Consider the following 288,358-nt stretch of genomic DNA (forward strand, 5'->3'; position numbering starts at 1 on the left):
TTAGAGGGACTGTGATAATCACCCCCATTCAAGATAACGAAATACAAGGGTTAGTCAATGAGAAACGGAAACAAAGAAATTTATTTAAGTATTTCAGTCCTTTTCAAGGGGTAACTATGGAGGAGTAGGGAGTTTCCCCGAAAGCCGCGAGCCGAAAACTTCAACAGCGGGACGGACTTTGTTTAAAGACTTAATAATATTTACTCCGATTGAGAGGCACAGCTAATAACCATGTTTAAAATAATACAAATATCAAGCACTTAGGTTCAACCTTTCCCACTAATATTAGTGATGCAATAATATAATTGTTAAATATCATCCTACAAGCAATTTGCTCATAAAAATAATGTTGTTTTCATCACCTTGTCTACATGTTATCTTTTGTTGGTGGTATCTTTGAACGGCATCATTCCTTTCTCATTCTCCTCCAACACATTGTTTATACCGAAACAATATAAATCATTTTTTTTTTTTTTTAATACTGAAGAAACATATTAAAATCATGTCTTTTATGACCTTTAATAAGGAAATATATTATGATATCAGAAATCAGAATGATAACATTTTTCTGTTGCTATTCCCTCGAATAATGACATTACCTTGTGGGTCACTGATTGCCATTGGTAACTTGAAGAAGGGGTTGGACTTGCGGTGGTTAAGAAAGCTTTTCCATTCTTCACTATTGTAAATGTAGGAAATGGGGTCATGGTTTCGTCTGTTTTTATTTACGCTCTGTTTTTAATTTGTTGAAGAAGATCATATTCCAAGCTTGGCTGCAGTAGACTCCAAGCCTAGTCATCAGCCTCGTGATTCCAATTCCCATCTGTACTTTCTACATTTCAACCAATATACTATCCAAGTCGCTTTCCTATCAAGATTTTTAATTCACAGGCTGACGTTAAATTCACAATTTAATATATTATGAGGTTTGTTGCCATTTCATTATAGGACTAAATAATTCAAGTTTAGTCCAACTATTGCTTAGTCGGATTGATAGAGTTTAACAATAGTTTAATTTCTAATCTAATAATCAAGCCACTCGTATTCTTGTTGAAGAAAATCTCTCAACCATGGTTACCGTGTTCAAATGGTTATAATGTTTCAAGGTTCCCTGTTTCAGAGCATTGCTTTTGTCATAGTCGGCGTGTTTTCTCTTGATTTCTTTAATATCTTACTTTAGATTTCCACATCTGCAACAAGAATTGTTTTAGTTTGGCTCGGTCTTCTCTTCACACCTGCCTCTATTTTTTCATCCATTCCACCTATTTCTTCCTTCGAGTAGCTTCTCTAGTTTATATTCAGTATGCCAACTTGTGTTCAACTGTTCAAATTAACTTGAAGAATTATTTGATAGTTTTAGCTTGATTTTACCTTTCTGCTTTTTCTGGGTTCCATTATCTTCATCACTTATATATAGCTTAATTGCCTGGAACGTCTTGTGGGTTTGGACACACTTCTGTACAAAGAGCACTTTCAGAGGTGTTTTGGCAGGGTATTTTCAGCATACATACCTCTGTTTTTCCTCCCAAATATTGTCTCTTATTCATTATACCTGCCCGAATTATCGGTTATTGGCTCATAAACAAACCTATTTTGTATGTTTATGAGAGGTGCAGATAATTAGAATTATGGGGAGGAACACTGCGGAGCAGATTGTTTCACATGCTGGATCTAAGGTATCAATTTAAAATTCAATATCACTGATCATACTTGATTTAGAGGCTGTTTTTACAAAGTTATCATCGCAAAAGCTTCAGAAATTCTGATTGAAACTTTGACTGTTTAGGACTTGACGGACGGTGAATATAAAGGATCCCTTTTTGCTTCTGTTCCCAAATCACCGATAGAAAATGGCAGAGCAAGCAGTATGGTTATCAAGGTACAAATTTCAGCTTCAATTGATTTCTCGTTTTATGAGTTCCTCCAAATTTCTGTCTCTAATTAATAATTTTGATTAAACAGAAAGCACATACTGTTATTCCTGCACATATCGTAGCTGAAGCCATATCAACACTCCATGGACTTGACCTCAGATGGTCAGGTCCAATCACACCAACAGAAATGCAATATGTTGAACAATATGTCTTGGCAAAGTACCCTCAATATGCTGGCCTTGTTGAAGGAGAAAAAGTAGATCTCTCTAGTCTTTGTATCAGTGAAGAGACCTCAGAAATCGCTCCTGAAGACAAGCGAAAGTCGCCTAGAAGTGGTGGTTTTAGAGATCCCTCCACACCCTCCTCTGGGAGCAATCTCCCTGATTTAGACAGAACCCAGTTGGAGCCATCAAGATTGCTAGATATACTCACCAAGAAATCCTCTTTTCCTGGAAGTTTCATCTCAATTCCTGAAATCCAAGCTCGAAACAAAGTTTTGAATCATTGTGGATTACCTGATAGTGAGTATCTTGTTCTTTTCACTCCAAACCACAAGGATGCAATGATGTTAGTTGGGGAAAGCTACCCTTTCTTCAGAGGTAACTTCTACATGAGCATTATTGGTGAAGAAATGGATTACGTAAGAGAATTTGCCAGTTTCAAAGAATCAAAAGTTATATTGGCACCAGAGACATGGTTGGACTTGAGGATCAAGGGATCACAGCTTAGCCAGTATTTTAGGAGAAAATGCAAGCACACCCCAAAAGGGTTATTCTCATATCCAGCTGATGTCAATGGGACACGTTATTCAATGCATTGGGTTTCAGAAGCTCACAGGAACTCATGGCATGTTCTGCTTGACGCCACTGCATTTGTTGTTGGGAAGGATCGGCTAAATCTTGCGCTTCACAGGCCTGATTTTGTGTTATGTAGTATTGAAAATACACATGCACAGCCTTCAAGGATCACTTGTCTTCTCATCAGGAGGAAATCCTTTGATACTTCAACAACAATTTCAACTCAGGCCAATAAGTGACAAGGGGTGTGCTTATACATAAGTATGTTTAATGTGTTTAAACTTTGTTGAAAACATGTTTGAATTTTGGAGATCCAAGAGAGTAAATATTAGTTTTGCTAATGAAATGAATAATCTTTCAGAGAAAATAGAATCCTAATTGACAACATGTAATCAATTTTCAAGGAAAGTGGCGTTACAATATCTTAATGAGAGTAGGGAGTAAAGTTGTCCTCAAAAGTCGGAAGCTCATTCTTCATAGTAATTTGGTCTTCTCTAGCTAATAATCGTTGCATTAATTGCAATTAATTAAAGATCATATAAATAAAACCTGTAACAATTGAAAAACAGAGAAGATAACCTATGGCCCCAATTATAAGCAGCACTGAGGCATTCAATTTAAAGAACATATAACCTATGGCCCCAATTATACGCAGCACTGAATCATTCAATTTAAAGAACATTAAAACTTATTGATCCAGTCCATGCAAAATATTATCATCAAAGACTTGCATCTCGTTTACCTTGCTGGATCCTTTATGTATGAGATTAATGTACCGCTTATACTGTCTACATGGGAAAAGAGAGCATCTCAATTTGGAGAAAATACAACATTAAATGGGAGAGAAAAAAACAAATAGAACAAACTACTAGATACATAAACAAACTAATAATTATAGAGAAGCAAGTACAGTTTGCCCAGTTTGTCCATAAAACAAACATTAGTCCTTTAATACTAACATGCAAGATGAAAAGAGTGCCACTCATGCTAAGCCTACAATTCCTCAAAACATAATACATTGCCAAAGAAACAGATTTGCCGCTTCTGTGATCAATACTTTCTTCTCCCATCACCTTCTGTGATCACATCTTTAAAGGCTCCACCGCTGGGAATCATAGGAAGGACATGCTCTTGATGGGGAACAATGACATCCAGAAGGTATGGTCCAGGAGTGTCCAACATTGTCTGAATTGCAGCTCTAAGATCTTCCTTCCTTGTGACACGTGCTGCAGGGATTCCACAGGCTTCTGCAAACTTCAACATATTTGGGAATATTTCTGACTCTCTTGATGGATCTCCCAGATATGTATGAGCCCTGTTTGCCTTGTAAAACCTATCCTCCCATTGCACCACCATGCCCAAGTGCTGATTATTCAACAGCATTATCTTAATGGGGAGATTCTCTACCTTGATAGTTGCCAGTTCCTGGACATTCATAATAAAACTCCCATCACCATCAATATCTACCACAACTGCACCAGGGTTTGCAACAGCAGCTCCAATAGCAGCAGGCAATCCAAAACCCATAGCTCCTAGTCCTCCAGATGTTAACCACTGGCGAGGTCTCTTATACTTGTAAAACTGAGCAGCCCACATCTGATGCTGCCCGACACCAGTACTAATAATTGCGTTTCCATCAGTTAACTCATCAAGAACCTGAATTGCATACTGTGGAGGAATCGCTTCCTCAAACGTCTTAAAACTCAATGGGTATTTTGCTTTCTGCTCATCAAGCTCCTCCCTCCAAGCCGAAAAATCAAACTTAACACTACCAGCTTTACTCTCCAACAACTTGTTTATTCCCTTTAACGCCAACTTCACATCTCCACAGACTGACAAGTGAGGCTGCTTATTCTTGCCAATCTCAGCTGAATCAATATCAATGTGAACAATCTTGGCTCGGCCAGCAAAAGCCTCAAGCTTCCCTGTCACCCGGTCATCAAACCTAACCCCAAATGCAAGCAACAAATCACTTTTATCTACAGCATAATTAGCATAAACAGTCCCATGCATTCCAAGCATTTGCAATGATAACTTGTCAGAACTAGGATATGAACCCAGACCCATCAAAGTACTAGCTACAGGTATCCCCGTGAGTTCAACAAACCTCCTTAACTCCTCACTAGAATTCAAACACCCACCACCAACATACAACACTGGTTTCTGCGACTCCGATACCAACCTCACAATCTGCTCCAACAGTTCCTCATTGGGGTCTTTAGGCAATCTAGACGTATAACCAGGCAATCTAATTTGTTGGTTCCAATTAGGAACCGCCAACTGTTGTTGAATATCTTTGGGTACGTCAATCAAAACCGGGCCGGGCCGACCCGAGGTTGCTAAGAAAAATGCCTCACTAACAATCCTAGGAATGTCATCAACATCAAGCACAAGATAATTATGTTTTGTAATAGACCGAGTTACCTCCACAATTGGGGTCTCTTGAAACGCGTCCGTACCGATCATCCTACGTGGCACCTGGCCAGTGATTGCTACCACCGGAACGCTATCGAGAAGCGCGTCAGCGAGTCCGCTCACTAAATTGGTGGCACCGGGTCCTGACGTGGCAATACAAACTCCAGGTTTTCCTGAGGAACGCGCGTACCCCTCAGCAGCAAAGACTCCACCTTGCTCGTGGCGAGGGAGAACGTTCCGAATGATATTAGAGCGCGTGAGAGCTTGATGGATCTCCATTGAAGCCCCACCAGGGTAAGCGAAGACATCAGTGACACCCTCGCGTTCGAGAGCTTCAACAAGGATGTCGGCACCCTTGCGGGGTTCATCGGGCGAAAATCTGGGAGGAAGTTTTGTTAATGGGATTGTTGTTGTCGGTGTTGGGGTTGTGGTGGAAGCTGAAGTGGCGAAGGGTTTGGGGACAGAGTTTGTGATGTGGAGAGAGGGGTTTTGGCGGGTATAAGAAACGGGGAGAATGGATCTTGAAACGGGTAATGAAGATTTGTTATTGTTAGTAGTAGTGGAGGAGATGAACGATGAGGGCTTGATGAAAGCGGCGCGAGTGGCGGAAGAAGAAGCCGCCATTGTAGAATACATGCACAAGACAACGGAGGCTGCTGCAATTGGAGGGGTTTTGTGTGTGCGGCGAGAGAGGGAGATTTCAGGGTGGCCACGAATCCTTTAAAATAGATTCAATGGGGAGAAGATATTAGATTTACGATATTATCCCTAAGAATTTGTTTGTCTTTTTTGGGTAAGCATGGAAATTGAAAGTTGTGTGGTTTATTTATCTAGTGTTGGTAGACTGTTATGTCTTTTTGTTCATTTTTAATTACTTTAGATTCGTATCAGACCAAGCTATATTTATCCTCTGTATTTTATTATAATTATTATTATATATTTTACCAGCGATCATGTGACACTGCTTGTTTGTTTCTGTAATATTACCAAGTTGACAACACTATCAGGGGACGTTTGGTTGGGGTTATGCGAGATTATTAAGGTTAAGTCATCTTATATTATTTGATTATCATGTTTGATTATCAAGTAATATAAGATATCGATAATCTTCAAACCGTTTGGATTGGGGGTAAATAAGATAATGGGGATAATATTCGTTTATTTTGTAAAGTTCATGTGTTTGATTTGTAAGTAATAAAATATTACCGTAATCTTTTATTGCAAATAGTTGTTACTGTTGGTAATGTGAGGGTAATCTTATTATCTTGCTAGAGGCTGTTATTAAAACATTATCGGGGTAATATGATTTTTCTTCCCATTTTGCCCTTAATTAAAAACTATTTCGGATACAATTGCCCTCAAATATCTACCAAAAAACAATTAGCCCAACCCTTTTACATTTGAGAAATTAGTTAAAGCACTCCAGCCACAAAAAAGTTTAAAAGTTAATAAAATATCCCCATCCACCCAAGACCACCGCTGGCCATGACTCACCACTGTCGACTGCCGGCGTCAGTTACCGTAATGGTGCACGACTGGCAGAATCTGGCTGGTTGTGTGCCGATAAGGCTTTTTTCGGCCATGGATGATAGATCCATGGCCGAAAACGGCCAAATTTGACATTTCTATGGCCGTCTCACGGCTAAAGATCTGGTTGTGAAAAGGCTAGATCTTTGGCTGAAGATCTGGCCTTTCCACTACCAGATCTATGGCCATTTCATAGCCACATCTTTGGCCGTGAAATGACCATAGATCTGGCTGTGAAAAAGCCATGAATTTGTGATCCATGGCCATTTCCGGCCTTGTCGACACACGACCGACCATATACGGCCAATCGTGCACCATTCCGTCGACTATTTACGATGGCCGGTAGTGGTGGCTGGCTACCGGTAGTGGCTTGGTGTGGGTGGGGGTGATTTTGCTATAAATTAAAGTTTTATATGGCTGGGGTGTTTTAGCAAAATTTTAAATGTAGAGGGTTAAAAGTAATTCAAAAAATAATAATAAAAAATGCTATTATATTAATATTTAAAAAGGAGGGCAATTTAGTAATCTATATAACATACCTATCTATTTGTCCTCCCAACCAAACATATTATTCACCAATTTTTTCGAACCAACCAAACACATTTTCTACACATTCCAGTAATTTTCAAGGTGATATTTCTTTCCGTTAATATAATATACCCCTATCATAAAACATTATATGATTCAAACGCCCCCATAATAGTTACTATTGGTAATACAAGAGGTAATATGATTACCTTTATTTTCTTAGGTATTCTAAGATTACCAGAGTTATCTTTTTTTGTTACAATTTTATCACTTATTAATAAAATTTTAAGACAATAATGCCCTTATTTTTAAATTTATTTACATAAACATAGCTTTTAATTAACTTTTTGGACAAAATTACCCTTGAATTTAAAACAAATTGCATCTCACCCAAGCCACCAACCCCACCCACTTGCCACGGGCAACCACTGCGGCGGCCAGCCACCGTCGGAACAGCGCATGGAAGGCCAAAAATGGCCTCCATGCGTCGATATGGCCATTTGCGGCCAGATATTTGGCCGAAAATGGCCAGATCCGTCATCGATTTGGTCGTCAACGGCCAGATCAATGGCCATTGACGACCAAATCTGTCACGTCTGGCCATTTTCTGCCTTCCGTGCACCGTTAGGTTGTCGGCGGCCTACGGTGGTTGCCCGCGGCCGTCAGTGGCTGCGTTGGTAGGGGTGCTTTGTTGATTTTCCAAACTTTTATTATGGGGTTGTTTTTGCTAAGTTTTTAAATGCAGGGGAGTTATATAATCCAAATAATAATCAATTAAAAAATAATATAATAATAATATTTAATTATAGGACAATTCAGTAATTTAAATAATATACCCACCAATTTATTCTTCCCAATCAAACATATTAATATAACATACCTACCAATTAATCAAACACATTTTCTTAAAAATTCCTAGTAATCTTCAAGGTAATCTAACTTTTCAGTAATCCAATATTCCCTGAAACAAACGCCCTCTTAGAGACATATAAGTGCATTTGCTAAAAAATGACTTCATTGAGTAAGAGAGTACTCTCTAATCGTTTACTCTCTTTGGCGAGTAAAAATATTTGTCCCAATTGCGTTTGGCCAAACTCTCTATATTTACGTTCTTTACGTTAAAATAAATTTCAACTTTCTATCTTACTCAAAGATTTGAATACCGATTAATTGTAAATATTTGACAATAAGAAAGTACTCTCTAATCTGTCTAATAATCTCAACTGAATTCCAAATGAATTATCAACTTATTCAGATTCTTGGGGCAAGTTAGCTAGTTCAATAATGGTCTAATTTTACGAGTGATCTTGAACTTGAGCTTCATATTTTACCTCCTTGAATGTACCATCATAGCCCAAACTAAAAGCAGACAAGTATATGGAGCAAAAACAAATGAATTAATGCTAATGTTGCCTGCAACTAGAGCTGGGCAGGGACCAGTCCCAAACGGGCCCAGCAGACAAGTATATGGAGCAAAAACAAATGAATTAATGCTCATGTTGCCTGCAACTAGAGCTGGGCAGGGACCAGTCACTCATGGGCCTGGTACCGATCCCAGGCCCATGAGAAAAACCAGGACCCGGACCAGGCCCAGGCTTGGTCGGGACTGGTCCTATGGGCCTAGGACCGGTCCTATGGGTTTGGATAATTTTTTTCCCCCCTGATATTTTTTTTATATTTTAGGGGCGAAATGAAGTTTTATAGAGGTTTTTAGTATTTTTTAGGGGTTGATTAGTAGGTTTCTAAAAAATTTAATTAATTTTAAAAAATAATAAATTAATAGTTAATTTTAATTTTTAACATAGATATAATATTCACATTTCACACATTCACAAATAAACAATTAAATAATTTTTTTTTTTATTAAATTATTCATCTTCAATTTCATCGTCAACACTAGTTACATTATTCAAATCTGTATTCCTAAAGAGTTCGAGTAGTTCGGGATCTTCAGGATGTTGTTGTAGTCTTCTTTCTGCATGAGTCCAATCCTGTAAACACGTTATTACTTCAATCATCTCATCGGTTAAAGAACATCTTCTGTCTTCAACAATCCGACCACTCGTTAAAAATGTTGACTCGAATGCAATTGTAGAAACCGGCACAGATAAAATGTCACATGCCATTTGGGATATAATGGGGAATCGACTTTCATGTTGGTTCCACCATTGAAGAATATCCATGTCAAGTTGGTCCTTCATCGTCATAAAGGTCAGGTCCACCTGTAGGTAGCGAGTCAGCTCATTTGGTCTATGTATGTACGAGCTGGAGCTTCCGTCACGTTCCACATACGCCCACTTGCTCAATCCTTGAGGGGGGGCTGCATCAAGGTCCTGATCGCCTCTCCTAGACGTTCCACTTCCACTTCCATTGTACTTATTCTCATATAAAGAAAAAAGCCTATCCAATTTGGGTTTAAAGTCAATCAAATAAGACGTATAATCATATCCTAAATGCCGGCCTAACTCAGTAATTACACCGTTAACTATAGATAATTTAAACCTATGATCTAGAAAAAGGCCTAATCCATATAAGAATGGAATATTTAATCAATATCTCTTATATTTTTCTTCCATACTTAAAACAATTTCATGTAAAATGTTATCATATCTATATTGAGCAAAAGTTTTAGCAATTTGAACTAAAATATCTAACACTAAATTAGTAGTTGGATAATAAATACCACTTAATGTATTAGTAGCATCATAAAAATGTTTAAGAAATGAATAAAAAAGTTCACAAACCGCCTAATCATCATAGTTGACAACTTCCTCTGGATAGTTCTTCCGGTTGACGAAATCTGTAATTTGTTTCGCGGTTGGCAAAGCTTTTTCCAACATCAAGTAGGTAGAGTTCCAACGGATAGGCATGTCTGTACATAACTTCAAAGGTCGAACCGGTGGCTCCTCTTGCTTACAATATTTGACGTACTCCTGCCATCTTTTATTGCTACCGCCGACGATAAATCCGATAGCTCTACGCACCCTCTCAATCCTTGAATGTATAGTATCTAAACCTGCTTTAACTATCAAATTGATGATGTGACAAGCACATCTCTGGTGATAAAATTTGCCTTCACCAAGCGGATCCAATTTCTTTTCAAATAAAGATATTGTCGCGGTGTTAGCAGTTGCATTATCAAGCGTTAGCGCTACAACTCTATCAGTTAATAAATATTCTTGCAAAACTTCAAGAATCGTAAAATAAATAGTTTCAGCACTATGTTTTTCATATAATGGTTTAAAACCTATCAATTTTTGTTGTAAACCCCAATTATGATCTAAGAAATGTACTGTGACAGTTAAAAAATCGGTTTTTGATCTACAAGCCCATATGTCTGATGTAAGTACAATAGATATATTCCTAAAATTTTGAAATTCGTTTTTAAGTTTATTATTTATTTTGTTATAAAGTTTTAGTATATCTCTTCTACTTGTACTTCTACTAACAGGGGTATATGCTGGACAAAATGCAGTTTTAACCATATTAACAAAAAAAGGATTTTCAGATAAACAAATGGGAGAGTCCGTAGCAACTATATATCTTGCTATTTCCTCTCGTGCAACATGTGTATTGTATTGCCATGTTGAGAGAGTTGAGGATTGTGGATTAAAATTAAGTTGAGTTTGAATTTGTCTACCTGATCCGCTTGAAGATGCATTTATTTGGGGATGCTTCTTCTCTATGTGTCGTCGCATCGTCGAAGTCCACTTCTCAGCGCCAATAATGGTTCCACATAAATTACATATCCCACACGATTCTTCCCCCTCCCTATTTGTCTTTGGCCGTTTTGATTTGGCGAAGTATCGTCAGACATCGGACACGAGCCTCTTTGACAGTCGGGGGGATTGGGCTATGCCCGTGCCCGTTGACTCGCAGCTCGCATGTGTTTGGTTACACCTCGTCCCGACCGAATGTGGTTGTGAAATTGCAGTTGCTTCTTCTGAAGGAAATTGTGAAAATTGATTGAAGCCTTCAATTTCTTCAGTGGATGGAACGTAAAACTCGTTTGGGGAAGACATCATAAATTTATGATAAAATAATAAATAATTAAAATGAAAAGAAATTAAATAATAATATGAAATTATGATGATATTGAAAAATAGAAAAACATTTGAATAATATAAATAAATTATATGAATAAATTATAAATATAAATTGAATGAGAAATTGATTGGAGATTTGGAGTAGAGAGATTGAGAGAATGAAAGAATGAGAGATTGATTGGTGTGAAAAAAATAAAAGATTTTAGGGTTATTTATAGTGTAGTTGTGGGGAGGAAAATGAAAAAAAAAATTATAATTAATAATATAATTATAACCGTTGGCAGCCAACGATTATAAAAAGTTAAAATACTTTTTTTTTTTAATAAATTTTGTAAAATTTTCATTTTAGCCCTTATAATTTATACTTATTTAAAATTAATAAGGGGTTTAATATCATTTTACAGGGGACTAAAAAGATAAAATACAAAAAAAAAATTGGGCCCAGGCCTGGGCCTTGGAACTGGTCCCGTTTTGGGACCAGGCCTCCTAGGATCGGGTTTTGGGGCTAGGCTTTTGGGCCTGGTCCCAAATGCCCAGCTCTAATCGGTACTTTGAATGGACTTATAAACACGGTTGAATGGAACATTTGGGATCTCTTTGAAGCTGTTTTATCTTGATGGTTGCAGGTAGAGATGGGCATTTGGGACTGGGCCTAAAAACCTAGCCCCAAAACCCGGTCCTAGGACTAGTCATAGGAAACGAGACCAGGCCTAAGGAGGAGGGCCCGAGCCTGGGCCCAATTTTTTTTGTATTTTATCCTTTTAGTCCCTTGTAAAATTACATTAAACCCCTTATTAATTTTAAATAAGTATAAATTACAAGGACTAAAATAAAATTTTACAAAATTTATTTAAAACAAAAAAAGTATTTTAACTTTTTATAACCGTTGGCTGCCAACGATCACAGCAACCAACGGTTATAATTATATTATTAATTATAAGTTTTTTTTTTTTCATTTTCCTCCCCACAACTACACTATAAATAACTCTAAAATCTTTTATTTTTTTCACACAAATCAATCTCTCATTCTTTCATTCTCTCAATCTCTCTACTCCAAATCTCCAATCAATTTCTCATTCAATTTATATTTATAATTTATTCATATAATTTATTTATATTATTCAAATGTTTTTCTATTTTTCAATATCATCATAATTTCATATTATTATTTAATTTCTTTCCATTTTAATTATTTATTATTTCATCATAAATTTATAATGTCTTCCCCAAATGAGTTTTACGTTCCATCCACCGAAGAAATTGAAGCCTTCAATCCATTTTCACCATTTCCTCCAGAGGATGCAGCTGTAATTCCACAACCACATTCGGCCGGGACGAGGTGTAGCCAAACACATGTGAGCTGCGAGTCAACGGGCACGGACATAGCCCAACCCCCCCGACCGTCAAAGAGGGTCGTGTCCGATGTCTGGCGATACTTCACCAAATCAAAACGGCCAAAGACAAATGGGGAGGGGGAAGAATCGTGTGGGATATGTAATTTATGTGGAACCATTATTGGCGCTGAGAAGGGGACTTCGACGATGCGACGACACATAGAGAAGAAGCATCCCCAAATAAATGCATCTTCAAGCGGATCAGGTAGACAAATTCAAACTCAACTTAATTTTAATCCACAATCCTCAACTCTCTCAACATGGCAATACAATACACATGTTGCACGAGAGGAAATAGCAAGATATATAGTTGCTACGGACTCTCCCATTTGTTTATCTGAAAATCCTTTTTTTGTTAATATGGTTAAAACTGCATTTTGTCCATCATATACCCCTGTTAGAAGAAGTACAAGTAGAAGAGATATACTAAAACTTTATAACAAAATAAATAATAAACTTAAAAACGAATTTCAAAATTTTAGGAATATATATATTGTACTTACATCAGACATATGGGCTTGTAGATCAAAAACCGATTTAACTGTCACAGTACATTTCTTAGATCATAATTGGGGTTTACAACAAAAATTGATAGGTTTTAAACCATTATATGAAAAACATAGTGCTGAAACTATTTATTTTACAATTCTTGAAGTTTTGCAAGAATATTTATTAATTGATAGAATTGTAGCGCTAACGCTTGATAATGCAGCTGCTAACACCGCGGCAACCTCTTTATTTGAAAAGAGATTGGATCTGCTTGGTGAAGGCAAATTTTATCACCAGAGATGTGCTTATCACATCATCAATTTGATAGTTAAAACAGGTTTAGATGCTATACATTCAAAGATGGAGAGGGTGCATAGAGCTATCGGATTTATCGTCGACGGTAGCAATAAAAGACAGCAGGAGTACGTCAAATATTGTAAGCAAAAGGAGCCACCGGTTCGACCTTTGAAGTTATGTACAGACATGCCTATCCGTTGGAACTCTACCTACTTGATATTGGAAAAAGCTTTGCCAACCGCAAAACAAATTACAGATTTCGTCAATCGGAAGAACCATCCAGAGGAAGTTGTCAACTATGATGATTGGGCGGTTTGTGAACTTTTTTATTCATTTCTTAAAATTTTTTATTATGCTACTAATATATTATTTGGTATTTATTATCCAACTACTAATTTAGTGTTAGATATTTTAGTTCAAATTGCTAAAACTTTTGCTCAATATAGATATGATAACATTTTACATGAAATTGTTTTAAGTATGGAAGAAAAATATAAGAAATATTGGTTAAATATTCCGTTCTTATATGGATTAGTCATTTTTCTAGATCCTTGGTTTAAATTATCCGTAGTTAACAGTAGAATTACTGAGTTAGGCCGGCATTTAGGATATGATTATGCGTCTTATTTGATTGACTTTAAACACAAATTGGATATGTTTTTTTCTTTATATGAGAACAGGTACAATGGAAGTGGAAGTGGAAGTGGAAATGGAAGTGGAACGTCTAAGAGAGGCGATCAGGACCTTGATGCAGCCCCCCCTCAAGGATCGAGCAAGTGGGCATTGAAGATGAATAATTTAATAAAAAAAAATTATTTAATTGTTTATTTGTGAAGCGTGAATGTGTGAAATGTGAATATTACATTTATGTTAAAAATTAAAATTAACTATTAATTTATTATTTTTTAAAATTAATTAAATTTTTAGAAACTTACTAATCAACCTCTAAAAAATACTAAAAACCCCCTATAAAACTTCATTTCACCCCTAAAATATAAAAAAATATCAGGGGGGGGAAAAAATTATCCAAACCCATAGGACCGATCCTGGGCCCATAGGACCAGTCCCGACCAGGCCTAGGGCCTGGTCCGGATCCTGGTTTTTCTCATGGGCCTGGGACCGGTCCCCTGCTGAACTCTAGTACTGATACATTTAACTAAAAAAAAGACAAATGTTTGCTCTATGCTAAGCACCTCTTTGGATACAAGTTGTAATTGGCTGGACTGATTCCATCCCCTAGCTATCTTCAATTTCGAACCAGGCTTGCAAGTAAACAAAAACCAGTCTCAGTCTAATTGTAATACCGATAAGATTACAAGGAAACAATTTTGATGCTGTCATTTGTTAGAAGGAAAAGAAAAGAACAGAAAGCTTTGTCTACAACTTCCCGTTAATCTGACAGTGAAATCAAAGCATGTACAGAAATCCCATCAATTTCAAATTCAATTACCAATAAACACATTTAGTAAAGAAACTTGAACCATTTTCACATAACTCAACAATATCAAATCACCAGCAGAAAAGACCCAAGGACAAGGAAAATCAAGCAATTACTTTTCCTCATCACTAGGGAAGATATAAATGGTGTGGCTCAAACTAAAGTTCAATCACCCTTCAATGACTACAATAACATCTGGTTGCTGAAGTGGGAATGCCCACATCAATCCACCAATGCCATAATTATCAAATCTCCAGGTGACTCTAATCATTTGCACTTGAATTTTACTCCTGTCTGTTTACAGGAGATGAAAAGCCATTAATGAATTCACGATCTTTTCTAGAACCAATTTATAACTAGTGGGTCAACAAAACTAAACCTCTAAGTATCCTTCAATTCCTGGATACTCCACCTCAATAACAATACCACTAATAAATTGACAATCGAGTTTGACACAGGAACAAAAATACATTATATTCAGAGAAAAATAACCAAGGGATGGCATACTTATAATAAGCATGTCCTTCTAACCTTCAATGGCCAAATTAAAATAACATATGAATAGTAACAAGAAATCAATTTAGTAATATACAAGACATGACAGGTAATATTACAAAACACCCATTGTTCACTGAGTCAGTACCCTCTGGGTGGAAATTGCATTAGGCAACTTCATCCATAAAGATGGTTTCCAAGATTTCATTAACAATTACCTGCCATTCCCAAAATCATCGAAACCCAAAAGAGACCTATAACTCCAAGTCTCCAACACCATCGACATAAAACTTATATCTAAGAATATTAAAATTATAATAACATAAGATTGGCAGAACCAAAACGTCAACCAATTCAAAATATCCAAATATCATACACACATCAATTATCCAACCAACCATGTAAATCCTAATTAAAGGAATACAATTAAAAAAGGAGAAGATAAAAATAGGAAGAATTACCTAAGCAGAACCAACGATGATGTTGTTAATGGGAATGAAGATCATTTTAACGAAAAATCCAACAAATCCCATCACCACAAATCCAATGGCGGTACGGAACGCGACTTTAGTGAATTCTACACACCAAAACAAAACCCTAATTTCAGAACTACAAAAACATAAACCAAATAAATATACACAAATAAGTAAAGAAATAAATAAATAGACCTTTGCGATCAGGCTTGTGGCAACGCTTGACAAGGCGGACGCTGCCCTTGGAGAATTCTCTGAGAGGATCCATGACGGAGTCTAGAGTGTCCATTTCTGATATGTTTATGCAGATCTGAAAATTAAAGAAGAAGGTTGAAGGCGGTGATTGTTTGGGGCACGTTCAGTGCGTAATGTCAAATGCTTTTCCGATTTTTGTTTGTTACTGTGTCTGTAACCAGTCAAAATTGCTGTGGTGGACTCTGATTTTTGTATGACCAAACTGACCCTTAACGTTTAGGGGGTATTTGACATTATTAGGGGAAACTGATCTTATATTACTTGATTATCATGTTCGGTTATCAAGTAATATAAGATACCGGTAATCTTTAAATACCAATAGTGGTTATTATGGTTACTATAGTTAATATTGAATTACCAGAGTTATTTTTTTTGTTACAATTTTATCCCTTATTAATAAAAATTTTGGACAATAATGCCCCTATTTTAAAAGAAATTTACATTAATATCCTATTTCAATTTTACCCTTGTTCAATTAAAATTTTGGACAATAATGCCCTTATATTTAAAACAATTTACAGACCACCACTACCACACAGCCACCACCGTCGACAGCGGGCCAAACACCACGGACCGCCGCCGGAAAGTCGTCGGAGTCCCTAAAAAAGAACGAGATTCGGTGGGAGGCTCCGGGAGGCTTCAATATGGCCAGAAACAGCCATCTCGGAGCCTCTTAGTCACGGTGAGCTACTCACGGGGACTTTCGGAGACTTCCGGCGGTGGTTTGCGATGGCGACAGGCGGCGAGAAGAGGTGGGGGTGATTTCGTCATAAATTAAAGTTTTATATAAGCAGGGGTGTTTTAGCTAAATCTTAAATATTGGGGGTTAAAAAATTATTCAAAAATTAATAATAAAAATAATATTTAAAAAGGGGACAATTTAGTAATTTAAATAACATATCTACCAATTTATTCCCTATAACCAAACATATTAATATAACATATACACCAACTAACCAAACACATTTTCCTAAAGATTCCTAGTAATGTTCAAGGTAATCTATTTTTCCAGTAATCCAACATTCCCAGTAATCTAACATTCTCCGAACCAAACGCCCCCTTGGTGTAGTCTGGTGGTCTAAAAAGTTATTATTATTATTATTATTTAATAATTGTTAAAAGAATATAAAATATAATTTCGGGAAAGCAATTAATAAAATCACTAGATTGATAATGTAAAATCTAATATTATTTTGTTGGTTTGATTAATTCCTTATTAGAGTTATATATCACCAAGCAATTAAGTTAAAGTAGTATTACTTATGTCAAATACTTTGAAATAACAGAATATGTTTACTTATGGAAATAAAAAACAAGTGTTTTTTGGGGTAAGAAAAGATTTTTAAGTGTTATAGAGAATTATTGAAGATATTTTTACAAAACATTTGATACTTGTAGGATTGATGAAGACACAGGTAGATAGTGCATAAATGAGGATTCTAGATCGATCTGAGTTTAACCATTAATAAATATATATGATCAGGAAATAAAATCTAAAATTATTCTCTTACTTACTGTTATGCCTGGGAAATAAAGGGTTGACGTGGAGTCACGGACGAAACGTGGCCTGCTTCCGTCAGAATGGTAAGCGCACGTCAGGCCTGCCAAGCGCCCTGGAGCTCCCACGTGTCCGCTTACCTGCTCCAAATCGCGTAAAATCAGCTTGGGAAATGGGTAATGAGACATAAAGCCAGATTATGTCCTGACATTCACATCAACCCAAGGATTTAATGATGATTACACGCATTCAGCTTGGTATAAGAAGAGGAAGACCCCTTCATTAAGGGGATTCGATCATTTTGACATTTAAACTCCCTCTCTCTCTCTCTCAAAAGGAGGCTCTGTTTTTACTTTTCAATCATTTGTAAGTCAGTCCGCTTTAGCGACCTGACTCACCATATTAATACAAATCAGTGGATGTAGGATTTGCTACCTTAGCATCCGAACCACTTTAAAAGTTCTCATTGCATTCATTTCATATTGATAATCCATATTCACATGTGTCCCTTATCCAATCAACGCTGCACACGTGTCAATTAGTTGGTGCCTAAATCGCGCATCAACACTTACTATTTCCGATTTCGGTAATTGCTTTGTCATAATGCCTTTCCTAACTTGATTTCCAGAAACTGGAAATTTTAATTTCAAGTTAGATGCCGGAACCATTAATTTCACCTATAAATTAACTTCTTAATTAATGAATAAATCACAGTGTTGCATGTCTTTAAGTTTTAACAAGCTGTGTTTTTTTGCATCAGCAGAAAATTCATTCTTTCCCACAATTTCGTCAATGGATTCTTGGGTTGTAGCTGTGATATTTGTTTTTCTTCTTATTGTTTCATCAGGGCGTACAAGTGCAGATGATAACACAAGCTTTTATGAGAACTACAAACTCACCTGGGGATTCGGTCACGCCTTGCTTTCAAACCAAGAAAGAGAAATTCAGCTTTCTTTGTACTCCAATTCTGGTTGATCTTATTTTCACTCTCTTACACTCACAATAATGATTTTTCATGTCAATCTTCATTAATTTTACTTTGGCTTTTAGGGGGGGCTGGATTTGAGTCCAAGGTGCCATATGCATCAGGGTTCTTTCACATTAGAATGAAGATACCAGATAAAAACTCTAGTGGAGTTGTTGCAACTTTCTATGTGAGAATCTTTCATATATTTGCTTCTGCGTCCCATTTACTTCATATATGATTTAGAGACTAATCAAAGAGTAAGACTATCTATTATTTACAGATAACTTCACGTTCGGATAACCATGATGAGATAGATATTGAGATGTTGGGGAACAATGGACCACCTTGCAAATTACACACAAATTTGTTTACAAATGGTCGAGGGAATAGAGAGCAACGACTTAATCTTTGGTTTGATCCCACCAAAGATTTCCATTCTTACAGACTTCTTTGGAATGAACATCAAGTAGTGTAAGAAAATCTTTCCAATCTTTCTCTCTCACATATGTCAAACCAAATCAACTTTAAATATAATTAACAAATTGAGTTTTCAGGTTCTATGTTGACAATGTCCCGGTGAGGGTATTTAAGAATAACACAAAGATTGGAGTAAGCTACCACAGCCAATGTATATAATGGCAACAATCTGGAATGCAGAATGGGCATCTGCTAAGAAAATTAATTGGAGTCAAGCACCTTTCCAAGCCCACTACCAAGACTTCAGTGTAGCTGGCTGTGTAATACAAGACAACGACACTCAGCAATGTTACTCTTCAAAATTTTGGTGGAATAGTGAGAAATACTGGAGACTGAACCCGGATGAACAAAGATCATATGAGAATGTGAGGAGCAATTACTTGGTTTATGATTATTGCTCCGATAAGCGAAGGTTCCCAAACCAGCCACCAGAATGTCAAAGTAACCAGTAGAATAGACATTATAATAATAATATTTTTTTATTTTTTTTTGGGTATGGTAATTGGTGGCCATTCCTTGCCCTTGCTACAACTTGAACCAAAGGTCTTTTAACTCCTCAATAACAAGAATTTTAGAGAGATTAAATAAACAATATTTTTAATTTTAATGGGGCACTCGCATTGTTCCAATCTGTCAATTTTCTCTTATCTTCTTTAGGGCGAACGACTGCCACCTACCCAAGGTTTGTTGTAAAGACAATTTGGTATCCAAATAGTTTGGAAATGACAAATAAGTACCTTCTGTCATTCTCTGTTAGTGATTTCTGTCTGCTAAAGGGTACATTTCTTGAAAAGATTGGAATGCCCTTGAAAGTTTGCCACATCAATTAATGAATTTTTTTTCTTCTCCACTGTTCTGATTTTCTATTTCTTCTTCTCCATCACTCTTTTTTTGCTTCTTATTTTTTCTTCTCCATCGCTCTCTATTTGATGAAATAGATTGACAAAATCGCTTTTTTTTTTCCCCTTCTTCTCCAGCATTCTGAAATCTTCATTAATTGATGAGATTTCATTACAAAATCCATTAAAACGCTGACAAACCAAATCCTAACCCTAACCACCAAAACCATATAGAGTCCGGCACACCGCCATGTTGAATCTTCATTGGCTTGACGTCATCACGCCTTGCCAGACGCCAAATCACCGGCTTCGTGGTCCCCTGATCATGTTTTCTCTTTGACACTTGGTGATGTTTTGCTCCCCCCTTTCCCAATCCCTTGCCTCCCTTTCCTCTTCCTGACATTTTTGTTTTTTCTTCTGTTTTCTTTTTTTCTTACTCTTTGTTTGGATGTTTGTTGCATTTGGTGAAAGATAGAGAAGTAGTGTGGCTTCGCCAGAAAAAGTGTGAGTCTCTCTATATGGATCCCTAGTCCTATTTCAATTGAATTTATATTGACTTTGATTCTAATAGTTCATGGTGTCTATGATTATGAACGCATGTTGAGCAGCAAAATTTTAATGGGGTTCTGTTGTTATGGTTTGAGTTGTTATAAGCTGACTATAATTTCCAGTTTCACATAAGTTTTTCTGGTTTCTGAAGTGAAATATTCATCATCTCTGCTATTTTGGGACTTTGACTAGCTTTTTATGCGTTTATGGATAGTTGTCGAAACTATTAAGCAGATCTTATGATATAAACATAAATTAACTGAGTTTTCTTATCAAGTTGTTAATGTTCTTTGTCATTTTAGTCGCTGCTATACTTGGACAATTATAGTTTCCATCATAACTACTTAAATGTGAGAAAGACTAACAAGAAACAATGAAGAAGAACAGGACAAAGGATCCAGTTTTAGAAGAAGCTTTAGCATCTTAGTGAATTTGTCGAATAATTAATTTAAAGTTTGGTAAGAAAAGTAGTAGAGTCAATTCATATACTTATATGCAATAGCTATCATATAATTAAAGGCTAAACAGCTAAATCAAGTAGCTATGTAACTTTAATTTAATGCTAAATTTTAGAAGAGAGGAATGTTAAAAGTTGTGTGTTTATCCGGTGCAGTTTCCTCATCAAGCTATTACTGTGATCAGTGATTATGGACCTAATTGTTGCCGTGTGTGTACAGGTTATTTGATTTTGAAGTGGATGTTGCTACCGTAAAACATTCGTCTGGCATTTATGTTATTTCTTGTGGATCATGTGTGGTGGAATAGGCTTGTGTGAAGCAGTGGTTGCGTTGTGAAAGATGTATCTTCAAATGCTGACAATTTGAAACAAAGCAGACTATGGTTGCCATAGATCAGTGGAATTGCAATAGATAGAAATAGCTCTCCTCCAACTCCACTCAGATGGAGAAAAGTGGCATACGGAAGAATGCAACTTGGTTTTGATGACAACCACATGAATGATTCTTTTCTTGAACATATGGCTATGAATGTCAATGTAGTTAAACGGGACATGATAAAGGTGATGCAAGACTCGGTTTCCATCTCACAATATCTATGCATTGTTGCTCTCGTTGTGTTAGTTTGGATCTACACACTTAGAGATCGAGAATTTGCATGCTACTTTCTATATGTTATATGACAATTTTCATATCAATGAGAGTTTTATTGTTGTACACTTTTATGTTGGTTTTCTAAGTGAATTACTCGACATAATATAATTTATCAATTTTGAAGCCTGCTAAAGGAACAAGTTAATTCAGTAGGCATCTATCTGTGAATGTTTATTAAACATGCACTATAGTTACAAGTTCTGTTGTTTCAGCTTTATTAGAACGACCATACACTTCGCAGGGTCAAAGCCATTAGCACATCAATTTCATGTTCATAGCTATCCATGAAGATGTACTTAAAAGAGCACTGAGATGGTGTAAATTTAATCTTGATGCACAGTCATATGCGCATGGGGAATTCATATGTCTCGAAGACAAGCAAGTTAAAAACTGAAATTGTATACAAAAAATTCAACTTCTGACAATATTAGTTAACATTATGATGAACCAATTGAAAGCTAACAAAAATAGGGAATTTAATTTATTAGAACAAATTATGAAAGATTCAAAGCAAAAGTATTCAATTCAGGCTCGGAAGAGGGAGATTAGAATAAGTTACAAATGACATAAATATGAATTCAATACAATAAAATTAGTTTACAGTGAAGAAATACAAAAAAAAAAAAAAAAAAAAAAAAAAGCAAAAACAATTAACAAGATGCTTCTGTTAGCATCTCCAAAAAGTTGTGTAAATCTTCAAGAGCATGGTATATGTGGAGTTTACATCTTCCAAAATTTAACTGCTTTTGAAGTATGGCCTATTGCTCTTCGAAAATCTTGAACAACATATTAAGAGAACACCATCTAGAGGTAGCTCTTCACAAATTGTGGCCAAAACCTGCCAAGATAAAGCACAATGAATGATAATTTATAACAACACAAAAGTATAAACTAATAAAATACAGACAATAAAGTTTTTTTATTTTTTTATTTTTGATGAGCCATAGATCACTTGACATGTGCACCTCATTGGAAGCTAGGCTTTACGGATTACAGTCAAATCCCACAATCTTATTTCCAACCTCTTGATTGAAAACCAAGGATCATACCATCCAATTCACTACTTGAGTTTATCTCCTTTCTAGATAAAAATATAGTATATATCTATTTTGAACACTATCAATAACACGGCATTATTGGCTCAACTCAACACCTCAAAACCTCCCTAAATGTTTCAATACTGTATGATAGAAATATTGACAATTCTTGAGCTTGTCTACAATACAGGCAAACCACTGAAAATTCTCCTAAATCATTGGAAAGGAAAGATGAATATTGAAGAGAGACTTAAATACAATGTAATTGTAGACCTGTCCAAAAATTCAAAAAGAGGCCAATTCCTTCTCTCCCTAACCCAAAATATGAATAATTAACTACAGACCTGTCCAAAAACGAATGAAATTTATAAAGAAGAAATACATGACTTAGAAATATATGACTTCCAAATCTTGCGAACCAAACATAAACCGACTTACTACTGCACTAAAATATGAAAAACCAAGAACAACAAGTCTTTCATAGTTAACAAGCGCACATAAGATCAATGGGCTAAGTGTCATCAGCCATTGCTTTGTGTTTTGAGTTTTAGAACTCTCTATGCATTAAATTAAGTACTTAACATTAGAGTTTTAAAATAAGGGAACTGTAACACACCAGACTTTCAAAATTGGATTATTTGTGAATTTAAAAATGAGATTTAATGCAAGTTGGTGAATATAAAAACCCATATTAGTATTGCTGAGTGAAAAGCTACTAGATCCATCAAATAGTACATGATTTGCAATACTATTGAAAATATTAAGAAGTAACCAGTTCCACTATAGTCATGTCTTCAAGCAATACAAAATGGACATAATTGTGGGAAAATACAATTTTTATATATTTTCAAAGTACTCAAAATAGTTCTCAAGATTCATTGTCCCCCACTGTTGAGGAAGGCTAGTTAATATATTTTAACTAAATATCAAAGAAGAATCCCTCATCTCAGATACCAGAGCAGTGCCAAAATAAGCAGTTCGAGTTGGATAGACACAGTTGTACAATATTCAATTGTCCTCCACCTATGCCACTTCCAGACGGTTCTCTCCCTCACACGTCATCTTTCGTCTCTGTTTACGTGTCTTTGCCATTCGATGAAGCTCACTCCATCATGGTGGCTGGTTTTAACTCGTCCTCCCCTATCATTGGTTTTTGTTTCGTTGGTCATTGTCGATGGTTGCCATTCAGTTGCTCAAGCTCTTTCACAAACAAAGAACAAAGCCGCAACTTTTTGTTTACTCTTTTTTTTTTTTTTTTTAATTCAATGTCAACTGTTGAGGACACGTGTTAAACATCCAATGAATCTTCCAATAGAAGCTTCGCTCCATACCCCGAGAAAGATAATTAAAATTTAAAACTTTACAACTCTACATAAAGTTACTATGTTACCTTTTAGCAGACAAAAATCACTGATAAAGAATGATGGAAGGTACCCGTTTGTCGTTTTCAAACTATTTGGGTACCACATTGTCTTTACGGCAAACCTTAGGTGGGTGCAGTCGTTCGGCCAGCTTCTTTATATAATTGAGTTGGTTCAATCATGTAAATGTAAGCTAAGAAAAGGTGGTAAATAAAGGAGAGAATATTTCGTATTCAAGCTCTTTACCTTAAAGGCCCAGCCAAGTAAAAAGAAAAAGAAAAAATAAAATGGAACAATTATTTTTATATATTGAGAAATAATGGAACGCTAACTATGCGACAGCAACTAGGATTTGAGTCCGAATAAATATAAACAAACCAGAATAATTTAGAAAAACGAATGGTTCACAAATCCAGAACTGCACATTAGATATAGATTAGGCAAGTCATAACAGCAATAGTTTCACTGCACTAAATCAAGTTAAAAGTTTTCACAAGTTTTTAATGAAGTCATCACATGTGAAAGTAGTCTCCATAAACAATACAGGCAAGTGCATATATAATCATTTCGTAAGCAAAATTCCTAAGGCACTGGCTGAGCTTCAGTGCCTTCTACCACACCAGAGAGTACCGTATCATCAGCACACCAGTTGCTTAGCTGCAGAAAACAGGAAGAATAATTTGAGATTGATCGGTTACAAACCTTGATAAACAGCAAATGACATGAACGAGAACTATTAGAGCACTTTTACTTTCACAAATGTTCGTTGCAATTTGGTCAAAAGAGAATTTACTTTTTTTCCTAATACCTGAGTTCCAAACAATTAAGAACCTTATGGGATATAATATACTGATTCATCCCATCTTTCCGCAACCAATTCAAAAATTCCCAAGGAACCATGGTAATTACCTAAAGGCATCCCTTGCCAAACTTGAAATCTCATTCAATAGGCAATTTAAAAAGTCAACATGTATGGACCACTGTGTACCGCCACAAACAAGACCAAGATACCCATTGTATGATAGAAAAGAACTCATGCTTCAATGATAAAAGGAACAGGAAATGCATTTATTTGTCTTGGAGTTTGAATAAACTAAGAAAACTATCCATAATTTTTTTAAAAACACAGCAAATATGTGATATATCATCATAACAAATAAAGCTATGCACAACATAATGCCAAAGGCTATAAGCATAAACAAATTTGAATACTTTTCCACCTTAAATTTCTTGTAAGTGCGCCATATGGTGCACCTTGATGATGGCCTTTTGCTTAGTAGTATGCCAATATTCAGCTTACAAATTCAAGATCAAACTACATAAATATAGCTTCAAATCAAATTGGAAGGATGTTCATTGTGATTAAGAAAGCTAGCATACATTCTAGCATTATAACAGATATTCACAATTTGTAATACCAAAAAAGATTGAAATTCACATTTCAAATTGTATAAAAGATTGAAATTCACATTTCAAATTGTATTTTCTCCCCCTTTTTTTTTTTTATTTTGGAAATCTCTTGACCTTTCCTACATGTTCGGTGAGCTCTCATTGTATTATTACAAAAGATCTTAAAGTTTATTAATTGCAAACAGGAGGTCAGACAATCTCAAGAAGGAAAATATCATTCCACAGAAAATTCTATAATAAACCAGCTAAACTGCCTCATTTATAGGGCAGAGAGAAGAGCCAAATAACACTTAACCACTTGGGGCTTGTCTTGGTCATATTAAACCGGAGCTGAACTCAACTTTAAGTCAAAGTCAAGCCAAAAACAACATGGGTTTAACTAAGAAACTCAGAGAAAGCTCCGTTTGACAACTGCACAAGCTTAAATGGCAGACAATAATGACTAATGTCCATCTTCTGTCGGTTTATTATCATGAATTCCTAAACTTATAACCCCTTTAAAGCCAAAAATTAACTGATGGGACCAATCATGCGGACCTGTCACTGGCAGAAAGATATTGGATGGTGGACTGCCAAACAACAGAGGATAGGACAAAAATCAAGAAAGAAAACATAGTTGCAGAGCAAACTCAGTTTTCAAGAAGGTAGCATTCTTGATCCTCTCTAGGGCACCAAGCCAAAAAATAAAGTGCTCAAGCTTGCCAAGGTAATATCATATCCATAATCCGGCTTGGTTGAGTTATGAAGCCCAAAGTATCTCTCAACTTTTGCAGGAGACAGCTTAATATGGTTTAGAAGCTACTCAAGCACAACAACTAAAGTAACTAAAATTTACATGTCTCTAATTTCTAACCATTCAAAATTCAAAAGTTAACTGATACAAAGAACCATATCTGCCATAGAAAATGCAACAAGTAGTGGAGATATATTTACATGTTACCTATATTTAAGTTTAAAATGTCAATTACCAATCCACCGTTTCAACCAGTCTTGTTTCAGTAAATGATGAAAAAGGAAGCTCACTAGATTATTTCTCAAATAATTCTTCATTAGTGTCCCATATCCTTTTGATTAAGGTTAGTTACTAACCTATTGTAATAATAACATTTCCTAAAACCACTTTATCTGAACAATTTATATCCAGCACTTCAACATGAACCATTTGTGGCCAGTACAAAGTACAAACTCTCCCTTCCATAAAGAGCTCTCTCACATGTAACCACTCTAAGGAAATTTCACAAGCTTCCCTCTTTCTTTGAATAGAATTTCTCAAGCTGTTTAACAATTCATTCTCTGATTCTTCCTCTAAGACAATCATTTCCAACAACTGATTCAAATCCAGCTTACAGTTACAAAAGAACTCAAATTCTTTGGACACTCTTTCGTCCTCAACCTCTAACAGTTCCCCCAAAACAATTGTTAGTCAATGTGAGTAGCTGTGTGTGTGTGTGTGTGTGTTTTCTTTCCTTTATATTTTTATTTTATTTATTTAAAGGAGGAACACAAACAGCCTCTTCACATCTGTTAATGCATTTCCGCAACACCAACACAAACAAATGTGATTGAAAATTGCATGCATTAATGACTTTGAAACTTCATCACAATCCCATACCAGCACTTGTAATTTCAATGAAAATCAATGATTAGATTTACAGAAATACAACAACTAGAAACCCTAGGACACAAATCTACTAAGTTGATGTCAGTCATAGAGAAATCCTAGAAAATTCCAAATCATGTTAGTTAAATATCAGTCCAAAAAGAAACAGCTTCTTGTCCTACACTGCGAAACTTCAAATAACTAATTACTTTAAACCAAACCCTCCACCGAAAAGCAAAATCATCAAAGAAAAAACAAAAAATGGACAATCAAAAATAAAATTTGAAACAACAAAAAAATGCACAAAAATCCAAAACAAAAGGCACGCAGAACGATCGCTATAAAAAAAACATACCCTAGCTTTGGCCATCAAGATTAGTTTGGCCAGCGCTCCCTCCACTCCCATAAGAGCCGTCGTCTCCAGTACCCGCTGTCTGCCACACGGACTGCCAAGCCTGACTGGGCGGCTGAACATAAACTCCAGTAGGATCAACAGCGGGCCGACCAATCATCATCCCTCCAGGCCCAGCAGCACCCGTGGGCTGGCCCATGGGCGGATAATAATATGGCACTCCACTGGCGGTGGTCCCCACCATCCCTCCCAATCCGGCAGCCTCATCCTTAATCTCATCTCTAGGCACGATATCGACCAAGAAATCAAAAATATCAGTCCTAGTAATGGCCGCAGCGATGTCGTTTTTCTGTAAAGTCCTTCGTTTGTTTTCTTCAGCGTGAAGCCAGGAGCGAATAGTGAGCTCCAAAATGAAAAGCTCGCAAGCCTTGGCAAACAAAATAGGGGCTTCAGCGGAGATCATGCGAACGTCCTCATCGGCTTTCATGATTTTCTTGATGCGAGCAAGAGGGAGCTGGTGGTTCTTGAAATCGTTGACTTGTTCGATTTCTTGACGCTGGTAAGACCAAAACATTTGGAGCTGCTGATGCTGCTGTTGAAGGAGATGGTGAAAAGGCGCGCCAGCAGCAGCAGCAGCAGAGGAAGGAGGTTGGGGTTGTGGGTATGAGGAGGATTGACCTTGCTGGGTATTCTCCATTGGATTTTGATTATGATTATGATTAAGATTTTTGATGATGATGAATGGATGATCGTGGATTGGTGATGTTTGTTTGATGATTTAAATGTGGACAGATGTGAGTTTGTTCGATCGGATGTGGGAGATGTGTTTGCAGGAGGTAGAGATGAAGGAAGGAATGGACGGTTGGGATTTTGTTTGGGAGAAAGAGGATGGGATAAGGTACAAGCGTGAGGAGAGTTGTTATTTTGTATTTAACTAATAAGATTTTTAGATTCTCTTCTCGACGTTTCTCTGTTCAGTTTGTCTTTAATCTATTTATTGTCTTTTTCAAGTTTAAGTTTGTTAGTTTTTATTATTGTTTTTCTTAGTTTTTTTTTTCATTTTCTAAATGGTATAGCTTATCTTAAATTATAATTACAAAAAATACAGTTATTTTAAGGGAAACCACTTTATTTTAAACAAATATTTGACCAGGGAACACTCCTTAAAGTTGTTGATTTCTTTAAATAAATTTATTTAAACTAATATTCCTCACCTTCAAACATACATACTACAAATGCATGTACCACAATTTCACAGGTTGAATTATGCTTGTACCTACTTTATTTTTTAGAATTGTATGTATGCCCACTTCCCTTCTTCACTTATAAAACCTCCTTAATTCAATCATAATCATAAATATATAACTTGTTTGTATTGATCCACATTGTTAACTCAAGTCTTAAAACAATTTTCCACTAATAAAATAATAACAACTTTATATTTATAAAGTATAGGTTAATAATAACGAGGGAATATGTTCCTCTCTCACAAGGTTTTCAATTTCCCTCAAATATATTTGTTCTCCAATGATCATTAATAAATTCCCAGCCAAAAGCCATTTTTTTATTAATGCTATGCCAATGATATCTTTCTATAAGTTGACCAAATCTACAGTCAAATATTTAGCAATATTGCAGTCAATCCAGCAGTGCTTAAAAATTATTTCTCTTTATACCACATATTTAAAGAGAAATACACTTCAGCAGCAAGGCTGAATATTAGATGGAACTACATCCAAAGTTTCCAATGAGGTCGAGAACAAGGATTGCAAAAGTAATCTGTGCATCAAAATTTTGAATATAAATTGCAGATACAGGGCACATCAACTTCACCAGCTATAGAAGATTTTTTACTTTAAGAGGGTGTCTAAAAACCATAAAAATAATAATAACTCCTCTTTCAAATAAGGGACTTTTCTTATATGCCATGGAGATTTAAATTACCATTAACCAAACAAGTCTAATTTACCCTCCAACCCTGTCTTTGCAAAAACAGAACTGCTAAGATTAGCATTGTGTTTGATTTCAATAAGTATTCTCTTCTTCGGTTAGCCCATATACTCAAAAAAGCTGAATTGGTAATAGTTCAATACCCTGAATCTTTCCTGATTTCGCTATCGTCTCCGTTTGTACACCAACATCTTTTTTTCTTCCCTAATTTCCTTCCTTTCTGTATCAACTTTTTTATGCACATCTTCTGCAATGATTTTTTCCTTGGTTTTGCCATTCTTCACCAGCTCTTCTTCCTCGATATTTTTCACACACTCCGACGGATATTCTTCCTTACCTTTGCCTGTAGCTTCCATCTCTTCCAGGTGAGCTTCAGTTAACACTTGAAGAAGTTCCAAAGGTGTGGATGCAGGATCAAGTTCCAAGCAACCCTTAGGAGCATTATGGCCTTCATGACCTGCGAGCAAGTAAGAAGGAACTTGGTGAGAGAACCGAAACATCTCTACTCTTGGAATTCTTCTAGTTTTACTTTGCTCCAGAGGCTGGCGAAACACTGTCTTCAAACCAGGAACTTTAATGAGGGGCATAACAGTGATACCCGTCTTCTCATTGTAATCTTCTAGCACTTCCACCATGTCATATTTGTGTATGACTTCGTCTGGAGTTTGCTCATTCCAATTAGTGGACCAGTTCCTGTACAGTGCCCAGACATCTCCCTTCCGAGGATATATTTGAATGGCCCCTCTTGTGCCTTTTGCCCATCTAACCTTATGTGAGAAAGAATTAAGAGAGTTATTGACTTCATACTTGCCTCTCCAAAACTCTCCACTAGTCTTGGGAAAGCCCGAAGCAACCCAATTTAATGGGGCCAGCTCGTTGTTGCTTTTGGAATTAAGCCAACTGATTCGCACTTTGAAGGGTTTCAATGATATCACTCTGTGAATCATAGCATAATAACGAGGCATCCCATCATCATCATCATAAACAGCCCAAACTTGGTTTTCACCAAATGATTTTTCTGTACGATCCTGGTCAAAATCATGAAAATCTGGATCCAGAACACTCATGGATGTTGGATCCATGTCCTTGTTACCAGGCTCAATATCAGACTTAGCAAGAGACGGCTTTTCAGCCTGAACACCGGTCTTGGTATCCAAGAGCTCCGAACATGCTTTTGCATCAGTTTCCAGACCATTCACATTATCTTTTTGCCTTTCTTTCTTCTCTTTGATCTCCTTACCAATACTCCTTGATTCATGTGATGTCTTTAACATCGACTCCATGCTCCATTCGTCAAGCTTTCTGCAAATCTCTTTCTTAGCTTTACCCATCAACATACTCCGAATATCTAGCTGTGACAACTCTCGACTACTATTAGATTTTTGGATTCCAGCAATTTTCATCTTTACTGTTTTGAAGATACCATTTTCAGAACCAGGCACGCCAACTCCCCCAATTCCGGAGGAAATTTGATTTGCCATCTCTCTTTCAATATTATTCAACCTATGTTCATCTTTGCGTCTTTTCTTTTTAGGCCTATCTACTTTTGTCACAGAACTGAAACCAGCAGAAGAGGACCCAGTAGATAAGCCAAAAACTCCTTTCTTCAGATCATGAGTCTTTACTTGGAATGCTTCCCCTCTCATGAAAGCTGTTGCTGCATCTTCACGACCTCGCTTTAGTTGTCCATGGGATAACTGAATCCCACTTGCAGCTTGACCAGCCAAAATAGATGGTGCTACTGCACAGCTGGCACTGCCAGAGTTCGAGAACGCACCTGATTGAAAGGCTTTCTTTAATAGGTCAACACCAGAAGAACTTGCTGAGCTCATTTTTGTAGCAGGAGCCGGTTTCCTCCCCAGACCGTATGAGTTTTCAATCACCGTAGTCTGACTAGAATTATGTTGCTGCACATAGCTAGCCCAGGGAGCAGAGGAAATACCACCATTCAAAGGTGGGGGTGTTGTCTCAATAGCCACAAAGGGCTGACGACAGTTGGGGCAAAGAAGATTGTGGTTGAGATAAGTTCTAAGGTACTCAAAATGCATTTTACAAGCATTGCAGGTAGTCCAAAAGGTATTAGGTTTAGGTCGAAAATGAGGAGAGGGGTGCTTGGCAAAAGTAGCACACCTCTGATCTCTCACATTCAAATTAATATTGTTGGAGACATTACAGAAACCATTCTCACCAGCAGGCACTGATGATGATGATTTCACATTTGAAACTTGAGCATACCTCTTTTGGTCATAGGCAATTCTCTTGGTTTTATCAGATAACAAACTCCAGGCTTCAGATAATATTTGAAAAGCGCCTTCTGCACCTACTGATTTGTTTTTATCAGGATGGAGAACTAAAGCAAGTTTTCTGTAATGCTTGCGGATTGTGTCATCATCAGCCAATGGTCCTACACCAAGGACCCCGTACCAATCGACTACTCCGTTAATTCTTTCACCAAAAGAAATATGCACATCCAGTGCTGCTAAAAATTGAGGGAGACCATCAAGCTCAGGATACAACTTTTGGGCCTTTAAAGCAACCCTTTTTGCTCCATAAATGTCATTCTCTGCAAACTTCTTCTCTGCCAGCTCTTTGGCCCTCATGGCCTCGTCTTTATTGCAAGACATTTTTACTATATTTTTCAGTCTTTGCTTATCTGAGTCGGCTAGGATATCAACAAAAACTCAGCCAGCAGAATCTTGATCTACATGCCGGTAATAGCACTGAATTATTAAGGAGCTGCCTTCAATTGTACAAGCCCTAATACGGCAACATAATAAAGGATATGAGCAAAGAAGGAATGAAGAAGTGAAGTTTACACCGAAAAATACGGCCATAATTATTCGTACACAACAAATATAAACAACTATGATCATACAGAATAACTAATACAATAATAGCAGCAGTATTAAATGCTTCTTGAGATCTATCAATTGAAGATTTTCTATTAAATGATCCAATCGAAAGCGTGGGAAAGTTTTTATGAGATTCAAGAAATTTGCATACCGAACTTCCAAAAATGGCATCACAGACTTGAAAATACACAATTGTTTATAAATACATGTAAATATACATACTATTCAATGCTTTTTGAGATGCGTCTATTGAATATTTTCTATAGAAAGATCCAATGGAAAAAGCGCGGGAAAGTTTTATGAAATTCAACAAATTTGAGTACCGAACTTCCAAAATGAGCATAACGGACTTGAAATACAAAACTGTTTAAGAAACGCAATTTCCATACTATTGAATGCTTCTCTGAGATTCATCTATAGAAGATTTTCTATTAAATGATCCAATGGAAAGCGCGGGAAAGTTTTTAGTACCGAACTTTCAAAATAAAACATAACAAGCTTGAAAATAGAAAATTGTTTAAAAAACATATGTAAAATTCCACCCACATTGTTCCACAACAATCATGAAACATACCAATAGCAGATGATAAAACAAATATATCAGTTATCTGTATGTCTAATGGAAAAACATTCACAAAATGAAGAATCTCAAAATCTCATGACAAGTTATCATTCATATGACAGGCAAAAGACATTTCAGTTCTTCATCTTTTTCATGCTTTCTCAGCAACAAAACACACAATTCTCTTTGCTCATTATAACTATAATACTCAGTCATCATACAATTCAGATAAATAAACAATCCAAAGTAGACAAACCACAACCCAATTCAAAATTGAATTAAAAAAAAAAAAAGAAAGAGCAAAGAGAAATGGAGGTGACAAACACCCGCTTCTCTGTTTCACTTGAGTTTTGGCAGAATTTACCGGAAACAATAAACCAGTAATCTTATATTAGCTTTCACATTCGAGTAACTCTTTTTAATGATTTTGACTAAAACCCTAAAAATTAAAAGGTCTCTATCACCAGTTAACAATCTCAGATAGTACTATGCGACCCAACTAGGATTTGAGTCCGAATAAATATAAACAACCAGAATAATTTAGAAAAACGAATGGTTCACAAATCCAGAACTGCACATTAGATATAGATTAGGCAAGTCATAACAGCAATAGTTTCACTGCACTAAATCAAGTTAAAAGTTTCACACAGTTTTTAATGAAGTCATCACATGTGAAAGTAGTCTCCATAACAATACAGGCAAGTGCATATATAATCATTTCGTAAGCAAAATTCCTAAGGCACTGGCTGAGCTTCAGTGCCTTCTCACCACACCAGAGAGTACCGTATCATCAGCACACCAGTGCTTAGCTGCAGAAACAGGAGAATAATTTGAGATTGATCGGTTACAAACCTTGATAAACAAACAATGACAACGAAACTATTAGAGCTTTTACTTTCACAAATGTTTCGTTGCAATTTGGTCAAAGAGAATTTACTTTTTTTCCTAATCACCTGAGTTCCAAAAATTAAGAACCTTATGGGATATAATATACGATTCATCCCATCTTCTCGCAACCAATTCAAAATTCCCAAGGAACCATGGTAATTACCTAAAGGCATCCTTGCCAAACTTGAAATCTCATTCAATGGCAATTTAAAAGTCAACATGAGGGACCACTGGTACCGCCAAACAAGACCAAGAACCCATTGTAGATAGAAAGAACTCATTGCTTCAATGATAAAAGGAACAGGAAATGCTTTTATTTTTCTTGGAGTTTGAATAAACTAGAAAACTATCCTAATTTTTTAAAAACACAGCAAATATGTGATATATCATCATAAACAAATAGCTATGCACAACATAATGCCAAAGGCTATAAGCATAACAAATTGAATACTTTTCCACCTTAAATTTCTTGTAAGTGCGCCATATGGTGCACCTTGATGATGGCCTTTGCTTATGTAGTAGCCAATATTCAGCTTACAAATTCAGATCAACTACTAAATATAGCTTCAAATCAAATTGGAAGGATGTTCATTGTGATTAACAAGCTAGCATACATTCTAGCATTATAACAGATATTCACATTTGTAATACCAAAAAAGATTGAAATTTCACATTTCAAATTGTATTTTCTCCCCTTTTTTTTTTTATTTTGGAAATCTCTTGACCTTTCCTACATGTTCGGTGAGCTCTCATTGTATTATTACAAAAGATCTTAAAGTTTATTAATTGCAAACAGGAGGTCAGACAATCTCAAGAAGGAAAATATCATTCCACAGAAAATATAATAAACCCTAAACTGCCTCATTTATAGGGCGAGAGAAAGAGCCAAATAACACTTACACTTGGGGCTTGTCTTGGTCATATTAAACGAGCTGAACTCAACTTTAAGTCAAGTCAGCCAAAAACAACATGGGTTTAACTTAGAAACTCAGAGAAAGCTCCGTTTGACAACTGCACAAGCTTAAATGGCAGACAATAATGACTAATGTCCATCTTCTGTCGGTATTATCATGATTCCTAAACTTATAACCCCTTTAAAGCCAAAATTAACTGATGGGACCAATCATGCAGGCACTCATATTGGATGGTGGACTGCAAAAATACAAGAAAGAAAACATAGTTGCAGAGCAAACCTCAGTTTTCAAAGGTAGCATTCTTGATCCCTCTAGGGCACCAAGCCAAAAAATAAAGTGCTCAAGCTTGCCAAGGTAATATCTATCCGTACCGGCTTGGTTGAGTTATGAGCCCAAAGTATCTCTCAACTTTTCGCTGGAGACAGCTTATATGGTTTAGAAGCTACTCAAGCACAACAACTAAAGTAACTAAAATTTACATGTCTCTAATTTCTAACCATTCAAAATTCAAAAGTTAACTGATACAAAGAACCATATCTGCCTGAAAGCAACAATAGGGAGATATATTTACATGTTACCTATATTTAAGTTTAAAATGTCAATACCAATCCACCGTTTCAACCAGTCTTGTTTCAGTAATGATGAAAAAGGAAGCCACTAGATTATTTCTCAATAATTCTTCATTAGTGTCCCATATCCTTTTGATTAAGGTTAGTTACTAACCTATTGTAATATAACATTTCCTAAAACCACTTTATCTGAACAATTTATATCCAGCACTTCAACATGAACCATTTGTGGCCAGTACAAACATCTCCCTTCCATAAGAGCTCTCTCACATGTAACCCCTATAGGAAATTTCACAAGCTTCCCTCTTTCTTTGAATAGAATTTCTCGAGCTGTTTAACAATTCATTCTCTGATTCTTCCTCTAAGACAATCATTTCCAACAACTGATTCAAATCCAGCTTACAGTTACAAAGAACTCAAATTCTTTGGACACTCTTTCGTCCTCAACCTCTAACAGTTCCCCCAAAACATGTTAGTCAATGTGAGTAGCTAGTGTGTGTGTGTGTGTGTTTTTTTTTCCTTTATATTTTTATTTTATTTTTTAAGGAGAACACAAACGCCTCTTCACATCTGTTATGCATTTCCGAACACCAACACACAAATGTGATTGAAATTGCATGCATTAATGACTTGAACTTCATCAAATCCCATACACAGCACTAATTTCAATGAAAATCAATTGGATTTACAGAAATACAACAACTAGAAACCCTAGGACACAAATCTACTAAGTTGATGTCAGTCATAGAGAAACCTAGAAATTCCAAATCATGTTAGTTAATATCAGTCCAAAAGAAACAGCTTCTTGTCCTACACTGCGAAACTTCAAATAACTATTACTTTAAACCAACCCTCCACCGAAAAGCAAAACATCAAAAAAAAACAAAAATGGACAATCAAAATAAAATTTGAAACAACAAAAAATGCACAAAAATCCAAAACAAAAGGCACGCAAAACGATCGCTATAAAAAAAACATACCCTAGCTTTGGCCATCAAGATTAGTTTGGCCAGCGCTCCCTCCACTCCCATAAGAGCCGTCGTCTCCAGTACCCGCTGTCTGCCACACGGACTGCCAAGCCTGACTGGCGGCTGACACTAAACTCCAGTAGGATCAACAGCGGGCCGACCAATCATCATCCCTCCAGGCCCAGCAGCACCCGTGGGCTGGCCCATGGGCGGATAATAATATGGCACTCCACTGGCGGGCCCCCCCATCCCTCCAATCCGGCAGCCTCATCCTTAATCTCATCTCTAGGCACGATATCGACCAAGAAATCAAAAATATCAGTCCTAGTAATGGCGGCAGCGATGTCTTTTTTCTGTAAAGTCCTTCGTTTGTTTTCTTCAGCGTGAAGCCAGGAGCGAATAGTGAGCTCCAAAATGAAAAGCTCGCAAGCCTTGGCAAACAAAATAGGGGCTTCAGCGGAGATCATGCGAACGTCCTCATCGGCTTTCATGATTTTCTTGATGCGAGCAAGAGGGAGCTGGTGGTTCTTGAAATCGTTGACTTGTTCGATTTCTTGACGCTGGTAAGACCAAAACATTTGGAGCTGCTGTATGCTGCGTTGAAGGAGATGGTGAAAAGGCGCCCAGCAGCAGCAGCCAGAGGAAGGAGGTTGGGGTTGTGGGTATGAGGAGATTGACCTTGCTGGGTATTCTCCATTGGATTTTGATTATGATTAAGATTTTTGATGATGATGAATGTGATCGTGGATTGGTGATGTTTGTTTGATGATTTAAATGTGGACAGATGTGAGTTTGTTGATCGGATGTGGGAGATGTGTTTGCAGGAGGTAGAGATGAAGGAAGGAATGGACGGTTGGGATTTTGTTTGGGAGAAGGATGGGATAAGGTACAAGCGGAGGAGAGTTGTTATTTTGTATTTAACTATAAGATTTTTAGATTCTCTTCTCGACGTTTCTCTGTTCAGTTTGTCTTTAATCTATTTATTGTCTTTTTCAAGTTTAGTTGTTAGTTTTTTTATGTTTTTTTTTTTTTTCTAAATGGTATAGCTTATCTTAATATATTACAAAATACATTATTAGATATTATCGATTGAGTATACTTTAGTCATAATTGGTATTTTTGCTATAGATGTTATAATTATATAATTTTATTATTAGTTGACTTTATATGTTTATTTCTATCATTTATATTTTTATGTTTTTTTTATGTTTTGTTTTTCTTTTATATTATTTATATTAAAATCTTTGTTAGTATATGGTTTTTCATTGAAGCTAACAAGGACATAATTCAAATAAAATTTTAAGGAAACCTCTTTTTTTAAACAATATTTGACCAGGGAACCACTCCTTAAAGTTTTGATTTCTTAAATAAATTTATTTAAACTAATATCCTCACCTTCAAACATACTACTACAAATGCATGTACCACATTTCACAGGTTGAATTATGCTTTACCTACTTATTTTTAGAATTGTTGCCCACTTCCTTCTTCACTTATAAAACCTCCTTAATTCAATCTAATCAAATATATACTTGTTTTTTATCCACATTGTAACTCAAGTCTTAAAACAATTTTCCACTAATAAAATATACAATTTTTATATATAAAGTATAGGTTAATAATAACGACGGAATATGTTCCTCTCTCACAAGGTTTTCAATTCCCTCAATATATTTTCTTCTCAATGATCATTATAAATTCCCAATTTTTTATGCTACGACCAATGATATTCTTTCATAAGTGACCAAATCTACAGTCAATATTTAGCAATATTGCAGCAATCCAGCAGTGCTTAAAAATTTATTCTCTTTACCACATTAAAGAGAAATACACTCAGCAGCAAGGCTGATATTAGATGGAACTACATCCAAAGTTTCCATGAGGTCGAGAACAAGGATTGCAAAAGTAATCTGTGATCAAATTTTGAATATAAATTGCAGAACAGGGCACATCAACTCACAGCTAAGAAGATTTTACTTTAAGAGGGTGTCTAAAAACCATAAAAAAATAATAACTACTCTTTCAATAGGACTTTTCTTATATGCCATGGAGATTAAATTACCTTAACCAACAAGTCTAATTACCCTCAACCCTGTCTTTGCAAAAAAGAACTGCTAAGATTAGCATTGTGTTGATTTCATAAGTATCTCTTCTTCGGTTAGCCCATTACTCAAAAACGCTGAATTGGTAATAGATCAATACCTGAATCTTCCTGATTTTGCTATCGTCTCCGTTTGACCCACAACATCTTTTTTTCTTCCCGTTTCCTTCCTTCTGTATCAACTTTTTTATGCACATCTTCTGCAATGATTTTTTCCTTGGTTTGCCATTCTTCACCAGCTCTTCTTCCTCGATATTTTTCACACACTCGACGGATATTTCTTCCTTACCTTTGCCTGTAGATTCCTCTCTTCCAGGTGAGCTTCAGTTAACACTTGGAGAAGTTCCAAAGGTGTGGATGCAGGATCAAGTTCCAAGCAACCCTTAGGAGCATTATGGCCTTCATGACCTGGAGCAAGTAAGAAGGAACTTGGTGAGAGAATCGAAACATCTCTCTCTTGGAATTCTCTAGTTTTACTTTGCTCCAGAGGCTGGCGAACACTGTCTTCAACCAGGAACTTTAATGAGGGGCATAACAGTGATACCCGTCTTCTCATTGTAATCTTCTAGCACTTCCACCATGTCATATTTGTGATGACTTCGTCTGGAGTGTTGCTCATTCACAATTAGTGGACCAGTTCCTGTACACTGCCCAGACATCTCCCTTCCGAGGATATATTTGAATGGCCCCTCTTGTGCCTTTTGCCCATCTAACCTTATGTGAGAAGAATTAAGAGAGTTATTGACTTCATACTTGCCTCTCCAAAACTCCCACTAGCTTGGGAAAGCCCGAAGCAACCCAATTTAATGGGGCCAGCTCGTTGTTGCTTTTGGAATTAAGCCAACTGATTCGCACTTTGAAGGGTTTCAACGATATCACGCTCGTTGAATCATAGCATAATAACGAGGCATCCCATCATCATCATCATAACAGCCCAAACTTGTTTTCACCAAATGATTTTTCTGTACGATCCTGGTCAAAATCATGAAAATCTGGATCCAGAACACTCATGGTGTTGGATCCATGTCCTTTTTACAGGCTCAATATCAGACTTACAAGAGACGATCTTTTCAGCTGAACACCGGTCTTGGTATCCAAGAGCTCCGAACATGCTTTTGCATCAGTTTCCAGACCATTCACATTATCTTTTTGCCTTTCTTTCTTCTCTTTGATCTCCTTACCAATACTCCTTATTCATGTGATGTCTTTAACATCGACTCCTGCTCCATTCGTCAAGCTTTCTGCAAATCTCTTTCTTAGCTTTACCCACCATACTCAAATACTAGCTGTGACAACTCTCGACTACTATTAGATTTTTGGATCCAGCAATTTTCATCTTTACTGTTTTGAAAGATAAGGGTTTAAATATTTTAAAAAGAATCTGCACAGTCGCTTATATTGTCTGCTGTATCGTTTAAGCGATCATGGTTATTTATATTGGATCGCTTAAGCGATAACTTGATCGCTTAAGCGATCGAGTATAAATAACCATGATCGCTTAAACGATCTTATGCCATTTACTGATCGCTTAAGCGATCTGCTCCTATACACTAGACTTTTACCAGATCGCTTAAGCGATCTATCTACTGCATTACCAGACCTACTAGATCGCTTAAGCGATACACCAGATCGCTTAAGTGATCCATCGTACCCAGAACACATTTTCAGTCAAGAGCATGGTATATGTGGAGTTTACATCTTCCAAAATTTAATTGCTTTTGAAGTATGGCCTGTTGCTCTTCGAAAATCTTGAACAACATATTAAGAGAACACCATCTAGAGGTAGCTCCTCACAAATTGCGGCCAAAACCTGCCAAGATAAAGCACAATGAATGATAATTTATAACAACACAAAAGTATAAACTGATAAAATACAGACAACAAAGTTTTTTTATTTTTTTATTTTTGATGAGCCATAGATCACTTGAAATGTGCACCTCATTGGAAGTTAGGCTTTACGGATTACTGCTAGATCCCACAATCTTATTTCCAACCTCTTGATTGAAAACCAAGGATCATACCATCCAATTCACTACTTGAGTTTATCTCGTTTCTAGATAAAAATATAGTATATATCTATTTTGAGCACTATCGATAACGCGGCATTATTGGCTCAATTCAACACCTCAAAACCTTTCTAAATGTTTCAATACTATATGATAGAAATATTGACAACTCTTGAGCCTTGTCTACAATACAGGCAAACCACTGAAAATTCTCTTAAATCATTGGAAAGGAAAGATGAATATTGAAGATAGACTTAAATATAGTGTAACTGTAGACCTGTCCAAAAATTCAAAAAGAGGCCAATTCCTTCTCTCCCTAACCAAAAATTTGAATAATTAACTACAGACCTGTCCAAAAACAAATCAAATTTATAAAGAAGAAATACATGACTTAGAAATATATGACTTCCAAATCCTGCGAACCAAACATAAACCGACTTACTACTGCACTGAAATATGAAAAACAAAGAACAACAAGAAGTCTTTCATAGTTACTTTCACTCGGGAAATACTTTTCGCAAAACCCTACACACATACATACCACCTACGACAACCAAGAACAACAACAAATCTTTCATAGTTAACAAGTGCACATAAGATCAATGGGCTGAGTGTCATCAGCCATTGCTTTGTGTTTTGAGTTTTAGAACTCTCTATGCATTAAATTAAGTACTTAACATTAGAGTTTCAAAATAAGGGAACCGTAACACACCAGACTTTCAAAATTGGATTATTTGTGAATTTAAAAATGAGATCTAATGCAAGTTGGTGAATATAGAAACCCATATTAGTATTGCTGAGTGAAAAGCTACTAGATCCATCAAATAGTACATGATTTGCAATACTGTTGAAAATATTAAGAAGTAACCAGTTCCACTATAGTCGTGTCTTCAAGCAATACAAAATGGACATGATTGTAGGAAAATACCGTTTGTATATATATTCAAAGTACTCAAAATAGTCCTCAGGATTCATTGTCCCCCACTGTAGAGGAAGGCTAGTTAATATATTTTAACTAAATATCAAAGAAGAATCCGTCATCTCAAATACCAGAGCAGTGCCAAAATAAGCAGTGCGAGTTGGATAGACACAGTCGTACAATATTCAATCGTCCTCCACCTATGCCACTTCTCGACGATTCTCTCCCTCACACGTCATCTATCGTCTCTGTTTACATGTCGTTGCCGTTCAATGAAGCTCACTCCATCATGGTGGCTGGTTTTAACTCGTCCCCCCCTTTCGCTAGTTTTTGTTTTGCTGGTCGTTGTCGATGGTTGCCATTCAATTGCTTAAGCTTTTTCACATACAAAGAACAAAGCCGCAACTTTTTGTTTACTCTTTTTTTTTTTTTCTATTATTATTCAATGTCAACTATTGAAGACACGTGTCAAACATCCAATGAATCTTCCAATAGAAGCTTCGCTCCATACCCCGAGAAAGATAATTAAAATTTATAACTTTACAACTCTACATAAGGTTACTATGTTACCCTTCAGCAGACGAAAATCACTGATAAAGAATGACGAAAGGTACCCGTTTGTTGTTTCCAAACTATTTGAGTACCACATTGTCTTTATAGCAAACCTTGGGTAGGTGTATGTCATTCGGCCATCTTCTTTATATAATTGAGTTGGTACAATCATATAAATGTAAGCTAAAAAAAGGTGGTAAATAAAGGAGATAATATTTCGTATTCAAGCTCTTTACCTTAAAGGCCCAGCCAAGTAAAAAGAAAAATAAAAAATAAAATGGAACAATTATTTTTATATATTGAGAAATAATGGAACGCTAACTATGCGACACCAACTAGGATTTGAGTCCGAATAAATATAAACAATCCAGAATAATTTAGAAAAACGAATGGTTCACAAATCCAGAACTGCACATTAGATATAGATTAGGCAAGTCATGACAGCAATAGTTTCGCTGCACTAAATCAAGTTAAAAGTTTTCACAAGTTTTTAATGAAGTCATCACATGTGAAAGTAGTCTCCATAAACAATACAGGCAAGTTCATATATAATCATTTCGTAAGCAAAATTCCTAAGGCACTGGCTGAGCTTCAGTGCCTTCTACCACACCAGAGAGTACCTTATCATCAGCACACCAGTTGCTTAGCTGCAGAAAACAGGAAGAATAATTTGAGATTGATCGGTTACAAACCTTGATAAACAGCAAATGACATGAACGAGAACTATTAGAGCACTTTTACTTTCACAAATGTTTGGTGCAATTTGGTCAAAAGAGAATTTACTTTTTTTCCTAATACCTGAGTTCGAAACAATTAAGAACCTTATGGGATATAATATACTGATTCATCCCATCTTTCCGCAACCAATTCAAAAATTCCCAAGGAACCATGGTAATTACCTAAAGACATCCCTTGCCAAACTTGAAATCTCATTCAATAGGCAATTTAAAAAGTCAACATGTATGGACCACTGTGTACCGCCACAAACAAGACCAAGATACCCATTGTATGATAGAAAAGAACTCATGCTTCAATGATAAAAGGAACAGGAAATGCATTTATTTGTCTTGGAGTTTGAATAAACTAAGAAAACTATCCATAATTTTTTTAAAAACACAGCAAATATGTGATATATCATCATAACAAATAAAGCTATGCACAACATAATGCCAAAGGCTATAAGCATAAACAAATTTGAATACTTTTCCACCTTAAATTTCTTGTAAGTGCGCCATATGGTGCACCTTGATGATGGCCTTTTGCTTAGTAGTATGCCAATATTCAGCTTACAAATTCAAGATCAAACTACATAAATATAGCTTCAAATCAAATTGGAAGGATGTTCATTGTGATTAAGAAAGCTAGCATACATTCTAGCATTATAACAGATATTCACAATTTGTAATACCAAAAAAGATTGAAATTCACATTTCAAATTGTATAAAAGATTGAAATTCACATTTCAAATTGTATTTTCTCCCCCTTTTTTTTTTTTATTTTGGAAATCTCTTGACCTTTCCTACATGTTCGGTGAGCTCTCATTGTATTATTACAAAAGATCTTAAAGTTTATTAATTGCAAACAGGAGGTCAGACAATCTCAAGAAGGAAAATATCATTCCACAGAAAATTCTATAATAAACCAGCTAAACTGCCTCATTTATAGGGCAGAGAGAAGAGCCAAATAACACTTAACCACTTGGGGCTTGTCTTGGTCATATTAAACCGGAGCTGAACTCAACTTTAAGTCAAAGTCAAGCCAAAAACAACATGGGTTTAACTAAGAAACTCAGAGAAAGCTCCGTTTGACAACTGCACAAGCTTAAATGGCAGACAATAATGACTAATGTCCATCTTCTGTCGGTTTATTATCATGAATTCCTAAACTTATAACCCCTTTAAAGCCAAAAATTAACTGATGGGACCAATCATGCGGACCTGTCACTGGCAGAAAGATATTGGATGGTGGACTGCCAAACAACAGAGGATAGGACAAAAATCAAGAAAGAAAACATAGTTGCAGAGCAAACTCAGTTTTCAAGAAGGTAGCATTCTTGATCCTCTCTAGGGCACCAAGCCAAAAAATAAAGTGCTCAAGCTTGCCAAGGTAATATCATATCCATAATCCGGCTTGGTTGAGTTATGAAGCCCAAAGTATCTCTCAACTTTTGCAGGAGACAGCTTAATATGGTTTAGAAGCTACTCAAGCACAACAACTAAAGTAACTAAAATTTACATGTCTCTAATTTCTAACCATTCAAAATTCAAAAGTTAACTGATACAAAGAACCATATCTGCCATAGAAAATGCAACAAGTAGTGGAGATATATTTACATGTTACCTATATTTAAGTTTAAAATGTCAATTACCAATCCACCGTTTCAACCAGTCTTGTTTCAGTAAATGATGAAAAAGGAAGCTCACTAGATTATTTCTCAAATAATTCTTCATTAGTGTCCCATATCCTTTTGATTAAGGTTAGTTACTAACCTATTGTAATAATAACATTTCCTAAAACCACTTTATCTGAACAATTTATATCCAGGTGTACGCTTAAACGATCTTATGCCATTTACTGATCGCTTAAGCGATCTGCTCCTATACACTAGACTTTTACCAGATCGCTTAAGCGATCTATCTACTGCATTACCAGACCTACTAGATCGCTTAAGCGATACACCAGATCGCTTAAGTGATCCATCGTACCCAGAACACATTTTCAGTCAAGAGCATGGTATATGTGGAGTTTACATCTTCCAAAATTTAATTGCTTTTGAAGTATGGCCTGTTGCTCTTCGAAAATCTTGAACAACATATTAAGAGAACACCATCTAGAGGTAGCTCCTCACAAATTGCGGCCAAAACCTGCCAAGATAAAGCACAATGAATGATAATTTATAACAACACAAAAGTATAAACTGATAAAATACAGACAACAAAGTTTTTTTATTTTTTTATTTTTGATGAGCCATAGATCACTTGAAATGTGCACCTCATTGGAAGTTAGGCTTTACGGATTACTGCTAGATCCCACAATCTTATTTCCAACCTCTTGATTGAAAACCAAGGATCATACCATCCAATTCACTACTTGAGTTTATCTCGTTTCTAGATAAAAATATAGTATATATCTATTTTGAGCACTATCGATAACGCGGCATTATTGGCTCAATTCAACACCTCAAAACCTTTCTAAATGTTTCAATACTATATGATAGAAATATTGACAACTCTTGAGCCTTGTCTACAATACAGGCAAACCACTGAAAATTCTCTTAAATCATTGGAAAGGAAAGATGAATATTGAAGATAGACTTAAATATAGTGTAACTGTAGACCTGTCCAAAAATTCAAAAAGAGGCCAATTCCTTCTCTCCCTAACCAAAAATTTGAATAATTAACTACAGACCTGTCCAAAAACAAATCAAATTTATAAAGAAGAAATACATGACTTAGAAATATATGACTTCCAAATCCTGCGAACCAAACATAAACCGACTTACTACTGCACTGAAATATGAAAAACAAAGAACAACAAGAAGTCTTTCATAGTTACTTTCACTCGGGAAATACTTTTCGCAAAACCCTACACACATACATACCACCTACGACAACCAAGAACAACAACAAATCTTTCATAGTTAACAAGTGCACATAAGATCAATGGGCTGAGTGTCATCAGCCATTGCTTTGTGTTTTGAGTTTTAGAACTCTCTATGCATTAAATTAAGTACTTAACATTAGAGTTTCAAAATAAGGGAACCGTAACACACCAGACTTTCAAAATTGGATTATTTGTGAATTTAAAAATGAGATCTAATGCAAGTTGGTGAATATAGAAACCCATATTAGTATTGCTGAGTGAAAAGCTACTAGATCCATCAAATAGTACATGATTTGCAATACTGTTGAAAATATTAAGAAGTAACCAGTTCCACTATAGTCGTGTCTTCAAGCAATACAAAATGGACATGATTGTAGGAAAATACCGTTTGTATATATATTCAAAGTACTCAAAATAGTCCTCAGGATTCATTGTCCCCCACTGTAGAGGAAGGCTAGTTAATATATTTTAACTAAATATCAAAGAAGAATCCGTCATCTCAAATACCAGAGCAGTGCCAAAATAAGCAGTGCGAGTTGGATAGACACAGTCGTACAATATTCAATCGTCCTCCACCTATGCCACTTCTCGACGATTCTCTCCCTCACACGTCATCTATCGTCTCTGTTTACATGTCGTTGCCGTTCAATGAAGCTCACTCCATCATGGTGGCTGGTTTTAACTCGTCCCCCCCTTTCGCTAGTTTTTGTTTTGCTGGTCGTTGTCGATGGTTGCCATTCAATTGCTTAAGCTTTTTCACATACAAAGAACAAAGCCGCAACTTTTTGTTTACTCTTTTTTTTTTTTTCTATTATTATTCAATGTCAACTATTGAAGACACGTGTCAAACATCCAATGAATCTTCCAATAGAAGCTTCGCTCCATACCCCGAGAAAGATAATTAAAATTTATAACTTTACAACTCTACATAAGGTTACTATGTTACCCTTCAGCAGACGAAAATCACTGATAAAGAATGACGAAAGGTACCCGTTTGTTGTTTCCAAACTATTTGAGTACCACATTGTCTTTATAGCAAACCTTGGGTAGGTGTATGTCATTCGGCCATCTTCTTTATATAATTGAGTTGGTACAATCATATAAATGTAAGCTAAAAAAAGGTGGTAAATAAAGGAGATAATATTTCGTATTCAAGCTCTTTACCTTAAAGGCCCAGCCAAGTAAAAAGAAAAATAAAAAATAAAATGGAACAATTATTTTTATATATTGAGAAATAATGGAACGCTAACTATGCGACACCAACTAGGATTTGAGTCCGAATAAATATAAACAATCCAGAATAATTTAGAAAAACGAATGGTTCACAAATCCAGAACTGCACATTAGATATAGATTAGGCAAGTCATGACAGCAATAGTTTCGCTGCACTAAATCAAGTTAAAAGTTTTCACAAGTTTTTAATGAAGTCATCACATGTGAAAGTAGTCTCCATAAACAATACAGGCAAGTTCATATATAATCATTTCGTAAGCAAAATTCCTAAGGCACTGGCTGAGCTTCAGTGCCTTCTACCACACCAGAGAGTACCTTATCATCAGCACACCAGTTGCTTAGCTGCAGAAAACAGGAAGAATAATTTGAGATTGATCGGTTACAAACCTTGATAAACAGCAAATGACATGAACGAGAACTATTAGAGCACTTTTACTTTCACAAATGTTTGGTGCAATTTGGTCAAAAGAGAATTTACTTTTTTTCCTAATACCTGAGTTCCAAACAATTAAGAACCTTATGGGATATAATATACTGATTCATCCCATCTTTCCGCAACCAATTCAAAAATTCCCAAGGAACCATGGTAATTACCTAAAGACATCCCTTGCCAAACTTGAAATCTCATTCAATAGGCAATTTAAAAAGTCAACATGTATGGACCACTGTGTACCGCCACAAACAAGACCAAGATACCCATTGTATGATAGAAAAGAACTCATGCTTCAATGATAAAAGGAACAGGAAATGCATTTATTTGTCTTGGAGTTTGAATAAACTAAGAAAACTATCCATAATTTTTTTAAAAACACAGCAAATATGTGATATATCATCATAACAAATAAAGCTATGCACAACATAATGCCAAAGGCTATAAGCATAAACAAATTTGAATACTTTTCCACCTTAAATTTCTTGTAAGTGCGCCATATGGTGCACCTTGATGATGGCCTTTTGCTTAGTAGTATGCCAATATTCAGCTTACAAATTCAAGATCAAACTACATAAATATAGCTTCAAATCAAATTGGAAGGATGTTCATTGTGATTAAGAAAGCTAGCATACATTCTAGCATTATAACAGATATTCACAATTTGTAATACCAAAAAAGATTGAAATTCACATTTCAAATTGTATAAAAGATTGAAATTCACATTTCAAATTGTATTTTCTCCCCCTTTTTTTTTTTTATTTTGGAAATCTCTTGACCTTTCCTACATGTTCGGTGAGCTCTCATTGTATTATTACAAAAGATCTTAAAGTTTATTAATTGCAAACAGGAGGTCAGACAATCTCAAGAAGGAAAATATCATTCCACAGAAAATTCTATAATAAACCAGCTAAACTGCCTCATTTATAGGGCAGAGAGAAGAGCCAAATAACACTTAACCACTTGGGGCTTGTCTTGGTCATATTAAACCGGAGCTGAACTCAACTTTAAGTCAAAGTCAAGCCAAAAACAACATGGGTTTAACTAAGAAACTCAGAGAAAGCTCCGTTTGACAACTGCACAAGCTTAAATGGCAGACAATAATGACTAATGTCCATCTTCTGTCGGTTTATTATCATGAATTCCTAAACTTATAACCCCTTTAAAGCCAAAAATTAACTGATGGGACCAATCATGCGGACCTGTCACTGGCAGAAAGATATTGGATGGTGGACTGCCAAACAACAGAGGATAGGACAAAAATCAAGAAAGAAAACATAGTTGCAGAGCAAACTCAGTTTTCAAGAAGGTAGCATTCTTGATCCTCTCTAGGGCACCAAGCCAAAAAATAAAGTGCTCAAGCTTGCCAAGGTAATATCATATCCATAATCCGGCTTGGTTGAGTTATGAAGCCCAAAGTATCTCTCAACTTTTGCAGGAGACAGCTTAATATGGTTTAGAAGCTACTCAAGCACAACAACTAAAGTAACTAAAATTTACATGTCTCTAATTTCTAACCATTCAAAATTCAAAAGTTAACTGATACAAAGAACCATATCTGCCATAGAAAATGCAACAAGTAGTGGAGATATATTTACATGTTACCTATATTTAAGTTTAAAATGTCAATTACCAATCCACCGTTTCAACCAGTCTTGTTTCAGTAAATGATGAAAAAGGAAGCTCACTAGATTATTTCTCAAATAATTCTTCATTAGTGTCCCATATCCTTTTGATTAAGGTTAGTTACTAACCTATTGTAATAATAACATTTCCTAAAACCACTTTATCTGAACAATTTATATCCAGCACTTCAACATGAACCATTTGTGGCCAGTACAAAGTACAAACTCTCCCTTCCATAAAGAGCTCTCTCACATGTAACCACTCTAAGGAAATTTCACAAGCTTCCCTCTTTCTTTGAATAGAATTTCTCAAGCTGTTTAACAATTCATTCTCTGATTCTTCCTCTAAGACAATCATTTCCAACAACTGATTCAAATCCAGCTTACAGTTACAAAAGAACTCAAATTCTTTGGACACTCTTTCGTCCTCAACCTCTAACAGTTCCCCCAAAACAATTGTTAGTCAATGTGAGTAGCTGTGTGTGTGTGTGTGTGTGTTTTCTTTCCTTTATATTTTTATTTTATTTATTTAAAGGAGGAACACAAACAGCCTCTTCACATCTGTTAATGCATTTCCGCAACACCAACACAAACAAATGTGATTGAAAATTGCATGCATTAATGACTTTGAAACTTCATCACAATCCCATACCAGCACTTGTAATTTCAATGAAAATCAATGATTAGATTTACAGAAATACAACAACTAGAAACCCTAGGACACAAATCTACTAAGTTGATGTCAGTCATAGAGAAATCCTAGAAAATTCCAAATCATGTTAGTTAAATATCAGTCCAAAAAGAAACAGCTTCTTGTCCTACACTGCGAAACTTCAAATAACTAATTACTTTAAACCAAACCCTCCACCGAAAAGCAAAATCATCAAAGAAAAAACAAAAAATGGACAATCAAAAATAAAATTTGAAACAACAAAAAAATGCACAAAAATCCAAAACAAAAGGCACGCAGAACGATCGCTATAAAAAAAACATACCCTAGCTTTGGCCATCAAGATTAGTTTGGCCAGCGCTCCCTCCACTCCCATAAGAGCCGTCGTCTCCAGTACCCGCTGTCTGCCACACGGACTGCCAAGCCTGACTGGGCGGCTGAACATAAACTCCAGTAGGATCAACAGCGGGCCGACCAATCATCATCCCTCCAGGCCCAGCAGCACCCGTGGGCTGGCCCATGGGCGGATAATAATATGGCACTCCACTGGCGGTGGTCCCCACCATCCCTCCCAATCCGGCAGCCTCATCCTTAATTTCATCTCTAGGCACGATATCGACCAAGAAATCAAAAATATCAGTCCTAGTAATGGCCGCAGCGATGTCGTTTTTCTGTAAAGTCCTTCGTTTGTTTTCTTCAGCGTGAAGCCAGGAGCGAATAGTGAGCTCCAAAATGAAAAGCTCGCAAGCCTTGGCAAACAAAATAGGGGCTTCAGCGGAGATCATGCGAACGTCCTCATCGGCTTTCATGATTTTCTTGATACGAGCAAGAGGGAGCTGGTGGTTCTTGAAATCGTTGACTTGTTCGATTTCTTGACGCTGGTAAGACCAAAACATTTGGAGCTGCTGTTGCTGCTGTTGAAGGAGATGGTGAAAAGGCGCGCCAGCAGCAGCAGCAGAGGAAGGAGGTTGGGGTTGTGGGTATGAGGAGGATTGACCTTGCTGGGTATTCTCCATTGGATTTTGATTATGATTAAGATTTTTGATGATGATGAATGGATGATCGTGGATTGGTGATGTTTGTTTGATGATTTAAATGTGGACAGATGTGAGTTTGTTTGATCGGATGTGGGAGATGTGTTTGCAGGAGGTAGAGATGAAGGAAGGAATGGACGGTTGGGATTTTGTTTGGGAGAGAGAGGATGGGATAAGGTACAAGCGAGAGGAGAGTTGTTATTTTGTATTTAACTAATAAGATTTTTAGATTCTCTTCTCCACGTTTCTCTGTTCAGTTTGTCTTTAATCTATTTATTGTCTTTCTTCAAGTTTAAGTTTGTTAGTTTTTATTATTGTTTTTCTTTTTCTAAATGGTATAGCTTTTCTTAAATTATAGTTACAAAAAATACAATATTCTAATTATTTCTTAATGATATAGTGATTTGATAAAGACTTTTGAATGTATTACTTATAAGGTCATAAGTTTGCGTATCTCCTCAATTGCTAATAGGGATAGTTACTAAAACTCTTATTTTATTTATAATTTTAAAGTTTAAAAGATTAGTTGAAACAGTTATATGTTTATTCTGATGTCAAAAAAATAATAATAATAATATAATATTTTTTAAAATGATATATTATTTAAATTATAGTTTTTTTTTCCTTTTTCATATTATTGTGAGTATTGACCGACCCAACCCATCTTTCGTTACAGTATGGTTTTCAATTGAAGCTAACAAGGACCATCACCCATCTCAAATATAAAAATTTTAAGGCAAACCACTTTGTTTTAAACAAATATTTGACCAGGGACCACTCCTTAAAGTTGTTGATTTCTTTAAATAAATTTATTTAAACTAATATTCCTCACCTTCAAACATACATACTAGAAATGCATGTACCACAATTTCACAGGTTGAATTATGCTTTTACCTACTTTATTTTTTAGAATTCTATGCCCACTTCCCTTCTTCACTTATAAAACCTCCTTAATTCGATCATAATCATAAATATATAACTTGTTTGTATTGATCCACATTGTGAACTCAAGTCTTAAAACAATTTTCCACTAATAAAATAATAACAACTTTATATTTATAAAGTATAGGTTAATAATAACGAGGGAATATGTTCCTCTCTCACAAGGTTTTCAATTTCCCTCAAATATATTTGTTCTCCAATGATCATTAATAAATTCCCAGCCAAAAGCCATTTTTTTATTAATGCTATGCCAATGATATCTTTCTATAAGTTGACCAAATCTACAGTCAAATATTTAGCAATATTGCAGTCAATCCAGCAGTGCTTAAAAATTATTTCTCTTTATACCACATATTTAAAGAGAAATACACTTCTGCAGCAAGGCTGAATATTAGATGGAACTACATCCAAAGTTTCCAATGAGGTCGAGAACAAGGATTGCAAAAGTAATCTGTGCATCAAAATTTTGAATATAAATTGCAGATACAGGGCACATCAACTTCACCAGCTATAGAAGATTTTTTACTTTAAGAGGGTGTCTAAAAACCATAAAAATAATAATAACTCCTCTTTCAAATAAGGGACTTTTCTTATATGCCATGGAGATTTAAATTACCATTAACCAAACAAGTCTAATTTACCCTCCAACCCTGTCTTTGCAAAAACAGAACTGCTAAGATTAGCATTGTGTTTGATTTCAATAAGTATTCTCTTCTTCGGTTAGCCCATATACTCAAAAAAGCTGAATTGGTAATAGTTCAATACCCTGAATCTTTCCTGATTTCGCTATCGTCTCCGTTTGTACACCAACATCTTTTTTTCTTCCCTAATTTCCTTCCTTTCTGTATCAACTTTTTTATGCACATCTTCTGCAATGATTTTTTCCTTGGTTTTGCCATTCTTCACCAGCTCTTCTTCCTCGATATTTTTCACACACTCCGACGGATATTCTTCCTTACCTTTGCCTGTAGCTTCCATCTCTTCCAGGTGAGCTTCAGTTAACACTTGAAGAAGTTCCAAAGGTGTGGATGCAGGATCAAGTTCCAAGCAACCCTTAGGAGCATTATGGCCTTCATGACCTGCGAGCAAGTAAGAAGGAACTTGGTGAGAGAACCGAAACATCTCTACTCTTGGAATTCTTCTAGTTTTACTTTGCTCCAGAGGCTGGCGAAACACTGTCTTCAAACCAGGAACTTTAATGAGGGGCATAACAGTGATACCCGTCTTCTCATTGTAATCTTCTAGCACTTCCACCATGTCATATTTGTGTATGACTTCGTCTGGAGTTTGCTCATTCCAATTAGTGGACCAGTTCCTGTACAGTGCCCAGACATCTCCCTTCCGAGGATATATTTGAATGGCCCCTCTTGTGCCTTTTGCCCATCTAACCTTATGTGAGAAAGAATTAAGAGAGTTATTGACTTCATACTTGCCTCTCCAAAACTCTCCACTAGTCTTGGGAAAGCCCGAAGCAACCCAATTTAATGGGGCCAGCTCGTTGTTGCTTTTGGAATTAAGCCAACTGATTCGCACTTTGAAGGGTTTCAATGATATCACTCTGTGAATCATAGCATAATAACGAGGCATCCCATCATCATCATCATAAACAGCCCAAACTTGGTTTTCACCAAATGATTTTTCTGTACGATCCTGGTCAAAATCATGAAAATCTGGATCCAGAACACTCATGGATGTTGGATCCATGTCCTTGTTACCAGGCTCAATATCAGACTTAGCAAGAGACGGCTTTTCAGCCTGAACACCGGTCTTGGTATCCAAGAGCTCCGAACATGCTTTTGCATCAGTTTCCAGACCATTCACATTATCTTTTTGCCTTTCTTTCTTCTCTTTGATCTCCTTACCAATACTCCTTGATTCATGTGATGTCTTTAACATCGACTCCATGCTCCATTCGTCAAGCTTTCTGCAAATCTCTTTCTTAGCTTTACCCATCAACATACTCCGAATATCTAGCTGTGACAACTCTCGACTACTATTAGATTTTTGGATTCCAGCAATTTTCATCTTTACTGTTTTGAAGATACCATTTTCAGAACCAGGCACGCCAACTCCCCCAATTCCGGAGGAAATTTGATTTGCCATCTCTCTTTCAATATTATTCAACCTATGTTCATCTTTGCGTCTTTTCTTTTTAGGCCTATCTACTTTTGTCACAGAACTGAAACCAGCAGAAGAGGACCCAGTAGATAAGCCAAAAACTCCTTTCTTCAGATCATGAGTCTTTACTTGGAATGCTTCCCCTCTCATGAAAGCTGTTGCTGCATCTTCACGACCTCGCTTTAGTTGTCCATGGGATAACTGAATCCCACTTGCAGCTTGACCAGCCAAAATAGATGGTGCTACTGCACAGCTGGCACTGCCAGAGTTCGAGAACGCACCTGATTGAAAGGCTTTCTTTAATAGGTCAACACCAGAAGAACTTGCTGAGCTCATTTTTGTAGCAGGAGCCGGTTTCCTCCCCAGACCGTATGAGTTTTCAATCACCGTAGTCTGACTAGAATTATGTTGCTGCACATAGCTAGCCCAGGGAGCAGAGGAAATACCACCATTCAAAGGTGGGGGTGTTGTCTCAATAGCCACAAAGGGCTGACGACAGTTGGGGCAAAGAAGATTGTGGTTGAGATAAGTTCTAAGGTACTCAAAATGCATTTTACAAGCATTGCAGGTAGTCCAAAAGGTATTAGGTTTAGGTCGAAAATGAGGAGAGGGGTGCTTGGCAAAAGTAGCACACCTCTGATCTCTCACATTCAAATTAATATTGTTGGAGACATTACAGAAACCATTCTCACCAGCAGGCACTGATGATGATGATTTCACATTTGAAACTTGAGCATACCTCTTTTGGTCATAGGCAATTCTCTTGGTTTTATCAGATAACAAACTCCAGGCTTCAGATAATATTTGAAAAGCGCCTTCTGCACCTACTGATTTGTTTTTATCAGGATGGAGAACTAAAGCAAGTTTTCTGTAATGCTTGCGGATTGTGTCATCATCAGCCAATGGTCCTACACCAAGGACCCCGTACCAATCGACTACTCCGTTAATTCTTTCACCAAAAGAAATATGCACATCCAGTGCTGCTAAAAATTGAGGGAGACCATCAAGCTCAGGATACAACTTTTGGGCCTTTAAAGCAACCCTTTTTGCTCCATAAATGTCATTCTCTGCAAACTTCTTCTCTGCCAGCTCTTTGGCCCTCATGGCCTCGTCTTTATTGCAAGACATTTTTACTATATTTTTCAGTCTTTGCTTATCTGAGTCGGCTAGGATATCAACAAAAACTCAGCCAGCAGAATCTTGATCTACATGCCGGTAATAGCACTGAATTATTAAGGAGCTGCCTTCAATTGTACAAGCCCTAATACGGCAACATAATAAAGGATATGAGCAAAGAAGGAATGAAGAAGTGAAGTTTACACCGAAAAATACGGCCATAATTATTCGTACACAACAAATATAAACAACTATGATCATACAGAATAACTAATACAATAATAGCAGCAGTATTAAATGCTTCTTGAGATCTATCAATTGAAGATTTTCTATTAAATGATCCAATCGAAAGCGTGGGAAAGTTTTTATGAGATTCAAGAAATTTGCATACCGAACTTCCAAAAATGGCATCACAGACTTGAAAATACACAATTGTTTATAAATACATGTAAATATACATACTATTCAATGCTTTTTGAGATGCGTCTATTGAATATTTTCTATAGAAAGATCCAATGGAAAAAGCGCGGGAAAGTTTTATGAAATTCAACAAATTTGAGTACCGAACTTCCAAAATGAGCATAACGGACTTGAAATACAAAACTGTTTAAGAAACGCAATTTCCATACTATTGAATGCTTCTCTGAGATTCATCTATAGAAGATTTTCTATTAAATGATCCAATGGAAAGCGCGGGAAAGTTTTTAGTACCGAACTTTCAAAATAAAACATAACAAGCTTGAAAATAGAAAATTGTTTAAAAAACATATGTAAAATTCCACCCACATTGTTCCACAACAATCATGAAACATACCAATAGCAGATGATAAAACAAATATATCAGTTATCTGTATGTCTAATGGAAAAACATTCACAAAATGAAGAATCTCAAAATCTCATGACAAGTTATCATTCATATGACAGGCAAAAGACATTTCAGTTCTTCATCTTTTTCATGCTTTCTCAGCAACAAAACACACAATTCTCTTTGCTCATTATAACTATAATACTCAGTCATCATACAATTCAGATAAATAAACAATCCAAAGTAGACAAACCACAACCCAATTCAAAATTGAATTAAAAAAAAAAAAAGAAAGAGCAAAGAGAAATGGAGGTGACAAACACCCGCTTCTCTGTTTCACTTGAGTTTTGGCAGAATTTACCGGAAACAATAAACCAGTAATCTTATATTAGCTTTCACATTCGAGTAACTCTTTTTAATGATTTTGACTAAAACCCTAAAAATTAAAAGGTCTCTATCACCAGTTAACAATCTCGAGCGTAGCAATAAACATATACATTTTCACATAAATTTGGAGAAAAAAATGTAATTTAAGTTACCCATTTCAGTGAATTGATCAAAGAGACGCCTTGATGAATTCTACCTCAATTTTGATTTTTGGGTATTTTATTTTTACCACCCAGAGCCAAAAATAAAAAATAAAAGAAATTCCCAAAAAGAGAAAAATATTAAAACCCACTACTAGAAAAAGAAAATGCATAATTTTTTGCATATTTATAATATAATATACTAATTAAACAAAAAAGGTAATATGGGGTTTTCCATATTCCAAGTATTTTGTATTTTTGTTGGATATTTAAAAAAAAAAAAAAAAAAACTATTTGTGTATAATGGTAAAACCTTAACAATGGTTTATTTTAACTCAGGTTATAAAAGTTTTAAAAATCCAGGTTGGCTAATTATGGAAAATTAATTAGTGGGAATTTCTAGGTAACAAATAACGCATATAATGATTTTTTCTTGCTTTGAAGTGCTAAATGCTTTACTATTGTATAATGTATATCCTAATTGGCTAGAATAAATTTGTTGAAATATAAATCATATTGCAAGTTATCTAAAGAATTTTGAATTTATATTCTTATTTTAATTTTTTAATTCTTTAAAAAAACTAGTTGAGGATAAAGATCAATTTAATTCTTGGAATCTAAGAAGTTCATATTGAGGAAACTCTGGGCAATATCATATTCATTATATCCATATTTAGAAATCTAGGTTGATGTAGCATGGATTTTCCTCACCAGGGTCAAGTTTTTTTAAATTTATGAAGGTAATGAATTAACTAAGTTCTATAGATACAGGAATTCAGCACATTAAAGAAATTACTGCTTCTCCCTTATGCTCTGAATTTTGTTGACAAATAGACTTTGCATTCAATGCATTTATCAGTAGTTCAAATTAATCTGTCTCATACCATTACCACCCAATAATACTTTCAAACATAACCAGATACAGCACCATAATGCTACTCCTTAAAACATTTCACTGGCAGGGTTGAAATCCAAACATGAATAATGTGGCTATCGAGATTTTCTTGAAGAAATAATCCAATTCTATGCTTAATCAGAAACAGCAAGTGAAGATGAATCAGAAGAGTTTACAGTCTTGCATACAAATGCAACTTATCATTTTTTGCTACAACATTAGATCAAATGCACTGCGTTTAAGATCTCATTTACCATATGTTCTGCAACAGCATTACTCGAACACTGCTTTTCTGCAATCAAATAATCTTTTTTCTCAAGGAACTAAAGCATTTTCAAGGATCAGACTAGATAATATGCCTGGAAAATCTTTCAGAACTCTTCTTTATACAGCCAAAATCAAAGAACTGTTGGGACTATTTTCTGATGGGATACAATTTCCAGTATAGCATTAATTATCAGTCACTTCTTTTTTAACAATATAACTTCCCAAATTTTCCAGGGTACTCTGCTATATAGAATGAAATGAAGAGAAAATGCCATCAAGTTCAAGCAATTCATTCTATTATCTTGGTGCGAGAGAGTTGTAAGAGGGATTTAAAGTAATCTGTAAGTTAAAAACTCCAAGCACAAAGAAATCTTGAACTTGAACATGCCATCAAGTTTATTTCTCTCATCAAAATCAATTTCAATACTTCTTTTCGTAGCCATTTAAAGCAAGTCGTAGAAGGGAAATCTAATCATTAAGTAGGAAGTAGATGCGATTATGATAATTGCTACACCAGGAACTAAACAATGGAAGTATGGAACCATGATCCTGCTTATGGCCTACAGATGAATAAAATAATCTGCAGGTCTGCAAGGAATCATTGGCATTTCAAGAATCAAACTATAGAAAATGAAATGACCCTGACAAGAAATGAATTCTATCACCATTTGAAACAAAAGAGCTTCAGAGGCCTGCTTTATTACTGGTCCTCAAGTAGTATTTTGAGCAGAATGCATGCTCCAGCTTTCTTGCCGATAAAAGAATCTAGCCACAAATATGATAAATTCTTCGCTCTTATCTATCGACCATGCAAAACAATCATATGTTACTTCTCCTTATGACTCAGTTACGAGACTTCCCATAGAGTTCAGCATAAACACTCTTAGTCCTATAGACGACAATCAAACTCAACACCATTGCAATGATGCATAACCCTGCCATGATCCCACAAGTGATAGAGTAGCATATGGTACCAACACAAGTAAGTGATTCTTCAGTACGAAGAGAAACTGCAAGCAATTTTCCTGTATATTGCTTTAGAAGGCCAGCTTGCTTCTCTGCGAAGTAGTCATATATTCCACTAGCAATAACTCCAGAGAATACCAGAGAACCAGCAGGACTTGCCAGTGTCAGAAAATTATATAAGGCTCCAAAACTCTTCAAGCCAAATAGCTCCGAAACTGCAGCGGGCACAATTCCCCAGTGGGCACCATAACCAAGTCCTACCAATACAGTTGTAACATATATTTGACCAGGCCATCCCATGGCATAGTAAACGAGTGCAATAGCCATGACAACCTGAACCACAGCCATGGCCACGGGTCTTGGGTAGGCAAAATTTCTGGACAAATAAGGAACAAGCAAAACAAAGATAAATGAAAATTCCCAATTAGCTTAAGTGAAATTGATCAAGTTATGAATTAAAAACAATTAGTTTGCACCTTACTATTGTCTCTGAGAAGTAACCGCCACCAACACGGCCAAGAAAGTTCCAAATGCTGATCATGGACACATATATATTTGTATCAGTATAGCCAAGAGATTCACAAATCTGACCCAGATTATCAATAATTGTCAAACCAGATCCAGCAGCTAGAACGAGGGAGAAGAACAGAAGCAAAAAATCTGCTTTCATCATTGCCTGAAATAAAGTGAAATCCTCTCCTCTGCGTGGGCCTTTTCTCCCCTTGACCCTCACTCCTCCTACTGCTGCTGCTTGGAACAGTTTAGCTTGCAACTGAGCAATTCGTTTTTGTCTCTGTGACGCCGGAAGTGAGTCAACTTCTGGAGGTTTCTCATCTTCAACCTCACTTAGAATGACCTCCTCACCATCCTGCTCAGAATTACTTGGTCCAGAGAGAAGGCTCTCCTCTACGGAAGGTCTCCGTTCTGAGAAGAAAACCAATAGAACAGGAATTATTATCGGAAGCAATATGATTATGATCAGGATCACCGCAATTAGTGTGACCACAGTTTGACTCAAATCAACTACATCCTCAAGCACCAAGACGCCCAACAAATAAGCTGCCAGAACGAGGCAAACAGAGTATGTAAACAGGAAGCTTGAGTTATCAGATGGTCTGATTTGTTTGTGACCCCCGACTGGTCTAACAATGAACATGAGAGCAATTACAACCATTGATGGTCCAACTGCAACCACGAAAATCAGTGCTGCTTCACTAGGAGCATTGATCATGAGATAAATTTGAGTCAAAATAGCACCACTTAACCCAGCAAATCCTTTCAGTATCCCCACAATAGGACCACGGTGTTTTGGGAAGTTCTGAACGCATGAAACCAGTGCAGCTGTGTTGAAGTAAGTCTCCCCATTGGTTCCAACAAATATAGCAAGGCATAGCTGTAGAAGAAAAACCCTCAAAACGTTTACTTGCTTGTAATAATTGAAGAAAACTACTAACCTACTTTAATAACAAACCAAATAATTTTTTCATTCTCTAATAACAAACCAAATAAATTAGACTATGATCTAAGGGCATTTTCTGGTCATGTACTTGTTCTTCTCAGTTCTCACAGAGACACCCAGGACATATCTGTCATCAATAATCAAAAGGCTATTTTTCAATCAAACATAAATCTTTAATAAGGTACCACTTTGATGCTGGCCACTGATCAATGCAAGGTAAGTAAATCATACAGAGCCCAAGCGCTTCTCTCATCATACACATTATTGTGCAAATTCTTTTCAAGTCTCTTCAGAGGAAAGCAGTAAAAGGTAATTTCCCAGAAAAAATTCTTTACTAATGCGAACATAAGTAAAGACTTACTTGGGATACAGTTATAACAACCATTTTATTGAGATCGAAGGAAAGACATTGAAGTACTAGAAAAAGGAAGTTAAATAATTTTAATAGGAAAGAGAAATTTGATGGAGAAATACAACTCAAATAGCAAATTACTGGTTAATTAATCATTGGCACTTTGAAAAATCATCCACACCCCATAGAAATTCAGAAGAGAAGAAGTTAGGTCGCACGACTTTGATCTGAATTATATCAGGATCAACCAGCGTGATGATTAATTTCTGTGGAGAAAAAGAAACACCAGTCTTCTCTGGTTTGACATTTTCCACTGATTTTTAATTTCGGTCTGTCGTGGCAAAGTCAATCAAGAAACCATCAAAAAGGCAGACATACCAAGTTTTCTGCGAGCTACTAGATCATAATCATAGTTAGTGTTAATGAAAGAGGCGAATTAATTAATATCTGTAAACCAAGAGAAAGCTATGTTTTCTCAAATTTCAATATAGAAATCAAATTCTTCTGAGAACTCGTAAGAGATCAAACTTAACTTGGTTCCCAAAAGAAGTCAAACTTCTCTCACTAGGCAATATATAGAAATCGATCTTTCCATAAATGACTAAACAAGCAGAACAGAGCAATCTCTGAAACAGAGCACCACTGAACCAAACTTGAAAGCAAGAAGAAAAAAAAATGCTACTCACCACCCAAAGAGGCAAAGCAGGCAATCTATCGGTGACAATAAGCCAAACTAAGCCATATCCAACAAAGTTCTGCACCACCCCGATGAGCATAAGCGACCAAACCGGCAAAATCTCAACCAAACTCCCCGCTACGAACCCAATACTGTCTCCCAGATCCTTGGCCACACCCAAAAGAGCAACCTGTCTCTGGTTGTAACCCATAGCACTTTTTATCACAGGTGATATGCTCCCAAACAGGTAACCAACTCCTGCACAGGACTGAACCCACATTGCACACACAAACACGAGCCATCTGTTGTTAGCAAACGTCTTCAGTTTCTCTGGTAAACGTAACATATTGAATCACTTGTCCAAAACCAAGTTAAACAAGTGTATCTCTTTCTCTTCAGCAAGTCTTTTAGATCTTGATGAGGATTAATACAAGTCTACGTAAGCTGAGTTCGAAGTTAAAAGATAACCTATATAATTGACTTGTCTTTGCTTTGAATTTCTTTTCTTTCAATCTTATATAAGAATGATAGCAAAACGTGGGCTATTGGACCACCGCTCGATAAAACAGTCATGGACTCATCGTCGACAGACGGTCGTTGTAACTGCAATAATGATATTCAGTCATGGTCATGGGGACAAAAAAATTTCTCTTTTTAATTATGGCAGCTAACAAATAGAAATGGCAAAGGCAAATGTTAATGGTTGATTTTATAATATTAGATTAAAAATAAATTTATAATATTCTTAATCTGTTAATAAAGAATAAATTAATAGAAAGCTCACCGAATCACTAACTCGCTGATATGTAGCTGTCACTCATTGGCTCATTGCAGTACACGTCAGGTACTCTGGTTATGTTTTACGAATCACATGCTTAATATTACCTTTCTTTTTTTTTTTTTTTTTAAATTCCTAAACAATTTATTCACACTTCGATTAATCTATGAATTCTAAAATTAACTTAATATTACATTTCAACTCTTGTTTTAATACCAGTATTAGGAGAAAAACATTATACATTCCGAGTATAATGTATACCAATTTTAATATGGTTATTTCAATAACACTTCACTGAAATAGCATATTGATGTATGAGTTGGACAAAAGTATACCAGAGTTTTCCGGAACACCTTCTCTCTAACGCAAGACAAGAAGAAGGAAAAATAAAAAAGATTAACATTTTGTAATATCCCCATTAAAATGTTTGAAGAGTAGTTGATAATAGCTTCTTATCAGTAAATTAATAATGGAAAATTGTTTAACGTGCTGTCCAGTGGATATTTAAAAAACTGGCCATAGATAATGTGTCTATCTTTCTGTTTTTCTATTCGTTTTTTGAATTATAATAGTAATGCATGCATCAGATCTCTCTAAGGTACTACACAAACCTTTAGCTTGTTGGTCTTTCTGTTGCTTGCTTGAGACGATAATTCAATTAAAAAATAACAGATATTTGGCAATTAAAAATTTCTGGATTCTTCATATTTCGTGGTGGTAGTCTGATAGTAACATTTCTTTTACGATATTATATTTGTTTTGTTTTTTTTGGTAATCCTTATAGGGGGCATTTGGATGGGGGTATATAAGATAACATGGATAATCTTCATTTATTTTGTAAGATTCTAGTGTTTGGTTATAAGTAATAAAATATTACGAGAATCTTTTATTGTAAATAGTGTTTACTGTTGGTAATGTAAGGGGTAATCTGGTACCCTCTCCCACCCCGGGGATTAAAACATTATTAGAGTAATCTGATTTTTCTACCTATTTTACCTTTAATTAAAAAGCATTTCGGACACTCAAATGTCAACCAAATAACAATTATCCAACCCCCCTACATTTGAGAAATTAACTAAAACACCCCAATCATAAAAAAGTTTAAAAGTTAACAAAATACCCCCAGCCACCCAAGACCACTACTGGTCGTGACTCATCACCGCCAGCTGTCGACGTCAATCGTTGTAATGGTGCACGACCGACGGGATCTGGCCAATCGTGCGTCGGTAAGGATTCTGATCCATGGCCAAAAACAGTTAGAAACAGCTAGATCTATGGTCGTTTCACAACCAAAGATGTGGCCGTGAAACTACTGCAGATCTGGCCTAGCCTTTTCACAGCCAGGTTTGTGGCCATTTCATGGCCACATCTTTGGTCGTAAAATGGCCATAGATTTGGCCGTTTTTCAACCATGGATTTGTTATCTATGGCCATTTTCGGCTTTGTTAACGCACAACCGGCCATATACGACTAGTCATGCACCATTTCGTCGGCTGCTGGCGGTGGTGGTTGGCTACCGACAGTGGCTTGGGGTAGGTAAGGATGATTTTGTTACAAATTAAAGTTTTATATGGTTGAGGTGTTTTAGCAAAATTTCAAATGTAAGGGGTTAAAAAATGATTCAAAAAATAATAATAAAAAATACTATTATATTAATATATAAAAAAGATGAAAATTTAGTAATCTATATAAGTTATATAACATACCTACCAATTTATCATCTCAACCAAACATATTTTTTACTAATTTATTTGAATCAATTAAACACATTTTCTAAACATTTTTAATAATCTTCAAAGTGATTTTTTTTTCGTTAATATAATATCTCCTATAATAAGGATCCAAATGCAAAAATAAAAATAAAGGTCTCTATCGGCAGACCCAAATGGGTAGACTAATAAATTCAATAGTTTTTAAATGGGTTAAGGTAAAATCATCCATATCCATCTGATAGCAATGCCCAATAAATACATTAATAATTAAGAATCCAAATGTGAGTTGCAAACTTTGAAAAGAACAGGCTTATGCATATCAGAAATCAGGGTCCTCTGGGACCAACCAAAAAGTATATTCGTTTTCTGCGTTAGATGTTCTGCACTTGTGGTTCTCTTATTATTAATATTATTTGTACACGTTTTCTTAAAAGCAGACTTCAGCAATTACAGATGTAACCCACTTTGACAACCCTTGGATTATGGTAACCAAAGGTTACCACACAGCCACAAGAGTAAATTAATTCACTCTCAGCAATAGTGGCAGATGGAAAAATAACACATATTTCTATATCAAACATATGTCTAGACTTTTGATGGTAATATGATAAGTTTATAAGTTTCAAAGTTGAAGAATGAAACCCAATTGCAGAACAAAGCAAATTAAAAATGGAAATTTAATTTGATTTCAAAAAGAATTAAGTAACTCCAGAATTATGAGTTCCACCTTGATAGTAATTACTAGTTGAAGATCGATAATATGATGCTTATATTTTTCAAGTTTCTCCACACGTCAAGTAATTTATCAGGCCTCTCTTTCAGCCACTCACAAGACAACACTAAAATAACATTATGAATTCTTTATATAACAAATATACTCATAATATAGAACCATGACTAACAAAATGCTCATAACTCATCCACCAAAGGACCCCTGATATACCAGAAAACCCATAAATTTCAACGTCACAATCGCATTCAGCTTTCTACAAATCACAAATCTGCAAGTACACTCATATTTTCATCATTACTGATTGATAATCTAAACATTTTCAGTTCAGTTTTTTTGTGCCATAACAGGAATCCCAGGACCATTAACATACATTGTCACAATTATTCTTCTGCATAAGTGTATGCTATAACAACAACAAATATCATTACCAAATGATCACAATGCTTTGAAAGCTCAGCCCTTGTATCTTTTACTTTATTTAAGAGAAGTCAGATTCATTTCCTCCAACAACATGGCCTACCAGGACCTGCTTACAGAGTAGTAGAACCAACTTCCATAAAATATAATGTTCGTAAATTTGGGTTAGCTTGGCAATATCGCTGTTCAACAAGATATGGCAATATGCTACAACTGGATTGCTTATATTAACCATTTGGATCAATTTTAAATTAAAATCAATTAACTTAGCAGTCAGACAGAGGAATGAAACCACATAGTGAAGCGTTGTCCATGAATAGACTTTGCAGAATCCAGAAATGGTTTTAGCAATGATATATCACAAAGTTGAATTAAGAAGAATTCATAATTGTAAAACCTGCCTTTCTCGGCTATATCAGGTTGCTGAGTATTAGACAGTAAAATTTAGTAATATCAACTATGAAACCTGATGGCTAAACATGGATTAATATAATCCTATACAGAAAAAGGCTTAAGCCCATGATCTCTTTGTACCTGAGATATGAGAGAAGTCTAATCCATGGAACTGAAACTTGGAGCATACCAGCCCAACTCATCCGAAATTTTCTGCATTCTTTCTTCCTGTCCCTTTGAGTCCCCTAAAGCTGTTGTGAAGGGATATACATAGGTTACTTTTGTGGCAACTGACCTATAAGCACACACATCTCTTTTTACCAAAAACTCTAGCACATCCCGCCCAAACCCTCCATCAACTTCAGCCTGCAAATATTGACCTGGATTTCTTCCCATTATCAGTAGTGTCTTATGGGGAAAGTAAAAAGTTAGATGTATTAAACAATGCACCCACTAGCTTTCTCAAAATTAATACACATATATAGAGGAATAAAAAGCCTTAATGTAGTTTTTGTTCCTATTATCTTCCTTCATTTAAGCTTTTGGTTTGATTATGATACACACTAATCAGAGTACTTACAATTAATTTGCAACACAATCTGTGCAAGTGCATTACAATTTTTTGGTTTAATTCAAGAAAATTACCATAAGGGGTATCTTCAACAACTTGAATTTTGGCATTTTTCTGTGTTTTCAAGATAGCTTCCTGCAATTCCTGTAAGAAAAGCAGAAACAAACCTGTTAATTCAATCTGCAAAACTGAATTAACAAATAAATTAAATTCGATGGACACGTATATATACTATATAGGCATATGCCCTTTAAACCTGAACTGCGTTCCCTTTGGAATTCTCGGGAATCGTCCATGGAAAGGCAAATGACGACGATTTGGGGTTTGTTGACACACAACCTGGATTTGTTGATGGACAAGGCCTAATTTTCCTGCAAGAAGAGACCATTAATTGACTGCATAAATAAAGCTATCATGAACTGTTAATTAAACTCAGAGAAAACATAATGTGAATGTTAATAATCATACCCATCTTCTAATCCTACTTGCAAGTTCTTGGACTGAGAAAATGGGGTGGTAGTAGGGAGAAGAGGAGACTGAGAGTTGATAGAAGGGATGGCTGACGAAGGTAATGGAGAAGTCAAGGTTACAGTGAGTGCTAAAGAAAGTAAATTGGATAAAAGAATTGGCTTTGTATTGGGATTTTGTGAAGAAATTGGAGGGATTTGATGGTGAAGGGAGGGTGTGGTAATGGCGGTTCTTGAAGATCTGATGAGTGAGGGATCCAGTGGAGGGAAAAGATGACCAATCAAACTCATGTTTGTTAATTTCGTTATCTCTTCACCTTTCTCTACTTGTTACCAACTCTCTAATGAAGGAATCCAAACGCCTCGTTTTGTTTTCTTTTATTTTCTTCTTGGAGAATCGAAATATCGTATCCAGGGCCGGCTCAAGGGCTAGGCAGGTGAGGCACCTGCCTAGGGCCCCCAAAAAAATAAGGCCGAAAAGGGTTAAATTTTTTATAAATTTTTTTAATATATTATAAAAATAAAGAAAAGTATATAATTTCTTATCTAAGCCAAGGGCTTAAAAAAAAAAACAAAACAAAAAAGGCCTAAATTTATTATTAACTTTTTACATATATTATATTCCCACCCAAAGTTTGACGACATTATAAGTTTGTACCTTTAGTTTCATATATTTTAATTTACACCCTTAAATTAACACATTAAATTTCTTTTAACAATGAAAGGCTAAAATAGTCATTTACTTGTCTCAAATTACTCATCCCCAATTCAATCCCAAAATTTAACATTCACATAAATCATCTCCACCCCTCTTCCACTGTCGACCATTTGGAGCTAATTTCGGTCGAATTTTTCACCAAAATAGATCGGAACCATCACTTTATTGTTTTCCAAGTGTTTTTCCAACCTTGATAGCCCTCAATTTGGCCTTTTTTAATGAATCTCGCAACCTAGCTCCACTGCGTGCGACAGCCATTTCCGGCCTTTTCAACGTGTACTTGGCATCGTTGGCCTTCCCCAACACCACCATCTTCCTCCCCTCTGCCTTCTCACCAAAACCCCAAAACCCCTATCATACCTATTTTGTTTATTCTACTAATCGCTGACCACCGATACCTTTTGGGCCGTGACTTCTCAAGTCTTTTCCGGTCAATCCTAACATTAGAAATCACCAATTTCACCACCCATCGCTTCTCCAGCATCTGCTCTCCACCTATTCTAATGATTTTGCATCTCAAAAGGCAAGAAAATTAAATTTGAAATAATTTTTTTAATATATGTTTATATTATTAGAAGGCCCCCAAAGTAACTTTTGCCTANAGGGTTGGAGACCGTCCAACGAAGACCAAGTGGCATTCTAATGTTCATCTCAATCCCTTTACGCCCAAAAAGGCCGAACGACTTCCACGTATCCAAAGTTTATTATAACGATAAATTGGTATCTAAAAAGTTTAAAAATGATAAATTAGTACCTTCCATCATATGCTGTTAGAGATTTTCATTTGTTAAAAAGACAATACAATAATTTCATGTACAATCACCAAACTTTATTTGAAAAATATTAGTCTATTTTTTAAATTACTTTTAGACCCTTTAAGTTTATTAATTTCAAATACCCTCAAAAAAGTTTAAAAATTAACAAAAATACCCCCACCCACCCATACTTGCCAGATTCTGGCAACCACCGCTGGTGGTAGCCGAAATCTGTCACAACGGTCTACACCACCCATAAATGGCCGGTAATTCACCGATATGGTCTTTTCCGGCTAGATCCACAGTGGATCTGGCCGAAAAAGACTAGATCTGGTCGTAGTTGTCTGGCAACGATGGCCAACAGTCAACGACGGCCACATCTTTGGCCGTCGCGGCCAAAGATGGAGTTTGGCGACTGTCGGCGGCCAAATCTAACAATAAATCTGGCCTTTTCAGGCCAGATCCATGGTGGATCTGGTCGGAAAATGCCATATCGACGCGGTACGACACAGATCCGACCGATCTATGTCGTAACGCAATTTCCCGGCTAGATTCCGACGGTGGTAGCCGGAATCTGGCACTGCAGGTGGTAGGGGAGTTTTTATCAATTTACAAAATTTCTATATATTGGGGTGTTTAGTTAAATTAGCAAACTTAAGGGGTTTTCTAAAAATTTTAAATTTATAAAAAACAAAAATATCAAACTTTCAAGGGCATTCTAATCTTTTCACTAATAGTAAATGAAAATCACTAACAGCACATAACGAGAAGTACCAGTTTATTGTTTCTAAATCTTTTGGGTACCAATTTATTATTAAGGTAAACCTTGGATAGGTTTGGCCCGCCCAAAAATAACTTAAATTTATGTCAAATCTGTCTGATGAAACATAATTAGAAGCTGATATTAATAACGCTATATATAAGAAAAGTTAAATAAACTTCCATAAAATATAATGTTCGTAAATTTGGGTTAGCTTGGCAATATCGCGTTCAACAAGATATGGCAATATGCTACAACTGGATTGTCTATATTAACCATTTGGATCAATTTTAAATTAAAATCAATTAACTTAGCAGTCCAGACAGAGGAATGAAACCACATAGTGAAGCGTTGTCCATGAATAGACTTTGCAGAATCCAGAAATGGTTTTAGCATGATTATCACAAAGTTGAATTAGAAGAATTCATAATTGTAAAATCTGCCTTTCTCGGTATATATCAGGTTGCTGAGTATTAGACAGTAAAATTAGTAATATCAAACTGTGAATCTGATGGTAAACATGGATTAACATAATCCTATACACGAAAAAGGCTTAAGCCATGATTCTTTGTACCTGAGATATGAGAGAAGTCTAATCCATGGAACTGAAAATTGGAGCATACCAGCCCAACTCATCCGAAATTTTCGCATCTTTCTCCTGTCCCTTTGAGTCCCCTAAAGCTGTTGTGAAGGGATATACATAGGTTACTTTGTGGCAAAGAACTAAGCACACACATCTCTTTTTACCAAAAACTCTAGCACATCCCGCCCAAACCCTCATCAACTTCAGCCTGCAAATATTGACCTGGATTTCTTCCATTATAGTAGTGTCTTAGGGGAAAGTAAAAAGTTAGATGATTAAACAATGCACACTAGCTTTCTCAAAATTAATACACATATATAGAGGAATAAAAAGCCTTAATGTAGTTTTTGTTCCTATTATCTTCCTTCACTTAAGCTTTTGGTTTGATTATGATACACACTAATCAGAGGACTTACAATTAATTTGCAACAAATCTGTGCAAGTGCATTACAATTTTTTGGTTTAATTCAAGAAAATTACCATAAGGGGTATCTTCAACAACTTGAATTTTGGCATTTTTCTGTTTTCAAGATAGCTTCCTGCAATTCCTGTAAGAAAAGCAGAAAACAAACCTGTTAATTCAATCTGCAAAAATGAATTAACAAATAAATTAAATTCGATGGACAGTATATATACTAATAGGCATATGCCCTTTAAACCTGAACTGCGTTCCCTTTGGAATTCTCGGGAATCCTCCATGGAAAGGCAAATGACGACGATTTGGGTTTGTTGACACACAACCTGGATTTGTTGATGGACAAGGCCTAATTTTCCTGCAAGAAGAGACCATTAATTGACTGCATAAATAAAGCTATCATGAACTGTTAATAAACTCAGAGAAAACATAAGGAATGTTAATAATCATACCCATCTTCTAATCTACTTGCAAGTTCTTGGATGAGAAAATGGGGTGGTAGTAGGGAGAAGAGGAGACTGAGAGAGTTGATAGAAGGGATGGCTGACGAAGGTAATGGAGAAGTCAAGGTTACAGTGAGTGCTAAAGAAAGTAAGTTGGAGAAAAGAATTGGCTTTGTATTGGGATTTGTGGAAGAATGGAGGGATTTGATGGTGAAGGGGAGGGTGTGGTAATGGCGGTTCTTGAAGATCTGATGAGTGAGGGATCCAGTGGAGGGAAAGAGACCAATCAAACTCATGTTTGTTAATTTCGTTATCTCTCACCTTCTCTACTTGTTGTACTAACTCTCTAACGAAGGAATCCAAACGCCTCGTTTTGTTTCTTCTTGGAGATCGAAATATCGTATCAAAGAAGATATTATAGAGATCCCAATTCCAAATCATAACAAGTTTAATCGATTGATTGAATTGGAAGTTAAAGTTATATTGAAAATAAGTAAGAATCAAACAAAAAATGATAAGTTAATTTTGGATTTTCTCAATATCTATAAGCTACTAAATGAATTAAAATTGTATGAAATTATCACATCAAATTGATTGGATTTCAATGCTCATATTTAACTCAATAATACTATTCTTAAAATTGGATCAATGTTGATTCATTTATTTTTATTGATAGGAATAGGGCTGTGTAAAAAAAACCGATAACCGAATCGAGCCGAACTCGGATTTTCGGGTACCCGAAAACTTGGATCAGTTTCGGGTAGCTTTATAAGATACCCGAATTTTCATTTGGGTAGGTTATTTAATTTTAGGAAACCGGGTACCCAGTTTAAAAAAAAAAAAAAAATGTCAGACAAAACCCAAAAGCCCAAATCTGAAAATTTCAAATGCCCTAAAACTAAAACCCCACTCTCCACTGCTATAAACTTCCAATCTCAGTCTTCCATCTTCGTCAGTTCGTCTTTTCTAGTACTCAAGTCCTGCAGGACTGCACACAGTCGCACTCAAACTGTAGAAACTAAACATGAGTTGTTGCCAGTATTGATTGGCTGCAGTTGCAACTAAAACTGCAGAACTGAAAATGAGTTGTTTCCAGTTTGATTAGCTGAAGTTGCAATTAAAACTGCAGAACTGAAAATGATGTTGCCTAAGTAGCTGAGCAAGTTCTTGAGTAGTTGAGCAAGTTTTTTTTTAGGGTTTGTGGATCGGTTGACTGAAGGGATTAAAGGAGAATAGAGCTAATAGAAAAAGAAAGAGAGTTGAGAATTTGAGAGGGGATGTGGTTAAAGAAGTCAATGAATTTGAGAAGAACTGCTGGTTAGGAGTTACGACAACTGGAATATTCGGGTAAGAAAATCAGATACTGGTTTGTGGCCCGAATTTTCGAGTACCCGTAAAACCGGTTGGATTAGCGGGTATATTTTTGCAGGTACCGAATATTTGGGTACCCGGTTTTGGTCAAAATCGGAGTGGGTACCCGGTTTTGCACAGCCTAGATAGGAATATGAAATTAATTTTTGGAAGAGATCAGTGTGAATGTTATTGGATTTGTATTTTACAATAAGCAAAAGTAGCACCAATGTCGATATGTCCGAGTGGTTAAGGAGACAGACTGAAATCTGTTGGGCTTCGCCCGCGCAGGTTCGAACCCTGCTGTCGACGTTTTTGAATTTTTTTTCTTTTTCAATTTGCTTTTGGTCAATTTGCTTTTTGGCTCCAATCAGGTAAATATTTCAATTGCCAACCTAGGGTAGCTCAGAAAGATATAGATTTTCCCAGAAAACCAAAAAATGGAAGAAAACAGCGTGGTATCAAACTCGAAAAAAAACACAGGAACTTGCGAAGAAGGTCAGAGCATCTAGAAGAAACCATAGAAGCAGCTTTCCAGATCCTCGCTCTATGAACGACGGCTCTGCAACCCCACCTTATGGTCAACCACCAACACGGCAAACGGTGTCGTAAATGGCGATGCTACATTGATTCTAATCACACATGGACATGGGCGGCGTTGTTGGCAGTGGTAATGGTGCGCTTGACGAGGCTGCCATCGGTATAAAACCTCAGTGGCCGCACTTCGATCCGTGCTTTCTGCCATTCCTAATTCTCAAAGGTCAATTTCTCAAACCCAATGACTCATATTTATTATTCCTATAAGTTTGGTGTTTGAGCAGAAATTTGTCATTATTTTAATTTTTATTTCACTATTTGAAATTTAATTACTTCAAACGTTGTTTATATTGAAATGGTTATATAGTGTAAAAAAGATTCATCAATGTTATTAAGATAATTTACATATACAAATTTCTGGATGGTACACTGCAATTTATTAGGATTAGTAACTGAGATGATATTAGTGCGTGTTAGAGCTGTAGTATACTTGATTGAGATCAATATTGAGCAAATTGTAATAGTTGATTAATTTATAGGTGATTCGGTTTACATATAGGCAAAAGCATTTGAAATGGGTTCAACTGCCAGCGGTTCAGTGTCCCCAGGTGATGAAGTTGAAATTGAAAAGTGGAAGAGCAAGCCTCTATCCTAAGAAAGGTATTCTTTTAGTGGCTTTTATTGATGGTGTAGAATTTTATGGTCTTTTCACTTTCCATTTTCTGGAATGGTGTTAAACAAACAATATCAGTTGTGCTGAGCAGGGTTCTTGGAGTGGGTGATTTGAACTATTGCTTATAATAGGTGTTATAATAATGTTAAATTTTGTTGTTTCCTTTTCTTGTAGGAGCTTGCAACAAGAACACCCACCTTAAGCTTCTCATAGATCAGCTACGAGATCTTATTAATGACATATCCACAATGGCAAAGTCCATGTTCTGTCTAAGATGCTGAACTAAGTTTTTGTATTGTACAATGATGCCTGAAAGTAGAGGTTTTAGTCTAGATATCTGCAAAAATACTGCCCATCTTGATTGTATTTTCTATCTGAAAGTTAGATATTTTCTCCATAGATGTTCGTCAAAGAAAGTCAGAGATGGATGATTAGGCTTTCCGTGGTAAAATCATTTTTACTACGAAAAGAGAAATAGAGAATGTCAAGGCTTTTGTATATCTTGATTTCTTTAACATTATTAATGAACTGCACATATAAGCTTGTGATTTTTTAGTTGATGATGTGATGAAAATACCCAATGATTGACCTTTGAAGTACATTGTATGAATTTGATTTGTAATTATTTTTCGTATTTAGGAGTTTTGAGTTAGTTTGTGAATCAAGCAATTGCGTCTTCTTTTCACTTCGTTGCTCTCCTTTATTTAGATGATCGAAGGCACGTGCATACCAAGTTAAGGTGTATGTGCTCAAGTTACAGATGTAGTACGCCTTAACCTTTGATGCAAGGATGCATGCATGAACATATTATCTGGGATGTTCAGTGTGTCTATGGCTTATGATCACCTAAATGACAATAGTGCTCCACTTGCATCATGTAGACTCCACAGAGTATATTGATGATTCTGTGATTGTTTTTGTGGGACGTAACTATTAAATCATCTTGTCGAAACAGCTTCATTGCACTCACTTTGAAAAATTGGGTCTCTTTGAATCTAATGATCAACCGATAGATTGCTGAAATCTGATTGTTTATGCTCTGTGTTCCAGCTGCATATTAAATTTATATTGGTGCCCACACTGTTAGATTTTCACATTACCAGAAGTAGATACCACATAACAACCAATTTTGAAAATATTGTGGCTCAAATTGTTTTTTTTTTTTCTTTTCTTCTAGTTGCCTGTCTTTAGTCGTTTCTACTTAGTACGTTTCATTATATAAAACTCTACGGGGAGGCTACAATTCTGAAAGATCTTATTCATGTCAAACTAACATGAATGTAAGTCTACGGTGAAGGTGAACATCCCAGAAATTTAAAGGGGATATGGGTCTGCAATCAGAGTGCTATTTTGTTTACTTAAACTCGGATTTGTCATAATGGGATATCATTCATTAACAAGCCATTAATTTTAAGAAGTGGACACGTGTCAAGCAGCCAGAAACAGAGGAAAGTAAAGGCTTGACATATCTCACTCACGGGAGGATTGACCCCTCATTGTGTTGATTCTTGTTCGTACCAACCAAGCAAAAGCATATGAAAATAAGAATAGGACTCTCTACAGTTATGTGCTTGTGATCCATGGATAAGGATCTAAATGCCACACCAATTTGGGCACACAGGACAGGTTAAAACAAAAAATTCAATTGCAGAGGTTAATTATAGTAAGTTTCAATCTTCGAAGTTCAAAGATTTATATTTAGGCAGCACGCTCAAGCATAACAATATACACAACTGATTTTTACAGACTCAACCTGCGACGAAACACACCCATTTATAAACCTCTAAATAGACATAGACCATTGAAACTCTTACAGAGGAAAGGATATTGACAGAGCAATATGGTTGCATATGTGGACATTTAAAATGCCAACATCAAAAGCAACAATAGCCCTATCAGCAGTACTTCCCTTACTATTATTGCATTTTTCACATTCAAATATGACGAGAACAAAGCCATTCTAAACTTGTGATGAACCGATTCTAACATATAGGTAGGAAGTTTCTAGAGGATTAACTAATTGTGAATTGAGGATCTAGTAGTGAGTGAAGACCTCATATCTACAATGGCAGATTCATGTGCTCCCAATTTGATGGCCTCTTGCTTGCTCTTATAAACCGTGAAACAGCCCCTTAACATACTCATGAGCTTCTTTCACTGTCATCTTCTTACCCATTTCATTGGGGAAGCTGCTCAAGAATGATCCCCGTTGAGAACAGCTGCTATTGAACCATTCACCCTGAAATTCGGATAGGCCTCCATTTTCTTTTGCTTCAGTATTCTCAATGGTGCGACATCTGGCAAGGTCTCTGCAATAATATCAGAAGAAAACACACTGAATTTTCTGCCCACTAAAGTATTCATCAAGCTACAAAACTAATTGGGAATAGGAGGCAATGAGAAAATGTTTCCCTAAATTCTTGTGTCCAACTAATAACTGAATTCTCTTTTCCCATTCTAAGTTGGTCAGCTATAAGGTGACTATTGATTTTATTCCAAATTTCAACTTTTTTCAAGTTGTGTATTAACTGCAATCTTCAATTGAAAGGAATGATACCTGGGAATCTGTTCTGGGAGAGGTTAATTCACCAACAACCTCCTCGAATGTGCCAGCCCAAGCATCTCTGTGAGTCAAGAAGTTGGAGGACAGATTGAATATTTCTTTATGGTTGCCGGGATAGAGAGTGCTCAAACTCGGAATTTGGTGAGTAGGTCCTTTAGGGCCATTAATCACTACAGAAAACAGCAGAAGCACAAGTATATCAATACCCATAACAGTGAAAGCGAACAGATCTGGAAAATACCCAACAGTAAATACCTAATTCAAAATTTCAAATACAAGCCAAACCACAAAACTATCCATTTGTCATAATAAATTAGTTAGTTTTGCATGCAAAATAAAATACAGTAGATTATCCACTAAAGAGACCAAGACCGATCAAATTAATCTCAAAAGTCAACGTCCTTGACAGAACGGAACAACATGTGAGAAGACCAAGTAAAACCTGAAACATGTGCTAGCTTTGATCATACATCCGTGAATGGAGTCACTCTCTAACAAAATCTAAGTAAAATATTATAGTACGTATAATTCTAACTCTAATGATCATAAACTAAATAGAAAAATACAACATACGAAAAGTGAAGAAATTTTAGTTTTACCAGTTCCTTTTTTGATCCAAGGGGAGACCATAATGTTGGCACTCGAACGCCAAGCCTATCAAACTTGAAGAAAGAGGAGCAGGACCCGTGTTTCCATCTGGGCTGGGAACATTGACATAGGAGTCTCAACATGGTCAAAAAACCCACCATGCTCATCATAAGTAATGACCAAGAGGGTCTCATTCCATTGAGGACTTGCTCCAGTGTCTCATAAACCTCCTTTACAAGCTTTTGCCCATTAGCAACATCATGAGATGGGTGATCATCATTTGCAGGGTAGCCTTTAAGATCAAAATACCCTGGTTCAATTACAGTTAAGCTAGGCAATTTCCCCTTTTTTGATCTTCTAAACTTCGAATCATACTGATGGAACTTAAATATGTACTTCAATTTCCTTAAATTTCTATAAAATAAAGTAGAGGTATGCTCCGAAAGTAAATGCCGAAGTCTTTATGATTCTATGAAGTGAATCAAAAATGGTTTTGGGGTAACCTAGAGCAAGGAGCTTGACATGATAGTTTGAACATGAAGTACCAGAGTAAAAAAAGCCTATTGGGTTGAGTTGGACCAGGAATTGAAGAGAACCACCTATCAAAGACTGCAATTCTTGTACAGAGAAGACATAAACAGGAACTGACTCAGGCCTGAAGCCTTTCATAACAGTTCAGATAAGTTGGAGACATTGATAGTGCCTGCTCTACAAAACCAGTCATTGAAGGAATGTTTCAGAGCAAATACCTGTTGCTCACAGCCTCAAAAGAATGACCTGGATCGGATCCACAAATGAGCATCATCAGTGAAGCAAATGGTCTGCGTGCGTGAGTTATGGTTGATACAGAGTTGCATTCATCTCCAGTGACTCCCTTGATTTGGGGATGATGGTTTTTTTCATCCACCCCAACATGTGATCAAAAGATCTATTTTCCATCACTAAAATACAATAGTTGATGGGTGACGGTTTATTCTCGCGCGATATGCAAAAGTCTCGGCGTATACACACTTGAGAGAGTGAGAAACACCAAGAAAATGGCAGAAAATGAAGGTGGTGTGATTGAATTTAGAAGCTTCATATTTTTTTGTGAGAAAGATTGATAATTTGGCAAATGGGTATGCTCTTCTTAGCTTTTATCTTGGCTACACCTAGCTCTGGCTTATCAAGAGATATTCTTGATATTTGGATTGAGGAGATCTGAACGCAGTTATATAGGTTACAACAAATAAGAAATAAAGTTGATTGAAGATACGTGTACATTAATTGTCTGTACTTTTATATTTAATAATATTACCTCAAATTGAGAGGGAATATCACATTTTCAGTATATATGAGCGTATGTTGTGTTTGGTTACAGACCAAGAGAAAGAGAAGGGAAGCTTCTGGTTTTGGTGTTGAGTTTGATTCTTAAATTTATATGATAGTGCTTTTAAAAGTAAAGCAATAAAAAGTAAAGCAAATGGAAAGTGACAAGTCAGTTACTGTTAGTTTCAATCATGATTCACGGTTTTATTTTTTTTATTTCGAAAACTGGAAAACTATGTTGCGGGTGAGTCGGTGTAAACAGCCCCATCTATTTCGCAGCTCTGTTCTGTTAACTTGGGAAGTTTGTGTCCGGAATACTATACACCAACATTCCACCAGATATCTTTAGATTTTGTCAAAAGATCGTTTTAAAAGAAATAAAACAGTAGAACCAGTTACCAAATGAGAAGGATTCGAATAAAGCTAATTATGGTGTTTAAATATTTAATCAGACGTTGAATTACCGACTAAGAGGAGGAGCACCAATGACATTCTATTGCTTTCACTGTTTGGGTGTCTTGTTACTGAAAATACTGCATGGCAGTAATCATAGTGCTGGCAATTCTACAATATGCAGGTATCAGTATGCAAATGTGTATGCTCAGTTTGTTGACAACCGAACAGAACAAAATTGCAAATATCTAATACTTCTTACCATGTTTGCTAAAATAATTACTACACTTATCTTATTGGATAAGACTCAAAAGTTTTTTTTTTTTTAACAAAGCTGTTTAGAATAGTTTGTATATACCCAATAATTTTAGGGATCTATTAAACATTTTACAAGTCCAAAAGACTAAATAAGTCACAAATATTGTAATAAGTGACCTCAAGGTTTAAACTCAATTGCTCAAAGAACAAGTAAGTCACAATGTTTTATGGTAGGTAACCGCAAGATTTGAACCTAGGACCTCAACTAATTTTAAGGGTCTTAAACTTCTACAAGTTTAAGGATTAGGTAAACCACAGTTATTCTGATAAGTGGTTCTAAGGTTTGAATCAAAACAAACTTCCTTAGAATTCAAACCAACCCCGTAAAGAACTATAAATAAATTACTGCATTTAATCCCCGAAATTGAATCATTTTTTGAATGGTATCTAGAAATCGTATTGTTAATTAACAAGGTACTTTTGTAAATAATAAAGGTTTTAAGTGTAATCCCAGTGATTTGTCAAAAAGGGCTTGGTCTAAATTCGAAAAGAACAAGACGAGTCAAAAGCAAAATAAAAAAAATTTATGAACATAAAAAGAGAACGAGTTAAGAGTCTTAATATGAATCTAAAAGAGTTGAAAATGAGTAAAAAAATAATTAAGCATGAAAAATACCTAAACAATTGTATGTTCAGATTATAATTATTTTCATGCAGTCCTACTGTTAAGCCAAACAATAAATTTCTCAAAGTGCAAGATGTGGAAGACTTGTGTTCCCAAAGTTGAAATTTCGATAAAATACCAAAAGTACAGAATTCTTAACTGTTGTTAAATGGGATGAGAATTGAGAATGGTAGAGTTGATGGAGCACTATAAGAGACGTGATTCCGTTTCAGAGTGTGACAAAAATGAGGATACAATCAGTCAAAAGGACAATTAATTGAATTTAGGGACATAAATTATGGGTTGGTATATAATTTAATCAACTTCTGAGACGTGGCCCTGTGGGTGTTAGCATAGAAAGTCAAAAAAGAGAGCTAAAAAAATAGATCATGCACCGACAAATGAAGGTTTTGGCGTGGAAGGTTGAGAATCAAAGATTAAACCATTATGGACCAGGACCAGAAGAATTAGAATCGGCTGAGCTGGATATCTTTGTCGTTCATCTCTTCTCATTGCTTTATCAATAAAGAACCAAAAGCTGTCACTTCCTGTTTTTTTGAATTATATATTTTCATGCTTTTGTGGGCTGTGCTGTGAATGTGATTTAAGTTCCAATATCACGCAACCTTTTCCCTTCACAGCCGACGAGTTAAGAAATTGAAATAATTATGAAACAAGCGAAAATAATCAATGCTTGACTCCCAAGGACAAACGCAACAGTGCTTCACATTCTTATGATTCTCTCGTTAGATTCGACATTTGACTTCGACAAATTAGATTGATAGTTACGGGTGGGATTTCGCTACACTTACCATGTGTATAACAGAGAATCTACTATCTATTCTATTATATATACTGTAAATCTGATGCGCAAGTTATTTCGGTTAATAGATGCCACCACATTAGATCAAGGTTTGACGACTACAGCAAGGGAATTGATTTGAAATTAGGTAAAGCTTCAGAAAGATTTTACAGAACTGAAGGTGATGATGCAAGCATCCATTTCAAGGAAGAAAGAAAACACCCGAAAGTTGGAAAACCACCTCACGAAAATGGTCGTTTACAAGGCATGTGCATATGTTATATTATAAGTGATAACATCACCAGTAAAACAGTAGGGATGGCAACCGGGCTGCCATCAAGGATAATCAGTAAAAATTGCGTCAGCAGCTTAAATGACATGTATACATATAGCGTAGCACACTTGGACCATCATTTCTGTTGCAGGATGAGTGCAGTTACCACTGATTTACAAATAAAGTAATACTTTCCTCTGAATCTCTGCAGCATATGAAATTGGCATTAAGCTTTTTGAATATGTGACACCAGCCAGAGTTTACAACTAGCTTCATTAAAAGAATTCAAAACTCAAGAACCTTCAAATGAATGGTATAACAGGATTATAGCATTTGTTTCTATACATAACAACTCCAGAGTTGATGAAAGAGCAGAAACTTCAGTGACTAAAATTAAAAAAGAACAGAACAGAATAAAAGAACGAAATCAGTCATTGTATGAAATCTTTGCAACAATGACTTCCTCATTTATGCAGTATAACTATAAGCACCCAAAAATGGCTTTCCCTTTGATTATTGTTCTATAGAAACATATACAAACAAGAAGCTTGTCCTGTTCCCCCAACCCAAATCTGGTTTGGCTTTCAGTTAAGGAGAACTTAATTGTGCAGCTGTTGATAAATCATAAAAAATTAGTGTGGATGTTTGACAATATTACTGACCAGCTCTTTAATGTATGCCATTATTCCTAAACCAGCAACTAGAGCAGCCCCAGCTGCGACAGCACTGAATGCAGAAGCCCATGCATCTGAAGCAAATCCAGACTCCAGACCCCCTACCACCATTTGCTCCGAATAATCTAAATGAGTTTCAACCCTGCAAAAAATCACTCATGTCAGACATTATTGAGCTTAATACAGAAATGTTGTTCTGCTCTCTGAAAAACTCTACCCATCATGGTTGGAGTTACAAAACATATATTTCTTTAAAAAAATCTTTCCAAAGTCTCAAAACTAATAGTCTAATGACACAAATCTGAATGTCCAGACAAAATCTTCTTTACTTCAACTGAATAATACAACTTTCCACTTAAAAAAAACCAGGAACCATTAGTACACACCTTCAAACCGGCTAATCTGCATGGTCTACTGCTGCAGCAAGATCACTGTCTGATGACATAACAACTTTGTCATGGTCTCATCTTCATACACAAATATGGGACAACTATAAGCATGCATCATGGTAAAGATAAATCAAGAATTTGATAATGACCAAGAACTAAGACATTCTGTACCAGAATCTGAGGAGGTTGTTGCGGTCAATGTCATCCCCCACCCTCTGAAGTATTGCAGTATCAGATCTGTCAAACTTCGAGAATCTGTATCCAGTAGCAACAACCCAAAACTCAAGTTTAAAGATTTGGGAAAAAATTTAAGACCCAAGAAATTAAATGTACCCATCTTTTCCTACAACAGCTACTACCAGTTTAACTTCACAATTTTAAAATGAAATGAAATTGACAAAAAGTGACAGAAAATTCAGAACTTAGGGCAAAGGCAAAAATGACCACCGATTTTCCAAGTAAGTCACTACAATGCACACAATAGACTTGGGTTTGCATCAACAAATCAAATGAATGCCACATGCAAAACAGAAGGATATATAGTTATTTAATGGTGTTATATAAGATGCAGAGCATGTAGCATACCACAAGTAAATCTTGCATTCGGCCCTTCTATCTTGGACTTTGAAAGCAAAACCACATGGCATCCCAGTGAAGGATAGGAAGAGATCTTCAGTTTCTCCTTCAGAGCAAATTTCGTGGAACTTCACTGTAATTCCACAAATAGTAAGTAATATTAGTTGCAGAAATCAGAACCAAATCAAGTTTGAATATCAAGCATAAAACCTTCGATCATCGTCATCATTCATGTGGACTTAAGGCATAGCAGAGTCCAAAACTTCTGCATCATTGTGTTGTTTGCTCATTATTTGCTCCAGCAGTACTTCCCGCCTAATAATGGAAAAGTTGTGCAACTATATTAATTGAAATGGTGAGAATTAACGTAAGGAAGCAGAGAACAAATTGCTGGTAGCAGTATTCAATCAAAGCAATTCTCCACGATTTGAAACAAATGTTGACAGATGGCACCAAGAAATTAAGCATTCAATCACAGTATAGCCAAAAAATAACCATATGTACACCTAGTTAATTATAACTCAGCTGTATAAATCCAAGGACTCCCGCCAAATCATATGTAACAAGAACCAACTCAGATCATATAGCTGCTGTTAAACGTTTATGTAACTTTCAAAAAGTTGATATTGAAAGAATGAATGTGTGAACTGTGGACACCCATACTACAAAACAAAATAAAAAGCAATATAATTTGCATAAAATAAACAGTATAGAACATTATAATCAAAAAAGGGTAAAGACTTTGACTTACAGTGGCCAAGCAGCATGAGTAATATGGATTACATCAACGACAGAACCACACCCTTCTGTATGCATCCACCTATACCATCAAGAACTGATGTACGATATATACTATTACTGTTTAATAGTAAATTACCTCTATCCTACAGGAAGGTGCAAAATTTCCCATCATGCATGACATGCAGAGCATCTACTATTGGTTGGTCAATTGTTGCACATTCTGGTTAGGAGTCATGACCTGTGCATCAAATAAACACCATGATGATCTATCAGGAAACCTTTTATTATTCTCAAAGAAACATAAGGACATGTTCCAACATAAAGATGGAACTGCTTGTATCATGTAACATGGTTGAATGAAAAAAGCATCAAGATGTTTTCCCAGTAAATATTGACATATCATGTTGCCATCAGAAATAGATAAATACCGTCTCCACAAGAGTTGACTCAGGAAGATTTTGCGCAATTACTCGCATCAAGATATCTTCGAACTAAACAATTGAAATAGAAAATATTAAAATTCTATTAAAATTAACAATAAGAAGAATAAAGTTCACTAAAGTATTAAAAGTAAAGCAGATTAGCAATGGGGTCTGTTTTTGCTCAGTGGTGAAGTGGAGTTTTAATGAAAATGAGACTCACGTTAAAATACCCCGTGGTTTGTTTTCGACTGTTACAACAGCAGAGCTCATTCGAAGTTCCAGCATCTTTTTTGTTGCCATCAAACCGTGTCAGTTGGTAAATTGTAACAATCCTGGACAAGATCACTATGTATTAGAGAAATGCTACTTAAAGGATATTACCCTTGTTGTAAGAATACAGATATAAGATACCCCATAGATATTTCAAAGGAGATATTACCTACTTGTTTTTCAGCAATGATTGTAGATAGAGATGGCTTGAACATCCGTTCTCGAAGTGTCTCAATAAATGTATTGGGACCTGCTTAGCAACAAAAAGAGAAAAAAAGTAACATGATAAACAATTTCTTGATGAAAACTACAAAAAATATGATTATACAAAAGAAGAAATAAAATGATAGAACTGCATGAAGATCTTAGAAATATATAGCCTTCTCTACCAACCAGAAAAGGATGCTCCCAATGCTTTTCAAAACCTTAACCGCTGCAGCAATAGCCTTCCCTTTCAGCTGCCCTTTCCATGCGAGCAATGCATCATATAAACACTTTGCTATATCTAGTAATGCAATGATTCTCCATTTTCAACAACAGGCAGATGTCTGAATTTTCCTGTATGGACACTATCAGAACCGAAATCATCAGAAAAAGTGTGATGTTATATCAAAGAAAGAGTCGATGTACTCCTCAGATTGTAAACAACCTTGCACCATCTTTTGGAGGGCTTCCACAGCAAGGGTGTCAGATAGAACAAAAGTTGGGTTCCTAGTCATAACCTGGATACCGGTGTTTCTTCAAGATTAAGCTGACGAGCAATAAAATCTTGTCGCTATGTCCTTCATCAACAAAAAGGAATGAATAAAATCAAGATATAACAGCTGTTGAACTCTATGCAAAAGCAGAAAACATTAAGGTTTTTTTTTTTTCTTTTCCATTATGTTCATACCTTGTCTGTAAAATCACAAAGTAATGCATTGGAGTCATTAGCAACAAAGCATCAACTCTACGAGCAGCCATTCGACGACAAGCTTCTTGACAGTTGTACTTTCAGGTACTGTAAGGGCCTTTGACAACCGCAAAACGTTTTACAGTGCGTTCTCCAGTTAAGCCCCTGTTCCAAACACAGGTAAAGGAGAGGAAGATACAGTGAATATAGTTGCAATGCATAAAAATTTTAATCTAGGTTAAAATCACACTTATGTTGTCTGGTAAAGTCATGGAGATGATATATTATAACTGTTTATTTCTGTATCTACGACTATGAGCTTCTATCAATTGTTAGGATTAATTGATTATCTCAAAATATATTTGTTTTGTAGGTTTCAGCATCCAAGAAAGTAATTTAAAAAAAAAAAAGGGCCAGGATCCTTAAATTAATATTATATGTTTGATGAATAAAATTGGAAACATTAACACTAAAACATCTACGGAGCAAAGGATTCTAACTGATAGGACAAGAAGTTCAACGGTACAACGTAACAATGCCTGTACACCATGTCCCCTAAAAACTAATAGGTAATGCTAAAAGTGCCCCTAGGCACATAGCACAAGTCTTTTATGTCGTTTGTAACACAAGTTGACCCTCAATTCAATTTTTCCTAGAATTCTGAGGCCTTGAGTAGAGCACTACAAAATCAGTACATAAAAACTCTCCAAAAATTTAAAGAAAGAAGAAAAGAAAAAAAAGGGAAAAAAAAAAAACACGACACAAATGATAAGTGAACCTACAGAGTACGAGAAGCTGAAAACGATCTTCGTATAGTGTCAGGGCCGCCATTCTCGGCTTTCTTCCTCCCACCGACAGAAGAATTCGATAAAGACATGCTTTTCTCTGAAGAACCTCCTTGGCTTGCCATTTCCTCTCCAAAACACTGAAACAAAAACACAGAGAAAAGAAACTCAAAATAGAATAACTAAATAATAACTAAAATATAAAGCAAAATAACAGAAAATTATAAGTAACCTCGTTTATTGTTGAGAAAACTCGAAATCCAACAGTTCAATTAAAAACTACAATTGACAGATTCCACGGTCCAATCATGAACAAAGAATAAAAGTCAAACGATAAGAGAAAACGAAATTCAGATAAATTTGTGCGATGACGATGATAAGCAATCCGATGGTTAACAATTTTCCGGGAAAATGAAAGAATAGGTGCCGGAAATTTAGTTTTTCCCGGGAAATGCACCGACCGGAGGGAGGGAGAGAAAGGGGAGAGATTGGAAACCCTCGAAATGAGAGAGGACGTTAAATTGTGTCTGGATGGAGAGGGGACCAGTAAGATTCGACCACGGCAACGATTGAAGTTAAGTTCTCCAATTTCACGGGATTTTGTGAGGTTTTCAAATTTCCTCAAGGTTAAATGCTCTTAAATATTATTTGAAATACTATTATCCTCACGAAAGATATGAACCACGTGTAGATGAACAATGATTTATTCTAAAATTTTAGAATTAATAAGATTTATATTGATTAAGATATATATTTGAAAAATAACTATTTTGTCTCTCATTTTATGATTTATTATTTTACGAATTATATATTATATGTATTATTACCAACAAAAATTGGATTTATATGATGAGGTGTAATTTTTTAAATGAACTCTGTTAGTTAGAAATTAGAGTCATCATAATAGATTGGGATTGGTTTAAGATATAAGTAGTACACGTGTGAGGTTAGCCACGACTGCATGCCCACATGACATGCCTGTCCACGTCTCCAAAGAATGGACTAAATCTGAAATATTGGGGGTTAAAAAGGTATTCAAAAATTAATAATAAAAATAATATTATATTAATATTTAAAAGAGGGTCAATTTAGTAATTTAAATAACATACCCACCAATTTATTCCCATAACCAAACATACTAATATAACATACCCACCAACTAACCAAACATATTTTCTTAAAGATTCCCAGTAATCTTCCAAGGTAATCTATCTTTCCAGTAATCCAATATTCCCAGTAATCTAACATTCCTGAACCAAACGCCCCCTTATAGGGGACATTTGGATGGGGGGTATATAAGATAACAGGAATGATATTAGTTTATTTTGTAAGATTCTAATGTTTGGTTATAAGTAATAAAATATTACGAGAATATTTTATTGTAAATAGTGTTTACTGTTGGTAATGTGAGGAGTAATCCAGTACCCTCTCCACCCCTGGGATTAAAACATTACTAGGGTAATCTGATTTTTCTACCTATTTTACCCTTAATTAAAAACCATTTCGGACACAATTGCTCTCAAATATCTACCAAATAACAATTACCCAACCCCCCCTACATTTGAGAAATTAACTAAAACACCGCAGTCATAAAAAAGTTTAAAAGTTAACAAAATACCCCCAGCCACCCAAGACCACTGCTGGTCGTGACTCATCATCGCTAGCTGTCGACGTTAGTCGTCGTAATGGTGCACGATCGACGGGATCTAGCCAGTCGTGCGCCGGTAAGGATTCTGATCCATGGCCAAAAACAGCTAGAAACAGCTAGAAACAGCTAGATCTATGGTCGTTTCACAGCCAAAGATGTGGCCTTGAAACTACTACAGATCTGGCCTAGCCTTTTCACAGCCAGGAAATGGCCACATCTTTGGTTGTAAAATGGTCATAGATCTAACCGTTTTTCAACCTTGGATTTGTTATCTATGGTCATTTCCGGCTTTGTCAACGTACAGCCGACCATATACGACTAGTCATGCACCATTCTGTCGGCTGCTGGCGGTGGTGGCTGGCTACCGACAGTGGCTTGGGGTAGGTAAGGATGATTTTGCTACAAATTAAAGTTTTATATGGTTGGGGTGTTTTAGCAAAATTTCAAATGGAAGGGGTTAAAAAATGATTCCAAAAATAATAATAAAAAATACTATTATATTAATATATAAAAAAGAGGACAATTTAGTAATCTATATAACATACCTACTAATTTATCCTCTCAACTAAACATATTTTTTATTAATTATTTGAACTAATTAAATACATTTTCTAAATATTTCTAGTAATCGGTAATCTATTTTTCGTCAATATAATATCTCCTATAATAAAATATTATAGGATCCAAATGCAAAAATAAAAATAAAGGTCTCTATCGGCATACCCAAATGGGTAGACTAATAAATTCAATAGTTTTTAAATGGGTTAATGTAAAATCATCCATATCCATCCGATAGCAATGCGCAATAAATACATTAATAATTAAGAATCCAAATGTGAGTTGCAAACTTTGAAAAGAACAGGCTTATGCATATCAGAAATCAGGGTCCCCTGGGACCAACCAAAAAGTATATTCGTTTTCTGCGTTAGATGTTCTGCACTTGTGCTTCTCTTATTATTAATATTATTTGTACACGTTTTCTTAAAAGCAGACTTCAGCAATTACAGATGTAACCCACTTTGACAACCCTTGGATTATGGTAACCAAAGGTTACCACACAGCCACAAGAGTAAATTAATTCACTCTCAGCAATAGTGGCAGATGGAAAAATAACACATATTTCTATATCAAACATATGTCTAGACTTTTGATGGTAATATGATAAGTTTATAAGTTTCAAAGTTGAAGAATGAAACCCAATTGCAGAACAAAGCAAATTAAAAATGGAAATTTAATTTGATTTCAAAAAGAATTAAGTAACTCCAGAATTATGAGTTCCACCTTGATAGTAATTACTAGTTGAAGATCGATAATATGATGCTTATATTTTTCAAGTTTCTCCACACGTCAAGTAATTTATCAGGCCTCTCTTTCAGCCACTCACAAGACAACACTAAAATAACATTATGAATTCTTTATATAACAAATATACTCATAATATAGAACCATGACTAACAAAATGCTCATAACTCATCCACCAAAGGACCCCTGATATACCAGAAAACCCATAAATTTCAACGTCACAATCGCATTCAGCTTTCTACAAATCACAAATCTGCAAGTACACTCATATTTTCATCATTACTGATTGATAATCTAAACATTTTCAGTTCAGTTTTTTTGTGCCATAACAGGAATCCCAGGACCATTAACATACATTGTCACAATTATTCTTCTGCATAAGTGTATGCTATAACAACAACAAATATCATTACCAAATGATCACAATGCTTTGAAAGCTCAGCCCTTGTATCTTTTACTTTATTTAAGAGAAGTCAGATTCATTTCCTCCAACAACATGGCCTACCAGGACCTGCTTACAGAGTAGTAGAACCAACTTCCATAAAATATAATGTTCGTAAATTTGGGTTAGCTTGGCAATATCGCTGTTCAACAAGATATGGCAATATGCTACAACTGGATTGCTTATATTAACCATTTGGATCAATTTTAAATTAAAATCAATTAACTTAGCAGTCAGACAGAGGAATGAAACCACATAGTGAAGCGTTGTCCATGAATAGACTTTGCAGAATCCAGAAATGGTTTTAGCAATGATATATCACAAAGTTGAATTAAGAAGAATTCATAATTGTAAAACCTGCCTTTCTCGGCTATATCAGGTTGCTGAGTATTAGACAGTAAAATTTAGTAATATCAACTATGAAACCTGATGGCTAAACATGGATTAATATAATCCTATACAGAAAAAGGCTTAAGCCCATGATCTCTTTGTACCTGAGATATGAGAGAAGTCTAATCCATGGAACTGAAACTTGGAGCATACCAGCCCAACTCATCCGAAATTTTCTGCATTCTTTCTTCCTGTCCCTTTGAGTCCCCTAAAGCTGTTGTGAAGGGATATACATAGGTTACTTTTGTGGCAACTGACCTATAAGCACACACATCTCTTTTTACCAAAAACTCTAGCACATCCCGCCCAAACCCTCCATCAACTTCAGCCTGCAAATATTGACCTGGATTTCTTCCCATTATCAGTAGTGTCTTATGGGGAAAGTAAAAAGTTAGATGTATTAAACAATGCACCCACTAGCTTTCTCAAAATTAATACACATATATAGAGGAATAAAAAGCCTTAATGTAGTTTTTGTTCCTATTATCTTCCTTCATTTAAGCTTTTGGTTTGATTATGATACACACTAATCAGAGTACTTACAATTAATTTGCAACACAATCTGTGCAAGTGCATTACAATTTTTTGGTTTAATTCAAGAAAATTACCATAAGGGGTATCTTCAACAACTTGAATTTTGGCATTTTTCTGTGTTTTCAAGATAGCTTCCTGCAATTCCTGTAAGAAAAGCAGAAACAAACCTGTTAATTCAATCTGCAAAACTGAATTAACAAATAAATTAAATTCGATGGACACGTATATATACTATATAGGCATATGCCCTTTAAACCTGAACTGCGTTCCCTTTGGAATTCTCGGGAATCGTCCATGGAAAGGCAAATGACGACGATTTGGGGTTTGTTGACACACAACCTGGATTTGTTGATGGACAAGGCCTAATTTTCCTGCAAGAAGAGACCATTAATTGACTGCATAAATAAAGCTATCATGAACTGTTAATTAAACTCAGAGAAAACATAATGTGAATGTTAATAATCATACCCATCTTCTAATCCTACTTGCAAGTTCTTGGACTGAGAAAATGGGGTGGTAGTAGGGAGAAGAGGAGACTGAGAGTTGATAGAAGGGATGGCTGACGAAGGTAATGGAGAAGTCAAGGTTACAGTGAGTGCTAAAGAAAGTAAATTGGATAAAAGAATTGGCTTTGTATTGGGATTTTGTGAAGAAATTGGAGGGATTTGATGGTGAAGGGAGGGTGTGGTAATGGCGGTTCTTGAAGATCTGATGAGTGAGGGATCCAGTGGAGGGAAAAGATGACCAATCAAACTCATGTTTGTTAATTTCGTTATCTCCTCACCTTTCTCTACTTGTTACTAACTCTCTAACGAAGGAATCCAAACGCCTCGTTTTGTTTTCTTCTTGGAGAATCGAAATATCGTATCAAAGAAGATATTATAAGAGATCCCAATTCCAAATCATAACAAGTTTTAATCGATTGATTGAATTTGGAAGTTAAATGTTTATATTGAAAATAATGTAAAGAATCAAACAAAACTTGATAATTCAAATTTTTGGATTTTCTCATTATCTATAAGCTACTAAACGAATTGAAAATTGTATAAAAATTATCACATCAAATTGATTGGATTTCAATGCTCATATATTTAACTCAATAATACTATTCTTAAAATTGGATCAATGTTGATTCATTTATTTTTATTTGATAGAAATTAATTTTTGGAAGAGATGAATATGTTTTGTATTTTACAATAACCCAAAGAAGCACCAATGTCGATATGTCCGAGTGGTTAAGGAGACAGACTTGAAATCTGTTGGGCTTCGCCCGCGCAGGTTCGAACCCTGCTGTCGACGTTTTTGAATTTTTTTTATTTTTCAATTTGCTTTTGGTCAATTTGCTTTTTGGCTCCAATCAGGTAAATATTTCAATTGCCAATCTAGGGTAGCTCAGAAAGATATAGATTTTCCCAGAAAACCAAAAAATGGAAGAAAACAGCGTGGTATCAAACTCGAAAACAACACAGGAACTTGCGAAAGAAGGTCAGAAGCATCTAGAAGAAACCATAGAAGCAGCTTTCCAGATCCTCGCCTCTATGAACGACGAGCTCTGCAACCCCACCTTATGGTCAACCACCACCACGGCAAACGGTGTCGTAAATGGCGATGCTACATCTGATTCTAACCATCACATGGACATGGGCGGCTTTGTTGGCAGTGGTAATGGTGCGCTTGACGAGGCTCGCCATCGGTATAAAACCTCAGTGGCCGCACTTCGATCCGTGCTCTCTGCCATTCCTAGTTCTCATAAGGTCAATTTCTTCAAACCCTAATGACTCATATTTATTATTCCTATAAGTTTGGTGTTTGAGCAGAAATTTAGTCATTATTCTTAATTTTTTTATTTCACTATTTGAAATTTAATTACTTCAAACGTTGTTTATATTGAAATGGTTATATAGTGTAAAAAAGATTCATCAATGTTATTAAGATAATTTACATATACAAATTTCTGGATGGTACACTGCAATTTATTAGGATTAGTACCTGAGATGATATTAGTGCGTTTAGAGCTGTTAGAATACTTGATTGAGATCAATGTTTGAGCAAATTTTTAATTAGTTGATTAATTTTTATGGTGATTCTGGTTTACATATAGGCAAAAGCATTTGAAATGGGTTCAACTGCTAGCGGTTCAGTGTCCCCAGCTGATGAAGTTGAAATTGAAAAGTTGGAAGAGCGAGCCTCTATCCTAAGAAAGGTATTCTTTTAGTGGCTTTTACTTGATGGTGTAGAATTTTATGGTCTTTTCACTTTCCATTTTCTGGAATGGTGTTAAACAAACAATATCAGTTGTGCTGAGCAGGGTTCTTGGAGTGGTTGATTTGAACTATTGCTTATAATAGGCTGTTATAATAATGTTAAATTTTGTTTTTTCCTTTTCTTTGTAGGAGCTTGCAAACAAGAACACCCACCTTAAGCTTCTCATAGATCAGCTACGAGATCTTATTAATGACATATCCACATGGCAAAGTCCATGTTCTGTCTAAGATGCAGAACTAAAGTTTTTGTATTGTACAATGATGCCTGAAAGTAGAGGTTTTAGTCTAGATATCTGCAAAAATACTGCCCATCTTGATCGTATTTTCTATCTGAAAGTTAGATATTTTCTCCATAGATGTTCGTCAAAGAAAGTCAGAGATGGATGATTAGGCTTTCCAGTGGTAAAATCATTTTTTACTACGAAAATGAGAAATAGAGAATGTCAAGGCTTTTGTATATCTTGATTCTCTTTAACATTATTAATGAACTGCACATATAAGCTTGTTGATTTTTTAGTTGATGATGTGATGAAAATTACCCAATGATTGACCTTTGAAGTCACATTGTATGAATTTGATTTGTAATTTTATTTTCAGTATTTAGGAGTTTTGAGTTTAGTTTGTGAATCAAGCAATTGCGTCTTCTTTTCACTTCGTTGCTCTGACCTTTATTTAGATGATCGAAGGCATGTGCATACCAAGTTTAAGGTGTATGTGCTCAAGTTACAGATGTAGTACGCCTTAACCTTTGATGCAAGGATGCATGCATGAACATATTATCTGGGATGTTCAGCTGTGTCTATGGCTTATGTATCACCTAAATGACAATAGGGCTCCTCTTGCATCATGTAGACTCCACAGAGTATATTGATGATTCTGTGATTGTTTTTTGTGGGACGTAACTATTAAATCATCTTGTCGAAACAGCTTTCATTGCCACTCACTTTGAAAAATTGGGTCTCTTTGAATCTTAATGATCAACCGATAGATTGCTGAAATCTGATTGTTTATGCTCTGGTTCCAGCTGCATATTAAATTTATGTTGGTGCCCACACTGTTAGATTTTCCCATTACCAGAAGTAGATACCACATAACAACCGATTTTGAAAATATTTGTGGCTCAAATTGTTTTTTTTTTTCCTTTTTTTCTTCTAGTTGCCCTGTCTTTAGTCGTTTCTACTTATGTACGTTTCATTTATATAAAACTCTACGGGGAGGCTACAATTCTGAAAGATCTTATTCATGTCAAACTATACATGAATGTAAGTCTACGGTGAAGGTGAACATCCCAGAAATTTAAAGGGGATATGGGTCTGCAATCAGAGTGCTATTTTGTTTACTTAAACTCGGATTTGTCATAATGGGATATCAATTCATATAACAAGCCATTAATTTTAAAGAAGTGGACCACGTGTCAAGCAGCCAGAAACAGAGGAAAGTAAAGGCTTTGACATATCTCACTCACGGGAGGATTGGCCTCTCATTGTGTTGATTCTTGTTCGCTAGCAACCAAGCAAAAGCATATGAAAATAAAGAATAGGACTCTCTACAGTTATGTGCTTGTGATCCATGGATAATGCCACACCAATTTGGGCACACAGGACAGGTTAAAACAAAAAATTCAATTGCAGAGGTAATTATGTAAGTTTCAACAGCAGTTTCAATCTTTGAAGTTCAAAGATTTATATTTAGGCAGCACGCTCAAGCATAACAATATACACAACTGACTTTTTTACAGACTCAACCTGCGACGTAACACGACCCATTTATAAACCTCTAAATAGACATAGACCATTGAAACTCTTACAGAGGAAAGGATATTGACAGAGCAAATATGGTTGCATATGTGGACATTTAAAATGCCAACATCAAAAGCAACCAAATAGCCCTATCAGCAGTACTTCCCTTACGATTATTGCATTTCACATTACAAATATGACGAGAACAAAGCCATTCTAAACTTTGTGATGAATAGATTCTAAGGAAGTTTCTAGAGGATTAACTAATTGTGAATTGAGGATCTAGTAGTGAGTGAAGACCTCATATCTACAATGGCAGATTCATGTGCTCCCAATTTGATGGCCTCTTTGCTTGCTCTTATAAACCGTGAAACAGCTCCCTTAACATACTCATGAGCTTCTTTCACTGTCATCTTCTTACCCATTTCATTGGGGAAGCTGCTCAAGAAGTGATCCCCGTTGAGAACAGCTGCTAATTGAACCATCTCACCCTGAAATTCGGATAGGCCTCCATTTTCTTTTGCTTCAGTATTCCTCAATGGTGCGACATCTGGCAAGGTCTCTGCAATAATATCAGAAGAAAACACACTGAATTTTCTGCCCACTAAAGTATTCATCAAGCTACAAAACTAATTGGGAATAGGAGGCACTGAGAAAATGTTTCCCTAAATTCTTGTGTCCAACTAATAATTGAATTCTCTTTCCCCATTCTAAGTTGGTCAGATCATAAGGTGAACTATTGATTTTATTCCAAATTTCAACTTTTTTCAAGTTGTGTATGAACTGCAATCTTAAATTGAAAGGAATAATACCTGGGCAATCTGTTCTGGGAGAGGTTAATTCACCAACAACCTCCTCGAATGTGCCAGCCCAAGCATCTCTGTGAGTCAAGAAGTTGGAGGACAGATTGAATATTTTCTTTATGGTTGCCGGGATAGAAGAGTGCTCAAACTCGGAATTTGGTGTAGGTCCTTTGGGGCCATTAATCACTACAGAAAACAGCAGAAGCACAAGTATATATCAATACACCATAACAGTGAAAGCAGAACAGATCTGGAAAATACTCAACAGTAAATACCTAATTCCTAAAAATTTCAAATACAAGCCAAACCACAAAAACTATCCATCTGTCATATATAAATTTAGTTAGTTTTGCATGCAAAATAAAATACAGTAGATTATCCACTAAGAAGACCAAGACCAGATCAAATTAATCTCAAAAGTCAACGTCCTTTGACAGAACGGAACAACATGTGAGAAGACCAAGTAAAACCTGAAACATGTGCTAGCTTTGATCATACATCCGTGAACGGTGTCATTCTCTAACAAAATCTAAGTAAAATATTATAGTACGTAATAATTCTAACTCTAATGATCATAAACTAAATAGAAAAATATAACATACGAAAAGTGAAGAAATTTTAGTTTTACCAGTTCCTTTTTTGATCCAAGGGGAGACCATAATTGTTGGCACTCGAACGCCAAGCCTATCAAACTTGAAGAAAGAAGGAGCAGGACCCGTGTTTCCATCTGGGCTGGGAACATTGACATAAGGAGTCTCAACATGGTCAAAAAACCCACCATGCTCATCATAAGTAATGACCAAGAGGGTCTCATTCCATTGAGGACTTGCTCTCAGTGTCTCATAAACCTCCTTTACAAGCTTTTGCCCATTAGCAACATCATGAGATGGGTGATCATCATTTGCAGGGTAGCCTTTAAGATCAAAATACCCTGGTTCAATTACAGTTAAGCTAGGCAATTTCCCCTTTTTTGCATCTTCCTTAAACTTCGAATCATACTGATGGAACTTAAATATGTACTTCAATTTCCTTAAATTTCTATAAAATAAAGTAGAGGGTATGCTCCGAAAGTAAATGCCGAAGTCTTTATGATTCTCATGAAGTGAATCAAAAATGGTTTTTTGAGGGTAACCTAGAGCAAGGAGCTTCTTGACATGACTAGTTGAACCATGAGAAGTACCAGAGTAAACAAAAAGCCTATTGGGTTGAGTTGGACCCGGAATTGAAGAGAACCACCTATCAAAGACTGCAAATTCTTGTACAAGAGAAGCATAAACAGGAACTGACTCAGGCCTGAAGCCTTTCATAACAGTTTCAGATAAGTTTGGAGACATTGATAGTGCCTGCTCTACAAAACCAGTCATTGAAGGAATGGTTCCAGAGCCAAATACCTGTTGCTCCACAGCCTCAAAAGAATGACCTGGATCCGGATCCACAAACTGAGCATCATCAGTGAAGCAAATGGTCTGCGTGCGTGAGGTATTGGTTGATACAGAGTTGCATTCATCTCCAGTGACTCCATTGATTTGGGGATTGATGGTTTTTTTCATCCACCCCAACATGTGATCAAAAGATCTATTTTCCATCACTAAAACTACAATAGTTTTGATGGGTGACGGTTTATTCTCCGCCGCATATGCAAAATGTCTCGGTGTATACACACTTGAGAGAGTGAGAAACACCAAGAAAATGGCAGAAAATGAAGGTGGTGATTTGAATTTAGAAAGCTTCATATTTTTTTGTGAGAAAGATTGATAATTTGGCAAATGGGTATGCTCTTCTTAGCTTTTTATCTTTGGCTACACCTAGCTCTGGCTTATCAAGAGATATTCTTGATATTTGGATTGAGGAGATCTGATACGCAAGTTATATATGGTTACAACAAATAAGAAATAAAGTTGATTGAAGATACTGTACATTAATTGTCTGTACTTTTATATTTAATAATATTTAACACAAATTGAGAGGAGAATATCACATTTTCAGTATATATGAGCGTATGTTGTGTTTGGTTACAGACCACAGAGAAAAGAGAAGGGAAGCTTCTGGTTTTGGTGTTGAGTTTGATACTTTAAATTTATGTGATAGTGCTTTTAAAAGTAAAAGTAAAAGCAATAAAAGTAAAGCAAAATGGAAAGTGACAAGTCAGTTACTGTTAGTTTCAATCATGATTCACGGTTTTATTTTTTTATTTCGAAAAAAACTGGAAAACTATGTTGCGGGTGAGTCGGTGTAAACAGCCCCATCTATTTCGCAGCCTCTGTTCTGTTAACTTTGGGAAGTTTGTGTCCGGAATACTATACACCAACATTCCACCAGATTATCTTTAGATTTTTGTCAAAAGATTTCGTTTTAAAAGAAAATAAAACAGTAGAACCAGTTACCAAATGAGAAGGATTCGAATAAAGCTAATTATGGTGTTTAAATATTTAATCAGACGTTGAATTACCGACTTAAGAGGAGGAGCACTAAATGACATTTCTATTGCTTTCACTGTTTGGGTGTCTTGTTACTGAAAATACTGCATGGCAGTAATCATAGTGCTGGCAATTCTACAATATGCAGTATCAGTATGCAAATGTGTATGCTCACGTTTGTTGACAACGGAGCAAAACAATTTGTAAACATCTAAGTTGGTTTGGTTCATTATTATGATGTTTTAGAATAATATTTTGAAAAAAATTAAATTAGACGGATATTATGTATAAAAATTTAAAAATTAAAAAATACTCTCTATGTTTGTTTATTACTAAATACCCTATAATAAAATATTAAAAGTTAACAAAAATACCCTCAATCCACCCATTAAATATGGATAGCCAGAATCTAGTAAATGTGGATTGTTGAGGTGTTTTGTAATTTCTAAAAAAAATTTAAGAGTATTTAGTTAAATTAATAATTTAATAGGGTTTAAAAGAAATTAATAATATAGAATAATATTTTGAGAATAAGTCATTTTTATTGTTTAACTTTATTGAGAATACTAATAATAGTATTCCCAAGAGTGAACCAAACGGACCTGATACTTTCCTTAGCATGTTTGCTAAAATAATTACTACACTTATCTTATTGGATAAGATCATTTATATATATTATATATATATATATATATATATATATATTTATTTTATTATTTTATATTTTTTTTTTTTTGGTAACCAAGGTGTTTGGACCAGTTTGTACATACCTCAACTAATTTTAGGGGTCCATTAAATATCCTACAAGCTCAATGTACCAAATAAGTCACAATGTTATTGTGATAGGTGACCCCAAAGTTCAAACTCAATTGTTCAAAGGACTAAGTAAACCACAATGTTATTATGGTGGATAGCCCCAAGGTCTAAACCTGTGCACTTCAACTAATTCTAAAGGTCTTAAACACTCTACAAGCCTAAAGGATCAGGTAAGTTATAATATTATTATGATAAGTGACCCTGAGGTTTGAACCCAAAATCTTAAAAAAGGGAACAAATCTTCTTGACTATCAAACCAACCCTTGAGATTAACTCATAAATAAATTACTACATCGTAATCCTCAAAATTGATTATCATTTTTTGAACGGTATTCTAGAAATCGTATTGTTAATTAACAAGGTACGTTTCTATATAATAAAAGGTTTTAAGTGTAATCCCAGTGATTTGTCAAAAAGGGCTTGGTCTAAATTTCGAAAAGAACAAGACGAGTCAAAAGCAAAATAAAAAAAAATTATGACCGACATAAAAGAGAACGAGTTAAGAGTCTTAATATGAATCATAAAAGAGTTGAAAATGAGTAAATAAAATAATTAAGCATGAAAAATACCTAAACAATTGTATGTTCAGATTATAAATTATTTTTCATGCAGTCCTACTGTTAAGCCAAACAATAAATTTCTCAAAGTGCAAATCATGTGAAGCACTTGTGTTCCCCAAAGTTGAAATTTCGATAAAATACCAAAAATACAGAATTCTTAATTTTTGTTAAATGGGATGAGAATTGAGAATGGTAGAGTTGATGGAGCACTATAAGAGACGTGATTCCGTTTCAGAGTGTGACAAAAATGAGGATACAATCAGTCAAAAGGATAATTAATTGACTTTTAGGGACATAAATTTATGGGTTTGGTATATAATTTAATCAACTTCTGAGACAGTGGCCCTGTGGGTGTTAAGCATAGAAAGTCAAAAAAGATGAGCTAAAAAAATAGATCATGCACCGACAAATGAAGGTTTTTGGCGTGGAAGGTTGAGAATCAAAGATTAAACCATTATGGACCAGGACCAGAAGATCTAGACTTCGGCTGAGCTGGATATCTTTGTCGTTCATCTCCTTTTATTGCTTAATCAATATAAGAACCAAAAGCTGTCACTTCCTTTTTTTGAATTATATATTTTCATGCTTTTCGTGGCTGTGCTGTGAATGTGATTTAAGTTCCCAATATCACGCTTAGGCACAACCTTTTCCCGGTTCACAGCCGATGAGTTAAGAAATTGAAATATATAGCGAAAATTCAATCAATGCTTGACATCCCAAGGACAAACGCAATCAGTGCTTCACATTCTTATGATTCTCTCTGTTAGATTCGACATTTGACTTTGACAAATTAGATTGATAAGTTACGGGTGGGATTTCGCTACACTTACCATTTGTATCAACAGAGAATCTATTATCTATTCTTATTATATGTACTGTTAAATCTGATGCGCAAGTTATTTCGGTTAATAGACGCCACATTAGATCAAGGTTTGACGACTACAGCAATGGGAATTGATTTGAAATTAGTTAAAGCTTCAGAAAAAATTTTACAGAACTGAAGGTGATGATGCAAGCATCCATTTCAAGGAAGAAAGAAAACACCCGAAAGTTGGAACAACCACCGTCAGTAAAGTGGCCGTTTACAAGGCATGTGCATATGTTATATTATATAGTTGATTAACATCACCAGTAAAAACTGGTAGGGAGATGGCAACCGGGGCTTGCCATCCAAGGATAATCAGTAAAAATTGCGTCAGCAGCTTAAATGTACATGTATACATATAGCGTAGCACACTTGGACCCATCATTTCTGTTGCAGGATGAGTGCAGTTACCACTGATTTACCAAATAAAGTAATACTTTCCTCTGAATCTCTGCAGCATATGAAATTGGCATTAAGCTTTTTGAATATGTGACACCAGCCAGAGTTTACAACTAGCTTCATTATCAAAAGAATTCAAAACTCAAGAACCTTCAAATGAATGGTATAACAGGATTATAGCATTTGTTTCTATACACAACAACTCCAGAGTTGATGAAAGAGCAGAACTTCAGTGACTAAAATTAAAAAAGAAAACAGAACAGAATAAGAGAACGAAATCAGTCATTGTATGAAATCTTTGCAACAATGACTTCACTCATTTATGCAGTATAACTATAAGCACCCAAAAATGGCTTTCCCTTTGATTATTGTTCTATAGAACATATACAAACAAGAAGCTTGTCCTGTTCCCCCAACCCAAATCTGGTTTGGTTTTCAGTTAAGGAGAAACTTAATTGTGCAGCTGTTGATAAATCATAAAAAATTAGTGTGGATGTTTTGACAATATTACTGACCAGCTCTTTTAATGTATGCCATTATTCCTAAACCAGCAACTAGAGCAGCCCCAGCTGCGACAGCACTGAATGCAGAAGCCCATGCATCTGAATGAGCATAATCCAGACTTCCAGACCCCCTACCACCATTTGCTCCTGAATAATCTAAATGCAGTTTCAAACCCTGCAAAAACCATCACTCATGTCAGACATTATTGAGCTTAATACAGAAATGCTTGTTCTGCTCTCTGAAAAACTCTACCCATCATGGTTGGAGTTACAAAACACTAATTTATCTTTAAAAAAATCTTTCCAAAGTCTCAAAACTAATGTCTAATGACACAAATCTGAATGCTCCAGACAAAATCATTCTTTACTTCAACTGAATAATACAACTTTCCACTTAAAAAAAACCAGGAACCATTTAGTACACACCTTCAAACCGGCTAATCTTGCATGGTCTACTGCTGCAGCAAGATCACTGTCTGATGACATAACAACTTTGTCATGGTCTTCATCTTCATACTACAATATATGGGCCAACTATAAGCATGATATCAATGGTAAATATAAATCAAGAATTTACGATAATGACCAAGAACTAAGACATTCTGTACCAGAATCTGAGGCAGGTTGTTGCGGTCAATGTCATCCCCCACCCTCTGAAGTATTGCAGTTATCAGATCTGTCAAACTTCGAGAATCTGTATCCAGTAGCAACAACCCAAAACTCAAGTTAAAAGATTTGGGAAAAAATTTAAGACCCAAGAAATGTAAATGTACCTATCTTTTTCTACACCAGTTACTACCAGTTTAACTTCACAATTTTAAAATGAAATGAAATTGACAAAAAGTGACAGAAAATTCAGAACTTAGGGCAAAGGCAAAAATGACCACCCGATTTTCCAAGTAAGTCACTACAATGCACACAATAGACTTGGGTTTGCATCAACAAATCAAATGAAACATGCAAAACATGCAAAACAGAAGATGATATATAGTTATTTAATGGTGTCTTATATAAGATGCAGAGCATGTAGCATACCACAAGTAAATCTATGCATTCGGCCCTTCTTATCTTGGACTTTGAAAGCAAAACCACATGGCATCCCAGGTGAAGGATAGGGAAGAGATCTTCCAGTTTCTCCTTCAGAAGCAAATTTCGTGGAACCTTCACTGTAATTCCACAAATAGTAAGTAAATATTAGTTGCAGAAATCAGAACCAAATCAAGTTTGAAATATCAAGTATAAAACCTTCGATCATCGTCATCATCATCATGTGGACTTAAGGCCATAGCAGAGTCCCAAAACTTCTGCATCATTGTGTTTGTTGCTTCATTATTTGCTCCAGCAGTACTTCCCGCCTAATTAATGGAAAAGTTGTGCAACTATATTAATTGAAATGGTGAGAATTAACGTAAGGAAGCAGAGACCAAATTGCTGGTAGCAGTATTCAATCAAAGCAATTCTCCACAGATTTGAAACAAAATGTTGACAGATGGCACCAAGAAATTAAGCATTCAATCACAGTATAGCCAAAAAATAGCCACATATGCTACACCTAGTTAATTATAACTCAGCTGTATAAATCCAAGGACTCCCGCCCCAAATCATATGTAAACAAGAACCAACTACAGATCAGTGTAACGCTGCTTGTAAAAAGTTTATGTAACTTTCAAAAAGTTGATATTGAAAGAATGAATGTGTGAACATGTTAGGACACCCATACTACAAAACAAAATAAAAAGCAGTATAATTTGCATAAAATAAACAGTATAGAACATTATATAATCAAAAAAGGGTAAAGACTTTGACTTACAGTGGCCACAGCAGCATGAGTAATATGGATTACATCAACGACAGCAACCACCACTCCTTCTGTATGCATCCATCTATACCATCAAGAACTGATGTACGATATACTACTATTTACTGTTTAAATAGTAAATTACCTCTATCCACTACAGGAAGGTGCAAAAATTTCCCATCATGCATGACATGCAGAGCATCTACTATTGGTGTGTCAATTGTTGCACATTCTGGATTAGGAGTCATGACCTGTGCATCAAATAAACACCATGATGATCATAATCAGGAAACCTTTTATTATTCTCTCATAGAAGCACAATAAGGACATGTTCCTAAACATTAAAGAATGGAACTGCTTGTATCATGTAACATGGTTGAATGAAAAAGCATCAAGATGTTTTCCCAGTAAATATTGACATATCATGTTTGCCATCAGAAATAGATAAATACCGTCTCCACAAGAGTTGACTCAGGTGAAAGATTTTGCGCAATTACTCGCATCAAGATATCCTTCGAACTAAACAATTGAAATAGAAAAATATTAAAATTTCTATTAAAACTAACAATAAGAAGAATAAAGTTCACTAAAGTATTTAAAAGTAAAGCAGATTAGCAAATGGGGTCCTTTGTTTTTGCTCAGTGGTGAAGTGGAGTTTTAATGAAAATGAGACTCACGTTAAAATACCCCGTGGTTTGTTTTCGACTGTTACAACAGCAGAGCTCATTCGAAGTTCCAGCATCTTTTTTGTTGCCATCAAAACCGTGTCAGTTGGTGAAATTGTAACAATCCTGGACAAGATCACTATGTATTAGAGAAATGCTACTTAAAGGATATTACCCTTGTTGATAAAGAATACAGATATAAGATACCCCATAGATATTTCAAAAGAAGATATTACCTACTTTGTTTTCTCAGCAATGATTGTAGATAGAGATGGCTTGAACATCCGTTCTCGAAGTGTCTCAATAAATGTATTGGGACCTGCTTAGCAACCCAAAAAGAGAAAAAAAGTAACATGATAAACAAATTTCTTGATGAAAACTACTACATAAATATGATTATACAAAAGCAGAAATAAAATGATAGAACTGCATGAAGATCTTAAGAAATATATAGCCTTCTCTACCAACCAGAAACGGATGCTCCCCAATGCTTTTCAACACCTTCAACAGCTGCAGCAATAGCCTTTCCCTTTTCAGCTGCCCTTTCCATGCGAGCAATAGCATCATATAAACACTTTGCTATATCTAGTAATGCAATGACTTCTCCATTTTCAACAACAGGCAGATGTCTGAATTTTCCTGTATGGACACATATCAGAACCGAAATCATCAGAAAAAGTGCGATAGTAATATCAAAGAAACGAGTCGATGTACTCCTCAGATTGTAAACAACCTTGCACCATCTTTTGGAGGGCTTCCACAGCAAGGGTGTCAGATAGAACAAAAGTTGGGTTCCTAGTCATAACCTTGGATACCGGTGTCTCTTCAAGATTAAGCTGACGAGCAATAACTCTTGTCGCTATGTCCTTCATCAACAAAAAGGAATGAATAAAATCAAGCATATAACAGCTGTTGAACTCTATGCAAAAGCAGAAAACATTAAGGTTTTTTTTTTTTCTTTTCCATTATGTTCATACCTTGTCTGTAAGAATTCCACAAAGTAATGCATTGGAGTCAGTTAGCAACAAAGCATCAACTCTACGAGCAGCCATTCGACGACAAGCTTCTTGAACAGTTGTACTTTCAGGTACTGTAAGGGCCTTTGACATCCGCAACCGTTTTACAGTGCGTTCTCCAGTTAAGCCCCTGTTCCAAACACAGGTAGAAGGAGAGGAAGATACAGTGAATATAGTTGCAATGCATAAAAATTTTAATCTAGGTTGAAAATCAATCACTTATGTTGTCTAGTAAAGTCATGGAGATGATATATTATAACTGTTATTTTCTGTATCTACGACTATGAGCTTCTATCAATTGTTAGGATCTTAATTGATTATCTCAACCATCATATTTGTTTTGTAGGTTTCAGCATCCAAGAAAGTAATTTAAAAAAAAAAAAAGGGCCAGGATCCTTAAATTAATTATTATATGTTTGATGAATAAAATTGGAAACATTAACACTAAAACATCTACGGAGCAAAGGATTCTAACTGATAGGACAAGAAGTTCAACGGTACAACGTAACAATGCCTGTATACCATGTCCCCTAACAAACTAATAGGTAATAGCTAACAAGTGCCATAGGCCCATAGCACAAGTCTTTTACATGTCGTTGTAACACAAGTTGACCCTCAATTCAATTTCTGCCTAGAATTCTGAGGCCTTCAGTAGAGCACCATAATAATCAGTACATAAAAACTCTCCAAAAATTTAAAGAAAGAAGAAAAAGAAAAAAGGGAAAAAAAACACGACACAAATGATAAGCGAACGTACAGAGTACGAGAAGCTGAAAACGATCTTCGTATAGTGTCAGGGCCGCCATTCTCGGCTTTCTTCCTCCCACCGACAGAAGAATTCGATAAAGACATGCTTTTCCTCGAAGAACCTCCTTGGCTTGCCATTTCCTCCTCCAAAACACTGAAACAAAAACACAGAGAAAAAGAAATTCAAAATAGAATAACATAAATAATAACTAAAATATAAAGCAAATAACAGAAAATATATAAGTAACCTCCGTTTAATTGTTGAGAAAACTCGAAACCCAACAGTTCAATTAAAAACTACAATTTGATAGATTCCACGGTCCAATCATGAACGAAGAATAAAAAGTCAAACGATAAGAGAAAACGAAATTCAAGATAAAATTTGTGCGATAACGATGATAAGCAATCCGATGGTTAACAATTTTCCGGGAAAATGAAAGAATAGGTGCCGGAAATTTAGTTTTTCCCGGGAAAATGCACCGACCGGAGGGAGGGAGAGAAAGGGGAGAGATTGGAAACCCTACGAAATGAGAGGACGTTAAATTTGTTTCTGGATGGAGAGGGGACCAGTAAGATTCGACCACGTCAACGATTTGAAGTTAAGTTCCTCCAATTTCACGGGATTTTGTGAGGTTTTCAAATTTCCTCAAGGTTAAATGCTCTTAAATATTAATTTGAAATTACACTATTATCCTCACGAAAGATATGAACCACGTGCTAGATGAACAATGATTTTATTCTAAACTTTTAGAATTAATAAGTATTTATATTGATTAAGATATATATTTGAAAAACTAACTATTTTGTCTTCTCATTTTATGATTTTATTATATTTTTACTGAATTATAATTAATATGTATTTTATTACCAACAAAAATTGGATTTTATATAGATGAGGTGTAAATTTTTTAAATGAACTCTGTTAGTTAATGTCCTAGTTTTTAGTCATCATATTAGATTTGGATTTGGTTAAGATATAAGTAGTACACGTGTGAGGTCAGCACGACTGCATGCCCCACATGACATGCTCTGTCCACTTCCTCCAAAGAATGGATAGTTGGAGACCGTCCAACGAAGACCAAGTGGCATTCTAATGTTCATCTCAATTCCATTACGCCCAAAAATAACTTAAATTTATGTCAAATCTGTCTGATGAAGCATAATTAGAAGCTGATATTAATAACGCTATATATAAGAAAAGTTAAATAATTATTATTATTAGTATTAAATAAGAATCTTATATACCTCAACATTTCCTTTTAGAAGGCTATATAGAAAAAGAAAAGAACCTTATTCCTTGCTGTTTACCCATGTAAAGTGAAGTTGGGCAGTGGGCAGTTGGTTGATTTATTGGAAAATAAATAAATCTTGAGCTAGAAAAAATCTCAATTCCTAAGTCACGCCTAAATTGACTATTTCTTTCGTAATCACGTGAGTTTTCTTATATAAAATTACAATAAAGATTTACTCACAACTTAATCTTACAAATTTTTCTCACAACTCGATATGACAGTTTGTAATTGGGTAGTCAAGACCTGCAGTTAGGTAAGCGAAACACATTAACAACAAACTGATTATGAGTTGTCACGTCGGTATTATGAGAAAAAATTTATGAGATTGGGTTGTAAATATAGTATCACTCATATAATTTTAAGCAAAATTTCGTGGCTAGAAATAATACCATAAATAAACAATTACATGAGGATGGTCTCTTTTATTTCAGTTGAACTAGTAAGCTAAGGAGTAGGTAGCCCTTCCAACTTTAAATAGACGCACAATTGAGTTTTTTTTCTTTTCGCCAAACGATTTGCGCATACCCAAAGTTTTTTGTAATGACAAAGTAGTACCTAAAAGGTTTGGAAATGATAAACATGTACCTTTTGTTATGTGCCGTTAGTTTGATTTCTGTTTGTTAACAGTAAAAAGACTAAAATGCCCTTGAAAGTTTAATATTTTAGTTTTTAATAAATTTAAAAATTTCTAAAAAAACCCTATAGGTTTGCTAATTTAACTAAACACCCCCATATATAAAAAGTTTGTTAAATGAAAAAAACACCCCCACCACCTGCAATGCCAGATTCCGGCCACCACCGTTGGAATTTGGCCGAAAATTGCGTTACGACACAGACCCGTCGGATCTGTGTTGTAACGCGTCGATCTGGCCGTCGACGTCGCAGATGGAGTTTTGCGGCCACGACGGCCAGATCTGGCCTTTTCCGGCCAGATCAGCCACAAATCTAGCCAAAAAGGTCAGATCTGGCCTCGATGAGGCCGCAAAACTCTCTGGCCGAAAAAGGCCAGATCTAGCCGTCGAGGTCTCAAAACTCTCTGGCCGGAAAAGGCCAGATCAACACGTTACGACAGAGATCCGATGGGTCTGTGTCGTAACGCAATTTCCCGGCCAGTTTTCGATGGTGGTGGTCGAAATCTGGCACTGCGGGTGGTGGGGGTGTTTTTGTCATTTAACAAATTTTTTATATATGGGGGTGTTTAGTTAAATTGGCAAACTTATGGGGTTTCTTAGAAATTTTTAAATTTATAAAAAACTAAAATATCAAACTTTTAAGGGTATTTTAGTCTTTTCACTATTAACAAACAGAAATCACAAACATCACATGACGGAAGGTACCTATTTGTCGTTTCCAAGCCTTTTAAGTACCAATTTGTCATTATGACAAACCTTGGGTATGCGCAAGTTGTTCGGCCCTTTTCTTTTTAATTTGTCTTCTCAATCTTCAATTCTACATGCTGGTAAACACCTAACTATAAATCTAACAAATGACATGGACTGAAATATTTTAGTTAATTTAATTAATAACATAACAATAACAAATAAACCAAATACAGTCCAAGTTACTTGAACTGAAATGGATGCTCTTTAGAAGAAAGAATAAGGGACTTTGCGTGAGAATTTTGGTCTAGCATGCCAGTATCTGTGTCTCCACAAGGAATGATTGTGTATAGTTTATGTGAAAAGTAGAGATGCTCAAACTAGATTTTAGCATTTAGATGCCATCCTTGCTGCGTTAAACCTCCCAAAATATGGCCTTATATGTCATCCTTCGATGCTTTTCTTTGTCAAATACTTATACTGAGATTTTATAAAATCTATCAAAACATTCATTTATAATTGTCAGACTAAACCGTGTTTGAAAATCTTTTTAATCAATCTCAAATTCGTCTTCCGATAAACTCATCTTAAATCTTATTCAAGTTTCCGAAGGTGAATTGAATACTATTACTTTATAGTAGTATTAGACCTGCTGAACTGTTGGGTCCCTTACGCCACTTAACACGCTGCCAACTTGTATATAAATATAAGAACTCTCCTTACAAAACAATTTGATTGTGTCTTTATGTTATTTTTAGTATAAACTAATGTTCTATTAATATCCCATGGCCATTGTTGAGTAGAGTGCTCAGAGACAGTTTCAACAATGGTCGATTGGGCACCCATTATACTTGGAATGCTGCTGTTTATTCTCCTCTCTCCTGGCCTCCTCTTCCAGTTACCCGGCAACCAACGCCACATAGAATTCGGCAGTTTCAAAACCAATGGCAAGGCCGTCCTCGTTCATACTATCCTCTTCTTTGGCATCTACACCATTCTTCTTTTGGCGATTGGCATTCACATTTACATGGGCTAATTAATTCTTAATTGGTTTGATTTTCGACATAATGGTTGGATTGTTTTTTTTGTGGGGGTAAGCAATTTTTTATTCCTGTATGTTTCATACTGTAATTGATTTTGGGTTGATTGGCCATTATATGTTTGCGTTGTAAACCGTAAAATAGATCGATTTAATTTTCAGCTTTTATGTGTTATCTGATCTATGCATACAAGCAATTTCTTCGTCACATGTCTCCAGTGCACTGTTAAGGTACCAGTTTGATAAAATTATTGTTGATAACCATTATATAAATAGTTAGCAAATTGGTGTTTTTTTTTTTAAATAACATTATCTACTAATATAAATCAGTCATTCATGTGGCATTTACGTTATTAATTCCAGGCCATTATATTAATTTGATAGGGCTAATGACATTCATCTACCAATTGTTTGCCTATTTGATACCCAAAAGGTTTGGAAATGACAAACAGCCACTTTCCGTCACATTCGGTTAAAATTTCTGTCTGTTAAATGACAACACTACTCGAAAAGATTGAAACACCCTTAGGGGGCATTTGGTTCGCGGTAATGTCAGATTATTAGGGTAATGTCATCTTATATTACTTGATTACCATGTTTGGTTGTCAAGTAATATAAGATTCCGGTAATCTTCAAATACCAAGAGTAGCTACTATTGGTAATATTAGAGGTAATTTGATTACCTCTATTTTCTTAGGTATTCTGAGATTACCAGGGTTATTTTTTTATTACAATTTTATCCCTTATTAATAAAAATTTTAGACAATAATGCCCTCATTTTAAAATAAATTTACATTAATATCTTATTTCAATTTTACCCTTGTTTAACTAAAATTTTGGACAATAATGTCCTTATATTTAAAACAATTTACAGACCACCACTGCCACCCAGCCTCCACGCTGACAGCAGCCAACCACCATGGACTGTTGCCGAAAACTCGCCGGAGTCCCTAAAAAAGAACGAGTTTTGGTGGGAGGCTTCGATATGGTTGTTTCCGGCCATATTGATGGCCAAAAACGGCCATATCAAAGCCTCTTGGCCATGGTGAGTTGCTGATGGTGACTTTCGGAGACTTTCGACGGTGGTCTGTGGTGGGGGCAGGCGGCGGCAGGAGATGGAGGTAATTTCGTAATAAATTAAAGTTTTATATAAACAGAGGTGTTTTAACTAAATCTGAAATATTGGGGGTTAAAAGAAATTATTCAAAAATTAATAATAAAAATAATATTATATTAATATTTATAAAGGGGACAATTTAATAATTTAAATAACATACCCATCAATTTATTCCCTATAACCAAACATATTAATATAACATACCCATCAACTAACCAAATACATTTTCTTAAAGATTCTTAATATCTTCTAAGGTAATCTATTTTCCTAGTAATCTAACATTCCTAAACCCCCCCCCCCCCCCCTTAAAAGTTTGAGATAGTTTTTTATCTTCACTTCTTCGTCTCTTTTCGTCTTGTTTTCTTCACAGTCTAGTCCAATCCCCACCTTCCTCCACCGTTGCAAACTTCTCAAAGCCACACTAACAAACACATCTTCATAACCTTGAACAAATTTTTCAGAACCGAATATCGCCAACATTTAGCAGCCAATAATTCCCTCTTTCTCCGTCCCTAATCCACAGCCATCGCTCCATTCTCCCCTTCCCTAACACTACTTATAACGCCTCAAACATCACCAATCCTCTTCCGTCTCAAGTCCCACCACCGCCTCCCACTCTACCACTACCTCCATTCCACTTTATTCGCTGGCCACTCATATAAATTCACTCTCTCCTCCCTCAATCAGCCACCATTGTTTTCTCCTCTGTTAATCTCGGGCACAAAGATCTTCCCACCCCTTCTTTTTTCTTTTTTATTTTTTCTGAAAAAAAAACCCCAAAAGAATTGACTGTGACTATTTTGATTGTTTGCTGAGGATTATGGAGCTATGGATTGTTTTGCGCAGTGAATTGGGTGCGGATGATGTCTTTTTGGGGTTGTTGGGCTGGTAGGTTGCCAGACATGCTCGATGGGTGAGGTGGGTGGGTCTGCTAGGTGAAAGAGGGAATTATTGGCTGCTAAAGGATGGTGATATTCGGTTCTGAAAAATTTGTTCAAGGTTATGAAGATGTGTTTGTTAGTGGTTTTGAGAAGTTTGCAAAGGTGGAGGAAGGTGGGGATTGGACTGGACTGTGATGTGGCTGTGCGGTTGATTTTACAAGAAGGAGATCTTGTGAAAGAGGATTTAGGAAATTCAATTTTAATTAAATAAAATTTATCCCTTTACTATTTGAAGTCTGGCCAAATCCAAGAGAGAAGAAAAGGGGAAAATAAAGAGATGGAAGAAAACAGAGACTATAAAGAGACGAAGAAGGTAAAGATAAAAATAATCTCAAACTTTTAAGGATATTTCAGTTTTTTCTAACAGTATTGTCATTTAACAGGTGGAATTTGATGAAAAATGGCTATTTATCATTTTCAAACCTTTTACGTATCAAATTATCTTTACAGCATATGTGCATGTCGTCCGCCCTAATTTGATAATGTTATAGAGAATAGCGTTATCAGTGGACCAAAATTTAACTTCGCTGGATGAATTTGATAAATTTTATCAATTTCTGAAATATTATAGAATAATTAATTAAAATGATAAATTAATCTTAAATGAATATAATTATTGTTAATTTCTTCATTTAAAATATCGCTAAAACCTCTGTAATCAAAGAGAGTGAAGAAAAGAGATCCATAGCTTAGAGTATCTCAAATGATGCTTTTTATTTTGAAGAGTATTTTTCATATAATAAAAAGCATCTTCATTAATTTTAAAATATAAAAAATATAATTTTTATTCAAATCTATTTGACTCTTTAAATTTAATAAAAATGTTATTTATTTTTAAGAAAAAGACTTAGTGAAAGAGAGAATTAATAAATAAAATATATAATAATTTATAGTTTATTATTTAAAATTAGAGAGTAAAATTTGACTCTCTAAATATAGAGAGTTAAACTCACTCTCTAATTTATATTTTAAAAATAAAAAATTTATTAAACTCTTATTTTTATGAATAAATTTTTTATTGGTTTAAATCATATAAAGAATATATTCTAGCTCGATGAGTTGTAATTTTCGGGAGTTACCAATCACAAACGAGACAGCAAACAAAACCACTTGCAGGCCCATATAAAACTTCGAAGCAGCGATCTGTTCCCAAGAACATCACAACCGTCGAAAACTGCTTAGAGGTGCTGACACGTTCACCCATGTAGTTATTATTTGTAGCATCGTTTTTAATGAAGTTGTCCATTTGTGTTTTTTCTCCATCTCTATCTGTTTTATATTTTATTTCACACTGCACTTACGTTTCCCAGATCTTTCTCTTCCTCATATTCTTCTAAATCAGTAAATCTTCAAACCCATTTTCTTCACTTAGGCAGGCAAAGCAACAATGGCAGATTGGGGGCCTGTTTTAATAGCGGTGGTGCTGTTTGTGCTGTTGTGTCCTGGGCTTTTGTTTCAGATTCCTGGGAGTAGCAAAAACAGAGTTATTGAGTTTGGCAACATGCATACCAGTGGTGCATCTATTCTTGTTCACACAATTATCTACTTTGGCTTAATTACTATATTCCTTATAGTCATTAATGTTCACGTTTATACTGACTAGCTACTGCTCTTTGTGTTGTACTTTGACAATTTATTGGTTTTAATTACTTTTCCTAGTTTATGCTTCTGTTGTTGTTTCTTTGATTTTTGATAATGAAGTTTTACGCTTTTCTTATTTTTGTTTAATATCGTGAAATACTTAGGGATGAATCATACATGTATGGAATGGATTGATATCATTTGCTTGCTTCTTGTTGTGTAATGGTCTCTGTCTGAGTTTAAAGCAATGAGCATGATGTTACTGTAACTGTAGTAACTTTTGTCAATTATCTCAGACCATCTCTAGCTACAAACACCAAATCGGTACCACTTTCACAACATTTTATTACTGCATCTTCAACCTTAGCACCAAATATTTAAAAAAAAAAAATTTATTTTAGGATATTCTTTATTTTTTTTATTAATTTTCAACGCTCAATTCATTTCACCGAATTGGTGTAAATAAATAGTATCACACAAAACTTGGTTTGATACTACTTATCCACGCCATTTTGGAATGATTACATTATAAATAACTTTAGGATCTCTCATTTTTTTTTCACATCACTCAATCTCTCATTCTCTTCATCTCTTTACTCTCTACTTTAAATCTCTAATCAAATACTCATTCAATTTATATTTTTATTTATAATTTATTCGTATTATTTATTTATATTATTCAATTTTTTTCTATTTTTTAATACCATCTCTTATTCATATTATTATTTAATTTTTTTTTTTTATTTTAATTATATGTTAAAATTAACTATTTATTTATTTATTATTTTTTAAAATTAATTAAACTTTTAGAAACTTACTAATCTACCTCTAAAAACTACTAAAACCCTCTACAGAATTTTATTTCGCCTCTAAAATATAAAAAAAGATAAGTGGAAAAAAAGAAATGGTGTAGACCCATAGGACCGGTCTAGGTCCTAAAATTGCTCATGGGCCTGAGAATGAGCAACCAGTCCCAAAAGGATCAGTCCCAAATGGGCCCAGGCCCGGGCCTGTTTGGGACCGGTCCTTGACTAGGTCTAGTATGTTATATAAATTATTAAATTGCTCTCTTTTTTAAATATTAATTATTATTTTTGGAATCATCTTTTTAACCCCCTACATTTGAAATTTTGCTAAAACACCCCAATCGTATAAAATTTTAATTTGTAGCAAAATCACCTCACTCACCCCAAGCCACTGTCGACAGTCAGCCACCACCACCGACTGCCACCGACAGTTGACGGAATGGCGCATGATTGGCCATATATGGCCGATCGTGCTCCGACAATGCCGAAAATGGCCATGAGTCACAAATCCATGGCCGGAAAATAGCCAAATCTATGGCCAAAGATGTGGCCATGAAATGTCACGGCCAAAGATTTGGCCTTTTCTCGGCCACATCTTTGGAAGTGAAACGGCCATAGAAACGTTAGTTCTGGCCGTTTCCTGCCATAGATCTGTGATCCATGGTCGGAAAATGCCTTATCGGCGTACAACTGGCCATATCACACCGGTTGTGCACCATTATGGTGACTGAAGTCGGCAGTGGTCTTGGGTGGCTGGGGGTATTTTGTTAATTTTTAAATTTTTTTGTGATTGGGGTATTTTAGCTAATTTCTCAAATATATGGGGGTTGGGTTATTGTTATTTGGTAGACATTTGAGGGCAATTGTATCTGAAATGATTTTTAATTAAGGGCAAAATGGGTAGAAAAACCAAATTACCTCGGTAATATTTTAATAACAGCGCCTAACAAGGTAATAAGATTACCCTCCACATTACCAACTAGGGCTATTGGGTTCCAAGTACCCTACATTTTTTTAAGAAACCGAAATCGACGATTCCTTGAAATTTAGAATCGGAATTAGAACCGACAGTTCCAGTTCCTGGATACCCAAAATTAGAACCTGTAACAACAATTCCGGTTTTAATTCCGGGTGCCTTGTAAAATTATATTACCCCCCAAAAGTTTTTAAAATGAATAAAAAACCCTTAAAAACTTATAAATACCCCACACCTGGCACTTGTTAACAAAAATTAAATTACAAATTACAAACGCCATTACTTTGTGAAGGTAGATTCTCAAAAGTCAAACCAACTTACTTTAAATGTTATGAAATATAAATATAAATATAAATGTATTCACATTACTTTTTCTACAAAAGTTTTTATTAACCCCCATACTCTTTAATTTTATTTTATCTTAGTCTCGGTTCTCAGTTCCTGTTGTGGTTCCTAACTATGGGAACCAGAACTGCACAGTGACAGTTCCAAAAATTTAGAACCGAAACGTACCCATTGACTACCGGTTCCAGGTAGGAACTGGAACCAAGCCCCAGGTACCCGCCAATTCTGGTTCCAATCGGTTCTTTTGAACACCCCTATTACCAATAGTAACCACTATTTGCAATAAAAGATTACCGTAATATTTTATTACTTGCAAACCAAACACAAGAATCTTACAAAATAAAAAAAGATTACCCCCGTTATTTTTTATACCCCCGATCCAAATAGCCCCTTACTAATAAAAATTTTGGACAATAATGCCCTTCTTTTAAAATCAATTTACATTATTCCACCATTACAATTTTACGCTTGTTTAATTAATTTTTTGGACAATAATGCCTTTATATTTCAAAAAAATTGCAGACCACCACTGCCACCTAGCCACCACCATCGGCAGTTGGCCAACCACTACTGGAAAATCATTGGAGTTGCTAAAAATAGCCTAGAGTTGATGGGAGGCTCCGATATAGTCGTTTCTAGCCATATTGATGGCTAAAAATGGCCATATCGGAGTAGATATGGTCAGAAATGGCCAGAACTATTCTGGTCATTATCGGCCATATTTGGGTGAGATATGGCCGTTATCTCGCCTAGATCTAGTCGATAACGGCCATGGATCTAGTTGTTAACGGCCATATCTACTCTAATATGGCTGTTTTCAGCCAGCAATATGCACAGAAACAGCCATATTGGAGCTTCCTAGTGACTCTCGGCCATTTTTAGCGACTTCGGCAACTTCCCGACAATGGCCGGCAATGGTTGGTAATGGCTTGGGGTGATGGGGGTGATTTTATTATAAATTAAAGTTTTGTATAAGCTGTGGTATTTTAGCTAGATCTGAAATGTTGGGGGTTAAACAAAAATTCAAAAATTAATAATAAAAATAATTTTATATTAATATTTAAAAGAGGGCAATTTAATAATTTAAATAACATACTGATCAATTTGTTCCTCCTAATCAAGCATATTAATATAATATACCCACCAATTTATTCTAACTAACCAAACACATTTTCCTTAAAATTTACAGTAATCTTCAAGGTAATTTAATTTTCTATTAATATAACATTTTTAGTAATCTAACATTCCCTCAACCAAACGGATCATTCACTAATTCAAACGAGTAAATAGTTAATGCCCAACATTAGTAAACGGGCCTGAGTTGAAATAAAAAGGATAATTTGCCGTGAAGTTGTGTGTTCTATTCTCATATGCCCAAGAATTTCTTGGGCCGACATATTCTAGCAATCTGTAAATGCTACATTTTGATGTGGAGGTTGGGCCATTAATTAGCTGTGCTAAAGCTTAAAGTCGCATAAACAGTGCGTTTCCCCTTTTAATTTAAGAGAAATAAAACGTTGTAGCCACTATAAATCTGTAATTCTGTTGCCTGTTGCTAGAACATAGCACACAATAAATTGCATTTATTTATGGTTAAGCATTGGCTTTTGACCCGAAATAGGTTATTAGATCAAGGATATTAACTCAAAACCAGCTTTTGCATTCACGTTTATAACAATAGCATGACACATACGATAAGAGGATACATATATAAATTTCAGGATTAACAGATTAATGATAATTTCGTTGCACTTATATAAATTTGAGAGTATTTTTTATTAAACCAATAAAGAGCTTTTGGGTGAAGAAAAAAAAAAACTTTGAGAGCTATTTTGACAATATATGTCAGATGTAATAACATTCAAACTATTATTATTATTATTATTTTTTCTATTGAAGTGTTCTGGCCAATGCTTGTGTACATATCAACTAATTTTCAAGGTTTATTGAACATTTTACAAGTCCATTGTTTCAAGGTAAGCCACAAATGTAATAGATAATTCCAAGGTGATTCGAACCTAAGAAGTTAATAAAGAGAGTAAATCTTTTTTATTGCTAGGCCAACCTATTAGAGTAATTCAAACTATTTTTTGAATTCTTAAAACACTTATTTTCTTATTTTTAATTTTTTTAATCAATTAAACGCATAAAATAAATATAACAAAATTTTCTTTTTTTGTAATAATGAAGATCTGTTAATATATTTCAATGTATTAAAACATCGCTATCTTTACATTTTTAGTGTTAAAAAACAAAATTGAGTTATCCCCAACTAAAACAAAATCCTGTCGGTCCTGATACTTGAGGCTTTCCAGGTTAACAATTTAACATGTATAATGTACGGAATAACCAGATTAATACAATATGCTTGGCATGTTTATGTCACGTAATTAAATGGTAAAACCAGGTCGTCCTGTTTTTTTCTATTGACTCCATCAATTTCGACGCCTACATTCAATGTTTAGTCGGCTACGCATCTCTTTCCAAATTAGACTTGGAAAGTGAAGAAATGGAGTCCCCACAAGTCATTATCCGTTCTCTCAATGTTCGATCATGTTACATAAAGTAATAAAAAAAACAGACATCCTTCCTTTGATTTAGGCTCCACCCAAACCTTTATCATGCTTTAACCCTTGACTTAACTTGGACCTTTATTGATGCAGTTAATCTGAAATTATATTACTCCTTCGTCGGGTCCATACTCATTATAATTATCTTATCAATGGACGTGACTAGAGTAATCCTAATTCCTAATTAATTTAACCAACTTCATTTAATTAATTAATTTGAATCTTGATGTACATGAAGACAGGTTTTAAAAGTTTGGATAAGACTTAAGTGCCTTCATTGCGATTCTTTAAATTGATTTAAAATTATTATGTTTAGAATTTAATTTAAATATGCACGAATAATGATCATATTTAAAGGAAAGGGACATAATTAAATTAATGGAAGATAAGATATAATTAAGGATGATATCCAGGGTTATGAATATGGGTGGGTGGGTGGGTGGGTGGGCAGGGGCCACCGGGGCTTCCTCAACGGTTTTTTATCTTTACAGTAGTGATGTCAAGCCAGGAATAACGTCGACATCTATACATCTATCTGTTAAAGCAAAATGTGAGATTCATATTTATTCAACAGACCATGATCATGACATTTCCAGAAACTTTTTGAATTTCCCCTCAATTGCTAATCAATCAGTCAGTCAATTTAATAAAACACCTGTCAACCTCCCATTGCGCTAAATAGAATTCTTTTGTTGAGACGATGTTACACGTGTCGATCTCTCAAATTGCAAAGATATTCTTTTTCTGCCCAAACTCTTAACTTAAATTTATGTTTGCCTGCATTTGTATACCCTTTCTACCTAAAATTAGCTGTGACTTATCCTCATGCAATGCAAGAGCAAGACAAGTGGTCATCCTTTTGTCTTTTTTAATTCTGTATCCAAACATTAAATACTTTGAAGAATGTTGGATTGTCAAAAACCCCATGAATTAAGGTTTTAAAATTTACGGATTGGAAATAGAAATAACGGACACAATTTAATTATATGAAATATATATCATTATCATTTTCAAGAGCCGATTATGATTTGAATTATTGGCTTCATTGAATATAAACTTAATATTTTCTCTTTAAAACTGGTTTTATTTTGATTAAAAAAACTCAATCTGTGCTAATTCAATTTAATGCTTGAGTTATATATATATATATATATATATATATGCTTGTGTGTCACTCTTCCGAGGAACATGAAAAAAAAATTAGATCTATCTATCTATTATTCATATATTTAAATACAGACAAACAAATCATATTAATTCATTTTAGAAATAATTTTTGATTGGATCGGAATAGGATTTTAACGATTAGGATTTGAAGGCTAAGGAATAAAAAAATTATGGATAAATCTAAGCAAATCTTTCTTAAATCCAAGTGATATTTTCATAGGTGTTTGCCCCAATCCAATCGGGGGATCGAATTGATTATAGAAACATGAGTTTAATTAGTCGATTTATTAGTGAACAAGGAAAAATATTATTTAGATGAGTGAATAGATTGACCTTAAAAGAACAACGATTAATTACTATTGTGATTTTAAACTCAGAGGTTGATCATACTCTGACAACTTTATGTGAGGCAAAGTTTGGTTTTTTTGGAGGTGATAGTGGAAAAGTTGACAGATAAGTCACCCTTACTGCCACTCTACATAACCGTACATGAGATTTTCACCTCATATGGCTCCTTGTTCAATTCTTTCGAAGTCATTGGGTCCTTTTCCTCGTTCGATAATCTCCTCCCTTCTTCCACTCCGTCCTGAAGAGAAAGCCCTCTAGAGCCCAAACCTCCATTTATCATACTCGTTGTCCCCCTTGCTTGGACCTTCCTCTAAGGGGTTGTTGGGTAACAAGTGCATAATGCCCACTAGAGTGTTCGTGTATTTTATCATCTACCTGATGAATTAATTTCAAGATATAAGACTTTCCTATTATAACAGGTTGTTCAAAAGGATCTCCCATTCGTCCATCCAATATTCTGCTTTTTCCCAGATACTCAAGTTCAAATACCCATGGATTTGTTTTTTGCTTACTGACTTCATATAATTCCAAAAACACGAGTTTTCTTGAAGCCTCTTGTTCATATCTCACCGCAAAAATATTCTTATTCTATTCTGTATACTACATAATAGATAATAAGAGAATACATTCATAAAATTAGGTTGGAAAAAATGCATTTCAAATGAAATTTGAATTTGAATTCAAAAATGAAAAAAAAAAATCTTATTATCGAATTAAGAGTACGATCTTTATTATTGATAAATAAATCGAAATTCTATAGATCACTCCATTCTATTAATTGTTATGTTCTATAATATTCAATATTTATTTGAAATTCTATTTGCTATTCCTTTCTTTATGAATAGGTAAGCATGAATAGCCATAAGGAATAGAATTTATTCTCATAATATAATAAAGTGAAATATGTCAAAAAAAATTATGAAATTTATTGAATTCGAAAGAAAATCTTTGATAGCAAGTTGATCGGTTAATTCAATAAGAAATGGGAGTTAGCACTCGATTTCGTTGGTACTGTACAACCGAATGCAATTCAATTGTTTACTTATGCAATTTCAATGAGGGAATTTATTCTCTAGACATTTCAACGGAAAAAAATGTGGATATAGTTGAATGGTAAAATTTCTCTTTGCCAAGGAGAAGACGCGGGTTCGATTCCCGCTATCCGCCCAGGGTAACATAATGTATTTAAAGGGTAACATACCTATTCTCCAAATTAAGTGATATGGATCAACATACATATTCATTAGGCATACATATTCATTAATAGTATAGATCCTGATACATACATACTTATCCATCTAGCTAGGTGTCTGGAAATATACCCTTTTTTTTTTGTTTTCTAGATGAGTAAAGAGTATATAAAGTATGTATATGTAATAAAAGAATTTGATTCTCTTTCCTCTTCTTTATTCAAAAGCCTCAGTAACGGTCAGATAGTAATATAAAGTCATAGCAAAGCCTATAGCTACTTGTACTAAAAAACAAGTAAGCGTAATTCCTCCTAGACAATAAAATATGTTGACATGAGGAGGAACGTATTTACTAGTTATATCATCTGCAATCGCCTGAATCTCGAATTTTGATTTTTGATTTTTTGTTATTCCATTTCTTTTTTCCGAACCTTTTTTTGAACTCTTCATTCGTTAGTTGTCATTATTTCATTCCTTTATTCATTTAATTCACAGTCAAAGACGAAACAAAAGTTCATATCTAACTAGTAATATTGGAATGCCTATCTAAATTAACAACAGTATGACGAATTACATATATATGTAGTTCATATCTAACTAGTAATATCTAATATCCCATATATATGTGTTTCTTCCATAACGTAAACCAAATATTCAGAACTTAGATTCAAACTATTCGTATTTTAATGGATGTTTTTATCAATAATTTGAATTTTGTTTGTTGATTAAAAAAAAAAAAAAAAAAAAATTTGCATTGATTCTTGGAATATTAAAAAAAGGTTTATGTATACCCTTTCAATCAAAATTTTTATAAAAAAGTATTATTTACGGATTAATCGAGTATTTCTTCTTTTTAATATCTGCCAAATCTTTTTTGATGATTCTAATATTTTAGCATGATAACTTATTTTGTTAAAAATAATATATATGATAAGAATAAAACATTTATGTGATTCCTAAAGTATTAATAATGTTCATGTAGGTCTAGTCTAGTGGTAGAAGTGGAGTCAAAAGATCTAAGTTGATAAATTTATAATAAAATATATATTAAAGTAATTGTTAAGAATCAATCAAACTCAACCTAACTTGTTCCTCTATCAAACACAACCAGCAAACACTCAAGAAACAACACAAACAATAAAGAATCGAAAACAAGAACACAGCCAATTTTTACCGTGGTTCGTTTATCCCAAAGGAATAAACTACATCCAAGGAAAATGGAGGCTCACTGCACTATAACGATCAATCCAATTACAGATTACAACTTAATCAAGAACAACCACTCAAATCTCACAATCACCTAACCTTCAAGTCACCCGTAATCTCCTCACAAAGACAACTAATACAAGCGTCTCAACCAGAAGAACCTAATACTTCTTCTACCCACAATTTAACTGATAAATTGCAACAGATTACAAAAACTGAAGATTAACCACACTAAGAACAAACCCTAGCAGAGATGAAAAACACGATAGAGAAAGGGTATTCCACTGTTGCTGTTTCTGTGTAACTTTAACTTTAAATAGGTTGACCTCAAAGCTTCATTTGCACCGTTGGATCAGACTGGAACCGAAGGCTGAGATCTGTCAATTAACAAAGCTTCAAAACGATAGCGTATCGATTACTCCAATATGGCACCGTTTGAAGCTTCGCTCAACAGTAATAAGTACAAAAAAAATGTAATTTTAAAAGTATGCATACCAAATTATCGATTCTATAATTGTTCTTGATGATTTTTCACATTCTAAAAACGCTGCATAATTGCTTTTTGACAATGTCATCAAATATCTCTCTCAATATGTGTAATAAGACAATCATTTAATAATTGATATCCCATTTGATTCCGTAGTCAATTTTTCACAATCTTCATCGCTGAAAATACTCCTTCAATACTTGCAGTTACAATAGGTAATATCAATGTTAGTAAATAAACCAAGTAACCTCAAAATGACTAATTTTTCTTGATTAATCCAACCAAATAAATAAGAAAATATAGAAAAGAGGAGAAAAATTGAGTAAGATATAAGAAAACATGAAAAAATTATAGGTATTTTCGAATCTCCGGATTAATAAAATATATAAATATCTTAGTATGATCAATAAATTATGAATAATTTTAGTGGAGTCAATATAAATTTTAATTGAGTCAAAATTGTTAATTATTATAGAATATATACCTATTTTTTAATAAATTTAGAATATAGTGGAGTCAAAGATCCTTTGGCTATGTCTCAATGGAATGGGAATATTTATGTAAAGATGACGAAGACATATGAATAGCATTATGGTAATAACAATGAACGGGAGGAGCATTTTGGAAAATTAGATGACTAGTGGCGTCCTGTCACCTAAGGCATCACTCACATGCGTCAGATTCTCCTGAAATTTCTATTCATCTTTCCATAAAACATTTTCCCTTAATTGTTTTCAAATATAGCTTGCATGGGAATGCATATTATACACATAATAAAGTTAATTTCTCACTAAAAGGGCAATTTATTACATATCAAACTTTTAAGTTCTAGAAAGTGTATATATATATATATATGTGTGTGTGTGTGTGTGTGTGTGTGTGTGTGAAGGCAAGGAGAGTTGATCAATTAGGTTGTGTATAGAGGAAGAAAGGTCAATGGGGAGAGGGAAAGTTACACTGGAGAGAATAGAGAACTCAACAAGCAGGCAAGTTACCTTCTCGAAGAGGAAAAATGGGATTCTAAAGAAAGCTTATGAACTTTCTGTCCTCTGTGATGCTGAAGTTGCTGTTCTCATTTTCTCTCCCACTGGAAAGCTTTACCAGTACGCCAGCGGCGAGTCAGTTTCTCTCTCTCTTCTGCTTCTTTGAACACAGATGCTAATTAATACTTATAAAAGTAGTTGATTTTTGGTTTCATTTATTGTATACAGTGTGGACAGAACCATTGCGAGGTATTGGGGTGAAGTACCACTGCTTAATCCAAATCACCAACGCTCCAAGACGGCGGAGGTTATCACTTGATCAATTATTTCTTAATCATCACTTTTTAATACATTGCTTCTTGTTTCTGTCAGTTTTAAACAGTCCCAACATGTCTCGGTAATTTAATAATATATATATTATACACATGTTAGGACTGTTTAATCATCACTTTTTATACTTGTTTCTTGTTTCTGTGAGTTTTAAACACTCCCAACATGTGTGGGTAATATAATATTATATATATATATTTCAAGAAACCGAGCTGTGACGTTAGGATCATCGTACCGAATCTTCAGTCATCTATGTGTAGGGATAGCAGTCCTTTTCCTATCCAAAGGGATTGATTACCACAGATTTCAGCCATTGGAATCTGATCCAATTCTAATCGGGCCTAGTTTAATAACCCAATCTTTAATATTTTTTTTTAATTAATTTATATGATAACGTAATATGTCAATTAAATATACGAGTTAATAAAGTTTTAGGCCTTAGAATAAGTGATTAAAGGGTAATTAGATAAATATTCATTAAATAGTAATATAAGTGATTAAAGGGTAATATTCATCAAAATTGAAATTATTGTGAACTCCATTTTTATTTGCGAGTTATATATATAACGCCTGTCTAGTAATCATGACCTTAGTCTCTAACAATTAATTTGTTTTTAATGTCTTAACACCGCTATTTTTTAATGTACAGAGAATTTTGAAAGATAAGATTGAAGAATTAGAAAGATCAGCACATAGCATGGAAGAAAGACTAAGGTATGTTTCCATAGCTATCATATGATTAGTTTGGTGGTGATTTTGATTGTGATTTTAGATCTATAATGTGAATTTGACGGGCAGGCACTTAGCTGGAGAAGATATATCCACGTTGGGCATAAAAGAACTGAAAAGGCTTGAACGCCAGTTAAAAGCAGGCGTTGAGCGAATTCGCGCCAAAGAGGTAATTAATTAATGTTGATCTCCTTCATGATCTATATTATCTCATGAACTAGAGAAAATTTGAGCCATGGATATTCCTCCACTTCACATTAGTCAAGTCATGTTGATGAGATAACTATAGGCCTCGACGTCACTTAACCAAAGCAACCAATCAATTAAATTTGTTAATTACAATAAGGGTGCGCTTGGTTTAGGGAATACTGAATTATTAAAAAGTTAGATTACCTTAAAGATTATTGAGAATCTTTAAGAAAATGTGTTTGGTTAGTTGAAATAAATTGATGTATACGTTTTATTAATATGTTTGGTTGAGAGGAATAAATTGGTGGATATGTTATTTAAATTACTGAATTGTCTTCTAATTAAATATTATTATTTAATATTGTTATTTGGATTATTTATAACCCCCTATATTTAAAAACTTAGCAAAAACAACCCTATAATAAAAGTTTGAAAAATCAACCATGCCGCACCAACCTAGTCACTGTCGGCCCCTGGCAACCACTACCGGCCGTTGGTAGCTGGCAACCTAACGGTGCACGAAAAGCAGGAAATGGCCTCCATGTGCTGTATGACCATTTCTGGCCAGATCTCTGGCCGAAAATGGCCATATCGATGCACGACGACCATTTTCGACCTTCCATGCGCTATTCCGGTGATGGTTGGCTACTGGTGGTGGTTGTCGGCAACCGACGGCGGCAAGTGGGTGGGGCTGGTGGCTTGGGTGGGTTGCAATTTGTTTTGAATTGAAGGGTAATTTTGTCCAAAAAATTAATTAATTGAGGTAAAATAGTAAAAGTCATATTCATGTAAATTAATTTAAAAATAAAGGTATTATTGTCCTAAAATTTTATTAATAAGAGATAGAATTGTAACAAAAAAAAGATTACCTCGATAATCTTACAATACCTAAAAAAATTGAGGTAATTAGATTACCTTCAATATTACCAATAGTAACTATTACTGGTATTTTAAGATTACCGGAATCTTATATTACTTAACAACTAAACATGGTAATAAAATAATATAAGATAATATAACCCCAATAATCCTACATAACCCCCAACCAAACGCCCCCTAATAGTTATATTACATAGACTAGTTTGGTTCATGCCATCAAAACAATTTACCCTGTATATAATTGGAAATTAATGTTCTTTGGTTGAGTTGATTTATATATGTTACCTACTGATTCATTTCATATTCTAATCAACAGAGGCGCATAACGTCAGAGCACTTGAACTCTCTGAAAAGAAGGGTAAGTTACTAACTCGAAACTCTTTCATAAATTTCTCTTTAAGTAAGCTAGAATCTCATTTTGAGCTCACATAATCGCAAACACAGATTTTATTCATATTTTCCACATACCATGTCCAAGATCACATATAGTTTATTAGCTGTTTAGGGACTGCGTGTTTTACATGATTAATGTTTATGGCTAAACAAATTAACAGTTCTTTGCCAAGTCGATGGTCTGACCCTCTACATGCCTGAGTCATGAGATGCTAATATTTGTAAAAGGAAGCATTCCGCCATTCCCTGATGCTAATATTCCATGGCCTCCCGTCCGCCTTAATATCTAACTCTAATATCCTTCAAAAATCATACGTAACAACTTCTTCAAAATTACTCTGTAAACAGTGAAGTTAATTCGCAAGACCTTTTCTCTCTCCTGAATAAATAGTATTGACTTGCCAGCCAATTGAGGTTTCTGGTTAGTATCGGCTGGTAGAAGTGGTTTTACAATTTGCTCAACTTGAAAGCTAAATGATATATAAACTAACAAACCAAAGTTCTGTTGTTTAAACGCAGCAAAGGGACCTACAAGAGGAGAACACCCAACTTCACAAAAGAGTAAGACTTTCGATTCATGCATTTTGTTCATTAAACAGATACATTTAGCTTGAATATAATAAAGTTTGAACTGACAAAACTCATTTTTTTTTTTTTTTTTTTTTGTGTTAAGATGCAAGAGCTGCGTGATGCTGACATGAACTCGAGCATTTTGGGATTTAGTCCACCGCATGCGTTTCAGCAAAGGTAATCATTTTTTTTTTTTTTTTAATATTCCATCTTGGGATAGAAAATAAAGGAAAATGTATGTTAATAATAATTAAATAAGGTTACCCAATTTCATCTTGTAATTGCTCAATCCATTGTTTAAGAAGAGATAAGATCATTTGACTAAAATTGTTGCTGTTTGTACTTCTGAAAACTGTTAGTTTTGGTCAGGATATTCAAATGTTGTTTTATTTATTTAGACTTGCATGTTTGTGTTTCTGCAGAATGGGTGATGGTGAATTATGCAATGCATCCAGGAGTATTCAAGATTCAGTGCTTCGTTAACCTCCAATGGCCGTCACTTCACTGCAGTACGTGGCTGGTGAGTGGTGATGACAAACTTTCTTTGCTTTTTGCTGTTTCCCGAGTGTGCTATTTTAAATTATAAAATCTTGCCTACGCATAAAGTGTAATATACTGTTTCTAGTGTTGGATGGTTTGGAGTCGCTTACTATTTGCAACTTACAAACAAACAAAACAATATTTTATATGGAGTACTGTAATTATTGCTTTTCCAATAAATAAGCATGAATATTATATATAATCTAGATATGACTGGTGTGTACAAAACACTGATCTCTTCTCTCAGTTCTCTGATTTCGTTTACAAATTAACCTATTAATTTCCAGCAGCTCAAGCTCTTCCTGTTGTTTTCTGTTGCTGGACATGTATAAATATTGAAGGAAAAGTTTAAATTAATTAAAACTTTGGTTGAGGTTCAAATTTAAACGATATAATTGGTATAAAATTAGAAAAAAAGGATCCTCATCATCCTCGATGACTTGTCAGCTGGGCTGCATACACACTCTGATATACAATTCTATAACTTTCAGTTTTCTGATTGCTTTACAAAGATTAATGAGGTCATACATTTGAAGCATATTACTCTAGTATTGAAAGAAACTTTTAACGCTCATTCAAAGTATAATTATTATATAGATTTATATAATTCAGCCATGAAACATAAACATATCGATACTTCTAAATGAAAGAGAAGGGAGATATATACATGATTCAAACAACTCTCTCGAGCCTAAAACCCTCTTGGACAGACAAAATGTAACTAGCAGCCCTGTCATCAATACTCTGATCATAGGAATACAGATTCTCAACATGCCCAATCGACTCATAATCCCCTAACTCAGATGCATATAACAGCTTCTGTTTAGGAGGCTGAGCCGCAAACGCAGCAGCATATAAACCTACAGAAGCAGCTGAAGAGGATTGGCTGCTGGCTTTAGTGCTATATTGCACATCAGATGATCCCGGCTTGGCCACCAGTTTGTCCTCGATGAACCCTCTACTACGCTTGTGATTTGTCTCCATTATAACCTAATAAGATTTCTGTGCATGCTTTCTTTAGTGCAAGTGAAGTCCAAATATATATAGTGTTTTTAATTTATTGAGATAGAGACGAAGTGGTCCTTTAATAAATTATCTTCGAGATACGTATCACCCTAAGATATTTAAGCTTTCTCTCTTCAGCAAGCGACCTTAGCATATACAACTGGTGCAATTTGCTAAGGTCCTCCTTCGACAAAAATCTTGGATCTGTCACTGGGTGCAAATGTATTACACTGTAATTTGTAAGGGCAATGCTAGCACTCTTCCAGGTATATATTCTGAGTATCCTTCTTTTGAACTTTGAAACATAAAGATGCTTCAATATCGGAATATAAAAAAAGAGAATTTCCATTGCATTTATAATACTTATCTACCCAAAAGATAGATATGCCTCAATTCTAGTTTATATTTTGTATTATTTTCTATCATGATAAAACTATTAATCACCACAAATTGGAGTGATCCAAGTCAGCAGGGGATGATCGTCTTATCCTCTGCAAGGATATAGACAATGTTTTCATATCTATTTCTACTATTGTGTCGGTTTCATAACCTTTTATATGACTAGTATTCTGGTAAAGTTAAGCACATTCTATCATAACTCAGTTTGAGCTTTTAGTATTCCCTTTAGAGGCGTTTGGTTCAAGGAATATTGGATTATTAGGAATGTTGAATTACTGAAAAGTTAGATTACCACCTTGAAGATTACTGAGAATCTTTAGGAAAATATGTTTGGTTAGTTGGTGAGTATGTTATATTAATATATTTGGTTGGGAGGAATAAATTGGTGGATATGTTATTTAAATTACTGAACTGTCCTCTAATTAAATATTATTTTTTAATATTGATTATTATTTGGATTATTATAACCCCCTTGCATTTAAAAACTTAGCAAAAACAATCCCATAATAAAAGTTTAAAAAATCAACAAAGCACCCCCACCAACTCAGCCATTGTCGGTCGCCGGCAACCACCGTAGGCCGTCGGCAACCTAACGACACACAGAAGGCAGGAAATGGCCTCCGTGCACCGTATGGCCATTTTCGGCCAAAGATTTGGCCATTTCTGTCGAGCACTGCAGCCATTTTCAGCCTTCCGTGGGTCGTTCCGATGACGGCAACAGCTGGCCGAGGTGGTGGTTGTCGGCGGCGGCAGGTAGGTGGGGGTGGTGGCTTGGGTGGGCTATAATTTGTTTTGAATTTAAGGGTAATTTTATCAAAAAAGTTAATTAATTTGGGTGAAATAGTAAAAGACATTTATGTAAAAAAAATTAAAAATAAGGGCATTATTGTCCTACAATTTTATTTATAAGGGATATAATTGTAACAAAAAAAGATAACCATGATAATCTTAGAATACCTAAGAAAATGGAGGTAATCATATTACCTCAAATATTACCAATAATAACCACTATTAGTATTTGAAGATTACCAGTATCTTATATTATTTGACAATCAAACATAATAATAAAGTAATATAAGATAATTTAAATCCAGTAATCTCACATAACTCATATTATTTGACAATTAAATATAATAATAAAGTAATATAAGATAACTTAATCCCAATAATCTCACATAATTCCCAACCAAACGCCGCTTAGAACATAACACTCAAATTCACCTCGAGTTGCTCCATGTTGAATATGGCACTAAAGTTCATTTAAAGTTTATAATATGGACAAAATTAGTATACTGCGTTTTCAGTGGGGTAATACTTTATTCTCCAAAAATGGAGGCTAGCTAGCTCAGAGTAAGATAACTTATACCAGGAATATAATAACTCTGCTTTTCTTGTATGGGCAAACAATATTAAGAATTTCTCCTTTACTGGAGTTGGTGTCAATCCGAATATATATATATATATATCCAGACCAGATAAGTCACAAATATGATAAGTGGCTGTTTTGTGAGATTTGAACACAAGACTTATTGATAATCCATCCAGATGACTAAAGTCTTGCCATTAAGCCACAAGGCAAATGATTAATTATATTTCTAATTTCCACTATTTGGTTACAAAAATCTACATCTTATGGACAAAAAGTGAATAATAAAACAAATACTTGCTACTCTAAAAAATATTGAAGAAGAAATAAATGCATCTTCCAATTGTAGTAATGGACTTGGACTGAAGCTGAAACTCAATTCAATTGAGCCCAAACAAATATAAATACAAGTATTAATTTGGGCTGAGCCTGTTTAGACTTGTGGTCCAATAAGCCCATTGCCAGCACACTGTCTTCCATTCCCACCTCTTGACCCCAAATCTCTGAACGTAGTACCCTCGCTCGCCTTCTCGATCGATCGAAAATGGCAGCTCTAGCACGGATCACGAGGAAAGCTATGATTAACACACTCTCTCCTGGACACGTCATCCAGCGAGCACTTTCCACGTCAGCAGCCGCAACAACCACCACAACGGCAGGTGCCAAGACCATAACGCCGTCAGCGGATCGAGTGAAGTGGGACTACCGGGGACAGAGGCAGATAATACCGTTGGGTCAGTGGCTCCCAAAGGTTGCCGTGGATGCCTACGTGGCTCCCAACGTTGTCCTTGCCGGCCAGGTCACCGTTTGTGATGGTGCCTCCGTCTGGGCCGGCTCCGTCCTACGTGGTGATCTTAACAAGATTACTGTTGGTTTTTGCTCCAACGTGCAAGAGCGCTGCGTCATTCACGCCGCTTGGTCTTCTCCTACCGGTTAGGGTTTTTCTATTTTCTTTTTTTTTTTTTTTTATTTTGTTTAATTTTAATTTTGCTTTTTAGTGTTTTTTTATGAATTTACATTTGTCAATTGACTGTACTTATAGATTGCGGGGTTTGGATATTTATAGATTGTGATAAGTCGTGGTGGGTTCAGGAAACTACTTAGTAATAATTTTGTCAGCTCGAATTCGTAGTTGTAGTCTCTCATATTAAGATTTTTCATTTTTTTAAATTTTTTGGCAAAAGAATTGCATTAACAAGCTGAAGAGTGTGGCGAAAGTAGCCATTTTATGAGAGAAAAAAAGTTTGAAATGTAACCCTGTTTCTGCTGGAAGTGTACTTGGTAATTGAAAATTGTATAAACAAACAAATGCTTAATGTGTCTTATTTTCAAGAGATTTTTTCTGTCAAAGATTGATTGATTATCTCAGCTTATTGAATAGATTGGGTTAGTTGTTTTGGGTTATTCAACGAATATGAAATTTATGTCTCAAAATAATATAATATGAATCCAATCGAGTTGTCCGTTTGGGTAGCAGATTGATATAGAATATTTTAGAGTGATGGGACACTTTTAATGGTACAAATTACCCTGCTTCCTGAGTAATTTTGTTGGATGGAAATGAGTAAAAAGTGAAGGCAGTTAGACATCTAATTTCCAATTAAAGTTACTTCTAATCATTGGGAAATTTGAATGAGTATTCTTTGTCTGTCTTTGTGTGTTCCATTTTATTTGTCTACTTTGGACGTAATTTATTTCCTCTCTGATGGTCCACGCATATCTAAACCCTCCTTGCTATTGTAATATCAATGACAGAAGGGGTATGGAGTTACTAATGATGGTTTTTAAGCATTTATTTGATCCAGGCTTGTTTCGGGTACTGGATTGATATATGCTATAGACTTTATCTATGCTAGGTTTAGATGATCAAATTTTGAATGAAAATATTGTTTGCAATTTCTCCAATAAATTGAGATACATGTTTCTCTTAGTTTTCTTTGAAAAGATGTGTGTTCTATCTCTCCCTCTTTAATTAAATATGTGCTATTTTTTGTGGAATTTTGGATGTAAAGTATGTGATAATCTACTTAATATTTGGCTACACTAGATGGAGAAGAAGGGCACATACTACTGAGCACTGTGACACTAACTTGATGCACGTTTTGGATATTGTAATACTCATCATGAAGAATCTGTCGTGATTAATATTAGTGCTGGTTGGAGGTTTAATTATGTGAGGTTTAGGGATTTGTATCTGGGAAATGCTTCTGCATGATTATTTGCCAACCAATGCTTGACTTCAGCTCTATTTTACATCATGTGGAGAGCTTTTCTTGCTATGTTTAACATTAAGATGTATTTTCAGTTTTGAGGTTTTATTTTCTCTACTAAGTTATCTGCATATATCATTTCAACCCGTCAGTATTTCTTTATGTACACTTAAATATTTCTTATATAGTTTGTAGGTTTCATTGTCTAGATAAAGTCATTCTCCTTTCATTGTGGCTGTTTGCTCGATTTTCACTTTAGTTTTTTGGGCTTATACATACTATGTGAAAAGAGTAACATTTGCAATCACAGGTGGTGAAACGACTAAAATATGAATTCTATAAACACCCTGACTGGTGATTTTATGTGTTCCAAAGTTCTTATGTTATTGATTCCAAAATTTTGCATTTTGCCAGATTAAACATAAAATCTTGATGAAAGGAAATTATGAGTTTTCCTGTTAAAAATCTACTGAGGACTGAGTTCATCTTGTTCACAACTTCCTTCTCTTTATCAGGGCTGCCGGCAGAGACATCCATTGAGAGGTTTGTCACAATTGGTGCATATAGTCTCTTGCGTTCATGCACAATTGAGCCAGAGTGCATTATTGGGCAGCATTCTATACTTATGGAAGGTTCTTTGGTGGAGACACACTCTATCCTTGAAGCTGGGTCTTTAGTTCCCCCAGGTAGGAGAATTCCAACTGGTGAGCTTTGGGCGGGAAATCCAGCTAGGTTTGTTAGGACTTTGACCCATGAAGAAACCTTGGAAATCCCTAAACTTGCTGTTGCTATTAATGATCTGAGTAAAAGTCATTTCTCAGAGTTTCTCCCTTATTCCACCGTATATTTGGAAGTTGAGAAGTTCAAGAAGAATTTGGGGATTTCTATCTAATGATATTCAAAATCCAGTTTTCCTGTATCAATTGTAGTTTTCCATGCAAGGAAATAAGGAGCTTGAGAACATAAAAAGCAAGTTTTCTTTTTATTCTTGTATCTGAATTTGATATTGCTGGCTGTCGAAAGACCTGGATAAAGAGTTTGAATTCATGAGTTATAGAAGTGATCAAAGAAACTTAAGAGCTATTTCTGTTTGTACTCCTGTTATTTGTTAAGCTCATCGTACTTGGCTATGCTCTTATTCACTCAACGCCTAACTTAAAACTATTCTCTCACCATGAAATTTGTAAGGTATTCCTTATTTGAACAGATGAATTATGAATAATTTCTTCACTGCAGTTGAAGGATGAACATATAGGAATTTTGCCAACTATTTAGGTACTCATGAAGAATGAAGCGTAGGGGCCTAGAGCTCCTGGGAAATAAAATAAAATTTCTGCAATCGGTTCTTTGATTTATAGGAATTTGTAATTGGCTGTTAAATCATGGGTAGGGTAAATTCTTGTTCTGAGAGTTGGTTTTTAATTTGAGGTGATGTTATATTATCACGAACGAATTTGTAAACTTTTTCGGATTTGAATTTGATTCAACGTGAGGTGTGAGTGATAAAATTAAAACCCCTTTCTTTTATCCAAAAACATTGGTGGGCTCTTTAATTTAAAGATGAGATGAGTGCATTTCTGTTTTAGCAATTTGCATGAATGGACCTAGGCTGGGGCTAAGCTAAAGTGGGATCACATACACATTCATATATTTATTAAGGAGTTGGTGAAAAGTTGCAATAATATTTCTTCCACCCAAAGCACTATCATTATAGTTGTCTTTTTGCTCTTTTGATTTGTTTTGTTTAGTAGGAGTCGTACTACATAGAGTTATGTACGAACTATTTGGTCGTTGTACCAATTCTTCTCTATTCTAATTCAAGTGTCATTTATTTTACTTTGATGCTCCTTTTTGTTGACACCTTCGTAATTGCATAATTTATACATGCATACACCTTCCTTTTGACTCCATTTATTTATTTCAATTTTACAATAAAAAATATTACTTCTTCTTAGGAATACAAAAGAAGTAAAGAACCCAAAGCAGCTTTATGAAGGAGCAAAGAGCCAAAATTCGTCTTCTCATAAGAGGGTCAAGTCTGATTTCATGAATTGTGTAAACAGATTATGCACTACATCGTGGGAAAATTAGGTATCAAAAGTCATAGCCTCATAGGATAGTGAAGCTGTTGTTTCTTTGTGTCTTTAGTGAAAGAGAATAGGCAAAACATTTGGCAGAAGCTCCCACTCAAAACTTATCTTAACAAAAGGAGAAATTTTAAATAAAATAAAGTCTTAACATATTTTAATCTAATGATAATTACAATGCTTTAATCACTTTTCAACAACTCTCTTTGCTATGACCTTCCATCCTACAAAATTACAGCTCATTTTTTTGCAAATTTATTAAGAATCTTTTTGACAATATTTATTAATTGTTTAGTAAGCAATTTTTTTCTTAATTTTTTATTATTATCGTCACTTTCATCATCATCATCAACTTATTATTAAGGGGTTGCCAGTTCAACTTCAATGTCCAATTAGCCAGCAATTAAATTAAAAACAATTCTAGTCATAACTTTGTTAAAGAAATACCACCAATATATTATTGCTTTTATAGCAACAGTTAGTAACACATTACAATATAGAATATAAAAACGTTTCGCCACCTTCTTTTTGTTTCCAGATTGTTATTGCTAATTCATTCAAATTTGACTTTGATAAAAAAAAAATAAAAAAAATAAAAAAAGTTACACATGATTATTATTGATCGCATAAATTGGAGAATTTAGTAGAATATGTTTTTGGTGCACTTGGAAAATGTCATCAACCACTAAGGGACCATGGAAATTTTGTAACACTTGTTCATTTTCTAAACAAAGCAAAGATTTGACATCTCAACCATTCCAGTTTCTTGCTAGCTAATTTCATTTTCTTCTCTTATAAACTAACCAATCAAACAGCTCTGTTGATATTATCAATTCTGGTTTTTCTTTTTTCCTTCTTTTCTCTTTCTCAAACTTGTTTTCGTTGATCGATCGCGCCTCATGCATGACAGAAACAAATTCATGAATATTGCCTGTGAGCAAGCTCAAAATACATGGTTGATTGATTGATCGTTAATTCTCCTTGGTCGATGGAGTTGTGTTGTTATGCTGTAAGTGTATTGAGAAATCGGGGATGTTGGAACGGCTCAATCAAATCAAATCTCTCAAGGATTGGGTCCTTTCATTTGATTGAGCCGTGCCAATATCACGTTTAATTTCTTCGTTCATCCCCTTTTCCTTCTCTTGAATTCATTTTTGGCTACTCATTTTAAGGGTTTTTTATTTGTTATACATCGATGGTATGTTTTATTAGTCAACTGATGATTATGCATATATAGATAAATGATACATATATATCTATTTAAACGAATAAGATTGATGAAAATACTTCAATCGTTCCATGCAGATACATAGACTTCCCTTCGAATTCCCCTTGCCCTAGGTACTGTATTTGCATATATGAAATTAATATTGGAAGAAATTATGGATGGTACTGTGAATACTGTATTAGGAGATTATAATTTTCCAAAACCAGGATGGCGTGCGATGGTTGGGGTTATTATGGGTGAGTGCCGACACAAAAATTGCAGATAAAATAATATAGTGTTCATTGATGTTAAGTTGTCTTAATCATCATCATCATTAATCATTATCACATGGACTCTCTGTGTAAATATCTATACTTTATACACTCATGCATGTTGTTATATATTGGAATATGATTGATCTACTTAATTTAGGGCATCACAGTCGATTTTGGAATTTCCATTCCAATAAAGCTGCGAAAGGAGGTGATATATATGTCCTACTATTGGGTGGTTCAGATTTGCTTCCAATTTGTTTTAATTTCGCACACACACGTATTTATGTGTAGAGTAAATTCTGGGTGTAATTTTTTGTTGCACGTAAGAGACAGATCTTGAACTATAAAGAAAAATTTACTAACACTTGGGGACGTGACACTTGGAAAGCGTTGGGGTTTTGTGGGAGCACTCTAGCATTAGGGTGCGGTGAGTGTCTACATATACAGTGCTTTAACTTGTGAAAACCTCAAAGCATTTAGCCATTTTACTGTAATTTGGTTGGCTTGAGGAAATGTGATTTATGTATAACTATAAACCCCTTTTATCTTTAGAATTTGTTTCTTTCTTCTGTGAGAACTAACTACTCATGTAGCAGCTAGTATCAAGATTGCTTGCACGTTGGCCATACAATACAAGTCTAAACTCTTAAGTTCTCCAGAACTATTCGAATCTTAGGTGATTTTTGGCGCGTGATCTGTCAAAGATAGCGCAAAGTTTTCACACATGTGATGCATGCCCATTAGTGATTAGGTTGTTCGATGATTTGCGTAGATTCTGATCTATATATATTCTATTCGACCAAACCTAAACTCTATTTAAACACTTGGGTTTCTATGATTGTGAGACTCAGCTCTTAATTGTTACTCCAACTGATCATGTCCGGCTCAACTTATATATAACCATTAACGAACCCTTTCTTGTTCATTTCTATTAATTATTTATGTAATGCTTGAGGATATTACCCAGACAGATGAATAGATCATTCTTACTTATGAACTACAATCACTTGCTTAAATTTTGCTGTCCTCTTGCAGGTAATGGAAAAATGAACCGGGGACCAAAACGTCTCCCCCGAAATTAAGATATCAAAACCATGCAGTAGCACACTTTCAGATAGCTGAAAAGATTATCAGGATATTCGTCTGTTAGCCACAACCAAGCAAAGCTTGATCAATGGCTTGAATTTGCTTGATTCATGGCTTGAATTTAGCCATTAGTATGATTCTAGCATGTCTTGTAAGTATAAATGGAGCTCTTGTACATTGGAATATATACAATTAAAATACAATTTCATTCTTTGCCTTTCTCTCTAGAATTCTAACATGGTATCAGAGCTTAGGTTAGGACAGTGAGTTGTTATTTCTATGGTTATATGCATGTCTAAAATTTTTTTGTCACAAAGACGATAATAGTCTAAGGAGGTTAGGTTTTAAGTGGGATCATTTGTGACCTCTCTAGTTTCTTGATGCATATTAAATCATATCAGCATAGCACTTATTACCATCTTGGGTTACTGCTCTACGTCATCTAGGACCTCTTCCTTTGCCATTATAGTCCTCTGCCTTTGCCACACTTTCGCACGCGTCTGCACATGCCTTGCCTTGTTAACGTTGACCCTACTGTGTCAGTCGCTCCTTTGCCCCGTTGATAAGAGCTTGAAAATACATATTTTGTTAGTGATTCAATTGGATTATTTGTGGAATTATTTCATAAATACCTTTTATGGGATTACGGGTGTATTTTGAGTATTTTCAGGTTAAAAATGATATTTGAATGAAGAAGAATGATGTTGATGGAATTCAAGATGAGTAGGAACAAATGGTGCAAGAATTGGAGTTGAAACAAGAAAGTTGTGACGCGTTGAAGATACGACGTAAAACTTGGAAATCCTCAAGAAGAGCATGCTTCAATGTTTCGATCATAACTTGAGCTATAGAAACCGAAATTTGATGATTCTTGTGGCGTTGGAAAGCTTATTCAGAGAGATAAAAAGTTTGTGTTGATGACTTTGCCAAATTCTGAAGATTCTAGACTCATGGGACAGAAAGAATGATCACCATAGCGACAATTTCTTATCGCCGTAGCAATGGATCACGGGCATGTTTGGGTTATTGTATTCTCCTAGTCCAAATATGAATGGTTTAAGGCATTTAATTCTTTCCTAATTAACCTCCAAACCCTAGAACTATAAATAAGGGTCTTTAATTAGTATTTAAGAAGATTAGAGAAGGAGAAAGAGCGACTATTATTTTGGAGATCGGAATTCCTGCAGTTCTCGTTCGCCAATTGGAGAAGTTTTTCTATTTTTCTGCCTTGAACTCATGTTTGTTAATACAATGGTTGTTTTTATTATTGTAATTATAAACTAAATCACTTTTTTAGGGCTAAAGATGTAGCCCAATTTATGAATATGTATTGACGTTATTGTTGTTGATTTTAAATTGAGCATTAATTCTAAGTTTTATTATTGTGTATAATGCTTTCAATTCTTAAAGGCACGAGAGTTGAATGATTTTATGCATTGGGTTGAGATCGAGAGATGAAACCTGATTAGTCTAAGGTAATAAAACCATATATTGAGCAAACGCTAGAGATAGATTACCACGATCTGTGAGGTTTTGGTAAATTCCATAGAACTTAATGATCTCTTAGCTTCTAAATCTAACTTAGAGATATTTTGGGTTGTTGCTTAAGGATTAATTCGCTAATTGTTCGAGAGAAAGTGGAATATTAGGGAGTTTGGCCTTTAGAATAAGCTTAATTATGTTAGCAATAATTGTCAATGCATAGGATTAAATTGGTGTGAAATCTGTGCCCTAGGTTTAGTCATATTGATCTTTTTACCAAAGTATTAATAAAGTTTTGCTTTTGTTTAGTTTTTAATTTGTTTTATTTTTCATTAAATTCATTCTTAAAATTTTGTTTCATCAAATAGCAATAAAATAGACTAGTTTGGTACTTGGTCAGTAGTTCTCTTGGGATTCGACACTCGTTTATTCGAGTTTTATTACTTGTGCGATTTCGTACACTTGCGAATAGCTTGTCAAGTTTTTGGCGCCGTTGCCGGGGAATTATTTTTTTTACCACTATCAATACGAAATATTTAGTTGCTAATTTGAATTTTTTTATTTTTGCTTAGAAATTAATTTTTATTTTAGTTTGTTGTGTTTGTTTCTTTTATCTAGATTCTGGAGAGTCGTTCAAAAGGTGGTGGTGATCTTATTCCCTTAGATTATGAGATTGAGAAAACAGCTAAACAGTTGAGGAAAGAAAAGAGGCAAGCTAACTTAGAAAAATCAATGGCTAACACGGTAATTATTAATCCCAATGTGGAAAATCAGGAGAATGAGAATGAGGAAATCGTAGGAGGCAATGTAATTGGTGGAGCAGCAGTGGTTCAAAGAGCATTGAAGGACTAATCTAGTCCTACTATTAATGGGTGCTATTCTAGCATCAGGAGACCACCAGTTCAAGCAAATAATTTTGAGATCAAGCCAGCAATTATTCAGATGATTCAGCAATCGGTCCAATTTCTGGAGTTATGCGACACATTCCGACATAATGGAGTATCCGACGATGCAATTAGGCTAAGGCTTTTCCCATTCTCTCTTCGGGATAAAGCTAAGGCTTGGTTGATTTCTCTGCCATCTGGGAGCATCACGACATGGAGCAAGTTAGCTCAAGCATTCCTCACTAAATATTTTCCACCTACCAAATTTGCCAAGCTAAGAAGTGAGATTACCAGTTTCTACCAACAAGACTTGGAGTCATTATATGAAGCATGGAAAAAGTATAAGGATCTCTTACGGAGGTGCCCTCACCATGGTTTGCCAATCTGGTTGCAAGTGCAAATGTTCTACCGAGGGTTGCTGCCAACTATTCAAGCCATGATAGATGCTGCAAGTGGAAAAGCCTTGAACAATAAAACACTAGAGGAAGCATACAATCTGATTGAAGTGATGGCGAACAATAACTATATGAGGACTTCGGAGAGAACTTCAATAAGGAAATCAGTGAGAGTGCACGAAGTTGACGGTTACACCGCTTTGGCTACTCAACTTTCAAACACCCAGAAGCAATTAGGTAATGTTTTAAAGATAAATGCAATTGAATCCTCTTCTCTAACATGTGAACTCTGCGCAGGAAATCATTCATCTAAGGATTATCAAGAAGAGAATCTGTTTGCTTAGCCTAAACAAGCTAATTACATCAATAATTTCCAAAGGGGGCAAGGGAATCCATACTCCAACACATACAATTCGGCATGAAGGAAGCATCCGAACTTCTCATGCAGCAACAACAATGAGCAAAAACAACCTCCTGTTTTTCAAGCTCAAGAGCCAAAATCTAACTTGGAGAATGTGCTTACCAAGTTCATTTAAGAGACAAGCACGAGGTTTGAGAAGACTAAAATCCTTGCCCAAAATCAGTCAGCCTCTATTAGAAACCTTGAGACTCAAATTGGGCAAATCCATAACATATTAGCGGGAAGAGTTCAAGGCGTTTTTTCGAGCGATACAGAGAAGAATCCCAAGGAAAAGGGCATGCAATCACTTTGAGGGTGGGAGAGCCTTGGAAAATTCAGAGGACGAAAAACGGAAGCAAGAATAAGAGAAAGATCTGAAGGAAAGAAGAAGAACAATCGCTGCAGCGAGGAAAGTTGTCGTCGCAGCGAGTGTGAAAATATGGAGAATATCATCGGCATAAAGGACGATCGCTACGGCGATGAATATGGTGGCCGCGACAATCGTGAATCAGTGCTCAAAACGTTAGAAGTTCCAACTTATTTTCGCAGAGATGAATCTGGGGGCCGCAGCGAGCGTGAATCTGAGCAGAAAATTTCTTCAAGCCATGCAAACCTTCCATACCCACACCGTTTGAAGAATTAAAAGCTTGACAAGCAATTCGATAAGTTTATTGATATGTTTTGAAGTTTGCATATTAATATTCCTTTTTTTGATATGTTAGAACATGTGCTGAAATATGCGAAGTTTTTGAAGGAGATCCTCACACACAAGAAAAAATTTGAGGAATACGAGAAAGTCATGTTAACTGAGGAATGCAGTGCGCTGATTCAAAAGAAACTACCACTTAAACTACGAGATCCAGGGATTTTTACTATCCCTTGTATTATTGGTAGTTGTTATTTTGATAAGGTTTTATGTGATTTAGGGGCAAGTATAAATTTAATGTCGTTTTCTATTTACAGGAAACTTGGATTATGAGAAGTGAAGCCAACCACCGTGCCTCTCTAATTAGCTAATCGATCAATAACATATCCTAGGGGGTGGTAGAAGACATCTTGATTAAGGTAGACAAACTAATTTTCTCAGTTGATTTCATAGTGTCAGACATGGAGGAAGATAAGGAAATACCTTTAATTTTAGGACGACATTTTCTAACCACGGATAGGACATTGATAGATGTCCACCAAGAAAATTAATCTTAAGGGTAGAAGATGAGCAAGTAAAGTTTGATGTTTTTGACTCCATGAAGCGTCCATCTGAATTAGACACATGTTTTGAGATTAATGTCCTCGACAATATAGTGGAGCAGAATTTTGAAGAAAGCTACCCCATTTGCCCCCTTAGAGAATTGCTTGATGAATTATAGAGATCATGAGGATGAAGTTGATAGTGAAGAGATAAGAGAGTGTTTAAGGTACTTAAATGCTCTACCACCATTAGTTCGTCCTGAAGCTAAAACAATAAAAAAAGTTGGAGCCGTGGTATCTCATTCCACTTCACCAGTTAAGAAACCACCTACACTTGAGCTCAAGCAACTATCATCTCATTTAAGGTATGCATTCTTAAAAGAGGATACATTTTTTTCAGTCATTATTAATGCTTCTTTGAATGATGTAGAGGAAGAAAAGTTGCTGCGCATATTAAGGAAATACAAGAAGGCCATTAGATGGACAATTGCGAATATAAAGGGTATAAGTCCCTCAATTTGTGCACACAAGATCCTAATGGAGGAGAGCTATAAGCCTACCGTCCAACCACAAAGAAGATTAAACCCTTTAACGCAAGAAGTGGTTAAGAATGAGGTATTGAATCTCTTAGATGCAGGAATTATATATCCAATTTTGGATAATGCATGGGTAGGCCAATCCAAGTGGTGCCAAAGAATGGAGGAATGGCAGTGGTCCGTAACGATAACAACGAGTTGATTCCAACACGAACAGTCACGGGATAGAAAGTATGTATTGACTATCGCAAACTAAATTCCGTGACTCGTAAGGACCACTTTCCATTGCCATTCATCGATCAAATGTTAGACAGGTTAGCTGGTCATAAGTTCTATTGTTTCTAGACGAATATTCAGGCTATAATCAAATTTCTATAGGGCCAGAAGATCAAGAGAAAACGACTTTCACGTGCCCATATGGAACATTCACCTACCAAAGAATGCCGTTTGGCTTGTGCAACACTCCTGCAACTTTTCAACGTTGCATGATTTCATTTTTCTCTGATATAGTTGAGAAGTCCATTGAAGTTTTCATGGACGATTTTTCTGTTTTTAGTGATTCTTTTGATGATTGTTTGACTAACCTTTCTAATGTTTTGTAGAGATGTGTTGATACTAACCTGATGTTAAATTAGGAAAAATGTCATTTTATGGTACGAGATGGAATTGTGTTAGCTCATCAAATATCTACGAATGGAATTGAGGTGGATCGAGGAAAGATTGAAGTCATTGAGAAACTACCACCTTCGAATTCAGCGAAGGCTGTCAGAAGTTTCCGTGGACATGTAGGTTTTAATAGGAGATTCATACAAGACTTTTCTAAAATCTGTAAACCTCTTTGTGATTTATTAGCTAAGGATGTTCCTTTTAATTTTAGTCAAGAGTGTTTAGATGCATTTGAGTGTTTAAAAGCAAAATTAATCTTTGCTCCTATTATTGTTGCGCCTAATTGGGAACTACCTTTTGAACTCATGTGTGACGCAAGTGATTATGCTATAGGGGCTATTTTAGGACAGTGAAAAGGTAAAGTTTTGCATGTGATCTATTTTGTCAGAAAGAATTTAACGGGGACCACAATTAAATTATGCCACTACTAAAAAAGAATTTTTAGTAGTTGTATTCTCTATTGATAAATTTCATTCTTATTTGTTAGGTACCAAGGTTATTGTGTATACTGACTATGCTACATTGAAGTACTTCCTAGCAAAGCAGGATTCCAAGCCAAGATTATTGTGATGGGTATTGCTCCTACAAGATTTCGACTTGAAAATCAAGGATAAAAAAGAAATGAAAAATCAAGTAGCTGATCATCTATCCCGATTAGAGTCCAATGAAGAAGCTCGAGAGCAAGAGAAGCCAATCAACGAATACTTCCTAGATGAGCAATTATTCGCTATTCAAGAAGGGTCGTGGTTTGCAGATATTGCCAATTATTTGGCGTGGAAAGTTATGCCCCTTGGAATGAACTCCCAAAGACAGAATAAATTTTTTACAAATTTAAAATACTACTTTTGGGAGGACCCGTTTTTGTACAAGCATTGTGCCGATCAAATGATAAGAAGATATGTGCCAGAGGAAGAGATGACGAATATTCTTCGTCATTGTCATTCAATAGAAGTTGGTGGCCATTTTGGTTCAACAAAGACCATTGCTAAAGTTCTTTAATCAAGATTTTTCTGGCCCACTCTTTTTAAAGATGCTTTTAGTTTTGTTATGAGCTGTGATGAATGTCAATGGGTTGGGAACATATCTAGGAGAAATGCAATGTCTCTAAATAATATTCTAGAAATAGAATTGTTTGACGTAAGGGCATAGATTTTATGAGACTTTTTCTTTTCTCCTATTCTAATCGTTTTATTTTGGTTGGTGTAGATTATGTTTCAAAGTGGGTGGAAGCTGCAGCGTTGCCAACAAACGATGCTCGCGTGGTTTTCAAGTTCATAAAGAATAATAGTTTCTCAAGGTTTGGCACGCCAAGGGCCATTATTAGTGATGGTGGTTCTCACTTCTGCAATCGCCATTGTTAAGCAAGTATGGGGCTACACATCGTGTTGCTACTCCATATCACCCTCAAACCAGTGGCCAAGTAGAAGTGTTCAATAGGGAGCTGAAACGAATCTTGGAAAAGATGGTAAACACTTCTCTAAAGGATTGGACAACCAAACTTGATGATGCATTATGGGCGTATAGGATGACATTCAAAACACCCATAGGAATGTCGCTCTATAGGATGGTTTATGGAAAAACTTGTTACTGGCCAGTGGAGTTAGAACATAGGTCATATTGGGCAGTGAAGTTTTTGAACTTTGATCTATAAGCGACAGGAGCAAAACGATTACTACAACTCAATGAGATGGAAGAATTCTGAAATAATGCATATGAGAATGCCCGAATTTACAAAGAAAAGACTAAGCAATGGCACGACAAACATATCATGAACAAGGAATTCAAGGAGGGGGACAAAGTTCTGTTATTTAACTCAAGACTATGACTTTTCTCGAGAAAATTGCGCTCAAGATGGTCTGACCCGTTCATAGTTCATCGCGTGTTTTCGCATGAGGTGATAGAGGTCCACTACCTGATGAAGGGAACATTCAAAGTAAATGACCAAAGATTGAAACCTTATATTGAGAATGGAAATGAAGATGAGAGGGTTTCAATCTTTTTTCATAATCCTCATTGACGACAGAAAGGAGTCAAGCTTAAGACTTTAAACAAGTGCTCCTTGGGAGGCAACCCAAGATCTTATTTTCGTTTTAATTTTAGTTCGTAAATTTTTAATTTTTTTAATTATTTACAATTTTTTTTTAATTGATCAAAACTTATTTCTTTTACACTTAGATAATTGATTTTTTTTTTAGGTCCACAGTAGAACACATTCAGAGTGCCTAGCAACAACAAAACTATGTTTGTCACGACGACATGTACCATAGCTGCAGCGAGAGTGAATCTAAGGAATGCAACTAAGGAGAGGCATGCTCGTCATGGTGAAACTTTCCATAGCCGCAACGAGTGTCATAATTCAATGTATAGGCTAAGAAGCACACTTGCCACAGCGACAATTTATCATCGCTGCAACAAGCGTTACACTCGCGCACACATATGACGAGTAGCACGCTTACCACGATGACATAATCTGTTGCCGCTGTGAGCGCACATTTAAAACGTGAATTCACGTTTAATTGTGCGAATTCCCTATAGACTTTACTCTCTCTTCTCTTAAACGCCCATTATCTTTTCTTCTCCCTGCACATATCCAAACACCATTCCATTCATCATCCCTTCATCCCATCTTCAATTTCTCCTCAATTGCTCACTAACAAACTCCATTTCAACTCATATTTCGCATATTAAGGAAGCAATTCGGGATTCTCACAATTTCAAAGTTAGGGTTTCAAATTTTGGGGAATTTTGAATTTGGGCCAATCTTTGCAAATTCAAAGCAAGTCTGCAAACACATTGGTTCAAGTAAGTATTTATCACCCATATTGCACTATGATAGTTGAATGTTGAAGTTTGGTGGAATTCTTTGAATAAACTTGGAGCATTTGTTGGTAATTTGGGAGTTATGTTTTTGAAATTAGTTGTTGTAATTGTTAATTTGATTGATTGAGTGGAGAAATTGTGTGTGGATTTGGGAATTGTGGTGATTGAAATTGGGTGCAGTGATTGTAAACTTTGATTGATTGAATTATTTGAGTGGAAAGTTTTTGTGATGGCGCCCAAGAGAAAGCCAGGAGATAGGACAGAAAAAGGAAAAAGGAAGGCCTCCAATGATGTCTGATTTGTTAGTCAGGCTACCTAGGAGAGATATGAAAATTTTGCAAAGAAACCTGATGGGTTTATTGAAGAACAAATGCTGGTGTTTACAGAGAATGTTAGGGGGATCAATGATGTAATTCAAGCTTTGGGTTGGCAAACGTTTTGCAAAGAACCTCAGGCTCTTGCTGTTGCCTCTATAGTAAAAGAGTTTTATGCCAACGTTCCTGATAGCGTTGACGGAAGGACAATGGTAAGAGACAAGGAAGTGGTATTTATTGCAGCCGCTATTAATGAATTTTATGGGCTGCCGCAAGTTGAGATAGATGAGGATGCCTACACAACATACAAGCAGGAAGTAGATTATGACGTAATGATTAATTGTTTAACGGAAGGGAAAGCTACATGGTTTATTGCGGCTAGGGAACACATCCGTTTTAAAAGCAAGTTTTTGGACTCAATTTCGCACATTTGGTTATATTTTGTTTGCTCTAGATTTATGCCCTCAAAGCACATGAGCATGGTTAGCTAAGTTAGGGCGATTGTGATGTATGTTATCCACCAAAAGATGAGGATGAGTGTGGGCGAGATTATTTTTTATGAGATTCTCCATTCGACAAAGCGTAACAAGTCAGGTTTTTACTTCCCTCAATTGATCACCAAATTATGTAAGCAAGTTTACGTGCCTTTGAATTCTGAAGAAGTATTAATCCCACAAGGAGCATGTCTTACAAAGCAATTTCTACAAAATCTCACCAGGGGGGGCAAAGTGGAAGTATCCAAGACCAAAGCATCTTCATTGAAGAAGTCATCCAAGAGAGATCAATTGACAAAGATGAAGGAAGATATAGATAAGTTGGGAAAGCAACATATTCATCAAGAAGCCTAGATGACTTAGATGAGTGGGCAAATGCGGGTGCAATATGAGATGCAACGATTGCAACTTGCTCATGTTGGGATAGCAGCGGTAGAGTGAATGGACTAATTGTGTGTATCCATTGGATGAGGAGGATGGCGACGCTTCCAATGATGATTCTGAGGAGAGTATGGAGGAGTAGGTAGTGTGTCACTGCTAGAGACCTGGAGTTTTATGTTGTGTTTTTGTTTGTTATTTTCAGTGTAGTTTATTTCTTTTTCTGTACTTGCATTATGTTGATGTTTGTGCTCGTTATGTACTTGTAAACTGTTTAAATGGTTATATTAGTATTATTTCTGGTTTGTTGATGCTCTTTCTATCCATTTTTTTCTGCATAACAATGGTGACCAACAGGGTCCTTTTAGTTGTGATTTTTATAAAACAAATTTGGCAAATATCACACAACGAACTGGACAGCTTTATAACGTTAAGGAATGTGGTAACGCTTTTCTTTTCTTTTTCTTATTCTTAACATTAAGGACAATGTTGATTTTAAGGTCGGGGTAGGAATTTAATTTTGAGTAGAATTTTTTTTATGGATATGGATATAGATTTAGGGAGCATAATTTTTATTTTATTTTGTGAGTTTTTCTCTTGGATTAATTTATATATCTATGATAGGTACATGCTTTCAATAACATATAACAAATGGAGGACATTAATTTTTGCCTTTAATTATAGATGATTGTGAATGTTAATGACATATAGTTTGAGATCCTAGCAGTTTGTGGATTGAAAGTGGTTAAGTTTACTCACTTAGAGATGTTTTATGTGTGAAGTTTTCATGGATATTTTTGCGATCTCAACAAACTCTAGAACTCATTTAATAACCACTCGAGGTGAAGTCCTAGAGTTCACATCACTTAGGAAATGATTTATGCTGTTTTTGGACCGATTGAGCCTTTTAAGCCGACTCTTTTTATTATCATCACTAGTTAACCCTTTGAGCTCTTTTTAAACACAAATTAGCCTTGGTTTTCTTTCTTTGAACTTAATTTTTACCCAACCCTGATTATGACCCTAAAACACAATCCTACCCATTTTATCTTTAAGAGACTTCATTGTGATTCAACCTTATTACGAGTGTTGGTGAGGAAGTGTAGCTTTGCCACAACCCAGGTTTATGCAAAGAAATTGGTTGGGGGTTGTGGAGTGCTTGTAAGATCAGTGGGGTTGTGTGTGTGTTTTCTACTTTCTTCTTATTATTGTTGTTAGAAAAAAATGATTAAAAAAAGAAAAAGAAAAAATGATTTAAAAAAAAAAAAAAAAGAGAAAGAAAAGAAAAGAAAAGTGGGCTTTGAAAAGCATTGTGAAGATTTGAAATTATGCAAATGGGGTTATATTACTGTCGAAAAAAAAGAGTTTGATAAAGGTTGGGAAGTTACTAAGTGAAAAAGGGAAGTGTTTTTGTATAATAGTAATAAGAATGAATGAAGATTAAGTCTCATAATTTCATTTTTGTTGAATTCTCTTTCCGTTCTTTCATGAACTCATACCCTAGCCTAACGTTACAACCTTTACAAAGACCTATTGATCCAAGGTAGTGTGAATTTTTACATTAATGAAGAGTGGTTTGAAAAGTGAGTCTATGGAGTTTGATTCCATGATTCACCTATAAGTCATAACCCGAATATTGAGATCAAAATTTTGTTCATGAATGTTATGCATAAAACCATTCGGGTTTGTAGACTAATGGTTTGTGGTTGTATGGATGTTCTAGGGTCGATAATAAAAATGGAATTGACGTTTGCATTGTTTGTGAGCTTAGGCAATTTTTAATTATTCTTTTTTTTTTTTTTTTTTTTTTTTTGTATATGTGATTTTTGAGACAACTTTATGATTGATCCAAGAATTTTTGTTAGTTTTTGTTCTTTTTATGTTTATTTTTATATTTTAGGATTTAGGTTAAGTTTAGTATGGATGTTTGTAGGTATCATCGTTGGAAACCCTCACAAGACTACAACTCGTCCAACTAGGGTTGCCTAGGGGTTTAAAGGCTTGTTCCATACGCTAAATGCAATCGTGTCAATCTACGAATGTGATTTAGGATAATTTAGATATAGGTTTAATATTTTAATTTTTTGTTTTATTTTCAAGCTTAGAGACTTGTTTTATCGTTTAGTTTGCTAGGGACTAGCAAGAAGTTGGTTAGGGGTTGTGATACGAGCTTGAAAATACATATTTTGGTAGTGATTTAATTGGATTATTTGTAGAAAAATGTGTTTTTAATGTGAAATTTGAGTTAATTATTTCATAAATACCTTTTATGAGATCACGAGTGTATTTTGAGTATTTTCAGGTTAAAAATGATATTTGAATGAAGAAGAATGATGTCAATGGAATTCATGACGAGTAGGAACAAACAGTGCAAGAATTGGAGTTGAAACAAGAAAGTTGTGATGTGTTGAAAATATAACGTAAAACCTAGAAATCCTCAAGATGAGCATGCTTCAATGTTTCGATCATAACTTGAGCTGTAGAAATCGGAATTTGATGATTCTTATGGTGTTGGAAAGGTTATTCAGAGACCTACAAAGTTTTTGTTGAATAATTTTCCAAATTCTAAAGATCCCAGACTCGTGGGACAAAAAGAACAATCGCCGCATCGACTGTTTCTTATTATCACAGCGATGGATCACAGGCCTATTTGGGTTATTGTATTCTCCTAGTCCGAATCTGAATGGTTTAAGGCATTTAATTCTTTCCTAATTAACCTCCAAACCCTAGCACTATAAATAAGCGTCTTTAATTAGTTTTTAAGGAGATTAGAGAAGGAGAAAGAGCGGCTACTATTTTGGAGATCAGAATTCCTGCAGTTCTCGTTCGCCAATTGGATAAGTTTTTCTATTTTTCTGTCTTGAACTCATGTTTGTTAATACCATGGTTGTTTTTATTAGTGCAATTATGAACTAAATTTCTTTTCTAGGGCTAAAGATGTAGCCCAATTTATGAATATGTATTGACGTTATTGTTATTGATTTTAAATTGAGCATTAATTTTAAGTTTTATTATTGTGTGTAATACTTTCAATTCTTAAGGGCACGAGAGTTGAATGATTTTATGGGTTGGGTTGAGATCGAGAGATGAAACCTGATTAGTCTAAGGTAATAAAACCATAGATTGAGCGAACGCTAGAGATAGGTTACCGCGATTTGTGAGGCTCTGGTAAATTTCATAGAACTTAATGATCTCTTAGCTTCTAGATCCAACTTAGAAATATTTTGGGTTGTTGCTTAAGGATTAATTCGCTAATTGTTCGAGAGAAAGTTAGTAGAATATTAGGGAGTTTGGTGTTTAGAATAAGCTTAATTAGGTTAGCAATAATTGTCAATGCATAGGATTAAATTGGTGTGAAATCTGTGCCCTAGGTTTAGTCATATTGATCTTTTTACCAAAGTATTAATAAAGTTTTGCTTTTGTTTAGTTTTTAGTTTGTTTTATTTTTGATTAAATTCATTCTTAAAATTTTTTTCATCAAATAGCAATAAAGTAGACTAGTTTGGTACTTGGTAGGTAGTTCTCTTGGGATTCGACATTTGTTTACTCGAGCTTTACTACTTGTGCGATTTCGTATACTTGCGAATAGCCTGTCACCCGTCATCATTGACACAATAAAAACTTCTTGCCAAATTAGCAATGCCACTTCAGCAGCATCAAAATTCTTGTCTTCAAATGGACAAAATGGAGATCCAATGTCCAATTTATGGGATATTAGATGGCACAAATTCTTACACCTTATGGAGTCAAGGAATGCGATCTTTTCTAAAAGGACAAAAACTTTTGGCGTTATGTGACTGGCGATATTAAAACACCAATTAAAGGAGACACTGAAGAAGATGGCAAGTTTAGCCAGAGACTTGATGATTGGGATAGCAACAATCACCAGATTATTACATGGTTCTGGAATTCTTTTATTCCATCTATTCATCTCTAGTTTGGTCGCTCTGAAACTACAAAAGAAGTCTGGGATATGCTTGCCACTCGGTTTACTACCAAAGGACTCTCTCATCAATATCAACTCTGGCAGTCTCTACAACACATGAAGCAAGAGCCCACTCAATCTATCGCAGATTTCCATGCTTAGATGCAAATTATGTGGGATTAGCTAGCTCAATCTAATCCTAGTTGGACATGCACTATAGATGCCACTTAATATGAAAAGCATCGTGATTATATGTGTTTGATCCAATTTTTTATGGCTCTTACCCCAAAGTCTGAGTCTACTCGATCCATGCTCCTCCACCGTATGCCTTTGCCAACTTTGGACACAGCTCTCTCTGAACTTCAGTTTGATGAGACTCGGTTCACACCTAGGGTATAAAAAAAATCAGATACAGTCCTTGCCATTATTCCTGACAAGCAGTCTCATACTTGTCTGACCAAGCAGACTAATTCACTTGTTTGCAAATACCGTCACCAAAATGAACATCTCATTCTTTATTGTCCAAGCATTTAGTGCAATTACTGCAAAAAGAAAGGTCATACCAAGTCATGTTGTCCCCAGCTTGGAAAATTTAGATCTTCTTCACACGTTGATACCGCTACCACTAAGACATCCCCAGCTCCATCCCAGCCTACCCTTCATGATATAGAGTCTCTCCTTAAACAAGTTTTGTCTCATTCTTTTAGTTCTCACATTGCCTTGCCCACCATTTCAGGTACTATTTCGTGGCTTATTGATTCTGCTTATTGTAATCATATGATTCCTGATTCATCTATCATATATGATACATCTCTTAATTCAAATACACCTGTCATTCATATGCATGTTAGTCATATAGGAATCGTCTCTACTCCAACTATGTCTCTACTCGATACTTTTCTCATTCCAAAACTCACATATAATCTTGTATTTGTAGGTCAACTATGTGAACTCGGTCTTGATATTACCTTTTCTTCTCATGGTTGTTGTGTGCAAGATTCTCAAATGGGTCAGATTGTTGGGACAGGGCGTAAGATGGGACGATTGTTCAAGCTCACCTCCCTTCACTTTTCACCTTTTAAAGTATCTCCTTCCTAGTCAGTTGCGTCTACCTTATCCATTTCTCACTTATGGCATATTCATTTAGGTCATGTTTCTCTGACTAAAGTACGTTCACTTGTTTCCAGTGGTTGCCTTGGTTCTAATAAACTTGAAACACTTGATTGTGTATCATATTCTTTGTCTAAACAACTTGCTTTGCCTTTTAATATTAGTGACTTAGTTTCTTATGCTCCATTTGATTTAATTCACACTGATGTTTAGGGTCCCGCACCAACTCGTACTATGGGAGGTTCACAGTACTTTGTCATTTTTATAGATGATTTTTTCTCGTTTTACTTGGATTATCTCTTGAAAAACAGGTTTGAAATCTCTCAAACATATAAAAACTTTGTGACCATGGTACTTACACAAAATTCTAAGAAAATAAAAATGTTTCGTACTGATAATGTCATAAAGTATTGTGATTCTACCCTAGATGAATTTCTTCTTGCCAATGGAACCACCATTTAGTGATCTTGTCTTGGAACCTCACAACAGAATGGTCGTGTCGAATGCAAACATCGGCATATCTTGGATTCCGTTCGGGCCATGCTTCTATCATCTTCTTGTCCAGAATCATTTTGGAGAAAGGTCGCCCTCACCACCGTCTTTGTCATCAATCGCATGCCTTCTCCTATTATAGATAATCAAACTCCTTATAAGCGTCTTCTTGGCTGCTCTTCCAACTACGGTCTTTTAAAAATCTTTGGGTCTGCTTGTTTCGTTCTTTAACAGTCCCATGAGCAGTCCAAACTTGAACCATAGGCCTATTTGTGTTGTTTCTTGGGATATGGTATAGAACATAAAGGGTATCAATGTTAGGATCCCATCTCCCAATGCTTACATGTCTCCTGTCATGTAGTATTCTAGGAACATATAATTTTCTCTTCTTTGTCAAAATTTCGTAGCTCATCTTCTTCCCCTATTACTTACTCTTTTGCAAAATTATTTCCATCTAATGCAAGTACATCTTCTAAGCTTGACCATGTCATTCCTCCTACGCCTGATCCAGATGATTTTGCTTATTCTGAGGATTCGACACCTATGGCACACTCTTATCTCCTAGATGAGTCACATAATCTAGCTCTTCGTCGCTCTACTTGTGTAAGAGAACCTTCTTCTTGTCTTATTAATTTTCATTGTTTCTCAGCTATATTCTCCTTGCATGAGCCTTACACTTATTGTGAGGCTTACTCTAACCCTCTTTTGTAGCAAGCACTGGATGAAGAGATCAAAGCTCTAGAAAAGATGAGGACAAGGGAGTTGGTAGATCTTTCGCCAAATAAAACACTTGTGCATTACAAATGGGTCTACAAGATCAAAACTCTTTCAGATGGGTCTATGGAACGTTATGAAGCATGTCTAGTGGCCAGTGGTTTTACTCAAGAGGATGGAATCGATCATGAAGAGACATTTTCTCTTGTTGCACGTCTCACTTTAGTTCGAAGTTTATTGGCAATTGCTGCAGTTCGAAATCGTATTTATTTCAAATGGATGTCAAAAATGTTTTTCTCAATGGTGAGCTTAAGGAAAAATTCTATATGCAACCACCACCTGGTTATGATCATCCGCCTAACAAAGTGTATAGATTGCATCGGGCCTTATATGGGCTCAAACAATCGCCTCAGACCTGGTATGCAAAGTTTAGTGCAACTATAAACTCTTTCAGATTTTCTTCAAGTCCTTATGATTCTGTCTTATTTATTCGCAAGCTTGACCAAGGCCTTATTCTTCTTTTGCTCTATGTGGATGATATGATTATCACTAGCAACGATCTCTCAAGCATCACTAAGCTTAAAAGCTCCTTTAGCCAACACTTTGAGATGAAAGATTTTGGTTCCCTTACTTACTTTTTGGGACTCAAAGTCTCTTCCACTCTTGATGGTTATTTTCTTTCCCAAGCAAAGTATGCATCTGACTCGCTCTTTCGTGCTGGAATTACTGAAGTGAAGGTTGCCTCTACTCCACTGGAAACAAATGCTCATGTTACTCCCATGGATGGCACACCCCTTTCAGATCCAACCCTATACTAACAGTGAATGGGCAGTTTGGTTTATCTCATTGTCACTTGGCCTGACATCGCTTATGTTATTCATATTGTTAGCCAATTCATGTCTACTCCACACTCCACCCATTATACTGTTGTCCTGCGAATTTTGTGATACATCAAAGGTACTCTCTTTATCGGTCTCTTCTTTTCTGCTCACTCTTCACTACAATTGTGTGTTTATTATGATGCTGATTGGGCAGGGGATCCTATTGATTGACATTCCAACACTAGGCATTGTTTCTTCCTTGGTGACTCACTCATCTCTTGTCGAAGTAAGAAACAATCAGTAATAGCTCAATCTAGCACAAAAGCCAAATATTATGCCTTAGCGGATACCACTGCCGAACTACTTTGGCTCCGGTGGCTCCTAAAAGATATGGGTGTTGCTCATTCCTTTGCCATTCCTATTCATTGTGACAATCAAAGTGCCATACAGATCGCTCATAATGACATCTTCCATGAACGCACTAAACACATTGAGATTGATTGTCACTTCATTCGCCACCACATCACACACGACACTGTTGACTTGTTATTTGTCCGCTCTATTGATCAATTTGTCGATGTCTTCACAAAAGCTCATCACCCAGGACGATTCACGGAGTTAGTTTCCAATCTCAAGTTGTAATCTATGTTATCACCTTGAGCTTGAGGGGAGGTGTTAGCCACAATCAAGCAAAGCTTAATCCATGGCTTGAATAAAGCATAGCTTGATTTTAGCCATAAGCATAAATCATTAGCATGATTCTAGCATGTATTGTAAGTATAAATACAGCTCTTGTACATTGGAAAATATATACTTGAAATACAATTTCATTCTTTGTCTTTCTCTCTAGAATTCTAACATCGTCTATGCGGCTATGCTGTATGCGAAAATATATGTTGTAATAAATTCTTATATATGCTTATTCATTATGATGTCTAACTAGCTCCAGAAATATGGAGAGATGTAAACAGTACTATTAGTTTGCTTCATCATGTTGTTTCGGCTCAAAAATTGGAATTCCCGCAAATTTTCCTACAAATTGTTTCTTTTTTTATTTTTTTTTTTTTTTTTTTCTTTTTTTATTTTTAATCTTTTTTTTTTGTTTTTTTTTTGTATTTTTTTTTCTTATTTTTTTTTTTTAATTTTTTTTAAAAAAAAAAACTGAGAAATTTAAAAAGTTGCATTGAACTTTTTCGCTGCCTTATGTGTCTTATTTGTATTTAAATGACAGCTTTGTATATTGATTCGAAGTGGTAGAACCATATAAAATCAGGGAAAAAAATTTCATTCCTGGGGTTTGGTCTTAGCCCCGTGGGTCCGGTAGGATTCTTTAGTAACAGTAAAAGGTCCTATTAGAGTGCTGCCATTTGATCCTATTAAATAGGGGTACAACAAATCTCATAAAACTGTAAGCTATTTTGAAATATAAAACAAAATTAAGAAAATAATAAATATTGGTTAAAAATAAAAATAAAAATAAAGACCAACGGTCTAAACCCCCGACCCCTGGCAACGCCACCTCCATCTCATCCCCAGCCCCATTACACCACCACCGCAACCAAACCCATCGCACCCACAATGCAGCCGACCCCCTTTTGCTGAGATTTGGATTTATTGCTTTGTTAAACTATTATTTGTGGGGTGATTTTGTAGTATAGATTTGGTTCAGGAATAAGGGTAAGAAGAGAGGAAGTGGAGAGAGATGGCCGTAGTGTCGGTGTCAAATGGGAGATGGAGAAAATGAGAAGAAAGGGTTGGGTTCGACAATGATGGATCCCCGGGCTATCGATGTTTGCCCTCTGAAATTTCTTGCTGGTTACCTGACTGGTTGGAGACTTGGAGTGGGCTCTACGAGACTACTATCGGATGGGGACGGGTTAGTGACTTGGTGTGGAAGTTTGGATTTAACAAAGTAAAACCACCAAATCCGATAATTACATTTTTATTTATTTATTCTAATAAGATAAATAAAAGTAAATTTGTAATTATATTTGCAAAATATAACTTTTCAGTTAACACAGCACTCTGACAATTGAAAAGGACTCTAATACTACTAAAATATTTAACTAGACCCAAGGGTTTCTCCGTCCAAACCTCAGGGACGAAAATGGTATTCTTTCGCGGAACAACAACATGCACCCTCTAAGACTAAGTTAACAAACAACATTTTTATCTCATCAATTACATAAATCCAAACTATCATGAGTGATAGTCATGACAATTCACTCCAAACCATCAATAGAATAAATAATTATGTAAGGTTTCTTCCCTTTCTATAATTTATGCACAATCTAAGTGTCCTACAAGAAATGTTCGACGCAAATCCAATATTTTACGCAATTCAGACTTTACGGAAGAGTCCTTCATCTAGATACATTCATTTCACTCCCATTCAGCCCAGCCCCTAACTTCTTTCATGTAGAGAACTGGAAACAGAAAACAAAAAAAAAAAAAAACCTAGCGAGAGTTTAGTCATTTTCAACTAAGTACGCCCATCTTGACATGAAAGCTGTAAGCAAGGCCTAATGCTCTGGACAAGCTGGTGTATATGACATCAACAAGAAAACCGTGCCATAAAAATGCAGACTGGAACGAGGAGAGCTTCCTTCTTGACTTTCTTGCCCCATTAAATTGGAAGATCCACGTCCGATTTCCCCACCACAAAATATTCCTGCCAATGGAGCTGCAGGAAAGTTCTCCATAAATGGGTAACTATCAACATTACAGCATCCAAAGAATGGATCTCCGCGGCCACAGCAGGAGAAAATAAAACCTCCTAGTACTTCCTTACCAACACTATCAGCAATACCCCTTTTGTGGAGGCAACTTCTGGAATCGTACTCTGCCTTTAGATTTCTGAACTTTGTGTTGATATTACGACATGAAGCTAATGCAGTAGCTGTATCTGGATAGTAAAACTGGAAATAGTCACCACTTTTGATACCAAGACCATCAACATAAAGGTACTGCTCGTCTCCTCTGAAAAACAAAGACTTCTGTGGTGAGTTTTATGGGCAAAAGGATTACTATAAAATACTGGTTATTTTTTACAGTCCTAAACCAATCACAAGAAAAGACAAATGTTGATGTCTATCTAATTAGATATAAAGCGTTCACAAAATTGATTTAGCAATCAGGAACACAAGGCTAAATAAAATAAACATCGACTTTAATACTACAATCCATCAAATTTAATTCATAAACGACAAAAATCTTAGTTCATATGGTACTCTCAAATTCATTTGCACATATAGGCAGTCAACAGTTATGATAAATTGGCTGAATATGCTTATCAAATCAGACAGTTGATCAGAAAAATGCAATGCATGATATAACAAAAAACAATTTAACACGAAAATGTTTTAATTTCAATTACATCAAAAACATTTGAAGATAAATTAAGCCAAAAAGAGATTAGAGTAAACATAATATCCTACTCAACAACGGCATAGAATGCCAAGGAAGTAATCAGCCCTGGCTTTTCTGACCCGATGGAGCACTTTCTTCGTTTTGTAACTCCGATGTACAGTTCAGGACATTGAACATCATTTCCCATCTGTCACAGTTTCAATTCAGAAAGAGTAACAGTTTAATAAACAGTACAACAACTGACCCCACTCCTATACACACAATGACATGTATTATGAAAGGAAAATTCATATGCCTTCATTTTATATTCAAAACAGAAAAGTGACACAAAAAAGGCTTAAAGACAACATAAATATAATAATAATAATCACAATCATGATAGTAAGAGTAACAATTTACGTTGAAGAATGAATTCAGTCTCCTTTTCCATTTTCCCAATAATAAAGGACTTGTTTTAGCTGTTTCAAATACTCTCCAATTAAACTTATAAGTTATAATTTATAACTACTAGAAAGAGAACATATATACTGAAAAGTTCACTAGACTTGCCAAGTGTAAGCCCACTCCAAAGATCTAATACCCTAGGCTCTGAACTTTAAAAAAATAATATCTGAGATCTACGAAAACTTTAAAGATGGATACAACAGACATTTTCCAAACTGATGTCATCTCTGTTTATTTTTTTAGTTCAAAATAACAGGAAGTAGTAATTATTAGCAAAACAACTTTTGACAAGAAATTTCGAGACAACAGGCCATTTTTCGTGAAGCTTTTGAGTACACACTCCTAAAAAGTTTATTAGAAAAGTAGTCTTGCAAAGCAGCCAATTATTACCAGAATATCTTCAAGGGATAACTCAAACCTGAAATATAAACTAACTATTAAATACACTAACCTTTTAAAATAATCCTGGTAAATCACACTCAATTTCTTTTCTAAAAGATATAGGAAAGAAATCTCCAAGAAATCAACATAAACCACAAATTTCCCATTTCAGATTAGGATCATACCTCATCATGTATATGATCTAAGATTTGTTGACCATCAAGGTTCTGTTGATTTCCTTCCCTTCTGGCAGTGAGCCATGTGATGGGATCACGGTTATTTGCTCTAACAGAAACTGCCTTATGCCTTGGACCTATTGCTGCAACACCTTTCGACAATGCAAGATGGAACTGAATTTTCCCTGTATCTGCTCATTTAACAAAACCAATATAGATATGTGATAAAGCTATGATGACACTGTAAAAAAAAAAAAAAAGTTTAAAAGTGAAGAGCTGGATAAAGCACTGCAAAATGAGACACATGAAACAACAAGTCTTGTTTAGAATATGGATGGTGCCACAAAAGACTGAAAGGCAAAAGTCACAAATATTTGTGTAGAATAATCCCACATTGCAAGAATTTACAATGGCCATACTGTAAAGGCTCGCTGGCCTCAAACCAGAGGCTGCGTCCAGAATCCATCTCAGTGATGACTCACTAATATGAACAATAATTTAACTAAAAATAAACAACTTCTATAGGGTAAAAGAACTCCTATGAAAAAGGTCAAAAAGTAACTTGAGAAATTTCCCACAAGACATGATTTTGGAATTCGGAAGCAATTTTCCATTGGAACCCAAACATCCCTATATTATAAGCATGCCCTGGCATATCTGCAATTGCATAAGTGAAACATTTAACGATTTAAGTTGACGCAAGGTTGAGGTTGTAAATTCTCAAGGAGTGATAACAACTATTATTACTTCTAATTCTAGGATAACGCACATTTTCAAGGAACCATCATGCACAGTAACAATTTTAATTGTGATAGACTTCCTATAACTAAGATTCCACCCTAACTACCTCCCTTCTCAATTACCCTTACTGCCCCTTCCCTTCTTCTTCTTGTAAATCTTAGTTATAGGAAGTCTATCAATTTATCATTTAGTTAAAAGGCATAAGAGAATAAAGTACAAAATCATAAACAAATGAACATGTACCATGGAGTTTGTCTTTATCACTTGCAAATACAAGAGCAACAGCATCGTATACTATGCTTTCACAAACATTTCTTAATTGATTCCCACTTCTATAAAAGAACTGGCATCTCTGATCACCCACAATGACAGTTTCCATAGACAAGGCATAATCTGCAATGTACAGGATGCCATCAACTACAAACAAATATGAAAAAACTTGCCATATAATAACTTATTAAGATTAACAAGATAAAGTAAAAATCTGGCCCTTCAAGTATATGGAGCTCAAGCAAGCGGTCATCTACCTACAAAAACTGTCAAAAGCAAAATAAAATAAACCCAAAACCCACTTTAGACAGGTGTAACATTCCATGTTTAGATCCTTATACAGACTCATACTTTGCACACTTGCAAGGAAAAACAAATCAAGTTAAAAATGGTTTTTTATTCAGACCCCTCATCTTTTGGCAAAAACACTAAACCACCACCACTTTCAAAATTTGTCACAACTTAAATGCTACAGAGCTGCATTAGAATAAAAAGAATATTGACATTTTAGTCAATTTCCCAGGATAAAAAGTAATAAATCAAAATAGAAATTGAAATTATGACAGTCTGTTAGTTTGTAAAACTTCTCAAATTACTGGTGGTTAAGCATCAGTAAAGATAAGGAGTGTGAATGAAGATAACCTTCTTAAAATTTGCACAATATGAAGCTTTGATATCAATGTGCAATGAAAAATTAAAGTTTCAGTCTCAGACCATAATCCAGCCACAACCACCAAATTACCCTTGCCTCATATACATGATTAAATAAAAGGATAAAAATGTAAAATTCTTTTAAATTCAATAGCACTAACCCAACTTTTCAATGACAAGTTTCAGGTCAGCATCTTCATCCTGCAGCATCACCAATGTCCACATGTTACAGGTGGAAACAAAAAAATTGAACTTTACTCTCATCAGGAAAAGTATTAAAAAAAAAAAAAAAGGGGGGGCTGACAAGCCAAATATCACTTACTCCAAACATTATAATCCCGACTGGAGATGCACAGTCTGAGACAGAGATTGTGTAATTCCTAATATCCATCACAAATTGATCAATCATAGCCACTTGAGATGCCTGATGTCAACCAAGAATTTCTTCACGTAAGATTTCTTTAAAAATTTAAACTACATAACCCTACAACACTCTAGAAGCCCAGTTAAAGAAGTAAATGGTCAATGCCAAGTATAATATCATAAATTTACACCCCTCATATCTTGTCTAGAATGATATGGTAAATTAGTAATTAGTTGCCTATATTGTAGCAAATCAATATTTATATTACTCTAATTTCTTTCAAATGGTTCCTACCACACTATTCTATATAGGCATTAGAGATGAAATATTTTTATGAAAAGCAACATCATCATCCATGATGTGATCTATATTAAAGAAAAACCATCATTCAACAGTTTCAACTCTAATCTCAGAATTTGTTACCCTCTTCTGTTGTAATAGCGGAATAGCATCAACTTTTAGTCCTGGAACAAAGCCTACTGTCAATACAATGCCTGAACTTCCTTCTTGTATACAAGGATAATCATCAATATCCACAAATTTCACCTGCATTTTGTTAATTGATAAAAGGAAATTATCAAGTACATCTCTATTTTAAAGAGTTGAAAAAAAAAAAAAAAAGTGCCAGGGGGAGACAATTCAAACCTCTCGAAACTGATCAGTAATAGCATGTCTGCCCATTATTCCATGAGCACGTGATACAATAATTCGAGTTTGGGATCCCAAACTTCCAGCTAACTGCATTTATATTTACATTAAAAAGAATAAAAACATGTAAAAGTGAGAAATAAAACATCATATTGAAAATCAGAGAAAATTAATACCCATTGGATAGTCTGATCAAAGTCAAATCCTCTGCCAACGTTTGCAATGGCAAAATGCGGTCGAATGGGCGCTGATAGCACCTTATCAACAACCTCTTTTACAGAAATCTATCAATAATAACATAAAAATTCAAGATTCAGCTTTAAAATTAGTCAAATTTACCAACTTCTCCAAACACTAAAACACAGGCGTTAGGTTATGCATTGTTCAAAGAATTGAATAGATTGTCGTCTGAATTACCAATAAAAGTAACTGAAAATTGTAGGAAAGAAGTAGGATCTACCCGAGGAGTAGTGTTGAGGGAAAAAGCGGAGGCTATTTTAGGGCAAGCGAGGATTTGATTGCAGACTTTGTGCCAAGTTTTGCAAACGCATGCTGATGAAGCAAAGGACCAGGCGGGAAGTTTACACAATATGCTATAGAGAAGACCTTCGTTCTTCAGAACGAGCTCACTTTCAGTTTTGTAGTTGTTATTCGACGAAGATGGTTGCCTGGTATCCATTGATGTTAAATGAATTTAGAAATAAATGTCACTCTACAGCGGAGGGGATGAGATTTAGATTATATATCAATTCATAAATCATGTGTGGCTGGGTACTAAACATACGACGACGTATTTGGTTTATTTAAGGGCATCTCCTATGGACACCATTTTGGTGTTTGGTGTCCAAATTTTGCTCCAACCATACACCAAAAGCCAAACCGGTGTAGATGAATAATATCATACAAAATTTCATGTAATATTGTTCATCCACACCAATTTGGTATGATACTATTCATCCACCACAAAATATTTTTTTCTTTTTTTTGTTATTTAATTTTTTTATAATTTGTATTTATGTTTATTTGATTATTATTTATAATACTAAATCATAATAATTATAGAATTAAAAAATGACGAAAATTAAAAACAATACTTCATTCAACGTAGATATTAAATTTTAATAACTCAAAATAAATTAACACTAATTTAAAAACACTAAAATTAAAAAAAATATAACATAAATTAAAATAATAATTTAGTATTTTAATATATTAATTCTAGATCCTCATCATCAAAATATTGGAAAGAAACAGAGCTATTTTAAGATGACTGACCTTGTTGTAAACTCTTTTTTGCATAATTCTTGATTGCTCATTTTGAAAAAACTCACGCAGACTTGAATCAATTATGAAATTCAAATATTTGAATAAAATTTTGTTATCTTCTTGATATTCTTCCAAAGCCAATTTTTTCATTTGGATTTCGTAATTTTGTGCCCTATCTAAGTTGCCCCGATTGAAAATTTCAGCGAGCTATCGATTTTTTTCTTTAATAGTTTCAATTTGGTTTGAAACTTCTTCATCATTTTTCCTATTTTGAGATCCTTGACCTTGTTGGGTTTTTTTTTTTTTAAGTGGCATTTTATATTAGATGTAATGTTTTTTTTAATATTAAATGTAATGCTTATTTAATTTAATAAATGCTTAATTTTATTAAATTATTATAATTTTTTAAGCTATTTTAATTAATAAAAATATTATTTCTAATAGTTAATTAATATATAAAAAAATAATTAATGAAATAAATTAATTGTTGAGAATTAATAGAAAAAAATATTCTAAATATTATTTTTTTTAGTATAATATTTAGTGTAATGAATTGAAGATACAATAATAAAATAGTATAAATGTCATACTAATTTGGTATGAAAGTTACACCAAATTGGTGTTTGTGGTTGGAGATGATCTAAGAGAATTAGCCAAGCATAGATTTAACGTTGTTGTATGTTGATGCAATTTAAGAACGAAAAGACTATAATACCCTCTAGAACTATTTGCTTATTATCTTGTTTGGACGTAGAATTGAATTAAGTTGTTGATTTTTTATTTTATTTTTTTGGTAACTAGGTGTTTGAGCCAAATGCTGCCAAAATTTGAGTTTCGAAAACACAAAATTTTTCATTTTTTTGGTGAGTTCTCTATCTTTGTTTCAAGTCAATATTATCATAATTCATCCATAGCTTTTATCATTGCTTACTATTAATATTACCAAGTAATAAATTACCCAAAAAAAAAAAAAAATTACCAAGCAATGATAATCACAACTTAATATGAGTGTGATTCAATGTAAAAAAGATTATTCCTACTTGAGAAAAATTGCTTTAAGTTCATGTCAAACAAGATTATCAAAAGTTAAACAAGTGGTGGAGTGTATGACATAACCAAATAAACTGTGCTGTAATGATGCAAAAAGCATCGACTTGACATTGAGCAAACTTCCGCAGCATTTTCTTCTTGCCTAATTAAACTTGCGGACCCACCCCCACGTCCTATTTCTCCAGCACAAAACACTCCTGCCAGTGGGATGCCAGGAAAGTTGTTGCTCAATGGCAAGCTTTCAACATTACCACGCGCAGAAAGTGACTCGCTTCGAGAACAGCAAGAAAATATTAGACCTCCCAAAACTTCTTTCTTAACACCCCTGCTTGTGCAATGGTGATCAGCTGCCTTCAGGATGCTGATGTCTTCGAATGCATTTCCACTAGAAGATGATGCAGTGTCGGAATCTGAGTGGTAGAATATGAAGGATTCACCAGGTTTTATGCCAATACCATCAACAGCAAAGTACTCTTCGCTTCCTCTATTGAAAACCAAAGGCAAAAGGCACAAAATTTAGCAAGTTCCCTATGAAATTAATGACTGTTGGATGGCTCAATAATATTTTACCCTAAGACTTCGTATAAAGCTAGATGTGATCTTGATCCTGAATTCTGTAAGCCAATGGAGCGTTCCCTTTGATGTGTGACCCCAATGTACAAATATGGATACTCATCATCAATCTGCACAAGTTAATTCAGGAAGTAGAAGATCTTTGACATGTGATAGGAGAGTACAGACACTGCTGACAATCATAACACCCTTATTTGAATCGTTCAAATGTACCTGATCATTGATATCTTCTAGAAGTCCCTCGCTATCTAGAATTTCTTGATATCCTTCCATTCTTGCAGTCAACCAGGAACAATCTGAGTTGTGAATTCGTACAGAAACAGCCTTGAGTTTGGGACCAAATGGTAGTACACCAATCGACAAGGCAAGATGGAATTTAATTTCTCCTTTGAATGCTGTTCAAACAAACCATATAAGGAATTATATGAACAGAATGCAAGAGATGGGGCAAAAACCATATATGGTTAAAAAAAAAATTGGTTTTTAATTGATCAATTACCATCTGACTTGTCCCTTGCAAATACAAGAGCAACAGCATCGAAGAAGTAGGAATTCCCATCGTATATCCGAGAATCATCCCCACTTTTAAACAAGAAGCAGGCACTTGCATCACCCACGATGACTGTTTCTTCATGCATGCCATAATCTAATAAATACAAGAGGTTACAAAACTGAAAGTTCAGCCATGTGCAAGCCCTTTTCTAATATAACATCGACATCTCAACTCACAATAACACCAATACTCAGAGCATCAAAATAATCATTTCAACAACAAAATTATAGTGTAAGGTACTGACCCATTTCCGCGAGGATGGGTTTCAAGTCGATCCGTTGGTCCTGGAGCATCATCAAAAAAATAAATAAAAGATGGCCTCCCTTTTAATTGGAACCAAGTAAACCCACTTGATCAACAACTTACTCCAAATAATATGATCCCATCAGGGGACGTGCAATCTGAAACAGAGGCTGTGTAATCCCTGATATCCTTCAGAAATGTATCAACCATGGTGACTCTAGGTTCCTGAGATGCCAATTAGAAATCTTATAATAAGTCAACTTCACTCCATAAATGCAAACCGCAAAAGAAATCAGAGTGATGTAGCCTTAAAAGAAAGCAATTTTTACCGTTTTGGGTCGTAAAAGGGGGATGGCGTCAACTTTTAGTCCAGGTACATATCCAATAACCAAGACGATTCCGCAATAATCAAGTTGATCAGTCACGAAATTATTTTCTCCCTGGTCAAGGCCAATCTCTTCAAGTATTTCCCATTTCACCTAAGTGACATTTTCAAGGAAAAAAATAACTTGAAGAGGCTTCATCATTTTAATAAAAAAATTAATTAGATTTACTTTAAAAAAAAGGAATTTTATGGATATCACAAACCTCTCTGAGTTCATTTGTACCGGCATCCCTACCAATAATACCAGTTGCAGCGTTAGTAATTATAGGGATTCTAGAGCCCAGTTTCTCAGCAATCTGTATATATGATCAAACCAAACATCTTTGTCTTTAAAATATTTTCTGACGAGTTATATAAGGACAAAGAACAGCTTAGAAGATAAAAGACAAAAAAGAAGTCCCAGGAAAATGCAGTTAAATTAGTAAATATTAGAGAAGAGTTGATACAAGTTGGTGAGTGGCTGTCAAGTTAAACTGCAGTCCAACACAGGCGATTGCGAAGTGTGGACGAATAGGCTCAGACAGAACCTTGTTGAGAACCTCTTCTACAGCAACCTATTGATCATGAACAGAAAATCGAGTTAGCGTTAGCTTCTTTGTTCATAAACATTTTGGCAATCAAAACAAAGGAAAAATCGGAGTCAATGAAGGCTATCAAAGTCTCATCAGGCAGCAATTGACTGAAATGGACCTTCCATATGAAAGAAACTTCTGAGGGAGAAAATCATCACTGAAATAATAGCTAGAATTAATATATGTAGCGTGAGACATACATGATGAGAAGGGGAGAGGGAGAGTGCGGAAGAGAGCTTTGGGCGAGAGAGAATTCGGTTGCAAACTTTGTTCCAAGATTTGCTAACACAGGCAGCTGATGCAAAAGATAAGGCAGGTAATCTGGAGAGTATGTTTTGAAGAAGATCTTCATTTGCCAGGGCAAAACCAGTGGCCATCTTCTTCTTCAAAAATGTGTTTATCATTTGCTACCATGGCCTTGATGTTATATAGCAAAAGAAGTTTTGCATGAAATAAAAGTGTTTTGTTTTTTACTTGAATAGTGGAGTTACTATAGTTTTCCAGATTCCTGAAAGAGTCTAATTCTGCCATTAAGGCCATTAAAGAGTTGTGGATTCTCTTCCCTTTTTTTAATATTTGGAAACTTGGTTGTGGATTCTTTGAATTGATTGGCTCTTGGTGTTTTCTGTTACTAACAGCAGATTCTTTGTTGTTTTCTTGATTATGTATCACCACCATATTTAATATATTCTAATTCAAATTCTACACTTGACCTGTACGTTATCGGTGGTAGATCAGTTACAAAACTTTTGGTTAACATTCAAGCATTTCTTTGAAAACTTTACAGCCAGTTCCATCTATCTCTGATGAGTTTCCCACAATAAATCTATTACCATAATTTATGAAAAAAAAATTAGAAATTATTTAAACTGTTTATGAAACATGCCATATAAATAATTACAATCTTGATTTTCCCGTTTAAACTTTTGGTAAAATTAATTCGAGGGAAATTTTGTATTTGTAGAAGGTATCCGATATAACTCAAACTACTTTTACTTGATTTCGAGGTTTCGTCTCTTCTATTCTATGCTTCTTAAGAAAGGTGGAGTGCGGAGACTATTTAAGGCTTTTCTAAAAGAAAAAAGTCAAAAACGTTAAAGATCCGTCTCTTATCACTTGGTTATTGGTGGTCCTGACTCCTGAGTGGAGCCATTAGGATTTAGGCGAGAAATGGATTATGGAGTAGGAGTTGCTGCTGCCACGTTATGGCAATGGGTCCCTTTTTATTTTTAAGCGGACATGCTTCTTGGAGTCAATAATGGGCTCACTTTCCGGGCTTCTGGATTATCGGCCTAAGAATTTTACCCTAACACTACCAACTGGACACCAAAGTAAAAAACATAATGAGAATGTAATGTAAAACGTGTTATGAGAGTAAATGAATCTGGCATCCTTAATGCAAATCAGATTTTGCCTATGAAATTCGGAAAAGATTAAAAATCCCCAATTTGTAATAAAAATCAGATGTAATAATTGAGAATCTTAACTTTTGATATTTGTTAATAGCATAATCATGGAGACCTCCTTTCTCTTGCTTTTGTCTCACTCTCACCTTTAAACTTTTATTTATTTCAAAATAACAATTAAATACAGTCCAAGCTCTATTCTGAACCCAATTCAAATTTAGACTTGATATCATCAGCATTCAGCCCACATTTTAACAAATCCATAAATTTCTAAATAGGAAGGATATAACAGACCTGAAACAAATAAATTGAGATAAATTTTCTTGCACATCACAATGAAATTAAACGAACAACACTGAAAACATGTTCATTATGCCTAAAGAAACAAAGACAAACTTCAATACGAAATTCCAGTTTTGGCGATAAAGGTATTGCAGCACAGTTTTCAAGGAAGTGAATCCAGAATTATTATAAGATAACAAACTACTAGTAATTTACTACTCCCATTGAAAGGGAATTGTTTGAGGAGCTTCATCGGCTGACGACCCATCTGACCCCATGTGAAACATTCCTGGGCAATCAACATTGGCATTTCTACCACTAGAAACCAGAACTGATTCTATGGGCTCCAAACTGTGATTATGAAGGCTAGGGCCTAAGGATTGCTCCATAGGTTGCACCATTTGACTCAAACTAATCCCAGATGTCTGTGTATGTGGTGCTGACAGAAGAGAGAGAGCACAATCCGAGACTTGAGTGGTTAACCTGTCACGGAACAAGTTATGGCTACCCCCACTTCTTTCTGACAGGGCAGTAGTATTCCTGAGAAGAGGCTGGCACACAGATGCTTCCTGAGATGTCTGCTCCCCTTGCTGCAAGAATGTGAATTGCTTCCCTCCTTTGTAGCCGCTTGGAGAGGATCCCAGAAATAGATTCTGTTCGTCGTGCAATTGCAGACGTTGGTGCTGGTTATAGTGCCTAGCATCTCCCTCAGTATTCACAACTCCTGCCCATGGGGGGTTCACAACAGTTGTGGACGGGTATATATGACCAGGAAATGGCATCAACTGCGTACCTAAAACGTAAATTTGACAAATCCGGAACAAACTAGTATTATGGTCTAGTAAAGCATTATTCTTTATTTCATATTAAACATTTCAAGACCAAGCATCCATATAAATTTGTGGAACCTGTTTGGTTCAGTGACATCAAGAAAAGTTTCAGTATAACCTTAATTGTAGGCTGCACTTATCAATTGGGGTTTGTTTTGAAGTGGAGCAAGGAGCATTTGCTTTGGATAGAGATTGATAGAGCAGTATCCAAGTTTAAATGACAGACTAATCCCATGTATGTATGTTATTCTAAAAGAAAAGAATCCTGGAGTGGAAGGGAGAAACGTGGTGTGTGTGTGTGTGTGTTTGTGTTTGTGCACTCAAAAATTACTTTAGTGGCCACCAGATCACCATTTAGTAATGATCAGCCAAGCAAATTGATGAAGCACTTAGCCAAGAGCTTTAGAGGAAACAATACTTCTCAAGTTTGTCAAAAATGAGTCCGTGTGCACACTCAAAACAGTTTTGCAGCTTACCTTGGTAACTGCTCAAGTACCTCCCAGACCGTGACAGGGGATCCGGCTGAGGTTTCCGTCGTCTTCGGTTGTGGCCATCAAGACGTTTCCTGCAGCTTCTCTTTCCTTCATCAAATTCCTCCAAGGAATGAAATCTACAAAAAGAAAAAGAAAAAAAGGGGGAAAAGAAGAACTGGAACTGCTGAGGAATTCTTGGACAGCTAGGAACCATGCTACAAAAGAGACAGATTTTGTGCTTTTGAAACCAAAGGACTAACTGTCACAGGGAAAGTAAATCAACACTTTAGGAACGAATTGTAGTTCACATTAAAAGAATAATGTAAGAAACAATGAAAGCCTGATTGTGTTGTCTTCAACAACAATGAAGAACTACAGTTTCCACCACCTCTGTTTCTTCTGGTCTGCCACTTCATTACTTTTTATCTTTCAGTTTTGGTGCCTTTTCTTACAAAATAAGCATTTGCCGATTGACAAATCTAAGGCCATGAAGAGTTCAAGTAGTAAACTCAGACTGCAAGATGTCAAACTGCCCCTAAATTTCTAAAATTCAATTTCTGGCATGAATAAAAATATGTAATCATAGCCCAATTACAGAACTTTCAGCTGACATGGTGACAGTTATTCCAGAATCTTTCTGCGTGACATTCAAAATTCATAATAAAAATTTCACTTTACTATGATATAGGAAGAACTAATTGCATTCATTGCACAACATCACAACTCTTTATCAAGCTATTAGACACAAAGCATAAGATGCTTCCATCAGATTTTATTGCCTAAGATTATGGCCATTCCTACTTGCCTCTACAAAAAATACAATAATGAAGAGAAAGGAGAAGCCACTAAACATGAAAACATATGGTCAAGAACCTATCATGATAGCAATAGTTGAAGCACTACTACATTTTGTAATACAAGAAACTTATACCTGCTGCATTGCTGACAGAAGCGTTGCTTCTGGCCACAAATCATAACTTGTGGAGTCTTTGAGTGGAGCTCACACACCTTGTGGCGCCTATGGTAGTCTCTACAATTGCTAAGGTCTGACCTGCATCCGTCAACAAGACATGACACTGTTTGAGTTCCATTAGTAGCTGCTCTGGCCCTCTTGGATGACCCTGATGGTGAAGACTCCATTTTTGAGACTACAGGCTCCTTCCACTTGCTCAATGAATTATCACCCGAATCAACCTGCCCAAGCTTCAAATCAACTGAAAATTTCCCTTTACTCCTGTTTCCTCCAAAGCTACTTGACCCACCAACTGCGTCTACGTTGGGAATAGCTTGTTGCTCAAATTCAGTAAAATCCCAAGAAGTTGCTTTGAAGTTCCAGTCCATAAAATCTCTCAGTTCTACAGTTAGATTTACTCTTTTTACTCCCTTAAAACCTTCTCAAACACAGTCAAATAAGCTTGTTTTTCACAGTTTAAACTGCCCACACAAATTAAAATTTAGTTTACAATTACATTTAAAAAAAAAAAAAGGTACTGCTTAAAAACCAAAAAAAAAAAAAAGTTCGCACAAGCAAGCACTGTATTGAAAACTCATTCAAATCAAACTAAACTACAGTACAACTCAGTCTACAAGAATATTTGCAGGGTTGCTTAAAACCCGCAAATAGTAAAATACAAGAACAGTAAGTACAATTACACAAATAATTAGTGTAAATTGGCAAAGGTAGAAATATAACGATAGGCATGCTGGGAAGCGAAGAGATAATTAATTTTTCTTAACTAAATGAGAATGAAAAAAAAAAACAAAAAATAGAAAGGCAAGAAATTCTATATCAGAAAGTTCTCCATTTTGTTTCTTATTAAATTACAAACAACTTAGAAATGTAGTAGCAGAGTTAGTTCCGAAAAGAGTGGAAGCTAAAAATAAGAAGAGTACTAAGAAGAAATAAAGAAATAATAAATAAAGAAACAGGAGAAAGATGTGAGAAAGTACTTACACAGACAAGTTGAGCATAAGGGGAGTTAGGTAGCTCTTTCCAGACATTTGTTAACTGACATGGACTCCATTACAAGCCAATAAAGTAGCTAGGTATAGTCAAGAAAGAAAGAAAAGAGAGAAAAGAAATGATACAAATGTTGAATGGTACAGAGAGAGAAATAGAGTGGGTGGGTGTTGGTGGGTGAAGCAAAGAGAGAAGAGGTAAGAAAGGTTGAATATGAATGGGCCAAAAAGAGGTAGATTGTGTTTAGTTAAGTTTTGATTATTTTATAGTATTTATTTTTCCAAATATAGTGTTTCCTTGTTTGAAAATGTGTAGTGTATGTGGAGAACGTAAGGATATAGAGACAGGCTGTTTGTTCCTTTCAACTTTTTTAAGTTAAGAAAAAGAAGTACAAGGATGGATGGTTATGACTTATGACAAAGCATATGGCATTGTGTTTCACGTTTCATGGCATGTCTTTCTTTTATGTTCCCACTCTCCTTACACCTTCAGTGCTCAACAAACACACTTGTTTCTCAGATTGCTTCCAAGTGGGTACTTATTCCTTTATGTCGTAGAAAATTTGATTTGAAACAAAACCAGATTCATCTGTCATTTATTAATACTCATCCTTCTGTCTATTTCACCCTTATCTTTAATTAATTGGAAGTGGACCTCCGCACCCATAGTTATCAAAATCTAGTAAAACAATTATTCATTAAGTTTTAGCCCAAAATCCATGGTAATTTTTTTAAGAGTAAACGACATGCTCCCACCTAAGGTTTGACGAAATCTCAAGTTGGTACGCCAAGTTCCATTTATTCTATATCTCACCCTTAAAGTAACGGAAAATGTGAGATATAATAGCTCAAGGGTAATTGGTCATTTCACAGAGGAGGCGCACATAGCAGACACAGCCTGATAAAGTTCCCGCGCAAATTAGCCAACCTCACCGCCAACGTTTTTCACCTTTTGGCGATTCTTCCACCCAAAATCACCTTTGTCACACCATTCGAACCTCATCCTCCCTACAAAACCGTACCCTGACAACCCTTATCACTGCCGATCACCAACGACAGTCGCCACATGCGACTGGTTTTCGTCGATCTCCACCGGCGAATGACCACTAAACGGTTGCTGGGACATAGGGGTTTTGTAGATTGGAGATGCTGGTTGTAGTGGTGACGTCGAATTAGATTTTCATTGCGAAATCGAGGAATGGCGAAGAATGACGAAAACCTAACCTGACGGTGTCGTCGATTGGAGAGGTCAATGAGTCGGGAATCAGAGGGGTTTTGGACGAAGACGATGGGGAAGCTAATGGAAGTGACCAGGGGTTTCGTCGTCACGGAAACAGCCCAGATCTGGTGAAAATCGAGACGGTGCGCAGTCACTGAGGGTGTAATTGAAGTAATTTCAAAACAAGATGGTTAATTTTTTAATTTTAGTAATTTAGGGGCTAAAATATAATTTATTAATTTAGGGTTAAGGGCATTATGGTAATTACACCCTCACTACCCCAAAAAATGTTAACAATGTTATTTTAGGGGTGGAAATATGGAATAAATAGAACTTGGCGTACCAACTCCGATTTTGTCAAACCTTGGGTGGGTACATGTCGTTTACTCTTTTTTTAAAATACAATATTCTCTCTCTCTCTCTCTCTAATTTTTTTTTTTTTTTTACTATTTTATTATTTTTGTATGGCAAATCCAACAGGCATGAAAACTCAACACGTGTCCTATTGATGCTTGATTTTGGATACCTACGACTCGTACGTGCAAAGTGCTAAGAGAGTCTTAGAAATTACACGTGATCGATCAATGAGATTTAAATATGGTACCGAGATTATATATGTTACAGAAACATAAATAATAGACTGACAAAAGAAGTTTTTATAGTGGTTCGAATGCTTAAAGAAAATTATACAACCACTATTATTTTATTATTCTCTAACTATTTTTATGATATTGCCCGTAAGGTATACAAAGATAAAAAAAATACTTTGCTTTACAGAGAGAAATAATGAAGCTCAAATCTATGTCTAACTCTCATATGCCCAACCTCCTTTTTCGTGAAGAGAGCTGCTCATTTATAAACCTTTTAGGCCAATGTAACGAGTGCTTTTACAAGTTGTTATGACGCGTGGAAACCACTCCTTAATCCTTATCTTTTTATTTTGATAAAGTTGGGACAAGTGTGTGGTCCGCATCCACTCATAGACAAACCTTGAATCTGCTGGGTTGGTGACAGCCGTATCTCTTCTGTCTTAGGGCGATGTGGTAGCTCCTGGATTGCACAAAGCCTTCCTGAACTTTGATTGGTTTGTGCTGACATCAGTGCAATTTTTTAGGCACAACATGTCCTATGACTATACAAATGTTTGGGTCATGTGTTGTACCATGAAATGATGGTTTTCCTAATAAGAGTGTCATAGATTGCTTCAACAGTAAGATTCACAGTGGCTTGCTTTGCACGATTGCTTCAATAATAAGATTCACTTGTTGAATCACCATACAGGTTGTGTGGCACCTTATAAGAGGATTGCTTCACCATTAAGTCTCCAATTAGGACAGACCGCCGGAACATGTGGCATATGACCAGAAGGTTACTTCTTGAACAAGATCACCCATGCAAAACTATAAATAGGGGTCTCCCACCCCAAACCAGATATCTAGTCTTTCTCTTCTCAATCGCTTTAGAGCAGTTATCTCTCTTTTGAGCAAACATCTCTTGTAAACACATCAATAAGATAATAGTGGTCATATGATTTGCGTTTTGCATTCGAACCACTTTAAAAACTATTTGTATCTACTCTTTTGTTTACTTTTCACGCATTTTCAATATCTTTTGCGGGTTCAACATTATCTTTCATGGTCTCATGCAGACTCTTTGCACAAATTCTCCCAGAAGGCTCACGTGCTTCTCATTGGTGCAAAATATCGTAACAACAATACTCAATTCGACCAAATGTCAAAATCAAATAATGAGAAAGGTTTACCAATCAAAGATCGAATTTCAAACAATTTGCAGAAACGTTTTGTTTTTTTTTTTTTTTTTTTTTTTTAAGTTAGATTTAAATAATATTGGTAGCTAGTTTTAGGTTGCAAATCTAATGATCATGAGGCTTATGGATGCTCCAAATGGAAATAGATGGAGATAATGAATCCTGTGGTGGGCGATGCAGTGAAAGAAGATCCATCTCCATCAAGCTTGTTGGGTGATAAATTTAATAATAATAAAAATACTTTACACATGTATGGTATAAAGGAATTTTCATGACTCAAATCTGAGCTCAATTTCTTGACTTATTTGTCAACTACAAATGGTGGTCCATCACTATCGCTATCGCATTTACAAAAAACCATGCATCACCCAACCCACAATTATCTAATCCCTATCTACATTCTTATGTCTATCAATAATCATTTAATTATTACAAACAAATCCAAACTCAATTGGCGCGTGAGAAGTCAGGGAAAAGTGGGGTTGTGACTGTAATTATTGTTTGGGGTCGAAGTAATTAAGAAGTATACATATATATTGTTTGGAATTGGAGTTGGTAGGCCCCAAATTTGAAAATTATAATTCAGAAGCAAGTGCAACATAAATAATTTATAATTAAAACAAAAAACAAAGAAAGAAAAAGAAAAAGAAAAAGAAAAAGAAAAAGAGAAGGGTAAAATAGAGATGTTACAGTAAAGAGAGACAGGTTTTTAAATCAGCAACTACCAAAGTCAGTATGGCAGCTGTAATTGCTAAGAAGGTAGGACCCATTAACTCTGCAAAATGCATGAGAATTGAGAATTCAATTGTGGTTGGCCGATTGTTTACCACGTGTCCTCACTCCTCACCAGCCACGCTTATGTCCTTCTCAGAACTTCTTGTCGGCGGCCTTTTCTTTGTGGGTCTTCTTTTAGTCTTTCTTTTGTTATATATATATATATATATATATATATGTTTTTCACATGTATCAATTCTGACAATAACCTTAAATATCCACTTAATGTCACTCACTAATCTGCAGCTGAGAATTTAATTATGATTTGTCTACTTCTGTCTGACTGTTAATTTAAGTATAAATAGGATGAAAAACAATTAAATTACCTATCTAATTTTGAAGTTAAAATTGAACAGAGGAGTTGGTGGATGCGTTAAACGCATCAGACGTTGAGCCGTTGACGTCTATTCCGATTACGTAATCCATCAGACTGCATTTATTTTATTTAAAGTCGTCAATTATTGAACTGACTGCTCTTTTTTTGAAAACGCCCACTCATAAGTCAGACTCCCCCATCCCACACCTTTTATTAACAAATAACCTACAAACCCAAATAGTATAATATACTATCAATGTCATCCACTAATTCTAATTGCCGTTACTATTTTTTATCAAGAAATTCACTTGATATCAGTATTGAAATAAAAAATTATAAAACTCAACAAAATATTTAAAATAGAAAGAAGTCATTGTCAACCACCGTAAGAGTAATGCTACATGTACAAATAAATCTTACACTTTTTACAGAAATCTTTATAAGATTTCTTTTTACATCTAATATTATTGTCACCGTAAAAGCCATCCGTCACAAAACTTAGAATCCCATTGCAATTTCCGTTACTTTGTTAACGAAATTGTATATACAGTATATGTTAATATCGTTCGGGCTTCTAGGATTACTATTTAAAACATTTGGCTCATGTTTACTTCGGCTAATTTTGAAGTAAAGACTGTGAAAAGTACACGTATTTATTATTAATTTAACTTCATTATCATATAATAGATATCTTAGACATAGACAATAATAAATATAATTATAATGTTGACCAGGGAATTTTCTCAAAAAATAAAAGAATGTTTAATTTTGTTATGATAACAATTAACAAGTGTATATAAATGATAAAGAAGTGAGTCCTTATCAACTATTTAAAAGAACAATAATGTCAGACGTACAAAAAAATTATACAAAGTGAGATAACAAAATATAAATAAAAAAATGAGTACAAAAAGTCAAACTCATTATATTTATTTTTTATTCATCTCTTGTCACGTTATTTTATACAAAAAAAAAAAATTTGTATAATTTTTTATACGGATCGTATTACCCATAAAGGAATGACCGTTACACTTTCCCATGAGAAAGTTGAAAAGTATTAATAATCAAGATTCAAGACCCCCCTTGCAAGTTATACTTTAAAATCTACTTTCAATTATGATCTACTGATTTTGTGTTCTCAATTTAATTAAAAGAAACGTGTATGCTTTTAATTGACAGATTGGGACCCCCTACATTACATACTTTCGCATTCTTTGTGTTATTACCTCCTTCCAAAATCTGGTGAACTCAACTGTAACCACATGGGTTCTACATGTTTGTATTTGAACACCTGGTGGCCCAATTAACAAAGCCCTAGGCCCAATAAATACAAAACGACCGCGTAGTACAAAAGCTCAAAACTTTGCTGTGTTTCCTCTTCTCTCTCCCTCTTGGTCTTGTACACTGTTTGAAACTGCAAGCCATAGAATCTACTAAAGTTCGTAGCAATTCAGTTACCTCCTAGGGTTTTTTCCGTGCAAGCAGACTAATATTTTTTACCCATCTCTCTATTAATCAGTGTTGAATGGACGGAGAAGAGTTGACTGAGCAAGAGACCGCACTGTACGATCGTCAAATTAGGGTTTGGGGTGCTGATGCTCAGCGAAGGTACTTCCACTTAATTAGTTAATTTTTGTCAACTTAATTCAATTGCACTTATTTATTTATTTAATTTTATATTTGCTTGAATGTAGATTGAGCAAATCTCACATTTTAGTTTATGGGATGAAAGGTGCTGTAGCCGAGGTGAAATTTCTAAGTAATTCATCATTTTATGTGTGATTAAGTTGTTGAATAGTACTTTATTTGCGTACATGTTAAACGGGTCTAAATACTTGTTTTTGTGGGTAGTTTTGCAAGAATATAGTGCTGGCTGGAGTTGGTAGTTTGACATTGGTGGATGATCGGTTGGTGACCGAAGAAGCATTCTCTGCGAATTTTTTGATACCAACCAATGAAAATGTGTATAGTGGAAAAACTATTGCTGAGGTTTGCTGCAATTCGTTGAAAGAATTCAATCCCATGGTTCGTGTTTCGGTTGAAAAAGGTTTGTCTTTTTTTCTTTCCTAGTAGATGTTCTTATTGTCATGATTTTTGTTTAAACTGTTGGTGAGTGTATATTTTATGTATTCCGTATATGTGAGATTGATTAATTCTGAGCTGGCCCTCAATGTTACATGGTTGTATACTGGTTGACATTTGTTAGTGGAACTAGATGATAAACATTTAGTAAAATCTAAAGTTTTGTTTGCACAGGTGATTTGTCAAGCTTTGGTGGAGAATTCTATGATAAGTTTGATGTAGTTGTTGTCAGTTGCTGCTCCGTCGCAAAAAAAGTACTTGAAAATTCTTCCATCTCTCTGATAGATGATTGTAGTTCGTAAAAATTCCCTTTTATAAATATGATTTTATTTATGCGATGGATGCCCTGGTTAACTAATCTAATTACTAATTTTACTGTCTTTCATGCTTTATGGACAGAATTTGATCAATGAGAAATGCCGAAAGTTGTTGAAGCGTGTGGCTTTTTATACTGTTGACTGTAGAGACTCTTGTGGTGAAATATTTGTTGATTTGCAGAACCATAAGTATTCAAAGGTAATCATCTAGCCTGTTTATCTGTTTTTACTTTCTGTTTTCAGGACGATTTGTGGCTTTGTCTCTTATATTCATATTGTGATTATATTTTGTAAGGTTCTGTTGATACTAAGCATTGGAACTCATATGAGGAATAGAAAGACTTAAGTACAACAAAATTCTTATGTTGAGTGCCTTTTAGAGCTTAATTTTCTTCCTTTGTATGCCAATTTTTGCATTTAAAGTCATTTTAGTATTTACTTTATGTTAACTAATCTGCTGGCTTGATGTGCACTGTTGTCATTTGATATTCTGGGCAATTATCCATTAGATTGCTTAAAATTTTCTTAGTCTTGCGGCGCTTTACAGATTAGTGACCAAAAGTTAGTTTTGTAAAATACTAATTGTAAGAGTTTCTGGTACTAATTTTTTTTCACATCTGAAAGTTTTCGTATGTTATTTCTCCTGGCTCTTGTATTATTAAATTGCTAGTCAACATATGAATTAAAATTCTAGTGTTGAAGCTCTTTTAGATATACTGCTATGTTGGCAGAGACAATAATTTATCTCTTCTGCAATGTTTTATTTCTTGACAGCAAAAGCTTGAAGAAACAGTTGAATGCCAATTGCAGTATCCAAGTTTTGAGGTATTAAGCTTAATGATATTGTATCTTTTTGCATATCTCTCTCTATCTGTTTTTTCTTTTTTTGCCATGCTCTTCTTCTGTGCTCGCTACTTTCTCGTACTGTATTGGTATACCAGAGTGCTTGATCCAGATTCCTGTCATTTGGTCTCCAATTCATGTTGCACTCTGCACATAGTAATGTGCAATTCCGGCTAGTATGCAAGATGCTGTATTCATCTTTGTTTCCTAGCAAAAGAATATCTGTGTGTGTGTGGATGGGTGTGTGTTTTGTGGCACTGTCTTTCACCTGAATCTCTGAACAGTCCATCCAATTATACATGTGACAGGCATTAAGGATTGCTACCGATTTTTAAATTAGCATTAGTTTTCAAAATATTTTTGCTTTTTTTATGTATAATTTTTTGTGATTAACTATATTTATGTTGGTGCTTTGTTGATTTTATATGTATGCGGTTTCCCCATTTCAGGAAGCAATATCTGTACCATGGAAAGTGCTTCCTAGGAAAACATCAAAGCTTTACTTTGCTATGAGAGGTATGGTAATTTAAGTAGTTGTTCTGTTTTAAATAAGGGAAAAAAAGAGGAATCGATATGAACTAGTTGAGAAAAGTTATTTTAACTACAGAGATTTAACAAACATTTTACATGTGTCCCTTTGTTGGTGGAACCCTTTAGTTGCAGACAATGGTCTTTTTTTGTGTCTTCCTGAGTGCAGATTTAATTCACTAATTATTGTACACTTTTAGACTGATCTTTTTCGCAATTTCAGTGTCCTGCCATTATATAGCATCTTTAAGGAGGATTAGTTGTACTGTTTTCGTCATTGAATTTAGAATTCATAAATTTGAATGTGTATAATAAAATAACGTGTATCATACCAACATGTAGTGATTGAACAGTTTGAAGAAGCAGAAGGACGTGGTGTGGGAGAGATTTCAATTGCCGATCTGCCCGGTGTTCTGAAGCTGAAGAAGGAAATTTGTGAGGCAAATGTAAGGCACTTGTAATGTGTCTTAGCATATGTTTTTTTGATTTTTTATTGTATTCATGTTGTACATCTTCCTAGTGGTGATATCCCATTTATGTTGCAGTCACTCAATGCATCTCGTATTCCTGATACCCTCCTAGAAAGATTGATCATGGGTGCAAGAGAATTTCCTCCAGTTTGTGCCATCATTGGAGGAATCCTTGGGCAGGTGAAATTCCACCCTATTACTTCCTTATTAATTTATTTATAGGGAATAGTACTTTTATTTAATGTTGCTGACTATTAAACTTTTTAGGAGGTTATTAAAGCATTATCGGGCAAAGGTGATCCTCTCAAGAACTTTTTCTTCTTTGATGTTATGGATGGGAAAGGCATAGTGGAAGACATATCAAACACAGAAACAGGAAGCTAGAGTAGCTGTTTCCAGGGGTCTAACATTGGAGTAGAAATTTAATTTTATTGGCCGTCCAGTGCTCAGATATAGAAGAACGTAGAGATTCCATTGATTTTCTAGGATCAGTTGACCATCTCTCATAGATATTGTAGCTTCGTAAGACTGATTTCTTTCTGCAGTTGTTCATGGCAGTGCTTTATAGCATTGACAGGTGATTAAGGGAGGAGGAATTTCGTGTTAACTTTCAGCACAACGACAAAGTGCAATGATTTGTTATTTATGTAAGCGCTTCAGTGAATTTATCTATAATTTACGTGTAGGAGAAATAGGTGAATTATCAATAATTCTTGTCCTAGTATGGAAGGTGATACATGAGGAATGTATTGGATGTGGTGCGAGAGTGAATGATGTGCTATTGCCATAGTGACATTTTGTTTCTGCGATCTGCATGAAGGGAAGGAGCCATGGCGCGGATGACATTTAAAATATACGTGACAGCGGGTCATCCCCTTGTCAGAGCGCTGAAGATCTTCATAGTGACATGGATTTTTGCGAGGGTCTGGTCCGTATGGAAAGAGGAGGAGCCGATTCTTTTATTCATCATGGGTGGTGGGACACAATAAATTAGTATGTCTGCTCAATTAGAAGAAATTTAAAGATTAATCATGCCTAAATCTACTTTAGCCTTTAATTAAAAGGGGAAAATAATTTCTTTTTGGTAAATGTCTTAGATTAGAACGCAATACAGAAACGGTAGATGGATAGAAGTGCAGGGAATCATGAAACGGGAATAGTGAAAGGTTAAATGCGAAAAAAGGAGCCAAAATCCTAGGAACCAGATTGTGGAAAAGCAGTTGAGTGGTAGGCAGTAGTAAATGTTTGCTTTCTCATAAAGATGAATCATGTTAAAGAATGAGGGTCATATGATGATGATGTAAGTTTTGAATTTGGTTATTTGAGTCTTAGTTAATAGGTAAGATATTATCTTTCATCATCCATCCAATAACAAAAAAAAATTAAAGGGTAGAGCCAAAATCAAAATTTTAAAATAGTGATTGAGTAAGATATGGAAAAATGCTTATCCCGCAATAATCTCATTCTCACCCAGTAACGTGAATTCAAATTATCTCCAAAATATAATAAAAAAACGAAGAGACTCTATTATGGAAAGACCATTTAAAATTATACTACACGTACTAATATTCTCATACAAACATTATGTGACAAAAGATGATTGGGTGAAAGTTTAATTTTAATTTAAAATCAATCAATCGTATTTTGCCATATAATATTGTAGAAAAAATATTATATGTGTAATATTATTTGTTTAGAAGAGTGGGTCAAAGCTCAGTCTTACAAAGACGCTCAACACAAGAGACTCCACCATTATGGCTAAAGCTCTTCCACCGCCAGACAATTCTCCAAGAACCCTCATGTCCTCACTGCAGCACAGGAGGTCTCCTTCCGATGAAGTAGCCTGGAAGGTGAGGAACAATGACTTGGCGGTTATGGAGATACTGCTAGAGAGAAGGGCGGCCATTGAGAGTGGTAAATTGAAGGGAAGAAGGCTTTTTGCGGAAACAAGAGAAGAGATAGACAATGGTTGGAATGGTCTGATGAGTGAAGATTGTGAGGTCAGGTCATTGTCTTCTTACGATTCTGATGATGAGGAAGAAAGTGATGGTGGGATTGAAGAGGAGTTGTATGTTTGTTGTACTAGTAATTGTGAGAATGTAGATAGGGAAGTGAAGGAATTAGGAGAAGGGAAAAGAGGTGAAAGTGGAAGAAGATGGTCGGGTTGGGGTGTTGTTGCGTGGATTGTATGTGTAGTTGGTATTATTATTATCACCTCAATAAGGAGGTTTTCTGGATATAGAAATGAAGATGAGGTGATCATCCTTGTCCCAACATGAAATTTATCTTTCTTTTCACTTTCTACTTTTTGTCAGTTTTACATTGATTCCTGCATTATTTAAAACTATGTGTATCTCTGATTTCTTTTTGTTGATATTCCAATTGATAAGGAATGACTCAATTTTTTGTGCTATCAATTTTTTTATGGTGCATGTTCTTTCTTAGACCTAGAAATATGCCTAAAAAATACTTAAATAAATATAATCTATACTCACACACCAACACTCATAGCCGTAACATAGATCCTCCAAGGCATCTTATAATGGAAAACCACAGTTCCTGCTTAGATAATTGATGATTTATCTAAAAATTTACTCTCTTTCAAGTTCTTAGGATTTTTCTTTTGACGCGTTTAATTATGACTGCAAGAGTAGTAAGCACTCTGTATTCCTCCATGGTGGAGGAGAAAACAATTTAAAGCCCAGAGCGTTAAGGGGCCTTGGGTCTAAAGATCCCGAAATTGATGTGAATAATTTTAGATTTAAAATTTAATAGTATTATCATCAATCTTTGAAAGCTATATTTATATTTAACTAAACACATCGTTAAATGACTCTGCGGCTCATGTTTAATCTATTCAAAAATAAAAAGCAGTTTGATTGAAGCCATTGGCATACCAAATAGGATTTACGTGATGAATTAAAGGGCATTTAGGTATACGTCTTCATAAGATTTGTAAAGGTTGAATACGTTTCTAGTGTTCTGTTCCTACAAGTTAACAGCTGATTTAGTGGTGAATCGAACAAATTAAAGATGACAATTACTGACACATCATACCAGTTGCCGCAAGAATTGAATAACTACAGAAGAAAACTAACCGTAACTGTAAGCACTTCTGGTGATGAGATGGGGATAATAATAGCAAATTAGATTGACATGACATGATGACAGAAAAAGACACACCCAACCCTAGAAAATTCGGTGTTGATAATTGAGGAGACTATGAATAACTAAGCGCACTGTCTATATCAGCAAATCTTTTTCATTTTTCTCTCTGCACATGAATCTGCCCTTGCTTCTATCTCACCACTACTTTTTCTACTTTCTACTAATTGCCGTTAGAAGGGTATATGTTCAATTTTATAAGGAGAATTTATTGGTTTGGTCACATATCGAAGGAGAATGCTACTGAATTCATCATGGGTTAAACGTCTTCTCGCATTTCCATTTCTCACCATGCATGTATAGTTTTAGATTACGAAGATCGAGGAGTGCAGCCTATTAATATGATCAAACGAATTCAAAAAACTGCTAGAAAGAAAAAAGGGCAAATATTAATCCTAAATTAAATTGTAAAAAGCACAGACGTTGGATTCAAGCAACTACCTCATCTACAATCACTTGATAGTTGATCCAAAAAAAGAAACTCGAAACGACCAATAATAATATATATCACAAAACCAAGCTACTGATTTATATAAGATTCAATGAAGTGGACATACATTTGTTTCTTTAAATGGCTGTATTGTGTCATTTTCTCTTGTTAAAGTGGAACACTAATCTTGAGACAGAGATGAGAGGTTTTCTAAATTCTGTTGAAAATGTTTGTTCTTACGATTTTACCATCTGTTATATATAAAAATTGCAACTTAGCTGATAGAATGGTGACTCATAATGAGCTCAAAGTAAAGGCTGCTTTGTAAAGTCAAAGCAGAATATAATCTTCTTGGTGCTCTTTCTACCAACTTCAACTTAATTATTTTATTTGTCCAAATGCTTTTGTATTCTGGCTTTTCTCTAAGTGGGTGGATGGATCTGCCAAATCGTTCCACATCACTTCAACTATAACCCATCATATGCTAAGAATTGTTGAAGAAAGCATCACATATCAGAATTGAACCGCTATTTGTCAACCTACCTCTCTGATTTATCTCACATATACATAATTCTATATGAGTTTATGTATTTTAAGAAACAGGCTCAGGTAAATAGGGTATTACAAACTGTTTACATTTGAAGAATAGTAAAATTAAGTTTAGAAAGTAGCAGTGTAGGCTTGCATCTGACGCAAAATCTGATCAAAGTTGTCAGCTAACTTCCCAATTGGATGTGTGTGCATCCCTTCATAGGTAGTCACCACAATTTCTTCGTCTTTGGAACTGCGTTGGATTTGTTTCTTCACATTGCACCCTTTATGCGTACATTTGTAGTAACTTCTGCTAGACAAAAGATATCAATGAATTAGCTCCTGCGATTTTCCCTAAATACAACCTTTTCCTTTCTGATATAAAAGCAGTAATGATTAAGAAGCATATTTGTTTGCTATAAAAGAATAGTATTTTAGCAATATATGATTACCAAGAGAACTAGAGGCAAGGCAAGGTGACATTATCAGGTATAATTAAATAATATGTCCTTGAGTGCATTTGACCCAAAACGGTGAAAGGTAGCTAAAACGATCAAATATGAATACGAGTGCATTGGAAAATTATTAACAGTATATCTCCAAGGTGACTTGATAAGATTGTATCCATTATTCCGAAGATAAAACCAATCACAGAAACTATGGACAAACTTGACTTCGTTTGATATGGAGATATGATAGAATGAGAAAGTTTCAATTTTTTGCTAAAGAAAGAATTTGACAAGCTGGAGTTACAGAATATGTATGCTGCAAGCATTATTCAAGTATTGACCTTTATTCCCAAATCAACTTCGAAAATGAGCTAAAACTTTTCTTTTTTTGCCTTATTCAAAAATATGCAGCCTGTATTTAAAACAACTGATTCAGTCAAGTTCTTCACGAATATAGTACGAAACGAAAGTACTCTCCACGTCTAAACAAATAACTTGAATGTAGAAATAAAGCACTTGAACTTGAAAATCATCTTCATGGTATGGAAGACCAAAACCCATATAAAATTATTTCATATGTCGTTATTTCTCTTTTATGAATTTATATATTAATTAGCTATTGTAAAATTAAGATCTTGATTGCTTTAAAGTACTCAATGATGTTACAATAAAATTATAGATGCATCTCATCTTATATACTCTACATACAACATGCATGATGCATCCATGCAACGATGCAAATCGTGAAGGAGCAGTTGCACTAGATTCCCTTCGCTCAGCGAGGTTTATCAAGAGATGATGTCTGGTTTTCTCTATTTTGCAGCTATAATTGGATAAATAATTCCGTTTTCAATGTTATGCTACCAATAATTAGATTAATCAGGTTGAAAAGAAGGTTAATACTAATTACCTGGGGAATTTACCGCTCTTAACTGTTTTTTGGCCATATTTCCTCCACCGATACCCGTCATCCAGTATGTCAATCTGGCTCCTTGTTTGAAATGCGTACCTGTGCTTTTTGAGTCCCTTGTTTTCTCCTTTGCTATTTGCTTTAACCTCACTCCCAGAACTGTGAGAGGTAATTCCACTGTCAGAAATGTTTGTGTTATCTGGATATTGACTTTTACATTCTGCCTTGCTCTCATTCCCGATATTCTGAGCATCAAAATGATGGGTTTGTGGATTTCCCATGTTTAAAGAGGATCGAGAAGTTGAAAATCTTTGTGAACCAGAGAGAAGCATGTGGTAGTTATCCATGGACATAGGATTGGTAAGTAAGAAACACCAAAGCTACTTAATATCAAGTAATTAAAAAAATGAGAAGAAGAGGAGGTTTATGAGTTGGGAAAAGGCAGAATATTTATAAAGAAATAAAAAAGGTGGGCGGCTGAATGGGCAACGTCCAATTTCACTGACTACAGAGAAAATTGAAAGATAGAGGTGACATTCATAGGTGCAGCCTCTCAAATAGAGAAAGCTGTGCCGTAAACGTCACGTAAAGTCATAAGAACAGTGAAAAGTTTATGAAAAGATAAGAATAATTCAAATATATTACTACTGTTTATGCAAACATTACTAAGAATAACAAGTTTCAACAAAGAAAAAAGTGAGTAATTATATAAATTAAGTTACAGGTCAGTTTCCATGGTAAAGTATATGAGCTAATTAATGTTCATAAATAGTTTAAAGGCGAGGACTTCTGCCTTCTTCTGCTTAAGGCTTTCTCTAGCTACATAACAAGAAAAATGTTAGATGTTTAATTTTGATACCAATAACTTACATGTGTAAAGTGTTAAGTTGTTTTTTGAAGTTACACGTAATGATTACAGATAATCTAATGTAAAGACTAAATAATAATTGAAAGACAATTTTTAAAGTGGTTCGGATGCTTAATGCAAGTCCTACGTTCATTGTTCTTTTATATATGAGAGATTACAAGAGGTCGCATATAGCGAACAACGAATAGAGGTACAATAACTGATTATTCAGATAGAATATTAAGTCAGTCTCTTTCTCTTAGGTTATCTTTACTCTTGAGAATAATATGATTGCAATCAAAATGTGAGTTCTTTTATATATGAGAGATTACAAGAGGTTACGTATAGCAAATAACGAGTAGAGGTATAATAACTGATTATTCAGATAGAATATTAAGTCAATATATTTCTCTTAGGTTATCTTTGCTATGAGAATATAGATTACAATCAAAATGTGAGTTTTTTGTCTCCGAATCCCGAAAATGAGAGGGGGAACCCTTTATTTATAGTAGAGGAATTCAATATAATGATTACAAATCTACAAGTGGGTAAGTGCCATAAAAATTCTTCATAACCTCCCATTGGCTGATAACTTAGGATATATCCCCAGATTACCTGAGACTTGGATAGGTGTGTGGCTCATATTCACTCATAGACAAAATCTGAATCTGCCAAGTTGGTGACAACCGTATTCTTTCTGTCTTGGGGTGACGTGACAACTCCTGAACAATGCAAAACCTTTCTGACTCTGATTGGAGCTAACTGATGTAAGCTTATATCAGTCCTGATTTTTTGGGCATAACAGAAATGAATATACCAAATGTTGACAAAATATATCATTTATTCAAAGCCATTTCTAACCAAATTATCTGGATTTTGACATCGAAGTGAAGGTCTTATATACGGATTCGAAATGGAATTGGAAAAGAGGGATAAGTCATTCTGTATTTTAAGAACAAGCTCAGGTAAATAGGGTATTACAAACTGTTTACATTTGAAGAATAGTAAACATTAAGTTTAGAAGTAGCAGTGTGGCTTGCATCTGACGCAAAATCTGATCAAAGTTGTCAGCTAACTTCCCAATTGGATGTGTGTGCATCCCTTCATAGGTAGTCACCACAATTTCTTCGTCTTTGGAACTGCGTGGGATTTGTTTCTTCACATTGCACCCTTATGCGTACATTTGTAGTAACTTCTGCTAGACAAAGATATCAATGATTAGCTCCTGGATTTTCCCTAAATACACCTTTTCCTTTCTGATATAAAAGAGTAATGATTAAGAAGCATATTTGTTTGCTATAAAAGAATATATTTTAGCAATATAGATTACCAAGAGAACTAGAGGCAAGGCAAGGTGCACTTATCAGGTATAATTAATAATTATGTCCTTGAGTGCATTTGACCCAAAACGGTGAAAGGTAGCTAAAACGATCAAATATAATACGAGTGCATTGAAAATTATAACAGTATATCTCCAGGTGACTTGATAAGATTGTATCCATTATTCCGAAGATAAAACCAATTGTTTAGAAGAGTGGGTCAAAGCTCAGTCTTACAAAGACGCTCAACACAAGAGACTCCACCATTATGGCTAAAGCTCTTCCACCGCCAGACAATTCTCCAAGAACCCTCATGTCCTCACTGCAGCACAGGAGGTCTCCTTCCGATGAAGTAGCCTGGAGGGTGAGGAACAATGACTTGGCGGTTATAGAGATACTACTAGAGAGAAGGGCGGCCATTGAGAGTGGTAAGTTGAAGGGAAGAAGGCTTTTTGCGGAAACAAGAGAAGAGATAGACAATGGTTGGAATGGTCTGATAAGTGAAGACTGTGAGGTAAGGTCGTTGTCTTCTTACGATTCTGATGATGAGGAAGAAAGTGATGGTGGGATTGAAGAGGAGTTGTATGTTTGTTGTACTAGTAATTGTGAGAATGTAGATAGGGAAGTGAAGGAATTAGGAGAAGGGAAAAGAGGTGAAAGTGGAAGAAGATGGTCGGGTTGGGGTGTTGTTGCGTGGATTGTATGTGTAGTTGGTATTATTATTATCACCTCAATAAGGAGGTTTTCTGGATATAGAAATGAAGATGAGGTGATCATCCTTGTCCCAACATGAAATTTATCTTTCTTTTCACTTTCTACTTTTTGTCAGTTTTACATTGATTCCTGCATTATTTAAAACTATGTGTATCTCTGATTTCTTTTTGTTGATATTCCAATTGATAAGGAATGACTCAATTTTTTGTGCTATCAATTTTTTTATGGTGCATGTTCTTTCTTAGACCTAGAAATATGCCTAAAAAATACTTAAATAAATATAATCTATACTCACACACCAACACTCATAGCCGTAACATAGATCCTCCAAGGCATCTTATAATGGAAAACCACAGTTCCTGCTTAGATAATTGATGATTTATCTAAAAATTTACTCTCTTTCAAGTTCTTAGGATTTTTCTTTTGACGCGTTTAATTGTGAATGCAAGAGTGGTAAGCACTCTGTATTCCTCCACGGTGGAGGAGAAAAAAATTTAAAGCCCAGAGCGTTAATGGGCCTTGGGTCTAAGGATCCCGAAATTGATGTGAATAATTTTAGATTTAAAATTTAAAAGTATTATCATCAATCTTTGAAAGCTATATTTATATTTAACTGAACACATCGTTAAATGACTCTGCAGCTCATGTTTAATCTATTCAAAAATAAAAAGCAGTTTGATTGAAGCCATTGGCATACCAAATAGGATTTACGTGATGAATTAAAGGGCATTTAGGTATACGTCTTCATAAGATTTGTAAAAGTTGAATACGTTTCTAGTGTTCTATTCCTACAAGTTAACAGTTGATTTAGTGGTGAATCGAACAAATTAAAGATGACAATTACTGACACATCATACCAGTTGCTGCAAGAATTGAATAACTACAGAAGAAAACTAACCGTAACTGTAAGCACTTCTGGTGATGAGATGGGGATAATAATAGCAAATTAGATTGACATGACATGATGACAGAAAAAGACACACCCAACCGTAGAAAATTCGGTGTTGATAATTGAGGAGACTATGAATAACTAAGCGCACTGTCTATATCAGCAAATCTTTTTCATTTTTCTCTCTGCACATGAATCTGCCCTTGCTTCTATCTCACCACTACTTTTTCTACTTTCTACTAATTGCCGTTAGAAGGGTATATGTTCAATTTTATAAGGAGAATTTATTGGTTTGGTCACATATCGAAGGAGAATGCTACTGAATTCATCATGGGTTAAACGTCTTCTCGCATTTCCATTTCTCACCATGCATGTATAGTTTTAGATTACGAAGATCGAGGAGTGCAGCCTATTAATATGATCAAACAAATACAAAAAACTACTGGAAAGAAAAAAGAGCAAATATTAATCCTAAAGGAAATTGTAAAAAGCACAGACGTTGGATTCAAGCAACTACCTCATCTACAATCACTTGATAGTTGATCCAAAAAAAGAAACTCGAAACGACCAATAATAATATATATCACAAAACCAAGCTACTGATTTATATAAGATTCAATGAAGTGGACATACATTTGTTTCTTTAAATGGCTGTATTGTGTCATTTTCTCTTGTTAAAGTGGAACACTAATCTTGAGACAGAGATGAGAGGTTTTCTAAATTCTGTTGAAAATGTTTGTTCTTACGATTTTACCATCTGTTATATATAAAAATTGCAACTTAGCTGATAGAATGGTGACTCATAATGAGCTCAAAGTAAAGGCTGCTTTGTAAAGTCAAAGCAGAATATAATCTCCTTGGTGCTCTTTCTACCAACTTCAACTTAATTATTTTATTTGTCCAAATGCTTTTGTATTCAGGCTTTTCTCTAAGTGGGTGGATGGATCTGCCAAATCGTTCCACATCACTTCAGCTATAACCCATCATATGCTAAGAATTGTTGAAGAAAGCATCACATATCAGAATTGAACCGCTATTTGTCAACCTACCTCTCTGATTTATCTCACATATATATAATTCTATATGAGTTTATATATTTTAAGAAACAAGCTCAGGTAAATAGGGTATTACAAACTGTTTACATTTGAAGAATAGTAACATTAAGTTTAGAAAGTAGCAGTGTTGGCTTGCATCTGACGCAAAATCTGATCAAAGTTGTCAGCTAACTTCCCAATTGGATGTGTGTGCATCCCTTCATAGGTAGTCACCACAATTTCTTCGTCTTTGGAACTGCGTTGGATTTGTTTCTTCACATTGCACCCTTTATGCGTACATTTGTAGTAACTTCTGCTAGACAAGAGATATCAATGAATTAGCTCCTGAGATTTTCCCTAAATACAACCTTTTCCTTTCTGATATAAAAGAAGTAATGATTAAGAAGCATATTTGTTTGCTATAAAAGAATAATATTTTAGCAATACATGATTACCAAGAGAACTAGAGGCAAGGCAAGGTGACATTATCAGGTATAATTAAATAATATGTCCTTGAGTGCATTTGACCCAAAACGGTGAAAGGTAGCTAAAACGATCAAATATGAATACGAGTGCATTGGAAAATTATAACAGTATATCTCCTAGGTGACTTGATAAGATTGTATCCATTATTCCGAAGATAAAACCAATCACAGAAACTATGGACAAACTTGACTTCGCTTGATATGGAGATATGATAGAATGAGAAAGTTTCAATTTTTAGCTAAAGAAAGAATTTGACAAGCTGGAGTTACAGAATATGTATGCTGCAAGCATTATTCAAGTATTGACCTTTATTCCCAAATCAACTTCGAAAATGAGCTAAAACTTTTCTTTTTTTGCCTTATTCAAAAATATGCGGCCTGTATTTAAAACAACTGATTCAGTCAAGTTCTTCACGAATATAGTACGAAACGAAAGTACTCTCCACGTCTAAACAAATAACTTGAATGTAGAAATAAAGCACTTGAACTTGAAAATCATCTTCATGGTATGGAAGACCAAAACCCATATAAAATTATTTCATATGTCGTTATTTCTCTTTTATGAATTTATATGTTAATTAGCTATTGTAAAATTAAGATCTTGATTGCTTTAAAGTACTCAATGATGTTACAATAAATTATAGATGCATCTCATCTTATATACTCCACATACAACATGCATGATGCATCCATGCAACGATGCAAATCGTGAAGGAGCAGTTGCACTAGATTCCTTTCGCTCAGCGAGGTTTATCAAGAGATGAAGTCTGGTTTTCTCTCTTTTGCAGCTATAATTGGATAAATAATTCCGTTTTCAATGTTATGCTACCAATAATTAGATTAATCAGGTTGAAAAGAAGGTTGATACTAATTACCTGGGGAATTTACCGCTCTTAACTGTTTTTTGGCCATATTTCCTCCACCGATACCCATCATCCAGTATGTCAATCTGGCTTCTTGTTTGAAATGCGTATCTGTGCTTTTTGAGTCCCTTGTTTTCTCCTTTGCTATTTGCTTTAACCTCACTCCCAGAACTGTGAGAGGTAATTCCACTGTCAGAAATGTTTGTGTTATCTGGATATTGACTTTTACATTCTGCCTTGCTCTCATTCCCGATATTCTGAGCATCAAAATGATGGGTTTGTGGATTTCCCATGTTTAAAGAGGATCGAGAAGTTGAAAATCTTTGTGAACCAGAGAGAAGCATGTGGTAGTTATCCATGGACATAGGATTGGTAAGTAAGAAACACCAAAGCTACTTAATATCAAGTAATTAAAAAAATGAGAAGAAGAGGAGGCTTATGAGTTGGGAAAAGGCAGAATATTTATAAAGAAATAAAAAAGGTGGGCGGCTGAATGGGCAACGTCCAATTTCACTGACTACAGAGAAAATTGAAAGATAGAGGTGACATTCATGGGTGCAGCCTCTCAAATAGAGAAAGCTGTGTCGTAAACGTCACGTAAAGTCATAAGAACAGTGAAAAGTTTATGAAAAGATAAGAATAATTCAAATATATTACTACTGTTCATGCAAACATTACTAAGAATAGGAAGTTTCAACATAGAAAAATTTGAGTATTTATATAAAGTTACAGGTCAGTTTCCATGGTAAAGTATATGAGCTAATTAATGTTCATAAATAGTTTAAAGGCGAGGACTTCTGCCTTCTCCCGCTTAAGGCTTTATCTAGCTCCATAACAAGGAAGACATTGATATTTGATTTTGATACCAATAACTTCTACGTGTAAAGTGTTAAGTTGTTTTTAGAAGTTACACATAAATGATTATAGATAATCTAATACAAAAACTAAATAATAATTAAAAGACAATTTTTAAAGTGGTTCAGATGCTTAATGCAAGTCCTACATCTACTATTCTTTTATATATAAGATATTACAAAAAGTCGTGTATAACGAACAACGAGTAGAGGTACAATAACTGATTATTCAGATAGAATATTAAGTCAGTCTATTTCTCTTAGGTTATCTTTGCTCTGAGAATAATATAGATTACAATTAAAGTGTGAGTTCTTTTATATATGAGAGATTACAAGCAGTGGCGGATCCAGCCACTTTTTGGGTGGGCCATTTTTCTTTTTTAATATTAATATATATAATTTATATATTTTGGCCCACCCTAACAAAAATAGTAATGTATAATAAATTTTTATTTTGGCCCACCCTAAAAGAAATTTCTGGATCCGCTACTGATTACAAGAGGTCACGTATAGCGAACAACGAGTAGAGGTACAATAATTGATTATTCAGATAGAATATTAAGTCAATCTTTTTTTCTTAGGTTATCTTTGCTCTAAGAATATAGATTACAATCAAAGTGTGAGTTTTTTGTCTCCGAATCCCAAAAATGAGAGGGGGAACCCTCTATTTATAGTAGAGGAATTCAATATAATGATTACAAATCTACAAGTGGGTAAGTGTCATAAAAGTCTTTTCTTACCTCTCATTGGCTAATAACTTAGGATATTTTCCCAAATTACCTAGGGCTTGGACAGGTGTGTGGCTCCCATTCACTCATAGACAAAATCTGAATCTGCCAAATTAGTGACAATCGTATTCTTTCTGTCTTGGGGTGATGTGACAACTCCTAAACAATGCAAAACCTTCCTGAATTCTGATTGGAGCTAGCTGATATAAGTTTACATCAACCTTGATTTTTTAGGCATAACAGAAAGGAATATACCAAATGTCGACAAAATATATCATTTATTCGAAGCCATTTCTAACCAAATTATCTGATTTTTAACATCGAAGTGAAGGTCTTATATACGGATTCGAAATGGAATTGGAAAAGAGGGATAAGTCATTTTAATATAAATTTAATGTATGTTAATTCATAGGCTTTTTTTTTTCTTAGGTGGTGAAGCAAGAATAGCTTCTTAATAGATTACCACCAAACTTATTTGCGCAGGGCTGCAGCTGGCACTGCCTTCATCTATTGTTTACTTCTGAAACTTTTCCAATTGCTTGAAATTCGAAAAAGAGTCTAGTAGTCCCACACAATTTTGACTATAGAATTCCTCAATTCAGAGTTACTCTACTGCTGAATTTATATTGTTCTGGAGAACTAACAGAGACAGATGCAGTATATCTCACCCAAGCAGCATTGCAATTTAATTTGCAACTATTGCTTGCTTCATCTTGGTCTAGCAACATAAAATCTGGTTTCTTTCAGCTAAGCTAGTTCTCTTAACATTGGTTCTATTGCTCAAGCCTCTGGTAATCACTTCGTAATCTTTTTGGTGACAGTATGAAATACTGTCGGTATAAATTAATTCATATATTGGCATTAAAATACCAAAGATTGTAGACATGATGTTTTGAAAAAAAAAGAGTGAATGAGTTGTAGGTTGATTAAAAGGGTGAGGATGAAACGATTTTGTTGTTTTGGAGCAGAGAGAATTCTTATTAGAGAGTATAGTACAAGACCTTTTTGCTTATACGAAAATGGGCCGTTCTTCATCCTTTTCTTGGTTCCTCGAACCGTCTTTTATATCAAACATTCCTTAAAACTATTTTTCAACTACTTCTCAGAGACTATATTAGCCAACCCACATGCTTTACCTGACGCTCTATAAATTGTAATGCCTCAGGCTTTAACTAAATAATATACTTTTATTTGGTATCTTACATGATTTATTAGGATTTTTATAGGATATTTTTCATGATTATTCTAAAATTTTCCAAAAAAAAAAAAAAAAAAACCTATCACACATTTTTTCATCTTAAGTGCTGGGTGAATAGTTGCACCACCAAACACTTGATTTAACATTTTGATTTCTCAGTGTCTTGTAAGACATCAATCTATTGAAAATAGGTAGTCCTATAATATTTGTTGGTTGGATTAGACATTTCATTTGATTTCCTGTTTGTACTATTTACACATTTTTTTTGCTCATTCCTGATAGTGATAGGCAGAGCTTTTGAATTATACTAGTGATCTTAACTCTCTATTTGTTTCACTATATATCTGATCGTTAGGTTCATGTCCTTTTACAATGACCAGTTGTTCGGATAATAAACCCATGTTTGTTTCACCAAACTAATTAATTAAGTGCATCAGTCAGGATAAAAAAAACCTCCGATCTTTATTAGTAGAAATCATGAAACGACAATCCTCCAACATGAAAGCAACAAAAACATAGAAATAACAATAGACGATCTAAAACATCCACTGCCAGGGAACACCCATAGCGTGTGTAGCTAGAGAAGTTCAATACATTAGAAACCATGTAAACAGAATAAAGGTTGTCTACTTTTGTTTGGTAGAGGACTCATCCTTCTTAACTCCATTGCCCTGAGACAGTGCAGCTTTTGCGGGTGAGTTGATGTCCTCCCAAGCTTCAATCCAGGTAAGCATGGCATCTCCAAGTTTCTGAAAATAAGGATCGAGGGGCCCCAACTTTTCCTTGACCTGCTTGGAGAGCTCAATATAGCATTTCTGCACAGTAGTGCATTCCTTTGGAAGGACAACATTTTGGAAGAATGGAATGATATCTTCCTGCCAGTATATGCCCTTGTATTCTTTCTTCAAATTCACAAATGGGTTGCTTGCCTTACTGTGCCAAATGTAAGGCAGTCCCGTCTTCACTCCAAGTTTCAGATGATCACATATCACCTGACAAAGAATTCAATAAGACATCAGAAATGTTCAATTCCTGAGGTTGCAAATTAGGAAGCTATTTTTCATCATCATATCAACCAAGTAAGGAGACTCATAATGTCAAACATCAATCATGTCTGTTTTAAAATTAATTAGTAAAATGGTAAACAAGTGATTCAAACTACATACCTTGGCACACCAGCCAGCCCACATATCATCATATCTGCCAATGGGTTGGCCATCACCCATGAGCCCAAAATACATGGCAGGGCCTATGAGTTCCCTATCGAAAGCCAGGTTCATTCCACACATTGGGAAGAGTGTGCCTTTTGGGATTGTCATGACCGCATCCACATACCTGTGAGAACTAAATTCAATACACAATTAGCAATAATTTGATAATTAAATTATAAGAGGACAGCAATGGAGTAACCTGGTGTTGCGCTCACGAGGCTTGACAAGTTGAGTAGGAGCATCGTAGTCAGGAATGTTAAGCCAGAGTCCATGAGAAATAGCAGTAGGCACGCCTTCCCTTAAGCTAAATGGGTATCCCCTAACAAAATCAGCTCCTTCCCTATATGGGTCATAAAGAGTGTTGAAGAAGAATGGTGTTGCTGGTGCCAACAAATTCTCAATGTGCTTTGCCAATGCATTTATCTCTTTTCCATTTGGATCCTTTGCCACCTTTTTTATTAAACAAAAACCATGTTATAACTCTTGCTTCTAAAAAAAATTAAATATTACTTGTTATAATTTGACACCAACTTAGACGAAATCAATAACAAATAAATTAAATGGGAAAACCCCTAGACCTAAGCAAAATGCTACTTCTCATCTCTCTTTCTACTTGGACCGGTCAATTTTGACTATGTTGGAAAATCAGATGTGATTTTTGGGCCCACTTTTTAGTCAAACTGAAATCCCCGTTTTTTACCTTTGACAGAGGCATGCAAATGAAAAATTAGACAAACTTACAAAGCAATCATCGTCAATGGTGAAGATATACTTCTTCTTGGAGACCAAGAATCCGAAGCAGCGACAAGCGGAGTCCTTGAAAGAAATGCAGTTGGCCTTGGGTCCAAGAACCCGATTCACATCGTTTCTATTATACAACTCATAGTCAAAACCTTCAGGGACACGAATCTTCTTGGTTGGATCTCCATCTTGAACAATGATGAGGTGGTATGGCTGAAAGAAGGGGCGCCACATCTCTAAGAAATCTAAGTTTCTAATGGTGGGGATAACGATGTCGAGGTCATCTTTCAAGGGTGGTGATAAGAGCTGGGCCATGATTTTTGTTGAATGTGTTGAGGGTTGGTGGTGATGAAAGAGGATTGTGAGTGTGGGAATTTATGGAGGTGGAAAAGGGGAGCGTAGGTTGCGTTTTAATGAAACGTGGAAGGAGTGAAGGAGGGAGGTGACAAAAAATGGAGATAAATTGCTTTTTGCATGAAATGGCACATGCACCATGAGGATAGTTAGCCTATTTGAGCCTATTTGAGGGGTGAATATGGATGATTTTTCCTTTGTCTCTAACCATGTGAACATGAGCCTCACGTAGTTCTTTTGAATTATTTAATGAATTTTATCATAATTTTAAGAATGGTTTGTGCTGGATTAGTAACAACTGAATTTGCTGTAACTGAAAAAAAAAAAAAATATGTTGGATAAAGATAGTAAAATTCACGCAAAGTTTAGACTCTTAACAAGAACTTGATTCCGCCTGCGGGGAGCGTTCCATGCCTACCACGATGCTGTGACAAATTCTGATGTTAATTGCTTGATTTTAATGTGACACAGCAAATGGGACAATTGGAAAGAATTCAATTGTATAGTCTGAATTGAAGCAATTGGTTAAAAAAAGTGTTGAAATTTGGTATCACTCAATCAAATATCACATATGCATGTATGTAGGACAGAAACTAGTATACCAGTACTAAGGCAGCGTGAAAGGGGATAAATTGCACCCTAATTTCATCAAATTAAATTCCATCAACTCCTTTTCTTCTCACAACTCAATAATTCTTGCATCTAAAGTTTAGTAGAAATTTTAGAATCACTAAGAGATAAAGAGATCGAAGCCGACAAGGTACAAGAGGCCACTAGTACTATAATATATATGTAAACTATAACTTATCCAAAAATTATGGTAAATCAGATATAATGCAACATTACTTACTATTGGACTCCAAATTTGACACCCTTACGGCCTCACCATACATATATGGCCATAAGGGAAAGTAAAATAGATATGCTGACCCATTCTTATGTGAAACTGAAATACACCCAACTCAATTACTGTTATGTGAAACTAAATACACACAACTCAATTAAATAAACACAAAAGCAAACCTGAATAACATGAGTTGCTGAGTTTGAGTGTCCCTAAACACTAACAGGAGTTGTAACTTAATGATGTGGGAGGGGCGGGGTGAATGCAGGCAGACAGACAATTGGGAGTTGGGAGTTGAAGCGTGATACGTGCAGTGTAATTATTTAAGAGACAGTAGTACAGCTCAGAGACTCGTTCTCTGGGCCTGGCAAACAAAAGCGACAGAACCATTAGGAAAAACAAAAAACCATAAAATTGCAGGACAAAAGTCAAAACTCTCCGGATAATGCTTTCATATCTATCACAAACATGCTATCTACCATATGCATCATCAGCTCCCAATTACATACCTCCTTTTATAAAATTTGGTCATCCCATATTGAGTCTTCATTGAATACTCTGTTTAGCTGCCATTCATCTACTGCACGAGTAACTACCTTTTCAAATCTGCTTGCATAAACGTACGTACCATTAATGAGGTATTTAAAAATTTTTGCCCAACTGAGATGAATTATTCACTCTATCATTCCGTGAGTGGATCTAAGAGACTTAGAAAACCCTCACATCAACTGAGTTGAGATTCTTTTGAATTTCAAAATAAATTTTTTAATTTTTTTAACTAACTTTTTAAATATCAATAATTCAATTAAATCATTTTTTTGTTAATATTGCTAATATTAATTCAATTTTAATATAATTAAATTGTAATATAAAAAAAATTAGATTTATTCATTTATCAAAAAATAAAATAAGAAATTACAACAATTATTGCCTTATGAAAAACCTTCCCAAGAAAAATCCAATTAGGACAAAAACTTGGTAAGAAAAAAAAAAAGTGTAATAATTGGCAGTTAATTTACAAATTATAAAGTTACGTTTGACAAAACAACTAATTTTAGGGTTGACTATGACCTCCCTCATCTATATCATCTAAATTACAAAATTTAAATGATTCTATTAAAGTATCGTCGACAACCTCATATTGATCCTGATGACATGACCATTCCCAATCTTCAAGACATGTGAGGACTTCAATCAATTTTGATGAAAGTTTAGTCCTCCTGTCATTTAAACTTCGTCTACTTGCACTAAATGTTTGTTCGGTTGAGACAGGAACAGAGAAAACATCCAGGGCAAGTTTTGATAATACCGAAAAAATACATTTTCTAGTTTTCCAATATTAATCTAAGACATCAAAGTTGACTCTTTGTTGTGAATTTGCCGATAGCACATCGAGGGTTCCCAAATATTGGTGAAGCTCATTACTTGGTAGCTGCATGTAGGACAATATATTTGTTGTCAATGCTTCTGAAGAGGAGGCTATGCTTCTGGTTCGGGTCCTCTTCGGCCTATTAAGTGCACTCCAAGAGTCGAAATCTTCATTTGTGTCTTCTGATGCTACTTCCTCAGGTATTCGCCTCTTCGCTGGTTCTCATACCTGTTTTCATATTGCAAATATACTTCTACAAGATACTGTCTTATCTCTCCTAGTTGATTGACATATGCTTAGTCTCGTAAATTTTCACTTAACGTGTCTAAACCATTTTCTAACTCGCTATTTTAATTCTAAGATTAAATATGGTAGCTAAAAAATAAATAAATAAATAAATAAATGAATGAGTTTCCAATATTTTTTAAAATTTTAATTCCATTGACTCTATTGGTCCCGCTAAAATTTCATTGTTTCTGTTTTTTTTTTTTTAAATAAATCTGAAATTTTTATAATTGTATGTTCAATGAACTAGTAAGATAATACACACCAGAAAGTTTTAATGTGGATTGATAAAAAAAATTAAGAAAAGAATGAATTTTTTTAGCTATATGTCAATCACTATCTACCAAATAATGAGGACTCCTATTATTTGCTACAAAATAACTAATTAATTTTGCATAAGGTAAACATGAATCAAGCATTAAATAAGTACTATTCTATCTAACAGACATGTCTAATGCAAAAATTTTAGGAGACATAATTAATTTTATACAAGCATCTTGAAATTCAGCATTTCTTCTATTACTACTAGTAATCAAAGCTAAAGAATCTCTAATTCTATCAATATTATTTCTAATTTTTTTCATACTACTTTTCACAATCAAATCAATAATGTGACACGCACATCATTGATTAAAAAAACTTCAAATTGTCATAAAAAATAAAATCACTTTTAAAAAATTTTATGGCTATACTATTAACACTTGCATTATCTAAAGTTAAACTTATCACTTTGTAAACAATATTATAATCTTCTAAAACTTCAATAATTTTATTATAAATTTGTTGACTACTATGATTCATATCCATTAATCTAAATCTCAATAAAGATTTATTTAATTTTTATTCGTTATCAAAATAATGACTAGTCACACAAATATAATCTTGTTTAGCTCTACCGCTCCAAATATCGGCGGTTAGAGTTATACTAACATGACAACTATGTATTTTATTTCTTAATTCTAATTTCATTTTCCCAAACAATTTTATTAAATCATTTGTAGTTGCGGTTTTATAAGAACTTTTAAATCCTAGAAAAAATGAATTTTTAATGAATCTTTCAAAATATTTATCTTCAATCACATTAACAGGTTGATCAGTTGCAACAATATATAAAGTTAATTGTTCCCTATATACATCAGAATTATAACGTCAAGTAGTACCCATATTAGTTATTTGAGTTTGATTGGTTTCTTTATTTCTATATTGATTCATATGTTTACTAGCATGTCTTTTTAAAGTACTAGTACCATTACCTGCATCAACTTTACAAATATTTCCATAATACTTGCATCTTGTTTTCTTCACTTGAACTTCATTTTCTGTCTCATAAAACTTTTCGAAATGCACCCAAATGTCTAATGTGTGTCTATCGTTGGTTCCAACTGCAGTTGATGAACCCGCTTCTGCTTGAGATGGAGTTGGACAAGGACGACGATTATGAGGACGACTTCTAGAACCACCGGGAGCTATAGCAACATGGGGAGGAAGGGGGAAATATTATAAGATGTATCGGATTCTGAGAATGGGAAAACGGGACTGTTTGAATCTACTGCATTTATGTTAGTAAATTCAGGGGGACTAGGATAATTTTCTTCATTATTGAAATTGATGGGATGAAAATATCTATCCATTCTAATTAAAAAAAAAACAAATATAAAAGAAATAAAGAATTAAAGAAGGAGAATTGGAATTTTGAAATATGAATTGAAAATTACAAAAACTAATAAAAATTAAAATGAGAGCAAATTGACAACAAAGAAATTGAGATATTTCAATAGAGAAAATGAGAGAATTTGGGATGTGAGGAAATATGAGAGTCTATGCCCTATTTATAGAAAAAAAATAGGAAAAGAAAATGACCAAAAAAATCCCTCCAACTACTATAAAACAGTTATATTTCAAAGATCAAATGGGTTTTTAAAAAAAAAAAAATTAATTTAATTTTAATTTTTTAATTTTTTTGTCCAACCCACTGGTTGCCAATGGCTAACTTGTTGAGTTGACCCGCAGATTGAAAACCTCCAATCCGACGGGTTGGATGGGTTTAAAAAAAATGATAATAACCCATTGGGTCACTAGGTTGGCCTATGAAAGTCTAGCCCACTCGGCAGGGTATACCCGAGCCGGGTTGAACCCATGTTGAGGTGGGCAGGGTTAGGTTTGACGTGCTGGCCCATTTGTTCCACCTCTAAATTACCACGGATCAATTATCACTGATCAATGATCAGTTTGACTTCAACTATTAGCCTCAAAATACAACTTAATCATCATCATATTGTACCTAGTCAGGTCATGAAAACTAATCTTTGTGCCGAATAAAAAAATGGTCCAGAGAATGAAAATTTGCTTAAAAGAAATTAGAATCAGCACTGCTAATTAACTGTAACCATGACCATGAGAGCACGTATGAAACTAATTTAGTTCATATATATAAGCTGCTCACAATTATCACCTAATCTACTTTAAGCCAGTATGAAACAGCCAATCTACTTGTACTTAATTCAAAATATGCCAAAATTTAATCAAAATTAATCAAATCCTACTGGCTAGCAACTGTTAATGACTTCCTGCCAGAACCCAACATAACAAGTTAACAAGAAGCTGTTTCTCTTTCGAGACAACAAAAGCTTTTCTCGGTGACCAGAAATTTTTTGACCTAGATACTCTCACTACTCCAAAGATTCCAAAGACGAGAGTTCAGTAAACCTACAACATCTGGTAAAACTTTCCTGGCCAAACCCTTGTGGCTACTCACTGGAACTTGTACTACTTGTACGGTCACCACCTTCATTTCCATGTTCCCGTTCACCGCACCCACCATATTCTCTTCTTCTTGTACACAATGTTCTTTATTATGTTCCTCCGCATATCTACTCTTAGTCTCTGGCATCGATATCTCAGTGTTTCCAAGCTCTTTCTTTGGTACAGTAAACGATATGTTGGACTCAAACCGATCCAAGAATAGCTTATCTTTCTTTTTACCTTTATTTTGTTTCTTTGGAGACTCTTTATGCACCAAATGGTCTTCAAAAGCTTCAATGACTTGGTGAATGAAGTCTCTGTTTGGAGAAGAATCCCATCTGTACCAATAGCTAGTGTAACAACCGAAACACCCACATTCAAAAGGAGGGTTCTTTTGACTGGGTTTTCTCTTGCATTTATTCTTCTCCGAAGATGGATTTTTTGGGGTGGCAATGGACCTTGTTATCATGTAAGCTATGACTTCTTGGTCTTGGGCAGGAAGAGTTGAGGCTAAGGCTAGTATGGTCAAAGGTAGGAGCTTTAACACAGTGTGAGGATCTTTATACGAAGACGGTGATGAGGATGAGTACATTACACCTTTTTTCTTGACCTTCATTTCTGGTTTATCCTAGAACTCACTCTCTCCACTTCTATCTAAGCTCTTTTCTAGAAAATATAATGAGAAAATTAAAAAGAAAAAAAAAAAGAACTTTACTTGGAGGAATTAAAAGAGATTTATTTTATTGTCTCGAGTGTCGAGCGAAGCAAGACGGTGCCCAATAATGACATTGCTGCAGGCATCGATGGAGTTTAGATGGGGAGAGAGAGAAAGTGAGAAGTTTAAGGCTTTTTGAAGTTAAAAAAAAGAAAGCCGATTTCTAAGGGGTGGTACCACGCCGACTGGCTATTCCAGGTCTGTGTGTAAATTGCGGTGCTTGCTTTTCGGCAAGTATCTATCTAGCTATATGCAATACAAAAAACTGTTGAAAGATACCTAGCACTTGCAGAAGGTCGTCTTTGCTCTTTATATTTGTAATTCTAGGGTTTTGGTTTTGGTTTAGGGCTTGGGATGACGTACCCTCAATCCCTTTCAATTATTACAAAACGGAGACAAAAACTTAGTTACGGTTGTCTTGATTGGAAACATGAAGTAATACCTTCAATATATACCACAGATTCCGATTCTTTCAAGATAAACACACTTGTTTCTTTACCATACGACAAATGTTAGACTTAATCATTTCAATAAATACTTTATCGCGGTTTTAGAAAATCTAGATATCAAATATCAGTTTTTGTTTTTTTATTTTTTTCTAATATTAATTTATTGGATGGATGAGAGTGGAAGTTCCCGAATAAAGATGAAAAGATCCTCTATCGATAATAATTTTAGTAGACGACGAGTTTTGCAATAAGGATGAACCAATTTCATTTACTTACTTCAACTTCTCCATGTAATAATACCTTCAAATTATAGCAAAAAAAAAAAAAAAAAAATTCAAATCACCAGTTCCACTTGCTACCAGCCAACGATATAAGGGCACCTGACCCCGAAGCTTTGATTATCCTAATATCAAAGGTCGATCACTGAACAAATTATTGGAGATTAAAAAAGAAAGTAGTATATTTTAGAGAACGAACAAACCACTTCCGACTGTATAATCAACTTCAGACAAGAATAAAAATGTTATTGAATAAAATACAGAAAAAGGTGAAGATAGAACGCACCTCGAAATGAGCTCCACATGGCTAGCCTGCCACACTCAAAACAAAACTGTTCCCCGGATGAAACGATGCCCAAAGGCCAAGCCTCAACATTATTCGGATAGATTTTCATCGCTGAATGCTAACCCCCATCTGTTGATCATTTATGTTAGCCTGGGTGAGAGTTTAGACATCCAACAAAACCTTTTTCAAAAATTATTCTCAAGCTCATATCATTAATGCACAATCTTAATTACAAATTCATAAATCCCCAGGTCTTAGTGGCTTGCTTTTTGTATGTTCCTGAATTTGATTTTGGACAAGCTTCTTGGGTATAAGCCCACAAAACTAACTGTATCGAGATGTTATTCTTTATCGCAAATATTTAAAAAAAATAATTCTATGATTAATAAATGGATTATTCTTCAAGTACATGCTTAAAAAACATAAATAGCTAATTAATTTATTTAAATGGAGTTTTATTTTATTAAATAAACTAATCCAGTAATAACATTAATAATATTCATATCATATAATTGAAAAATAAAATAAAATGTATTCTTTAAACGAATCCGTAATATTACATTTTCATATATTTCTTTTAAATATTAAATAACTTTTCCTTTTTTACCAAAATCTTAAAATTTTATATTTTATTTGGGCCGCTGGGTCCAAGAATTTGGCTCCATGCAAGATGAGTGAGTGCCGTTGGGCCTGCTGGTCGGCCGGCACTGCTAGTTCAGGGCAATAATTACATAAGTCGGTAATTATAAATTACCCTGGGGTCTGGCCCGTATGGTTATGAAAAATCAACTTCCCCGTGTTTGTTTAACTTTTCGTACTTCATTATGATCTATTATTTTATCCTAAACAGTAAAAAACATGTTTGTTTTAATATTTTTTATCCAATTCAAAATCCAATATTATTATATTCAATTTAAAATATTTAATAATTACTTTTCACAATAAAAATTTATAAATTAACAAAAATAGTCTCACCCTCCCAAGCATTGTCGACACCAAAACGATACACGATCATCCAGATCTAGTCGTTTCCAACCAAATCTACAGCCAGATTTTAGTCGTTAATGACAGCCAGATTATGGTTGTAGATCTGACCGATTTTGACTAGATACATAGTGATCTGATCGAAAAGGCAAATTCGGCATACGATCAGTCAAATCCAACATATCATACACCATTCCTAACAACTAACAGCCGTTGTCCGGCTACGGTGTTTAGCTGTGGACAGTTAGCCGGTTGTAAACTTTTTATGTGGAGGATGTTTAAACAAATTAACAAATATAAGGGTTAAAAAATAATCTAATATTTTCAAAAAAATGTTTTCCAATAATGTACCAAACACACTTTAATCTAAATATTTCAGCTACTTATCCTATCCTATCCTATTTAGAGTATAAAATTTTAGAAATCCTATTCAAAAATGTGCCAAACACGTTTAATTGTCTTCCCTTTTCAAATACCTATAAACACCACGATATTGACGAGCGCTACTTGGAAAACACTCTAAAGGCAAATCGAGTCATTTTATTTTTAGTGAATACTGAATAGCTGAAGACTTGAAAAAAAAAAAAAAAAAAAAAAAAAAAAAAAACCTCTGGTAACCGGATTTCAATTTTTAAAGTTTAATCGGGGCAAGGAACTTGAAACACTTTAAAATGTTTCGTCAGTTATGTTATGGCCCAAACTGTGTTATAGTCAAAGGGACATAAATAATAAAATGATTCTCTTGCTTTTAGACCTAATAATCCAAATAACTATACTTAATGTGAACAAACCTAAAGGCACCAAATGATCAAAGTCGTGGTCATTAAAGAGTGGTGTACAAGTAAATATGTGACGTCTGTAAAATCTTTCTCGTGATCAATTGGTAGAACACTTGGTAATGGGCTCCATTTCCACAAGCTATCATCACATGCATGTCCTCTAAAATTATCTTTCCATTATATGCTGGGCTTTTCTTGGACATGATTGACAATTGAGAATCTTTATATCATAATTATTGGGAGGGCTTTGCTTCCACTGGTATATCAATTCCTCATCACCAACCCAATTAACCTCCTTGGATGCATCCACTGAATTCTCAAACGATCATCAATACTATGAACCAATTTCTTCCTTGCCAATTGACCTGTATATATTATAACCTAAATTTGAAACCTAATACAAAACTAACTTCTTAAATATAATACATCAGCTATAATTTTTTTAGTTGTTTTAGTTACTCCAGATAGTTCTGGTAATCTACTTTAAAAAGACAGATGATTAGTAAAGTCATGAATAGGATGTTCATGTTATTGATTTCCTTTCAGCGGCTCAAATCATTCCATCAACTTCAATTCAACTGTTGCAAAGGCATGTTTATTAGATTTGACTAATCAGAATCTTCCATAAGTATAAACATAACTAGATTAGCACCAAATGTAAAGACTAATAAATCCTCTTCAAAATCAAAACTATTTGTCCAGGTTGTGTTAGAATTTTAATTAATTAAAATTTATTGCCTAAAATTACTATTTGGTCCTTCACTTTTATACTCCCTCCGTTCTTTTTTTAATAATCAGGGTAATAATTTATTTCAAAATAAGTGAAGTTCTCTTCTTTCAATGACCCACATTTTCATTCTTCACCCTTCCCCTCATCTCCTCTCTCCAACTTTTTCTCTACCCTGCCCCACACTCTTCTCTCTCTTTTTGTCTATCTCTTTCCCTCATCTCCTCTGTCTCACAATTTATCTCTCTTTATTTTAATATTTCACGGACGTGTTGCAAAGGGAAAAACAAAATTTTCCCACCTGCCTGCAATATGAGGAAAAAGTCAATTCTCTGCAAATTCATTAAAAACTCTGTAAAAACTTAAAACGACACTTATATAGAAACGGAGGGAGTATATATTAATTTTATATAAAATTCAACTATTGAGTAGTTTCTTAACAGTTAATCCAGCAGTTGTCTTTGATAGAAAGACTTCTGCGCATTTTAAAAGAAGAACAGTTACAAGTCTCCAATACACGCAATTAATTATGATATCCCAAAACCATCGTTTTAAGAATTGCAGTGTATTAGAAGAGTTTGTAACCTTTGAAGAATACAACAACAATAAATTACTATGGCTGGAGGTTAGTGATTAAATTATTTCGTTTCTGCAAATCTCCATAAATATATAAACATGTTTATGAATATATACATGTTGATTTTGAGTGCAATTGTTGGAGATAACTACTCAGCAGTTGAATTTTATATAAAATAATATATATAAAAGTGAAGGACTAAATAGTAATTTTAGGCAATGAATTTTAATTAATTAAAATTATAACATTTTCTCACTTGATCCAAACTTTTATTACACAATCCATAATATAGTAGTTTTATATTTTTTATGTTAATTAAATGAATAAAATGGCATGAATCATAATCGTAAGTGCCTTTTAAATAAGTATTACCTTCTATGAATTATTATGAAATTTATTCTCTTTCTAAATAACGCTTAAATGTGGAATATTATTTTATGAACAAATGTTTGTTCCATATCCGCTAGAATGTTTGATGTTGATGCGAAAAGGCTAAGGATAATTATAAACCATGTCACATGGATGTTGAGGAGTTTTTGCCACGTTTCAACTGACTTAACGGAAGCTTTTGACATTTCAGCACCATGTTGCATCTAAACAAACCATTAAGAAGATTAACTTGTTTCCCTTTTAGAATAATCCTGACCTCTAGAAATTTCGAATGGGAAACAGTGTGTATTGAGTTGAGTTGAGTTAAGTAGGATTGGAAAAACTCACATGGAGAAGGCAATCTGGTAATGTCGTGGTTGATGGGCCTAAACAATGTGGGCCTTTTGTGAGAGAGACACGCTATCCTCCTTCTGCCCTGGATGTATGTCGTTCAAGTAATATATTTTGTACGAGTATTGAAGGACAAAACATTTAAAAAGATTTCTTATTTTTCAAAGTATTGGACAAGATATAAATATGTACATGCGTTGCATCAATGTGATATTCATATTTAAGGGTGTGAATAAATAATGGCTTTTGAGAAAAAACAAACAGTAATTTTATATAATGTGCGATTGTCACTATCTTCGTTCTTCAAAAAGAAAATGTCCCTTCGTGTTAGTCTTCAAATCATAAAAAGGTGGATAAACATAAGAAATAGGAAATAGGTTTCATATAAAACAAAAAATTCAGTGTAAGTAAGAGGAATTAAAATCCATTTCACATTACAATATCTACTTGGAAAAGAGCAAGTGGCCGTGACAGTTCCTAAGCCTAAAAGCTGAGGGCCAGCACCTGCTCTGCTAGGTCATCTGTAGGAAATCATCCCTGGGAGAAGTCTTGGCCAAGGATCCATTAACTTGTAATTCTATATCTACAACCAAATTAGAAAACAAAATGATATCTCATATCTAAATGTTGCCTATATATTGCCTGAATTCCTTCACTATTCCAATAACATGTTCTCTGATGGAATACAGTGTAAGATGGATTTTGGAAGATTACCACTGATACTGTATGGCAAGACACTGATTCATTACGAAAGCGACTCAACCTAGCTACGTAACTCAATACTATACATGTTCTTTTGTTTATTGATCGATCTTGCAGGTAAATTGACAAGATTCTTGCTCGTTTTACAGCCCCACTGCAACACGTTTCTTTGAGTACTGGTTTATCAAAACTGACATATATCACCATCTTTTGTTGGGTTGTTTCGACTTTATGTTACAAGTTAATTAATTGTCCAATCCATTAATCGAAAACAACATCAAAATGATTTCCATAATATTTAGATGATGAAGCTAAGAATCTTAGAAAGTTCATCATCCGAATCTCCCTTCTCTTTAAAACAACTCTTTGACCAAAAATCTTCATTACATAAAAATGTCACTCATACCGATTACTGAACAAGAATCACAATCACCATAGAAGTTACTTCTCCAGTTGATGTGAGGGTAAACTATAATCCTTCCTGAGTTTGATTCAATTATTGTGCAAGGATGAATTGAATTAAATCAAATCAAAGTCATGTCAACTTGTTATCCATGCAAGCACATCCTTATAAGTTTTCTTATGAATCGGAACCAACAATGTCTCATCCATATAATTCTGCCTATTTAGTTGTCCCACTTATCTATTTCACGGATTTGGAGTAAACATAATGGCCGACCCTTTGAAATTTTTTATACATATTTCGTCAGTCATTATGTATTATAATCTAGATATACTTTATTGACAAATCTAATCAAACTGTTTCAGATGATTCTATTTAAATCCTGAACTCTCGGTTTGACTCTCGGAAAAAATACAATGAAAAGAAAACGCTAGACGATTACATTCATTTTGAGGCTACGTAAAATGTATTTCACTAATTTCTTACATAATATTGTCAATTCGAGAGCCACGTGGAGCCGCTAGTTTTGAAAAATCTGACTACATATTAAAAGGTTTTGTCATTTATTAGACATTAGAGAAAACTCCGAAGTCCGATCGTATTTCTTGTATGTTTCTAAATCTTCAATTCTTTGCTTGACCATTGAAATTACCAAGGAAAGTTAAACTAGAATGGGAGAAGATTGGGCTTCGTGGAACCCATCCCTAACAAGGTGGATTCAGTAGTTTCAAAGAAGAAAGATGATGTACTTACCGCTATGGAGGGTTAATTTTATTAATTAATTGTGTACTAATATACCACCACTAATTTTCCATCTCAAAAGAAGAGTCCTACTTCATACTTGAGCTTTCCAAATTCCAAGTCCACATAAATTATGTTTTTATAATTCCAAATTTTTAAACGGAACGTCACCTCATTTATCATATCTATATAACCTTCTACTTCAAAATTTGGATCATAAACTCACTAAAAGAATTAGTTTGTGCGTACCTTAATTAATCATTTAAGATTCTTAAATTGACGGCCAGATAAACTTTTTAGTGATCACCGTACTAGAGTTTGTGAGGACTAAAACTCATGAATTCATAAAACATTTTTTTTATTATTTTACCATTAGATCATCTAGTGGTTGTTGATTAACCCGTATTTTATAATCCCAGTCGAGCATATTAATCCATTTGTTATTAAACAAATAATACATATTATAAATTTTTATATATATGGGTGGTTAAATCATGCTTAAAATGCCAAGGATGGGTTCAAGTTTGAATTGTGTGACAATAACACTAATTCTATAAAATAATGTTGAACAACAAACACAAAGTTCTTAGCCAATAACTGAAATCCTTAATTTTTGTCCTCTAATCATGATACTCTACACCTTAATTTATGGTTGGTTTTTTACCAAACTTTTGCTTTTCATATAAATAAATAAATTTGTCATGCTAATCTTATGTTAATTTATTATAATGGACCCAGAAAGGTTTACGGCAAAATTAAATAACTAATATAAATTGTGCAATTGTACTGAGGAGACAACGCATCTTATTCGCCATTGCTAAACAATCAGTGATGTATAATATTTGTGTTTCTCTTCCATAAAAAAACGCATACACATTGAGACAACATTCTAATGAAATCAGATTTTGATGGCCTATTATTGACTAGAAGCACATGATAATCAAAGAACTTTGTTGGGTTGGGTTGGTACTAATAATACACAATTATTAACATATAAGATTTAAACATCAATTATGTTAGAGATTGTTGAGAATTATTTTAAATTCAAATACTCACAGAGATTGTTGAATAAACGTTATAGTAAACCTCAAAGGTTTAATCTGATAATCAAGAAAATTTGTTCACTTTATCTATTTTTTAGATTCAAATTACTTTAAAATTATTTATTATATTTATGATTAATTTATTAAACTTGTAAAATATTTAATAAGAGAGTAATTAATGCGACAAGTTGACTTGGACACCACAAGCCACCTCACTTACCAAAAAAAACAAAAACGTTACACAGCAAATCTGGCAGGTTAAATGCAATGCATTTATTAAAAGACAGTGAAGATACATTTTGCATTGAAGATTTTCCTAAACTTGGCAGTAACATAAATATGGTTAGTAATGATGAGCAGCAAATTTTAAGCAATCATATAGACAACTCTAACAGAACTATTACATTTCAACCACCGTAGTGGTACTCAAACGGCTCCGTCGCTATTACCGTCGACGATAGGCTCACATGGTGGGTCCATACCTACTGGGCTATTACCGGGGGATACAAAATGAAAATTTTATTTTATTTCTCAATGAATCTTCATATTAAGAAGTGCTAATTTTTTATTAACGCATCTACACTGTTACTGGTACGCAAAAACAGTAAAAATGAGAATAGGTAGAATTACATAATGCCCCCAAAACAAGCGGCTATTAGAAAAGAGCATGTAAGCTCCTGGCACCATTTGTCTCCAACACATCCTTCGTTGAATCCACGTCCCCCTTATAAAAAGCCACGTCATGTTTAGCATGTTATTGATGAAGATAAAAATCGACGAGTTAGCTTCTCGGCTTCAGATCTGATGGTCCAGAGCCCACTGAGGTAGAAACTCCAAGTTACAAAGAGAGAGAGAGAGAGAGAGAGAGAGAGAAAACACCAGACTCAAAGCAGCGAGCGCTTCAAACCAGAGCTTATTTCCTCAACAGAGTCCCTGTACTTTGAACTCATACTAAACTAATGGGGGAGGTCTTGGAAGTCTCATAATCTTAAGTTTCCATTTATTTTATAACCATTTCTTTATTGTTTGTCTTAATCTCTTGTTTGGTATTTGTGTTTTGCTTTCTTTAGGAAGAGAAGAAACCACCGGCAGAGGAGAAAAAAATGGAGGAGAAGAAACCTGAAGAAGAGAAGAAAGCTGTAGAAGAAAAGAAGGAAAAGAAAGAAGAAGAGAAAGCTCCAGCTGACGAAAAGAAAGAAGAGAAGCAACCAGCAGCTGAAGAATCAAAGGAGGGTAAAGAAGAACAAGCTCCTCCTCCACCACAAGAAATCGTCTTGAAAGTTTACATGCATTGTGAGGGTTGTGCTCGCAAAATTCGCCGCTGTCTTAAAGGCTTTGACGGTGAATAAATAAATAATAACTTGACATCGTTTCTGTTATGTTCTGTCTTTTTTGAGTGAGTGATTGAATATACGTATTTGTGTTTACAGGAGTCGAAGATATAATGACTGATTGCAAGAGCCATAAGGTGGTTGTGAAAGGAGAAAAGGCTGATCCACTCAAGGTTTTGGAGAGAGTTCAAAGGAAGAGTCACAGGCAGGTGGAGCTTCTGTCTCCGATCCCCAAACCACCAGCAGAGGAGGAGAAGAAGCCTGAAGAGAAAGAGAAGCCAGAGCCTGAAGAGAAGAAAGAAGAGGTTTTTATTCATATTTAAATATGTCAATACCTTCATTTCATTCATCATTAGTGGGATTTAAGAGTTATTTCTTTTGTTTCTGTAGCCGCAAGTGATCACGGTGGTGTTAAAAGTTCACATGCATTGCGAGGCTTGTGCTCAGGAGATCAAAAAACGCATACTGAGAATGAAAGGTAGATTCATTGATTTTATTTTTATTTTTTGTTAGATTGAAGAGTCATGCTTTTTGGTGGTCTTTATTTTTTTCTGTTCATGCGATTCTGATATTCATGTTTTTTAGCCACCTGTTACTTAAGTTGTAATTTGTGACCAAAAAAATGTTTTACCTTTCGAATCTCTTAAAAAATAAAAGAAAGGAAAGAGTTTATCCTCACATCAATCTTTCAAAATCAAAAACTTTATTAAATTATTCAATGATAACTGGTCCAGTTAAAGTCAATATACTTCTTTTAACTCAACTTCATTAGTTAAAAATCAAATCCCACCAACCCCAAATCAGAATTATTTCCAATGAAACCTATCCTATCCTATATATAAAATTTGATTTTAAACAAGATTGGAACTTCCAGGGGTGGAAGCAGCGGAACCAGATCTAAAGGCCTCAGAGGTTTCGGTGAAGGGTGTTTTTGATCCTCCAAAGCTGGTTGAGTACGTGTACAAGAGAACTGGGAAGCATGCGGTGATTGTGAAACAAGAGCCAGAGAAGAAAGAAGAGAAAGCCCCGGAAGCTAAAGAAGAGAAGAAAGAAGAAGGTGGCGGTGGTGATGGTGATGGTGAGAAAGAAAAGAAAAGTGGTGAAGAAGAAAACAAAGAGAAAAAAGAAGGTGACAGTGAAGAAGGTAAAGCAGGAGAGGTAACTGAAGAGACAAAAGTGGTGGAGCTCAAGAAAAATGAATATTACTATTACCCACCAAGGTATGCCATGGAATTGTATGCATACCCTCCTCAGATCTTCAGTGATGAGAACCCCAATGCTTGTTCTGTCATGTAAAAGTTTGGGGAAGTCAAGGGCAAAATTGAGAGAAGAAAAAATTGAGGTGATCCATCTATATCTATCTCCATGTGCCCTTTTGTACTGTGTAGTTTTTTCTGCTATAAAGTACAATCTGCAGATAAACTGTAGATTTGTGTGGGACTCATACTTCTTTATTTGAAGCTGTCAAGCATAATTTACTCTTTATATAATTTAAACTTTAAACTCTGTATAATTTAAACTCTTTCTTATAAAGAATATAAGTATTTAATTATTCTTTAAATATAAATTAAAAAATAATTTAATATCTTTTATTTTTTAAATATAAATTAAAGAATAAATTTAACTTTTATATAATTTAAACTCTTTCTTATAAAAAATATAAGAGTTTAATTATTCTTAAAATATAAATTAAAAAATAATTTAATATTTTTTATTTTTTAAATATAAATTAAAGAATGAATTTGACTTTTCATATTTAAAGAGTTAAATTTTACTCTTTATCTTAATTTTAAATAATAAAGAGTAAACAACATGTTCCCACCCAAGGTTTGACGAAATCCCAAGTTAGTACCACTGGTTTCATTTATTCCAGATTCCCACCCTTAAAGTGACGGAAAAACGTTTGATGTAACGGTAAAGGGGTAAATTGGTTATTTTACATGGACGGCGCACGTTAGCAGACCACCGCCTCTAACACTCCTCCGGCGCACGTTAGCAACCGTCGTTCCCGACGTTTTTCGCTCTTTTCCGGCGATTCTTCCACCCAAAATCACCCTAGTCACCACCATTTGAACCCCCATCCTCCCCTCTACAAAACCATACCATTCACAACCCCTCATCACTCGCCGATCTCCGACCACGGCAACGAAAAACGACCGATGAACACGAACTCTCGGCCGGCGAATGACGACGAAACGGTTGTTGGAGACATAGGGGTTTTATAGATTTGGGGACGGTGTTGCATTGGTGGTGTCCAATTGGATTTTCACAGCCGGAATCGACCGGAATCCGATGAAGAACACCGAAACCCTAAGCCTAACGGTGCCGGCGATTGGAGGGGCAAATGAGTCGGGAACCAGAGGGGTTTTGGACGACGGACTACGGGGAAGGTGATGGAGGTGACCAGGGGGTTCGACGTCATCGGAAACGGTGAGAGTGTATAGTGACCGAGGGTGTTTTTGATATAATTAAAAATAAAATGGTAAGTTTTGTAATTCTACTTTTAGGGGTTAAAATATAATTTAATTAATTTAGGGTTAAGGGTATTATGGTAATTGGTACCCTAAACCCTAAAAATTCATAACACTGTTACTTTAAGGGTGGGAATCTGGAATAAATGAAACCAGTGGTACTAACTTGGATTTCGTCAAACCTTGGGTGGGAATATGTCGTTTATCAATAATAATTATAAATTTTTATGTATTTTATTTATGATTTATCTTTCTTATTAAGTTTTTTTTTAAAAAAATATATACTCTCTTTTAAAATTTTATTTTTTATATTTAAAAATTAACAAAGTTTCTCTTATTAAAAAAAAAAAAAAGTCTTATTTACAAGAAAGCTGCTTATGTATGATGTATAAAATAACAATCATATAAGGTCTGCTACCATTTTATGTTATTCTGTCTTTCATTCTAGGATGCTTTGATTATTATAATCAATCATTTTTTCAAATATTCTCTGTTTTTGTAGGTGGAAGGTCAATAGGTCATCAATCTCAATTCTCACTGTTTGAATAATTAGTGGGTCAGACTTAGTTTTATGAAATGAACTTGAAGAGATATTGACTGAAAGTTTCCATAGAGCAATTAAATTGGTTGTGCGATAGTCAAGAAAAGAAAATTACAGGGTCGTTTTTTAGTTGATTCAGTTTAGTGGATGAGTGGGACACACATCTATTGGCAGAATTAGTAGTGGTAATAACAATTTTGACTTAAATTTTCTTTTATAACACTTTTGATGTTAATGGGGTATTGGTCGGTTTACCTTGACATGGAAGAGTGAAAAACAAGGTTAATGTTAGTTGGATAATATGAAGTAATACCAGCCATTGATACACCTATTAAATTAAACTACCTCTAGGTAATATGATAGATCTAGGTAGTATGACCATTCGTTTGAGATATATATTATTTAAGAAGTTTTGAGTTTGAATCTTATGATTATTAATAAGAGATAATCATAGGAGGTTTACTTGACCCTTATCTTCAGGTTTTGAGAAATTAATTAAGATACACTTAAACTAACATAAACAATCCAAGATATCAAAAATAAAAAATAAAAAAAATACACCTATTAGTGGATAAATTAATTATTTAGTTGCTATTTTTATGCAAAAATTATATACGGGAAAAGTTGAGAGAGATCTTGTGGGGAGGTGAAACAAACGACTAAACTAGTCTAAAATTTTCTCCAACTCGCACTCTTCAACTTTACCTTGGAAATTTCAACCTTTGGAAAGCCATGGTGTTCTAAAATTCCTAATTACTGGAAAAGAGTTTTCCCACGAGTGTTTCTCGGGAAAATTTTTGTGTCAGTCATCGAACTGCTTCTGTTAACTAATCCTATGCGAGAGGAGAAATCATAGAAAAAATGCAACCAAACGCAAATTCATTGTATGGATTCTGGGAAATGAGTTTGATTTTGGGAATACAAAAAACTTTTCCATATTCAGGATTATGCTTATAATTAAGGTAGAAAAGTAGACATGTTTCTTGGGGTCAATAGCATAAATCTCTGTATCCTTCAATTACATCACATGACTTGGTAAAGGTTTTACAATTTTTATTTTTATTTTTTGAATTTCTTAAAATCCTTGAAAGTTCTGGCTCCCTGCAAAAAAGGAAACAAGTTATTATGCTCCAACTAACCTGACAATATATTTTAACACAGAGATAGGAGAATCTTTAAAAACACTCCGTTATTATTTCTTTCCAAATTGGTGTTGCTATAATCTAATTTTAAGTAATTTGGGTTATCAATTTTCTCTTTTCTTTCTCTTTATTCAAGATGGCAGGGTGCAGTATGATATGATTGAATGCTCTTTCATTCGTACAGAAAATTAACCGCAGACCCAGAGTGGCACCGCCAGGAGAAAAAGTAGTGGTAAATAATCAACAAGGTTTTAATTAGGAACTCTTGAAGGAAGTTCTCTTTCTTCTGCAATCAGACATGACTCATATCATATGAGAAATGGCGGTCAGACACACACAGAGACATATATAATTATCTAATACAACGATTCATAAGCCGTCATGATTTATGTGGAAGATTTATTTTAAAAAATAAAAATAGAATTATAATAAGTTGTGTGTATGTCAGAAGCTAATAAGAGAGAGGCAAGAGTAGCAATTAACTTGCCAAGAGAATGCCGAGAAGAAGAGATGGGAATTACAATTGTAATCCCTATGTATTTCATTGCGTTTGTATAATTATACATAGTCCTATTCATATAATGTTTTAGAGTATAAACTAGATAATACAATATTACACCTTAATGGTAAAATTACATGTAATCAGCTTATTAATAGAGAATGATTTAAAATATCAAACCTTAATCCCAGCTTGTCATTTTGTACATTCGTAATATTTGCTTTACAAATTACATCACTCCCCCTTGAGTGGTGGTTTGTAGATGCCAAAAACATCGAGCTTGCCAACCAAATACAAATGTTGTCAACTACATAATGGTTTTGTAAAGATATCCATTGGTTGTTCTGAGGTGCCAATATGCATGGTCTTGATTACCCCTTCCTAAATTTTATCTCTGACGAAGTGACAGTCAATTACAATATGTGCTTTGTCATTTCATGAAAAACGGGATTTGCTGCAATGTTGTTTGCGGCCTTATTGTCACAGTACAAGACGACTGGTTTTTCCACTTCAGCTCCTAAATTCTTTAATAACCCGAGAATCCAGATGATTTCACACGTGACTTTTGCCATAGTTCTATATTTTGCTTCTGCGGAGGAAATGGATACTGTTGTTTATTTTTTCGTTTTCTAGGAGATCAGAGATCCACCAAGGTTTATACAAAAACCAGTAAGAGATTTTCTCGTCATTGGACATGTAACCCAATCGGAGTCACAATATGCTGCCATATTCAGATTTCCATTATGAGGTAAAAGAAGTCTTAAGTCAGGGCACCCTTTAAATATTTAAGTACCTTTATTGCAGCATCCATATGAGATTGCTTTGGTCCATGCATGAATTGACTAAGGATGTGGACAGCATAGCTGATGTATGGATGCGTCATGGTGAGATAGATTAATCATCCCACAAGTCTTTAATAAATTGAGGAATCTTTTAGCAGTGGATCATTGTTTGAGGCTAAAGTTGCATTGTCATATTGCTTTGTGGTAAGCTTGGTATTCTGCTTAACGGGTATGATACTTGCTTTGCATGCAAATAATCCTGAGTCCGATACAATCTCAAGTATGTATTTTTGTTGACTAAGGGATATCCCTGCCGCTGATTTTGCAATCTCAATTCCCAAGAAATACTTTGGCTCCCCCAAATCTTTTATGCGGAAATGTCTATGTAAACGCTCTTTTAGAGCCTTGATTGCCACATCATCATTTCCTGTGATTAGGATGTCATCCACATAGATAATAAGGGCGATAAATGAGTTACCTCTTTTCCAAGAGAATAGTGCATAGTCATGTTTGGATGAACCCTATGCCAATAAAAGCTTTTGTGAATTTTGTGTTCCATTGTTGAGATGCTTGTTTCAGACCATAGAGGTACTTTCGCAGACGACATATAATATTCTCCCCCTGTCGGCGAAGTCCTGAAGGTAGATCTATATAAATTTCTTCATGTAAATCACCATGAAGAAAGACATTGTGGACATACATTTAGCGAAGAGACCAATCTCGAATAGCAGTAATGGAAAGGAAGGCCTGAACGGTGACATGTTTGGCAACGGGAGAAAAAGTGTCTTGATAGTCAAAGCCTTCCTGTTGAGTGAAGCCCTTGGCCACAAGGTCAGCTTTGCATCGTTTAATGGAACAATCTGTTCAATGTTTGATCTTGTAAACCTATTTATAGCCAATAGGCTTTCTGTGTGAAGGACGAGGAACAAGATCCCATGTATGGTTCTGAGCCAAGGTTATAAGTTCATCAGCCATGGCCTGCTGCCAGTGTTCACATTGGATAGCGTTAGTGTAACAAGAGGGCTCATGACTGTCAGAGATCTGACTAACACAAATCTTGTGGGTAGGAGAAAGCCGGTCATAACTGACACAATTGGAAGTTGGATAAGGAGTACCTAAAGTGGCTTGTATGGTAAGACATACATAATCAATAGCCCAAATGGGAGGTTAAGTGGAGCGTGTAGACCGCCGTTGGGCAGGTTCAGGTGCCACAATATGAGATGTAGGTGAGGAGTCGTCGATATATGGAGGAGACTTAGAAGTGAGTGGAGCATCCAGGAGAGAATCTAATGTACTGTCTGAAGGGTCTGAAGGCAACTGAGTGTCAATGACAAGTTCCATGGTGAAGAGAGGGCATGTTGGTACTGGAAAGGGATCATCCTCCCAAAAAGGTATTGGAGAGGCAAAACGATTGTCTTGAGTAGTGGCCGTCTCAGAAAATGGGAAAATGTCCTCATGAAATGTGACATCTCTAGAAACTAGAAACCTGTGCTCAACTGGATCATATAAACGATATCCTGTTTGATGCATTGGATACCCCATAAATATGCACCGAATAGGTCGAGGCCCAAACTTGTCATGGGAATCAAGGACAGTTGAATAGCACAAACAACCAAAGACCCGAAGATGACCAATGTCTGGTGCTTTTAAAAGAGCAGCTCATATAGGGTTTTACGTTTTAGAACCTAGGATGGCATCCGATTGATTAGGTATGTAGCCATGACCACATATTCTCCCCAGAATGAGACATGTATGTTGGCTTGGTGTTTGAGAGCACGAGCGACTTCTAATAGATGCCTATGTTTTAGCTCAACGACACCATTCTGTTGAGGGTTGTAGACACAAGAACTTTCATGAAGGATACCTAAGGATAGAAATAGTAACGAGCAATGGGAATTGAAGAAATCTCGTGCATTATTAGTTCTAATGTGTTGGACAGACAGGTTGAATTGGGCTGTGACCATGGATAGAAAGTTTCGAATGTGTGTGAGTATTTGTGTTTTGGAGGTCATGAGGTAAACCCAGGTTCCCCGCGAAAAGTCATCAACTATTGGTGGAAAAAATCTAGAACCGTGATGGTTGGGTGTATGATATGGTCCCTATATATCGATATGAATGAGAGTAAACGGGTGCGTAGTGTGTGTGGTACTAATCGGAAAGGTTTTGCGAGACTGTTTAGCAATAGGACAAATTGGACACTTAGGGTGTGGTATTGATGCACTATGACTCAATCTTTGATGCAGAATAAAAGAATTTTTATTAATACTTGTATTACAATCAGAAAGTTTATTTTTAGTAATACAAGATAATTGTAGAAAAGTTGTGACCAAATCACCCATCCAGTAATAAAGATCGTTCTGAACCTTACCCAAGCCCATTGGTTTCCCAATCAAAAGGCCCTGAAATTCACACATGTTAAGAAGGAATTTTAAGACGCAATTGTTATCACGATAGAGATGAGATTAAACCTAAAAGTCGGGACAAACAAAACATTTCTAAGAATTAAATTTGGTGTGAGTTGGAAAGTTCCTGTGTGTGGCTGGTGTAATATTTTCATTAGGCAAACGTACGGAAGTGGAGGACTCTGTGGATATGTGGGAAAAATATTTCGGGTTGCAAATACAGGAAAACCGAAACTTATAGGGAAATAATCTTGTAAAGCTATAAATTAACTGATTAGTTGTCAATCATTGTATTTTAGGAAAGTAATTTGTTAGGAGTTATTTTTTTCCCTTAAATTAGTGATTTAGTTTCCTGATTTGAAGGATTTGTGTATGCTGTAAACTCTATAAAGAGAATGAACCTTAATGAAAGAAATACTTCCTAGTGAAATCTTTTTTCAAGTTGGTATCACAACATGCAAATTGCTTGTCGAAACCGTCCTTCTTCCTCGCTTTCGATCCCTGCTCTCTGAAACCATGTCTAAAACTTCAAATGAGTTCACTACTTCTCCAAACAATCCCAGCACCACTGATTCTTCAAAAATCAGTGCTGCTACCTCGGAATCTCACTCTGTCCAGATCACCACGATTCGCTTGAATGATGACAATTTTCTGAGATGGTCTCAATTAGTTCGTATGTACATCAGAGGACGTGGAAAGATGGGCTATGTAACAACTCCTCTTTAGTACTATTCTTATAATACGTACTATGTAAAATATAGATATGTATATAATATGAGAGATAGTGGGCTCAAATTTTTCTTTACTCATACAAATATACTTCTTTTTAATTTTAAATTTCTTTTTTTTAAAAACTTTCTAACAAAAAATCATAGCTGGTGGACAGTGGTGCCAATACTCTTCGCTCCTCGACGTCCATCTGACCGCTGCTCCTATTTCCTGCAAAACAGAGAAGAACAACGGGGTGAGCACAACAATGCTCAGTAAGTAAATCCTCTACTACTATCCCCGCAACTCACTCTTTGGTTCTTTCCTTATTCGACTGTTTTGCTCTTTCTATTTCTCACTGTTTTTCTCTTTCTTTCTGATACTGTTATTCTCCTTTAACTCTGTTCTGCTCTTTACTCTTTCTTTCTCTCTGTTCTTTTTCTCTTATTCTTACTCACCATGGAAGAACTCATGGTACATGCATATATGAGATGTACATGCAACTAATGTAAAAGAACTGCATGTTTCTTTCTTCTACTCTTTATCCTTACTAACTCAAACTTTCGCATTCTTTCTCATACTCTCTCTCTCTTTCTATCTCATTCTTTCTCAAGCTTTCTCAAGCTTTCTCATTCTTTAATTCTTTCTATTATCTCATTCTCATTTCTGTTTCTCTTTCTAGTAATTCTTTTCTGTTAACTCTCTTTAGTAATCACGTCCTCATCTTACCAGAGGCGCGTCAGGGACTCGCTCCCGCTCTACGTGACTTCTACTCATTCTAACCGATCGATCTCGGTTATGCATGGATTCGGAACCCTTGGCCACGTGAGTGTATAATCTCTCTCTCGGGTTCTCGGGTATAGCCCTCATCCGCATGCACTCTCACGGGCTACACCACTTCTCTATCTGATACTCATGCCGCTCTCTCAATGCGGCGTACATGCGGGAATACTCTACCCATTACTCACTGGTTCCCCATCGCATAACCTAGTCTATGCTCTTATCTCTCTCTTACTCTTTCTCATGTTTGCTCATCTCTTTCTCAAACTAGTAGTCATAATATAGCTTAACTCTTAACTTGTCTCATCTCTATTCTTTCTCATTCTTATTCATTGGAATGTCACGACCTCATCTGACCGGAGGCACGGCTGGGCGCTACCACTCTACGTGACTTCCGCTCATCTCGCTACCGATCGGATTTAGTTATGCATGGATTCGGAACCTTTGGCCATGTGAGTGTACAATCTCTCTCTCTCTCTGAATGTCACGGCCCCATCTGACCGGAGGCACGGCTGGAACCTCGTGTTCCACTCTGCGTGATGGTCACGGCCTCATCTAACCGGAGGCACGGCTGGAACCTCGTGTTCCACTCTGCGTGACTCTACTCGTCACTCACAGGTTCCCCATCGCACAACTTACTCTATTCTCCTCTTTAACTCTTATACACAAGGTCTCTATTCTTTCTCTAGCTACTCATCATAATGTAGCTTAACTCTTAGAGTAATTCTCTACTCTTTCTCAAATTTTCTCTTTACTAGTATTCTCATTCTCTTTACGCTTAAGAGTTGCTATTCTCAACATTCTCTACTTTTTCTCACTCAAACTATTACTCATAGTATAGCTTATACTCAAAATTTTCTACTCGTAAGCTAGTACTCATAAGGTAGCTCATACTCAACATTCTATATTCTCTCTCAAGCTACTTCTCAATGCACAATTAATGCATATGGATGGTTCATACTCATTAATGCACTTTTGAAATGCCAAATGCAAGATTTCCTCAAAACCGTTATTCTGCACAGGTCACACTAAAAAGACCATAACTTGCGTTATACATCTCGGATTACTACGGTTTTGGTCTCGTTTTAAAGCTTAGAAACAGGGCTACAACTTTTATGTTTTGGTCCCAGCCCAGTTCAAAGCGTAAGATACCCAAAAATTACTTAGAAATTTACGGCTGTGACAGGGCAGATTTCACTTAGGCATTTCATCAAGCAACTCATGTGCACATAAAAACTCTTCTCTAACTACAACTCTCCTTCTCTTTTTAACCATCCAGAATTGGAAGTAAATTCCCTTCTATGGGCATAAACCCTATCATAGAAAAACACTCCCAAAATACATACTCAATCTCCTCCAACTTCATCTCAAACTATTACTCATAAACACTTTCCATAAAGGAAATATCCAACAAACATAATATAAATACTCTTCTCAACTCAATTTCTCAACAAATAAACATACATCTCTACTCAATTTCTCAATAAGCATCATATATACATGCATAAATAAATCTCTACTTAAGAATTTCTTAAACTTTAGCTTGAGTTGGATTTACTTACCTCATACTTGAGTAGTCTCCACTAAAGCTCTCTACTCTTGTTGGATCATAACTTTCTCTTATTTCCTAAGCATAAACTTAGTAAGAACTTAACCCTTACATGCATAAAATTCATCTTTAAAGTAGGGATTCTTACCTCTTCTTGCTTAGGATCACTTCTTTGTCAAATTCCAACTCAAAGCTCTCAAAAATCCCTTAGAAAATTGAGTGAGAAATTGAGAGAAAATGGGAGATGAAGAGGCGGTGGAAATGGGTAAAATGAATGGGTTTAGAGAACTCAACCCTTATTAACTCATATAATATCCACTCTTTCCCATTTTGCCCTTACTCTTTCTTGAAAATTCCATCTATATCCTTTGATTCTTTACAAATACACCCCCATCTAAACACAATCTCTATTAAATTTCCTTTCATTTTACTCCCCACTTTTCCTACTAATTAGGGGTAGAATGGTCATTGTGTCCCAAAAGAAGAATTCTCTAGAAAACTCAAGAAACTTTTCTGCCGTCTCGTCGCCGCGGCGAAGAACTTCCTGTCGCCCCGGCGAAATAGTCCAGAACCGACACTGCCTACATAGAATCAACGTCGTCGCGGCGAAGCTTCTCCCTCGCCCCGGCGAAGACTGAAACTCCAAAATTTGCTAAGTCTTGATCAATTCCAGGGTACACACTCAACCAAACCCAAACATAAACTCAACCAAAGAACATGAATCATATATAAACTCATTTAGGGGCAATTCAGTAATTCTTTAGGCCATACCGTAAACAGTGGCTACGTATTTCAAGTGGGGTGTTACAGGTGGCTACCCTAAAAAAGAGCAGCAGCAGCGCGCAAATGCGCGCTACTTGGGGCAGCGCCATGCAAGCACAAAGCGCGCAGCATTTGGGGGCCTTGCAGCACACAACAATGTTACTGCTACAGGCTTGGCTGGTGCTGCAGCCGGCAACACGGCAGCAGCCTTGCAAAGCTGCTGCCTATGCACAGCAGCATGCAACAGCATGCTGCTACTGTCCCGGCTCTTTTTCCCCACTTGCGGTGGTCTTGTGGTGGCCAAGTGCCCACCAGGACTTGGCCTTGACTGGCACTTGATTTTTCAGCCAAGTGCCCAATCTGATGTACATGTGAATGCATGTCAAATCTGGAAAAATGGGACAGCCCACGTAAACGATGCAGTGGGCCAAATTTTGGGCTTTTTCGCATTGTTGCATGATAAAGAAAAATCCAAAATTTTTTGGATACATGTTGGAAATGTTTTGGAGGCCCAATTGAGTGAGGCCCCAATCCAATGGGTTAGATTGCAATTTTTTTAAGTTGTTGGACCTAAACAATATTACTAAACTTTAAGGGGTCATCATAATTTACCAAAATGAATCATAATTTAATTTTGGTTGATTGATGCATGATTCTTGTATGTGAATATGCATGGTGTATGGTGCATAAGCCTTTGGACCTAGTTTAACTTTGGGTTATGTAATTTAAAAATAGGGCTTGCATGCCCTACCTTTCTCTATTAATTCTGTTGTACTTCTCTCTCTCATCTCAGTCCCCTTGAATGTAACTCGAGATTTCTTTTCAAATATGTAAAATTAGATTTGTAATTTTATTTTGAAAGTTGTGTAATGCTTGAGAAGAAGAAGCGAAGGAAGGAGAAGGCGAATTACTTGAAGAATCCAAAGTTGTAATTAAACCTAGGTTGACCTATCGATTCCTCTAGGCTCGGGGAATCAATTTTAGTTAAGGCTATGCACCAACACGTTAATTTTATGCTTAGTATGCATGCTAAGAGTGTATGTTATGAATATAACATGCTAAGAAAGATAAAATTGGTGAGACATAAAATAAAAGTCCCTTAACTAAAGTATATTAAGTGAAAATTGAAATGTCTTCCATCACCATGAGTTTAATTAAACCACTGTTCGTTAAAACCTTGTTCGCCAAAGCGAAGGGTACACTTTTACTAGTGGGAGGTTGAATATGATTGGAGTTTTTCTTAATGGTGATGTGTCGACTTAAAATGATGAGTTTTGCTTGTTCGCCAAAGTGAAGGTTGATAAGCTCGTCATAGGTATAGTAGAAAAGTGCACTTGTTGTGTGTACTTGGTGACGTGTAGTGTCCACTCTACTGATACTAACGATCACACTTTAGGACAATTGCTTCAGCCATTGAATTGTGTGATTAGTTTGTTGGCTTGTTTCACATTTGAGGTTAGTAGTTGGAGCTATCAATTGGTGTGAATTAAGTTTGTTGGCCTACCTAATCAACCCATTTTGGCTTGTTCGCCAAAGCGAAAGTTTGAAATGGGCTAGATGGGATCTCAATCCACTAGGAAAGCCAACGGGCTTTCCCAAGTTAATAGTGAGGGCTATTGGCTTGAGGAAAATAGTGGGAGCAATTATTTAATAAAAGGTCTTATTTAATAATAACAATAAAACATGATGGTAAAAAAAATTTCTGCACTTCTAAAGTTATAAAAATAGCAAACGACAACCTTACAATGCATTAGATAATCAACACATGCTAGATGGTTGTAATTTTTCAAACTAGTATAAAGATCTTTGGATTGTACTTGAGTTTGAAATACCATCGATCAGGCCTTACCTCAGGAGCCTGGTGATGACATCACCCGAGAACAGCGAGATGTTTGCCAAGACATTTGGATGATACTAACATTAAGTTAGCATCAGTAACACTGGAAGCAAAAGCAATATAAAAACATGGATTTTTCTACCATGATTTATACCTTCAGCAAAATGAGAGGTATGAGGTGTTGAAATAGCTGTTAAGGTGCGAAATGGACGAGGATGTTGAAGTTGGCTCTCATGTACTGAAGACGATTGGGTACATTGAAAGGCTTGAGACTTTGGGTTGTGGTTTGGACAATGACTTGGCAATCGACTTAGTCTTGAAATCCTTACATGTTTCTTATTCTCAGTTCATAGATAATATGAGCACGAATGAGAAGACTCTTGCTAAGCTCCTAACCCTTTTAAAGATAGTAGAGCAAGACATTAAAAGTCTAAACCAATGATGTTAGTTGCTTCAAACACTAGTAGGGGAGCAGCCAAAGGTAAAGGTAAGGCTAAGTCCAAATCCAAATCCAAACCTAAGTCCAAATCCAAACCTAAGTCCAAACCTCGGGATGCTCTTAAGTTTAGGGGTGGCATTAACAAAGGTAGGAAAGGTAGTTTGCTTCTACTATGGCAAGCCTGACCACTATAAGAAACATTGTAAGGCACTCCTAAAGAATAGAAGAAGAGAGATTCTTCTTCTAAAATTGTGTATTGAGACTTATCTCCTGTTACATCTTGGGTCACTGACACTAGATGTTATTCTCATATTTGTAATAATGTGAATGGACTATGGTAGTGTAGATTGATCGGCCAAGGAGATATGGACCTACTAGTTGGAAATGGAGCACTTGATGTTGCACTAGCTGTAGGATCTTATTGTCTGATATTGCCTACAGGCTTGTTATTTGGAACATATGGATTATTATGATTTTCCCTCAATTCCTTGAAATAATATTTTTGCGTCCACCTTGGACAAGAGAGAATATTGCTTTGCTAATGGATTGTTGTCTTTTAGTATAAATAATGTTCTTTATGGAACTATTTCATAATAATTTTATATGTTCTTGAAATAGACAATATGGATACTCTCAAAGTAACAACTATGCCAAGTGTGGCAAGTTGAGTTAAACATACCTAAAGGAATATGGGACAATATCAAAACTCACCTCTTTGTATGCACCCGAACACAATGGTGTGTCTAAAAGGAGAAGTAGGATCTTACTTGATATGGTTAGGTTCACAATGAGTTTTAGTGATCTACCCGCATCATTCTAGGGTTATGCCCTAGAGACTACAACCTACATACTTAACCGTGTGTTGTCAAAGTCTGTGGATAAGACTCCATATGAAATATGGAGTAGTTGAAATCCCAGTTTGTCTTGTCTAAAGATTTGGGGTTGCGAAGCTTATGTCAAGAAATTAACTTTGAACAAGCTTGGCCCAAAGTCTAATAAATGTATTTTTGTGGGGTATCCTAAGAGCACAAAGGATACTATTTCTAACACCTAGAAGAGCACAAAGTTTTTGTCGCTCGTACTGGTGTCTTCTTAGAGAAAGAATTTCCTCTAAGAGGTGCCAGTGAGAAAAAAGTAGAACTTGATGAAGTTCTAGAACCACAAATACATTGGACAAATGACGAGAAGATGTGCCACAAAAAGTAGTTGAACATCGTGAAGAGGTTACTCCACAATCTTTAGATCAAAGTGAACCACCTTAAGTAGCACAGGAGCTATATAGGTCTGGGATAGTACGTGATGAGCCCTAGAGATATGGTTTTCTCATGACTCAGGATGTTGATGTATTGGTCTACCAAGACAATGAACTTAGAACCTACGATGGCACTATATCGGATCCAGATTCCGTTAAATGGCTTGAAGCCATGAAATCTAAGATGGACTCATGTACCAGAACTAGGTATGGTCTTTGATGGAACCACCTGAAGGGATAAAACCCATAGGGTGTAAATGGGTCTTCAAGAAAAAGACTGCTATGGATGACAATGTCATACCTATAAGGCACGACTGGTTGCCAAAGGTTTCAAACAAATTCATGGTATTGACTATGAAGAAACCTTTTCATTGATTGCCATGATTAAATCCATTCGGATTATGCTTGCTATTGTTGCATATCATGACTATGAGATTTGGCAAATGGATGTCAAAATGACTTTTCTAAATGGATACCTTGAAGAGGATGTGTATATGACACAACCCAATGGTTTCGTCCTTGATGGACAAGCTAATAAGATATGCAAGTTGTAGAGGTCCATTTATGGACTCAAGTAGGCTTCAAGGAGTTGAAATATTCATTTTGATGAACCCATAAAAGAATTCAGATTTGTCAATAACGAAGAAGAGCCTTGTGCATACAAGAAAGTAAGTGGGAGCGCAATGGCATTCTTGGTGCTGTGTGTCGATGACATATTTCTGATCGAGAATGATATATTGAACTTGCAATCGGTAAAGACTTGGTTATCCGAGTGCTTCTCCATGAAGGACTTAAGAGAAGTAGCCTACATCCTCGGAATAAAGATCTACCGAGATAGATCACATAGGTTGCTTGACCTAAGTCAGAGTACATACATAGAGAAAGTACTGAAGAGATTCAGCATGGAAGAATACGAGAAGGGATTTCTTCTGATGTCACATGGTGTCTATCTCTCCAAGGATATGTGTCCTAAAACACAAGATGAGAGAAATAGAATGAAGAGGATCTCATATGTGTTAGCTATTGGATCCATCATGTATGCCATGTTGTGTACTCAAATTGATGTCTCATGTGCATTAAGCACTTGTAGTAGATATCAATTGGATATAGGTGAGCATCAATGGACGGCTGTTAAGAATATCTTTAAGTACCTGAAAAAGACTAAGGACATGTTCTTGGTTTATGGAAAGGAAGATGAGCTCATTGTAAGAGGACACAATGATGCTAGTTTCCAAATAGACAAGGATGATTATCAATCACAGCCAGGCTTTGTATTTTGTCTCAATGGAGCTACAGTGAGTTGAAAAAGCTCGAAGCAAAGTACTGTAGCGGATTCTACAACTGATGCTAAGTATATTGCATTATCTAATGTAGTCGTGGAGGCGGTTTGGATCAAGAAGTTCATTACTAAACTTGATGTGGTTCCAAGCATTACTGATCCAGTAAAGATATACTGTGACAATAATGGAGCCATTGCTATGGCTAAGGAATGTAATAACTCCTTTATACTAGGATACTCATAGAAATACATAAAGTAAAATACATTTATATCAACAAAAGTAGATGGGCCCAAAATCTCTTTTATTACATATAAACATTCTTATTACCAAATAAGATATCATTTTACAAAAAGTTATCAAAAATAGTGGAAAGTGTAGCTATTGCTCCTCACTTGCCAACGCCAATCCGACCGCATCCTCACCTAGATCCTGTAAACACAAAGAAAAACAACGGTGTGAGCACAAAAATAATGCTCAGTAAGTAAATCCTCTACTCGTCTGTCCCCGTAACTCGTTCTCTTAATTCTTTCCTTACACATTTCTCGTCTCATTTATTTTCTCTTTCTATTTCTCTTTCACACAACTCTCTTTTATTAATTTTCTATTGTAAGCCACGGCCTCATCTTACCAGAGGCACGGCCAGGTGGAGTTCAAAAAGCACCAACCCACTCTTCGTGACTTTACTCATTCTCTCTTTATTCTTTCTCATGTTTTTCTCATTCTTTCTCACTTGAATGTCACGGCCTCATCTTACCGGAGGCACGGCCTGGTGGAGTTCACAAAGCACCAACCCACTCTTCGTGACTGCCGGGTGGAGTTCATAAAGCACTAACCTGCTCTTTGTGACTGTCGGGTGGAGTTCACAAAACACCAACCCGCTCTTTGTGTTTTTCTCATTCTGAGTAGTTCATTCACAAAGTTCTCTACTCTTTCTCAAGCTACTTCTCAATTCACAATTAATGTATAAGGATGATTCATGCTTAAAATTTCTTACTTAATGCACTTATGAAATGTACAAATGCAATATTGCATCAAGACAGTCATTCTACATAGGTCACACTCAAGAAGGCATAACTTGAGTTATACACATCGGATTGCTATGGTTTTACTGTCGTTTTAAAGCTTAGAGACAGGACTACAATTTTATGTTTGGTCTCAACGCAGTCAAGTCTTTAAGATGCCCAAAAATCACTGACAGGGCAACCATGGTAACATGTTCTCACTTAGGCATTTCATCAAACAACAATTGTGCCTAAACAAACTCTAATTTAATTATCATTCAATTTGTTTCCTAAACCATCCAAAATGAGAGAAAAACTCTCTTGTATCATCACCATAACCCCACGGCACAAACACTCCCACAATACTTCTCCAATTCTTTTAATTTCATCTCAAACTACATTCTCATCACTCAACAACCCTTCTCATAATTGAAGTGTATTCAACAACCACAAAACAAATATTCATCTCAACTCAATCTCAATAACATAACATACCTATACATACATAAATCTCTACTCAATTTCTACTCAAAGGATTTCTCAAATCTCAACTTGAGTTGGATTTACTTACCTTGTAATGGAGAGATTTCACTAACACTTTTCCTTTCCTTTGATAGCTTGTCTCTTCTCTACAACTTTAAACAGTAAAACCATAAGACTTCAATATACATATATAAGCAAAACTTCACATCTAAAGCAAGAATCCTTACCTTAGGATGCTTTAGATTAACTTTCTACCCCGAACATTAACTTTCTACCCCAAACTACTCAAAGAGCCTTCTAAAATTCTTGAAATATTGAAAGAAGAGTTAAGAGGAATTGGTGAATGGGAATGGCAGTGGAGAAGAAAAAATGAAGGGTTTTCTAAACCCAAACCCTTATTAACTTACAATTAACACATGCCTTCCCATTTTGCCCTTGCCCTTTCTTAGAAATTACATCTATGTCCTTTAGTCAATTACAATAATGCCCTCATTTTTATTGCATTCTCCATGAAATTCTATCTCTTTTCATTCCCCAATTTTTCAACTAATTTTGAGTGAAAAGACCATTTTACCCTTAATGAAAGTTTAAGGGATTTTCTTCCCATTTTTCTTAAAATAACTTTAACAAAATTCAACTAAGGGTATAAGAACATATATTAAATTACATACCTCTATGTGGGCATTACAATGCTCCCCCTTTTATAAGAATTTCGTCCTCGAAATTCAGACAAACAACTCTGGGTAACGATTCTGTATGTCTTGTTCTACCTCCCATGTGGCCTCTTCTACCTTGTGATTTCTCCAAAGGACTTTTTTCTAATGGAATGCTCTTATTCTAGAGCTCTTTAATCCTTTGGTCCAAAATCTGTACTGGACGCTCCTTATACACAAGGTTCTCTTCTAAGTCAACATCCTCTATTCTCAAGATATGGGAGGGATCACTTACGTACTTCCATAGCATCGAGACATGGAAAACATCATGCACCTTGTCCATGCTAGGTGGTAGTGTCAATCTGTAGGCCACTCTCCCCACTAATTGCAATACCTCAAATGGACCTACATATCTCGGTGCTAACTTTCCTTTATTACCGAAGCGCATCACTCGCTTGTAGGGGGAAACTCTTAGAAACACTTTATCACCCACTTGAAATTCAACCTCTTTTCTCTTCAAGTCGGCATAACTCTTCTGTCGATCTTGGGCTTGCTTCATTCTGTTTCTGATTAATCTTACATCTTCTATCATTTTCTGAGTCATCTTTGGCCCAAGAGCTGTACTCAACTCATCCTTTTCACCTATCTCATCCCAATGTAGTGGAGACCTACATCGTCTACCATACAAAGCCTTGTAAGGCGCCATCTTAATTGTAGACTGATAACTATTATTGTAGGCAAACTCCACTAAGGGTAACATCTTATGCCAAGATACTTTATAATCCATATAACAAGCCCTCAACATATCCTCAAGCACCTAATTCGTTCTCTTTGTTTGGCCATCCGTCTGAGGATGATAGGCAGTGCTGAATGCCAATCGGGTACCCAAATTCCTCTGTAAACTCATCCAGAAAGCTGAAACAAACTTGGAATCTCTATCTGACACTATTGTCTTGGGCACACCATGTAACCTGACTATCTCCTTAATATAAATCTGATCCGTAGTGGTGCTCTCCTTTACTGGAAGGAAATGGGCTGACTTGGTTAACCTATCCACAATCACCCATATAGCATTATACCCTTGCTGTACTCTGGGGAGACCTGTAATAAAATCCATCAAAATGCTCTCCCATTTCCACTCTGGAATACTAAGTGGTTGAAGTAACCCTGACGGCCGTTGGTGTTCCGCTTTCACCTGCTGACAAACCAGGCACTTAGCTACAAATTCTGCAATATCCTCCTTCATACCTGGCCACCAGTAGCCTTTCTTTACGTCTTGATACATCTTGGTTGCTCCAGGATGAGCAGTGTATGGTGTGTCATGAGCCTCTGTAAGTATTCTATTCCTTAACTCATCATTCTGAGGGATACACAACCAATTCCTAAAATACAGGACACCATCTATTAAATGGAACTCCGTTACCTTGCCCTCATGTACTTGTTGAACTATTCTCTGACACCACTCATCGGCCACTTGCTTATCTCTAACTTCCTCCAGCAAAGTAGATTGAACCTCCAACATGGCAATCCTTCCCGGAATCACTTCAATCTGCTCTTTACACAACTCTTTTATCAACTCTTTCTTCTTAGTGAGCCGGGACAAATAAGCTTTTCTACTCAAGGCATCGGCTACTACATTAGCCTTTCCCGGTTGGTACTTGATCTCACACTCATAATCCTTAACCAGCTTTAATCACCTTCTCTGTCTCATATTCAGCTCCTTTTGAGTGAAGAAATACTTTAAACTCTTATGATCGGTGTAGATATTACTCTTGGCACCATAAAGGTAATGCCTCCAAATCTTTAATGCGAAGACCACCGTTGCCAACTCTAAATCATGCGTAGGGTATCTTATCTCATACTCTTTCAATTGTCGAGAGGCATATGCTATTACCCTACCTAACAGCATTAACACAACACCAAGTCCTTGCAGTGAGGCATCTGTATAAAAAATCTACGCCCTCTTGTGGTAACACTAATATAGGAGCTGTCGTTAACCTCTTCTTCAACTCCTGAAAGCTCTCCTCACATGCTTCTGACCATACAAAAGGAGTTCTCTGCTTGGTAAAAGCTGTCAACAGTTTAGCCAACTGGGTTATCCCTGCTACAAATCGCTGGTAGTAACCTGCTATGTAACAACTGCTGTATACTAGTAAAATACATGTATAATAATAAAAGTAAATTGGCCCAAAAATTTTCTTGTATTACATATATACATTCTTTGTACAAAAAGAGTATCATTTACAAAATAACAATCAAAAACAGGGGAAAAGTGTAACTATTGCTCCTCGCTTGTCGACGTCCCTACGACTGCATCATCACCTAGATCCTGCATCCACAAAGGAAAATAACGGGGTGAGCACAAAATAAAGCTCAGTAAGGAAGTCCGCTACTTGTCTATCCCCGTAGCTCTTTCTCTTAATTCTTTTCCTTACACTTATTCTGTTTCTGTTTCTCTTTTACACAGCTTTCTTTTATTGACTTCGGTCATATGTCATGGCCTCATCTTACCGGAGGCACGGCCGGGTGGAGTTTACACAGCACCATCCCACTTTTCATCACTGTCGGGTGGAGTTCACAAAGCACCAACTCGTTTCTCATAACTATCGGGTGGAGATCACAAAGCACCAACCCGTTTCTCATAACTGTCAGGTGGAGATCACAAAGCACCAACCCGTTTCTCATAACTGTCGGGTGGAGATCACAAAGCACCAACCCGTTTTTAGTGTTCTTCTCACTCACTCTACTCTAGCACTTCTAGAGTAATTCGGTTCTCTACTTTTAGAGTAAGTGCATTTCACAAGGTTATCTACTCTTTCTTAAGTCACTTCTCAATGCACAATTAATGCATATGGATGGTTTATCTCCACTAATGCACTTATGAAATGCCAATATGCCATGTTGCAAGAATTAAGGTTTACTACTCATACTCAAACCTCTCTTAGGCATTTCATCAAACAATTAAAGTGCATAAAAAAGACTCTACTCTAATAATAGCTCTATGGCTTTCTCTAACCATCCAAAATAGGAGAGACTCCCTCACATAGCTATACTCCCTGTCATAAGATAACACCTCCAAAAAGGATTTCTCAATATCCTTCAATTTCATCTCAAACTCATCACATATTACCACTTTTTATAAAGGAAGCATATCCAACAACACAACATGAAAATTCATCTCAACTCAATTTCTCAACACATACACATATAACTCTACTCAATTTCTCCTCAAGTATCATGGATGTATCATGTATACATGTATAAAGAAATCTCTACTCAAGGATTGCTTAAACTTTAGTTTGAATTGGATTTACTTACCTTGAAATGGAGGGATCTCACTAGCACTTCCTTTCCTTTGGATTGCTTGACTTTTCAACGAGAAAACCATGAGGCTTCAATAGACAAATATATTCAAAACCTCACAAAATCTTACATCCAAAGCAAGAATCCTTACCTTAGGATGCCTTAGATTGATTTTCTACCCCAATCACTCCAAAAAGCCCTCTAAAAATCCTTGAACTAATGAAAGAGGAATTGAGAGGAAGTAGAAAGGAGAATGGCGGTGGAGAAGAAGAATGAAGGGTTTTCAATGACTTAATTCCTTTTAACACAATTTATGCACAAGCAGTCCCATTTTGCCCTTACTCTTCCTTGGGAATTCCATCTATATCCTTTGATTCATTACAATCACATCCCCACCCCAACATATTCTCCATGAAATTTCCTTACATTTTACTCCCCACTTTTCGTACTAATTAGGGGTAGAATGGTCAAATTGTACTTAGAGAAGACAATATCTAAAACTTAACAATATTTTCAACCGACCCGTCGCCACAGCGAAGAAGGTTACGTCGCCATGGTGAAACTTTCCAATAGCTCCTCTGTTGCTGCAACACCTCTTCGCCGCGACGAGGCCGAACCCCAAAAAAAACTTCTAATTTCAACCCATTTCAAAGCAATTACTCAACATATCAATACAACCAAAGGCCAACCAACCAATATTAATAATAAACCGATTCAAATAAGAGCAAAATAAAGAACATTAGCCACGTACCTCAAATTGTGGCCCTCCCCCCTTAATAGAATTTCGTCCCCGAAATTCACACAAATAACTCCGAAAAGCGATTCTGCATGTCCCGTTCTACCTCCCATGTGGCCTCTTCCACTTTGTGATTTCTCCAAAGGACTTTCACTAGCGGAACACTTTTGTTCCGAAGCTCTTTAGTCCTTCGATCTAGAATCTGAACTGGACGTTCTTCATACACAAGATTCTCTGCTAACTCAACGTCCTCTATACTCAGGATGTGGAAGGGATCACTTACATACTTTCATAGCATCGAGACATGGAAGACATCGTGCACCTTGTCCATGCTAAGTGGTAGTGCCAATCTGTAGGCCACCTTTCCCACTCTTTGCAATATCTCAAAAGGACCTATATATCTCGGTGCTAACTTTCCTTTGCTTCCGAAGTGCATTACTCGCTTGTAGGGGGAAACTTTCAGAAACACTTTATCACCCACTTGGAAATCAATCGCTTTTCTCTTCAAGTCGGCATAACTCTTTTGTCGATCTTGGGCTTGTTTCATTCTATGTCTAATCAATTTCACATCTTCTATCAATTTCTGAGTCACCTTTGGCCCAAGAGCGGTACTCAACTCATCTTTTTCACCTACCTCATCCCAATGTAGTGGAGACTTACATCGTCTACCATATAAAGCCTCGTAAGGCGCCATTCTAATTGTAGACTGATAACTGTTATTATAGGCAAACTCCACTAAGGGTAACATATCATGCCAGGAGGCTTTATAATCCACACAACAAGCTCTCAAACATATCCTCGAGTACCTGATTTGTTCTCTCGGTTTGGCCATCTGTCTGAGGATGATAGGCAGTACTGAATGCTAAACGGGTACCCAAATTCCTCTGTAAGCTCGTCCAGAAAGCTGAAACAAATCTAGAATCTCTGTCTGACACTATAGTCTTGGGCACACCATGCAATCTGACTATCTCCTTAAGGTAAATCTGAGCTAGCTGATCTATAGTGATACTTTCCTTTACTGGAAGGAAATGGGCTGACTTGGTTAATCTGTCCACAATCACCCATATAGCATTATACCCTTTTTGTACTCTGGGGAGACCTATGATAAAATCCATCGAAATGCTCTCCCATTTCCACTATGGAATACTTAGTGGCTGAAGCAACCCTGACGGCCGTTGGTGTTCTGCTTTCACCTGCTGACAAGTCAGACATTTAGCTACAAATTCTACAATGTCTTTCTTCATACCTGACCACTAGTAGCCTTTCTTTACATCTTGATACATCTTGGTTGCTCCCGGATGGGTAGTGTATGGTGTGTCATGAGCCTCCACAAGAATTTTCTGTTTCAACTCACCATTCGGAGGAATGCATAACCGATTCTTGAAATAGAGGACACCATCTCTCACACAGAACTCTGATGTCTTGTCCTCAAACACTTGCTGAACTATTTCTAACACCACTCATCGGCCACTTGACTTTCTCTGACTTCCTCCAGTAAAGTAGACTGAATTTCTAAATTGGCAATCCTTCCTGGAAACACTTCAATCTGTTCTCTACACAGTTCTTCTAACAACTCTTTTTGCTTAGTAAGCCAGAACAGATAAGCTTTTCTACTCAAGGCATTGGCCACTACATTGGCTTTCCCCAGTTGGTACTTGATCTCACATTCGTAGTCTTTAACTAGCTCTAGCCACCTTCTCTGTTTCATATGCAACTCCTTCTGATTGAAGAAGTACTTTAAACTTATGATCAGTGTAGATATTACTCTTTACACCATAAAGGTAATGCCTCCAAATCTTTAAGGCAAAGACTACGGCCGCCAACTCTAGGTCATGAGTAGGGTATCTGGTCTCGTACTCTTTTAGTTGACGAGAAGCATAAGCTATAACCCTACCTAACTGCATCAGTACGGCACCAAGTCCTTGTAGAGAGGCATTTGTATAAATGTCATAATCTATACCCTCCTGTGGTAACACTAACACGGGAGTTGTTGTTAACCTCTTCTTCAACTCTTGGAAACTCTCCTCACATGCTACTGACCATACAAAAGGAGCTTTCTGTTTGGTAAGAGCTGTCAACGGTTTAGCCAACTAGGCGAACCCTGATACAAATCACCGGTAGTAACCTACTAGGCCGAAGAAACTCCTGACTTCTTTTACTGTCCTCAGCTTCTGCCATTCAAGGATTGCCTAAACCTTACTCGGATCCACTAAAATCCCTTCCTGAGACACAGTATGGCCCAGAAATATTGCTTGATTAAGCCAAAACTCACACTTAGAAAATTTAGCATACAGCTTTTTTTCTCTCAATCGCTGCAATACTAATCTCAAGTGTTCCTCATGTTCTTCTTTCGACTTAGAATAAATCAGGATGTCGCCAATAAAAACAACAATAAACTGATCCAAATACTCATGAAATACCCGATTCATCAAATCCATAAAAACTGATGGGGCATTAGTCAAGCCAAATGGCATTACTACAAATTCATAATGCACATACCTTGTACGAAAGGCAGTTTTGGCCACATCTTGCTCAACCACTCTTACCTGATGATACCCTGACCTCAAATTGATTTTGGAGAACACTGCCGCTCCCTTCAACTGATCAAAGAGGTCATCTATCCTGGGTAGTGGGTATTTATTCTTCACTTTAACTTTATTCAACTCTCTATAATCAATACACATCCGTAGTGACCCATCTTTCTTTTTCACAAACAGGATTGGAGCTCCCTAAGGAGAATGACTCGGTCAGATAAAACCTTTATCTAAAAGCTCTTGGAGTTGCTTCTTTAATTCTTGAAGCTCAGCTGGGGCCATTCGATAAGGGGCTTTAGATATTGGTGCTGTCCCCGGTGCTAGTTCGATACTAAACTCAACCTCCCTTCCTAGAGGCAAACCCGGTTGCTCCTCTGGAAACACATCTAGAAAATCTTGAACTACTGGCACCTTCTGAATCTCTGGCTGCGGGACATCACCACTTTGTACTACATGGGCAGTATATCCCGAACACCCCTTTCTCAACATCTTTCTAGCTTTCACACTGCTAATCAGCATACTCAACTGATGGCCCTCTCCAAAACTAAACTTGTCTCCATTATCGAGATTAAATCTCGCTTTCTTTTTCCGACAATCAATTTCTACTCCATGTCTCCCTGAGAAATCCATGCCCAATATCACATCAAAGTTGAGCATATCAAAAACTATTAATTCAACTGTTAAATCTCTAACCTGGATCACTACAGACTCTCCTGACAAAATCTCTTGCGTTAGAACACTAACCCTATCAGGTAACTCTATTTTAAAGGGTTGAGTCACTCTAGTGGGTTTCAAACCTAACCTCTCAATCATCCCATACGATATAAAAGAGTGAGTGGCTCCTGAATCAATTAAAGCATATAAAGGAACAGAATGAAATAGTAACTGACTAGTAACGGCTGATGGACTAGCCTCTGCTTCACCCTGTGCCACGGTAAACAGCATTCGTAGTACCTCTAGAACTCTGTGCGGGTGGTGGAAGAGAAGCTTTACAGTCTCTCATCATGTGCCCTGGCTATCGGCACCTATAACACACTTTTTGGTCCCTCAGACACTCTCCTGAATGGTTCCTCCCACATTTAGGACAAAGAGGAAACCCTTCCGTTCGGGGTCGCTTATTCTTCCACTCTCTTCTGTTCTGTCTAAACTGAAATTTCTTCTTCTAATTCTTCATTTCTTTACCTTTTTCACCTTCCAGTTTCTCTCTCTATAGGGCAGAGGGTGGCTCACTTGGTCTTCCTGTCAAGAAGCCTACTAGGGGAATTTTATTCTCAAAGATCTCCGCCTTCATTACCCGCCTCAAGGCCTCACTATGAGTTCGAGGGGGATTGGAACTTGTCATTATATCCCGGGCTATCTCTGGCTTCAACCCATGTACAAACTTATCTCTTCTCAATGCCAGAGTACTAACTATTCCGGGTGCAAACCGTGCAAGAGAATTGAAGTTCACCGAGTACTCCTTCACGGTACTAGACCCTTGTAATAAGCTGATAAATTCTTGGACCTTCTCATGAACTTGGTCCTATATTCTATACTCGGCCTCAAACTCTTGCCTAAACTCTTCCCAAGTCATCGTTGCCATATCATGGGTTTCTTCCATTAATTCCCACCAAATTCAGGCATCACCCCAAAACAAGAAACTCGCATACTGGATTTTCTCCCGGTCTGTCATGGGGAATAAACCTATCGTATGTTCTACGGACCTAAACCATTCTTCTGCTGTTACTAGATCCGTAGTACCCTTAAACTCTGATTGTTGATGTTGACTGGAAAGACCGTAAATCGGTTCAACTCTATGCTATACTGGGGGAGGTACCGGTTGTCCTCTTTTGACATTAGTAACTGGTGGTACCTTTACAGGGGTTTCAACTCTCCCTTCGCTCTCTGCCATAGCTTGCTATATAATTCCCCGAATTCGAGCTTCATCCAAGGGAGGGGGCGTAGGTTCTGGTGGGTTAGAAGGTTCTCCTTCATTCGCCACACTCTTACCATGATTTCGGTAACTACGCCTCATCTACAAAACAACCACATTTGCTTAATTCTAGAAACACTTAGAGTAAGGAAAGAATTAACTCACACAGTCGGTTCTCGGACGTCGTAGCGATGAGAATAGTACACTGTTAAATCCCAAAAATCGCAACTCTGATACCAAAAATGTAACAACTGCTGTATACTAGTAAAATACAAGTATAATAATAAAAGTAAATGGCCCCAAAAATTTTCTTGTATTACGTATATACATTCTTTGTACAAAAAGAGTATCATTTACAAAATAACAATAAAAAACAGGGGAACAGTATAGCTATTGCTCCTCGCTTGCCGACGTCCCTTCGACTGCATCATCACCTAGATCCTGCATCCACAAAGGAAAATAACGGGGTGAGCATAAAATAAAGCTCAGTAACTAAGTCCGCTACTTGTCTATCCCCGTAGCTCTTTCTCTTAATTCTTTTACTTACACTTATTCTGTTTCTGTTTCTCTTTTACACAGCTTTCTTTTATTGACTTCGGTCATATGTCATGGCCTCATCTTACCGGAGGCACGGCCGGGTGGAGTTTACACAGCACCATCCCACTTTTCATGACTGTCGAGTGGAGTTCACAAAGCACTAACTCGTTTCTCATAACTATCCGGTGGAGATCACAAAGCACCAACCCGTTTCTCATAATTATCGAGTGGAGATCACAAAGCACCAACCCGTTTTTAGTGTTCTTCTCACTCACTCTACTCTAGCACTTCTAGAGTAATTCGGTTCTCTACTTTTAGAGTAAGTGCATTTCACAAGGTTATCTACTCTTTCTTAAGTCACTTCTCAATGCACAATTAATGCATATGGATGGTTTATCTCCACTAATGCACTTATGAAATGCCAATATGCCATGTTGCAAGAATTAAGGTTTACTACTCATACTCAAACCTCTCTTAGGCATTTCATCAAACAATTAAAGTGCATAAAAAAGACTCTACTCTAATAATAGCTCTATGGCTTTCTCTAACCATCCAAAATAGGAGAGACTCCCTCACATAGCTATACTCCCTGTCATAAGATAACACCTCCAAAAAGGATTTCTCAATATCCTTCAATTTCATCTCAAACTCATCACATATTACCACTTTTTATAAAGGAAGCATATCCAACAACACAACATGAAAATTCATCTCAACTCAATTTCTCAACACATACACATATAACTCTACTCAATTTCTCCTCAAGTATCATGGATGTATCATGTATACATGTATAAAGAAATCTCTACTCAAGGATTGCTTAAACTTTAGTTTGAATTGGATTTACTTACCTTGAAATGGAGGGATCTCACTAGCACTTCCTTTCCTTTGGATTGCTTGACTTTTCAACGAGAAAACCATGAGGCTTCAATAGACAAATATATCCAAAACCTCACAAAATCTTACATCCAAAGCAAGAATCCTTACCTTAGGATGCCTTAGATTGATTTTCTACCCCAATCACTCCAAAAAGCCCTCTAAAAATCCTTGAACTAATGAAAGAGGAATTGAGAGGAAGTAGAAAGGAGAATGGCGGTGGAGAAGAAGAATGAAGGGTTTTCAATGACTTAATTCCTTTTAACACAATTTATGCACAAGCAGTCCCATTTTTCCCTTACTCTTCCTTGGGAATTCCATCTATATCCTTTGATTCATTACAATCACATCCCCACCCCAACATATTCTCCATGAAATTTCCTTACATTTTACTCCCCATTTTTCCTACTAATTAGGGGTAGCATGGTCAAATTGTCCTTAGGGAAGACAATATCTAAAAACTTAACAATATTTTCAGCTGACATGTCGCCGCGGCAAAGAAGGTTACATCGCCGCGGCGAAACTTTCCAGCAGCTCCTCCGTGGCTGCAACACCTCTTCGTCGCGGCGAAGATTCTTCTTCGCCCTGGCAAAGCCGGACCCCAAAAAAACTTCTAATTTCAACCCATTTCAAAGCAATTACTCAACATATCAATACAACCAAAGGCCAACCAACCAATATTAATAATAAACTGACTCAAATAAGAGCAAAATAAAGAACATTAGCCACGTACCTCAAGTGGGGCGTTACATGCTAGGCCTAAGAAACTTCTGACCTCTTTTATTGTTTTCGACCTCTGCCATTCAAGGATTGCCTTTGCTTTACTCGGATCCACTGAAATCCCTTCCTTAGACGTAGTATGGCCCATAAATATCACTCGATCGAGCCAAAACTCACACTTAGAAAATTTAGCATACAACTTCTTTTCTCTCAATCGTTGCAACACTATTCTCAAGTGTTCCTCATGCTCTATTCTCAACTTAGAATAAACCAAGATGTCGTCAATGAAAACCACTATAAACTGATCCAAATAATCATGGAATACCGGGTTCATTAAGTCCATAAAAACTGCTGGGGCATTAGTTAAGCCAAACGTCATCACTACAAACTCATAATGCCCATACCTTGTACGGAAGGCAGTCTTAGCCACATCTTGCTCGGCCACTCTTACCTGATGGTACCCTGACCTCAAATCAATTTTAGAGAACACTACGATGCCTTTCAACTGATCGAACAAATCATCAATACGAGGTAGCGGGTACTTATTCTTCACTGTCACTTTATTCAATTCTCTATAATCAATACACATTCGTTGGGACCCATCTTTCTTCTTCACAAACAGAATTGGGGCTCCCCAGGGAGAATGACTCAGTCAAATAAAGCCTTTATCCAAAAGCTCTTGGAGTTGCTTATTTAATTCCTGAAGCTCTGCTGGGGCCATTCGATAAAGGGCTTTAGATATTGGTGTTGTTCCTGGTGCTAGTTCGATACTAAACTCAACCTCCCTTTTTGGAGGCAAACCCGGTAACTCTTCCGAAAACACATCTAGAAAATCTCAAACTATTGGCACCATCTGAATCTCTGGCTATGGAACATCACCACTCTGCATTACATGGGCAATATATCTTGAACACCCCTTTCTCAACATCTTTCAAGCCTTCACACTGCTAATCAACATGCTCAACTGATGGCCCTCTCCAAAACTAAACTTGTCTCCAATATCAAGATTGAATCTCCTTTTCTTTTTTCGACAATAAATTTCTACTCCATACCTCCCTAGGAAATCCATGTCCAATATCACATCAAAGTCGGGCATATAAAAAATGATTAGATCAATCAGTAACTCTCTACCCTAGATCACCAAAGACTCTCCTGATAACATCTCTTGCATCAAAACACTAACCCCATCGGGTAACTCTATCTTAATGGGTTGAGTCACTTTAGTAGGTTTCAAACCTAACCTCTCTATCATCCCATAAGATATAAAAGAATGAGTGGCTCCTGAATCAATTAAGGCATATAAAGGAATAGCATGGAATAATAGCTGGCCAGTAACTGCTGATGGACTGGCCTCTGCTTCATCCTGTGCCACTGTAAACACTCTAGCATTAGTAGTACCTCCAAAACTCTATGCGGGTGGTGGAAGAGGAGCTTTACAATCTCTTATCAAGTGCCCTGGCTGTCGGCACCTGGCTGTCGGCACCTATAACACACCCTTTGGTCCCTTAGACACTCTCTTGGATGGTTCCTCCTACATTTAGGGCAAAGAGGAAACCCTTCCGTTCGAGGCCGCTTACTCCTCCAATCTCTTTTATTCTGCCTAGACTGAAACTTCATCTTATTATTCTTCATTTCCTTGTTTTTCACACCCTCAAATTTCTCTCTCTACGGGGCGGAGGATGGCTCACTTGGTCCTCCTGCCAAGGAACCTACTGGGGGAATTTTATTCTCAAATATTTCTGCCCTCATTGCTCGCCTCAAGGCCTCACTATAAGTTCGAGGGGGATCAGAACTCATCATTATATCCGGAGCTATCTTGAGCTTCAACCCATGTACAAACTTGTCTCTTCTCAATGCCGGAGTACTAACTATTCCGGGTGCAAATCTTGCAAGGGAGTTGAATTTCACTGAGTGCTCCTTCACGGTACTAGACCCTTGCTGCAAGTTGATAAATTCTTGGACCTTTTCATGAACTTGGTCCTCTGTTCTGTACTTGGCCTCAAACTCTTGTCTGAATTCTTCCTAAGTCATCACTACCACATCATGGGTATCTTCTATTAATTCCCACCAAATTTGAGCATCACCCCCAAAATAAGAAACTCGCATATCGAATCTTCTCCTGGTCCATCATGGGAAACAAGGCTGTTATACGTTCTACGAACTTAAACCATTGCTCTGCTACTACCGGGTCCGTAGTACCCTTAAACTCTGACGGTTGATGTTGATTGGGAAGACCATAAATTGGTTCAATTCTGTTCTATACTAGGGGAGGTACCGGTTGTTCTCTTTCTACAGTAGTGGTTAGTGGTACCTGCACGGGGGTTCCAACTCTCCCTTGGCTCTCTACCATAACTTGTTGTACAATCCCTCTAACTCTAGCTTCATCCAAGGGAGAGGGCGTAGCTTCTGGTGGGTTAGAAGGTTCTCCCTCATTCATCACACCCTTACCATGCTTTCAGTTACTACGCCTTATCTACAAAACAACCACATTTAATCAATTCGAGAAACGCTTATAGTAAGGAAAGAATTAACTCACACAGTCGGTCATCGGACGTCGTGGCGATGAGAATAGTATATTGTCAAATCCCAAAATCTCGACTCTGATACCAAAAATGTAATAACTCCTTTATACTAGGATACTCATAGAAATACATAAAGTAAAATACATTTATATCAACAAAAGTAGATGGGCCCAAAATTTCTTTTATTACATATCAACATTCTTATTACCAAATAAGATATCATTTTACAAGAAGTTATCAAAAACAGTGGACAGTGTAGCTATTGCTCCTCACTTGCTGATACTAATCCGACCGCATCCTCACCTAGATCCTGTAAACACAAAGAAAAACAACGGGGTGAGCACAAAAATAATGCTCAGTAAGTAAATCCTCTACTTGTCTATCCCCGTAACTCTTTCTCTTAATTCTTTCCTTACACACTTCTCGTCTCATTTATTTTCACTTTCTGTTTCTCTTTCACACAACTCTCTTTTATTAATTTTCTATTGTAAGTCACGGCCTTATCTTACCAGAGGCACGGCTGGGTAGAGTTCACAAAGCACCAACCCACTCTTCATGACTTTACTCAATCTCTCTTTATTCTTTCTCATGTTTTTCTCATTCTTTCTCACTTGAATGTTATGGCCTCATCTTATCGGAGGCAGCGGCCGGGTGGAGTTCGCAAAGCACCAACCCATTCTTCGTGACTGTTGGGTGGAGTTCACAAATCACCAACCCACTCTTTGTGACTGTCGGGTGGAGTTCACAAAGCACCAACCCGCTCTTTGTGTTTTTCTCATTCTAAGTAGTTCATTCACAAAGTTCTCTACTCTTTCTCAAGCTACTTATCAATGCACAATTAATGCATAAGGATGATTCATGCTTAAAATTTCTTACTTAATGCACTTATGAAATGCATAAATGCAATATTGCATCAAGACAGTCATTATACACATTGGATTGCTACAGTTTTGGCTTCGTTTTAAAGCTTAGGGACAGGGCTACAACTTTTATGTTTGGTCTCAACCTAGTTAAATATTTAAGATGCCCAAAAATCACTCATAAGGTCACGGCTATGACAGGGCAACCAAGGTAACATGTTCTCACTTAGGCATTTCATCAAACAACAATTGTGCCTAAACAAGCCCTAATTTAACTATCATTCAATTTGTTTCCTAAACCATCCAAAATGAGAGAAAAACTCTCTTGTATCATCACCATAACCCCACGGCACAAACACTCCCACATTACTTCTCTAATTTTTTTAATTTCATCTCAAACTACATTCTCATCACTCAACAACACTTCTCATAATTGAAGTGTATTCAACAACCACAAAGCAAATATTCATCTCAACTCAATCTTAATAGCATAACATACTTATACATACATAAATCTTTACTCAATTTCTACTCAAAGGACTTCTCAAATCTCAACTTGGGTTGGATTTACTTACCTTGTAATGGAGAGATTTCACTAACACTTTTCCTTTCCTTTGATAGCTTGTCTCTTCTCTACAACTTTAAACAATAAAACCATAAGACTTCAATATACATATATAAGCAAAACTTCACATCTAAAGCAAGAATCCTTACCTTAGGATGCTTTAGATTAACTTTCTACCCCAAACTACTCAAAATGCCCTCTAAAATTCTTGAAATATTGAAAGAAGAGTTGAGAGGAAGTGGTGAATGGGAATGGCGGTGGAGAAGAAAAAATGAAGGGTTTTCTAAACCCAAACCCTTATTAACTTACAATTAACACATGCCTTCCCATTTTGCCGTTGCCCTTTCTTGGAAATTACATCTATGTCCCTTAGTCAATTACAATAATGCCCTCATTTTTATTGCATTCCCCATGAAATTCTATCTTTTTTCATTCCCCAATTTTTTAACTAATTTTGAGTGAAAAGACCATTTTACTCCTAATGAAAGTTTAAGGGATTTTCTTCACATTTTTCTTAAAATAACTTTAACAAAATTCAACTAAGGGTATAAGAACATAAATTAAATTACATACCTCCATGTGGGCGTTACAAGGAACCACGGCCTAACTAGTGATCTAAACACATATTTAGTTGATTCAGCCAGATCAAAGAAATCATCAGAGAGGGGATGTACAGATTTGCAAAACGCCTACTAACCCACTGGTGAAGCTTTTGTTGCAGCAGAAGCATAATAGGCACTTAGTATCATTTGGTATTGAATACATGAATGATTTTCTATAGTGCAAGTGGGAGATTGTTAGAGTATGTGCCTTAGAGCCAATCCAATTATGTAAATTGACTCTTTGTAATCATGTTTTATTATCAATAAAAGGCATTTATATATACCATATGATCTTATTATACTCGCATAAGAAAGTGATATATGTCCTTAGGATGGTAGAACTGTGATTAGGGTATCGAGTGTTTGAAATCTCGATAATGAAAACCCTATAAGCATATATGGTGGTCATTCTAGAAATGTCCATAGCCCCAGTATTATCCTAACCTAGGGCATAGATAATATGGTAAGACTATCATAGTGTTGGACAAACCTGTCAAAAGGCAACAACAGATCTCACTTGTCAAGGTTGTTTGGTGATAACTTGGTGCAACACATGGGTGCTTGCTATAGGCAAGTTCACCAAACTGACCCCCTAGAGTATTTCATATGCATGGTAACCCCAGTGTCTATGGAATAAATCCTCTAACGAATGGTGGTGCATGTGATCTTTAAACTTGAGATCATCGGCGCGCCTTGTGCACCAATTGGTGTAGTTTGACGCTAGCCCAAAGTAGTTCTATTCAGAGCTATCAATACGGTAGTGATTGACAACATCGAGAAGTGTATCGAGACTATGGTGGATCGACAAATGATTCATCACTCTCAGGTATGGGAGAAATTATCTCACTGAGTAATTTAGTAACTGGCAACGACATTAAATCTGTGGCCACAGTAGGATTGAGTTATAGCTCAATCTAATCTATTTTGGTCATTGGTCCAATAACCGAATATCGAGATATCAAGGATATCTGAGGTTGACACTACTTCTATGCTTAGGCCTTGATGGGATAATAGATGATGAAAGGATTCGATTGCATGGTAACCATATCATTGATAGGTAGCGGTTTCACTAAATCCGAAGCTATCGGGTGGCCATGATGTCTGGCTAAACACCAATCTTGGTTTGTGTCTTGTGGGACGATTGATTGATTGTCAATTGCGATACAATTCATTGTCGATATGATAAGGAGCCTTCGGGTCGCACACATAAAAGACAAATTAAGAATAAAATTCATGAGAAGGGTATTTTGTCATTTATGATGAAAGTACATTTTCGTCTTTTAAGATGAAAAGACATTTTGGTAACTTCACACTATAATTAAATTTACTGAGGTTGTTGCCTAAATCTAATTTCATATGGAAATTAAATTAGTGAGATTATATATATTTAAATATTTAGTTTAAACACACACACACACATATATATATCAAAGATATTATCCAATATTCATATTTATTATTAATATTGATAATGTGAATTCAATTTTTTTTTTTTTAAATTTGAATTGAAATGCCATGTTTGGTTGCAAGGGTAATGCTATTCCAATTTGGAATAGGGGTTTAGTGTGCACTATTTGAGTACAACTAAAATTAAAATGAGATAATTATTCAATTAGGAAAAACCCTAGCCACCACTCTCTCCCTCCCAAAAACGTGTAGCCTTCTGTGAGAGAAAGAATTTTCTTCCAAAGAAAAATTATGCAGATTTTGTTCTTAAAGTTGGTGATTTTACTAGCCAATAAAATCAACCAACGACATTTTTCCTGTCTTCATGTGGATACCATTTGTGCACTCCTACCTTGGAGTGGAAGCGAATCTAAATCCCTTGAAGGAGCCTCCAAGCGCTGATATGGTTTCTATTACATCTTGATCATTATTTTCATTTGTAAAATAATGTACAACAAATATAAGGATCATGGGTTATGTTTTGGATCTAATTTTTTTTTTTAAATTTCCCTGCTTGAATAGATCCATAAACCTACAAAACTATCGTGTAAAGAAGTGATAAGGATAAGAAGTGATCATGGGACGGTGTTTTAAAATTCTAATTTTTCTAACTTTTTGTGAAATGCAGGGCATTTGGCATGAATTTTCTACCCTTAAGACACCACAACAAAATAGTGTTATGGAAAGGAAGAATAGAGCTTCAAGGGATGGCAAGAGCTATGTTAAATGCAAAGAAGTTGCCTCCAAGACTTTGGGCTGAAGCAATTAACACTGCATGCCACATATCCAACATAATTTTCTTAAGGAAAGGTACATCGGAATAAAACTTTCACCGTCACCAACCATAGAAGTTATAAAAAATATCAAGAATAATGATAAGCAATAAATGTGCAATGTTAATGATAAAAAAACATAAACAATAAAGAGCAATAGATGTGAGCAATAAACATGAGCAAGTAATAGATATGCAAGGAATAATAAATGAGTTGAGAGAGAAGAACTGTGCAAAGATTTACAGTGGTTTGAAGCTATATCCACAAGCCTCCTACATCAACTTCTTCAAGGCAACTTACTTGAAGTTCCACTAGATTCGGATTGCACTCTTTATACTAGTTTGATAGGATTTAACCTCTTTGTACTAGTTTGACATGATTTCGCCTCTAGATTTATAGGATTTCATGTGCAAGATGTTTGAATAAAATGACTGATTGTCTCCTAGGCTAGGCTTAAACACACAATAAGAACAATACTCTCAAAGGTTTTCAATATGAGTACAAGAGAGTGTTAATGATTTTGATTTTTAGCTCAAGGGATTATGTGAGATTATAAGACTTTGTTTCTCTGATATTCTCTCTTTTTGTTTCTTTGCAATAAATTGCTCTATTTATTTCTTGTCTCTACCTTTTGAAGAGTCGTTGTTGCATTTAATGCACCCTTGAAAAGTTGCAGTAGTTAGAAGAACGGGTGTTCCACCATCGCAAACGGTCATTCCCAACATAACTTATACTTTTTCTTAGCTCTAGGGTTTATGGAATGATCATTCCACCATTGCAAATGGGCATTCCACCATTGCGAATGGTCATTCCACCACATGGAATAGTCGGTCCATTGGCTCCTTAAATTCCATGAAAATTCCATAAGCTTGAACAGCTTCTTGGAACAATGTTATTCTCCTAAGGAATGATCTTTGAAAAGGAAAGGTTGTACAGTGTGACCGTTCTGCTTAAAACACTTGTACTTCAACTTGATCTTCAAAGCTTGGTCTTTAAGACTTGTCAAAAGCACAAAAACATTTGAATTTGAATACTTTGACTTTTGACTTAGTTGGAATAGTCTTGCAGCTTGTTCATGCCATTGCGAGAGACTTGATATGATTTTGAGCAGAGGCATGAATGATCTCTTGGAATGAGGTCGTGTTATGACAAACATTCATTTGGGTAGCTCTTGCACGGCCATATCATCTGCAAAAAGCTACATTTTTGTTTTTGTTATGACTCTTGTCATACCTTTGCATGTTTGTTAGATATCAATCAACTTTTTTTATTAGTTTTGGCACATCAAAACACCTTAGGGCTCAACATAGGTGATTGTTGTCACTATATCAATGAATTAAAGAAGTTAAGCAAAGTAAGTTAAGGGTTATTAAATTTATAAAAAGTATTCAATCTCTTTTACTTAGTATTGACTTTTATTTTACTCTAACTTAAACCTTTTTTTTTCCTATATGTATTTAAGAATGAGATACAACCAATGGAGGTTACGCTTGCTATCCCTTTGGTTGAAGGAAATCAGGAACTTGTTTGATCCTCCATTCATTGATCATTGATTGGTTTGTTGGATTAATAATCCTCATTTGATAACAACCTGGTTTACTGTTTATAATGATTTTGTTTCTAGTTTAACGGATTTTGTATATGTTTTATACTCTTCTATCTGGGGTTCTAAAATCAGTCCTATTCAATTGAAGATTGTTTATTAGTATGTGGAATTCTAACAATTATAGATGTTAAAGGAGTATAGAAGAGAAGAGAGGATATGTGGTTGGTTTGATTTTTGATGTTGTTGTTGTTATAGTATTGCTGGTGGCATTGTTAAAGATTGATTAAGATTTTGCATGGCTTGTTGTTGATTGAAAGCTTGGTGCCATTTGGTTTTGTAGGGTGTGGTAATAATGACCACTTTTTGGGAGGATGAAGCTGGATCCTAGAGATGCCAGCTTGGTTTTTTGACCTCCTTGCACTCTAAAAAAGGGAACCTGACTATTCTATAAAATCTATTTTTGATGATTGTTGTTTTTGACTTGACATTTGTTGTTTCTTTGAATGTGAATTGTATATACTCAATCATGAGCCATATTAGTTGCACTCTGAAAAATAGAACCTAGCTATTCTATAAAATCTAGACTCATTACATTTTGGGCAATATAATAAAAACTATTGAGTACGGTTTGCAAAACTGGGAAAAGGGAAAACTGGAACTGGAGATAATTTTTGCTTTTTTTTTTTTTTTTGGCAAACTCGAGCTCGTGAAAATTGTGAGCTAATTTTTTTAGCGAGCTTGTCCCAAGCTTGAGTAGGCTCAAGCATGATTTCTAGTGTCGAGCTCTAGCTCGACATTGATTACCCAAAGCTCGCCAAGCTTAAGCTCAAGATCAACACTATAGCAACTGAGCCAAGCTTGATAAGCCCAATGCTCGGCTCGGCTCGGCTCGATTACACCCTTACCCATGGGAGGTGGTCAAATAAAGTGGAAACTTTAGAAGAGGTTTTTAAAGATTTCTATAATAGTTGGTGTTAGAGTCATGAAAGTGACTGTATTTTGGTGATAAAAATACCCCATGTGTGATTAAATTGAAGTATATTTGTAATTGTCGTATATACTCTTAAACTTAACAAATTGCGTGAGACAACTATACTTAATTTATTCAATTTGAAAGGAATTTAATTGATTTGTTTCGTAGTTGGTTTTTGCTACAAGTATTATTGAATGAGCAATGCTACACCTGATTGACATATCCCGACTGACATGGCTGGCGATGGGCAGATGCCACCTCATCTGCCATGTCAGTTTGTTACCACGTCACAACACCTTGAAAATATATAAAAAATTCAATAATCGTGGTTAGCAAAATTGGTAGACTCCCAAATTCAAAATTGCTTCCCAAAATTTATTTTCCCCAAATTTGCAAACCCTATAATTTGCCCCAAATTAATTCCAATTTTAGAAATCCTAGCCACCATAACGGTTTCAGTCACACTCCACGCATGCACTACCACCTCACTCCCATTTCGCCGACGTAGCCAAGCAACCTTTCTCACTATTGCCTCTTTATGTCATTTTGCGGCTGAGTTCCTTGTGAAGAGTATAGCTGGTTCGACTGCCACATTTACTTCCAAGTGGGTAAGTCTCCGTTATCACATTTTACTTCCATTCCATTTTTCTCTTCTACTTGTTTAATTTTAATTTAATTTTTTTACTTTTATATCATTCAATTGAGCAGAATATGCATTCAAGGCTATAAAGTCTGTTTCCATCACTTCTATTGGTGTCTGTGTTGTCACACAAAAGAAAGTCCCAGTCAGTAGTTTGTATTTTTTTTTTTTTTTTAACTCTATCTATATAGGGAATTTGGATATTTTTCTTCATATTTGGATTATCGTTGATTTTTTTTTTTTACAAAAATGACCTGGATGAGCTTTTGGATCAAACAGTTACCACCCATCTCTTCCCCATAAACAAGTACCTTGGATTAGTAGCCACTGGCCTTAGAGGTTTGATCTTTCATCCAAAAAGTTAAGAAATTTTGCTGCAGAATTGTGAATAAGTTGTTGATTTGAAGCAATGGATTCTATTTGGTTATTTTATATATATGTCTCTTGAATTGTATGCAATTAAAATTCAATGGTTGAAAATGTTGATGCTATATGTTAATGTTGAAAATGCAGCATATGATATTTTGATTGTTAGTGTTATTTTTCATGTTATGGAGGGGCACAAGTTGGATTGCATGTGATGTTATCGCTGGGTTTTTTATCTAACTTATGCTCTGTTATTTATTACTTCTAAATAAACAACTTTTGACAGTAGAGTAGGATTGCCAATTGCACCATTGATATATGGCTATTTTGTGATTTTTCACATGACTTGTTACTTCGTATGGAATTAAGTCTTCTAAGACCTGTATATTTTGTTTTGTTTTAGTTTATGGAAGCTGAAATTTAACTAATTATGTTGTTTTTAAACTCAAATTTATTTAGATTGAGTTTTTGATTTGGATATTGTTTGACTTATGTGTTCAAAATTAAAATTGGAGTAATTAGATTGCTTAATTGTCTTTTTTATCTTGCCTTTTTTTTTTTTTTATATATGCATAGTTCATTGATTTGGAGACATTATGCTTGACTGTTTGAGAAAGTCCAATTGTTTCCACTATGGTCGACTACACAGGTGCAACCTGTATAGAGGTGGTATGCACACATGTAGCTTGTGCAAAAGCAATCAGCAGCAAGAAGCTAACATTTTGGAGCTCTCTCGAATTGATTTTGACTTGGCTGATTGTACAAATTGCCACTTAGGGATGCTTATACTAGAGACTAGTGTATAACTTTTGGTTGGTCCTTTTTGTAAAAGGGTGTATATCCTTTTGTTTGCTCTTGTTTTGTTTTTTGCTTAATCCTTTGGGCATGTCCGAAGGATTTAGTTTTAAAGGGGAGTCCCCTTGTTAGGTTGTCATAATTTTTATTTTTTTAATAAAATTTCTAGATTACCCCCAAAAAAAAAAAAAAAAAAAAATTGCTGCTGGAATCATCAACCTTGGAGTCTTTCTCCAGTTTGCTGGATGGGAAGCTTGGACAAGTTTCTACTGCAACTACAGAATTTGAAAAAATCAGTTGTGATGATATCTTGAGGATGTTAGGATGGTACTTGAGGATGTTTAGGATGAAACTTGTTGTTCAGGATGAAACTAGATACAAAAATTAGCTATGGTGATATCTTTCATTAACTTTTATTTTATTTTATGTGAATTCTATGAAAATTTTTCTAACTTTTATTTTTGGTGTCAGAGAGAAGCCAACATTTCCTCTTGAAACTGTGATGGTAGAAATCATGTGTAATATGCTATTAGTTAATTGCAAACATTAAAGATGCAATTTTTTTTTTGGTAAACCCAATAATTTTATCAAAAAATAAACAAATTACAACATAAAAAGGGGACTCCCTTTTAGAACCGAGAACCTTGGACATGCCCAAGGGACCAAACTACAGAAAAATAAACAAAAGCAATAGAAAAGCAACACAAACACAAGACAGCCAAACTGAAGACTTCACCCAAAAACTACAAAAAAATTAAGCAATCACGCTGCAGCTCCATACACACCACTATGCACATCACTACTTCAATTCCAACACACACCATCCTACACATGCTTGTAACACCCACTTGAGGTACGTAGTTAAGTATGTAGTATTGCCTTTGATTTGCCCTTAATTGAGTTTACATGTTGTTAATATTGTTTGGTTGAACCTTAGTTGAATGAGTGTTTTGGTTTGGTTGAGTGGTTGCCCTGAAAATTGTAAAGACTTGGCGAAATCTTGGTGTTATAGACTTCGCCGCGGCGGCGTAGGTTTTGTAATTACATAGATTCTGTAAATTTTTGTCGGGGCGAAGAAAGAGTCTTTGCCGCGGCGAAGAGCTGGCTGAAATGTTTGGTGAAGTTTCTAGAGAATTTTCTATAGGGGCAAAGTGACCATTCTACCGCTAATTAGCAGCTAAAATGGGGAGTGAAATGTAAGAAAATTTCATGGAGAATGTATTAGAGTTGGGGGTGTGATTGCAATGAATTAAAGGACAAAGATGGAATTTCTAAGAAAGTGTAAGGGCAAAATGGGAAAGAATGTTTGTAAAATGAGATATTAAGGATTTAGTCTTAGTACAACCCCTCATTTCTCTATTTCCACCGCCATCCCCATTCTTCATTTTCTCTCAACGTCCCACTCAATTATCTAAGGACTTTTAGAGAGCTTTTGAGTGGTTTTTGGTAAAGAGTTAAGCCAAAGCATCCTAAGGTAAGATTTCTTGCTATATATGTGAAATTTATTTATAGAAGTGTTGAAGTCTTATAGTATTATTGTTTAAGGTTTTAGAGAGAGGACTATCTACCAAAGGAAAAGAGATTCTAGTGGAGTCACTCAATCATAAGGTAAGTAAAGCCAATTCAAGTTAAGGTTTAAGAAATCACTTGAGTTCTTTATGTATGTTTATCTTATGCTTGTTGAGAAATTGAGATGAGATGTGTACTTATTTATGGTTGTTGGATATGTTCAAATTATGAGAAGTGTTTTTGGATGTGTGATGAGAGATTGAGGTTGGGTTGAAGTTGGAGGAGTTTTGAGTAAACTTTTTGGGAGTGTTTTTCCTTGACTGGAATTATGATTATACAAGGGCGTTTCCTCCCATTTTGGATAGTTAAAGAGAGAAGTAAAGTTATAATTAAAATAGAGTTTTTGTATGCACACTTATTATTTGATGAAATGCCTAAGAGAAGCATGAGTATGAGTAGGGAACCTTAATTTATTGTAACATTGCATATTTGCATTTCATGAGTGCATTTAATGAGCTTGAGCCATCCACATGCATATATTTTGCATTTGTGTAATAGCTTGAGAAAGAGTATAGAATTCTAAGAATAAAGCACTTTAAGAGTAAAGAGAAAGAAAGAATAAAAGAAAGAGAAGTGCTAAAGAAGAGAATAGGTTGTGCGATAGGGAACCCGTGAGTAATGGGTAGAGTATTCCCGCATGCACGCCGCATTGAGAGAGCGGCCTGAGCATGAGAGAAAGAATTGGTATAGCCCCTGAGAGTACATGTGGATGAGGGCTATACCCGAGAGTACCCGAGAGAGAGAATACACTCATATGGCCAAAGGTTCCGAATCCATGCATAACCGAGTCCGATCGGCAAAGAGTAAGAGAACATGAGAAAGAACACAGAGAGAGAAAGAGAATTAGTAGAAAAGAATTGTGAGAAACAGAGAAACCGAGATAGAGAATAGAAAGAATAAGAAGAGAAAGAAAAATCAAAAGAGAGTAACGTAAGGAAAGAATTAAGAAAAGAGTTACGAGGATAGAGGAAAAGAGGATTTACTTACTGAGCATTGTTTGTGCTCACGCAGTTGTTTTCTATGTTTTTGCAGGATATAGGTGAGGATACGGCCGGATGGATGTCGGCAAGCGAGGAGTAATAGTTACACTGTCTACTATTTTGATGGTTTTGTACATGAGATTTTTTACTATGTAAAGAATGTATATATTTTAATAAAAGAAAAAATTTGGGCCCAACTACTTGTTACTCTAAATGTACTTTTATTATATGTATTTCTATGAGTATATTAGTAGAAAGCAATTATTACAATGCTGCTCAAGGCTCTTGGAAACTGCAGAAACAAACTGCAATTTGCACACCTGCATAGTGCCAAAACAAGTTTTCTCAATTTCCACTATGGCCTTTCAAGTTTTCTCAATCTGCACACCTGGTCAATTCTAGCACACCTGCTCTATCTGCTCAGTATGAAGATTGAGAGTGAGTTGTCTTCAACCTCATCTTAACATGACTAAATAAATTCAAAGTTCAATATTGTAATATGAGATAACATTAGTCTGATACAACACAACTTCAACCACTAATTGATCTCTTGGTCTCTCTCCCAATCTCCAAGAACAATTGCAACACAAGTCAACAAAGTCAAATGCTATAGAAATTTTCTTTGAACAACATCTATCACATTTTAATTAGTCACACTCACTAATGGCAATCAAGTGTTCATCAATTTCTTCAATTGACAATGTTTGGAAAACTCGATCATCTAATCCCATAACTCCAACCTGCCATAAAATGATAGGGTTTGGGATATGATCTGTTTATATGAGGAACAAAGACCTCCAAGAACAAGAGACAAAGAGATTAATTAACAAAATTCTTCATTGATAACCACGATCTAGATTTAGGCTATTATATAGCCTTACACTTGACTCCAATGACTCTAAAAAAAACTCTAATTGCCTAATTCAAGTCTAATAAGATATTCTATCCTAGTTATAAAAAGATAATAAGATAATCTTAATTCTATCCTAATAAGATAATGGCATAATTATAAATGATAGCTATAAAAGACTTAATATAATTATAAAAGATAACTATAAAAGACTTAACATAATTATCCTAATTCTAAAATAATCATAACATTGCCTTCCCCTTCGGCTCAACCTTGTCCTCAAGGTTACGAGGTACTGCACCACGAGAAATCATTTGGCACAAATGAAATCCAAAGCAGTAAAGAGATGGCAAAATTTCCACCGGGGTTAAAAATCAGCACGATAAAGAAGTCATTTGTTCACTTTTCGTGAGCCAAAACGATGCCTGGCAATGGCACCGGAGTGGGATTGGAACCCGTGGGAGGCTTGGTGAGGGCTGTCGACAGTGGTGGAGGATTGTTGTTATTATGACTGAGAGGGACTAATGGAAGGTCAATCATAGACTAGTGGTCGACGACAACCGTGACATAATCAGTAGAATGGTTAATGGAGCCCACTTGAGAAATGACTTTTAGTTCTAAGGAGAAGGTCCTGAGTTGCGGATCCATGCACTCAAAGCATGGCACCTCCAATTGAAAAGGCTTAAAAGGTGGCGTAGACCTATAAGAACGTGAACTCGAGTCGGGTGGGGGAGTGCCATCGCCACTTGCATCACTGTCGCCTATGAGCTCTTTTTGTTGCCGTCCTTGTTCTAGCTTGGCGTCAATGATAGTCAATTTTAGTGCAATAGCCATCTAAAGACCCTATAGGGAGTCATGTTTGGCCTCTTGAGTGTCCATTCTAGCCCCATGTTGAGAGACAAGTTCTTCCAGAGCCTTTAGGCGAGAAGGGTCAGCCATGGAAAGGGAACGAGAGCACCAATGATAGGGTTTGGGATATGATCTGTTTATACGAGGAACAAAGACCTTCAAGAACAAGAGATAGAGAGATTAATTACAAAATTTTTCATTGATAACCACGATCTAGATTTAGGCTATTATATAGCCTTACACTTGCTCAAAATGACTCTAATTGCCAAATTCAAATCCAATAAGATATTCTATCCTAATTATAAAAAGATAAAAAGATAATCTTAATTTTATCCTAATAAGATAATAGCATAATTATAAATGATAGTTATAAAAGACTTAATATAATTATAAAAGATAAATATAAAAGACTTAACATAATTAACCTAATTCTAAAATAATCCTAACATAAAATCAACTTGATCAAGGTACTTGGTAATGGGGAAGAGATGGATGATAGATGTCTGATCCAAAAGCTTGTCCTGCTCATTATTTAAAAAGAAAAAAAAATCAATGATTACCCAAATGTAAAGAAAAATATGCAAATGGAAAGATGGCTTTACAGGAGAATATTGACCGTAATAACTAACTAAAGAAAAAAGTTTCATGCCTTAAAATAGTGTCAGATACCTGCTTCGATACTACGGGTGTTGCCTCAGCTGGCTTACCAGGCCTAACGATTAGAGAACAAACTGGAGGCATGTGGAAATCAATAGCTGAAAATGAAAAAATGTATATGATAGCTTCCTATGTTTATACACTACATGACTATTTCTATGTTTTTTCTATTCTTTGTGAAGGGCGGTGACCTGCTACAGCTGCGGTGGCGGTTGCAATTGGAGAATGTGGCGGTCAGGGTACTAAAAATTGAAAGGAAATTGGGGAATTATTTTTATTTGATGCTATGATGCGTTTGGATTCCAAGATCTTCAAAACCACTTTGCATGAGTTGACCATTCTCAACAACATCTCCCTTCTTTAATCCCAACAGTACCCCCTTGAAAGTCAACTAGTATACTCTTCACAAGGAATCAATTACAAAATGACGCAGAGAGGCGATAGCGAGAAAGGTTGGCTTGGCTACGTTGACAAATGGGACTACAGTGTGGTGCATGAGTGGAACGCGACTGAAATCGTTTTCTGTGGTGGCTAGGATTTCTGAATTGGGATTGATTGGGGCAAAGTGCAGGGTTTGAAAATTTGGGAAAATGAATTTTGGAGGCAATTTGAATGTGGGAGTCTTCCAATTTTACTAATCACAATTGTTGAATATTTTTTTTAATTTTCTGGATGCTGTGACTTGACAACAAATTGATGTGGCAGATGAGATGGCATCTTCTACATCATCGAGATATGTCTGGAGATTGCAATTTTAAGTATAATTCACGGATTATCAAATATCAATAATGCTACACTTATCGACTGTAATTTTGACTGACATATACTGACTAATGTAGCAATTGTTGTGGCAAATGCCACCTTATCTGTCACGTTAGCTTATTACCATGTCACAGCACCCAGAAAATTTTAAAAAACAAATTTGTGATTAGCAAAATTGGAAGAACCCAAAATTCAAATTTGCTTCCCAATATTCATTTTCCCCAAATTTGCAAATCAATTCCAATTTCAAAATCCTAGCCACCACAAAAAATGGTTTCAATCGCACTCCACGAACGCACCACCATCGCACTCCAATTTTGCCGACGTAGCCAAGCCGACTTTTCTCGCTATCGTCTCTCTACATCATTTTGCAGTTGAGTTTCTGGAGCAACCATTACAAAGGATGTGCTTTGCATGAGCAAAGGTGATGGAGTAAGTAGCAATAATCAGAACTGTTCTTTTACGGTCAGTTTTTATTTTTTTTCAACTTCATTTTTTCTTTTCAATGGTTTAAACCTAACTTATTACAGACAATATTGCAGAAAAAAATAGCCGCCATATCCAAACATGTAGTACAGAGTGCAGTTGAGTCTCTGTTTCGCAAAAATTTACTCCCATACCAATCTGCTGTAATGGCTCTGTGTTTGTTTTTAGAGCAACCTGCTTGGATGTGCTTTTGGTTGTTAGTTGCATCATGAAATTGTTGTTAAATATGTCTAGCATCTATTTTATATTTGTTGAAATTAAATTTTAAATTAATCAGAGATATATTATTAATGCAGGTATTGAATCTGTTTATGAGTGGAAAGGAGAGGTATAGATTCTAAATTCCCCACTAGAAGAAATTTTTGAAAAGAGAATTGTGGATATGAACCTATCGCAAGTCTACCTAGACGAGATGTTTCGCATGATTTTTTGTGTCTATGAAAACAAGTTTAAAGTTCATTGTAGGAAACGGTACAAGGGAAGTAGTTCAGCAGTGGGGAAATTGTTTTGGATGGACTTTTGCGCTTTTGGGAAACTGCATTTAGGAAGAAAAAGAAATAGAGAAAGTGAATTTGACTGTGAATTTGTTTTCGTAAATGCCGCAAGCTTTGATGGCTGGTGAGCCGGTACAGATTGGAGAAGGATTTGGAATATTTTGAACTTTTAAATTTGCACTTGGAGATACTTCATGTGTTTTACTGATTTTTTATGTTAATAGTTGTGTACTGGGATTTGGGATTTGTAAAGTTCGTAGTTTGGGGGCATGATGACAAATATGTACTGGAATTTACTGTCTAAAACTTGTTATTTAACTACAGTTGTTTCTTATATGAGCTTCGTGCATGTTTAATTTGGATTCTTTAAAGCAGCAGTTGTTGGTTGGAGTTATTTGGTGTGTAAAGTCAAGCCTCAGAACTTAGAGCTTCAACTGAAGAGGAATTTACACCAAAATTTGTCAAAGAAGAAACAGGTAACTGGTACTTACTTTTCTTCTTCTTCGCCCTTGAATCAAGGAAATTTATAGAATAATTATTTAAATGTCCATCATGTCCATCATATTCTAGGGGGTGAACGACATTGTCCCACCCGAGGTTTGGCAAAAAGACATTTTCCACCCACCAAGTTTCGAAACAACACTTTTCTCACCCTTCAAGTTTCATAACGACACTTTCCCATCCACCGATAGGTTCCGTTAGGAAAATCCATTGTATAACTATAAACCGTGTAAAGACAAAGGTAGCCTTCTCTCTTCTTCTTCTTCTTCTCTTTTCTTCTTTCTCCTTCGCCACCTCTCTTCTCCTCATCTTTTCTTCTTCTTCACCTTTCTTCTTTCTTCTCTTTCTCTCTTTTTTCTCCTCCTCTTTCTCTCCCACTTTCCTTCTCACCGTAGTCTTCTTACACAAAATTTAAGAAACTGAAGAAAAGGTGGTGCGATTCCGATCGAACTGCATCCAACCAACTATTTTATTTTGATGAAGAACATAGAGCTCAAAATCCACATTGGTGTTTTTGTTTAAAAAGCATGATGGAAGATTTCAGATCCAAATCATGCGGTGATGGAAGAATGCAGGTAGGCAATTACCATGGACCAACAACAACACAGCAGGACCCAACCTCAATGGTAATGGAATGCAAGATCTTCAGTTTCGTCACCTCCACAAACTCAACAACCCCAAAACAATGATGCCAAGTTCAAGAAAGGAAAGTCAACAAATGGGTCTTCTTCAAGAATTGAATTTTAATGATCCAGAGTTGCAAAGGAAGAAGCGGTTTGCTAGCTATAAGGTTTACACTGTTGAAGGCAAAGTTACAGTTAAAGGGTCTTTCAAGAAGAGTTTTAGGTGGATTAAGGATTGGTATTCAGTGTTTTAGAGTTGTCTTTTGACTCTTTGTTTGGTGGTGATTTCTTTCTTTTTCTTTTTCATGTTTTATGTTGTTATATTTGTACTTTGTTTTATATAATCTCTGAATATGTTTAAGGGTATTAGCTTGTTTTTATGAATTGGAAATGGTTTTTTTTTTTTTTTTTTTTCCTAAGTTTATATATAGAGGATAAAATCACATAATTATCCTTTAAATATTTTTTGAAACTTAATGGGTAGGAAAATATCGTTTTGCCAAGCCTTGCGTGGGAAAATACCGTTCTCCCTATTCTAGGCAGTAGATGTTAAATTGAGATTGAGATAGGAATAGATTATTGTTATGTTAAATGCAAGTGAAATGTCGCTTTTCCCAAGTCAAGATAAGTAGATAACAGCACCAAGTTGGCCCACTGAAGTGGCATCTACATTGCAGCAAGGAATGGACAATCTTGACTTCTAGAGTTTCCTTGTAGCTGAGCAGGTTTACATCTCAAATGTTGGTCATCAATACCAATCTTTTTCCAATTAAGTTCGAGAATTTAAGTCATAGCTTGTGATTATGTACCCTGTTAAGCATTTCTAGTCATATCAACATTATTGAATGAATACAAAGGTCAATAATCTGCCCAACTAGAAAATATAGGATCCAAAGTACATTTGAATATTTTCTGCCTTAAACAAAATAAAAAGGTTTTGATGCCATATAAGGCCGCTTCAGAATAGGGTATGGAGAATACCTTGCTCTAGCAAATGAATGCCATATAGTTACTCTTGCCCTTCGTATTGAGCAGATTAAACAGGTGTGCAGATTGAGCAGGTGTGCTGGAATTGAGCTGGTATGCAGATTGAGAAAACTTGAAAGGCCATCATGGAAATTGAGGAAACTTATTTAGGCACTGTGCAGATTGCAGTTTGTTTCTGCAATTTCCTGGAGCCTTGGGCAGTATGTGCAAGTTGGTGTGTGCCATAATTGAAGCAGTGATCTGCATAGTGGTGTGTATGGAGTTGCAGCGTGATTGCTGCATTATTTGCAGTTTCCGGGTGAAGTCTTTAGTTTGGTTGTCTTGTGTTTGCGTTGCTCTTGTTTATTTTTGTGTAGTTCAGTCCTTTGGACATGTCAAAGGTCCTCGATTCTAAAAGGGAGTCCCCTTTTTAGGTTGTAATTTGTTTATTTTTTAATAAAATTATTGGGTTAACCAAAAAAAAAAAACCTGCATCTTTAATGTTTGCAATTAACTAAAAGCAGATTGCACATGAATTCTACCATCACAGTTTCAAGAGGAAAAGTTGTCTTTGCTTTGGCACCAAAAAGAACAAATAGAAAATTTCCATAGAATTGTATTACTGATCATGTGCAAATAGATGGAAACCATATTGATTCACATAAAAGAAAATAAAAGTTCATGAAAGATATCATCATTGCTGATTTTTTCTCTAGTTTTATCCTAAACAGCAAGTTCCATCCTAAACATCCTCAAGTTCCATCCTAACATCCTCAAGATATCATTATAGCTGATTTTTTCAAATTCTACAGCTTCTCAAAGTAAGTAACTGATCTATAATATGCAGCGGAAAATACAATTAAAAATTAGATTGATCAATTACCTTATACAAGATCTAGGTATAGATTATATTGTTTACATGTTTAATATCAAAATCAATATAACAAATCTATACAAGGATTTAGAGTACAATACCTATGTTTGGAGGCTCCTTCGAAACTTTGATTTTGCTATTGATTCAAGAATGAAATCGCACAAATGTTGATCCACACGAAGATAATCCGAAGAACCAAGAGTTGATTTGCTAGAACAACTTGATGGCTTCAAGAATCAAGAAAAAAAGAATTTTTCTCTTCACCAAATTGATGAACATGTGAAAAGAGTGGCTAGGGTTTTTAATTATTTGTTATTGTGTTATTTGTTTTTAATTCAATTAAAACCCTATTCCTTTTAGGAATAACCATGGATTCCAAAATTAATCCATCCTTGTAGCCAAACAAGTCATATTGGTATTTTAATTAATTTATTATTATTATTATTAAAATCCACAAATATTAATATATTAACATTAAATAATAATAATAATCCATTTAAATATATGTACACATATATTTAAATATAATCTCATCAATTTTAATTTCAGTATTAAAATTGAATACAGGCAACAACTTCAGCAAATTTAATTACACTATGAGATTACCAAAATACCCTTTCATCTTAAAAGACAAAAATAACCATTTCACATATTGATTTTTAAATTATCTTCTAAGTGTGTGACCTGTAGGCTCCTTATCATATCGGCAATGAGTAGTATCGTGATCAACATTCAATTAATCGTCTCACTACACACAAACCAAGATTGGCCTTTAGCAAGACATCATGGCCACTCGATAGATTCGAATTTAGCGAAACACCTACCTATCAACGATATGGTTATCGTGCAATCAAATCTCTTCATCATACATTATCTCATTAAGAATAAGGTACAAAAATAGTGTCAATCTCAGATTTCCTTGATATCTTTGTACTTGGTTATTGGACCAACGATCAGAATAGATTAGATTGAGAAATAACTCAATCCTATTGTGGACACAGATTTAGTGTCGTTGCCATTTTACCAAATTGCTTAGTGAGATAATTTCTCTTGTACTTGGGAATGAAGAATCCTCTATCAATCCACTATAGTCTTGATACACTTCTCGATGTAGCTAATCATTACTACTCTGATAGCCCTGAATAGAACTACGTTGGGCTAGTGTCAAACTACACCAATTGGTGCTCAAGGCTCTTTGGTGATCTCAAGTCTACGGATCACATGCACCATCATCCGTTAGAGGATTCGTTCCACAAACACTGGGATTACCATCTATGTGGAATTCTCTAGTGGGTTTGTTTGGTGAACTTGCCTATGGCAAGTACCAATGTGTTGCACCAGGTTGTCAGCAAACAACCTTGACAATTGAGATCAGTTACTGCCTTCGACAGGTTCGTTCAACACTATGATAGCCTTACCATATTATCTATGTCCTTAGTCAAAATAATATTGAGGCTACTGACATTTCTATAATGGCCACCATATGTGATCATAAGGTCTCACCATCGAGATTTGAAACATTCGATACCCTCTTCACGGTTCTACCATTCTAAGGACATATATCACAACATACAATGAATATAAATTACATAATATAGAAATAACCTTTTATTGATTATAAAAATTATTACAAAGGGTCAATATTACAATAATGGATTGACTCTAGGGCACCTACTCTAACAGTCTCCCACTTGCACTATAGTCAATCATTCCAAATGATCTTAAGTGCTTTTCATGCTTCTACTATGACAGAGCCTTCGTTAGTGGATCGGCAAGATTGTCATTAGTATGTACTTTGCAAATATGCACATCTATTCTCTTAACCATCTCTCTAATGAGATGAAATCGTTTAAGTATGTGTTTGGATCACTAGTGAGACCTGGTTTCTTTGCTTGAGCTATTGCTCTATTGTTGTCGCAATAGATATCTATTAGATCAACCATAGTGGAAACCACACCAAGTTTGGTGACAAACTTCTTAATCCAAACCGCATGTTTGACTGCATCGGATAATGCGATATACTCAGCTTCTGTTGTAAAGTCTGCTACAGTGCTTTGGTTGGAGCTCTTCTAGCTCACTGTATCTCCATTTAGACAAAATACAAAACCAGACTGCGAGCTATAATCATCTTTGTCTATTTGGAAACTAGCATCCATGTATCCTCTAACATCGAGCTCATCTTCCCCTTTGTAAACCAAGAACGTATCCTTAGTCCTTTTCAGGTACTTAAGAATGTTCTTGACAGCTATCTAGTAACGCTCACCTGGATCCAATTCATATCTACTACAAGTGCTTAATGCTCATGAAACATCAACCCGAGTACATAGCATGGCATACATGATAAATCCAATTGCAGATGCATATGAGATCCTTTTCATCCTATCTCTCTCATCTTGTGTTTTAGGACACATATCTTTAGAGAGAAAGTCACCATGTGACATCAGAAGAAATCCTTTCTTGGATTCTGCCATATGGAGTCTCTTTAGTACCTTGTTAATATATGTACTCTGACTTAGACTAAACAACTTGTGCGATCTATCATGATAGATCTTTATTCCGAGGATGTAGGTTGTTTCTCATAAGTCATTCATGGAGAAGCATTTGGATAACCAAGTCATTACCGATTGCAATTTTGGTATATCATTCCTGATAAGAAGTATGTCATTGGCATACAACACCAAGAATGCAACTGTGCTCCCACTTACTTTTTTGTAAACACAAGGCTCGTCTTCATTCTTGATAAAACTAAAATCTTTTATGGCTTCATCAAAACGAATGATTCAGCTCCTTGAAGCTTGCTTGAGTCCATAAATGGACCTTTGCAACTTGCATATCTTATCAACTTTTTCATCAAGAACATAACCATCGAGTTGTGTTATATACACATCCTCTTCTAGGTTTCCATTCAGGAAAGCTGTTTTGACATCCATTTATTAAATTTCATAATCGTAATATTCAGCAGTCGCAAGCATGATCTGGATATACTTAATCATGGCAACCGACGAAAAGGTTTCCTCATAGTCAATGCCATGAATTTTTTTGAAACATTTGACAACCAGCTGTGCCTTACAGGTATGCACGTTGCCATCCATGTTAGTGTTCTTCTTGAAGACCCATTTAAACCCTATGGGTTTTGTAACACCCCCCCTCCAGTTGGGTACCTGGTAGCGTGCCGAATGCACCAAATTAATTAACCTTACTGACCGAACTAATGAATTGTATAAAGGGCAAGCAAGGGTCGATCCCACAGAGAATGACTCGATTGATTTCTATATTCTAAAACACTAAAAACAACAGAAACACAAATTAAACTCTAAACAGTAAACTTGACAACAGTAATGAAGGGGGATTTGTAATCAAAGCAAACTAAAGTAGAACAGAGAAATAAAATATCAGGTTAAACAATCAGCTCTCGGTTCAAGATCCACCTAAACATGCATTGGACATAAGTACCTGAATTTTTTACTATGTAAAGAATGTATATATTTTAATAAAGAAAAATTTGGCCCAACTACTTTTACTCTAAATGTACTTTTATTATATGTATTTCTATGAGTATATTAGTAGAAAGCAATTATTACATGCTGCTCACAGGCTCTTGGAAACTGCAGAAACAAACTGCAATTTGCACACCTGCATAGTGCCAAAACAAGTTTTCTCAATTTCCACTATGGCCTTTCAAGTTTTCTCAATCTGCACACCTGTCAATTCTAGCACACCTGCTCTATCTGCTCAGTATGAAGATTGAGAGTGTCTTCAACCTCATCTTACCATGACTAAATAATTCAAATTCAATATTGTAATATGAGATAACATTAGTCTGATACAACACAACTTCAACCACTAATTGATCCTTGGTCTCTCTCCCAATCTCCAAGAACAATTGCAACACAAGTCAACAAAGTCATGCTATAGAAATTTTCTTTGAACAATCTATCACATTTTATTAGTCACACCTCACTAATGGCAATCAAGTGTTCATCAATTTCTTCAATTGACAATGTTTGGAAAACTCGATCATCTAATCCCATAACTCCAACCTGCCATAAAATAGATGGTTTGGGATATGATCTGTTTATATGAGGAACAAACCTCCAAGAACAAGAGACAAGAGATTAATTAACAAAATTCTTCATTGATACCCACGATCTAGATTTAGGCTATTATATACCTTACACTTGACTCCAATGACTCTAAAAAAAACTCTAATTGCCTAATTCAAGTCTAATAAGATATTCTATCCTAGTTATAAAAATAATAAAGATAATCTTAATTCTATCCTAATAAGATAATGGCATATTAAATGATAGCTAAAAGACTTAATATAATTATAAAAGATAACTATAAAGACTTAACATAATTATCCTAATTCTAAATAATCATAACATTGCCTTCCCCTTCGGCTCAACCTTGTCCTCAAGTTTACGAGGTCTGCACCACGAGAAATCATTTGGCACAAATGAAATCCAAAGCAGTAAAGAGATGGCAAAATTTCCACCGGGTAAAAAAATCAGCACGATAAAGAAGTCATTTGTTCACTTTTCGTGAGCCAAACGATGCCTGGCAATGGCACCGGAGTGGGATTGGAACCCGTGGGAGGCTTGGTGGGGCTGCGACAGTGTGGAGGATTGTTGTTATTATGACTGAGAGGACAAAAGAGGTCAATCATAACTAGTGGTCGACGACAACCGTGACATATCAAGAATGGTTAATGGAGCCCACTTGAGAAAATGACTTTTAGTTCTAAGGAGAAGGTCCTGAGTTGCGGATCCATGCACTCAAAGCATGGCACCTCCAATTGAAAAGGCTTAAAAGGTGGCGTAGACCTATAAGATGAACTCGAGTCGTGGGGAGTGCCATCGCCACTGCATCACTGTCGCCTATGAGCTCTTTTTGTTGCCGTCCTTGTTCTAGCTTGGCGTCAATGATAGTCAATTTTAGTGCAATAGCCATCTAAAGCCCCTATAGGGAGTCATGTTTGGCCTCTTGAGTGTCCATTCTAGCCCCTGTTGAGAGACAAGTTCTTCCAGAGCCTTTAGGCGAGAAGGTCAGCCATGGAAGGGAACGAGAGCACCAATGATAGGGTTTGGGATATGATCTGTTTATACGAGGAACAGACCTTCAAGAACAAGAGATAGAGAGATTAATTACAAAATTTTCATTGATACCACGATCTAGATTTAGGCTATTATATAGCCTTACACTTGCTCAAATTGACTCTAATTGCCAAATTCAAATCCAATAAGATATTCTATCCTAATTAAAAAGATAAAAAGATAATCTTAATTTTATCCTAATAAGATAATAGCATAATATAAATGATAGTTATAAAAGACTTAATATAATTATAAAAGATAATATAAAAGCCTTAACATAATTAACCTAATTCTAAAATAATCCTAACAAAATCAACTTGATCAGGTACTTGGTATGGGGAAGAGATGGATGATGTGTCTGATCCAAAGCTTGTCCTGCTCTTATTTAAAAAGAAAAAAAATCAATGATTACCCAATGTAAGAAAAATATGCAATGGAAAGATGGCTTTACGGGAAATATTGACCGTAATAACTAACTAAAGAAAAAGTTTCATGCCTTAAAATAGTGTCATACCTGCTTCGATACTACGGGTGTTGCCTCAGCTGGCTTACCAGGCCTAACGATTAGAGAACAAACTGGAGGCATTGGAATCAATAGCTGAAAATGAAAAAATGTATATTAGCTTCCTATGTTTATACACTACATGACTATTTCTAGTTTTTTCTATTCTTTGTGAAGGGCGGTGACCTGCTACAGCTGCGGTGGCGGTTGCAATTGGAGATGTGGCGGTCAGGGTACTAAAATTGAAGGAAATTGGGGAATTTTTTATTTGATGCTTGATGCGTTTGGATTCAATAGAAATCAAAACCACTTTGCATGAGTTGACCATTCTCAACAACATCTCCCTTCTTTAATCCACACATACCCCCTTGAAAGTCGAACTAGATATACTCTTCACAAGAACTCAATTACAAATGACGCAGAGAGGCGATAGCGGAAAGGTTGGCTTGGCTACGTTGACAAAATGGGACTACAGTGGTGGTGCTGAGTGGAACGCGACTGAAATCGTTTTCTGTGGTGGCTAGGATTTCTGAAGTTGGGATTGATTTGGGGCAAAGTGCAGGGTTTGAAAATTTGGGAAAAATGAATTTTGGGAGGCAATTTTGAATGTGGGAGTCTTCCATTTTACTAATCACAATTGTTGAATATTTTTTTTAATTTTCTGGATGCTGTGACGTACAACAAATTGATGTGGCAATGAGATGGCATCTTCTACATCAGTCGAGATATGTCAGTGGAGATTGCAATTTGTAAGTATAATATTATTGTATTTGATATCAATAATACTACCTTATCGACTGTAATTTTGACTGACATATACTGACTAATGTAACAGTTGATGTGGCAGATGTCACCTTATCTGTCATGTCAGCTTATTACCATGTCACGCACCCAGAAAATTTTAAAAAACAAATTTGTGATTAGCAAAATTGCGGAACCCAAAATTCAAATTGCTTCCCAAATTCATTTTCCCAAATTTGCAAATCAATTCCAATTTCAAAATCCTAGCCACCACAAAAATGGTTTCAATCCACTCCACGAACGCACCACCACCGCACTCCAATTTTGCCGACATAGCCAAGCCGACCTTTCTCGCTATCGTCTCTCTACATCATTTTGCAGTTGAGTTCCTGGAGCAACCATTACAAAGATGCTTTGCATGAGCAAAGGAGATGAGTAAGTAGCAATAATCAGAACTGTCTTTTACGGTCGTTTTTATTTTTTATTTTTTTTCAACTTCATTTTTTTCTTTCAATGGTTTAACCTAACTTATTACAGGCAATATTGCAGCAAATAGCCGCCATATCCAAACATGTATTCAGAGTGCAGTTGAGTCTCCTTTTCGCAAAAATTTACTCCCATACAATCTGCTGTAATGGCTCTGTGTTTGTTTTTAGAGCAACCTGCTTGGATGTGCTTTTGGTTGTTAGCTGCATCATGAATGTTGTTAAATATGTCTAGCATCTATTTTATATTTGTTGAAATTAAATTTAAATTAATCAGGATATATTATATGCAGGATTGAATCTGTTTATGAGTGGAAAGGAGAGGTATAGATTCTAAATTCCCCAAGAAGAAATTTTTGAAAAGAATTGTGGATATGAACTTATCGCAAGTCTACCTAGACGAGATGTTTCGCATGATTTTTTGTGTCTAAGAAACAAGTTTAAAGTTCATTGTAGGAAACGGTACAAGGAAGTAGTTCAGCAGTGGGAATTGTTTTGGATGGACTTCTGCGCTTTTGGGAAACTGCATTTAGGAAGAAAAATAAATAGAGAAAGTGAATTTGACTGTGAATTTGTTTTGTAAATGCCGCAAGCTTGATGGCTGGTGAGCCGTACAGATTGGAAAGGTTTGGAATATTTTGAACTTTTAAATTTGCACTGGAGATACTTCTATGTGTTTTACTGATTTTTTATGTTAATAGTTGTGTACTGGGATTTGGGATTTGTAAAGTTCGTAGTTTGGGGGCATGATGACAAATTTGTACTGGAATTTACTGTCTAAAACTTGCAATTTAACTACAGTTGTTTCTTATGAGCTCCGTGCATGTTAATTTGGATTCTTTAAAGCAGCAGTTGTTGGTTGGAGTTTTTTGGTGTGTAAGTCAAGCCTCAGAACTTAGAGCTTCAACTGAAGAGGAATTTACACCAAATTTGTCAAAGAAGAAACAGGTAACGGTACTTACTTTTCTTCTTCTTCGCCCTTGAATCAAGGAAATTTATAGAAAATTATTAAATGTCCATCATGTCCATCATATTCTAGGGGTGAACGACATTGTCCCACCCGAGGTTTGGCAAAGAACATTTTCCACCCCCAAGTTTCGAAACAACACTTTTCTCACCCTTCAAGTTTCATAACGACACTTTCCCATCCACCGATAGGTTCCGTTAGGAAAATCCATGTATAACTATAACCGTTAAAGACAAAGGTACCTTCTCTCTCTTCTTCTTCTTCTCTTTTCTTCTTTCTCCTTCGCCACCTCTTCTCCTCATCTTTTCTTCTTCTTCACCTTTCTTCTTTCTTCTCTTTCTCTCTTTTTTCTCCTCCTCTCTCTCTCCCACTTTCCTTCTCACCGTAGTCTCTTACAACAAATTTAAGAAACTGAAGAAAAGGTGGTGCGATTCCGATCGACTGCATCCAACCAACTATTTTATTTGATGAAGAACATAGAGCTCAAATCCACATTGGTGTTTTTTTTAAAAAGCTGATGGAAGATTTCAGATCCAAATCATGCGGTGATGGAAGAATGCAGATAGGCAATTACTATGGACCAACAACAACAACAGCAACCCAACCTCAATGGTAATGGATGCAAGATCTTCAGTTTCGTCACCTCCACAAACTCAACAACCCCAAAACAATATGCCAAGTTCAAAAAGGAAAGTCAACAAATGGGTCTTCTTCAAGAATTGAATTTTAATGATCCAGAGTTGCAAAGGAAGAAGCGGTTTGCTAGCTATAAGGTTTACACTGTTGAAGGCAAAGTTACAGTTAAAGTGTCTTCAAGAAGAGTTTTAGGTGGATTAAGGTTGGTATTCAGTGTTTTAGAGTTGTCTTTTGACTCTTTGTTTGGTGGTGATTTCTTTCTTTTTTCTTTTCATGTTTTGTGTTATATTTGTACTTTTTTTTATATAATCTCTGAATATGTTTAAGGGTATTAGCTTGTTTTTATGAATTGGAAATGGTTTTTTTTTTTTTTTTTTTCCTAAGTTTATATATAGAGGATAATCACATAATTATCCTTTAAATATTTTTGAAACTTATATGGTAGGAAAATATCTTTTTGCCAAGCCTTGCGTGGGAAAATACCGTTCTCCCTATTCTAGGCAGTAGATGTTAAATTGAGATTGGATAGGAATAGATTATTGTTATGTTAAATGCAAGTGAAATGTCGCTTTTCCCAGTCAAGATAGTAGATAACAGCACCAAGTTGGCCCACTGAATGGCATCTACATTGCAGCAAGGAATGGACAATCTTGACTTCTAGAGTTTCCTTGTAGCTGAGCAGGTTTACATCTCAAATGTTGGTCATCATACCAATCTTTTTCCAATTAAGTTCGAGAATTTAAGTCATAGCTTGTGATTATGTACCCTGTTAAGCATTTCTAGTCATATCAACATTATTGAATGAATACAAAGGTCAATAATCTGCCCAACTAGAAAATATAGGATCCAAAGTACATTTGAATATTTTCTGCCTTAACAAAATAAAAAGGTTTTGATGCCATATAAGCCGCTTCAGAATAGGGTATGGAGAATACCTTGCTCTAGCAAATGAATGCCATATAGTTACTCTTGCCCTTCGTATTGAGCAGATTAAACAGGTGTGCAGATTGAGCATGTGTCTGGAATTGAGCTGGTATGCGATTGAGAAAACTTGAAAGGCCATCATGGAAATTGAGGAAACTTATTTAGGCACTGTGCAGATTGCAGTTTGTTTCTGCAATTTCCTGGAGCCTTGGGCGTATGTGCAAGTTGGTGTGTGCCAAATTGAACAGTGATCTGCATAGTGGTGTGTATGGAGTTGCAGCGTGATTGCTGCATTATTTGCAGTTTCCGGTGAAGTCTTTAGTTTGGTTGTCTTGTGTTTGCGTTGCTCTTGTTTATTTTTGTGTAGTTCAGTCCTTTGACATGTCAAAGGTCCTCGATTCTAAAAGGGAGTCCCCTTTTAGGTTGTAATTTGTTTATTTTTTAATAAAATTATTGGGTTAACCAAAAAAAAAAAACCTGCATCTTTAATGTTTGCAATTAACTAAAAGCAGATTGCACATGAATTCTACCATCACAGTTTCAAGAGGAAAAGTTGTCTTTGCTTTGGCACCAAAAGAACAAATAGAAAATTTCCATAGAATTGTATTACTGATCATGTGCAAATAGATGGAAACCATATTGATTCATAAAAGAAAATAAAAGTTCATGAAAGATATCATTGCTGTTTTTTTTCTCTAGTTTTATCCTAAACAGCAAGTTCCATCCTAACATCCTCAAGTTCCATCCTAACATCCTCAAGATATCATTATAGCTGATTTTTTCAAATTCTACAGCTTCTCAAAGTAAGTAACTATCTATAATATGCGCGGAAAATACAATTAAAAATTAGATTGATCAATTACCTTATACAAGATCTAGTATAGATTATATTGTTTACATGTTTAAATCAAAATCATTAACAAATCTATACAAGGATTTAGAGCAATACCTATGTTTGGAGCTCCTTCGAAACTTTGATTTTGCTATTGATTCAAGAATGAAATCGCACAAATGTTGTCCACACGAAGATAATCCGAAGAACCAAGAGTTGATTTGCTAGACAAACTTGATGGCTTCAAGTCAAGAAAAAAGAATTTTTCTCTTCACCAAATTGATGAACATGTAAAAAGTGGCTAGGGTTTTTAATTATTTGTTATTGTGTTATTGTTTTTATTCAATTAAAACCCTATTCCTTTTAGGAATAACCATGGATTCCAAAATTAATCCATCCTTGTACCAAACAAGTCATATTGGTATTTTATATTTATATTATTATTATTAAAATCCACAAATATTAATTATTTAACATTAAATAATATATAATCCATTTAAATATATGTACACATATATTTAAATATAATCTCATCAATTTATATTTCAGTATTAAAATTGAATACAGGCAACAACTTCAGCAAATTTAATTACCTATGAGATTCCCAAATACCCTTTCATCTTAAAAGACAAAAATAACCATTTCACATATTGATTTTAAATTATCTTCTAAGTGTGTGACCTGTAGGCTCCTATCATATCGGCAATGAGTAGTATCGTGATCACTTCAATTAATCGTCTCACTACACACAAACCAAGATTGGCCTTTAGCAAGACATCATGGCCACTCGATAGATTCGATTTACGAAACACCTACCTATCAACGATATGGTTATCGTGCATCAAATCTCTTCATCATACATTATCTCATTAAAAAAGGTACAAAATAGTGTCAATCTCAGATTTCCTTTAATCTTTGTACTTGGTTATTGGACGCACTGCTGGAATCATCAACCTTGGAGTCTTTCTCCAGTTTGCTGGATGGGAAGCTTGGACAAGTTTCTAATGCAACTGTAGAATTTGAAAAAATCAGTTGTGATGATATCTTGAGGATGTTAGGATGGTACTTGAGGATGTTTAGGATGGAACTTGTTGTTCAGGATGAAACTAGATACAAAAATTAGCTATGGTGATATCTTTCATTAACTTTTATTTTATTTTATGTGAATTCTATGAAAATTTCTCTAACTTTTATTTTTGGTGTCAAAGAGAAGCCAACATTTCCTCTTGAAACTATGATGGTAGAAATCATGTGTAATATGCTATTAGTTAATTGCACACATTAAAGATGCAATTTTTTTTTTTTTTTGGTAAACCCACTAATTTTATTAAAAAATAAACAAATTACAACATAAAAAGGGGACTTCCTTTTAGAACCGAGAACCTTGGACATGCCCAAGGGACCAAACTACAGAAAAATAAACAAAAGCAATAGAAAAGCAACACAAACACAAGATAGCCAAACTGAAGACTTCACCCAGAAACTACAAAAAAATTAAGCAATCACGTTGCAGCTCCATACACACCACTATGGACATCACTACTTCAATTCCAACACACACCATCCTACACATGATTGTAACACCCAGTTGGGGTACATAGTTAAGTATGTAGTATTGCCTTTGATTTGCCCTTAATTGAGTTTACATGTTGTTAATATTGTTTGGTTGACCCTTAGTTGAATGAGTGTTTTGGTTTGGTTGATGGTTGCCCTGAAAATTGTAAAGACTTGGCAAAATCTTGGTGTTATAGACTTCGCCACGGCAACGTAGGTTTTGTAATTACTTAGATTCTGTAAATTTTCACCGGGGTGAAGAAAGAGTCTTCGCCACGGCGAAGAGCCGGCAGAAATGTTTGGTGAAGTTTCTAGAGAATTTTTCATAGGGGCAAAGTGACCATTCTACCCCTAATTAGCAGCTAAAGTGGAGAGTGAAATGTAAGAAAATTTCATGGAGAATGTATTAGAGTTGGGGGTGTGATTGCAATGAATTAAAGGACAAAGATGGAATTTCTAAGAAAGTGTAAGGGCAAAATGGGAAAGAATGTTTGTAAAATGAGATATTAAGGATTTAGTCTTAGTACAACCCCTCATTTCTCTACTTCCACCGCCATTCCCATTCTTCATTCTCTCTCAACCTCCCACTCAATTATCTAAGGACTTTTAGAGGGCTTTTGAGTGGTTTTTGGTAAAGAGTTAAGCCAAAGCATCCTAAGGTAAGATTTCTTGCTATATATGTGAAATTTATTTATAGAAGTGTTAAATTCTTATAGTATTATTGTTTAAGGTTTTAGAGAGAGGACTATCTACCAAAGGAAAAGAGATTCTAGTGAAGTCACTCAATCATAAGGTAAGTAAAGCCAATTCAAGTTAAGGTTTAGGAAATCACTTGAGTTCTTTATGTATGTATATCTTATGCTTGTTGACAAATTGAAAAATGAGATGTGTACTTATTTATGGTTGTTGGATATGTTCAAATTATGAGAAGTGTTTTTGGATGTGTGATGAGAGATTGAGGTTGGGTTGAAGTTGGAGGAGTTTTGAGTATACTTTTTGGGAGTGTTTTTCCTTGACTGGAATTATGATTATACAAGGGCGTTTCCTCCCATTTTGGATAGTTAAAGAAAGAAGTAAAGTTATAATTAAAGTAGAGTTTTTGTATGCACACTTATTGTTTGATGAAATGCCTAAGAGAAGCATGATTATGAGTAGGGAACCTTAACTTATTGTGACATTGCATATTTGCATTTCATGAGTGCATTTAATGACCTTGAGCCATCCACATGCATATATTTTGCATTTGTGTGATAGCTTGAGAAAGAGCATAGAATTCTAAGAATAAAGCAGTTTAAGAGTAAAGAGAAAGAAAGAATAAAAGAAAGAGAAGTGCTAAAGAAGAGAATAGGTTGTGCGATAGGGAACCCGTGAGTAATGGGTAGAGTATTCCAGCATGTACGCCACATTGAGAGAGCGGCCTGAGCATGAGAGAAAGAATTGGTATAGCCCGTGAGAGTACATGCGGATGAGGGCTATACCCGAGAGTACCCGAGAGAGAGAATACACTCACATGGCCAAGGGTTCCGAATCCATGCATTACCGAGTCCGATCGGCAAAGAGTAAGAGAGCATGAGAAAGAACAGAGAGAGAGAAAGAGAATTAGTAGAAAAGAATTGTGAGAAACAGAGAAACCGAGATAGAGAATAGAAAGAATAAGAAGAGAAAGAAAAATCAGAAGAGAGTAACGTAAGGAAAGAATTAAGAAAAGAGTTACGGGGATAGAGGAGTAGAGGATTTACTTAGTCAACATTGTTTGTGCTCACCCCGTTGTTTTCTATGTTTTTGCAGGAAATAGGTGAGGATACGGTCGGATGGACGTCGGCAAGCAAGGAGCAATAGTTACACTGTCTACTATTTTGATGGTTTTGTACATGAGATTTTGTACTATGTAAAGAATGTATATATTTTAATAAAAGAAAAAAATTGGGCCCAACTACTTTTGTTACTCTACATGTACTTTTATTATATGTATTTCTATGAGTATATTAGTAGAAAGCAGTTATTACAATGCTACTCAAGGCTCCTGGAAACTATAGAAACAAACTGCAATTTGCACACCTGCATAGTGCCAAAACAAGTTTTCTCAATTTCCACTATGGCCTTTCAAGTTTTCTCAATCTGCACACCTGCTCAATTCTAGCACACCTGCTCTATCTACTCAGTATGAAGATTGAGAGTGAGTTGCCTTCAACCTCATCTTAACATGACTAAATAAATTCAAAGTTCAATATTGTAATATGAGATAACATTAGTCTGATACAACACAACTTTAACTACTAATTGATCTTTTGGTCTCTCTCCTAATCTCCAAGAACAACTGCAACACAAGTCAACAAAGTCAAATGCTATAGAAATTTTCTTTGAACAACATCTATCACATTTTAATTAGTCAGGCTCACTAATGGCAATCAAGTGTTCATCAATTTCTTCAATTGACAATGTTTGGAAAACTCGATCATCTAATCCCACAACTCCAACCTGCCATAAAATGATAGGGTTTGGGATAGGATCTGTTTATATGAGGAACAAAGACCTCCAAGAACAAGAGACAGAGAGATTAATTAACAAAATTCTTCATTGATAACCACGATCTAGATTTAGGCTATTATATAGCCTTACACTTGACTCCAATGACTCTCAAAAGAACTCTAATTGCCTAATTCAAATCTAATAAGATATTCTATCCTAATTATAAAAAGATAATAAGATAATCTTAATTCTATCCTGATAAGATAATGGCATAATTATAAATGATAGTTATAAAAGACTTAATATAATTATAAAAGATAACTATAAAAGACTTAACATAATTATCCTAATTCTAAAATAATCCTAACATTGCCTTCCCCTTCGGCTCAACCTTGTCCTCAAGGTTATGAGGTACTGCACCACGAGAAATCATTTGGCACAAATGAAATCCAAAGCAGTAAAGAAATGGCAAAATTTCCATCGGGGTCAAAAATCAGCACAATAAAGAAGTCATTTGTTCACTTTTCGTGAGCCAAAACAATGCCTGGCAACGGCCCCGGAGTGGGATCAGAACCCGTGAGAGGCTTGGTGAGGGCTGTCGACAGTGGTGGAGGATTGTTTTTATTATGACCGAGAGGGACCAAGGGAAGGTCAATCGTAGACTAGTGGTCAACGACAACTGTGACATAATCAGCAGAATGGTTAATGGAGCCCACTTGAGAAATGACTTTTAGTTCTAAGGAGAAGGTCCTGAGTTTCAGATCCATGCACTCAAAGCATGGCACCTCCAATCAAAAAGGCTTAAAAGGTGGCGTAGACCTAGAAGAATGTGAACTCGAGTTGGGCGGGGAGTGCCATCACCACTCGCATCACTGTTCCCTATGAGCTCCTTTTATCGTCATCCTTGTTCTAGCTTGGCATCAATGACAGTCAATTTTAGTGTAATAGCCGTCTAAAGACCCTATAGGGAGTCAAGTTTGGCCTCTTGAGCGTCCATTCTAGCCCCATGTTGAGAGACAAGTTCTTCCAGAGCCTTTAGGCGAGAAGGGTGAGCCATGGATAGGGAACGAGAGCACCAATGATAGGGTTTGGGATACGATCTGTTTATATGAGGAACAAAGACCTTTAAGAACAAGAGATAAAGAGATTAATTACAAAATTCTTCATTGGTAACCACGATCTAGATTTAGGCTATTATATAGCCTTACACTTGACTCCAATGACTCTCAAAAGGACTCTAATTGCCTAATTCAAATCCAATAAGATATTCTATCCTAATTATAAAAAGATAATCTTAATTTTATCCTAATAAGATAATAGCATAATTATAAATGATAGTTATAAAAGACTTAATATAATTATAAAAGATAAATATAAAAGACTTAACATAATTATCCTAATTCTAAAATAATCCTAACATAAAATCAACTCGATCAAGGTACTTGGTAATGGGGAAGAGATGGGTGATAGACGTCTGATCCAAAAGCTTGTCCTGCTCATTATTTAAAAAGAAAAAAAAATCAATGATTACCCAAATACAAAGAAAAATATCCAAATGGAAAGATGGCTTTATAGGAGAATATTGACTGTAATAACTAACTAAAGAAAAAATTTTCATGCCTTAAAATAGTGTCAGATACCTGCTTCGATACTATGGGTGTTGCCTTAGCTGGCCTACCAGGCCTAATGATTAGAGAACAAACTGGAGGCATGTGGAAATCAATAGCTGAAAATGAAAAAATGTATATGATAGCTTCCTATGTTTATACACTACATGACTATTTCAATGTTTTTTTTCTATTCTTTGTGAAGGGCGGTGACCTGCTACAGCTGCGGTGGCGGTTGCAATTGGAGAATGTGGCGGTCAGGGTACTAAAAATTGAAAGGAAATTGGGGAATTATTTTTATTTGATGCTATGATGCGTTTGGATTCAAAAGACATCCAAACCTCTTTGCATGAGTTGACTAACCTCAACAACATCTCCCTTCTTTAATCCACACAATACCCCCTTGAAAGTCAAACTAGCTATACTCTTCACAAGGAACTCAATTACAAAATGACACAGAGAGGTGATAGCGAGAAAGGTTGGCTTGGCTACGTTGACAAAATGGGACTACAGTGGTGGTGCCTATGTGGAACGCGACTGAAATCGTTTTCTGTGGTGGCTAGGATTTCTGAAATTGGGATTGATTTGGGGCAAATTGTAGGGTTTGAAAATTTGGGAAAAATGAATTTTGGGAGGCAATTTTGAATGTGGGAGTCTTCCAATTTTACTAATCACAATTGTTGAATATTTTTTTTAATTTTCTGGGTGCTGTGACGTGGCAACAAACTAATGTGGCAGATGAGGTGGCATCTTCTACATCAATTGAGATATGTCAGTTGGGATTGCAGTTTGTAAGTATAATATTATGGTATTTGAATATTGATGCGTGTTTCCTACAACATGCAATATGTAGCAAGTATACTAATCGCTCAAGTAATATAATGATGAGTGAGTATCATTCTCACGAGGATTGCTAGCTAAGCACTAAGTTTTCTACTGTTTTCAAGTTGGAGCAACCGAAATCTTTTGGATAATTGGGAGCAATTTAACCTATTACTAAGACAAATTCACTAAATTCCAAATTAACTAAGAATGCAAGATGTAAAACACGGATAAAAATCAATTCAATTAAAACGGGTAGGGTTTTGACTTCATTCGGATTTTATGGGTTGAACCTAAAATTTTACTAAATTCATATTCATATGCAATGGTTGTAAATCGAACTCACTAAGGTGTTAAACATACCCTCTCGGGCTATGTTTTCCTATTCTTCCTTATTAACCTTCCGCACCCAACAATTTGAAGATTAACAATTCCAAACTCATTAAGCAAGAGAATTCTACAATGATTTCATTGATTCTTGCATCTATCTCTAGCATCCAATACTACAATGGTGATTACCCAAGTAACCTAACATGATTCATTTCTCAATCTCATCATGTTCATCACATACAGCATTAAAACTCAGAGTAAACGCACAACCAAAGCATATTCATATGAAAATAAAACAATCAAACACTTAACCCATTAAAATCCAAATTACAATCAAAACCTAACCCAAAATGGGTTAGTTCATAGCTAGATCAACAATACAAAAACGAAAAACGAGAATATCAAAGTTTAGCATAATTAAAAATGAGATAAAATATAAGAGATCTCCCCAAAAGATGAATCCCTCGGTTAGAATCGAATCTTCACCCTTGTTACAACTCAAAATCGCTCAAAAACCTCAGCCAACAAAATGTAAAAGCTGTTTAACCTAAAAAACGAAGACCCTGGACAAAAGGCTAAGTGTTTCTTTTATACCTCACCCCAATTACCCAGCAAAAACACGCACAAAGTAAAACTGTGCGTTTAACAAAACTGAAAATAATGACTGTCGTCGCGGCGAAGAAGAATTCATCACCGCGGCGAAGAGAGAATCAGACATGCTCGTCTCTGGCCTACTTCGCCGCGACGACGTACTTCGCCGCGGCGAAGCTTCTTGAAAAGTTTTGAAATTACAGAACTGCCACTCTGCTTGCTTCTTTGCTTGATTCTCTGATTCTCGGTGCTCTCTCTTTGGAACAGACCTCATCGTGCTTTATCTTGCTTCAAAACTCTCCTATCTTCTGAGATCCGCTAACTTCTTAGTCAAAAACTTTCAATTTTGTCCTTATTTGTTCAAAATGTCCATTTTAACTTGAAACACAAAATGTCAAGAATTAAGAAACAATTCAGGTAAAAATGCACTAGAAAGTACCTGAAATCCGATTAAAAAGTCTAATGAAAACTGTATAATTCACGGATTATCAAATATCAATAATGCTACACTTATCGACTGTAATTTTGACTGACATATACTGACTAATGTAACAGTTGATGTGGCAGATGTCACCTTATCTGTCATGTCAGCTTATTACCATGTCACAGCACCCAGAAAATTTTAAAAAACAAATTTGTGATTAGCAAAATTGGAAGAACCCAAAATTCAAATTTGCTTCCCAATATTCATTTTCCCCAAATTTGCAAATCAATTCCAATTTCAAAATCCTAGCCACCACAAAAAATGGTTTCAATCGCACTCCACGAACGCACCACCATCGCACTCCAATTTTGCCGACGTAGCCAAGCCGACTTTTCTCGCTATCGTCTCTCTACATCATTTTGCAGTTGAGTTTCTGGAGCAACCATTACAAAGGATGTGCTTTGCATGAGCAAAGGTGATGGAGTAAGTAGCAATAATCAGAACTGTTCTTTTACGGTCAGTTTTTATTTTTTTTCAACTTCATTTTTTCTTTTCAATGGTTTAAACCTAACTTATTACAGACAATATTGCAGAAAAAAATAGCCGCCATATCCAAACATGTAGTACAGAGTGCAGTTGAGTCTCTGTTTCGCAAAAATTTACTCCCATACTAATCTGCTGTAATGGCTCTGTGTTTGTTTTTAGAGCAACCTGCTTGGATGTGCTTTTGGTTGTTAGCTGCATCATGAAATTGTTGTTAAATATGTCTAGCATCTATTTTATATTTGTTGAAATTAAATTTTAAATTAATCAGAGATATATTATTAATGCAGGTATTGAATCTGTTTATGAGTGGAAAGGAGAGGTATAGATTCTAAATTCCCCACTAGAAGAAATTTTTGAAAAGAGAATTGTGGATATGAACTTATCGCAAGTCTACCTAGACGAGATGTTTCGCATGATTTTTTGTGTCTAAGAAAACAAGTTTAAAGTTCATTGTAGGAAACGGTACAAGGGAAGTAGTTCAGCAGTGGGGAAATTGTTTTGGATGGACTTCTGCGCTTTTGGGAAACTGCATTTAGGAAGAAAAATAAATAGAGAAAGTGAATTTGACTGTGAATTTGTTTTTGTAAATGCCGCAAGCTTTGATGGCTGGTGAGCCGGTACAGATTGGAGAAGGATTTGGAATATTTTGAACTTTTAAATTTGCACTTGGAGATACTTCATGTGTTTTACTGATTTTTTATGTTAATAGTTGTGTACTGGGATTTGGGATTTGTAAAGTTCGTAGTTTGGGGGCATGATGACAAATATGTACTGGAATTTACTGTCTAAAACTTGATATTTAACTACAGTTGTTTCTTATATGAGCTGCGTGTATGTTTAATTTGGATTCTTTAAAGCAGCAGTTGTTGGTTGGAGTTATTTGGTGTGTAAAGTCAAGCCTCAGAACTTAGAGCTTCAACTGAAAAGGAATTTACACCAAAATTTGTCAAAGAGGAAACACGTAACTGGTACTTACTTTTCTTCTTCTTCGCCCTTGAATCAAGGAAATTTATAGAATAATTATTTAAATGTCCATCATATTCTAGGGGGAGAACGACTTGTCCCACCCAAGGTTTGGAAAAAGACATTTTCCACCCACCAAGTTTCGGAACAACACTTTTCCCACCCTTCAAGTTTCATAACGACACTTTCCCATCCACCGATATGTTCCGTTAGGAAAATCCATTGTATAAAACTTGTAAAGACAAAAGTAGCCTTCTCTCTTCTTCTTCTTCTCTTTTCTTCTTTCTCCGTCGCCGCCTCTCTTCTCCTCATCTTTTCTTCTTCTTCACCTTTCTTCTTTCTTCTCTTTCTCTCTTTTTCTCCTCTTTCTCTCCCACTTTCCTTCTCACCAGAGTCTTCTTACACAAAATTTAAGAAACTGAAGAAAAGGTGGTGAGATTCCGATCGAACTGCATCCAACCAACTATTTTATTTTGATGAAGAACATAGAGCTCAAAATCCACATTGGTGCTTTTGTTTAAAAAGCATGATGGAAGATTTCAGATCCAAATCATGCGGTGATGGAAGAATGCAGGTAGGCAATTACCATGGACCAACAACAACACAGCAGGACCCAACCTCAATGGTAATGGAATGCAAGATCTTCAGTTTCGTCACCTCCACAAACTCAACAACCCCAAAACAATGATGCCATGTTCAAGAAAGGAAAGTCAACAAATGGGTCTTCTTCAAGAATTGAATTTTAATGATCCAGAGTTGCAAAGGAAGAAGCGGTTTGCTAGCTATAAGGTTTACACTGTTGAAGGCAAAGTTACAGTTAAAGGGTCTTTCAAGAAGAGTTTTAGGTGGATTAAGGGTTGGTATTCAGTGTTTTAGAGTTGTCTTTTGACTCTTTGTTTGATGGTGATTTCTTTCTTTTTATTTTTCATGTTTTATGTCGTTATATTTGTGTTTTGTTTTATATAATCTCTGAATATGTTTAAGGGTATTAGCTTGTTTTTATGAATTGGAAATGGTTTTTTTTTTTTTTTTTTCTAAGTTTATATATAGACGATAAAATCACATAATTATCCTTTAAATATTTTAAAATTTACTATTATATCCTTTTTCAGTTAAACTTGACTGACGGATCTTAACATGAGTAGGAAAGCGTGTTTTGAAACTTAATGGGTAGAAAAATGTCATTTTGCCAAGTCGTTCTCCCTATTGCAGTAGATGTTAAATTGAGATTGAGATAGGAATAGATTATCGTTATGTTAAATGCAAGTGAAATGTCGCTTTTCCCAAGTCAAGATAAGTAGATAACAGCACCAAGTTGGCCTACTGAAGTGGCATCTACATTGCAGCAAGGAATGGACAATCTTGACTTCTAGAGTTTCCTTGTAGCTGAGCAGGTTTACATCTCAAATGTTGGTCATCAATACCAATCTTTTTCCAATTAAGTTCGAGAATTTAAGTCATAGCTTGTGATTATGTACCCTGTTAAGCATTTCTAGTCATATCAACATTATTGAATGAATACAAAGGTCAATAATCTGCCCAACTAGAAAATATAGGATCCAAAGTACATTTGAATATTTTCTGCCCTAAACAAAATAAAAAGGTTTTGATGCCATATAAGGCCGCTTCAGAATAGGGTATGGAGAATAGCTTGCTCTAGCAAATGAATGCCATATACTTACTCTCGCCCTTCGTATTGAGCAGATTAAACAGGTGTGCAGATTGAGCAGGTGTGCTGGAATTGAGCTGGTATGCAGATTGAGAAAACTTGAAAGGCCATCATGGAAATTGAGGAAACTTATTTAGGCACTGTGCAGATTGCAGTTTGTTTCTGCAATTTCCTGGAGCCTTGGGCAGTATGTGCAAGTTGGTGTGTGCCATAATTGAAGCAGTGATCTGCATAGTGGTGTGTATGGAGTTGCAGCGTGATTGCTGCATTATTTGCAGTTTCCGGGTGAAGTCTTTAGTTTGGTTGTCTTGTGTTTGCGTTGCTCTTGTTTATTTTTGTGTAGTTCAGTCCTTTGGACATGTCAAAGGTCCTCGATTCTAAAAGGGAGTCCCCTTTTTAGGTTGTAATTTGTTTATTTTTTAATAAAATTATTGGGTTAACCAAAAAAAAAAAAACCTGCATCTTTAATGTTTGCAATTAACTAAAAGCAGATTGCACATGAATTCTACCATCACAGTTTCAAGAGGAAAAGTTGTCTTTGCTTTGGCACCAAAAAGAACAAATAGAAAATTTCCATAGAATTGTATTACTGATCATGTGCAAATAGATGGAAACCATATTGATTCATATAAAAGAAAATAAAAGTTCATGAAAGATATCATCATTGCTGATTTTTTCTCAAGTTTTATCCTAAACAGCAAGTTCCATCCTAAACATCCTCAAGTTCCATCCTAACATCCTCAAGATATCATTATAGCTGATTTTTTCAAATTCTACAGCTTCTCAAAGTAAGTAACTGATCTATAATATGCAGCGGAAAATACAATTAAAAATTAGATTGCTCAATTACCTTATACAAGATCTAGGTATAGATTATATTGTTTACATGTTTAATATCAAAATCAATATAACAAATCTATACAAGGATTTAGAAAACAATACCTATGTTTGAAGGCTCCTTCGAAACTTTGATTTTGCTATTGATTCGAGAATGAAATTGCACAAACGTTGATTTACACGAAGACAATCCGAAGAACCAAGAGTTGATTTGCTAGAACAACTTGATGGCTTCAAGAATCAAGAAAAAAATAATTTTTCTCTTCACCAAATTGATGAACACGTGAAAAGAGTGGCTAGGGTTTTTAATTATTTGTTATTGTGTTATTTGTTTTTAATTCAATTAAAGCCCTATTCCTTTTAGGAATAACCATGGATTCCAAAATCAATCCATCCTTGTAGCCAAACAAGTCATATTGGTACTTTAATTAATTAATTAATTAATATTATTATTAAAATCCACAAATATTAATATATTAAAATATATTAACATTAAATAATAATAATAATCCATTTAAATATATATACACATATACTTAAATATAATCCCACCAATTTTAATTTTAGTATTAAAATTGAATATAGGCAACAACTTCAGCAAATTTAATTACACTGTGAGATTACCAAAATACCCTTTCATCTTAAAAGACAAAAATACCCATTTCACATATTGATTTTTAAATTATCTTCTAAGTGTGTGACCTGTAGGCTCCTTATCATATCGGCAATGAGTAGTATCGTGATTAACATTCAATTAATCGTCTCACTACACACAAACTAAGATTGGCCTTTAGCAAGGCATCATGGTCAACCGATAGATTTGAATTTAGTGAAACACCTACCTATCAACGATATGGTTATCGTGCAATCAAATCTCTTCATCATACATTATCTCATCAAGACTAAGGTACAAAATAGTGTCAATCTCAGATTTCCTTGATCTCTTTGTACTTGGTTATTGGACCAACGATCAGAATAGATTAGATTGAGTAATAACTCAATCCCATTGTGGCCACAGATTTAGTGTTGTTGCCATTTTACCAAATTGCTTAGTGAGATAATTTCTCTTGTACTTGGAAGTGAAGAATCCTCTATCAATCCACCATAGTCTTGATACACTTCTTGATGTAGCCAATCATTACCGCTCTGATAGCCCTGAATAGAACTACGTTGGGCTAGTGTCAAACTACACCAATTGGTGCTCAAGGCGCTCTGGTGATCTCAAGTCTACGGATCACATGCACCACCATCCGTTAGAGGATTTATTCCACAAACACTGGGATTACCATCTATGTGGAATTCTCTGGTGGGTTTGTTTGGTGAACTCGCATATGGCAAGTACCAATGTATTGCACCAGGTTGTCAGCAAACAACCTTGACAATTGAGATCAGTTACTGCCTTCGATAGGTTCGTTCAACACTATGATAGCCTTACCATATTATCTATGTCCTTAGTCAAAATAATATTGGGGCTACTGACATTTCTATAATGGCCACCATATGTGATCATAAGGTCTCACCATTGAGATTTGAAACACTCGATACCCTCTTCACGGTTCTACCATTCTAAGGACATATATCACAACATACAATGAATGAATTACATAATGTAGAAATAATCTTTTATTGATTATAAACATTATTACAAAGGGTCAATATTACAATAATGGATTGACTCTAGGGCACCTACTCTAACAGTCTCCCACTTGCACTACAGTCAATCATTCCAAATGATCTTAAGTGCTTTCCATGCTTCTACTACGACAGAGCCTTCGTTAGTGGATCGGCGAGATTCTCATTAGTATGTACTTTGCAAATCTGCACATTTATTCTCTTAACCATCTCTCTGATAAGATGAAATCATCTAAGTATTTGTTTGGATCACTGGTGAGACCATGGTTTCTTTGCTTGAGCTATTGCTCCATTGTTGTCGCAATAGACATCTATTAGATCAACCATAGTGGAAACTACACCAAATTTGGTGACAAACTTCTTAATCCAAACCGTATGTTTGACTGCATCGGATAATGTGATATACTCAACTTCTGTTGTAAAGTCTGCTACAATGCTTTGGTTGGAGCTCTTCTAGCTCACTGTATCTCCATTTAGACAAACTACAAAACCAGACTGCGAGCTATAATCATTTTTGTCTGTTAGGAAACTAGCATCCCTGTATCCTCTAACATCGAGCTCATCTTCCCCTCTGTAAACCAAGAACGTATCCTTAGTCCTTTTCAGGTACTTAAGAATGTTCTTGACAGCTATCTAGTAACGCTCACCTGGATCCAATTCATATCTACTACAAGTGCTTAATGCACATGAATGTAACGCCCCACTTGAGGTACATAGCTAACGTTTCTTCTTTTGCTCTTATTTGAGTTGGTTTATTAGTATTATTGTTTGGTTGACCTTTGATTGAGTGGTGTGTTGAATACTTGCCCTGAAATTGGTTGAAAATAGAAGAAGTTCAGTGTTCCAAGCTTCGCCGGGGCGAAGAAGAATCTTCATCGCGGCGAAGAGGTGTTGAAGCCACGGGAAGCTGCTGGATAGTTTCGCCGCGGCGACAGAAGCTTCCTCACCGCGGCGACGTGCCAACCAAAATGTTTGTTAAGTTTTAGATATTTTCTTCCCTAAGGGTAATTTGACCATTCTACCCCTAATTAGTAGGAAAAGTGGGGAGTAAAATGTAAGGAATTTCCATGGAGAATATGTTGGGGTTGGTTGTAATGAATCAAAGGATATAGATGGAATTCCCAAGGAAGAGTAAGGGCAAAATGGGAATGCTTGTGCATAAATTTCATTAAAAGGAATTAAGTCATTGCAAACCCTTCATTCTTCTTCTCCATCGCCACTCTCCTTTCTTACTTCCTCTCAAATTCTCTTTCTTTTGTTCAAGGATTTTTAGAGGGCTTTTGGAGTGATTTGGGGTAGAAAATCAATCTAAGGCATCCTAAGGTAAGGATTCTTGCTTTGGATGTGAAGTTTTGTGAGATTTTGAGTATATTTGAATATTGAGGGTTTTTGTTCATTTGTTTAAAGAGTAGAGAAAAAGTCAAGCAAACCAAGAGAAAGGAAGAGCTAGTGAGATCTCTCCATAACAAGGTAAGTAAATCCCAACCCAAGTTGAGATTTGAGAATTTTCTTGATTAGGGTTTTTAATAGCAATTATGTATGTATGTTATATACATGTTATATGCTATGTTATTGAGTTTTAAATGGAGATTATTATTGCTTGTGGTTGTTCATACACTTCAATTGTGAGAAGTGAGATGTGGGTTGGAAATGTAGTTTGAGATGGAATTGAAGGATATTGAGAAATCCTTTTTGGAAGTGCTATTCTATGGCAGGAATTATGGCTATGTGAGGGAGTTTTTCCCCATTTTGGATGGTTAGAGAAAGACATAGAATTATTGTTATAGTAGAGTTTTATTATGCACTTGAGTTGTTTGATGAAATGCCTAATAGAGGTTTGAGTATGAGTAGTGAACCTTAATTCTTGCAACATTGCATGTTGGCATTTCATAAGTGCATTAGTGGAGATGAACCATCCATAGGCATTAATTGTGCATTGAGAAGTGACCTAAGAAAGAGTAGGAAACTTTGTGTATGCACTTGCTCTATGAGTAGAGAACTTTGTGGATGCAACTACTCTAAGGGTAGAGAGAATGAGAAGTGCTAGAGTAGAGTGAATGAGAAGAGTATTAGAAATGGGTTGATGCTTTGTGATCATCACCCGACAGTTATGAGAATCGGGTCAATGCTTCGTGATCATCACCTGAATAGTTATTAGAAATGGGTTGATGCTTGGTGATCATCACCCGATAGTTATTAAAAACGGGTGGATGCTTTGTGATCATCACCCGGTTAGTTATTAGAAAGGGGTTGATGCTTTGTGATCATCACCCGATATTTATTAGAAATGGGTTGATGCTTTGTGATCATCACCCGACAGTGATTAGGAACGGGTTAATGCTTTGTGATCGTCACCTAAAAGTCACGAGGAACAGGTAGGTGCTTTGTGGTCTCTACCCGATAGTTACGAAAACCGAGTAGGTGCTTCGTGATCCCCACCCGGTAGTCACTAAGAACGGGTTGATGCTTTGTGATCATCACCCAACAGTCATGAAGAGTGAGATGGTGCTGTGTGAACGCCACCTGGCCGTACCTCCGGTAAGATGAGGCCATGACATTTAGTAGAAACAGAAACAGAAATAGAAATAGTATAAGGAAAGAATTAAGAGAAATACATACGGGGATAAACAGATAGAGGGTTTACTTACTGAGCATTATTTTGTGCTCACCCCGTTATTTTCCTTTGTGGATGCAGGATCTAGGTGATGATGTAGTCGGAGGGGTGTCGGCAAGCGAGGAGCAATAGCTACATTGTTTCCCCTGTTTTTGTCTTTTTAAATGGCTTTTTGTAAATGATGCTCTTTGTGTATAAAAGACTTATTACATATAATAAAAAGAAAAGTTTTGGGCCCATTTTCTATTGTTATTATGCATGCATTGTACTAGTTTACAGCAGTTGTTACAATGAAACATCAACCCCAGTACATAGCATGGCATACATGATAGATCTAATTGCAGATGCATATGAGATCCTTTTCATACTATCTCTCTCATCTTGTGTTTTAGGACACATATCTTTAGAGAGAAAGTCACCATGTGACATCAGAAGAAATCTTTTCTTGGATTCTGCCATATGGAGTCTCTTCAGTACCTTATTAATGTATGTACTCTGGCTTAGACTAAACAACTTGTGCGATCTATCATGATAGATCTTTATTCCGAGCATGTAGGTCGTTTCTCATAAGTCATTCATGGAGAAGCATTTGGATAACCAAGTCATTACCGATTGCAATTTTGGTATATCATTCCTAATAAGAAGTATGTCATCGGCATACAACACCAAGAATGCAACTGTGCTCCCACTTACTTTTTTGTAAACACAAGGCTCGTTTTCGTTCTTGATAAAACTAAAATCTTTTATTGCTTTATCAAAACGAATGACTCAGCTCCTTGAAGCTTGCTTGAGTCCATAAACTGACCTTTGCAACTTGCATATCTTATCAACTTTTTTATCAAGAACATAATCATCGAGTTGTGTCATATACAAATCCTCTTCTAGGTTTCCATTTAGGAAAACTGTTTTGACATCCATCTATCAAATTTCATAATCGTGATATGCAGCAATCGCAAGCATGATCTGGATATACTTAATCATGGCAACCGATGAAAAGGTTTCCTCATAGTCAATGCCATGAATGTTTTTGAAACATTTGACAACCAGTTGTGCCTTATAGGTATGCATGTTGCCATCCATGTTAGTGTTCTTCTTGAAGACCCATTTAAACCCTAAACATGGAAACTATGGAAATGAGTGCTAATCACTCAGTAAGGGTATCGATCATTTAACCCTATGTAACATTCTTAAACTTGGAAAGCATCTTATTTACTTGTACATGAGCCCAACATTAATAATATAAATGTAATATAACATAGCATATTCAGTTCATATCATAATGCATCATATAATTCATGTAATGATTTCCTTTAATGTTCATGACGCACTTCAATGCCATGCATATATAAATACATTTTTCTTTGAAAACTTTATTTTTTTTTTATTGTCTGCCGATCAGACTAAGCTAAGGCATGGATTACAGAACCTTTGGTCAATGAGCTAACTTTAACTTATAACACAGTCCCCATAGTCATGCATGCTATGGATTGTTCATTTCTTTTGGCTTAAACATGTGCATGAGTGAGCTCAAGTTCCCCATAACATGCCAACAACTTAAAAATCATTTTTGTCCTTGTACCTTGAAAGCATTTTGCTCAAACTTGGGATCAAGTCCCCCTTTTTTCATCATTAATATGCTTGACACACTTCATTCTTTAAAAACATACACTTTTTATATGTGAACATATCATTTCATCATGACCATTTCATACATGCATAACAAGTTCATAGAAACATATCATACTTAGGCTTGTTTATACATAATGAAGCTCATAATTAGGTAATACTTAACATATTACAAATAACCTTCATGGTCATTCATTACATCAAATATATATGTTCATAAAATCATTAAATAATCACAAATATCACTCATTCAAACATGATTCAAAACCCTTTAAGCATTCTTTCCATAATTGGAATCAATCTAGATTATTAGGCTAAAAAATAAAATTAAGAAATTGGAAGCACTTTTGAGGTATTCATGCTGCACATGTCATATTCAAGAAGGCATATCTCGAGTTATACACATTGGATTGATATGATCTGTAAGAAATTGATCTACCATATGCAGCGGAAAACAAAAATTCAATCGGTAAATCAATTATCTTTCTTTGCCTAGATCCGGGTATAGATTATACCGTTTACATGTTTATAAACAAAAATCTATATAAAGTAAATCTATTCAAGGATTAGAATACTAACGTACGTTTGGAGGCTCCTTCAAATATCTCTGATTTCAAACAAGAACATTGATCGCGGTATTGTTCACCATTACTGTTCATGGGTACTGTTCACCATCTACTGTTCATGTGATTTTTTGCCAATCGATCCAAAGTAGGATCGCACTCACAGAAGTCCACATAAAGATAATCCAAAGAACCCTTGATTATTTTGCTAGAACAATCAAGGCCTTCAAGAATCAAGAAAGAAGAACAAGAAAAGTTTTCTTCTTGAGAGAGAGAGAGATAGGGTGGCTAGGGTTTTAATTAAATGAATAATTCCCCTTTGTTTTAATTTTAAGTTGCACTTATATAGTATAACAATTAAAACCCTATTCCACTTAGGAATAGCCATGGGCTCCAACCCTAGTTCACCCTTACAAACAAATACACCGTTTATGGTATTTTAATTAATGAATTATCATTATAATTAAAATCAATTAATATATATAATAATATATTAATATTTAACTAATAATAATAATTCATTTAAATATATTCAGAGATATATTTAAATATAATCTCACTAATTTATATTTAATATTAAAATTAAATACAGGCAACAACCTCAACAAATTTAATTGCACTGTGAGATTACCAAAATACCCTTTCGTCCTAAAAGATGAAAATACCCTTCTCACAAATTGATTTTTAAATTATCTTCTAAGTGTGTTACACATAGGCTCCTTATCATATCGGCAATGTGTAGTATCGCGATTAACACCAATTAATCATCTCACTACACACAGACCAAGATTGGCCCTTAGCAAGGCATCATGGCCACCCGATAGATTTGGATTCAGCAAAACTGCAGCCTATCAATGATATGGTTACCGTACAATCAAATCCTTTCATCAACTGTTATCTCATCGAGACTGAGGTATAGAAATAGCGTCAACCTTAGATATCCTCGACATGTTTGTATTCAGTTACTAGAATAATGACAAGAATATTAAATTAGATTGAGCATCAACTCAATCCCACTATGGCCACAGATTTAGTGTTATTTTCATTTACTGAATTACTTAGTGAGATAACTTCTCCCGTACCCAGGAGTGATGAATCCTTTGCCGATCCACCATAGTCTTGATACACTTCTCAATGTAGCCAATCACTACCGTATTGATAGCTCTAAATAGAATTACGTTGGGCTATTGTCAAACTACACCAATTGGTGCACATGCACCACCATCCGTTAGAGAATTTAGTCCATAGACACTGGGGTTACCATCCATATGGAATCCTCTGGTGGGTCTGTCTAGTGAACTTGCCTCCAGCAAGCACCCATGCGTTGCACCAGATTGTCGGCAAACAACATTGACAAGTGAGATCAGTCACTGCCTTTTGACAGGGTCGTTCAACACTATGATATGTTCTTGACAAAATTGAATTCTTTTATGGCTTCATCAAAATAAATGTTCCAGCTCCTTGAAGCTTGCTTGAGTCCATAAATGGATCTCTACAACTTGCATACCTTCTCAGCTTGCCTATCAAGAACGAAACCATCGGGTTGTGTCATATACATATCCTCTTCAAGGTTCAACAAAGCCATTTTAACTTCTATTTGCCAAATCTCATAATCATGATATGCAGCAATCGTAAGCATAATCCGGATGGATTTAATCATGGCAACCAGCGAAAAGGTTTCCTCATAGTTAATACCATGAATTTGTTTGAAACCTTTGGCAACCAGTCGTACTTTATAAGTGTGCGCCTTACCATCCATGTCAATCTTGTTCTTGAAGACACATTTACACCCTATGGGTTTTACCCCTCAAGTGGTTCCACCAGAGACCATACTTGGTTCTGGTACATGGAGTCCATCTCAGCTTTCATGGCATCAAGCCATTTAATGAAATCTAGATCTAATATAGCGTCTTCGTAGGTTCTGGGTTCATCATCTTGGTAGACAAGTATGTCACCATGTTTAGTCACGAAATAACCCTATCTCTTAGGCTCTTGGCATACTCTCCTAGATCTACGTAGCTCTTGTGCTACTTGAGGTGGTTCACTTTGATCCACAAGTTGTTGAGTAACCTCCTCCTAATGTTTGACCATTACTTGTGGCACATCTTCTCGTCCTTTATCTAGTATATCTTGTAGCTCTAGAACTTCATCAAATTCTACTTTTCTCCCACTAGTACTTCTTAGAAAAAAAATCATTTTCAAGGAAGACACCAGTACGAGCAACAAAAATTTTGTGCTATTCTAGATGGTAGAAATAGTATCATTTGATCTCTTTAGGATACCCCACAAATATACATTTGTAGGATTTTGGGCCCAGCTTGTTCGAAGTCAATTTCTTGACATAAGCTTCGCAACCCCAAATCCTTAGATAAGACAAATTGGGCTTTCGCCCATTCCATAGTTCAAATGGAGTCTTGTCTACAGACTTTGATGGCCCATGGTTCAAAATGTGAGTTGTAGTCTCTAGGGCATAACCCCAGAATGATGCAGGTAAATCACTAAAACTCATCATGGACCTAACCATGTCAAGTAAGGTCATATTCCTCCTTTTAGACACTCCATTGTGTTGAGGTGTATACGAAAGGGTGAGTTGTGATGCTATCCCACATTCATTCAGGTATTTAGAAAACCCTGAGCTTAAGTATTCACCTCCTCGATCCGACCGAAGAGCTTTAATACTTTTGCCCAACCTATTCTGTACTTCATTCCTGAATTCTTTGAACTTATAAAGGCTTCAGATTTATGTCTCATGAGGTAGACATAACCATATCTACTGAAATCATCAATAAATGTGATGAAGTAGGAATATCCACTTTGGCTTCAACTCTTAGTGGACCACATACATCACTATGGATGATGCCTAATAGTTCAATAGCCCTTTTACTTTGTCCTGTGAAACGTGACTTGGTCATCTTGCCTAAAAGGCATGACTCGCAAACCTCAAATGACTGGAAGTCAAAAGGGTCCAAAACTCCATCCCTTTGAAGTTTTGCAATGCGAGTCTGATTAACATGACCCAATGTATAATGCCAAAGGTATGTATGGTTTTGTTCACTATGTTTAGCGTTCTTAGTTTCAACGTTGAGAATATCCTTATTGTTCAAATCAAGAACATAATCTGTTATATAACCTTGCAATTCCAAATAGAATACCATTCAAACTAAAGGACAACAATCCATTAGAAATCTCAAAACGATATCCTATATTATCCAAAACAGATACTGAAATAATGTTTCTAGAAATCGCAGGTACAAAATAATAGTCTTTGAGTTCTAATAATAAGCCTAAAGGCAAAGATAAACAATAAGTCCCTACAGCTAATGCAGCCACATGTGCTCCATTTCCAACTCGTAGGTCCTCTTCTCCCTTGGTGAGCAATCTACTCTACCTTAGTCCCTACACATCAATACAAATGTGAGTACCACATCCTGTGTCAATGACCCAAGATGTTGAAGGAGAGAAGTTAATCTCAATCATAAACATACCTGAAGTCAAAGCATCTGACTTCTTCCTGTTTGCGAGGAAAGCCTTGCAGTGCTTCCTCCAATGGCCAAGCTTGCCACAATAGAAGCAAACTACCTTTCCACCTTTCCCAATGCCACCTACAAGCTTGAGAGCATCCTGTCCTTTAGGCTTGGGCTTGGGCTTGGGCTTGGGATTGACCTTGGCCTTTCCCTTGCCCTTACCCTTTCCTTTACTGGCAGCTACAAGTAAAACAGGCTTGGACTTCTTCAAGTCTTGCTCTGTAGTCCTTAGCATGTTTAAAAGCTCAGACAGGGTTTTCACCATAGCGTTCATGTAATGATTCTCTCTCTAGCTAGTATACTCATAACATAAACAGTAAAACTCACTAAATATATATATTACGAAAATATACATGTAGATGAGTATAAAATCATGGGCCCAATTTTTCTTTATATGTATAAAACTATACATAGTGTAAATAAATTTCTCAAGAAGCTCAACAGTGTTGCCTGACCCTTCCACATCTTGACATTCCAAGCGACCGCATCTCATCTGCTACCTACAAAAACATTGAAAACAATGGGGTGAGCACTAATTGCTCAATAAGTAAACCCGATATGCTACCC

At 35.6% G+C, this 288,358-nt stretch overlaps 24 protein-coding genes, 1 long non-coding RNA gene, 3 other non-coding genes and 5 pseudogenes across 31 annotated transcripts; 11 read left to right on the plus strand and 22 right to left on the minus strand.

Moving 5' to 3' along the window:
- The first annotated feature begins 1,064 nt into the window (after nt 1–1,064).
- LOC116106901 lies at nt 1,065–3,028 on the plus strand. Its single transcript, XM_031393209.1, has 3 exons — nt 1,065–1,676; nt 1,787–1,879; nt 1,963–3,028. Exons 1-3 carry the CDS (start codon nt 1,629–1,631, stop codon nt 2,908–2,910), a joined length of 1,089 nt encoding a protein of 362 aa, XP_031249069.1. The 5' UTR covers nt 1,065–1,628; the 3' UTR covers nt 2,911–3,028.
- A 480-nt stretch (nt 3,029–3,508) lies between these two features.
- Nucleotides 3,509–5,710, minus strand: LOC116106825 (acetolactate synthase 3, chloroplastic-like). The gene has a single exon (XM_031393141.1). It carries the CDS (start codon nt 5,708–5,710, stop codon nt 3,722–3,724), a length of 1,989 nt encoding a protein of 662 aa, XP_031249001.1. The 3' UTR covers nt 3,509–3,721.
- A 10,051-nt stretch (nt 5,711–15,761) lies between these two features.
- Nucleotides 15,762–16,062, minus strand: LOC116106817 (protein transport protein Sec61 subunit gamma-like). Its single transcript, XM_031393134.1, has 2 exons — nt 15,969–16,062; nt 15,762–15,877 (listed from the first exon to the last, which is right to left on the minus strand). The coding sequence occupies exons 1-2, from the start codon at nt 16,060–16,062 to the stop codon at nt 15,762–15,764; spliced, it is 210 nt and encodes a 69-aa protein (XP_031248994.1).
- A 2,256-nt stretch (nt 16,063–18,318) lies between these two features.
- On the plus strand, nt 18,319–19,422 carry LOC116106826 (annotated as a pseudogene).
- A 4,893-nt stretch (nt 19,423–24,315) lies between these two features.
- On the minus strand, nt 24,316–27,924 carry LOC116106818 (nuclear transcription factor Y subunit C-1-like). Its single transcript, XM_031393135.1, has 2 exons — nt 27,231–27,924; nt 24,316–24,522 (listed from the first exon to the last, which is right to left on the minus strand). Exon 1 carries the CDS (start codon nt 27,922–27,924, stop codon nt 27,232–27,234), a length of 693 nt encoding a protein of 230 aa, XP_031248995.1. The 3' UTR covers nt 24,316–24,522; nt 27,231.
- A 1,061-nt stretch (nt 27,925–28,985) lies between these two features.
- LOC116106902 lies at nt 28,986–32,190 on the minus strand. The gene has a single exon (XM_031393210.1). It carries the CDS (start codon nt 31,799–31,801, stop codon nt 29,342–29,344), a length of 2,460 nt encoding a protein of 819 aa, XP_031249070.1. The 5' UTR covers nt 31,802–32,190; the 3' UTR covers nt 28,986–29,341.
- A 3,753-nt stretch (nt 32,191–35,943) lies between these two features.
- Nucleotides 35,944–38,690, minus strand: LOC116106827 (annotated as a pseudogene).
- Nucleotides 38,691–41,867: 3,177 nt separating this feature from the next.
- On the minus strand, nt 41,868–43,439 carry LOC116106912. The gene is made up of 2 exons (XR_004124366.1): nt 42,719–43,439; nt 41,868–42,155 (listed from the first exon to the last, which is right to left on the minus strand). It is a non-coding gene; the product is annotated as an uncharacterized LOC116106912 (long non-coding RNA).
- A 2,959-nt stretch (nt 43,440–46,398) lies between these two features.
- LOC116106882 (nuclear transcription factor Y subunit C-1-like) lies at nt 46,399–50,291 on the minus strand. Its single transcript, XM_031393180.1, has 2 exons — nt 49,395–50,291; nt 46,399–46,686 (listed from the first exon to the last, which is right to left on the minus strand). The coding sequence occupies exon 1, from the start codon at nt 50,083–50,085 to the stop codon at nt 49,396–49,398; it is 690 nt and encodes a 229-aa protein (XP_031249040.1). The 5' UTR covers nt 50,086–50,291; the 3' UTR covers nt 46,399–46,686; nt 49,395.
- Nucleotides 50,292–51,457: 1,166 nt separating this feature from the next.
- LOC116106906 lies at nt 51,458–54,680 on the minus strand. The gene has a single exon (XM_031393214.1). It carries the CDS (start codon nt 54,289–54,291, stop codon nt 51,832–51,834), a length of 2,460 nt encoding a protein of 819 aa, XP_031249074.1. The 5' UTR covers nt 54,292–54,680; the 3' UTR covers nt 51,458–51,831.
- Nucleotides 54,681–56,941: 2,261 nt separating this feature from the next.
- On the minus strand, nt 56,942–60,882 carry LOC116106889 (protein NUCLEAR FUSION DEFECTIVE 4-like). Of its 2 annotated transcripts, none has more exons than XM_031393193.1 (3): nt 60,237–60,877; nt 58,216–59,132; nt 56,942–58,115 (listed from the first exon to the last, which is right to left on the minus strand). In XM_031393193.1, the coding sequence occupies exons 1-3, from the start codon at nt 60,570–60,572 to the stop codon at nt 57,617–57,619; spliced, it is 1,752 nt and encodes a 583-aa protein (XP_031249053.1). In that variant the 5' UTR covers nt 60,573–60,877; the 3' UTR covers nt 56,942–57,616. The 2 variants fall into 2 exon arrangements, with proteins under 2 accessions (XP_031249053.1, XP_031249054.1); XM_031393194.1 differs by having other exon boundaries at nt 57,779–58,115; nt 58,221–59,132; nt 60,237–60,882.
- A 3,293-nt stretch (nt 60,883–64,175) lies between these two features.
- On the minus strand, nt 64,176–65,625 carry LOC116106922 (thylakoid lumenal 17.9 kDa protein, chloroplastic-like). Its single transcript, XM_031393227.1, has 4 exons — nt 65,299–65,625; nt 65,087–65,201; nt 64,905–64,974; nt 64,176–64,639 (listed from the first exon to the last, which is right to left on the minus strand). The coding sequence occupies exons 1-4, from the start codon at nt 65,586–65,588 to the stop codon at nt 64,419–64,421; spliced, it is 696 nt and encodes a 231-aa protein (XP_031249087.1). The 5' UTR covers nt 65,589–65,625; the 3' UTR covers nt 64,176–64,418.
- A 2,497-nt stretch (nt 65,626–68,122) lies between these two features.
- LOC116106828 lies at nt 68,123–69,267 on the minus strand (annotated as a pseudogene).
- A 1,291-nt stretch (nt 69,268–70,558) lies between these two features.
- LOC116106829 lies at nt 70,559–71,804 on the plus strand (annotated as a pseudogene).
- Nucleotides 71,805–73,156: 1,352 nt separating this feature from the next.
- LOC116106879 (non-specific phospholipase C6-like) lies at nt 73,157–94,258 on the minus strand. Its single transcript, XM_031393177.1, has 4 exons — nt 92,881–94,258; nt 92,262–92,438; nt 91,769–92,011; nt 73,157–73,603 (listed from the first exon to the last, which is right to left on the minus strand). The coding sequence occupies exons 1-4, from the start codon at nt 93,983–93,985 to the stop codon at nt 73,548–73,550; spliced, it is 1,581 nt and encodes a 526-aa protein (XP_031249037.1). The 5' UTR covers nt 93,986–94,258; the 3' UTR covers nt 73,157–73,547.
- Nucleotides 73,725–75,621, minus strand: LOC116106821 (annotated as a pseudogene).
- Nucleotides 86,792–88,360, minus strand: LOC116106880 (thylakoid lumenal 17.9 kDa protein, chloroplastic-like). Its single transcript, XM_031393178.1, has 4 exons — nt 87,915–88,360; nt 87,703–87,817; nt 87,521–87,590; nt 86,792–87,255 (listed from the first exon to the last, which is right to left on the minus strand). The coding sequence occupies exons 1-4, from the start codon at nt 88,202–88,204 to the stop codon at nt 87,035–87,037; spliced, it is 696 nt and encodes a 231-aa protein (XP_031249038.1). The 5' UTR covers nt 88,205–88,360; the 3' UTR covers nt 86,792–87,034.
- TRNAS-UGA lies at nt 88,664–88,745 on the plus strand. Its single transcript has one exon. It is a non-coding gene; the product is annotated as a tRNA-Ser (tRNA).
- Nucleotides 88,816–90,268, plus strand: LOC116106881 (mediator of RNA polymerase II transcription subunit 30). The gene is made up of 3 exons (XM_031393179.1): nt 88,816–89,200; nt 89,548–89,649; nt 89,840–90,268. The coding sequence occupies exons 1-3, from the start codon at nt 88,874–88,876 to the stop codon at nt 89,936–89,938; spliced, it is 528 nt and encodes a 175-aa protein (XP_031249039.1). The 5' UTR covers nt 88,816–88,873; the 3' UTR covers nt 89,939–90,268.
- A 2,806-nt stretch (nt 94,259–97,064) lies between the features above and the next one.
- LOC116106878 (CBS domain-containing protein CBSCBSPB1) lies at nt 97,065–102,668 on the minus strand. Of its 3 annotated transcripts, none has more exons than XM_031393173.1 (16): nt 102,563–102,668; nt 102,049–102,192; nt 101,253–101,421; nt 101,009–101,141; nt 100,744–100,914; nt 100,516–100,594; nt 100,288–100,401; nt 100,063–100,129; nt 99,756–99,861; nt 99,623–99,681; nt 99,058–99,167; nt 98,848–98,978; nt 98,421–98,506; nt 98,239–98,328; nt 97,825–97,987; nt 97,065–97,361 (listed from the first exon to the last, which is right to left on the minus strand). In XM_031393173.1, the coding sequence occupies exons 2-16, from the start codon at nt 102,174–102,176 to the stop codon at nt 97,318–97,320; spliced, it is 1,650 nt and encodes a 549-aa protein (XP_031249033.1). In that variant the 5' UTR covers nt 102,177–102,192; nt 102,563–102,668; the 3' UTR covers nt 97,065–97,317. The 3 variants fall into 3 exon arrangements, with proteins under 3 accessions (XP_031249033.1, XP_031249032.1, XP_031249034.1); XM_031393172.1 differs by lacking the exon at nt 102,563–102,668 and adding an exon at nt 102,287–102,556 and having other exon boundaries at nt 97,067–97,361; XM_031393174.1 differs by lacking the exons at nt 97,065–97,361; nt 102,563–102,668 and adding an exon at nt 102,287–102,556 and having other exon boundaries at nt 97,461–97,987.
- Nucleotides 102,669–109,070: 6,402 nt separating this feature from the next.
- On the plus strand, nt 109,071–109,349 carry LOC116106830. The gene has a single exon (XM_031393142.1). The coding sequence runs from the start codon at nt 109,134–109,136 to the stop codon at nt 109,347–109,349; it is 216 nt and encodes a 71-aa protein (XP_031249002.1). The 5' UTR covers nt 109,071–109,133.
- Nucleotides 109,350–116,635: 7,286 nt separating this feature from the next.
- Nucleotides 116,636–116,706, plus strand: TRNAG-GCC. The gene has a single exon. It is a non-coding gene; the product is annotated as a tRNA-Gly (tRNA).
- Nucleotides 116,707–119,358: 2,652 nt separating this feature from the next.
- On the plus strand, nt 119,359–122,978 carry LOC116106831 (truncated transcription factor CAULIFLOWER D-like). The gene is made up of 8 exons (XM_031393143.1): nt 119,359–119,540; nt 119,634–119,712; nt 120,385–120,449; nt 120,534–120,633; nt 121,849–121,890; nt 122,445–122,486; nt 122,599–122,672; nt 122,918–122,978. The coding sequence occupies exons 1-8, from the start codon at nt 119,359–119,361 to the stop codon at nt 122,976–122,978; spliced, it is 645 nt and encodes a 214-aa protein (XP_031249003.1).
- A 3,289-nt stretch (nt 122,979–126,267) lies between these two features.
- LOC116106930 (gamma carbonic anhydrase-like 2, mitochondrial) lies at nt 126,268–129,145 on the plus strand. The gene is made up of 2 exons (XM_031393239.1): nt 126,268–126,737; nt 128,531–129,145. The coding sequence occupies exons 1-2, from the start codon at nt 126,350–126,352 to the stop codon at nt 128,905–128,907; spliced, it is 765 nt and encodes a 254-aa protein (XP_031249099.1). The 5' UTR covers nt 126,268–126,349; the 3' UTR covers nt 128,908–129,145.
- A 6,162-nt stretch (nt 129,146–135,307) lies between these two features.
- LOC116106932 lies at nt 135,308–135,414 on the minus strand. The gene has a single exon (XR_004124370.1). It is a non-coding gene; the product is annotated as a small nucleolar RNA R71 (small nucleolar RNA).
- Nucleotides 135,415–151,311: 15,897 nt separating this feature from the next.
- LOC116106832 lies at nt 151,312–161,394 on the minus strand. Its single transcript, XM_031393144.1, has 20 exons — nt 161,176–161,394; nt 160,850–160,957; nt 160,607–160,699; nt 160,348–160,497; nt 160,142–160,243; nt 160,020–160,059; nt 159,722–159,868; nt 159,436–159,617; nt 159,220–159,332; nt 158,692–159,133; nt 156,794–157,021; nt 156,510–156,617; nt 156,331–156,423; nt 156,109–156,231; nt 155,644–155,745; nt 155,483–155,522; nt 154,644–154,793; nt 153,669–153,850; nt 152,727–152,845; nt 151,312–152,268 (listed from the first exon to the last, which is right to left on the minus strand). The coding sequence occupies exons 1-20, from the start codon at nt 161,377–161,379 to the stop codon at nt 151,812–151,814; spliced, it is 3,183 nt and encodes a 1,060-aa protein (XP_031249004.1). The 5' UTR covers nt 161,380–161,394; the 3' UTR covers nt 151,312–151,811.
- Nucleotides 161,395–162,722: 1,328 nt separating this feature from the next.
- LOC116106892 (squamosa promoter-binding-like protein 13A) lies at nt 162,723–166,237 on the minus strand. The gene is made up of 4 exons (XM_031393198.1): nt 165,921–166,237; nt 164,898–165,400; nt 163,970–164,103; nt 162,723–163,456 (listed from the first exon to the last, which is right to left on the minus strand). Exons 2-4 carry the CDS (start codon nt 165,305–165,307, stop codon nt 162,879–162,881), a joined length of 1,122 nt encoding a protein of 373 aa, XP_031249058.1. The 5' UTR covers nt 165,308–165,400; nt 165,921–166,237; the 3' UTR covers nt 162,723–162,878.
- Nucleotides 166,238–171,369: 5,132 nt separating this feature from the next.
- Nucleotides 171,370–174,917, plus strand: LOC116106904 (SUMO-activating enzyme subunit 1A-like). Its single transcript, XM_031393212.1, has 10 exons — nt 171,370–171,610; nt 171,697–171,748; nt 171,854–172,049; nt 172,259–172,338; nt 172,484–172,600; nt 173,176–173,226; nt 173,694–173,760; nt 174,115–174,218; nt 174,318–174,422; nt 174,510–174,917. The coding sequence occupies exons 1-10, from the start codon at nt 171,528–171,530 to the stop codon at nt 174,624–174,626; spliced, it is 972 nt and encodes a 323-aa protein (XP_031249072.1). The 5' UTR covers nt 171,370–171,527; the 3' UTR covers nt 174,627–174,917.
- Nucleotides 174,918–178,220: 3,303 nt separating this feature from the next.
- LOC116106886 (probable WRKY transcription factor 75) lies at nt 178,221–180,227 on the minus strand. The gene is made up of 2 exons (XM_031393191.1): nt 179,728–180,227; nt 178,221–178,678 (listed from the first exon to the last, which is right to left on the minus strand). The coding sequence occupies exons 1-2, from the start codon at nt 180,078–180,080 to the stop codon at nt 178,498–178,500; spliced, it is 534 nt and encodes a 177-aa protein (XP_031249051.1). The 5' UTR covers nt 180,081–180,227; the 3' UTR covers nt 178,221–178,497.
- A 4,386-nt stretch (nt 180,228–184,613) lies between these two features.
- On the minus strand, nt 184,614–186,305 carry LOC116106915 (probable WRKY transcription factor 43). Its single transcript, XM_031393222.1, has 2 exons — nt 185,891–186,305; nt 184,614–184,843 (listed from the first exon to the last, which is right to left on the minus strand). Exons 1-2 carry the CDS (start codon nt 186,241–186,243, stop codon nt 184,663–184,665), a joined length of 534 nt encoding a protein of 177 aa, XP_031249082.1. The 5' UTR covers nt 186,244–186,305; the 3' UTR covers nt 184,614–184,662.
- Nucleotides 186,306–189,117: 2,812 nt separating this feature from the next.
- On the minus strand, nt 189,118–191,009 carry LOC116106908 (UDP-arabinopyranose mutase 1-like). The gene is made up of 4 exons (XM_031393215.1): nt 190,611–191,009; nt 190,069–190,319; nt 189,825–189,993; nt 189,118–189,650 (listed from the first exon to the last, which is right to left on the minus strand). The coding sequence occupies exons 1-4, from the start codon at nt 190,923–190,925 to the stop codon at nt 189,285–189,287; spliced, it is 1,101 nt and encodes a 366-aa protein (XP_031249075.1). The 5' UTR covers nt 190,926–191,009; the 3' UTR covers nt 189,118–189,284.
- A 5,109-nt stretch (nt 191,010–196,118) lies between these two features.
- LOC116106833 lies at nt 196,119–196,820 on the minus strand. Its single transcript, XM_031393145.1, has one exon. The coding sequence runs from the start codon at nt 196,818–196,820 to the stop codon at nt 196,119–196,121; it is 702 nt and encodes a 233-aa protein (XP_031249005.1).
- Nucleotides 196,821–205,472: 8,652 nt separating this feature from the next.
- LOC116106898 (heavy metal-associated isoprenylated plant protein 7-like) lies at nt 205,473–207,413 on the plus strand. The gene is made up of 5 exons (XM_031393205.1): nt 205,473–205,576; nt 205,679–205,949; nt 206,039–206,244; nt 206,330–206,417; nt 206,814–207,413. Exons 1-5 carry the CDS (start codon nt 205,568–205,570, stop codon nt 207,233–207,235), a joined length of 996 nt encoding a protein of 331 aa, XP_031249065.1. The 5' UTR covers nt 205,473–205,567; the 3' UTR covers nt 207,236–207,413.
- Nucleotides 207,414–288,358: the final 80,945 nt, after the last annotated feature.

Source organism: Pistacia vera, unplaced genomic scaffold (assembly GCF_008641045.1).
Source record: "Pistacia vera cultivar Batoury unplaced genomic scaffold, PisVer_v2 Contig524, whole genome shotgun sequence".
NCBI classification, from domain to species: Eukaryota; Viridiplantae; Streptophyta; class Magnoliopsida; order Sapindales; family Anacardiaceae; genus Pistacia; species Pistacia vera.

What these genes read in the sequence shown, in the direction of transcription:
- LOC116106901 (XM_031393209.1), top strand. Translation starts at nt 1,629, where the DNA reads ATGGGGAGGAACACTGCGGAGCAGATTGTTTCACATGCTGGATCTAAG. An exon ending in TTTCACATGCTGGATCTAAG is followed by an intron (nt 1,677 to 1,786) that starts GTATCAATTTAA and finishes TTGACTGTTTAG; the next exon opens with GACTTGACGGACGGTGAATA. An exon ending in CAAGCAGTATGGTTATCAAG is followed by an intron (nt 1,880 to 1,962) that starts GTACAAATTTCA and finishes TTGATTAAACAG; the next exon opens with AAAGCACATACTGTTATTCC.
- LOC116106825 (XM_031393141.1), bottom strand. Translation starts at nt 5,710, where the DNA reads ATGGCGGCTTCTTCTTCCGCCACTCGCGCCGCTTTCATCAAGCCCTCA.
- LOC116106817 (XM_031393134.1), bottom strand. Translation starts at nt 16,062, where the DNA reads ATGGACACTCTAGACTCCGTCATGGATCCTCTCAGAGAATTCTCCAAG. An exon ending in CCACAAGCCTGATCGCAAAG is followed by an intron (nt 15,878 to 15,968) that starts GTCTATTTATTT and finishes TTTGGTGTGTAG; the next exon opens with AATTCACTAAAGTCGCGTTC.
- LOC116106818 (XM_031393135.1), bottom strand. Translation starts at nt 27,924, where the DNA reads ATGGAGAATACCCAGCAAGGTCAATCCTCCTCATACCCACAACCCCAA.
- LOC116106902 (XM_031393210.1), bottom strand. Translation starts at nt 31,801, where the DNA reads ATGTCTTGCAATAAAGACGAGGCCATGAGGGCCAAAGAGCTGGCAGAG.
- LOC116106882 (XM_031393180.1), bottom strand. Translation starts at nt 50,085, where the DNA reads ATGGAGAATACCCAGCAAGGTCAATCCTCCTCATACCCACAACCCCAA.
- LOC116106906 (XM_031393214.1), bottom strand. Translation starts at nt 54,291, where the DNA reads ATGTCTTGCAATAAAGACGAGGCCATGAGGGCCAAAGAGCTGGCAGAG.
- LOC116106889 (XM_031393193.1), bottom strand. Translation starts at nt 60,572, where the DNA reads ATGTTACGTTTACCAGAGAAACTGAAGACGTTTGCTAACAACAGATGG. An exon ending in CTGCTTTGCCTCTTTGGGTG is followed by an intron (nt 59,133 to 60,236) that starts GTGAGTAGCATT and finishes TTTCTTCTACAG; the next exon opens with CTATGCCTTGCTATATTTGT. An exon ending in TTCTCAGAGACAATAGTAAG is followed by an intron (nt 58,116 to 58,215) that starts GTGCAAACTAAT and finishes TTATTTGTCCAG; the next exon opens with AAATTTTGCCTACCCAAGAC.
- LOC116106922 (XM_031393227.1), bottom strand. Translation starts at nt 65,588, where the DNA reads ATGAGTTTGATTGGTCATCTTTTCCCTCCACTGGATCCCTCACTCATC. An exon ending in CAAGTAGGATTAGAAGATGG is followed by an intron (nt 65,202 to 65,298) that starts GTATGATTATTA and finishes CTCTTCTTGCAG; the next exon opens with GAAAATTAGGCCTTGTCCAT. An exon ending in TGTTGAAGATACCCCTTATG is followed by an intron (nt 64,640 to 64,904) that starts GTAATTTTCTTG and finishes GAAGAAATCCAG; the next exon opens with GTCAATATTTGCAGGCTGAA.
- LOC116106880 (XM_031393178.1), bottom strand. Translation starts at nt 88,204, where the DNA reads ATGAGTTTGATTGGTCATCTTTTCCCTCCACTGGATCCCTCACTCATC. An exon ending in CAAGTAGGATTAGAAGATGG is followed by an intron (nt 87,818 to 87,914) that starts GTATGATTATTA and finishes CTCTTCTTGCAG; the next exon opens with GAAAATTAGGCCTTGTCCAT. An exon ending in CCAAAGGGAACGCAGTTCAG is followed by an intron (nt 87,591 to 87,702) that starts GTTTAAAGGGCA and finishes CTTTTCTTACAG; the next exon opens with GAATTGCAGGAAGCTATCTT.
- LOC116106881 (XM_031393179.1), top strand. Translation starts at nt 88,874, where the DNA reads ATGGAAGAAAACAGCGTGGTATCAAACTCGAAAACAACACAGGAACTT. An exon ending in CCATTCCTAGTTCTCATAAG is followed by an intron (nt 89,201 to 89,547) that starts GTCAATTTCTTC and finishes GTTTACATATAG; the next exon opens with GCAAAAGCATTTGAAATGGG. An exon ending in GAGCCTCTATCCTAAGAAAG is followed by an intron (nt 89,650 to 89,839) that starts GTATTCTTTTAG and finishes TTTTCTTTGTAG; the next exon opens with GAGCTTGCAAACAAGAACAC.
- LOC116106879 (XM_031393177.1), bottom strand. Translation starts at nt 93,985, where the DNA reads ATGAAGCTTTCTAAATTCAAATCACCACCTTCATTTTCTGCCATTTTC. An exon ending in TCCCAGAACAGATTGCCCAG is followed by an intron (nt 92,012 to 92,261) that starts GTATTATTCCTT and finishes ATATTATTGCAG; the next exon opens with AGACCTTGCCAGATGTCGCA. An exon ending in CAAATTGGGAGCACATGAAT is followed by an intron (nt 73,604 to 91,768) that starts CTGCCATTGTAG and finishes GAGCACATGAAT; the next exon opens with CTGCCATTGTAGATATGAGG.
- LOC116106878 (XM_031393173.1), bottom strand. Translation starts at nt 102,176, where the DNA reads ATGGCAAGCCAAGGAGGTTCTTCGAGGAAAAGCATGTCTTTATCGAAT. An exon ending in CCTTCCTGTAGTGGATAGAG is followed by an intron (nt 99,682 to 99,755) that starts GTAATTTACTAT and finishes GGATGCATACAG; the next exon opens with AAGGAGTGGTGGTTGCTGTC. An exon ending in GATGATGACGATGATCGAAG is followed by an intron (nt 98,979 to 99,057) that starts GTTTTATACTTG and finishes GTGGAATTACAG; the next exon opens with TGAAGGTTCCACGAAATTTG.
- LOC116106830 (XM_031393142.1), top strand. Translation starts at nt 109,134, where the DNA reads ATGGCAGATTGGGGGCCTGTTTTAATAGCGGTGGTGCTGTTTGTGCTG.
- LOC116106831 (XM_031393143.1), top strand. Translation starts at nt 119,359, where the DNA reads ATGGGGAGAGGGAAAGTTACACTGGAGAGAATAGAGAACTCAACAAGC. An exon ending in ACACCCAACTTCACAAAAGA is followed by an intron (nt 122,487 to 122,598) that starts GTAAGACTTTCG and finishes TTTTGTGTTAAG; the next exon opens with ATGCAAGAGCTGCGTGATGC. An exon ending in CCGCATGCGTTTCAGCAAAG is followed by an intron (nt 122,673 to 122,917) that starts GTAATCATTTTT and finishes GTGTTTCTGCAG; the next exon opens with AATGGGTGATGGTGAATTAT.
- LOC116106930 (XM_031393239.1), top strand. Translation starts at nt 126,350, where the DNA reads ATGGCAGCTCTAGCACGGATCACGAGGAAAGCTATGATTAACACACTC. An exon ending in CGCTTGGTCTTCTCCTACCG is followed by an intron (nt 126,738 to 128,530) that starts GTTAGGGTTTTT and finishes TCTCTTTATCAG; the next exon opens with GGCTGCCGGCAGAGACATCC.
- LOC116106832 (XM_031393144.1), bottom strand. Translation starts at nt 161,379, where the DNA reads ATGATAAACACATTTTTGAAGAAGAAGATGGCCACTGGTTTTGCCCTG. An exon ending in ACCCATCCTCGCGGAAATGG is followed by an intron (nt 159,869 to 160,019) that starts GTCAGTACCTTA and finishes TGTATTTATTAG; the next exon opens with ATTATGGCATGCATGAAGAA. An exon ending in TGATAAAGACAAACTCCATG is followed by an intron (nt 153,851 to 154,643) that starts GTACATGTTCAT and finishes TTAAATGAGCAG; the next exon opens with ATACAGGGAAAATTCAGTTC.
- LOC116106892 (XM_031393198.1), bottom strand. Translation starts at nt 165,307, where the DNA reads ATGGACTGGAACTTCAAAGCAACTTCTTGGGATTTTACTGAATTTGAG. An exon ending in TTCTGTCAGCAATGCAGCAG is followed by an intron (nt 164,104 to 164,897) that starts GTATAAGTTTCT and finishes TTCTTTTTGTAG; the next exon opens with ATTTCATTCCTTGGAGGAAT. An exon ending in GTACTTGAGCAGTTACCAAG is followed by an intron (nt 163,457 to 163,969) that starts GTAAGCTGCAAA and finishes TTTACGTTTTAG; the next exon opens with GTACGCAGTTGATGCCATTT.
- LOC116106904 (XM_031393212.1), top strand. Translation starts at nt 171,528, where the DNA reads ATGGACGGAGAAGAGTTGACTGAGCAAGAGACCGCACTGTACGATCGT. An exon ending in TGAAAGGTGCTGTAGCCGAG is followed by an intron (nt 171,749 to 171,853) that starts GTGAAATTTCTA and finishes TTTTGTGGGTAG; the next exon opens with TTTTGCAAGAATATAGTGCT. An exon ending in TTGGAGGAATCCTTGGGCAG is followed by an intron (nt 174,423 to 174,509) that starts GTGAAATTCCAC and finishes TAAACTTTTTAG; the next exon opens with GAGGTTATTAAAGCATTATC.
- LOC116106886 (XM_031393191.1), bottom strand. Translation starts at nt 180,080, where the DNA reads ATGTCCATGGATAACTACCACATGCTTCTCTCTGGTTCACAAAGATTT. An exon ending in AAGAGCGGTAAATTCCCCAG is followed by an intron (nt 178,679 to 179,727) that starts GTAATTAGTATT and finishes TTTGTCTAGCAG; the next exon opens with AAGTTACTACAAATGTACGC.
- LOC116106915 (XM_031393222.1), bottom strand. Translation starts at nt 186,243, where the DNA reads ATGTCCATGGATAACTACCACATGCTTCTCTCTGGTTCACAAAGATTT. An exon ending in AAGAGCGGTAAATTCCCCAG is followed by an intron (nt 184,844 to 185,890) that starts GTAATTAGTATC and finishes CTTGTCTAGCAG; the next exon opens with AAGTTACTACAAATGTACGC.
- LOC116106908 (XM_031393215.1), bottom strand. Translation starts at nt 190,925, where the DNA reads ATGGCCCAGCTCTTATCACCACCCTTGAAAGATGACCTCGACATCGTT. An exon ending in CCATTGACGATGATTGCTTT is followed by an intron (nt 190,320 to 190,610) that starts GTAAGTTTGTCT and finishes TTAATAAAAAAG; the next exon opens with GTGGCAAAGGATCCAAATGG. An exon ending in CCTCGTGAGCGCAACACCAG is followed by an intron (nt 189,994 to 190,068) that starts GTTACTCCATTG and finishes TAGTTCTCACAG; the next exon opens with GTATGTGGATGCGGTCATGA.
- LOC116106833 (XM_031393145.1), bottom strand. Translation starts at nt 196,820, where the DNA reads ATGAAGGTCAAGAAAAAAGGTGTAATGTACTCATCCTCATCACCGTCT.
- LOC116106898 (XM_031393205.1), top strand. An exon ending in CTGTCTTAAAGGCTTTGACG is followed by an intron (nt 205,950 to 206,038) that starts GTGAATAAATAA and finishes TTGTGTTTACAG; the next exon opens with GAGTCGAAGATATAATGACT. An exon ending in ACGCATACTGAGAATGAAAG is followed by an intron (nt 206,418 to 206,813) that starts GTAGATTCATTG and finishes TGGAACTTCCAG; the next exon opens with GGGTGGAAGCAGCGGAACCA.